The sequence below is a fragment of the Dasypus novemcinctus genome, chromosome 1 (assembly GCF_030445035.2).
Source record: "Dasypus novemcinctus isolate mDasNov1 chromosome 1, mDasNov1.1.hap2, whole genome shotgun sequence".
Lineage (NCBI taxonomy): Eukaryota > Metazoa > Chordata > Mammalia > Cingulata > Dasypodidae > Dasypus > Dasypus novemcinctus.
This window is the reverse complement of record NC_080673.1, coordinates 21,753,497-22,041,854: the sequence shown is the minus strand read 5'-3', so window position 1 is coordinate 22,041,854 and position 288,358 is coordinate 21,753,497. Positions and strand designations below refer to the sequence as shown.

General features: G+C 36.8%; 2 protein-coding genes and 1 pseudogene across 2 annotated transcripts; 2 read left to right on the top strand and 1 right to left on the bottom strand.

Moving 5' to 3' along the window:
- Positions 1-70,389: 70,389 nt before the first annotated feature.
- Positions 70,390-149,176, top strand: ANXA10 (annexin A10). The gene is made up of 12 exons (XM_058302378.1): positions 70,390-70,440; positions 79,177-79,324; positions 89,188-89,282; positions 124,239-124,352; positions 125,845-125,935; positions 126,912-126,991; positions 138,645-138,698; positions 138,793-138,886; positions 142,453-142,548; positions 144,453-144,511; positions 147,022-147,144; positions 149,108-149,176. Exons 1-12 carry the CDS (start codon positions 70,390-70,392, stop codon positions 149,174-149,176), a joined length of 1,074 nt encoding a protein of 357 aa, XP_058158361.1.
- Positions 149,177-150,246: 1,070 nt separating this feature from the next.
- Positions 150,247-245,001, bottom strand: LOC101426665 (probable ATP-dependent RNA helicase DDX60). The gene is made up of 32 exons (XM_071208622.1): positions 244,734-245,001; positions 230,301-230,370; positions 227,241-227,430; positions 226,553-226,894; positions 225,406-225,528; positions 220,404-220,453; positions 210,375-210,490; positions 207,865-208,031; positions 204,255-204,507; positions 202,723-202,886; positions 200,358-200,507; positions 199,339-199,488; positions 198,109-198,228; positions 197,491-197,586; positions 175,069-175,184; positions 174,327-174,466; positions 172,100-172,209; positions 171,896-172,000; positions 171,242-171,367; positions 170,597-170,724; positions 166,539-166,683; positions 164,639-164,791; positions 162,626-162,730; positions 161,528-161,728; positions 160,725-160,829; positions 160,433-160,577; positions 158,659-158,780; positions 156,153-156,300; positions 152,795-152,937; positions 151,510-151,661; positions 150,986-151,048; positions 150,247-150,888 (listed from the first exon to the last, which is right to left on the bottom strand). The coding sequence occupies exons 1-32, from the start codon at positions 244,999-245,001 to the stop codon at positions 150,780-150,782; spliced, it is 4,575 nt and encodes a 1,524-aa protein (XP_071064723.1). The 3' UTR covers positions 150,247-150,779.
- A 28,000-nt stretch (positions 245,002-273,001) lies between these two features.
- Positions 273,002-288,358, top strand: part of LOC101439265 (phosphatidate phosphatase LPIN2-like) — a 23,507-nt pseudogene continuing 8,150 nt past the window's right edge.

The window sequence follows — 288,358 nt, the reverse complement described above, 5'->3', positions numbered from 1 at the left end:
AAGCAGCAAATTATTTTCATGAGAAAAAGGACCATCATTGCTCATTTTATTTCTTCTCTCAAAGCAAACAATATTGAATTCAAATACATAAAAATGCATCTTTCATTTTCTTAGGAATGGTTATCATTTAATAATAATAATAAAATCTTTGGTTTTAGCTTCACAAAAACCACACAGAGCAAGAGAAGGCAGCTCCCAGCATTTGATTGGCCCCATCCTTTTGTGAGTGAAATTTTGATAATTATGCCTTTCAGTTTAACATAGAATTGCTATATGCACAAAATGAAGAAAGATGCATGAAAACACTTTGTAAATAATAATGAACTATTTAGATAGATGGACACAATCAATATTGTTATGATTATAAAAATATAATATAGGAGCTGATATTTTAAATAAGCTTTACAATGTGCAACAGATTATATAAATTAAGCTGTATGATATTTAAACCAGCCTAAAAGGTCTACAATAAATCAACTAGATAGGTGGGCAATTATACATCCATAAGGAATAAGATAATCAAATATAGATGTTAAGTTATTTAGACAAAAATATGCACCGGTAAGTGGCTACAGAAATGCACAGGACTCTGTGACAGGATTTTGATGAATAATAGCCTGTCATCCATCACACTGACACCCTAGATGGAATGGCTGAGATCCCTGGGTGAATGCGTCAACTTATACCTACTGTGCTCCATTTGTCTTGTTTTAGCAGATCTTGGCTTGTGAGTCAAAGCAATATGTGAAAGTGTGCCCAGTTCCAAGCCCTCACTCTGGTTTTATACTACTACATCCATGCCTCCTTACTGAGCACAGACAAAATTGTCCTTGGCCCAATCTCTAATTCTCAAAGTCAGAAAACAACTCTTTGCACCACCATATTATGACCTAGTTTAAGATACAGAAAAGAATATATGAGGAGAGTTATAACACTGGGAGAATAGTAGAACCTGGGAAAAAAAAGAACATTCTCTCAAATAACAAAAGACTATTTCTGGGCTATTATTTAGGGGAAGCACAATTATCCTTTCAAGCTGTGGTTCTCACACATAGTGGGCATCAGAATCACTTGGAGGGCTGATTTAAAAAGCATTTCTATCTTCTTCTGGAGAGTACCTGTTTCAGTAGATTTGGGGGACTAGAAAATTTATATTTCTTGCAATTTCCAAGGTGATGCTGATTCTTTTGGTCTAAATATCACTTTGGGGGAACCATTGCTTTAAGGTTATATCTGCCTGTTAGTAATTTATGGTTCTACAATGCTACGTCTTTTAACAGAATTTAAAAGTTCACTGGGCTAGAAATAAAAGTCTTATTATAACTTTTGCCTGGTTGTTATATATTTTCTATATTATCTAAGAAATTAACTTCCAGTAAGGCTGGAAATTATTGGGAAAAAAACTTGAATATACATTAAGATTTATAAAGCTATAACATTGGGCTTATTTACCCACTTTAAAATGGCTTAACCACTTGGCATCAAGGGCTTTGTTTAATAACACAAAAATATAGTACACTGCAATAATTTGCATTAAAATAGATATGGCCTCAAAAATTAATCAAATTATAGTGACTAATAGTGACTATGATAATTCCTTTATATCTAATCATACTAAAATAAATACATGAGATGAGAAAAATATTATATCATGTAATAAACGGCAAATGTACCAAATTTATTTTAACAAATTGTATAAATTTTGGGTCAGTTATAAGAAATGCCTTTATACAACTTGAAGCAGAAAATTAAGAAGTTAATAGGAAATCTTTAGTTAAATGTAATATGTGCCAGAAGTAGAAAGATAATTGAGGCATGGCTTGTTGCAAGAATTAAATTATCTAAGTAACTTTCCTTATGAATTCCAATGAAGCACAGGCAGACATTTTTTTCCTTATGATGTATTCTAACCTACAAGTGGCTGCAAGTGATGATTCTAAGTGACCTATTTGCAGTAGCAGGTAACTTCAGTATAGTATGTCTTGTACTATGATTCACCCATAAATCTAGTGCCAAGTTAAACAACAGTACCAATCAAATAAACCTTTGAAAGACCCCACACTTTTCTGACTCTTCTCTGCAGTAAATTCATTGAAAGTTGAAATGGCCATTCAGTGTTAGTCCAGAAGATATATTAAGCAGATGGGACAATTCAATATGTTATCAAAAGTAGTTTACAGCAACTCTGTTCTATACAGAATAATACATTAGAGAAGTATAGTGGTTAAAGGAAAAACATAAATAAAATGTTCAGATTTATATTCCAGTCCTACATTGATAATTTCCTTGACCTTGAACAATTTCTTGAAGCGTGGTTTCCCCCTGGAAGTTATAACAGCATCCCCCTCATTGGGTTTATAAGGATTAGCAGACAATATACATATAAAGCACTTAGAATAAAACTAGTGCATATCATATTAATAATTATGTCACATTTATAGATACTTATGTGATAGGTATCAAGAAGATGCCTTAAGGTGAATATAGGACTTGCCTCCCCCACCATATTCCAATTTGATCAGGTTAATTTGGTCTTTTATCTTCTCCAGTAGGCAGTATAATATTTTAATCATAGTGGTTTAGTTTTCCTGGCAGCTGAAGCAAATACCATGTAAGGAGTTGGCTTAAAAAATGGGAATTTATTGGCTCACAGTTTTGAAACTAGGAAAAGTAAAAAAATCAAGGTGTCATCAAGACCATGATTGCTCCCAGAAGATGATGACATTCTGGTACTGGATGCTGGTGATCTCTGGCCCTTGACTTTTCTGCAGCATGGCAATCCACATGGCCGCCTCTGGCTTCTCAGTTATATTAACAGCTCCTGACTGCTTCAGTAATTGGATTAATAGGCATCCCGTGTCAGTTAAGCCACACCTTTACCGAAGTAACCTCATCAAAGCTCCAATTTACAAGGGTCCCAACCCACAGGAATGGATTAAGTTTCAGAACATGTTTTTCTGGGCTATATCTCTCCAAGACCCCACTCATGGTAACTTATCTCTTTCATCATCTCAAGTCTAAGTGTGGACCGAAAGCAAATGACTCATACCAAAATCATGGATAAAAAGAAGATCCTTACCAACAAGATGCTGAATTCATTGTCATAATGGAAAACAGGGGCCTTCCATGCAATCACAATAAGGCAAGATGTAAGGATTATTCATGTTCCAAAATAGGAGTTCTAGCCTCACCCCAAATCCCCATTTCACCACCAAAGAATGGAAGGACAAGAATGTGTTCAGGTACATGGCCCATTTATTTACAAGTAACTCTCTTGTAATAGATCCATTCGGTGAGCTAGTATAACTTAATCTATTTGTGTATAGTATATAAAGAACTCCTTCAACTGATAAGAAATATGTTCATAAAAAAAGGAACTAAGGATAAAACTAAAAATTTATACAAGGAAGGATATTAATAAGAAAGTAGAATTTTTCCAAGCACAATATAATTTCAAAATGCAAATTAAAAGAATAATGAGATACAGTTTGACACTTACTTAATTAGGATAAAAACAAAAGAAAAACAAACAAGCAACCCATCCTAGCAAGTGCGTTTTGAGATAAGATGGATTCAGTTTATTAAATATAAATGTAAGATGGTAAAAAACACTTTTCAAAAAGAATACAATAATATTTTATTTTATACAAGCAAATGGAATGTGTTGCTTTTCAACCCAGGAATCCTACTTCTATGAGTTTAACCCTAATGAATAATTGCAAGGAAGGAAAATAAATATTTGTAAAAACAATATTTGTAATAGAAAAGCAACTGAGGGACAAGACAACAGTCTAGATATAAAGGAGTGACTATTTCTAGTGTATGTCTATTTGAGAGAATTTTTACACTCCCATTTAAATAATAATTATGAAGCTTATTTGGAGCAAATCCTCAAAATAAGCAAACTTTATTTGGTGAAAAGTGAATGAAATATGTTAAGTAAAAATATAAAATGTAAACTTTTCATTAGTTACCACTATACATGATAATATATATTTATGGACAAGGACAAAAACAAAACAAGATAAAACTAAAATATACTATAATTTGATGAAGTGAAATTGTGAAAGTAAACAAAATATTGTGTACAAATAATTACAATTTAATATTCCATTTTATTTAAGTTCTATATATACATATATATAAATATTACATGTTACATTGTAAATTCTCAGATGTATCATTCAAACATAAAGCATAGTAAAGATTCTAATACAATAAGACAACTAATAAATCGTTATAACTATGTGCACATTTATATGTATATCTTCATGTCTTTCAAAATTGATAGTTTATATTTGCATTATATTTATATATATGCTTAATCAATTTAAAATTACAAACAAAATGCAGATTTTTCCATTAATTTTTTTCTGTCTGCAAAACACTGAATAATGAATTCTACAACTCAAAATCAGAAATATATTAGGGTCACATAGACTGCCTAGTGGTGAATAGAGTCTCCAGGATTGTGCACTGACTAGCCTCACTTTCTCAAAAAACTAAAAATCAGCCAATTGAATATTTCATCACTTATGGGAATGTCAATATTAGTATGATCACAGCATCTAAATGATTTGTTTTCATGATTATTTTAAACCAGACTGGAGTTCTTTAGTTGGATGTACATACTCCATAAATAAAAGTAGGATTATAAAGTAAAGAATTCAATTTCCATTTCAATTAATTTTTTTTTAATTTTTTAATTTTTGTCTTTTTTGTAAAAGACACATAGATCACAAAAATTGTTACATTAAAAACTATAAGAGGTCCCCTTATACCCCATGCCACAACCTCTCCGACTACTCCCACACCAAAAACCTCTTTCATCATTATGGCACATTCATTGTATTTGGTGAATACATTTTGGAGCACTGCTACACCATATGGATTAGAGTTTACATTATAGTTTACACTCTCCCCCAGTCCATTCAGTGGGTTATAGAAGGATATATCATGTCCTGCATCTGTCCTTGCAATATCATTCAGGACAATTCCAAGTCCCGAAAATACCCCCACATCACACATCTTATTCCCTCTCCCTGTCCTCAGCAACTCCCATGGCCACTGTCTCCACATCAATGCTACAATTTGTTCCATTGCTAGAGTCACAATAGTTCTATAGTAGAATACCAGGAAATCTACTCAATACATATTTTATTCCTCCATCCTGTGGACCCTGGGATAATGGTGTCCACTCTACCTCTAAATCGAGAAGGGGCTTAGGTCCCACATGGCTGATGGATGAGATTCTCGTGCTTGCAGCTTTAAACCCTCTCAGTTCCCTGGTGTGGTGGTTGACCATCTTCGCCTCCCTGTTAGCTGATTGGGTACGTCCAATGAACTGGAGAGTAAGTGTTGCAACTCTGCTGAGGCTCAGGGTCCAGCTGGCACATGGACAGTCCAGAATCAAGTGTCCTGAGTATACACCAACCCCAGCACCATGCACAGATTCAGTAAAAGTGACAGAAGAGGCAGGTGTAGAAAGGCCACATCTGAGTCCAAATCCATCACACTCAGCAGCACAAATTCCAAAGTAGGGCCCACAGGCAAGGCACTGAATTCCAGAGCCACCTGCCATGGCCATAGAACCTGTGTGTTTCCATACCCCTCAGGAGCACCAGTACCTGGGGTTGTATCTACTTTGGCTGTCTCTGGGATCCTGCTGAGATGTGCAGAAGAATGACCCCTGTGATGACCTCCTGACTCATTTTGAAGTCTCTTAACCATATAAACTCATTTGTCTTTACCATTTCCCCCTTTTATTCAAGGTCTTTTTCTAGTTGCATCACCAGCTGGCGACTGGTAGTAATTCCTCAGTGCCAAGGAGGCTCATCCCCAGGAATCATGTCCTACACTAAGGGGAAGGTTATGCATTTACATGCTGAGTTTGGCTTAGAGAGTGGCCACATTTGAGATCTCAGAAGGTAACTTAGGCACCCTGCAGCTCTAGGCCTAGCTGGAATTTCAAATACACAGGCTCATAGCATAGTCATCAGTATCAAGTTCCCATCATTGGACCCATCCTTCTTCACTGGTCTTTGCCCTTGCACTTGGGGGATTGTTGCTGTTCCATTCAGGAATGTGACAGAGCTTCCCCTGTTAGGAACTCAGCACTCCCTCAGTTGTCATGTGTAACTCTACCTAGTATGGCAATACCCAACAAATATATGAACATTTTTATATATTCTATATACTTGCCCTGGAGAACTCCCTCCCAACCATGTGGTCCCCATCAGTAACACCCCATACCAATCCTCCTCCCCTGCCATAGTTGAACCTCTTTGTGATCCAAAACTTCTTTAAAAATGAAGCCTTATATATTGCCAAATTCAAATAATAGGAAGATGAAATAGTAATTATTGGTTTAAAGGTTAGAAATAGAATACATATTAATTTAGAAAAACTAAAATAAAGAATAAATATGTCAGACACTGTACTAGTGGTTCAACATATGAAGATGACCAAGAGATTCTTCTTATTCACAAATAGATCTCAGAAGGTATAACTTCAGTCTTGTGAGTCTAAATGATTGTAGAGGTGTGATGGCTAAGTTCATGTGTCAATTTGGTTAGGCTGTGGTGTCGTTGTTTAGTCAAGCAACTGGCCTTATTTTTACTCTAAGAATATTTGGTGGATTTAAATCATCAGTCAGGTGATTGAATATATAGCTGATTACATCTATAATCAGCAAAGGAGATTGCCTCTGGCAATGAGAGAAGTCTCATTCAATTACATGTAGATATGAAAGGAAGAACTGATGATTTCAGCAGTCAAAGAGAAGAATTTCTATCTCTAATTTATCCTGTTGGTTCTGTTTCCTTGGAGAATCCTGACTAATACAAGAAATAATTACAAAATTTTACAGAAATGCTTTCAAGGGCCTGGAATCTAGTGTATCCTCTCAGAGCTGGAATGCTTAGATTCAAATCCCCTCTCTACCACCTATTAACTGTGTAAACTTTGACCAGGTTCTATACACTAGTCTTGTGTAAGATACAGTTGTAGTTGTTTTTGTTTTGCTTTGTTTTGTTTTTTTACCCTAGACTGAGGCTTTTCTATATTTAATATGCAGGGTCACCTCTAAGTGTGGGACTAAATCTTGATCTAGATATGGACACAGCTGTATGACTAATGATTCTTAAGGCACTGTTCAGAATTCAACATGCTCCTTGTGGTACCAAGAACTGGTGAAATTATTGATGGCTTATACCTGGTATTACTGGTTCGACAGGCCTGATTGATTAAGTGACCAGGGGCATAAAGGACCTCAGTGGAAACGTAAGGATATCTCCCCAAACCAAGACTTATCACATGAATCTTGTTGGACTGGTCTAGAGATGAAGCTTGTCCTGTGTAAATGAGAAAGGTCTTGAGAAGCTATGCCTGAAAATCTCTCCTGGACCTTGGTGCTTTTCCACACTCTTTTTATGCTGCTGTTTCCCAGTCTATACTAGAATCTTTGTGTGTGTATGTTCTGTGGAATCTTTTGAGCCCATTCATTTACCCGACCTCTTGTCATCTGTACAATTGGCATGGCTGGCTGGATTTCTGGTATGACCACAGATTTAAAATTTTAAGTAATAGTGAAGGTTCTATTTGGGAGAATTAAATATGAGCAAGATTAGGAGCCTTTCTTACTAGGATAACTTCCTGTCCATCACTGGGGTAAGTTCACACAAATGATGCAGTCACTGTTGGAAGGGAATTCCTATCAATGGTGCTAGAGAGGTAGAGCCAGGACTGTAGAAGGAGAAGTCAGTCAAGAATATTGTGCTCTGGAATCTTTTGTCTATTCTAGTCCAAATGAAAGTAACAAAGAATCAGTTTGAGGCAGCAAGAGCTGCAGGGTTACAACATGCAGTTCAAACTGTAATGCCCAAGGGCAGCTGAAAAGATAATCTATTTTATGCAAATATGGCCCTGCAGAAACGAAAATCACTAAAATATTACACAGGTAACAGAGGGAAGAAATCAAGAGACTACTGACATCATGATATCCAGTTAAACACTTAAGTCACTGTATAGCTTATCATGAACTCACTTCTGAACTATTACCGACATGGATGTTGTGCATGGGAAATCAGAGAGTTATTTCCCTTGAATTAGATAATGTCAAATGGGCAAGCTTGTTCGTTCTTACTCAGCACTCTCTTTACCGCAGTTTCTGCAGAAATGTGAATAGAGGGGCAAATGCCCAATCCATTATCTGTATAAAGGCAAATGTATATGACAAAACTCTGACAAGAAGAATTGTCCAGCCTTAGATATTAAATGGAATACTTCTATTGAGGCTGCCAAAATGTTGATATTATAACTTTTGATTAGTTGTAATGATTCCAAAGTTTCTCCTAATTTTATACTTTTGGCTAAGTGATGATACTGCAATACAAGTGCTCTGCCTGTTTGAACTCTTCATATTACTTTGCTATTACAGGGAAAAAAAGAGGGGAGGGAAACTAAGGGGTAGTTCCTTGCCTAGTTACTACAAAGGGGGATTAATGATGGGAAATAATATGATTATTCAAAAAGAAGGATATAAGAAAAAAATGAGTAAAAAAACTTCAGAAAAATTAAAGTGAATGTAAATATCCACAATGTTGATTAAAAACAGAATGAAAAAAAAAAAAGAGGAGATGGAATAACTACTAAAATTTTAATCAATTACTATATAACGATTTGGTAGTCTGGCTGCCCTACTTATTCTTCAAACTGAAGGGACTGTGACAAATTTGCTCATTTTATCTTAGCTTTGACAAAATTTTAAAAATCTGATTAGTATACAAAGAGAAATTTATAATCCCCTCTGAACAAATCTATTATTGTAATGAACGTGATATTTAAATCGGTACTCTTTCCTAACTTAAACTGTTGGGAAAAAGATTGTCTTGTAAATCTATTTTTCATCCTCTTTTAATTAAGCATACTAGATGAAAACCTCTAAAATCACCTAAGTCCACTCAAGCAGTTAATTTAAAACAATTAGGCTAGACTATTTAGGATATCTAATGTGCATAAAGAAATTTTGGTTTTAATGAAAGATCTGTTACTTGCAGGTATATCAGTTTCACAATTTCTTGTTTAATAGTCCAGTGTTGTCTGTGAGAAAAGTTGATCAATCCTGGAGACTGAATGTAGATTTTAGAAGTCTCAATAAATAATACCCCTCCTCACATCAGTAGTACACAATTATGATATTAACTCTTCAAGCTGTGCAACAAACTAAGGAGATTTAAACTCTGTGATACTCAATTTGGTTAAAGCTTTCTTCAGAGAAATTCAAAGGCAATTTACTTTCATGTGGGATGGACTCCAAAAAACATTTACTATGCTCTCTCAAAGTTATTTAAATTCTGCTTTTTGTCACAACCTAATGAAAAGAGACTTAGATTTGATTCCATTGGAAAGTATTGTTATTCATTATATTAATGATATAATGTTGATATCTCAATCTTATCACTATTCTAAAACTGAATTACAAAAGCTTGTCAATCATCTGATACCCAAAGGATGGCTTATTAACCCAACTGTAGAAAGATTCGGCAAAGCATGGCAAAAACTCCTAAGCATCACTTGAACAAGGATGACTAGGGCATCCCTTAGACATCCAAAAGCAAGTCACTGTCTCTGACAACTCCAAAATCAAAGCAAGCCCCCCAAAGAGTGATCAGGTTTTTTGATATCTAGAAAAATCATATACAACAGCTGAGAATTTTATTAGCAACAATTCAAAAAATTACCTAGAAGAAAAACCTCTGAATTTGAGTGGGTCTCCAAGAAGAGACATTATTTTTTCCTTTCTTAGAGTTAGAAGAACCGTAAAACAATCAAGACCTTTCTGACTTACTACACCAATGCTCAGCTTTGACTCCCAAAGCCAAATAATTTTGGAAGTGTCCCCTAAAAGCAATCACATGGACTTGAGCCTCTGGCAAAAACCTGTCACAGCCACCCAGCAGTAACCGATACTACTTTGGACTAAAAAGTAACCTGATACAACTTCAAGGTACACACCATTTGAAGTCAATTCCTGTCATGTTATTGGAGCTTTAGCTGAAATTGCTTCTTTTACGGAAGGAAATAGATTTATTTGGAGATCTGTAATGTCCTTCACATCCTAGTTTTTGACAGACCAACATTCCAACATAGGGGGTTATGCAGAGGATAATTGCCTTATCAAATACGTGAAAATGGTATCTTCTAGAACATGAGACAGTGAGACCCAGAAGGATTTCATACAAACAGGAGGCTTCCATCATTTGGGGCCATATATTGGATCTCGCTGTAAAGTTTTCTAAGAACATACCTTAATGGTCCCCTCATTATGACAAGTTATCAGAGGATATCAAACAAGCAACAAGGTTTATAGATAGATGGTACTCAAGGGTGGAAGACCAAGCAGCACACAATCTAGAAAGAAGCTGAACTTTTTACATGTTAATTGTACCACTTTAACGAAGGATAAACAATAATTTTGCTCACCAGGCAGAATTAAGAGTGGTATTTGTCATGGCATCAGAGGAACTACATAATAGAAAGAGTAACTTTTGACAATTATTTGGTGGTAGCTAATGGAATGGCAATATGGTCCAGAAAATAGGTCTTAGATAACTAGATGATAAAGGAACTTCACTGTGCAGCACTATATTATAGAATTTTTTTTATGGAATTGGTGGGTGAAACCAAAAGGTAGACTGTTGAGGTCTATCACAATAATCCCTCCTCAATACAAAACAACAACAGCACCAGGTATTACAGGCTTGGCTACATAATGAGAGGGGCATGAAAGAATCTACAGGAAAATTTTAGAAAGTTTTCCCAAGACAAGATTCATTGCACACATGATGGTTCAGTCTGGAGATGTAACAAGTCCTATCCAAATGAGAAAGAGCTTGAGAAGCAGACCCCTGATATTTACCTGCACTCTCTCTTCTTCTGTGCAGTATCATTTAACTTTAATAAAAGCTTAATACACATATGCTGCATGAAGTCTTGTAAGTCCTTTCAATTATCTCTATGTAATTTTCAATCTGTGCAATACCTACCTGTATCATGGAGTAATAATAGTGCCTGTTTCAGGGAAAGCGGACTTGGCCCAGTGGTTAGGGCAACCATCTACCACATGAGAGGTCCGCAGTTCAAACCCTGGGCCTCCTTGACCTGTGTGGAGCTGGCCCATGCGCAGTGCTGATGCCGCAAGGAGTGCCCTGCCAAGCAGGGGTGTCCCCCACGCAGGGGAGCCCCACGCACAAGGAGTGCACCCCGTAAGGAGAGCCGCCCAGCGTGAAAGAAAGTGTAGTCTGCCCAGGAGTGGTGCCACGCACACGAAGAGGTGACACAGCAAGATGACACAGCAAAAAGAAACACAGGTCCCCATGCCACTGACAACAGAAGTGGAGAAAGAACACGTGGCGAATAGACACAGAGAACAGACAACTGGGGCGGGTGGGAAGGGGAGAGAAATAAATAAATAAATAAATCTTTAAAAAAAAATAGTGTCTATTTCATAGGGTTGTTCTGTAGAAAAATTAAATCATTTAAAGTGTTTAAAATACAGTGCTTAAAATATATCTTCTATCAGTGGAACAAAGGCATCATTATAGTAGCTTATTTGTAATCTCCCATGATGAAGGAAAATGCATACTTGGATATATAAATCCTAATGTGTTTATTTTTAAACTTACTTTATAATCACACAGCCGAAAGGGATCTCTTATTTTACTAAAACAAATTTCTTGTTTTGACACACTGGATTTATAGATGCATGTGTTGAAAACCTAATTTGATCAACTGTTATAAGGTTTATTTATTGATTTTAAAGGAAACTTAACAAGTAAGACTGTACTTCTGACTAGATTTGCTCTGGTCAGAACACATCTTCTTCCCTGTTATCTGGTTATTCATGCAAAAAGTGAGTAAGATGTTTAACATATAGTTTATTTGAAAACAAAAGAAAAATTATATGTAAACCAAAAAGTGAGGATAACCCAAAAATACTTGGTGCTGCATTTTTAAACAGATCACTTTTAATATTAATTTCATGACACAAATTTAGTGGCACAAATATTTCTTCTTTAACGTTAATGATTCTCTGACTTCATATGGCTGTAATACATGAAAATTATTATTTTAAGAAAGTGAATTTGTTTCTAATTAATATACATGAATAATATGCTAGTATTTAATTTTCACAGAGATGAAAATAATTTTATAGTACATTACTTTTTTCTTTCACTTTTAATTAAATTTCTTCTGCAAGGATTTGGAAATCTGATTTTAAAAAATAATTAAAAATGGGTTATTTTTATTCATGACTTCTATTGCTACAAAAATGGAAAAGGTCTGCAAATTTCCAATTATAGTAGACCTTAAATGGATTTTCAGAATTTCAGAATATGCTCAAAGTCTAGAAATAAATATCATTTTTCCAATCATATTTTGTTCATTTATCCAAAACGTGAATATCTATTTGATATTGTATGCATATAAACCTGACAAATCACTTTAAATTCCTATATTAATTCTTTTTGTCAATCTGTAACAAGTAACAGTAGCATTTTGAGTAGGACAAGTGTGATTTATGCAATAAAAATCTATTGCTATAAGTTTTAAGCAATATAAATCAGTACAGACAATTTTTGCTGCATTGCTTTGGACCAAATCTTGAAGTATACAAAATGTGAGATTTCAGAGTTTGCTAACTAGGATGACTGATAACATTTTTTGACGTTCTGGGAAAAGAAATTCAAATAGAAAGTGCATGGAGACTGATGAAAAATAACATTGGTACTTAAGCTAGCAGCTATCTATGTAAATTAAAGGTTGAAGGAATTGCCATACAAAATGGTTATCAGGGGAAACTTAATGGCCCCACCAACATTATCCTTAGCTCCAAATTCTTAGAAAAACAAGTTCATTCATTCAAAAAATATTTGTTTAATGTTTTTTTATATTTTATAGATTAGTTTATGTATTGTGAGTAGAGTCATGAGCAAAACCTAGAAATTCTCTATCCCCACAGGGCTTACATTCTAGAGTTAGAAAAGAGATAAAAATAAAATAAAACAATAAATGTATAAATAATGATGTAATTGGAAGGGACTGTTAAAAATTGATGTCATTTCTAAAGAAGTAATCTTTAAGCAGAGAGCTAAATGAAAAGAAAGAGCCACCCTTACCAAAACATAGGAGTTAGGGAGTTGTATTAGTTAATCAAAGGGGTGCTGATGCAAAATACCAAAAATCTGTTGGCTTTTATAAAGGTTATTTATTAGGGGTAAAAGCTTACAGTTACCAGGACATGAAACATATAGTTACTTCCCTCACCAAAGTCTGTTGCCCCGTGTTGGAGCAAGATGACTGCTGAGATCCGCAAGGATTCAGGCCTCCTCTTCCTCTTAAGGTTTCATGGTCCCAGCTTCTTCCCATATTGGCTGTAGGCTGGGATAAGTCTCGTCTCTCTGCCGGGGCTCAATTTTCTCTGGGCTCAGCTGCTCTCCTCTCTCCACAAGGCCAGCTGTAAACTATCAGGCTGTCTGTTCCTTGGGCCTCTGCCCTGTCTATGGAGCCGTCTCTATTCCTGTGTGTTCTCGACCTGTGTATTTCCTTGCACTCCAGCTCAAAACTCCAACCTCCTTCTCTGTGGTGCAGTTTCTCTGTGAGTCTCCACCCACCAATGGGGCGGGGACTCAACATTCTACCGACGTGCCCCAATCAAAGCCTCAATCATTATCCAATCGACTAAAAGTGAAAATGATCACATTCAGGAGACATTACGAATACAGAATCAGTAGAATTTGCTGATGATTCAGGACAGTCAGTGAGAGATGAACATAGTAAAGGATATGTCAGTGATGTGGAAGGAAAATCTATATTTTTATGAATGAAAGTATTTAATAAACATTTTGGAACTCAGAGAAAAGACATAAAATTGAAACATCAATGTATGGATTATTTAAAGAAAAAAAATTAAATTAGATAACAGGGTAGGTGTTGGCATAGAAATAGCAAATTACCAACTACTGATAACTGGAATATTTAAAAATCTGAAAGAGGGTAATAGGAGGAATTTACAACATAAGATACCGAGAAAGTGCAACCAATAAGGTTAGAGTACATCAAAGAAAAAGTAATGGTACAACATCCAAGTGTAGAAAGTATCTCAAGTAGACACTGAGGAAGAAATGAAAGAAATTGCCTTGCCACTGTACATTCAGGGCAACACCTGTAGCAGTGATGAAAGGCAAAATGTCAAAAACAAAGATTTTCATTTTTTCATTTCTTTGATACCCCAGTTTATTTTTCCTTTATTTAATTTTTCTAAATTTCTATAAATTCTATATTTAACTTTTAAACCCATCACTATATTCCATTTTTCTATTAATGGAACCTGGCAATATATTGGGCTTCCTTTTTGAAGAAGTTTAGAACTACAGAGAGGTTCAATGAAGGCAGGGGAGGACCATCTGTGTGGGGTGTCATTAGTGGGGGGCACATGGTTGGGAGGGAGTTCTCCAGGGCATGTATACAGGGTACATAGAAAAATTTGGATATTTTTATAGTGGTTTCAGTTGGAAATGACAGATGAGAGAGTGCTGAATTCCTGACCAGGGGAGCTCTATCACATTCCCCAATGCAACAACAACAATCCCCCAAGTGCAATGGTAAAGACCAATAAAGATGGATGGTCCAACGATGAGTCCTTGATACTGATAGCTCTGATTATGAGCCTGTGTGTCTGAAATATGAACTAAGCCTATAACTGTGGGGTGCCTAAGAGTTACCTCCTGAGAGTCTCCATGTTGCTCAAATGTAGCCACTCTCTAAGCCAAACTCAGGATATAGATGCATTGCCTCCCCTCCAGCATGGGACATGACTCCCAGGGATGAGCCTCCCTGGCACCAAGGGATTACTACCAAGCACCAGCTAATGATGTAACTACAAAAAGGCTATGAACAAAGAGGTCAACTCAGACTGGCAGAATATCTCAGCCTACATGTAAAATCAAGTGTTAAAAACTGCTTTTTGACTTTAGATAAAAAGGGGGAAATGGAAAGGACAAGTGAGTTTATATGGCTAAGAGTCTCAAAAAAAGAATCAGGAGGTCATCAGGGGGTGATGCTTATGCATGCCTCAGCAGGGTACCAGAGACAGCCAAGGTAGATGGAAACCCAGGTGCTAGTTCTCCTGAAGGCTGCAGCAACCCACAGGTTCTACGGTCAAGGTAGATGGCTCTGGAGTTCAGGGCCATGAAAGTTGGCCCTACTTTGGAGTTTGGATTCCTGAGTGTGATGGAGTTGGACTCAGATATAACCTTTCTACACATGCTTCTTCCGTTACTTTTACCAGACCTGTGGATGGCATTCGGGATGGTGTATACTCAGGAGACCTGAATCTCTGGACTGTCCATGTGATGGCCAGGCACTGGGCCTCAGCAGATTTGCAGCTCCTACCCTCTGGTTTCTTGGACTTACCCTGGCCAGCAGACAGGGAATTGAAGAGGGTCAACCACCACAACAGGGAGCCAAGAGTGCCTACAGCTGCCAGCAGGAGAATTGCATCCATCATCCATGTGGAATCTAAACCCCCTCTTGATGTAGAAGGGGACTGGACATAGCCATCCCAGATCCACAAGATGGAGGAATAGAGTATGGATTAGAGTGGACTTACTGGTGTTCTGCTGGGGAACTATTGTGATTAGTAAGGGAAGAAATTGTAGTAGTGATGTGGAGAGGGTGGTCATGGTGGCTGCTGATGGTTGGGAAAGGGAAGAAGAGATACGGTATGGGGACATTTTCAGGATTTGAAGTTGTCCTAGGTGGTGCTACAGGGATGGATGCTGAACGTTGTGTGTCCTGTCGTGGCCCACTGGGTGGACTAGAGGAGAGTGTGGACTACTATGTGGACCACTGTCCATGTGGTGCAGCAGTGCTCCAGAATGTATTCGCCAGGTGCAGTGGATGTGCTGCAATGATGGAAGAGGTTGTTAATGTGTGAGGGGTGGGGTGAGTGGGGTGGGGGGTATATGAGGACCTCATTTTTTTAATGTAACATTAAAAAGAAAATAAAGAAGAAAAAAAAGAACTACAGATGAAACAACTATGTCAAGTAAAATGAGAACATAGAATAAGCTACTGGATTTGGAAAGATGGCTATAAACATTCTAAGAGTGGTTTCAGTGTACTCTTGATATTTATGTCTTTCATAAGGGTTGGGAAGTTTTTGGTCATTATATCCAAAATGAAGTGAGATGAGGTAAGAATGGTTGAGAGAGAGGGTATAGGTAAGTGTTTAAAGAAGTTTTCTCTATAAAAAGGAAGGAAAACAATGGAGCTGCAGGTGGAGGAGAATGTGGAGCCAAGAATATTGTTTTCTGTATGGTTGGTTGGTTGTTTTTTTTTAGAGAAGTTGAGGTTTTGCAGTAAAATCATGCAAAAAATACAGGATTCCCATACAACACTCCATCACCAACATTATCTTCGCACTGTTGTGGAATATTTCTTATGATTGATGATAGCACATTTTTTTAATTGTACTATTAATTAAAGTCCATGGTTTAACTTAGGGTCCACTGTTGTGTAGTGTAGTTTTGTGTACTTTTACATTTTGTTTATTCTGTTACCATATTAAAAGCTAATCTTTGCTCTTTAATCACATTGAAATATATATTTCAGTGCTATAAATTACATTTACAAAGTGGTGCTATCACCATCATCCATTACCAAACTTATCTCTTCTTCCAAATAGGAAATCTGTGCATTTGAAGCCTTAACTTCCAATCCCTATCCCCACATCATCCTCTGTTAAACTATATTCAAGATTCTAATTAAATGAGCTTGCTTAGTCTAATTGTTTCAAATCAGTGAGATGCTACAATATTTGTCCTTTTGTGGCTGATGGATTTCACTCAACATGCAGTCTTCAAGGTCCATCCATATTGTCATATGTTTTAATGAGACAAAGGGTGCTGATGCAAAATATCAGAAATCTTTTGGCCTTTATTAAGGGTATTTATTTGGGGTAGAGGCTTGCAGTTACAAGACCAAAAAACATAAATTATTTCCCTCACCAAAATGTGTTGCCACATGTTGGGGCAAGATGGCTGTCAACATCTGCAAGGGTTCAGGTTTCCTTTTCCTCTTAAGACTCCATGGTCCCAACTTCTTCCAATATCAGCTGTAGACTAGGATAAGTCTCTCTTCTCTTTCCCAGGGCTCATTTCTCTCTGAGTTCAGCTGCTCTCCTCTCTCCACAAGGCCAGATATAAACTATCAGGTGAACGGTTCATCTGTCGTCCTGTAATCTCTGACATGTCTAATGGAGCCTTCTCTCTTCCCTCACATATCTGCTTCTCTGTATATTTACTTCCTCGGGCTCCAGCATTAATTACTAAACCCCAACAGTGGCTGGGAATGGCAACCATCTCCCACCCTCAAGGCACAGATCCAGAATAAAACCTGTGGCTCACTGCATCCGTATGTGAACAGATGTCATCCTCCTTTGGAATAGGGAAGATGAGGTGAGGGCATGGAGTGATTTCACTACAGTGAATTTTGTCAGCAAAGTCCATTTTGAATATAGTCTCTGGCCAGACCAGAATCACAGTTAAGTGAAGGTTTGAAGTCATCTCTGTAGAAAAAGTCACCAAAAAATGCCTTCTGCTGGCTGGCTTGGAAACAGCAAGGAGAAAAAATTCTTTTAGTTTTCTCTTCTCTTAACCCCTTAGAGAGGATCTGCTCCCCATTAGTGAGTCCCTGACCCAATTCTGATAAGATAAACTGGGCAATTTTAGGCTTAGAATAAGTTGAACCAAAAATCAAAGAAGGAAAGTGAAACAAAATCATGAGGCAAGAGAGAAATTGACCATCAGTAAATTAAACAACATATTCAGGTGCCTAGATATCAGCAAAAAATTACAAGCCATACTAAGAAACAGGAAGACATGACCCAGTCAAAGAACAAACCAAATATCCTTATGAAACACTGGATTTAAGACAACTAATCATTGATAATCACACAAATCTCCTACATCAATTCAAAAAGTTGAAGGAAAATATGACTAAAGAGATAAGAAAACTCTGGTTGAGCATAAGAACAATTTGAATGCTTCCAGAAAAAAGTAACAGACCATGGGAAAGAAGACACAATGGATGATTAAAGTACATTAGAGATATACAAAAATAGATTTGAATTGATGGAAGACAGAATAAGTCAAAACAAGGACAGAACATCTGAACTTGAAAAGACAGAATAGAAAGAGAAAAGAATGGGGGAAAAAATGAAACATGGTGTCAGGAATTGAATGACAACACAAAATGCACGAACATATATATTATTGGTGTCCCAGAAGGAGAAGAGAACAGAAAACTAGCACAAAGAATATTTGAGGAAATAATGACCAAAAACTTCTCAACCCCATGAAAGATATAAATATCAATAACCAAGAACAATGGACCACAAGTAGAATAAATATGAATAGACCTACTCCAAGACAGCTACTATTCAAAATGACAAATACCAGAGATAAAAATAGTATTCTAAAAGCTTCAATAGAAAAGCAATGCATCACACACAAGGTAACCTTGATAAGACAAAGTGCCAATCTCTCATCACATACCACAGAGGCAAGAAGAAAGAGGTATGATGTATTCAGTGTAATAAAAGAGAAAAATGGCAAGCCAAGAATTCATTACCCAGCAAAACAGTCCTTGAAAAAGGAGGATGAGTTTTAAATCTTCACTGACAATCAAAAACTTGGAGAGTATGTTACCAAAAGACCAGATTTGCAAGAGATATTGAAAGGAGTGCTGCCACCTAAAAGGAAAAAACAAGGGCAAGATACATGGAGAAGAGTGGAAAAATGAACATTATTTGTAAAAGTAAATTAAAGGGTGAAAGGACAGAAAATAGTAAGATATGATGAGAGAAAACCCAAGGATATAATGGAAAAAGTAAGTAATGCTTTTACAATAATAACATTGAATGTTAATGGATTGAATTCCCTGATCAAAAGACATAGACTTACAGAATGGATTAAAAAAAATATGCAATATCTATGAGCTGTCTACATAAGGTTCACCTCATGTAAGGACACAAGTAGGTTGAAAGTGAAGGTTGGAAAAGATATTACACAAATAATAAGCAAAAAGATTTGGAGTAAGTGATACTAATATCAAAAAAATAGATTTTAAGTGTAAAGCTGTTATAAGAGATGAAGAAAGCCTGCATAAATTTTAAAAAGGGGCAATTTATCAAGATGTAATAACTGTACTAAACATTTAAGTACCTAAACTGGGTACCCCAAGATACATGCAGCTCAAACTGGCAAAACTGAATGGACAAATACATATCTCTACAGTAATAGAGACTACAAAACACCATTCTCAGCATTGCATAAAAACAGCTGGATCAAGGATTTTTAGGAAGGAGAGAGCTTGAATTATATGATAAATGAACCAGACCTAATAGACATTTATACGGCATTATAATCCAAACAGCAGGACATACATTCTTTTAAAGTACTCATGGTTCCTTCTCCAGGATAGACCATATGTTGGATCACAAGTTAGGTCTCAATAAGTTTAAAAAGCTTGAAATTATACAAAACATTTTATCTGATCATAATGGACTGATCCTGGGAATCAAGAATGGACAGAAAAAGGGAAAATGCACAAATATAAGGAGATAAAACTAAGACTCAAATAATCAGTGAGTCAAAGAAGAAATAGCAGAGAAATCAGTAAATATCTAGAGACAATAAAAATTAGAATATAACATATCAAAACCTATGGGTTACAGCAAAAGTTGTGCTGAGAGGGTAATTTTTAGTCCTCAGGGGGAGGCAGGGCAAGATGGCATCTGAGTGAGTGTACCTCATAATCTCTCCTGCAAAGAAGTGGCTGAGTAGGGTCAGAGTTCTGCTGGACCAGGCTGTTTTGGGTGATTGCAGGCAGGAGGTGTCTGGACATCGATTTGGTGGGGCAGTGACAAAAGATTCTTGCAAGAGGTAGAATTTGGGGTCTCTTGCATGGAGGTCAGAGGTTGTGGGTGGGACACTTCCCTCTGGGGTGGGCAGCCCAGCTGCGGCAATTCCTGAAGGCTTTTTTGTGCTGGGGAGTTCCCAAGCCCTGAGCAGGCTGTTTTGGGGGCTTGCAGGGCAGGAGGTGTCTAGATGTTGATTTGGTGAGACAGGGACAGAGGAGATTCTTGTAAGAGGTGGAATTTTGGGTTTCTGACATGGAAGTCAGAAGTTGTGGGTGGGACCCCTCAACCCAGGGCTGGTGGCCCAGTTGCAGCGATCCCTGAAGGCTTTGCTGTGCTGCAATGTTCCCAGGCCCCATATTAACTGTATGCATGGTTCCCAGGTCTGTGTCCCCTAAACCCTGGTGGCCCACATTCCAGAGACTCACAAACCTTGAGTCTGCAATATTACGGACTTCCCATCCCCGAATCCACCACGCCATGAGGTTCATCTGAGGTTATTGATTACCCTAGCCCTCCACATTTTGTGGTGGTGGTTCCCCCCCCCCTCTCTCTCCTTAAGCTTGGAGGAGTGCACCAGCTGATTTGGGGAGAGTCTGGGAAGAAAGGAGAGGCAAACCTGCTGAGAAAGCCCAATTTACCTAAACGTCCTGGGATAGGAAACTTGATCTGGGAGAGGTGGAGCCAGAAAATCAATTAGACTTCCCCTAGCACACCTAAGGGGGAGGGACTGTAGGAGGTGCTATCCAAGCTTCCAATAGCATATTTGGGGTTTCTGGTGAGGTGTAGGTGCTCTCACACTGGAAATAAAGAGTCATAGTCTTCTGTGTTGAGTTGGTTCAACAAGGACCTACTTGAACTCCTACCAGACCACGCAGGCAGCTTTCCTACTGCCCTGGGAGAGAGAGAAGTGAGGAGGGGAGAAAGAGGGAAGGTAAAACCCCTAAGCACATTATTTAACTGCAAAGAGGATTCCTAGCTTGAAACGTTGGTTCCTTTGTTGTTGTTGTTGCTAATATTGCATTGTCTCCTGGTCTTTTTCCCATTTTATCCCTCCAAGGTCCTTTTCCATTTATTTACTTTTTTTCCTCTTTATCTTTTTCTTGCTTGTTTCCCCCACCTTCTCTTTGCCCCCCCTTTTTCTCTTCTCTTTTTTTTTCCTTTTCTCTCTTTTTCTTCTTTTTTTATTTTACTTTCTTTATATAAAAGGTGCTGCAGGGAGTGCTTCACATTTGCTGTGTTTCCTCATCCCCCATTTCCTCTTTTCTGTATTGATTTTGGCCTACACTATCCCCTTTCCCCTACATCTTTCTATCCTCCAACATCTACTGTTTCTCTTACATACCATCTACCTTTCTTTGGCCACCAAATTGTCTGATATTTTACTTCTACTACCTTTGTTCTCTTTTCTGTATTTTATCCACTTTCAATATTATTGTCTTTCTTTTCTCTTTACCTCTCTCATGAAAACACTGACCTTTTAATTCATACTATATTCCTCCCCATATTCAGTTGACTGTCTCATTATAGGTACTCTACTTACTGCTATAACTCTACACAACTTACGTGAGTCTAATATTCATTCTCCCAGATCTCACATTGTTGCTCTGTTAACATTTATTACCAATACTACTTTATACATTTTCTTTTCTTACTCATTTTGCTTTCTCTGGCCCTAATATTTTCCTTCAAAGTGAAGTTAGCCAGCAAAAAGAAAATAGAGTAAGAAGAACAAAGTGACAAAGAGAAGACATAACACTTACACATGAACAACAACTAATCAATCCCCAAGACTAGACAAAGGAGCTAAGGAACTGATTAAACCCCTCAAGATAAAATGATGACCAGAGAGCAACAAAATACTACAAACCAAACCAATAATCAGGAAAACATGGCCGAATCCAATGAAGAAACTAAAAACCAGGAAGGTGAGCAGAACATCAAACAAGTAATTAAAGCTCTCAAAACATATATTAGAGACCAACTTAATTAAGTAAAGTAAGAGATTAACAATATGAAGAAACACTTGGAGAGGAAATTGCAGACATATGCAAAAAGATAACAGATATGATGGTGATGAACACCACAGTTCAAGAAATCAAAAATGCACTCTCAACAAATAGCAGCAGATTAGAAGAGGCAGAGGAGAAAATTAGGGACATGGAAGACTGTACATCTGAAATCAAACAGATAGCAGAACTGATAGATAAAAAGATAGAAAAAAATCCGGCTGGGATGTAGGGACCTGAATGACAATGAAAATGCATAAACATACATATTATAGGCATCCCAGAAGAAGAAGAGAAGGGAAAGGGGACAGAATGGGTATTGGAGGAAATAATGGCTGAAAACTTCCCAAATCTACTGAGAGAGATGGATGTACATGTCAAGGAAGCACAATGCACCCCAAACACCATACATCCCAACAGGCCTACCCCAAGACATATACTTGTCAAATTATCCAATGGTTGAGACAAAGAGAAAATTCTAAAAGCAGCAAGAGAAAAGAGAACCATCACAAACAAGGGAGGCTCCATAAGATTAAATGCTGATTTCTCATCTGAAACCATGGAGGCAAGAAGGTAGTGGTATGATACAGTCAAGGGACTAAAAGAAAAAGATTTCCAACCAAGAATACTCTACCCAGCTAAGCTAGCATTCAAAAAAGGGAGAGTTCAAAACATTCACACATAAACAGACATTAAAAGAGTATGCCAACAAGAACCCTGCCCTTCAAGAAATACTAAAGGGAGTTCTGCAGGAAGAAAGAAAAAAAAAGGAGAGGCAGAGTTGGAGGAGAGTGTAAGAGCAACAAAAAAGACAAAAATAGAAGGGAAAACAAACAAACAAAATATGACAAACACAAGTCCAAACAAAATATGGCTAACATAAATAATTCCATGAAAGTAAAAACCCTGAATGTCAATGGATTAAACTCACCTGTCAAAAGATGCAGACTAGAAGATTGGATAAGGAAATATGACCCATCTGTATGCTGTCTACAAGAAACACATCTTAGACCCAGGGATTCAAGGAGGTTGAAAGTGATTGGCTGGAAAACAATCTTATAACCAAACAATAACCAAAAAAAGGCAGGAGTAGCTATATTAATATCAGACAAAATAGACTTTAAATGCAAAACAATTGTGAGAGACAAAGACGGATACCACATATTAGTGAAAGGGATAATCTTTCAAGAAGAAGGAACAATCATAAATATTTATGCTTCTAACAAGGGTGCCTCCAAATACATTAGGCAACCAATGGAAAAACTAAGTGAAAGAATAGATGCCTCTACAATTACAGTGGGAGACTTTAATACACCACTATCAACTTTGGACAAAACATCTCAAAGGAGATTCAAAAATGAAACAAACACTTTGACCAGTATATTAGAGGAGCTGGACCTAATAGACATATACAGATCACTACACCTGAATACAACAGGATATACATTTTTCTCAAGTGCACATGGATCATTCTCCAAGATAGACCATGTGCTAGGCCACAAAGAAAGGCTCAATGAATTTAGAAAGATCAAAATCATACAAAATAATATCTCTGACTACAGTGGAGTGAAGCTGGAAATCTGCAAGGGCCAGAGGACCAGATTTCATACCAAGATATGAAAATTAAACAGCACACTCTTAGAAAAACAATGAGTCAAAGAGGAAATCTCAAAAGAAATTTATAACTACCTAGAAACTAATGAAAATGATAACACAACATACCAAAACTTATGGGACACAGCAAAAGAAGACTGAGAGAGGAAATTTATAGCCATAAATTCATACATCAAAAAAAGAAGAAAGAGCAAAAATTGAAGAACAGCACATTTGGAGGAATTAGTAAAAAAAAAAAAAAAAACAAGGTAAACCCACAGGAAGAAAAAGAAAGAAATAACAAAGATAAGAGCAGAACTAAATGAAATAGAAAATAAGAAAGCACTTAAAAATATAAAAACAAAAACAAGAGCTGGTTCCTTGAGAAGATCAATAAAATTGACAAACCCTTAACTAGACTAACAAAGAAAAAAAGAGAGAAGATGCAAATACACAAAATAAGAAATGAGAAAGGAGATATCATCATGACCCCACAGAAATAATGACTCTCATAAGAGGATACTTATAAAACTATATTCCAACAAAAATGACAATTCAGAGGAAATGGACAAATTCCTAGAAAAACATAAGCAGTCTATACTGATGAAAGAAGAAATTGATGATCTCAACAAACCAAAGAAGAAATCGATGATCTCAACAAAACAATCATAAGTAAAGAGATAGAATTGGTCATTAAAAACCTCCCAACTGAGAAGAGCCCAGGGCCAGACAGCTTCACAGGTGAATTCTACAAAACATTCTGGAAAGAACTAATGCCAATCTTGCTGAAACTCTTCCAAAAAATTGAAACAGAAGGAACATTACCTAACTCATTCTATGATGCCAACATTACCCTAGTACCAAAGCCAAACAAAGACACCACAAGAAAGGAAATTACAGACCAATTTCTCTAATGAACCTAGACGCAATAATCAACAACAAAATACTTGCTGACTGTATTCAACAACACATTAAACGAATTATACACCATGACCATTCCGAGTATGCAAGGATGGTTCAACATAAGAAAATCAATCAATGTAATACACCATAAAAACAGATTGAAGTAAAAAAAAAAAATCACATGATTATATCTATAGATGCAGAAAAAGCATTTGACAAAATACAGCACCCTTTCTTGACAAAAACACTGCAAGAGATTGGAATATAAGGAAATTTTCTGAACATGATAAAGAGTATATATGAAAAACCCACAGCCAACATCGTTTACAATGGTGAAATCCTAAAATCTTTCCCTCTAAGATCAGGAACAAGACAAGGATGCCCACTATCACCTCTTTTATTTAAAATTGTCTTAGAAGTACTTGCTCAAGCACTGAGGCAAGAACCAGATATAAAAGGCATTCAAATTGGAAAGGAAGAAGTTAAAATATCATTATTTGCAGATGACATGATCGTATACATAGAAAACACTACAACAAAGCTTCTAGAACTCATAAATGAGTTTAGTAAAGTCACAGTTATAAGATCAATGTGCAAAAATCAGTAGCATTTCTGTACACCAATAATGAGCAAACTAAGGAGGAAATCAAGAAACAAATACCATTTACAATAATAAATTAAAAAATCAAATACCTAGGAATAAATTTAGCTAAAGATGTAAAAAACTTAACACACAGAGAAATACACAACATTGTTGAAGGAAATCAAAGAAGAACTAAATCAATGGAAAAATATTCCCTGTTCATGGATAAGAAGACTAAATATTATTAAGGTGTCTATCCTACCAAAACTAATCTACCCATTCAAAGCAATCCCAATAAAAATCAACACAGCATTATTTAATGAACTAGAAAAACTAGCTATGAAATTTACTTGGAAAGGAAAGAATAGCCAAAGACATATTGAAAAAGAAAAATGAAATTGGAAGAATTACACTACCTGACTTCAAAACGTAGTACAAAGCTACAGTAGGGAAAACAGCATGGTATTGGCACAAGGAGAGACACACAGACCAATGGAACCAAATTGAGAGTTCTGATATAGAGCCCCATATATATAGTCATATAATATTCAGTAAAGCCACCAAACTCTCTCAACTGGGAGAGAATAGCCTATTCAACAAATGGTGCCTGGAGAACTGGATATCCATATGTAAAAGAATGAAAGAGGATTATAAACTCACACCTTATACAAAAATCAACTCAAGATGGATCAAAGACCTAAATATAAGAGCCAAGATCATAAAGACTTTGGAAAGCAGTGTAGGGAAGCATCTACAGGACCTTGTAATAGGAAATGGCTTCATGAACTTCACACCAAAAGCATGAGCAGCAAAAGAACAAATAGATAAACCGAACTTCCTCAAAATTAAAGCCTTTTGCACCTCAAAGGAGTTTGTCAAGAAGGTGAAAAGAGAGCCTACACAATGGGAGAAAATACTTGGTAACCATATATCTGATAGGAGACTTATAACCTGCATATATAAAGAACTCCTATATCTCGAAAATAAAAAGACTAACAACCCGTTTTAAAAAATGGGAAAAAGATTTAAACAGACACTTCTCCAAAGAAGAAATACAAGTGACTAAAAAGCACATGAAAAAATGCTCCAAATCTCTAGCTATTAGGGAAATGCAAATCAACTCTACAATGAGATACCATCTTACGCCCATAAGATTGGCAGCTATGAAAAAACAGAAGACTACAAATGCTGGAGAGGATGTGGAGGAATGGGAATACTGATCCACTACTGGTGGGAATGCAGAAGGATCCAGCCATTCTGGAGGACAGTTTAGTGGTTTCTCAAAAAACTAGCTATAGATTTGCCATATGACCCAGCAATTCCACTGCTGGGTATATACCCAGTAGAACTGCAAACAAACTGATACATGCACACCAATGTTCATAGCAGCATTGTTCAGTATTGCCAAAAGTTGGAATCAACCCAAATGCCCATCAACATATGAATGGATAAATAAAATGTGGTATATACATACAATGGAATACTACTCAGCTATAAGAATGAATACAGTACATACACACGTGATAACATGGATGAGTCTTGAGAACCTTATGTTGAGTGAAGCAAGCCAGGCATTGAAGGACAAATACTACATGACCTCAATGATAAGAAATAAGTAAACCAAGCTGCCTCTGAGAGCTAGAGACTGGATGATAGGCTTAAAGGAAATGGGGGGGTAGAGGAAGGATGTAAGCTGACACCTACATCTATGACAATCTATAGAGAAATCTATGATAAGCTGGAGGTAAGTATTTGTACAAGGAAGGGATAAAATGTGGGCATAGGGTTACCTTTGGGTGGGGTTTTGCGGGCTTGAGGGGGGCTAGGGATGTGCAGATGGGTAATATTGCCCAAGAAATTGGGGGGAGAGTGGGGGAACACATCAACCTAGTAGATTGTCAGGTATTTGGTTGAGAGTATAATGCTGAGAAAACTTTTTCAAAAATATAATAAGGAAGGTTACCTGTTTAAGATGCTTAAAGACGATAATCTTATGCAGGACAGGCTCCTAGGGAGTGTGTGAGTGCTCATTTTGCCATAGTGGGTTATATCATTGGATAGAAACCCATATAATGAGAGTGAAGATATACCCACATCCTGGGGAGGACTGATGTTCTCAAATAGGGGGAATTTTATCTCTTGAGAGAAATGGTGGCTCCCAATGCATTAGGACAGTTGAGCATGTCAAGCCCTCAACGCTGTTGCAAGTATCTCTGAACATGGCCCTTTAAGCAACGAAGATTGACTGTCACTGTGGGCCCTAAGGGGAGGAGGAAAGAGGTATTGAATAGATGGAATCAATGTATCTGTGTGGGCAATAGAAGTGTTCCACAAGATTATGCAAGGATGGATATAAGACATGTTAAATTACACCAAAAATATATAGGGGCTGATAGGCTAAAATGTAAATCATAATGTAAAATGTATGATAACTAAAATTTAGATACTGTAAAATGTATAACTAAAAATTTAGAAAATTGTATAGTCTAAAATATAAACCACAATGTAAACCTAAATGTTACCTTGTTTGAAAGCTATTGTCTCAATATCTGTACATCGGTTTCAGTAAATATAGTATGAATATGTAAAAAGATTATTGCTGTGGAAGGGAAAAGGGTTTTATGTTGGATATGTGGGAGTACTCTATATTGTATATATGAATTACTGTGATCTAAAAATTTTCTGAAGATAAGCTTAATAATTAGGAAAAGAAAAAAGATAAAGAAAGGACGTAGACACTGAGGAGGACGAAAGAAGTTGCTTTGCCAATTTGCAAATAGGATATCACTTATTGCAATGATGAAAGGCAAAACATCAAAAACAAAGCTTTTGCATTTTTTAATTTTTGATACCCCAATTTATTTTTACCTTAATTTTTCTAAATTAATATGTATTCTATATCTAACCTTTAAACTCATCACTATATTCCATTTTACTATTAATGGAACCTGGCAATATACTGGGCTTCATTTTTCAAGAAGTTTTGGATCACAGAGAGGTTCAACAATGGCAGGGAAGGAATACTGGCGTGGGATGTTATTGACAGGGGACACATGGTTGGCAGGGAGTTCTCCAGGGCATATACCCAGAGTACATAAAAATGTTTGGATATTTTCATAGTGGTTACAATTAAAAACAACAACTGAGGGAGTGCTGAGTTCCCAGCTAGGGGAGTTCTATCACAGTCCCTAAAGGAACAGCAACAATCACCCAAGTGCAAAGGCAAAGACCAAAAAAGAAGGAAGGTCCAACAATGAGCCCTTGATACTAATGACTATGCTTGTAAGCCTGTGCACCTGAAATAAGAACATGGCCTAGAACTGCAGGGTGCCTAAGAGTTACCTCCTGAGAGCCACCATGTTGCTCAAATGTGGCCAGTCTCAAAGCCAAACTCAGCATGTAAATGTGTTGCCTTCCCCTCAACATGGGACATGACTCCTGGGGATGAGCCTCCCTGGTGCTGAGGGATTACTACCAAGTACCAGCTGGTGATGAAAATAGAAAATGACCATGAATAAAAGGGTCACCTCAGACCAGCAGAATATCTCAGTCTACATATAATACCAGGAGTTAAAAATGCTTTTTGACCTGAATAAAAGGGGGAAATGGAAAGGACAAATGAGTTTATATGGCTATGAGTCTCCAAAAAGAGCCAGGTGGTTATCAGAGGGGTTGTCCTTATGCACACCTGAGCAGAGTCCCAAAGACAAATAAAGTAGATACAAGCTCAGGTATTTGTTCTTCTGAGGGATACAGAGACCCACAGGTTCTATGGTCATGGCAGATGGAGTTCAGTGCCATGTCAGTTGGCCCCACTTTGGAGTCTGTGTTTCTGTGTGATGGAGCTAGACTCAGATGCGCTCTTTGCCCCCAAGCCTCTCCTGTTACTTTTATCGGAACTCTAGTTGGTGCTGAGGTTTAATGTATACCCAGGGGACCTGAATCTCTGGACTGTCCATGTGATAGCCAGGACCTGAGCCTCAACAGACTAGCAATTCCTACACTCTGGTTTATTGGACTTACCCACTCAGCTAACATGGAGGTGAAGAAGTCAACCACCACACCAGGGAGCCAAGAGTGCCTACAACTTAAAGCAGGAGAATTGCATCCAGCATCCATATGGAATCTAAGCCCCCTCTTGATATAGATGTGGAGTGGACACAACCATTCCAGGGTCCACAGGATGGAGGAATAGAGTATGGGTTAGAGTGGACTTACTGATATTCTATTCATGAACTATTGTGTTTAGTAATTGAAGAAAATGTGGCATTGGTGTGGAGAAAGTGGCCATGGTGGCTGCTGGGGGTAGGGAGTGGGAGGAAGAGATGTGATGTGGGGGCATTTGTGGGGGTTGGAGTTGTCCTGCAGGGACAGTTACTGGACATTATATGTCCTCCCATGGCCCACTGGGTGGACTGTGGGAGAGTGTGGGCTGTGGTGTTGACCACTGACCATGAGGTGCAGCGGTGCTCAGAGATGTTTCACCAAATGCAATGAATGTCTCATGTTGATGGAGGAGATTGCTGTTATGGGGGAAGGAATGGGGTGAGGGGTGTGGGGGGTATATGGGGACCTCATTTTTTTTAATGTAACATTAAAAAAAATAAAGGCAAAAAAATAAATAATAAATAAAAAATAAATAAAAAGCGATACTGGCCATTTAAATTTCACCAAAAATTTACACGTTTCTAGTCTAAAATGTAAACCATAATGTAACCAAAAATTTATAAAAGTGTTCAAGCTAAAATGTGAATCATAATGTTAATTATAATGGAACAATGGTTGGTAGCTATGTTTTAATATTGTACACCAGTTGCAGCAAATATAACATCCACATATAAAAAAATTTATAGTCCTCAATGTTTACATTAATAAAAAAGAAAGAGGTCAAAACGTTATCAACAGGGCAAGATGGCATCTGAGTGAGTGCTCCTTCATCATTTCTCCTGCAAAAAACCAGCTGAGAGGGGACAGCAACCTGCCTGAGTGGGCAGGAGGTTTCTGGACATCAATCTGGAGAGAGTGTGACAAAAGTAGTGCTTGCTCAAGGTAAAACTGAAGGTTTCTGTCGCTTGTGCCTGAAGCTGTGGGAAAGCTAAACTCTTCCCCTAAGGCTGATAGCTCTAGCATTCCCTGAAAATCACTGGTCACACAATGGCATTCCCAAGCCTCTTGTTCCCCGAACCCATGATCCCCAAACCCACATTCCTCAAACCCAGCATTCCCCAGACCCTGCATTCCCCAGACCCCACATTCCCCAAGCCCACATTCCCCAAGCCCATGGTCCCTGAGCCCCTATTCCCTGAACCCTGTGCTCCCCAAACCCTGGCATTTCCCTAGCCTGTCAGTCTTGGACAAAATCTGAGAGTGGGAGGGGTGAGGGGTGCAGAGGGGCCTGAGGAGGACAGGTTCAATTGTCTGCGCCCCCAACCCCCCACATTTTTTTGAGCTTGGAGGAGCATGCCAGCTGGCTTGGGAAGAGGCAAGGAAGAGAGGAAAGGTGAATCTGCTAAGGCTGCCTGATTTAACTAAATGCCCTGGGATGGGGAAAATTGGCTGGGGAGAGGGTGAAGTCAGGCAGTTAAGTAGTCTTGCACAACACACCTAAGGGAGGGAGACAGTAGCATGTGCTTGGTAGGCTTCCAATAGCATGTTTAGGGTTCCTGGCAAGGTGTGGGTGCTAGCTCTCAAAGAGACTAAGAGTCATTTTCTATGGTGAGTTGGATCACCAGGGTCCCATCGAATCTCAGAGGGGAGCTCTCTCACACAGGCTTCATGCTGCCCTGGGAGAAAGAGAAGTGAGGAAGAGAGAATTGGGAAGGACAGATTCCTAAGCAGTTTATTCAATTGCAAAGAGGACTCCTTCCTTGAGGGCTTGTCTGTCTGTCTGTTTGTTTTCTTGTCTTTCCTTCCTCTTTATCCCCCCACAGCCCTTCACACACACACACACACACACCCTTTTTTTTCCTTTTTTTCTTTTAGGTGTGTAGGCAGTGATTCTTGTTTTTTGTGCTTCCTCATCCTCGATTTCCTCTTTTCTGTGTGTACTGATTTTGGTTACCAATGCTATCCTCTTTCATTTACATCTTTTTATCTTCCATCTTGTGTTGTTGCTCTCACATTCCACCTCTCTTTGATTAGCCCCCGATTTTTCTGGCTTTTTATTTCTAACACCTCTATTGTTTTCTATCTTTTATTCACTCTTTAGGTTATTGTACTTTCTTTTTTATTTCCCTCTTTACTGATCACAGTGGACTTTTAATTCATATTATATTTTCTCCATATTCAGTTTCCCATTTCACTGTAGGTACTCCAAGACCTAGGAGTTATAACTCTACACAGCTTACATGAGTTTAATATTCATTCTCCTAGGTCTTACATGGTTCTTCTGCTGACATTTACTATCACTACCTCTATTATACTTTTTATTTTCTCACCTTTTTGCTTTCCCTGGCACTAATCTTTTTCCTTCATGTGAACTTAGACAACAACAAGAAAATAGAACAAGAAGAACAAAGTGTCAAAGAGAAGACTTAACACACACACAAAAAAGCACCTAAATAAACCAGAAGACTAGATAGAGACTCTAATCAACTGAACAAGTCCATCAAGATAAAATGATGACCAGACACCAAGAAAAATTACAAAGCATACCAATAATCAGGAAGACATGCCCCTATCCAATGAACAAACTAAAAATGATGGAGAGTTCAAAGTAGTCACAAATAAACACTAACCAAGAGAGTATGCCAACAAGAAACGTGCCCTTCAAGGAATTCTAAAGGTAGTTCTGAAGGAAGAAACAAAAAAACAGGAGAGACAGAGTTGGAGGAGAGTGTAAGAACAACTAAAACTACAAAACAAGAAATAAAAATAATATATGACATACACAAATCCAAAAATAAAAAGAATATATGGCTGAAGTAAGTAATTCCTTGAGAGTAATAGCACTGAATGTCAATGGATTAAACTCATCTGTCAAGAGACACGGATTGGCAGAATGGATAAGGAAATATGAGCCATCTACGTGCTGTCTACACGAAACCTATTTTAGACCCAGGGATTCAAGGAGTTTGAAAGTGAATGGCTGGAAAACAATCTTACAAGCAAACAATAACTAAAAAAGAGCAGGAGTAGCTATATTAATATCAGGCAAAATAGACTTTAAATGCAAAACTATTGTGAGAGACAAAGATGGACAGTACATATTAGAAAAAGGGGTAATCTTTCAAGAAGAAAGAAAAATGATAAACATTTATGCTCCTAATGAGGGAGCCCCCAAATACATAAGACAAACACTGAAAAAACTAAGTGAAGGAATAGATGCCTCTACAATTATATTGGGAGTCTTTAATACACCATTATCCCTACTGGACACAACATCTCAACAGAGAATCAATAAAGAAACAAAGACTTCAAAAAAATATAATAGAGGATCTGGACCTAATAGACATATTACACCCAAAAACAGTAGGATATACATTCTTCTCAAGCACACATGGATCATTCCCCAAGATAGACCACATGCTAGGCCACAGAGAAAGTTCTAATGAATTCAGAAAGATTTAAATCATATAAAATAATTTCTCTGACCACAGTGGAATGAAGCTAGAAATCTGCAAGGCCCAGATACCAGATTAGGCACAAAGATATTGACGTTAAGCAACACATCCTTAGAAAACAGTGGGTCTAGGAGGAAATCTCAAAAGAAATCAGTAACTACCTTGAAACCAATGAAAATGACAACACAACATATCAAAACTTATGGGATGCAGCAAAGCTGTACTGAAAGGGAAATTCATAACCATAAATTCATACATGAAAAAAGAAGAAAGAGCTAAAGTCGAAGACCTAACTACACACTTAGATGAATTAGTAAAAGAACAACAAACTAACTTGAAAGGAAGAAGAAAGAAAGAAAGAACAAAGATAAGAGCAGAACTAAATGAAATAGAAAATTAAAAAGCACTCAAAAAATAAACAAAACAAAGAGCTGGTTCTTTGAGATGACCAATGAAATTGACAAACCCTTAGCTAGACTAACAAAGAAAAAAGAGAGATGATGCAAATACACAAAATAAGAAATGAGAAAGAAGATATCAGCACTGACACCAGAGAAATAAAGACTACCATAAGATGATACTTTGAAAAACTATATGCCAACAAGAAGGACAATTTAGAGAAAATGGACAAATTCCTAGAAACACATACACAGCCTACATTGACAAAAGAAGAAACTGATGATCTCAACAAATCAATCACAGGTAAAGAGATAGAATCAGTCATTAAAAACCTCCTAACTAAGAAGAGCCGTGGGCCAAACAGCTTCACAAGTGAATTCTACCAAACATTCTGGAAAGAACACCAATTTTGCTAAAACTCTTCCAAAAAATCAAAGCAGAAGGACCATTGCCTAACTCATTCTATGATGCCAACATTACCCTAATACCAAAGCCAAATGAAGACACCACAAGAAAGGAAAATGACAGACCAATCTCTCTAATGAACCTAAATGTAAAAATCCTCAACAACATATTTGGTAATCATATTCAACAACACATTAAATGAATTATATGTTGGAAACTGAGGCACAGTGACCTCACAAGGAGAGGCATGCTGTCTCCATGCTATTGCTGTCTCCATGGCTACGCTTGCAACCTAAGGAATGTGGTAATTAAGAGTTCTGGGCAAATGGGATGAAGCTGTTAAAAGCTGAAAGAAAAGGTGAGCACATACCTTTTGTAGTGAATAGAACACTTAGACTGCGTACCTTGAGATAAGATTTTTTTAAATTTCTTAGACTATGGATAATGCTGCTTGATGTCATGTAGGCTACGTGTTCCTGCTTGTTGTCACATACACTGGGGTATATAGAGAGCCCTTTGTAAACAATAAAGTTGTCTGAGGAGTTATTACTCACAGACCCCTTGATCCCAGCTCTCTCGTTCATTCCTTCCCCCTTTTCTCTTTCTTTCATTCCCGATACCCTTCGGGTTCAAATCTCCAACAGTTATACACCATGACCAAGTGGGTTTCATTTCTGGTATGCAAGGATGGTTCAACATAAGAAAATCAATTAATGTAATACACTACATAAACAGGTCAAAGGAAAAAAATCACATGATCATATCTACAGATGCAGAAAAAGCATTTGAAAAAAATATAGCACTCTTTCCTGATGAAAACACTGCAAAAGATAGGAATAGAAGGAAACTTTCTGAACATGATAAAGGGTATATATGAAAAACCCACAGCTAACATCATTTACAATGGTGAAATCCTAAAATATTTCCCACTAAGATCAGGAACAAGACAAGGATGCCCACTATCATCCCTCCTATTAAACATTGTGTTAGAAGTACTTGCTCAAGCACTGAGGCAAGAACCAGATATAAAAGGAATCCAAAGGAAGAAGTCAAAATTTCACTATTTGCAGATGACATGATCTTATACACAGAAAACCCTGAGAAATCTACAACAAAGTTTCTAGAACTTTAAATGAGTTCCATAAAGTCTCAGGCTATAAGATAAATGCACAAAAATCAGTAGCATTTCTGTACACCAGTAATGAGCAATCTGAGGAGGAAATCAAGAAACAAATGCTACTTATAATAGTAAATTTAAAAATCAAATACCTAGGAATAAATTTAACTAAAGATGTAAAAGACTTATACACAGAAAACTACAAAACACTGTTCAAGGAAATCAAAGAAGGCCTAAATAAATGGAAGAATATCCCCTGTTCATGGATAGGAAGACTAAATATCATTAAGATGTCTATCCTACCAGGAGACCTGAATCTCTGGACTGTCCATGTGATAGCAAGGCCCTGAGCCTCAACAGACTAGCAATTCCTACACTCTGGTTTATTGGACTTACTCCACTCAGCTAACATGGAGGTGAAGAAAGTCAACCACCACACCAGGGAGCCAAGAGTGCCTACAACTGAAAGCAGGAGAATTGCATCCAGCATCCATGTGGAATCTAAGCCCCTTCTTGATATAGATGTGGAGTGGACACAACCATTCCAGAGTCCACAGGATGGAGGAATAGAGTATGGATTAGAGTGGACTTACTGATATTCTATTCATGAACTATTGTGATTAGTAATCGAAGAAAATGTGGCATTGGTGTGGAGAAAGTGGCCATGGTGGCTGCTGGGGGTAGGGAGTGGGAGGAAGAGATGTGATGCGGGGGTGTTTTCAGGACTTGGAGTTGTCCTGGGTGGTGCTGCAGGGACAGTTACCAGACATTGTATGTCCTCCCATGGCCCACTGGGTGGACTATGGGACAGTGTGGGCTATGGTATGGACCACTGACCATGAGGTGCAGCAGTGCTCAGAGATGTATTCACCAAATGCAATGAATGTCTCATGATGATGAAAGAGGTTGTTGTTATGAGAGGAGGAGTGGAGTGAGGGGGGTGGAGGGTATATGGAGACCTCATATTTTTTTAATGTAACATTAAAAAAAAAGAAAGAGAAGAAACCCTGAACTGATGGTTCCAAAACAGACCCTCACATCTATGGTCAAGTGATTTTTGACTAGCCTGTCCACCTTCTCAGCTTGGGCAGAACAGTCCATTCAACAAATAGTGCTGAGGGAACTGGATATCCAAAGCAAAAGAAAAGGGACCCCTCTCTCACACCTTATACAAAAATTAATTCAAAATGGATCAAAAAACTAAATATAAAAGCAAAAACTATAAAGCTTCTAGTAGAAAATGCAGGAAAATATCTTCAAGACCTGGTGGTAGGTGGTAGGTCCTTAAAGAAGATAAGAGGAGGACTGAGATGGAGTACTGATGTTTAATATATGTAGGTTTTAATTAACTTTACTGTAAAAGTGTGGAAATGTACAGAGTTGATGGTAACACATTATAGTTAGTAACAGCTGGTTTATAAATGGGGATGTGGCTGAAAATGATATTGTAGGGATGTAAATGCCAAATGACGGAAAGTTAGAGAATAATATAGGGACTGAATAGCATAGTAAACCCAGAGGTGGATGAAAATTGTAGTTGATGGTACAGATGCAAGAGTGTCCTTTGTGAGCTAGAGCAGATGTGCATCAGTATTGCAGGGCAGTAGGAATGTGGAGAAACATGGGAAAAATACTGGAGTGACAAATGGACTGTGGTTAACAGTAGTAATGTAATATTCATGCATCTATGCCAAAAATGTACTGTGTTGATAATGGGGGAGTATGAAGTACACAATGGACCTGGTATAATCTGATGAATTTATCTCATAATCTATAATAAATGTCCCACTATTGTGTGGTGTTTTGACAGAGGGGTGTTGTGTGGGAATTCTGCGCATATGAATGTTTTGAAGTTTAAAACTTCTGTCATAAAAATATATTTAAAAAATAGCAATTGGGTGGATTGGGGGGAAAATACACCAAACGTAAGATAAGGACTATAGTTAGTAGTAGAATTTTGACAATATTCTTTCATAATTTGTAATAAATGTCTCACAACAATGAAAAGTGTAGGTGGTGGGTTGATGTATGGGACCCCTGTATGATGTTATGCATGTTTGCTTTCTAAGTTCACAACTTTTACTATACACTTATTGTTCATGTATCTTTACATATGTGTGACATACTTGAATAAATTTTTAAAAAACTATTACTAAGCCAAACCAATCACAATAATGTGGTACTGACACAAGAAGAGACATATAGACCAACAGAATAGAATCAAGAGGTCAAAATCAACCCTCACATTTATGGCCAACTGAAATTTGACAAAGGTGCAAAGACCACTCAATTGGGAAAGAGTAGCCTCTTCAACAAACGGTGCTGGGAAAACTGGCTCTCCATGTTCAAACGAAAAGGAAGACACCTATCTCACACCATATACAAAAATAAACTCAGAATGTATAAAATAAATAAATATAAGAACCAGAATTTTCAAACTCTGGAAGAAAACATACGGAAGCATCGACGGGACCTTGTGTTAGACTATGGCTTCTTAATCATTACACCAAAAGCACAAGCAACAAAATGAAATAGATAAATAGGACCTCACCAAAATTAAAAACTTTTAAGTCTCAAAGGACTTTATCATGAAAGTTAAATGACAAACACACATTGGAAGACATATTTGGAAACCAAACATCTGATAAATGTTTAATATCCAGAATATATAAAGAAATCCTTCATCTTAACAATAAAAGGACAAAAAACCCAATTAAAAAATGGGCAAAAGACTTGAACAAACAGATCTCCAAAGAAGATATACACATGGCCAGAAGGCATATGAAAAGATCCTCGACAACATTAGCCATTAGGGAAATGCAAATCAAAACTAGAATTAGAAACAATTGTACACCCATTAAAATGACTGCTCTAAAAAAAAAAAATTGAAAATATAAAGTGTTGGAGAGGATGCTTATAAATAAGAACACTGGTTCATTGCTGGTGACAATATACTAGTGCAGCTGCTGTGCAAGACAGTTTGGCAGTTCCTCAGAAAACTAAGTATAGAGCTACCATATTACCCATCAATCCCAATATTATGTATATACACAAAAGAATTGAAAGCAGGGGCTCGAACAGATTTTTACACACCAATGTTCACAGCAGCATTACTTACTATTTTCAAAAGAGGGAAACCACCCAAGTGTCCATCAACCAATGAATCGATAAATAATATGTGCTATATACATACAATGGGATATTATTTAGCCATAAAAAGGAATGAAGACCTGATACATGTGACAACATGGATGGACCTTGAAGCCTCATGTTGAGTGACATAAGCCAGACACTGAAGTACTAATATGTGTGATCTCACTGATTTGAAACAATTAGAATAAGCAAACTCATTTAATCAGAATCCAAATTATGGATTACCAGGGGATGTGTTGGGGATAGGGAATGAGCAATTAAGGCTTAAACTGTACAAATTCCCTATTGAAAGGGATGGGAATGTTTTGGTAATGAATAGCACTACATTGTGAATGTAATTAACATCAATGAAATATATATCTTGAATGTAATTAAAGGAGAAAATATTAGATTGTATATATGTTAAGAGAATTAAAGTGGTAAGCAGTTTTTTTTAACTCCATGTCTCTATAGTACACAAACAGTAAACCCTAAATTGAACCATAGAGTTTAGTCAATAGTATAATTATAAAAATGTGTTATCAATTGTAAGAAATGTTCCACACCAATGCTTGCTGTTGGTGGTAGGGTATTGTATGGGTATCCTGTATTTCATGCATGATTGCTCTATAAACCCACATTTTCTCTAATAAAGAAAAAGATAATAAATACAAATAATGAAGCATAAAAATGGATTAATTATACTTTGTCAAACTGAAACAATTGAAAAACTTGTCCTATGCATAAAGTTTCAAAAATGAAAAAAACAAGGCATAGACTGAGAGCCAATATTTGCAAATCATCTAGCTGATCAAAGTTGCATAAATCTATAAAGAACTCTTAGAACTCAATAATAAAACAATCCACCCAGTTGAAAAGTACACAAAATATATGAATAATTTACATGAGAAATTATAATAATGGGCAGTTAACACAATTAAAGATACTCTGTGTTATTAGCCATAAGGAACTTGCAAATTAGAACCACATGTGAAACGGCAATTGGCTAAAATTTTAAAGGTTATTAATATTGAGTGTTTATAGACGTTTGGAACAACTCTAACTCTGATGCACAGGTAACAGAAATATGACATAGTACAACCACTTCGAAAACCTGTTTGGCAGTATCTTAAAGGTTAACAAAGCTCCTACCATATGCTCAGTAATTCCATTCCTAGATGAATGAAAGCATGTATTCATACAAAGGCCTATGCGCAAATGCTGAAAGTTTCTTTATTTATACAATAGAATATTACTCTGCAATAAATAGGAAGAAACTCTAGATACACAAAATAACATCAAAGAATCTCAAAAGTAGTTTGCTCAAAGAATCCAGACACAAAAGAGTACATATTGTATGATGCTGTTTATATGAAATTCTAGAAAATGCTAACTAGCCTATAGCTGCAGAAAAGAAATCAAGGGGCAGAGGGAGGAATAGACTACAAAGAGACAGGAGAAAACTTTTGTGGGTGAGGGAAATATTCTGATACTTGATTGTGGTGTTTTCACAGATGTAAATGCCTTCAAAATTTATGAGACAGTACACTGTAAATGCTAATTGTAAGTAATTTATACTTTACAATAAAGTATTTTCTGAAAGAAGTTTAGTAGAAAAGAGCTTGTGACTTTCAGTATTAAATGAAAATAGAAATATTTACAAGGTAAAAGAGAAAAAATAATTTCTTTTATAAATATATGGCAAAGTAGAAAAATATTCAAACATAAATTGCATCATGATAAACTTCTATAGGGGAAGTGGAATGGAAATGCAATTCAGAGAGAAAGGAGAATGATGCAAAATATTTAACTGTTAAATATGAGCTTATTGTATATTTTTAATAATATTCAATGATTGTAGACATCGAATTACTACAGTATCTGGAACCCATTGGAAACTTTTTTGAAGAATAACAAAATAGATTTCAATCAACTAAACTAGAGTGAAAAATATTTTATATAGAACCTTTAATAGGAGGAAAGAAGTACATAATTTTTTATAATTCTTTGGGAAATATTGGTACATAATTTGAAGACCATAGCCTAATTCTAAAGCAATTTATCAATATTTTATTTGTAGTCCCCTTCTTCAGACTGATGTTTTAGGCAATTTTCAATGCTCAGTGTTAATTATATATAAGCATATATAAACCTATATTAAATAACCACACTTTAGCTATACATTTTATATTATGTATCAAATTTAAAATTTTATTAATAAATCATTAATAAATGTAACACTGCCAAACAGAATTTTTGTTTTGTTTAATGATATATGCCAAGAACCTAGGACATTACCTAGTATTTATTATTTGCTTAATAAATATTTGTTAATAAATTGAATGAATGTTATTAAATATGACTTCAGGGGGGATTAAATGCTTGTTTAGTATCACATACTACAAAGTAATTCAAATTTTATCTACAAAATTTCCTGGTGAATAATTATTTTAAAAACCATAATGTTAACTTTGAATGCCTTCCAGTCAGAAGAGTATGATAAATATTGCCAAAATTTGGACTGCTGCAATAAAAACACCCAAATCTCAAAGGCTGTGGATTTCCCATGAGCCCGTTCCACTGGCTTCTCGTTTAAGCTTCCCCCAATCTGGGACATGCTATTTTTGTGTTAAAAGCAGAGGCAACAGAAAAAATAATGCAGTGGAAAACTGCAAGGCTCTTAGAATTTTGTGCTGAAACAGAGTGTACTATACCTGCTCATGGGCAATTGTTTGAAGCAAGTCACATGGCCAAACCCAAAATAAAAGATGCATGAAAGCATGCTCCATCTGACAGAAAAAATGAGAATGAATAACTGTGAACAATAATACAATCTACTTCAGGGATATACTTAATTGAAGACCCAACATACCTTAGGCCAGTGTACGTTCTTACCTATGCAATTGTTAGATGGGCACTGCATGCAAATACTTGCCTCACTTTTCTATGCTTTCCTAGATGATCCACTTGCCATCTGATTTATCTGCATTCTTTCTTTGAAATAAATTACTAACTTCAAAAAGTTATAATCATATTATCAGCCCAGGAGTTATTCTGTCTTTTCAGACTGACTTAGCATATCTCCTCTCTGATCCAGGATGTGCTGCTTTACCACAAGAGGACAATATTAATTCCAAGATACTGGATGTGGCTAATATTTCTCCTTTGCACCTATCAGGTTGAATTTTAACTCAAGTAAGTAAAGCAGAAAAACACCTTTTCTGAAAAACCATATATAACTAACTGCTCAAAGTCAGTTGTAAAACTAAGACAATCATGGTATACACCTGGTACTCTTCCCCACCAATCCCCGCTTATATCGGTTTCCCTTCCCGGAAGGCTCTTTCTTCAATTTCCAAGCCACATTTCAAACGTTAAGCTACACATGAAGTCATCTGATTTACTGGCACCCTAAAGTAACTTGTCTCTTATAGAATTATCTATGTTTTATGTACCTTGCTCATGGCACTTACCATTTCTCATCGTTTATTCCATTAATTCTTTCCACCTAATAGTAAATACCTTTGAATCAAGAAACATGCTCTTCTATTTTTCTCTTTAATCGTTGCCTTGCTTTAACCCTTAACAGAGTACCTGTATAGAATAGAGTTTAAGATTATAAATTCTGTCATTAACTGCCTCAGTTCAAATCTCCACTCTACCATTCTTTAGGTAACTTTTCTGATTGCCTAGTACCTGTTTCCTCCTTGCAAAAACATAAGTGATTATTGTATAACTAATCTTAACAATTGAATTCATTTATACAGGTAAAGTCAGTTGAAACAGTAACCAGTATGGGGTAAAAGCTCAATTTTTGTTAATATTTTTTAATAGCAGTTAGTGAATACTCAACAAAACTTAATTATGAACAAGTACACTAAATCTAAACCTGTAAGGTTTTTATAAGGAAAATTTCAGATACATACAAAAATAGAAGAGACTTATGAACTGTCCCATTTCACTAAAAATTTTCAAGATAGTGCCATATATGTTTCATACTCCACACTGTTTTCCCATGAAGTATTCTAAAGTAAATCTCAGATATTATGGTTTCAATTAGAGACACTTTTTAAAAGCTAAATCATAAAATGGACAAATTAAAATGTTCCCTAGGTAAAAAGTTCTGGGAAGAAATTTGACACTATTATCAAATGACTTTTCTCTCAATTATCTGATACTATTAGGGAAAAAATAGGTTTACCTCAGTTATTCTGACAATTTTCATTCCATGTTGACACATTTAGACTATAATTAATGTTATAAATCTCACCAATTTTGAATATCATGAAAAAGAAAATAACTGGTGGTATTAGTTGAAAATCTCATATTTAGTTTTTTCTAATTCTAAATTTAGTAATATATGATGTCTAAATACAAAGTGAGAAAATACAAGACAGATTCAGTGTCAGCCACATCCAAATACACACACACGTGCACAATGCATACATGCACAAACACACTATGCCTTGCCAGATCATAATGCCTTTTAAAGCAGATATCATGCTTCTTTACATCTTTCACAACACCTAGGATATTATTAAATTAATCATAATATATTAGGAGTTGACCATTGGAGAATTTAGATATTTTGCTGTTTGCTATATGTGATAATATTAAGACATCCTGCTTAATGATTTTTAGTGTAAGATCAGATTTGTTTTGTGTAAAGTACTTCTTAAGTAACGGATGTTGATCATTTGAGAGTTGTTCCTATAACATTAGTTGTTTTCTTTACCAATAATTATTTATCCGGAATTCTGCTTCAGAATCTTTTAAAAATTGAAGAACCTAAATGAATATTGTCTGTACCATTCACTAACTAGCAAGCAGCAGTAAAATCATACAATACTCGTTTATTTTGTGATTTTTAGAATGATTCATGGAACTTATGGGGAAAGACATCTCCTAACAATGCATCAGATTTGAGGGGTCTTTTTGTTTTGTTTTCTTAAAATGTAATTTAGTTAAAATAATAAAATAAACTATATATTTTAAACAGGAAAAAAATATATTTTTATGTTGTAAACAATGTATTTCAAATATATGTATATACGAATGTAAACGAATGTGTAATACTGCTGAGTAATCAACTCTGACCTAAATACTATGTTTTTTAAAATAAAACCAGATCTACAATAGTTGATATATTTTTTAAAAGGTGTAGATGCACATAGGACCAATTTGAAATATCAAACTCTTGGGCTGAGCAGCTGAAAGAAGCCTGGAAGTTGAAAATGACAAAGCGGAAAATAAATCATTAACTTTGTGATTAATCAACTTACCTTTCCATAAGTCATCAGCTTTTTCTAAAGATCGCACTTCTTTAATTGGTTGTTACAAGTTTTTTAAGTCAACACACAACAGGGGGTTAGGCTAATGGTTCTATTTATTTTGTACAATAATCTGCCTGCGCACATATGACTGACTGCTCAGTATAAATAGGGTATATCAGGTCACGCAATATCAGGAATCGCCCCTATTTTTCTTGCCTGGGAGACGTTTGGTGAATAGTAGACGTATTTACCTTTGACTGAACAGACGTCAATTCTCTCTGCCTTGGAACTGAAGAAAGTCCGCGCAATTGATCACTCACTGAAAAATCTTTTGGACTACTCTGAAGTTAACCACCATCATCAAAATGTTTTGTGGGGATTACGTAAGTATAATGGCTCTTTCTGTAAAACTTTCTAGTTTCGAGGTTTGATCCTTAATTATAAAATCTCATTGGTTTTGTTTGACGTTTCAACAGGAAATGTTCTGTGTTTTAGTTTTTTCCCTTAAGTTTTTAATTAGAGGGTGTTCAAATACAATTAAATTGAGTTAATTTTACACATTCTCAAATCCTTACTAATTTTTAAATAAGGTACTCTACCATAGAGGCAATTTAATTACCGCTACTTTCAAAAGTAAAGCAATAGAGTTATAATTGAGGAATTATGTAATTAGAAGGTTTGCTTGGTTTCCAAACTTATTTCTTACTGTAAGAAACTAAACATAAACTTAATTATTAATTTGTGTTTTAAAATCCAACCTCTCTTGAGAGAACACTTTATTTTTTAATAATTATCTGTTGAATTTAAGCCATGTATGTCATTTTAGTCATTCAATTTTTTTTCCTTGCCTGAATCATCTCAATCCATTGCTCTAATATGTCACTTAACTTTTAAAGGGCCAACATAGACATTGAGTTACCTAAATACCCATGCTTTAAAAATGCATCCATTCTCATGGTCTTGAAATTACATAGTAATGTGTATGTTGATAATTTTTTTTTAAATCTTCATCATGAAAAATGCTTTCTGGGAAGCTTTTTTGTAAAACACATAACATAATTATTTGGTTAAACTTTGACCTTAGAATTAATATAATTTACTCATGTACAATGCATTAATTTCTTTAAAAAATTACTTTGTATTTCCAGGTATATATTGAATGAGTGCCTAAAATGTGGCTCCTTTCCATCACTATTGGTTTTAGAACCTTAATTTTATCTTGGGACCTCAAGATCTTATTTTGTAATTGAAATTGCCATTGTTGTTTTATTATTTGGGAGGCAGTAACATTTCACTACAGAGAAATAAAAGGAATTGAGTACTTTGAGTACTTAGCAAGGTAAATGATTTAATTTGGTAATGGTTATTTTTCCCCTTTCTATTCATTCAAGCACCATCATATGGAAATAATTAGTATTGTATTCTATGCATTGTAAAGTCTTGTATTAATATTATTAGTATGAAAAATTATAACTAGAAACATTCAGTAAATATTTCTAAATATTTAGAAGTTATCTATAAATATTTAAATTATATTTTAGGGATTATTAAATGTTAACATAACAAGATTTTAATGAAATACAATGAGTATTCTGTTTCTGGAGCAGATGAAGAAAATTTAAGATTAAACAGTTGGATTTGAACATATTTGACTATTTTAAGTATTTTTGATCAACCATACCAAAGATAAAGTTTTGGTTTTATGTATTATCTCAGTGAGTTTTGATGCTAAAATGGTTTCGTCTAAACAAAATCACTATATTTTAAAGCAATCATTTATTGTCTTAAATTATGGCCCAAGTGGTTAGAATTAGGTGTTAATGAGAGTAATATGTTAGGCCAAGTTCATCTCTTTAATCTCCCTTTCGGATTTAGAGTCTTAAAGCAAAGATAAACTCTTCCATAGACAAGAGAGCAGAAGTTCTCATTCTATAGTGTGGATAATTATTGGTTAAGTTGCTTGTTAACAGTGGGTCCCTAGACTCTCTATTCAGTGGTTCTGATTCAATATCTATGACATCTGAACTTATGTACGCACTTGATTTATATGTGCTACCATTTCTGAGAGCCACTAAGATAACTCATTACTGTCAATTATAAAGAATTAAAAACTAAAATATAGGTCAAGAAAAAGACAAATATCATAGTATCTCTAATACTTTTAAATTACTTTATACACTTGTGAGGTCATATGGCTCCCAGTGATAAAGGTGGTTTTTGCAGACTAGTTAAATTATGAAAATAAATTTGCTCTTTGATGCAATAGGTGTATTTTACTCATGTGCTTGACTCTTAAGATCATCCACTGAAATCAAGATTTAATTACGTGGTTATGGCAGGCCTGGAATTGCTTTGATTTATTAATTAATCATATGAAAATCACCTTTCAGGCAATTATTATTATAAAACTTCTTTTACGATGGAGGAAATTGAGTTATAGAATGCTTAAATAATTTGCCTAACATTACACTGCTAGAGGCTCAGAAAAGTTAAGTACTTTCTCCAGGGGATGAGAAACCAGGAAGTTGTAGGATCCTGACTAACTCCAAAGCCTTCACTGTGCTCTTTCTACCACACACATACACACAGCACACACAGCGATATGAAATGCCTAAATAGGATTCTCCTACACAATTTCTGACTTCATATTATAAAACAAAAAGTGGGTCATCATGAACCCAATAAAGGGATATGAAGTTAGGAGAAGTTTCTTTCCAAGGATGTTGCTCATCAGTTTTCCCCCAGCATGGGTCAAAAAGAGCACCAAGGTTAGGCAACAGCAGGTAAGAGTGTTCTCTGTGACCCTCAAGATATCTACACCATCTTAGCCCAACTGGAATGCAAGGAATGCATTGTTTTTTTAGCAGTGAATTACGTGAGATGAAGGGAAAGCACGCAGTCACCCAGAATCAAATTCAAGACATACTATATCCAGGAGCAATTGCAGGCTGACAAGACCCACCATGGGATCAGAGGCTGATGATTAGGCAAGATTATTTTCAAAGCAGCCTTTCCCAATTGAAAACTATTCCTGGGAGATAAACTTCCATGCAAGAAATCTGACTTTGATTGTTTATCTGCAGTATGACTTGCTGGACAAATATTATTGAAAGGTTGTCCATACTTTAGATTGCGTCTTACTATCAAAAGACTGTGTTACCTGAACTTTACACACTTTGATTCAACAAAAGTTATGAATCATGTTAGTAATGGCTTCAACCTTTACTGGCACTTCTGTTGAAATGTTCTCATATTAGACGAAGGAATCAAATGCAAAACTTTTATTATTAAAGTGATGTATAAGCATGCTATTATTTTTTCTTTAAATCCCATTATAAGAACTTTAGATTATTTTTGATGTAGGGACTGAGTAAATGTGACTGCGAGGAGTGGTTGAATATTCAGCCAAGGTCAGCTTTACCCCGCACAATCCACAGAGGACCATTTACTTAATCTTTCTGCATCTCAATTTCCCAATCAATAAAATGGGTGTGATAATAGCATCCATGTTACAATTCTTTTGAGAATTAAGTGTCAGGTAGAGCACTAACATGACAGCATAGTTCATACCCAGGGAAGTTTAACTATTTTTAATTAAGTAGTAGTGTCAAAGCTTGACCCAACCCTGCCTGACTCAAAAGTCCTCACCTTCAACAAATCAAAGCACTGCCTCTAGAGAGAAGGTTAAGTTTGAATCTCTTACCAATGAGTAATATAATATGTATATGTGTGTGTATGTGTATGTGTATGTAACTGAAATTTTGTAAATAAATTTGAGCAACATCCAAAGAGTGGATATATAAATATATTCTCTCGAACTCAATATGATCTTTATTTGGCAATAGCATCTACTGTGTTAAAATATTTTATAATCTCACTTCCCTTACCAGTAACTGCCAACTTCTGTTCTTTCGTTTGTGACAAAACTCCTTAAAAGTGTATTGCACTCATTATATTCAATTCCTCTCCTCCCATTCTCTCTGAATCCATTCTAATCAGGTTTTCACCCCTAATCTAAACTATTCTTATGAAGGTTAGTAGTGACCTTCAGATGACTGAATCCCATGCTCAATTTTTGTACCTCAGCTTGCTAGATAAATGGATATTATTTGGGACATTATTTGACACAATCCCCTTTGCCAGGAGTGTTTCAATGCTAAGTTCTTGAAACTCTTCTTCCTATTTACACTCACTGCCTTGGTCATAGCATCCAATCCCAATGGCTTTAACTGCAATATATATGCAGAGTCTTTCTCAAATTACTGTCTCTGCCCAACATCTATGTTTGATCCCCAGATTTATATAACCAAATATCTGTTTGGTGAATGGAAACTCCATCTTCCCATTTACTCAGGGAAAAAAAAGAATCTTGGAGTTTGACTCCTCTCTTTCCCTCAGATCTTACAATCAATCCATTAGTAAATCCTTTTGGCTCTGTATGCACACCATATTCATAATCTGTCCACCTGTCACTACTTCCAGTAAAATTACCAACACTTGCCAACTTAATGCAATTGCCTCTTAATTGGTGTCCCTGCTTCCAGCCTTGCTGCTTACTTCTAGTTGCTGGTACTACAGCAGTGATATCATTGCCAAAACTCTGCCTTCTAGAAACATGCATTCCATTGATGTATAGGAGTCACCATTATCTAGAATTAAATGAACGCAGGGAGTAAGAGGGAAAATACATTAAAGAGGAGATTGCAAGAAAGTCTTTGGTGCAGGTTCTGAACGTTTTGGTCCAACTATCATAATAGCAAAAACTGTTGTAAGTTATAATAAGAATAGAAAGGCTTAAATTTATAGAGTCATTTGCATTTTCCAAAGTTCTTTCAGTATATAGACCGTGGGAGTTGTGGAAGATGATACCTCTCTAGACATATTTACTTCTTTGGAATGCTAAAATTTTCCAAATACAAAATTATCTGACAAATGACCATATACTGCTACCATTAACATCAAAACACTGTGTTCATTTAAATAAGCATTCATTAAACCCAGAAACCCCTTCAAATTCAAACAGCATTAGCAGTTACAAAACTCAAGGAGCTGAGAACATATGCTTAACTGAATTTTTAGTTTAGTTTTCCTATTTTATCAACTCATTTAACAAACAGGACAGGAAAATATCATCAGATTATTGCAGATTGCAAGCTTTATTAAGTCTTAATTAATTATGTTTGAGCCTCATGAATCATAGCTAATTTAATGAGTCATATTTCTGTAATTAGGCGGAGCAGAAAAAGCAGAAAGTCCCCATTTAATGGGTATTACTTCCTGATTTTCCATTTTGCAGTAGTGCCTCTCAGACCAGCACCCTACCCTCTATTTACCACGGCCTTCCTCTATCAGCAGAAATTCTTTGTAATTGGGAGTAATTGGGTTTGATTCACCACCAAGGTGGGGACTAAAGGAATTTTTTTTTAAAAGTGTTTCAGAGTCCATGAGGTCACTCTTCCTGCTTTGGGCTCTGCTAAATGGCATCCAAGAGTTTACAAAATTCACTCATAACTTGTGGACATGCATTTCCCAACATGGAGGAAAAAAGACTGCTTCTTGGACCCCATTTTCTTTGTCAACATTATATTGTATCCCAGGGCATAATTTTGAATATGCACTTTCTCAAATACACTTTTATTTATGTTCTTCAGGCATTATGGTAATTATTCCAAAAGGAACCACAAACAAAAAGAAAATTTTAACAGACCATGACCACTATCAAGTACAAAACATAAAAGTAATTATAGGCTATTTGTACAAAGCTTATGCATTTTATGTACTCTTATTATGGATAAAGTGGGAATCAACATCACTCAAAAGCTACTCTGGATTGGCCTTTCATCTTTATTTTGAGGCAATTTATAATAATGCAACTGGATATATTACTATATTTTATCATCTTATCTCTTAATTGCAACATTTGTGCTGTTTTATTTTTAAATAAGCAAGAATTGAAAACATTATAGTAATGTTTTTCAAATAATGAGAAAGAAAAGCACTTGAACTCAAGCAGCCACATTGTTCTAAGTATTTTGTATTAGCAATGGTTTAAAAATTGTATGAATCATATTGTATTTTATGACTGAATTGGTTTTTTTGTTGTTTCTATCACTATAATAGTAATTTTCTTGAATTATTGTTCAATTCCTTAGAGATATTGAATATATGTACACATTCTTCCAGGCATTCATTTAGCTGTCAGTCTCCAAATGTCATTGTTTTAAAAGGGAAGTAAGAAAACCAACAAAGGTGGTGAAAGATAGAAGGGGCATGTGTACCTGGGAGCACATGCACTTTCTGTGTACCTTTCATCACCTATTGTGCTAACTGCCGTGTGTTTAATCAAGCACGTAGCTCATATATTAAAAAAGTAAATATTCACAGAGAACACAACAGTTCCTTCTCGGCAAAAAGGATTAGCTTTGAGAACCTTCAGTGGTATGGGAATTAATGGTTTTGAAGTGGGAATTGTTTGTTTAACCAAGGTCACAACTTAAACTCTCACTGTGTCATGGTCACTAGAAACTCTTCATGATCTCCTCTATAGTTCTTATTTTGTTTCATTGCAGATAGGAATGCTAGGATACTTGTGTATGGATATGCCTGGTCTTCCTTCAAGCTATTCAAAGACTTCTAATTTCATGATATGGTAGACTTGTCCTTTATCTCAATTATGATACTCTCATAGGATAATTTGAATGCTTAAGACATGGAAATGGTTTTGGAAAATATCATTTTCATTATTAGCAGAAGGAAAGAAGTATTAAATAATACCCTTTATCAGACATACAGGCTTTCATATAATTTGACCTATAATAATAGAGAAACAAGTGGCTCAGCCCACTTCTCAAATGCTATGCTCCATTCTCAAAACTAAGAGAGAGAGCTGGAGGACAACTTAAAAATCTAGGCTTATTTCCTTTCATTTGCTTTCTTAATTCTCTTTTGTATATAGAGAATACATACAATGGAAAATTCATGTAATATAGAATATGATATAAGAGCTAATTTTTAGGAAATGTGTTTTTTATTCTGGAGTATGGTCAAATGCCACAGTATATTATAATTGTTTATACCCAGTTAACTTTTAACACATTTAGTCACAAATTTTACCTTGGTTCTTTTTCTCTGGTTTAGAATGAAATGTAGACAGATTTAATAATAAAAAAAATAAAAAATAAAAACAAGCAAAGCCTGCTTAACTTTATTGGATGTGGTTCATTCTTCACTCATCGTAAGAAAACTACCTATATTTGATCTACCAACACCTTCTTGCTTCAGAGTTGGGTATAATTATACCTCCAGGTAGAATTTGTGTACAAGCTCATTATCAATCAACTGTTTTAAACTAAATTTAAACAACACAGTGATTTCCAATTTGAAAATCTCCCAGGTTTTGGTTTTATAGGAGACTAGATTTTTTAAGTTAAATAAAAAACTACTTTTTCAACTTTTTATTTTGAGAACATTTTAGATTTTCAGAAGGGCAGTAAAAACAATTACCTTCTCAACATATGACACAAAGGGAACACAATGTCAACTTGTCATATTACTGGTAATGGCCAGTTAAGATGGTACCATCTTATGGATGATGTCATCCATATTTCTCCACTTAAAGTTACTATACCACTTTTTGAAATTAATACATATTTATTTGTGGGGACATACTTTGAGAGTATGCAATTATGCTTTTTCTCCATAATCTTTCTATTACTAATTTTAGCATCCATCAGGAGATCTTACCTAAAGCAATTATTATTGTGGTGATATCATGTGATTTTCTAACTCTCTTATCCTTTCTAGGCTTACTAACTGGAATTCTTCTATGAGAATAGATAATTCTTTAGATCCACTTATTTATTTACCTTTTTATTGATGCAATTAAGACTTGAAGACTATTTATTTTATTCTATGGATTATGATCCAACACAGTCATTATATTTTTTGTTGCACAAATTGTTCCAGCTTTGGCCATTGGGAACTCTTTGGACAGATTCTTATGTTCTTTTGACATGCCCTCATCTTTTTTTTTTCCCTATGATAGTTTCATCTTTTTTTTCCCTATGACAGTTTTTGTACTTTCTACTACTACAAAATGTGCTAAACTCATCCTGTATTCTCTTCCTCAGTCTTATCATCAAACCCTTCTCCAAGGATCCCTGATCCTTTCATTAAAGAATAGTGTTTAAAAACCAAGGTCCAGGGGCTACATGTGGACACTGCTACCAGAATGTCACTGCTTATATGCCTGTTCACAGGACAGAGCAAAGAAATACATGTATACTAACACACATATACACACACATCAGTATTTATATCTATAAATTTTCTATCATCAATCTATCATCTATCCATCTATCATTTGTCTATCAATTTATCTATCTTCAGACTGATGCCTCCAATCCAATCCAGTACCATAATTCTAGGCTTCCCTGTTCATTGTAACTTCATTCTCAGAGAATGAAAACATGGCTATCAATATTTACAATATATTTGCTAATTGTTCAACTCAGACACAAATATAGTTTCAAGCCATAGCCCTATAAGAAACAAAGTTTCCAACAAGAGTGCAGTATATGGATGCAGTTCTTTTCATCTTTAGCTTACAGTATCCAGTCAAAATGCTCTTTTCCAGAGTTACTAGGACAGGTCTCTTATCCCAACCACTTCAGTGTGATTATGTGATTCAACTGTAATACACATATAACCATTTGCCACAATCTGCTTTCCCTCTTGGGTTCCCCTAGATTCTGGTTGATTTGTTAACTTTACAAACAGTAAAATAAACTCTTTGTGTATATAGTTGTTTGAGTTTTGACAAATGCAGCCATGTATCCATTATTAAACTTCCTTATAGAACGCTTCTACCATCAACCCCTATAAAAATCTTGCATGCTGCCCCTTTGTAGTCACCCCTTCTTCCAAACCCTGAATGCTGGCAAAAATTTATCTGCCTGCCTTTAGTATAGTTCTGCCTTTTTCTAGACATCATATAAAAAAAAGGAAGGACTATAAATCCTTTTGGTATGGCTTCTTAACAAAATACATTTAACATTTATCCAAGTTGTTGCATAAATCCACAGTTCTGACTTTTTATTACTGGGTAGTCTTATGTTGAATGCGTGTACTACAATCTGTTTATTCATTCACAGTTTGAAGGACATCTGAATTGTTTCCAGGTTTTGGTGATTGTGAATAAAGCTTCTATAAGCATTTCAGGAAAAGGTTTCAAGGAAAGATAATGTTCCACTTCTTGGGGTAAATAACTAGCAGTGAGATTGCTACGTAATGTGATAATGGTAGGAGTAACTTTACAAAAATCTGCCAAATTGTTTTCCAAAGCAGCTAGACCATTTCGCATTCCCATTGTTATTTTACTTTGCTTTTTTCTGATTGATATAATATTAATGATCCTTTCATATGATTGTTTAACATGTCTTCATTGGCAATGTGTCTATTTACATGTTTGCCTGATTTTTAATTGCTTCTTTTATTTGATTTCTTATTGTCCTTTTGTATACTGGGTAGAAGTTCCTTATGAGTAAAGGTATAATGAAATTTAAATCCAGTGTCATTTTAAAACCAGGTACCCTTGAAGCAGTTTTAAAAACTTTTCAGTTATTAGTAAAGTTATCTCACATATCTCATACTTTGGTTTTCTTACTATAATTCCTTGAATGGGTTGCAGTTTAGAAATAGAAGCTTGGTAACCAGTAGATATAAAATCAATTAAAATAAAATGGCCTCCTTTTGTCTCCTTCATTCACAGGGTAAACTACTGTCTAATAAGAAAACTTCTAATAAATGAATATATTCCACACATATTAACAATCACAATTTTTCACTATAATTCACTGTTTTATATTTGTACACCTTCACATACTGAATAGAATTCTATGTGGACATTTATTTAAATCAGCTGAAGGAAATGATCACCCTAATCAAGTAGGCTGTTACTTTAACTCTGCCATATATCTTATGTTAATGATATCAAGATTGATTTCAGAATTCAAAAATGTTCACTTGGGTTAAATTTCCTTAATAGTGAAATCTAAATGTTCTTTATTATAAAATTAAATGATTTATTTGTGAATTACCCTGCCAACATTTTTTTGTGACAAACTGGCTGTACTTCAAACCCATACTCTCTGGAATCAGTTAATATGAGTTCAGAAAAAAGGAAAAGGTAACCATAAATCAGGTAGAAACAAGCATTGTTACAAATATAAAAATTGTTGGGAATATAATACCAGCAATATTTTCCATAGCAGCTAGTCAGTACCCAAAAAAGAAAAATGGGAGGCAAACGAGACCATTCTTTTCTCATTAGCTTCTTGAGAAAATACAGTTGATTAGATACCATTATCAGTGATCTCTGCCATTGAAATTAAATCATTTTTTTTAGCTATCAGGAGGTTGTTTCTATTTGTGAAGCAGATTACTGTGCTTTGAGGCTGCTGGTTGCTAGCCTTTCTAAAAATATCAAATTAGATGAAAGTTGAAGAACTTTTAGCACCGCCTCTCATTTATGGCTGCAGCATCATTTTATAGAAATTGTTCTAATAGATCCATGAAATGCAATTCTTCATACATTACATGTCAGCAGAATATCTATCTTAAGTATGAAATTCAGAACTGCATGTGCTCTTTGAGCATGAGCAATCACTTAGATGCTGTAATGTAGTGAATTTGTTTCCCACTTAAGCCCTTACATTTTTAAGTTGTTAAATGTTGTATCACCTCTAGATTAATTTATGTGCATTTGGAACTTTTTAATCATTTTTGTAAGAGACATAAACAAATATAAAGCAGTGTTAATATTTTGAAATTTGAGGGTAGTATTCAAAATAGTTAAAAAGGAAATAAAAGGAATTAAGTGTACCAGAAAATCACTGGATTAAATTTAGAAGACTATTTTTTTTAAGCTGCCGATTATTAAACCAGTGGCATGAATAAATACTGAATCATTATTTTTTCAAAGGTAATACAGAAATAGGTGTGCTTACCATGCTCGATAAAGGCTTGTTAATAATATCACATGAGATAACATAAAGGTGCTGTGCGTAAATTGCAAAGTAGCTATACAAATATTAAGAAGGCATAGTGCTCCCTTCACCTCTGTGGTAGCAGGTTTGCAAAGTTTTACACATAATTTTATGTGGGTTTTGAATATGTTCATTTGATTTAAGTGTTATTTTGCTTCTTTTAAAATATATTGCTGATGAAAATAAAAGGTTGTTAGGAGATCTTACTATTCATTAGACTATTCTTAAGGTTGGTTGAGTAGTAATTTTAGATCTGACCCATGATATTTACTTATCTTCAAAGATAAGAAAATAGCAGAATAGACTTTAAGAAATCTCCTATAGAGTGGTACAATATTAAGAGAAAAGGCAAATTACCAAATAAAACGTTCTGTGTGTGGAGCAGGTGTAGTTCAGTGGAAGAATGCCTGCCTCGCATGTAATAGGTCCCTGCTTCAATTCCTGGTACCTCCTAAGAAGAATACCTTTCTGAACTCAAGTGCCAATTAATCACTAAAATGAATGTTATTTTGATTTGTAGTGCTCAAAAAAATAAAGATTATAATATAGAAAATATAAAGATTAAATTTTTTAATTATAATAAATATATTACAGAAATATATATTAAAATATATATAATATAAAGAAAATATAAAGATTAAAATTTTTTAAATTAAATCATTATCATCTAACCATAGTAAAGTAATGCTGTTAACAAGCTCAGATTATTTGTGGCCAACACCTACTCTCCAGTTTATTGGACTCACTCAGGACAACTAATGAAATGATCCCTCCACCCAAAAAACAGAGACTGTATACAACTGCAAGCAAAACAGCTCCTTCCATCTACCCCATAAGATCGAAGCCCCCTCTCAATCTGAGGCAGAGTGGGTATCAACATCCCAAAATTCTCAAGGTTGGGGAATGAACAAACATAAGGGAGGAATGCAACTATGGGCAAAGTAAACTTATTAATATTGTAGTAATGGAAGAAGACATAATATTGATATAATGATAGTGGTTACCAGAGGTTCTGAAGGGGGGTGAGGGAATAATAGGTAGAACATAGGGCATTTTTAGGGCATTGGAATTAAGTGTAAACCATGATATATATATATACTATCGGCCTTGGTTTGTGGCAATGTTTCAGTATTTATTCATCAATTGTAACTAAGAACAACATTATGTAAGATGTTATTAATAGGAGAAGATGTGGGAGGAGGAGGGAAGGAAATGGGGCGAAAAGGAATCCCTTATGCTTTCATTGTAACTTTTCTGTAATCTAAAACTTCTTTTAAAATAAAGTTTATTATAAGAACTTTAAAGAAAAGTAACTTAGAGGAGCTCCAAGTGAGAAAAAATATATATTAGTTTGGATTGGTTACACAAGCGAGCAAAACAATCTACATGTATGGCAAATATTGATAAATAATTACTAAAATGATGGAAATGCAGGTGAGTGAGATAGAATGGAGGCATTTATGCTGCTTTGATTAAAAGAGATTTCCTGGCAAATAAATAAATGCCGCTTATACACACGTGTTTGCACAGCATTACATGTGTATGACACAGAATTACATACTTATGCAGAAATGCATTACATTTAATAATGAAATTGGTATCACTCTGTTTCTACACTACCATTCTTTGTTTTCTTTTAACATACCGCATGTGTAGAAGTGGAGCACGGTACATGGGAAGTTGGGAAGTTCATCAGCTGGAACAATCTACTTAGCAATCTCCGTGATAACATGGGCCTTGCTGAGCAGGTATCTGGGCGGAGCCATCGACTCCTACATTTGTTGTCTTGTGTCTCCAGGCCCTTGGAATGCTTTGGGGAATGAGAAAAAGAAGGCTCCCTGTTCCAGGTGAATCAAATGAGATAAGACTATGTGGACCCACTGAGTGCAGTCCTGTTGAGGACTGGCTGTTGGAGGGAGGAAAGTGACTCCAGCAGAAGCCTGATAGTACCACTATCTCAAAAAACCACATGTAAATTAGCAATACATTTCCTACACATCCTTGAATATTCTGTCCAACACTGGACGTTCATAGGGGGAAGAGATATATTTTCAGGAACAGGAAACTGAGACCCACTTATCCAGTACTTTTCTAGTAGTATTCACAACTTATCTAACATGTTTGTATTTTAAATAAGGACATGTATTTGTTTGATTGATTATTTTATCAGTTGCCTAATGTGAACTTCTTTCCTTACATTAGTATAGTTTAAGTATAACATAAGGCAGCAAAACAATCATAAGCATCTGAATATTTGATGAACCTGAACTTCTGATTGACCAATATAGCAATACTTCCTTAATTCAGTAAAATAATTCTGTTTACATGAAGCCAAAATCAAGATTGAGGTGAACAAAACTCCAAGAGTATCCAAGATATGCATCGAATTAAATGAAATAGAGTTCATTAATAGGCAAAAGCTTTGCTAAATTCTGATCCTTTGGTATAATTAACTGTGAGTTCTAATACTTGTTGGTAAACAGATGGATTATGTATGAGTTTTCCTATCATGGAATGCTCCCTTAGCATCAAATGACAATTTAGTCCATTTATAATTGGCATAATTTTAAAGATTTTCAACTATAAAATAGCTTCTACTAATAGCCTCCTATGTGCAAAATTCATTATCAGTCATAAAAATTCTTCATTGTTTCTGAGCACTCTAATCTACAAGTATTTAGTCTGTTCATTTAGAGGGCAACAATGTCAGATCTGAATTAAGAGATGATATTATTTACATGATACAGTTTGGGAGACCAATATGTTAGTTTAATTTTTTTCTTGCCATTAAACTTGCATTGAAGTATTCCAATAATAGATTTCATATTTTGGATTTTTCCTTGTGGTTATAAACTTTGGTGATTTCTTGTTCCAAAAATTGTTAAGGGATCTCTACTTCCTATTCCTTACATATCCAGAATACTTCTATGAAGATTTGCTCAACATGCTGGTAACTGGAATCTTGAGCTATAACTTAGAGATTATTATAATTGTCTGAAAAAGGATAAAACATATCATAAATTATTTTTCCATGCATTTAACTTAAATTTTTGTTCAGTCTATTCTCTTTTTCATGAAAACTGTTTTGCAAATGGTTCGTCTTGGCTAATAAGTATGTATGTGTTGCTCCTCAATTCCTTATAGATGGTGTGACTTTTAGTTGATCTGTGATGTGTGAAGCAAGTTATGTATTTTTTCTCTCTTTACTTGTATGTCATGAAATGAGAGAGAAAAAGAGACACAGAAAGAAACTCACTTGCTCTGGCCCCTGACATGGATTAAGCACCATTTTATCTTTTTTATTTTTTATTTTATCTTTTATAGGCAAACCTCACCATAAGCGATGAACCAAAAATAAGGTGTGAAACTAAAGACAAATCCCTTTACTTCAGTTTTGCCTCAACTAAGATGTAGTGCTGTTTTTTCCATTTCTTTCTTCCTCTACTGCCTTTATCTTTCTCTTTACCTCTCTTTCTCTTTTTGCTCACTTGCCTTTCTTTTTCTCTTCCTCTCTTACCCATCTCTCTTTCTACACTCCCCCAAGCTTTCTTCTTTGCTTTTAAACTAATTTAAGCTAATAAAAACTGAGGTTTTTAGAATTTTACTTTGACCTATAGGATCCAAATAATGGAGAGATATTTTTCTTGCAAAGATGTAAAAGGGGCCTCAATTGTTCATGATATTTTGTTATTTATATCAAATTACAGCTCTACTAGAAAGGGCATTAGACATAGACTTATAAGTTGTAGATTTGAGTGTTGCTTTCATGTCACACTAGCTGTATGAGTTTAACAACTTACTCATAGTCACCTCACCTGTGAAATGAGATTTTTAGTGTCAGTCTCACAAAACAAAGGAAAAGCAAATGAAAATGCCTAGCCCAGCCTCCCTACATGGATAATGAATTTTTAATGTTACTGCGGCACATCTATCTTTATAAATCATAAACACACAATGAGACTTCATTATATCCAAGGCACTTTCCTAATGCTTTGGAGAAAAAACAAGCAAACAAACAAAAAAATACTAGAAAAAGAAATGTACCTGCCCTCAAGAAGTTTAATATGTAGAGTTGAAGATGGATGTGAAAAAGCCAGTGGTATGCCACAGATCCTGTACTATGGTTCAAAGGGAAAGAAGAAAATAAGCAACAAATAATACCTGAGAGAATCTGGAAAGATGTCATGCAGGAGGTGAAGTTTGAGCTGGATCTGGAATTTGGGGTGGAAATTTAATTCTTGCCAATGGAAGAGGTGGAGAAAAAAGAATTTAGTTTCTCAGTCTACATTAAAGAAGCATGTGGACAATTAGGCACTCTATTGGCAAGCATGAATAAAACTCAGAGACTGACTGGAGGTGTGACTAAATTGGAGATTCTGGACATCACTGTATTCCAGTCATCTCGCTTTCCATCTTCCTTTTCTTGTGCAGATTATATTACACATGGCCAAAGGTCAAAGGCCATTTGCTTCAACAAAAATTGAAAGTGTAGTATTTACCACAGGCTATCCGCAGAATAATTTTTTAAAAATAGATTGAAAGGAATTTCAGGGTTTCCTTTTTAATTTGCCACTTCTTGTTTATTTTTTCCCTGAATATGGTGTCATTTCTTGCATGAAAAACAAACATTAATTTAAATTTTGAACTACTGTTTAAATTCCTATGTATACATTAAAATATACATTTTAAATTTTTAAAAAAAGAATAGAAAAATGAATATCTCCAGATGCCTCCCAAATAAAAGAAATAACTGGAAATCTCTGTGCTTAAGATATTCCATTTTTGAGTCATACACTTGTGAGCATTTATTAACTTGATTAACAAAGTCACTACTTTAAAATCTTGTATTCTATTTATTATTATAATAGAGTAATTCTGATTTTTTTGTACATAAAATTTACTAATAACTAAGCAAATTTAATGATAGAATGGTGATATTAGGAACTGATGTCCTTCTTCATATAGGATGACTACCAACAGGGGCTCAAGAAGGTAAATACTTTCCCAGAAGTACAAATAGATTAAAGCCCATTTTTCTAATATGCCCTTTGTGCCCTATCAGCTAAGCGAAGTTTGGTTTATTGCAGCCATAGGATGATGAAATACTACACAGTTTACTATTAAACTTTTATTTTTCAGTTTTATTTTATAAATTGCCTTCAGGATCACTAATATCATACTGTTTTTCACCAAAAAATGGATATTATCCAACTATATTACTCTTCACGGCATTAATCCTGGCTCTGGCTAGCTGTAATCCATCGTTAACTGATAAATATTTTTTTAAATGAAATTCAAAGAGCTCCGAAGGGAATTCTGTAATAGTTAACCCCAAATGATGAATAATTGGAATAACAAGGTGTCTCCAAAATAACTAATTTTAATAGTGCTCCAGATGACCTAATGCACAATTGTATGTTGTATTCTTCCCATTTTTAGCAGAAATAAATCATATCACTTCATTTCTTATCACATGCTTTTGCTTTCCAGCCACATATCAAGCTTCTTCTGAACAGGGCATGTATTCCTCATGTGTAGTTCTGCCACATATAAATTTTTGCAAAATTATAAAGAGAAGAAGGGAGAGAAAAGCACCCTTCGCTTTTTTAGCATGGGATACGAAACAACTGAGCTTTCAAAAAGTTTAAATAAAATTATAGGCATTTCCTCTCTCCCAGCTGAAATGATTACATAGAGTACCATCTGGGGCTCAGTCGCAGCAGTGATCCCCGGCACGTGTTTTCTGTTTTGAGGAGGAAGCTTTCTCACTCTGCAGGTCCTTATTCACTTTGATTAACGCTGTGCTCTCACTTCCTGAAAAATCCTTCCTACCACCAATCTGAGGGAGAACTGATTGTAACACGATTGCTTCTCAGAGCGGCAGGGATTCCACGACGGCGTTCGTGTTCTGTCTTTTCTAAAGTCATCCTAATAAATGAGGAGTTGTTGCCTAAATTATTCAGAACCTGGTTGGTGTTTCATTCACATGAGGACATTGAAAGCCCCACAGAATGTATTCTGTACATTAGAGGATTTCCCCCTCAGCACCATTTCACAGTCTGCAGGAAGGAAATTGTTAGAGATTTGTTTAGAAGAAAACATATGTGTGTGTATGTATCTTTTTGAGAAGGAAACAGTTGTGAAAATATGGTTGGAATGTGCAATGATACTTTTAGGTCATTTTCTATTCATTATTTGGAAAAAGAACTAACGTCAAGGAGTAAAAATTAATGTGTTCTGCATTTCTCTATATTTTATAGTATTCTAAATTATCTGGCTAGTTGAGAACAATAAGAAAAACAATGTAACTAGAAACTCTGCTAAGTTGGAAATATTTAATATCCATAATGTTTGGTTTTTGTTTTACTTATGAATAGCTTTATTTTAATCAGATATTTCCTCTGATGTATATGTTGCTGTTTTCCCATGCTGTAAAGCTCTATCTGAATAATATTTTGGTCTCTTAGTTCCAAGCAGCTAGTACTATCTGGATTTATGTACAGGTAACATGAAGCGATTATCATAGAATCATAATATTTCGGATTTTCAGGCGAGTTATAAGTTCATCAACAAAAGCCACCGTTCTGTGGAACCATGCTTATGTTTATGTGTGCAAACTACACCACACTCGGATTTAAAGGCTTAAGTGAGCTTTAAGCTCCACATGCCTATATCAGAGGATAAAGAAGGATTACTCCACCCCTCGGTTTAATAGATGGGCTTTTAAAAATATTTTTGTACAATTCAATCAATAAGTTATGAACTCAAGCAATGTGCTGGGCCTTGGGATTTTAGAAAGTACTGTATGAAGCATCTTTCCTAGTTCAACAGGACTTACAATTTCGTTATGGCCCCAAACAAACTATTTATGTGACAAAGTTTATACATACCAAATTGATAGTGTAGGTAATTAGGGGAAGCATTTGTTAAGTGTTTTAAACTTGGTCCCCAGATAAATTTGGATTCACATCCCTGCCTTGCCACTAAGTAGGTACGTAGCCACAGCAAGTTCATAACCTCCCCTGTGCCTCACTTTCTTCATCTACAAACCGGCGATAATTTTAGCTTTACTATCAAAGGAGGATTCTGAGGATGAAACGCAATCCTGCATAGTAGAGCGTCCTGAAATACCTGGTATAGTAATTCATGAAAGATCATTTTTAACTGTAGTGGCCAGAAAACACTTAATGAAGGTGAGATTGGAAAAATCTTGAAATGGACACATATATATATGTATATATGGAACCATCATAGATAAGACATTCCTAGAAGAGAAATTAGGACATAAAGCTTACATCCTAGAAATAGATATGATTTAATAAATCATTTTTATTTAAATCTGGTTTCCAAGAAATACTTTTCTACTTGTTGAAGTCTAATCAAACATGAGATTTTCACCTGAAATAAAAACAATTTAAGAAAACTTCTCTTGAACACTTTCCTATTTCTCACTTGAAGATTATCTCTTTCCTCCAAATTACCTGGCACTTTGTTAGATATTTACAATATAACCTGTCAACTTCCTTGAATCAGTTATATATCATCCATAGTAGTAATATATGAATCAGTATATATAGTCCGTAGTAGTAAAAATATTGACAGTATATACACAACATAATATGCACATTAGTTGTTTATTTAAACTTTCTTCAAAGAATAACTGAATAAATTGATAGGGGATATGTTAAGCTATTATATATAAACCTAAAATCAAGAAATAATTATTACACCTTAAATCATGTAAAAACATTTGCATAAAGTAAGAAATTATTTTACTGGAGAACTCCAAATGGCTTATTTAATTATTTAATATAAGACCTATAAATTAAGTTCTATAAAACTGCAATATGTTTGGACTACAATTTTATCAAAATAAATATGTTTTTGCAAGTTAATAGTCTCATTCTTTTTCAAAATATTAAATAGTATCAATGTCAATTTGAAACTTGATTAAAATACATTATTGATGTACTAAATGAAATTTAAAATTTGAGAAATTTGCTGTTACTCAACTAAATACCAAGTTTAAGTCTTTTAGGATATTCAAAGTCATATTCCCCTATTCTAGAGTGCATACTAATTTTTTCCTTTATTTCCTTTATAATCTCATTTTCCCCCAAAAAATTTTTTTTCACACAGATACCTTCTCTTTTCTGTTACTCATCTTCCTCATACTCTATTTTCATCTCCTTTTAATAATACCCAGGCTCCAAAATCCATGTCAATTTCAGTCTCTTTAAATCAATCATATTCTCCCATGGTCTCCAAACATCCTAATCTCATTAAAGACAAGAGTAATAAGAAGGAGAGGTATGTGCGTGATATCAGCTGATTAGGAAATGATTATGGGTTTTTTTGGCCTGTCTAGTAAGGAATTAACTGGAAATATATTTGCACATAAATGTTAAGCCCAATTGTTGTGGAATTTAAGAGAAGTTCAATTATTTGAGTATAGAGAGGCCAGGACTCAGGAATGATTTTGAGAAGGAAAAATGGTTTATTGACGGCCGGCCGGACTCGGGAGCTTTCTGTTTGAATCCCGAGCCCGGAACAAGATTTTCAAACGTCTTTTATACAGAGAGGAAAGGCCAAATGGTCCCTTTGTTTCAGTTCTCAATAGGCTTCAATTAGCATATATCTCTTCCACATCTTAGGTAAGCTTTTAGCAAGGACTCCAGACATTTTAGATAAGCCTTGGTTTTTGCATTTCCCCTAAATACTTAAAGTTTATAGCCCTTGCTTTGTTAAACATTTCCTGGGACTGGAGCCTGCTGGTCCCTAAGAGCAGGACTGCAGCCTCTTACCGTTTCACACCCACAAGTCAAACAGCTTAGTTATTTCTGAAGAGACAAAGAGCCTTCCACCCATAGCCCACATCATTCCCCCCCTTTGTCAAAGTTTACTTGCTAAGCTTTGGCATAATTATTGTTGTAGCTATGAGGTGGATGACTGTTTGTTGTCTTGACTGATTATTTATCAGTCTTTAGTACAGCATCAAGGACCGTTTTTAGAAGTTTAGAACTTTTCATTCTGGACAGCAGAATCTTGGGCAGGGGCCTCCCGCAGTTATTCTGCTGCCACTGGCACTCACGTGGATTTCCAGTCAGGTTCCAGATCCATCTATTACTTTTATTTTACTCTTAAAGAGTTTACACCTTTAATTTAAAAGGGGTGCTGAAGGGAGACGATCTCTTTTCTGTAACTGCTTCCTGCTGGCCATGGGCTGTAGTCATTGCCTAATAAGGTGTAAAACTCTTTAATTTATTCTAACTGGAGGAAGATGGATCTGGCATTCTGTACGAAGTTGGATGAAGTTTTCATATGGTTAATAAGATGTTCACTCTGAAAGAAACAAACTTAATTAAAATTTTGGAATACCTGTTTTTAAAAGAGGACACATTGGATTACAGAGGTAGACAAGGTTTGGTGCCTATAAAGATGGCATTCCTTAAAAGCTGGTGGGAACAGCATATATGTTCTTTTTTAAGTTATCCATCTTTAGAGAGAAATTGCAACAGACACTTAGCTTTGTCTGAAGACACATTCCAAGCTGTTCAATGATTGACACTCATTCGCTTTGTCAGATGCTCCTGGTGAACTGGCACTCCTTGGGCAACTGGCTTCACTCAGGATTAGAACACTAATTTGGAAATATTCTTAGTTTTCACCTGTGGGAGTGATCAGAACTACAGAATAAAGATTTTTACACCTTGGTTTTCATTGTACAATTTCTAGCAATTTTGACTTGTTCAATAGGTGACTCACCATCAGCAAGCAAGCCTCACTTTTGCTAACTGAGACTGGCTGAGACTGCCACCTTATTCTATAGACATGTTATTAACTGTTTAGAAAATGATTTTACCAGGAATTTAACATGTCTAATATACTTCTGCACTTGATCCAAAATAGAAAAGATAACATTACAATTATTAGGCATATGCTGTACAGGATAAAAGTACAGCACTTAATATTAACTAATGTATTACTTAATGCATAAGGATTCAGAGTTGCCATTATTAGTTTTGAGTTTCAGGTTTGTAATACTTTACATGTTATCTCTCCATGAGAGCAGGCCATAATGCCAATTGTGTTTAAGTTTTACTTACAGTCTCCTGGTATCATGGCTCCACTTAGCATGTTCTTCAATGCAGTGAGCAAGTTGCAGCATCCTTCATCTTAGAGAGATTTTCCAGTATTCTACTAGCCTGGTGCATAGCGCTCTCTGGCACCATGGAACAGTGCCAGTCTGGAAGCGATATCCATTGTACACTTGGCTGTACCGAGTCATTATTGGCTGCAGGAGCTTGAAACTGCAATATAGTTTCCATCAACTTCAGGAGCAGAACCAGAGACTGATATAGCACATATTTTTAATTGAGGGGTCAGTGACCAGCCTAGCCAATAACTCACATGGAGAGGCCACCTGTAATGTATACAAGGCCTGGTTCGAATGCACAAGAGTTTGACAATGTTAAAGTTTATTCCTTGTTTTATATATATTTTAAACAACTTAACGCAATACATATATCAAATGACTATTTACTTACACAATTTTACTATGAAGATAACAGTAGGTACTTTACTTTAGTAATAGAGGAAAAATATTATTTTTCATTGTTAGAATGAAAACAGAATATTTCCAATAGAATCAAGACAACTTTTTATTACCATTTACTTAAATGTGTATTTTGCAGTGGCCTTCAGACAGGTTTATTATCATGAAGTTATTTCTGCTACCAATACCAATCTAAGTTTCTTTAGTTAGCAATGACTTCTACAACTAGAACTATTTAAACATTTTCAGTTTGGAAGATGTTTTACAAACTCTTTATAATTGACTATAACCGCATTGACTAGACACCTCATGTTTAAATAAACTTACTAAATTACAATTACCAATGAAAGAAATTTACTCTTTATTTAAGAGAGCATATCTACAATCTTTTCCCTTTAGCCTAATTTCACCAATGTGAACTTACAATTTTCACTTACAATTTTCATTACTGTAAAGATTTTGTACATATGTTAATTTAGTTTATAAATTAACTATGGGAGATTACACTCAAGTTAAATAAAATTGAAACCATAATAGTTTATGCAAGGAATGTTCTCTTTTTCCCTTACAGGAAGCTAAAAACTTCTTTTCTTTAAGTTATGAAAATTATTAATTTAAAAGCATAACTGACTACCAGGTTTTAAAACACATGCATACTGACTTCCAGGTTTCAAAACACATTACACAATTACTTAATTTTTTTAAAATCATAACCCAGGAAAGATCTCTCCATAGTTTTTATGGACTTTCCTTTACTTACTGAAATTTGTTAATAGAGCCACTAATTACCTTATTTTGTTGGAAAGAAATCTTCTGGAAGAAAATAAGGCTCACCAGATTGTGGAGAAGAAAATACTTTATTCTCAATCTTGCAAGAAGGGGCGCAGAGCCAGATATGGCTGGTGCCCCGAACAAAGAAAAATGACACAATTTATACCCCTAAGCCTAGCATGCAAGCTCTTCCTGTTTTTCCATAGATTGGATACTTCAGAAGTTACAGCTTATCTGAGATTTAACTTTCCCACGCAAACGTTTGATTTAACTGCTTCTTCTATCACATTCCAACCATTTTAGTTTTTACCTGCTCCCCCCCTTTGTCAAATAAGGAATAGAATTTAGTGCTGAAATGGCACCGACTTAGTTAGCTCCTTCTTGGGCATCCTTCCACTGCCCATAGGACTGGCCTAAACTGGTCTCCTCCACTGCTGTCCAACCCGGGAGTGGGAGACTGAGGCAGCAGGCCGCCGGGTTACATCAACATTTTTCTTCTGTGAAAATTAACCTAATCTTTGTTTTGTTTTTTTTTTTCCAATTTATGGCTGACAAAGGTTTAAACTGGGAAATTACCAGGCAAACTGATTCTTAATTCCCTAGCCTAGTAGATAGGTTTAATCTGCCACACCTAGTCTTGCCTTAAAAGCTCTTGCAAAGAGGAGGCCCTTTCCCAATTGTTTCCATAATCAGATTTCTATGACTTTTTCATCCTGCTTAGTTCAATTTGGGCTTTAAGAATATTTATAAATATAACTGCATATTTTTTAACAATTTGAGCAAATAGGCAGACATGAATAGTTTGACACAACAACATGACTTTAGTTACTTTAAACTTTTCAAAGACTTTTGAAACTCTTCTTAATTTGCACTATGACCATGCAGTTTACCACAAGAATTTTCTTTCTTACTTAATGGATTGTAATAACCAAAATGTTCTCAATGCCTTAGCACCATTTTGTTTTAGAACTTTATATTTTACCTTGAAATTAGCAGAATTTTGGATAAGCAACAAGATTAGTTTTATATATATTTACTGAGGCTATTTGAAGCCTCAGGGAGACAGACTGCTTTCTCTCATGAATTGCCACTCTTAGGAACACTGACCGTCAAGGCAGGAGACTTCTCCCCCTCCACCCCCCTTTTGGTTTTGGAGATAATAAAACTCCAGTGGTCATTTAACCTTATTCTATCAGGCAGCAATTTATTTAGTTTACACTTGAATTCATGAGAGAAAGGGTTACTAATACCAGAAGAGGAGACAGTGATGTCCCAGCTCTTCTCAATTATGAAATAACCACAGGCAAAGGCAAAGGGCGAGGTTAGGCCTGAAGCAACCATAAACAAAGGAAAGGTTAGTGTAGAATTTACACTTAAATAATAGTTTCAGGCTAAATTCACCCAGCTATAATCTCAGTTATTGTCTTTCCACTGTTTTACAATATAAATGCATTTATAAATGCTTTTAACTCTTAGTTACAGTTTTTATTAATTTTTTAAAACTATTAATTTTATAACACCTTTAAATACCTTTCATTCAACTTATAACATATTAAATGAACTTAACCATTACTTTAATTTTTCCTTTAAAGTGAAAGAATAAATCTCTTGCAGTTAGTTTGAAATAAAAGGCTACTTTTCAGGATTTGATTTCTAGAACATAAAATGTTCTTTTAAAAGAACTCTTCTTCAAACATTGAGGATATGATGAGGTTAAAGCACAAGAAGCTATTGATAAAATATTTTCTTTGTATATTGATCTTACTCAATTTAATCATAAAAATTTCCCTTCCACAAACCTTCTACACTTTCAGTATTCATTCAGGTTCTGTCCCACACTCTACTCTTTCCAATAATCAATCATTTTATCTTAGGACAAAATCATCTTCTGTTGCCTTAACAATAAAAACACACTCCATATATCCCACATACTAAGTTACCAGGCAAACGTCTTGCAACATATAATTGCCATTAATACTAACCAAGTTTGTTAAAATAATGAACTTTTCTTCACTTTAAATACTTAGTAGCAGGTAATACCAGAAACAGTTTTTTTGGAAGCAAGTTGGCAGGGGAGATTGGCTGCCGTATAAGTTTGTTATAAAATTGCCTTTTATTATTATTATTATCAATTCAGTTTTGTTAAATAATGACTTTCTGCAATTAGCCACTTAAATACCTTAAACAATGCTTTGTAAAACTTTTATATTTATACCCTTAACACAAATTTTACCTTCACAGAGCATTCTCTTACTTAAGGTTACTACAATACCTTCTAAGAACCTGAGCAGAATGCAAACGTATTTTGGCTTTGACACCCTAAGGAGGGAACTTTACTGCATTTATTCTGATTCTGCTTTTCACCTCCTTCACTTCCCCCCCTTCCAGGCAGTCGGGTGCACAACAAACAGGAATGCGGCTTATGAATAGAAGGGTGGACTCACTGGAAAGGGGCAAGCCGCTCCCCCCTTTCCAGCTTTCAGCCAAAATGGGCAGACAGAACCTACTCAAATTTGGCAACTCTCCCAGGAACCCAGCCGCCCTGACTGGGACATTCCCAACAGACTTGGGTGCTTGGCGCGGACACAGATGGCCTCCAAGCCCCGGCAAAGGGCCAGACCAGAGACAAGACACCAGAACATGCACAAACATCTAGACTCCTCAGCTTTTGCCACAGAATCATTTCACCCCCTTGCCAATGGCAAGGGAGGGCTCCAGCTCAGCTGTAATTCTACTTCATGTAAGGACACAACTCCAACACTAACATTGAGCTGACACAGACAGAAGCACAAAGGTCACTAATCTGACTCACAAGTTTATATATTTGTTTTCACCACGGCTGCCCCCACAGCCATCACAAACTTCAGAACACTTAACATTTGGTATAAAGCAAATTCATTCACAAATTAGCACCATAACAAAAGATTTCAGCTAGACTTTTCTACTGTTTAAACTTTACACCCAGACCAAGCTCCACCAGAAAAGCCGATCCATTTTCCTGTAACCAAGTTTTGTTTTCCTTAATCTAGACCAATTTCCAGGATATTAGGACTCGAACCTATAAATACCCTTCCTAATAAAATCGAGACTCCACTCCTTTAGTGGATATAAGACCAGTACCAGATTCTAACATGCAGTTAGACAAACCCAAAACACCAGGGCTTTTCCCCGGTTTTCCTCCTTTTCCCAAGCCTAGAGAGAACGGCTTCCCCCCAGCCTTCTGGGGCTACTAGGGTTCTCTCGGGAGGTGATCAGCCTCCCCTTCCTAGCAATTAAAGCTAGGGCCTTCCAGACTCTGCTCACCCGGGGAGTCTTACCTTCTTCCCTGTTCGGAGCTCTTTTTCGTTCCCAGAATCTTTCTCTTCAGACCTTCCATTGCCCCTTGATTTTGTCGGGAAGATTCCGGTGGAGCCCACATCTTTTCTGGATTAAATTTAATCCAGGGGCGCCCAGATTTGGGGTTCACCCGAGTCCTCCCGGCTTCCTCAGGGATTTGGAAGGGGCAGCAAAATGCTACCGTCTCTGGCCTTCATTTATTGTCCCATCTGGGTCGCCATTAATGTTGTGGAATTTAAGAGAAGTTCAATTATTTGAGTATAGAGAGGCCAGGACTCAGGAATGATTTTGAGAAGGAAAAATGGTTTATTGACGGCCGGCCGGACTCGGGAGCTTTCTGTTTGAATCCCGAGCCCGGAACAAGATTTTCAAACGTCTTTTATACAGAGAGGAAAGGCCAAATGGTCCCTTTGTTTCAGTTCTCAATAGGCTTCAATTAGCATATATCTCTTCCACATCTTAGGTAAGCTTTTAGCAAGGACTCCAGGCATTTTAGATAAGCCTTGGTTTTTGCATTTCCCCTAAATACTTAAAGTTTATAGCCCTTGCTTTGTTAAACATTTCCTGGGACTGGAGCCTGCTGGTCCCTAAGAGCAGGACTGCAGCCTCTTACCGTTTCACACCCACAAGTCAAACAACTTAGTTATCTCTGAAGAGACAAAGAGCCTTCCACCCATAGCCCACATCACAATCATAGCATTATATACTTTAGAACTAAACTCCAGTTGTACAAAGTAGAAATTTTGAGAGGCAATGCCTAGAACCAGAGTCAATATACTATAATTAGCCAGATTTCAAGTCAATTTGGTGAAGAAATATGAGAAATCAAAATTCTGACAGTCTATTGAAAACTTTGTAAAAGTTCAAACAGCAATAATTTCAGATCAAAGACAGCACCATTACTACAAGGATGGATGATGCACAATTGATGACTTCAACGATTTACAGTCTAGAAGAAGCAGAAAGATATATGACCCATCATCTGTGAAGGGTGATCTCCATATATGCTTGCCTCAATGACTCTGATTATGTTGTGGGATTCCAAAGCTCTCCCCATGGCTAGACAACTTGCTAGCATTGCTCATGCTGTCGTGATCCTTCCCCTAGATGGGCACCTACAGCTAAGCATGTGTTGCTTTTTCACCCAGGCTCAACCCAATACAAACAGTTCATTATTCCCCAGTCTGAAAAAAAAAAATCCACTTCTGACACCTTTGAACAAATTTTAATGAAAAGCTGTGTCTAATAGTGAGACATCACAGAAGAGACGTCTGCCTCACTTTCCATTCTTGTTCTCTTTCCCACGACTTCCCAAACTGTTTCCCGGAGATCCAAATCTTTTTTCCATTGTTAGGAAGGTTCTCAATAAAGCAAAAGAAGCCCAGTTAATAGGACCCTTTATTTTATTTTATTTATTTTTCTACCTGATTGCATCATCTTTCTGGTGCGTCACTTCGCTGAGCAGGGGCCTGTGTCTCTATGCCTACCATGCAGGACGGGGATGCCTCTTTTCTTGTTTTTACCAGGAGGTCCCAGGGACCAAACCCGGGTCCTCTGTATGGTAAATGGGAGCTCAGTTGCTTAAACCACAGCCACCTCCCGGACGCTTTATTCTTAAAAAGTTGGTAGAATTAGAAGTAGAAATTTTCTGCTGAACTGCTGACTCTTGGAATTTCTGCCAAGTTGTTCTAGTAAGATGTACTACAGTTCTATGCCCAGGAAAAAATGGTCACAACAGGAAGAGGAGAGTATACCAGTAAGGGCTCTACAAAGAAGGTAAGACTGAAGCTACACGTTGAAAGCTTCACAAGGGGCAGTCAAGAGTTGGGAACTGGGGAGGGATAGTTCCAAGACAATGGAACAGAATGAATGATGACACAATCAGCGTGTCAAGGTATGGCAATAGAGCGGTTTGGGAGAAAGAAAATAAGATATGAAGTCACACAGGAAGTATCGAACCAGGTCATGAACAGCATTGTATGCTCTATGAAAATGTATGGACTTGAATAGCATGAGTCATTTGCTCTCAGTCACAGTAACGAGCTTCAGGAAGCATCAAGAGTATCTGCATTGGTACTAAAGAGCCAACATTTGCATGTCTTTTTCTATTCTATGTGATTATGTCTTATCTTTTAATGTGATTTGCCCTGAGACCAAATATACTTTTCCCTGAAACCAAAAATATATAACTCCCCCTCAGTCGTTTTACAATATACTCTGTTATACCCTCTTACGTAGGCAGAATGGATGGCATGAAAGCTAGGACAGGAGATATTCATAAGTCTAGGTATTCTCATGGGTGAGTCTTTCATGTGAAAATCGCCCATCCTGTGGGCCAGAATGAAAAATAAAAAAGATTGAGATTCATTGCTCTGGGCACTGAGTATTTTAGGCATGGAAAGACAAATGATGATTTTGATAATCTACAAGGATCGAAGACTGCAACAAACATAGATTGGATCTAGTTAGCAGCTTAATGGATGTAATCCAAGGAAAAAGTGACAAAGGCCTGTATAAAAATATTAGTAACAGGAACAAAAAGAAGACTCAAGGCCTCTGTAGAATTTCTTCTTAGGGCTTAACGTAATCCTAAATTAGCTAGATTATCTAATAACTTTCTTGGCACTAATGCTAAGGTACTCCCATGATTTTGAATTATCCATTGAAAGCTACACTCTAGCAGGTATCCCATCAGCCCATGTGGATAACATTTCCAAGTCCCAAGTCTCAGGTACTTGGATCATTAAGTTGTTTGTTTGTAACTCAAAAACCACATAGGAGATAGGATTAAAATGTGGATAGCCTGGGAATGTTGGGTTTGGAGGGATATGGCTCTTAGATTCTGACCCCTGGATAGGCTGTGAATAAATGAAATACAATACATTTTTTCATGTACCAAATAATGTGGTAGAATAACAATTTTATGAGCAAAATGTTTGTGGGTTTTTTTCAGTTTGTTCTTAGGTATTAAAAATTGTGCAACTTTTCAGTCTGTTAAGGAGATCTAATGATCATTTAATTTACCAGAAGGTAGTTTCTAGAACCAAATCTCAAACCTTTTAATACAAATCACTCATGCTCCTCTGCATAGTAAGTTTTTTTGGTAGTTTATTTTGTCTTCTAAAAAGGGAGAATTTGTTTATTCCTCTGTCAAAACCCAAATTAAAAAACCACTAGAAGCAAAGATATTTTGATTACTGTGGGGTAAGGATTCAAAGTAGAATGACAAGCATTAGAATTTATTTTGCCTTAGACAAATGAGACCCTTCCTAAACCTTTTAATTTTCAAAGCAAGAAAAATAAAATAATCTCACCAAATGCATATATACATGTTATTTTTCTCTGTTTTGGAAAATGTTCACTTTTACAAAATTTCCAATATAATCTGAGACCAAAAATGTTAGGAGCAAGTATGTAAAAAAAGATACTGCTTTAAAGATATGAATACTGAAAAATACCCTCCCCCCAATTTCTTATTTTTCAGAAGGCTAAACTACTGTTACTGAGTTAACTTACAAAATGTCTTTTTTTAAAATTATTATTTTTATTGTATAAGAGATACTTAGATTAACACAAATGTTACATAAAAATGTAGGGGATTTCCATATGCCCCACTCCCTACCCCTACCACACTTTCCCACATTAACAACATCCTTCTATTAAAATTGATGAACACATATTAAAGCATTGCCAATAAGTGTGGGTTATAGTTTACATTATAGTTTAAATTCTCTCCCACATATTTTGTAAGTTATGACAAGATATATAATGGCTTGTATCTGTCAAGGCAACATTATTCAGGACGATTCCAATGTCCCAAAATGCCACCATATTACACCTATTTTTTTTAAGATACTTAGGTTACTTAAATGTTACATAAAAAATATAGGGGATTCCCATATGCCCTGCTCCCCACACCTCCCCAACTTTCCCACAGTAACAACATCCTTCATTAGTGAGGTACATTCAGTGCAACTGATGAACACATTTTGGATCACTACCACTAAGCATGGATTAAAGTTTATGATGTAGTTTACACTCTCTCCCTCCCAATTCTGTAGGTTATGGCAAGATGTAATGACCTGTATATGTTGTTGCAATGTCATTTCGGGGCATGGGAATTGTACAATATGTCCTAATAATTAGTAGGTTGATTTACATTCAGTTAACCAAACAATTTCTATTTATTTTCAGTCTAGAAGAAGCAGAAAGATATATAACCCATTGTCTATGTGGGGTAGTCTCTGTACATGCTTGTCTCAGCGACTCTGAAAACAAGCTCTATGCCTCAATTCAGGTCTTCATTATTTCTCAGCTGATGTTCTAAATTAGCCACAGCTGCAATCCATATTGCTTCTTTATGTTTCATCATTTACATTGATATCAGGTTTACCAATGTAAATGATGAGCTCAATCAAAGCATGAATTCAAATCAGTCAAATTAGGAATCAGATCTGATTATATCACTGGCCTGTTTAAAATCTTTAGCTATCCCTTAGAAATCTTGCTTCTGCCACTACACAGCTCTACCTTTTGCTGCTCACATATGTTAGCTGTCAAGCCTTACTGTACTCCCAGTTCCCAGATCAATTACTTGTTCTCTGGTCACCGGAAAATGTTGCCATGTCAACTACAAACATCCTCCCTCTTCCCCTCTCTCTTTCACAGGCTAATTACTATTTGTCTGTTTGGTTTACACAAAATAATGAATATATACAGTAATTGTAATAACCCGATAAACTTATTAATGTTCTGAATTTGAAAAAAAAGAATCATAATAATTATATATAAAATAAGGTTATTCACAGTTTGGTGGTTCCTCGGGAAGTTAAATATAAAACTGCCACATGATCCAGCTAAACCTCTCTAGGATTATATCCAGAAGGACTGAAAACTGTGACGTAAACAGACATTTGCACACAAATGTTCATAGCTGCATTATTCACAATTGTCAAAGATAGAAGCAACCAAAGTGTCCATCAACTGATGAATGCATAAACAAAATGTGGTATATACATACAATGGAATACTATGCTGCTCTAAGGAGAAATGCAATTGGGACACATATGTTAACATGGATGAACCTTAAAGAAATTATGCTAAGTGAAACAAGCCAGACACAAAAGGACAAATATTGCATGGTCTCACTACAGAGAATAAATGCAACCTAGAGTTAAAACCTAGAGTACAGGTGATTAGGAGATAAAAGAAGGACTGAGAAGCAGTGCTGATGCTTGATATATGTAGAAGTGCTAATTAACTTGACTGTTCAAGTATGGAAATGGATAGAGTTGATGGTGACACATTATAGTGAGTAGAACTAACACAGCTGATTTATAAATGGGATTGTGGCTGAAAAGGGATCTAGGGATGTAAATGTCAACTGAAAGAAAGCTAGAGAATAATCTAACTGAAAAACATAGTGAAACCAGAGGTAGATGAGAATTGTGGTTAATAGTTCAAATACAAGAATGATCTTCTATGAACTAGACTAAAACAAATGTATATCACTATTGCAAGGTTGTAAGAATGTGGATAAGCATGGGGAAAATACAGTTATTGTAACCTATGGACTATAGTTAACACCAATATTGTAATATTCTTGCATCAATGCCAAAGATGTGCTGTGTTAATAAGAGGGAGTATGGAAAAAATATACCAAATGTATGCCTTGAAAATAGTTAGTGGTAATAGGCTGATGACATTATCTCATAAATGTAACAAATGTTCCACAACAATGTAGTGTGTTGGTGGAGGGGTGATGTATGGGAACTGCACACATGTGCATGATTGTTTTGTAAGTTCACAACTTCTCTAATAAAATATATTTTATAAAAACAAAAACAAAATAACAAAACAAACAAAAAATAAAGTCATTCATTCAAAAATTGCGTTAAAAGTTTTTTTTAGAAATCATTTAACCTGAGGGACATCACCAAGAATTGAGGAGTTTTGAAAAACCACATTACACACAAAATCATGGTGCATATTTGACATAATTTTTGCAGACAAGGGACATAAAATATAACTAGAAATGTGAGAAATAAATCTATAGACCAATTATTGGCACAGCAATGAAAAATGAAACAATATATATGGCATAATCCAGTTCTTAGTTTTAAGAACAGGTAGTAATTAGAAACATATAAATATAAATTAAAAATAAAATACAGTAAGTGCCTTAGATATAAGATTTGAAATCATGATGTACTACACAGCACAAAAGTTTTAAATTTTGATGAAGGGACTAGCATCAGAATATGAAAGAATTCTTACAACTCAACCAAAAAAAATACAAACAACCCAATTAAAAAGTGGACAAAGGACTTGTTTATATAGACATTTTTTCAAAAAAGACTACAAGTGGAAAATAAGCACATGAAAAGACAATCAACATCATTAGTCACTAGGGAAATGCAAATCAAAACCACAATGAAGTAACACTTCACCCCCACTAAGATGGCTATAATAAAAATATGGACAATAACAATCATCAGAGAGAATGTGGAGAAACTAGAACCCTCATACACTGCTGACGAAAATGTACAATAGTGCAGTGCTTTGGTAAAGAGTTTGGCAGTTCCTCAAAGATTAAATATAGAGTTATCAGATGACCCCAAAATTCCACTTCTAGTGAGATATCCAAGAAAATTGAGAACATATGTCCACACAAAAATTTGCACATGACTGTTCATAACAGCAGTATTCATAATAGCCAAATAGTAGAAACAACCCAAATGTCAATCAACTTATTAATTAATAAACAAAATGTGGTATTATCCCTATGACGAAATGTTACCCAGTCATAAAAAGGAATGAAGGTCTGATACCTGCTGCAACGTGGATGAACTTTGGAAACATTATGCAAGTGAAAGAAGACAGATACAAAAGGCCATTTGTATGATTTCATTTACATGAAATGTCCAAAATAGGAATATTTATAGAAACAGAAAATAGATAAATTCTGTCAGGGACTGGAGGAGGAGATAGTGGGGAATGAGTGCTAATGGGTACCGGGTTTCTTTATGGGATGATGAAAATATTCTGGAATTAGACAGTAATGATGATGGAACAAGTTTGTGAACATACGAAAAGCCACAAATTGTACCCTTTAAAAGGGTTAATTTTGGAGAGAGAATTATATCTCAATAAAAATAAAAAGGAAAAAAACATAGTGAGTGCCAGGAAAATTAGTGAAAGGGTTCAACATGGATTGACTTCCTCAAAGGGACTGGTGTTAGGTGTTAAGAAATGCATAGAATATAGTTTAGCCCTTTTCTATATTTTGGGAAAAGAAATTTCAAGGAATGGTCAATTACCTTAAAGTAGACGTTACCTCTAGCTATATAGCAATTACCTTTTTAAAAAAAGCTTTATGACCCACAGCAATTAATAACTCAATCAATTCTTCCAAATAATTGCTTAATTCCAGGGGATAAACAAAAGTTAAAACTGGTAATTACTGTTTTGATGGACTTGACTGGTTGTTCCAGTCACAACAATCATTAAAAGACAAAGTCACGATACTCCAATGACAAAGCAAGAAACAGGAACATTAAATATGCGCCTTCCATGTATTAGTGTGCCCAACTTGAAGTCATTTAAAGCATAAAAACTGGCATAGAAAATAAATGTAATGATTTAACATGCCTTATAATTCAGCATGAATGAGAAATGCTGCCAGAAAACTTGTGTTTTATGAATTACTGTGCTCAATATTTTTTATACTGTTACTGTTAAATGTACTTGCAAAGCATTTTTAGCATTGTAATTTAAGGCTGAATGGCAAAAAGCTCATTTGAAATGGCAAAGGAGGTTAGAAATGTAAAGAAAAAAGAAAAAAAACATTTTTACGTTATATTGTAAAAACACAGTATGCTAGAGATTTGTTCTAGGATTTTTTAAAAATCTTTTAAGGAAATATGTGGACTTTTCTAATCTTTTAAGAAAATATGTGGACTTTTTTCTTCTATGACTTTCAGAGGTTTTTTGTTTTGTTTTGTTTTGTTTGCCTAGAGGAACATTGTTTATTTTATAGTGCTTTCTCCATCAGAAATTGTGGGGATCCTAGTCTGACTAGTAATGAAATGTTGTTTTTGTTTGCATATTTTTTAAGATACTTAGATTACACAAACATCAACATTAAAAATGTAGGGGATTCCCAAAATGTCCTACTCCCCATAGCTCCCACATTTTACCATATTAACAACATCCTTCATTAGTGAGGTACATTCATTGCAATTGATTAACCCATTTTGGAACATTGCCACTAAGCATGGATTATAGTTTACAACGTAGTTCACACTCTCTCTCACCCAATTCTGTAGGTTATGGCAAGATATATAATGACCTGTATCTGTTGTTACAATGTCATTTAAGACAATTCCCAAGTCCCAAAAATGCCCCTTTATTACACCTGTTTTTCCCTCTCTCTGCCCTCAGAACATCTAGAGGCCATGCCCTCCCTATCAATGATATAATTTCTCCTATTGTAAGAATCACAATAAGTATATAATAGAATACCAATAAGTCTACTTTAGTCCATAGTTCATTGCCCAATCCTGAGGATTCCAGTTTGGTGATGTCCACTCTACCTCTGAGAGGGAGCTGTCATCCCATGGAGTCAATGAATGGGACTCTCTTGCTTGCAGTTGTAGACTATCTCAGTTCCTTGATATGAAATGTTCTATATTAGATATTTGCTCTCTACGTGCCTAAAACTGGCTAGATAACTTCCAAATTCTTAACAATATACCTTATTGTTTTCAAATACATTTCCCCCTTTTAAAAATCAAATCAGTCCTGTGATCTCTCTTATGCTGATAGCACTCAGAGAGGGTAAGGTCTCCAAGGTAGTAAACTGTACTGTCCAAACCAGATTTCAAATCTTTTAATACCTAAATAGGGAAAAGTTTCTCTTTCCCATGCTCCAACAAACCTTTAATTTTAGCAATTAAAAAAAAAAAACTAATAAAGAAACAAATAGACAAAAGGATTCAGTGAAAGTAACATATCAGAAAATAAGTTTTCACATTTAAAGGCAAGAGACTATTCTTTCAAATGCTTAAATCTTAAATTCCTTTAGAATTACAAGATTAAAAAAGAAAATTGAGATAAGGGGAACTCGATCTAGAAATGTACATTATAATCTGCTATATGTAATTAGTTTTATAATATGAAAGTCTGTTTTATTATTAGATTCACACTAGATCTGAAAGGTTAGTGAATAACAATCATAAAACTCACACTGTTTCCTAATAAATAGTTTTTATAATTGGGGCTGGGCTCAAGATCACTGTTTTTAGGTCATCTCCATTAAACTTGAGATCTCAGAAGCATATCAGAAATTGTAAAGGAATGCATTGTAGCTATGTCAGATGACGACCATGCTCTTATTTTAATCACACCTATCCGTCCAAGTTTGCATTTAAGAAGTTCCACCATCATAGTTATACTTCTAAGTATGAAAAAAAAAGACTGTATAATCATTATTTATGGATTTTCATCTACTTCAAATACAATCCAAACTGAGTTTAATTCCTAGTTTTAAATCAGGTGAACAGTTTCTCAATCCTTCATAAATCTCTTCACAAATAAACTGGTATTACTATATGTATTGATATTTACTTATCTAGGAATTATATAGAATCTTGTTTTCATTAATCAATTTTCATCTTTTAGACAATGGGCGCTAGAGAGCTTCATCTTCAGCTAGGATATCATGGCTGCAGAAGAGAAGAGTGTATCTCTGCCTCTTCCTGGGGACTGGCAGACACGTTTGCTCTGGGCATGCACTTATGGTCCAATGTTTCTGGGCACAGTGTCAACAAACAAGAGGAGGGTTCCCTTTCTTCTGAATGAATTTTGATTGACAATCCTCTTTGTGCTGAGTGTGACCATATGGTGCCTATTCCTGGCTGGCTCTGTCTGAAACAATGGACCATGGACATTCAAAACCTAACTTAAATGTTCTGCCATTTTATTATTGGCAAGAAAGAGCATTTAAATGGAACATCAGTCCATTTGAACATAAAATGTTTTTCTCGGCAGCTGTATGTTTCAGGCAAAAAAAAAGTTCTTTATCACCTAGATTTTATGAATCCCATAATCCAAATTCAAGTATTTCAATTTTCTCATGTATGATCTTAGGACCCCCTAAGTGCACAAAAGCTCAGCTGGCAATGTGAGTTTTAATTCCTGTGAATTACGTGAATCCCTCAATAGAGTACTCTTTTCAGTTTCTATAAATTGGGCTCCAAAATCTTAGGAAAATGCTTACTGTTTATTAAAAAGATATATATTTTTTATTTGACCCTTGCTCTTTTTTACTATTGGTTCGAGAATCTCAGTTTCCTAGGTAAATAATAGATGACAATATAGTAGGGGTCAGCAGATAAAATAAGTTCAAATTTGCTCTCTAAAATTAATATGATTATTACATTTGTTCAATAACTTGTGTGTGTTATGGTAATTTAAACATATAGACTATATTTTAGTTTTCATTTTTTCTAGGTGAAAAGTGCTGACATCTTTAATATGAATGACTGTAATCTCTTGCTCATTGCCTCTTACCTCCAGGTACAAGGAACCATCTTCCCAGCCCCCAATTTCAATCCCATTATGGATGCCCAAATGTTAGGCGGAGCTCTCCAAGGATTTGGTAAGCTTGATCATTTCTATCATTTTAGATTGTAATTTTTACCTTCTTTTATACTATAATATGGGTATAAGAAAGCTAATGTCCAATGAAAGTTAGACACATTTTTTTAAAAGCTGGGCAGAGGAGTAGGAAGAGAAGGAAAACAATACAAAAAGACAATTATGGGGAAAAGATTCGCTTTTCTCAATTGCAAATCTAATCTTGACACTTTTCCCTTAAACCCTTAAATGTCTCATCACTAAGCGCTATATAAAGTCTCAAAACCAAAATCCTTCGTCTAGGATAAAACATCCCTCTTGCCCTTGCCCGTTTTTGTTTTTCTCGCCCATTTCTCTTGCTCCTTCCACTTTCAGCCAAATCAAACGCACTATTCCCCCATCTGTCTCTGCTTCTTCACATCTCTGTAGATTGGCACAATAATCCCCTTGCCTGGAAGTCTGTTTTCTTCTTTCTCTACTTTTCATCCAGATTCTCTTCCTTCAAGATTCTGTTCAAAAGACCCTTCCTCTGTGAGTTCTTCTCTGAGGACTCCAAGCTCAAGCAGCTACGCCAACCCCCAAGTGGCCTGCTTCTGCTCTCTTATGTCATTAATCTCATTATCGCTGTGATCATACTTCTGTCTCACCTGCTGAGCTGTGCGCTCTGAGACCCTGGAGTCTGGCATACAGGGGCTTAATAAATGGATGTTAACGGAATGAAACCAGAGTTCAGAAAAGGAATAAAGAAAGGAGGAAAATTGTTGGGTACTTTAAAAAGTGTTTAATCTTTAAATAAGCTGTGATGCGATGTTGTTAAGCATCTATCTATTTTCCTTAAGTGACACCTGTTTTAAGAGGACTTCTGGTGAGCCCTAAGACAAACGTTGGCAACAGAAGAGAAAGGCTCACAAAAAATCATGCAGCCTTTCCTAAGAGAGCAAGCGCTTAGCTTTAAACACAAACTGCCATTATAAGAACGTCCCTGTGTGTGTGCGTGTGTGTGTATCTGAGTGTTTTATTCATTAGCAGCGCCCCACAGGAAAACAAAAGAGGGCTGTAAATATGCTCTCTAAAGTCTATTCTAGAAGTTTTCATGCTTTCATGCCTTTTAAAAATCTCAGTCATCCCTTGAAAAATGCAGAGATAAGGTAACAAAAAATTCTGGATTAATTTATTTCTTCAGCAGGACAATTTTGCTTTAAAACTACAGAGCAGAGCAATCTAGTCACTAATTTTTTTTTTTTTCTTTACTGCGGCTTCAATTTTCCTGTCATTGTCGTTTTGAGGTCGGAATATGGATTCATTTTGCCCACAATAATCTTTTGCTTGTAGCTGTTTTCGGCTGAAATATTTCAGGGAGTTTTAGTTTTGATTGCAGAGATTACCGGAGAAAGAACACAGCTCAAATGCTGATGAACCTGGCAAAAGTACAACTGAAAAAGACATTTATGTTTTCTTGGCTTCTATGTTTTAATTTAGAAAAATCAGAAAGCAAAAATATATTTCAAAGCAAATGAAAATGAGTAGTTTTAGCAAAACATTGTGTTAAGCTGCATAAAATGTAGCTAAGCAGACTGAAAAAGAACAGCCCTCAGGTAAGGTTCCCTAAATAGTGTCATCCACTTCCCAACTCCTCACCCATGTCCATGTGTTCTTAGAAAAACTGTATTTATCGTGTGCCTATTCACTTATATAAATTGGGAGACAAGCCCGTGAAATCATGGATAGCTGCAATTACTTCTAATCCATATACTGAAATTTTGACAAAGGATCAAAAACCAAAATTAATCTTTTTTGGGGTGGGGGAAACATCCAGTGCTATATTGTTGTGGAATTTAAGAGAAGTTCAATTATTTGAGAATAGAGAGGCCAGGACTCAGGAATGATTTTGAGAAGGAAAAATGGTTTATTGACGGCCGGCCGGACTCGGGAGCTTTCTGTTTGAATCCCGAGCCCCGAACAAGATTTTCAAACGTCTTTTATACAGAGAGGAAAGGCCAAATGGTCCCTTTGTTTCAGTTCTCAATAGGCTTCAATTAGCATATATCTCTTCCACATCTTAGGTAAGCTTTTAGCAAGGACTCCAGACATTTTAGATAAGCCTTGGTTTTTGCATTTCCCCTAAATACTTAAAGTTTATAGCCCTTGCTTTGTTAAACATTTCCTGGGACTGGAGCCTGCTGGTCCCTAAGAGCAGGACTGCAGCCTCTTACCGTTTCACACCCACAAGTCAAACAACTTAGTTATCTCTGAAGAGACAAAGAGCCTTCCACCCATAGCCCACATCATTCCCCCCCTTTGTCAAAGTTTACTTGCTAAGCTTTGGCATAATTATTGTTGTAGCTATGAGGTGGATGGCTGTTTGTTGTCTTGACTGATTATTTATCAGTCTTTAGTACAGCATCCAGGACCGTTTTTAGAAGTTTAGAACTTTTCATTCTGGACAGCAGAATCTTGGGCAGGGGCCTCCTGCAGTTATTCTGCTGCCACTGGCACTCACGTGGATTTCCAGTCAGGTTCCAGATCCATCTATTACTTTTCTTTTACTCTTAAAGAGTTTACACCTTTAATTTAAAAGGGGTGCTGAAGGGAGACGATCTCTTTTCTGTAACTGCTTCCTGCTGGCCATGGGCTGTAGTCATTGCCTAATAAGGTGTAAAAACTCTTTAATTTATTCTAACTGGAGGAAGATGGATCTGGCATTCTGTACGAAGTTGGATGAAGTTTTCATATGGTTAATAAGATGTTCACTCTGAAAGAAACAAACTTAATTAAAAATTTGGAATACCCGTTTTTAAAAGAGGACACATTGGATTACAGAGATAGACAAGATTAGATGCCTATAAAGATGGCATTCCTTAAAAGCTGGTGGGAACAGCATATATTCTTTTTTAAGTTATCCATCTTTAGAGAGAAATTGCAACAGACACTTAGCTTTGTCTGAAGACACATTCCAAGCTGTTCAATGATTGACACTCATTCGCTCTGTCAGATGCTCCTGGTGAACTGGCACTCCTTGGGCAACTGGCTTCACGCAGGATTAGAACACTAATTTGGAAATACTCTTAGTTTTCACCTGTGGGAGTGATCAGAACTACAGAATAAAGATTTTTACACCTTGGTTTTCATTGTACAATTTCCAGCAATTTTGACTTGTTCAATAGGTGACTCACCATCAGCAAGCAAGCCTCACTTTTGCTAACTTGAGACTGGCTGAGACTGCCACCTTATTCTATAGACATGTTATTAACTGTTTAGAAAATGATTTTACCAGGAATTTAACATGTCTAATATACTTCTGCACTTGATCCAAAATAGAAAAGATAACATTACAATTATTAGGCATATATTTAGTACAGGATAAAAGTACAGCACTTAATATTAACTAATGTATTACTTAATGCATAAGGATTCAGAGTTGCCATTATTAGTTTTGAGTTTCAGGTTTGTAATACTTTACATGTTATCTCTCCATGAAAGCAGGCCATAATGCCAATTGTGTTTAAGTTTTACTTACAGTCTCCTGGTATCATGGCTCCACTTAGCATGTTCTTCAACGCAGTGAGCAAGTTGCAGCATCCTTCCAGTATTCCAGAGATTTTCCAGTATTCTACTAGCCTGGTGCATAGTGCTCTCTGGCACCATGGAACAGTGCCAGTCTGGAGGCGATATCCATTGTACACTTGTACCGAGTCATTATTGGCTGCAGGAGCTTGAAACTGCAATATAGTTTCCATCGACTTCAGGAGCAGAACCAGAGACTGATATAGCACATATTTTTAATTGAGGGGTCAGTGACCAGCCTAGCCAATAACTCACATGGAGAGGCCACCTGTAATGTATACAAGGCCTGGTTCGAATGCACAAGAGTTTGACAATGTTAAAGTTTATTCCTTGTTTTATATATATTTTAAACAACTTAACGCAATACATATATCAAATGACTATTTACTTACACAATTTTACTATGAAGATAACAGTAGGTGCTTTACTTTAGTAATAGAGGAAAAATATTATTTTTCATTGTTAGAATGAAAACAATTTTTCCAATAGAATCAAGACAACTTTTTATTACCATTTACTTAAATGTGTATTTTGCAGTGGCCTTCAGACAGGTTTATTATCATGAAGTTATTTCTGCTACCAATACCAATCTAAGTTTCTTTAGTTAACAATAACTTCTACAACTAGAACTATTTAAACATTTTCAGTTTGGAAGATGTTTTACAAACTCTTTATAATTGACTATAACCACATTGACTAGCCACCTCATGTTTAAATAAACTTACTAAATTACAATTACCAATGAAAGAAATTTACTCTCTATTTAAGAGAGCATATCTACAATCTTTTCCCTTTAGCCTAATTTCACCAATGTGAACTTACAATTTTCACTTACAATTTTCATTACCGTAAAGATTTGTACATATGTTAATTTAGTTTATAAATTAACTATGGGAGATTACACTCAAGTTAAATAAAATTGAAACCATAATAGTTTATGCAAGGAATGTTCTCTTTTTCCCTTACAGGAAGCTAAAAACTTCTTTTCTTTAAGTTATGAAAATTATTAATTTAAAAGCATAACTGACTACCAGGTTTTAAAACACATGCATACTGACTTCCAGGTTTCAAAACACATTACACAATTACTTAATTTTTTAAAATCATAACCCAGGAAAGATCTCTCCATAGTTTTTATGGACTTTCCTTTTCTTACTGAAATTTGTTAATAGAGCCACTAATTACCTTATTTTGTTGGAAAGAAATCTTCTGGAAGAAAATAAGGCTCACCAGATTGTGGAGAAGAAAATACTTTATTCTCAATCTTGCAAGAAGGGGCGCAGAGCCAGATATGGCTGGTGCCCCGAACAAAGAAAAATGACACAATTTATACCCCTAAGCCTAGCATGCAAGCTCTTCCTGTTTTTCCATAGATTGGATACTTCAGAAGTTACAGCTTATCTGAGATTTAACTTTCCCACGCAAAAGTTTGATTTAACTGCTTCTTCTATCACATTCCAACCATTTTAGTTTTTACCTGCTCCCCCCCTTTGTCAAATAAGGAATAGAATTTAGTGCTGAAATGGCACCGACTTAGTTAGCTCCTTCTTGGGCATCCTTCCACTGCCCATAGGATTGGCCTAAACTGGTCTCCTCCACTGCTGTCCAACCCGGGAGTGGGAGACTGAGGCAGCAGGCCGCCGGGTTACATCAACATTTTTCTTCTGTGAAAATTAACCTAATCTTTGTTTTGTTTTTTTTTTTTTTTTTTCAATTTATGGCTGACAAAGGTTTAAACTGGGAAATTACCAGGCAAACTGATTCTTAATTCCCTAGCCTAGTGGATAGGTTTAATCTGCCACACCTAGTCTTGCCTTAAAAGCTCTTGCAAAGAGGAGGCCCTTTCCCAATTGTTTCCATAATCAGATTTCTATGACTTTTTCATCCTGCTTAGTTCAATTTGGGCTTTAAGAATATTTATAAATATAACTGCATATTTAATTTTTAACAATTTGAGCAAATAGGCAGACATGAATAGTTTGACACAACAACATGACTTTAGTTACTTTAAACTTTTCAAAGACTTTTGAAACTCTTCTTAATTTGCACTATGACCATGCAGTTTACCACAAGAATTTTCTTTCTTACTTAATGGATTGTAATAACCAAAATGTTCTCAATGCCTTAGCACCATTTTGTTTTAGAACTTTATATTTTACCTTGAAATTAGCAGAATTTTGGATAAGCAACAAGATTAGTTTTATATATATTTACTGAGGCTATTTGAAGCCTCAGGGAGACAGACTGCTTTCTCTCATGAATTGCCACTCTTAGGAACACTGACCGTCAAGGCAGGAGACTTCTCCCCCTCCACCCCCCTTTTTGGTTTTGGAGATAATAAAACTCCAGTGGTCATTTAACCTTATTCTATCAGGCAGCAATTTATTTAGTTTACACTTGAATTCATGAGAGAAAGGGTTACTAATACCAGAAGAGGAGACAGTGATGTCCCAGCTCTTCTCAATTATGAAATAACCACAGGCAAAGGCAAAGGGCGAGGTTAGGCCTGAAGCAACCATAAACAAAGGAAAGGTTAGTGTAGAATTTACACTTAAATAATAGTTTCAGGCTAAATTCACCCAGCTATAATCTCAGTTATTGTCTTTCCACTGTTTTACAATATAAATGCATTTATAAATGATTTTAACTCTTAGTTACAGTTTTTATTAATTTTTAAAAAAACTATTAATTTTATAACACCTTTAAATACCTTTCATTCAACTTATAACATATTAAATGAACTTAACCATTACTTTAATTTTTCCTTTAAAGTGAAAGAATAAATCTCTTGCAGTTAGTTTGAAATAAAAGGCTACTTTTCAGGATTTGATTTCTAGAACATAAAATGTTCTTTTAAAAGAACTCTTCTTCAAACATTGAGGATATGATGAGGTTAAAGCACAAGAAGCTATTGATAAAATATTTTCTTTGTATATTGATCTTACCCAATTTAATCATAAAAATTTCCCTTCCACAAACCTTCTACACTTTCAGTATTCATTCAGGTTCTGTCCCACACTCTACTCTTTCCAATAATCAATCATTTTATCTTAGGACAAAATCATCTTCTGTTTCCTTAACAATAAAAACACATTCCATATATCCCACATACTAAATGACCAGGCAAACTTCTTACAACATATAATTGCCATTAATACTAAACAAGTTTGTTAAAATAATGAATTTTTTTTTTTCACTTTAAATACTTAGTAGCATGCAATACTAGAAACAGTTTTTTTGGAAGCAAGTTGGCAGGGAGATTGGCTGCCGAAAAAGTTTGTTATAAAATTGCCTTTTATTATTATTATTATCAATTCAGTTTTGTTAAATAATGACTTTCTGCAATTAGCCACTTAAATACCTTAAACAATGCTTTGTAAAACTTTTATAATTATTTATACCCTTAAGACAAAAATTTTACCTTCACAGAACACATTCTCTTACTTAAGGTTACTACAATACCTTCTAAGAACCTGAGCAGAATGCAAACGTATTTTGGCTTTGACACCCTAAGGAGGGAACTTTACTGCATTTATTCTGATTCTGCTTTTCACCTCCTTCACTTCCCCCCCTTCCAGGCAGTCGGGTGCACAACAAATAGGAATGCGGCTTATGAATAGAAGGGTGGACTCACTGGAAAGGGGCAAGCCGCTCCCCCCTTTCCAGCTCTCAGCCAAAATGGGCAGACAGAACCTACTCAAATTTGGCAACTCTCCCAGGAACCCAGCCGCCCTGACTGGGACATTCCCAACAGACTTGGGTGCTTGGCGCGGACACAGATGGCCTCCAAGCCCCGGCAAAGGGCCAGACCAGAGACAAGACACCAGAACATGCACAAACATCTAGACTCCTCAGCTTTTGCCCCAGAATCATTTCACCCCCTTGCCAATGGCAAGGGAGGGCTCCAGCTCAGCTGTAATTCTACTTCATGTAAGGACACAACTCCAACACTAACATTGAGCTGACACAGACAGAAGCACAAAGGTCACTAATCTGACTCACAAGTTTATATATTTATTTTCACCACGGCTGCCCCCACAGCCATCACAAACCTCAGAACACTTAACATTTGGTATAAAGCAAATTCATTCACAAATTAGCACCATAACAAAAGATTTCAGCTAGACTTTTCCACTGTTTAAACTTTACACCCAGATCAAGCTCCACCAGAAAAGCCGATCCATTTTCCTGTAACCAAGTTTTGTTTTCCTTAATCTAGACCAATTTCCAGGATATTAGGACTCGAACCTATAAATACCCTTCCTATTAAAATCGAGACTCCACTCCTTTAGTGGATATAAGACCAGTACCAGATTCTAACATGCAGTTAGACAAACCCAAAACACCAGGGCTTTTCCCCGGTTTTCCTCCTTTTCCCAAGCCTAGAGAGAACGGCTTCCCCCCAGCCTTCTGGGGCTACTAGGGTTCTCTCGGGAGGTGATCAGCCTCCCCTTCCTAGCAATTAAAGCTAGGGCCTTCCAGACTCTGCTCACCCGGGGAGTCTTACCTTCTTCCCTGTTCGGAGCTCTTTTTCGTTCCCAGAATCCTTCTCTTCAGACCTTCCATTGCCCCTTGATTTTGTCGGGAAGATTCTGGTGGAGCCCACATCTTTTCTGGATTTAAATTTAATCCAGGGGCGCCCAGATTTGGGGTTCACCCGAGTCCTCCCGGCTTCCTCGGGGATTTGGAAGGGGCAGCAAAATGCTACCGTCTCTGGCCTTCATTTATTGTCCCTTCGTGGTCGCCATTAATGTTGTGGAATTTAAGAGAAGTTCAATTATTTGAGAATAGAGAGGCCAGGACTCAGGAATGATTTTGAGAAGGAAAAATGGTTTATTGACGGCCGGCCGGACTCGGGAGCTTTCTGTTTGAATCCCGAGCCCGGAACAAGATTTTCAAACGTCTTTTATACAGAGAGGAAAGGCCAAATGGTCCCTTTGTTTCAGTTCTCAATAGGCTTCAATTAGCATATATCTCTTTCACATCTTAGGTAAGCTTTTAGCAAGGACTCCAGACATTTTAGATAAGCCTTGGTTTTTGCATTTCCCCTAAATACTTAAAGTTTATAGCCCTTGCTTTGTTAAACATTTCCTGGGACTGGAGCCTGCTGTCACCGTCCCTAAGGGCAGGACTGCAGCCTCTTACCGTTCCACACCCACAAGTCAAACAACTTAGTTATTTCTGAAGAGACACAAGTCAAACAGCTTAGTTATTTCTGAAGAGACACAAGTCAAACAGCTTAGTTATTTCTGAAGAGACAAAGAGCCTTCCACCCATAGCCCACATCAATATAATAATGATTTTAAATTTTAGTAAAAGTTATTTTCTTGAGTACTAGGCCACTTTAATCTATGTGACCACCTACATGCATCATAAAAGCTTACAAAATTTCTAAGGCTTATTATGCCACTTTTGTTGTTGTTGCTGTTGTTACAACCAGAAAATAAATCTAGAAATTCCTGTCCCAATGCACTGTAAGACAGGAAAGAGGAAAACCTTATATGATTCTAAAAAAGAAATAAAAATCCTTACTATTTGCAAGGATAGTAGATATCTAGGAATCCAAAATAACCAACTGAAAAGTTAAGAATTATAAGAGAGTTCAGTAAGATTTTTGGACCCAAGGTAAATATACTATTCAATTTCATTTACTTAGCTAAGCAGTTACGTGCTAAGAAATGAAATGGAAATAATATAACCAATAGAAACACAAATATGAATAATGTTAACAAAACATGTTTTTTAAAAAACTCTACAAATGCAGAAAGTAAGGGCACAAAGTTGATTTTCCCTAACCTGCCTTCCAAAGTCCAAAATTTTACCACCATTTCCCTGGCCATTTAGATACCTTGTGCTCTTAGGATTTCCTTCCTCCTTCCCTCCTTCTCCGATAGGTTCTGGAGTACAGCACTCAATTTTTTCTTCATTCTGTTCATTGTAAGCCACATATCTCTAACTGTAAAATGAGAAAGATGCTGTACCCATTTAAATGCTGATCTACTTGAAGTTCAGGAAGTTTTTTGGTGAGATAGGAGAAGTGGTGGAATAAAGACCATCATTTCTTTGCTCTCCAGTATTTTTATTGGATCTTCTTTGAAATGAAGCAAAGGAATCTGTAATAATTTTACTAAAATGAGAGATAGGAAAACTCTAGGCTCCATCAAGGGTTGCTATGTGATTTCAAATTTTAGTTAAAATTGCTCTCTGCTTTAAAGTACCATCAGGGACCATAGTGGGCATTGGTTTTGATCCTTGGATAAGAGGTTGTTCCCAGTCACAAAATAGCAATGCTATTACCCTTCAAATATTACTCTTTTCCAGACTGTGACAAAGACATGCTGATAGACATCCTAACTCAGCGCTGTAATGCGCAAAGGCTGATGATAGCAGAGGCATACCAGAGCATGTACGGCCGGGTAAGGTCTCTTCATCTTGACCTATTTCTAGAGTCAAACTCCCAAGAAATAGCAATACTCTCACAAAACAGTTTCCATAATATGTCGAGCTTACAGATTTCAAAGATTTCAGGATGCATTATACGTCAGAAACAGTTAACATCCCTCTAATATATTTCAAGGAGTACAAGAAAGGGAAATCATCAAGTGTATGTATGCGTGAGATCTGCTCACAATCACAGTGGTGATTCCACCAGTTCTTTCCAAACAATCACTCAACTTTAAAAATGAAAAGTTTCGATAGCCTTAAACTGTGCCAGTTGGTCCAATTAAGCTAAAAGTGTTGCTCTAGAAATGCCCCTGTGTAGAGCTTTAGAGATGGCTTAGAAAGGACTAATGAGCACCAGGTCAGAAAAATAAGATCTTCTCCTGCAATTCTCTACAGATTCTGGCCTAACTCTCAACCAACATGAATTCTCTACTAGCTTTTCTTCTCACAACATGCAGTTACAAAAACCATTTTTAAAAGAAATGGCAGTTTAAATATAGTTCAAGGCAATAGCTACCCATAGTCTTCTAAAGTAATCACATTCTAATTTCAAAGCAGGTGTCATTAAAGTGTCTTTTCTTTTAAACACCAGATTCAGAACAAAATCTCTTCAAGCCAAAAGGTCCTGAAATAACAATTACTTTGTAAAGTGAACATTATTAATGGAACTCTCTCATAAAACTTTATTCAGAGTTGGTCTGTATAAATTAACTCCAACTCTGAACCTCCGTATCTGAACTATAACATATGAATTAAAGGATAGCCCTATGTTCTAGAAAAAAAATAATAATCCAAAAAGTCACTACTGCTTGTGAAGTTAGTTGAATGAAACCAAAGAAAGAGGTAAGTTATGCCTTTTTTCCCTACGTGAAACTGTCACCCTAGCTTACATCCCCATAACACCAGAGCTAGTTTTCTTTTGAAACTGAATGTAAATGATATAAAGGTCGTGTTATTGGTACGCCAATACTGTTTTAATATGCACAGTGCTATAAGGAAGGTCACTTTTCAGTAGCTTTTTTTAACTCAGAAGTTTACATACATCTTTGCTTTTTTATGCACCAGGTTGGTGTAGGCTTGTCAAAGAAAATTTGTACCGACAATGTGAAATAGGCACCTTCAACTTTATTCAAAGCTTTATGCTATGGAAAAGAAGAGACCAAAAGGCTATTGTGGTAGAAAGAGACCAGAAGACTCTCATAATAGGGGAGAGAGGGAGGGCTCAGCTCCGCTGAAGTAGAGGACAGGAGGGTTTTTAAGGACAGGAGTAAGCTGAGGGAAGAGAACTGGGGAGGGTGCTAAATAACAGGTATGTCCAGTCCATGATGTTATCTCCTGATTTTACTGTGGAAACCAGGTGGAACATGTTCAGTCTGCATTCTGTAAGGGCCAGGGTGAGGGAGGTCAGGGGCCTAAAAACAAGAAGAGTCCTGCCTTAGGGTTAGTCAAGCTAAGAAGAAGTTAAGGCATCTTGGTCAGTAATACAATGGGTGGGGGATTTCTTAACCTGTACTATTTCCCAGGAGCACAGGGTTCAGGTAAAATTCAGTATGGTCAGTCGACAGCATTACTTTATCAAACTCTACAAAATTGCACTAAATCAATTAAGAAATGAGTGAGGTGCACACTCTCAAGAAATTTTAAATCTACTTAAGTATTTATACTCCAGCAGAGGACTGTCAACTGTATATATATAAAACATCTCAAGTGTGTTAAATTGTCACTTCTTTTGCTGAATAAACCATACCTCTTGGAAAAGCAGGGCTCATAGAGGAAACTGTATAACCTGAAAAACAGGGAGTCATGCTGGCCCCTCCCCTCTAAATTCTTTCAACATGCAATCAAGTTAACAAGACCTGGAAATTCCCTCTCCTCTTATTCTTGCCTTTTTGGGGCCTCACTTGTACTGTCTACCCTCAAGCCTTCCTCATTCATGCGCAGCCTCTGCTGGGTCTCCTAGCGGGTCTCTCTTCAACTCCAAGTCCCTCTCCCTCCCCACCATCCTCCACACGCCTACCAGAATGAGGCTTAAAATCTAAATCTTCACACCTCACTCTCCCTCTTTAATCCTTCAATGTTTATCCCATCTCCCCTCAGTCTATGTAATCAATTCAAATGCTTTCACAGGGTATATAAAAACCTTGATTAGTTTGTTTCCGCTCTCCGTCTTAGTCCCTTTCCACCTTCCTCCCATACCTTCAACTGCAGCCAAACTGAACTCCTTATTATAGCTCTCAGAATTGACGCTGCCTGCTCTCGTCCACTGTCACGGTGTTCCATCACTCTTGGTCACCTGATTCTCAATTCACACGCCACACACCGACTCACCCCCCAGGCATTTGACACCCTTTCTCCCACAACTACTCCCCGAAGCAGGTGGAAATGACTTGTGCTGCTACTGCATCCTTCACCAACCTTCTTCACAATACCTAATGACATACTAGTGGACTTGTTCATATCCGTTTCCCTTTACCAGAGTGTAACCCTTGAAGGTCCGAGTGCATCTTGTTCATCCCTTGAGACTGGCACAAGAGTCTAACCTACCTAGATGGCTCAGTTAGTGCTTGTTGAATGACAATGTGAAGGCCTTGCTAACTGGGGACTCCTCCAGTAAGATGCAATCCGGTGTGGCCTTGCCTTGGGAAACTTCCCATCCTGCCCCCCTCCCCCACCTGGCGAGGGGCTTCCAGCTGGGCTCGCAGACTTGCCTGGGGCAAACATTACCACGCCACTTGCCATACTGGGTTGTGTTAGCTTGGTTCTAAATCTTGCCAACTAGATCTTCATCTTCTGAAAAAGGGAAGGATCGCTGCTCTTCCTCCAGAGCTGAGCCCAGGGCTGCCATGGAAGAAGCACTTGGTTTGTAAAATAAGTGAATCCAAGGAATCATATTCCTCCCAGTTACTATTTCCTTAAAAAAGAAAAAAGAAAAGCATCTCCTTATTATCCACGTATCCACTCTGCAGTTAAAATGGCTCATTCTAGATTGCCTGCACTTCTCTTTTCCCTCATTTCCTGCTCTAGCTGCTACCAGGTCGGTTTGCCTGACCTTCAGCTAGGTCTTCTGGACTCTTCCACCTCTCACTTTCGGAATGACTTCCTCCATTTGGCCAGACTGCATCTCCTGCTCATTTCTCCTTTCTGCCTTGAGAATTACAAATTATCCTCTATGCTAATCATTGATATTTTAATTTTTATTAACATGGATAATCAAGGGTTGGCAGAATTATTTTATTAGCTGCCAAGTACAGTACAATTCTAGGCATACTCCGTATATACTTATTACTTGATATTTTACATTAGTGATGAGCTGCCGAGTACCATCAACAGCTGCTTTACCTGTAGCAGAAACTAATCTCTAGACTCAAGTGAAAAGCCCTTTGGAATGCCTCTGATTACACTTGTGAATGTAATTAATGAAGTCACTCTTAATCTTCCACACCAAAGCAAGTGCTAGTCTATTGGCAGTGCAATTAAACCAATGGAACAATTAAATGCCTGGGGGTGAAGTGGGAGGGCAGGTAGCTTAGGGGTATATTCATACGTGATAAATTGGCAATTAGACAAAGGTTCCTGAAAGTGTTCAAATTCAGCATTGAAGCAGTTTATTTCCTAGCCTCTCATCTAAAACAGGAATTATCAGCTCTGAAATATACTGCTTTTGGGCATTCATTTAACCCATGGCACTGTCTATGCAATTTAGTACAGAGACTAACTTGCCCAAAGTCACCCAAAAGTAGAACTTCAACAAAGGTTATATGACTCCAAATCCTGCCTCTGATAGCTTCTCAATAATACCAGTTGTTCTAAAGTGAATAAACACTAGACTTAAGGCAGATTTCTATACTGATAATTCCCACGCTGCTTTCAAGACCCTTTGCTCAAATGTGAGTTACTCAAGAGGGCCTACTCAGACTGCCCTATTTCAAACTGGAGCCCCCTCCAACATTTATGCTAGCACTCCAAATCCTCCTTACCTGCTTTTTCTTTTAACCATACAAGTATTATCATTTAATATAGTCCATAAATTACTTACATGCTAAGATTATTGTTTATCACTTTTCATCTCCACCTAGAATGCAAGCCCTACATGGGAAGGTGTCTGTTTTGTTCTTTAACGTGTCCCCAGCACCTACAACAGTGGAGGAACACAGTAGGTGTGCAAGAAATTAATGTGAACACAGGAAAAGTTCACTCTTCAAACCCATCTTGTTTTATAAACACATTTTTTCTTGTTACCTCCCAACTTCAGAAGGTAAAAATGCATTTTGTTCAATTTGAAGCATGAAAATACCTAGGATGTAGCTATCCAGAAAATTACCTTAATACTTTAGATGTAGAATTTTCAAGGCACTACTATCAGGAATATGTATTATATCTACTCCTCTATGCCTCACTTCTAGAGGTCGGAAGTGAAGGAGGTAGATGTGATTTTAGCTCAAAAGCTGAATTTCAGTCTAGTGTACCACTAGATCAATTTCATACACATGAATTAGATATAACTTAAAATGGTATAATTACCTTATCATTCAAATACATAATGAGCAAATATACTCCAGTTGGTGAAACTGGGAACTTAACCACCAGGAAAAAATAATTTATAATTTCCAAAAGTTTTTCCATAGAATAAATCAAAGTATTAAAAGTTTAGAAAACAACCTGCCCGTAGGTTTGTATTAGTCTGCACAATAATTCCTCTCTGAGATAACATATGTAGTCTCTGACAGGGAAAGAGAGGAGGAGGGAGGGAAGGGAAAATTAAAGATATTGCTAAAGCCAGAACTCATTTAGGTCTCAAAATACTCTCTAAAGGCAGTGCTATAAATTTACATTTCCAGCAGCAATGTATACACTGGCTCCCATTTCCTCAAGCCTCACCAACACTGGTTTATAAAACTCATTAAGTTTTGGACAAGCTCATGGATGTAAAATGAAGTTCACTGTGACTGGTTCTAACTTGTGTTCTCCCCTGATGAAATGTAATATTGAGCATCTTCACATTTGTTTCTTTTACACACTGTTTTCTTCTTTTAAGGTAATTCTTTCTATCCTTTGTGTAGTTGTCTTTCAGTAGCTTTTCATTATTGGTTTGTAAATATTTATATAATTTGGGTACTAGTCATTTATTGAGTATGTAGACTGAAAATATCTTCTCCAAATACATGGGTTAGTTTTCACGATACGTTGTAGACTCTTAGAACTGGGTTGCCTGAGTCATTAACCTATTTATAAGATAGAAAATTAACCTGCCAAGATGACATAAGTGCTGTAATAAGAAATGAGTCTCCTGGGTCAGAGACAAGACAATTTACTACTCACAGTAACAGTCTTAGCCAGTGTATAAGCATTTTTGCATGGGGTCCTTGAGCCTCAGTTTCCACAGGCCAATGTGAGCATAGCCAGATGGCACCTGTACAGGCAATGGGTTGCATTACAGAAGACAACTCATGAGCTTATAAAGGGCAGAATGCATAGCTTCCATTTGCTTAGGAGGGAGACATTCTCCACCTTCCAAGGCTATTCACTGAACAAACACTCTTAGAAAGGTAGTCTGAAAAAAAGGCAGTCATTGGCTCACTGAATAACACACAGAAATATGAGACCCACGGAGAGTTATCTCCCAATAATATCTACCCCTCATGCTTTTACTACCTTGACTATTGGCAAATTTTCCTAGGAGCCCACCAATTCCTGGGCCTCTCCCACTATTCTGACCAATAAAGTGTAGGTCCAAATCTGTGAATGTCTCATAGCATTTAATGAAAGCTGCTCTAAACAGGACTCTAAGCAGGAGAGGAGGGCAATTAGCAGCATGGCCCTCAACCATGTGCCCCAGAATCTAAGACCAGCTGAACTGAACAAATCCCATAAACCATCAGGGCCTATCTTAGAGAGGCAGGTGGATTTTTCTTTAAGCTTTGATAATGAAATTTCCACTTAATTTGAAGCATTAATCTAGATACAGCAAAATTATATGTGATGGCATAGAATTCAGTTTGGCCCACAAGGAGGAAGTCCAGGGCAATTCTATCATCCATCTCAACCTTGACCAGTGAGTTAAGACTGTCCTAAATACCTTCTAGGCTAAAGTGGTATAATTGTTCGCATCAACATAATTCGGGAACAAATTCTTTATCACTTGTTCCAATCACATGAGCCTACATCATAAGATAGCATGCAAATAAAGATCCACTTATCCCTCTGGGAACCAAGCATAGCCTCATTTCTTCCATTTCAGAGAAACCTTATGGTCTTCTGAAGGCTACATGATCTGCTGGCAGAATTTCCTGAAACACTTGAAGGTCTTTTAGGACCTGAGATGCAGGTCACCTAGTTTTTAGGAGAGAAGCAAGTTGAACCTTGCTTTCTTGCAAGAAATACAACCCAGGTGTGTACCCGGTGTCCCTGCAAAGAAAGTGTTATGTACAGTTTTGGGTGTCCCCAAGTGGGACCTATGTTAGTCAGGAGCACAGATTTAAAGGACCTCCTAGGTAACCTCTGGGCCAGCAAGTAGGCTTCAGAGTTTCCAGAGTTGCAGTTCATTTTTGGTTGAACTGCAAAAGGGTGGTCAGTTCCACCCATTTTGTCCATTCATGCCACCAGCCAGGTGACACTTATCTACCCCAAAGAATAACTGAGTACTGACTATAGCAATGGGGATGGAAAGACATGTGGAGGTGTCTCGGGAAGTACAAGGGCCATTTCCTAATATTTCCAGTTAAGATTAGTGTTTGGAGGGGGAGAGTTTTAGCTTTAATCTACCATGTTCCTTCAGAAGACCAAGGTGTTATTATTATTACCAGAGAAAGATTAACAACTCATATGTCCACTGAAAATAGTATCATTAAATAAACTGTGAAAACATCATTGGAGGTTTAAACAGCAAGTATCATTTTTCTGATAATAGAAAAGGGCATATAAGGTAAAAACAAAACTTTTCCCTGGAGCATATTCAGACAAGTAAATGTTAGTAATATTTCTACTTCCTGCCACTGGTTATCCATAATTAGGTAAAGGTAATAGGGGCAAGGAAGAAGGAAGAAGAAACTGCTGTTTTACTTTTATTTTAAATGGAGTGGTCAGAATAGCTGCAGCATGGGTAATCAGCAGTTTCATCAACAATGTAGAACAGCTCAATTTGAAAAGCAAGTACTCATTAGCTTAATGTAAGGCCAAGCTGTGCTTCCTATAGAGTCTGCTTTAGGGCAAGTCTTTGGAAAACAAAAAAGCAAAGGCAGTCAGGCTGGAGAGAGTCACACTTCAAAGGTTGCCTCTGCAAAGTTATTTATGTAACTCCAAGTGAGAATTTAAGATTTTAATTAGAGAACGAATTTGAAGGGTCCTCCGTGAACTTTCAAAGTTTAGTTATTTAGACATATTATTCAATAGTTACATTTCCAACTAAAAGTAATATCCCCTTCCCCATGTCACACACCAGTGTCACTACTATCGAGTGTACCACCTTCTATCTGCCCCCTTCACTAAATGAAACTGCTTGAGGACAGGGTCCTTGCCTTGTTTATCTTTGAATTGCCCAGAATGACTCCAAACAAATCCTTGATGAATTGCCAGTAGTCTTCATTCATTCATTTTCCATGTATTTTTTTTTTTAATACCAATTTTTTAAGTGCTACTGTGCACCAGGCATGGTTCTCTGTGACGGTGAAGAGCCATGAATGAAACAGAATAAATGCCCTGCCATGATGAAACTTAATTCCACTGAGGTGGGACAGGTAATAAAAGAAATTGGTAAAATATGTCATATGTTAGAAAGCATTAAATGCTATGGAAAAAATAAACCAGGTAATGAATAAAGGGAGTAGTGGAGGTCAGGGGTAATTTTAGAGGGACCAGGGCAAGCTGTACTGAGAAGTTGACACCTGAGTAAAAGGCTGGAGGTGGGAAGAGTGAGCCATGTGGAAATCCAGAACAGTCGAGGCAGAACAAAGGCCAAACAGCTCTGTCTAAGGCTGGAGCAGGTCTGCGATTCCAGATTCAGTAAGAAGACCACTGCAGAATCATGAGCAGGGAGAAGAGTATCAGGAGACGAGGGTAGAGAAGTAGGACTTTGTCAACTGTTCTAAAGACTTTAGCATTTGCATGGAATGAAAGACGGGGGGTGTTCAATTTCTTCTGAGATCAACTACTCAAAAGAAAGTTATATTTTATCCTGGGGTTTGAATAGACAGAGAGCATTTTAAGCAGAGGAGTGACTACTCAGATTTGCATTTTTACAAGATCCTCAGCATCACATGTGCTGTGGGAAAACTAGGGTGGGAGAACAGAAGGGAAACTATTTGGAGGCTGTTACAATAACACAGAAGAGTGATAATGGTGGCCCGAGAAGGGTTACAGCAGGAGAAGAAGAAAGAAAGAAATGTTTCTGAGTGTATCAAAAGCTGCAAGAAATATAGTATAATAGATCTCTGAAGTGGAGAGAGAGAGGCAGTCTAGTACTGGTGTTGCTGATAATTAGCCATTTCTAATCTGAGGCAAATTATTTAATTTTTGTTACTCATTTCCTTCAATTAAAAATATAGTATGGGACCAACCAGCAAGATGGCAGGAGAGTAAAGAGCTCCTAGAATCAGGTCCTGCTACAGGGCAGTTAGTAAATACCCAGTGCTATCTGGAGCTAGCTGAAGCACCTGTTTGGGGGCTTCAAGAGGTCAGAAGAGCATCCTGCAACATCCTTGAAGGAATGAAAGGAGGAGACTGCCCATCTGCAGAGAAGACCCATAAGTAGAGTGCTCCATGCCCCAGAGGTCAGTGCCCGTTCTCCACTGGAGGCACAAGCCACCCCGGGAGCTGTTCTGCAGCTGGAATTGAAAGTTCCACTTCCCAAAAATGGGGGAGGAAGAGACTGCTGGGCACCAACTTCAGCTACTGATGAGTAAATTCAGAGGGCTAAAGTATAATCCTGAGAATGGCTAAAGTTTGAGACTATCCAATTCAGAAAGAGGCCAGGAGCTGCCATCTTAACTCTGTGCCTGGCACAGAGGGATGCAGGATGGATTGAACATCACAGTGCTGGTGGCTTCTTTCCATCCAGATCAGATTGCAGCTCTAGCCTAGGTCCCAGTGCCACCTCCAGCAGGGAGGAGGCTGCAGGGATCTGCACCAGCCTCTCCAAGAAATTACCAGCCAAGCCATGGAGGTCAGTGATTATCCTACTCTGATGGTGCAAGCTGCCCCAGGAGCTTTTCTGTGGCTGGAACTGGAAACTCCATTTCCCAAAAGGAACGGAGGAAGAGACAATTGGCTGCAATCTTTGGCTACTGATGACAGACTCGGCTGGCTAATGTATAACCCAGGAAACAGATGGTTGTGAACCTGCCCAAGTAGGAAAGAGGCTGGTGGCCAACATTTTGACTTCACCCCCAGCATGAGGAGAAGCCAGGCTGACTGAAAATCACAGTGATGGTAGGAACTGGAATCTTTCACCCAGATTGGCCTGCAGCCGTAGCCTAGGCTGCAGCCCCACCTCTGGGAAGGAAGAGGCTGGTGAGCCCTGCACCTCCTATCCAGGTAACTGCAGGTACATTTGGCTGGCACTGACTGAATAATCAGAAGTCTACCAGGGCAACTGCAGTCATCAGGACCCACACTGCATAGATTGCTGCCCATACCTGCAGTTCCATCCCTGCCCCAAGCAGGGAAGAAAGGGGCATGAAGCTTCATCAGTCTCTCTAGGCAACTACAGTCTAGGTCTGCATGACTTGGATTACTCCACACAGCTCTGATTCTGTCTCTACCCCTGCTAAAGGAGAAAGTTGGAAGAAGCTTCATCAGTCCCTGGAGCAATGAGGGCAGCTTGAGCCTCCACAGCTCATAGCACCAATTACATCCTTAGCTCCTACTGCACAACTGGCAAGGGAGAAAGGGAAGAGATAAACTGCACCCAGAATAAGTACTCTAGTAAGCCAGTTGCCAAGATACCAACAAAAAATTACAGTCCACGCCAAGAAACAGGAAGCTATGGCCTAGTTAAAGGATCAAGATAAGCCTCCAGATGACATAATGGAGTTGAGACAACTAATCATAGATGTTCAAACAAATCTCCTAATAAATACAATGAGATGGCTAAAGAGATTTAGGATATTAAGAAAATATTGGATGAGCACAAAAAAGAATTTGAAAGCATACATAGAAAAATAGCAGATCTTATGGTTATAAAAGGTACAATAAATGAAATTTAAAAAAACACTTGAATCATATAATAGCAGATTTGAGGAGGCAGAAGAAAGGATTGGTGAGCTTGAAGAAATGGCCTCTAAAAGTGAACATACCAAAGAACAGATGAAGAAAAGAATGGAAAAAATTGAACAAGGTCTAAATGACAGCAAAAGGCATGCAAACATATGTGTCATGGGTGTCCCAGGAGGAGAAGAGAAGGGGGAAAGGGGTAGAAGAAATATTTGAAGAAATAATGGTAGAAAATTTCCCAACCCTTTTGAAGGACATAGCTATATGTGTCCAAGAAGCACAACATACTACCATCCAAAAAACCCAAATAGATCAACTCCAAGACACATACTAATCAGAATGTCAAATGCCAAAGACAAAGAATTATGAGAACAGCAAGAGAAAAGCAATGCATAGCATATAGGGGATATGCAATATCCCTTGGGAAATGAAGATTATATCAATAAAAATAACTAAAAGTTTCAAAAGAGTGGTGAAAATAAAATATGGCAGATAAAACTCAAATAGTCAGGAATAAACTTAACCAACAATGTAAAGAACTTGTATTCAGACAACCACAATCCAGTGTTAAAAGAAATTTTAAAAGACCTAAATAACTGGAAGAACATTCCATGTTCATGGATTGGAAGACTAAATATCATTAAGTTGTCAATTCTACTGAAATTGATATATAGATTCAATGTAATTCTGATAAAAATTCCACCAGCATTAAAAAGAAAATTGAAAACACAATTATCAAGTTTATTTGGAAGGGTAAGGGATCCTGAATAGCCAGAAACATCATAAAAAGGAAAAGTGAACCCTCATCTCCAGACTTTAAATCACATTACCTAGCTATAATGATAAAAACAGCATGGTACTGGCAAAAGACAGACACATAGACCAATGGAACCAAATTGATGGTTCAGAAACAGACACTCACATGTATGGTCAACTGATTTTTTACTAGCCTGGCAAACCCACACAGCTCAGGCAGAACAGTCCATTCAACAAAATGGTGCTGAAAGAATAGGATATCCATAGCCAAAAGAATGAAAGAGGATTCCTATCTCAACACCTTATCAAAAAATTAACTAAAAATGGATTAAACACCTAAAAATAAAAGCAAGAACCATAAAACTTCTAGAAGAAATTGTACAAAAATATCTTCAAGACCCAGTGGTAGTTCGTGGATTCTTAAAGGAGATAAGAGGAGGACTGAGATGGATTAATGTATGTAGAATGTATGTAATGTATGTAGATTAATGTAGCTTTACTGTAAAAGTGTGGAAATGTATAGAGTGTACAGTAACAAATAGTAACAGCTAGTTTATAAAAGGGGATGTGGCTGAAAACGGTAGTCTAGGTATGTGAATGCCAATTGGCAGAATGCTAAATAATCTAGGAACTGAAAAGCACAGTAAACCAAGAGGTGGATGGGAATTGTGATTGATGGTACATATGCAAGAGTGCCTTTTGTGAACTAGAGCAAATGTACATCATTACTGCAGGATGTTGGGAATGCATGGGAAACATACAACTCTAGTGACCTATGGACTGTGGTTAGCAGTAATAATATAATATTCTTGCATCTATGCAAAAAATGTACTTTGTTGATAATGAGGCAGTATGGAAAATGTGAGCCAAATGTTCACTATGGACATGGTAACAATCAGATGATATTATCTTATCTGTAACAAATGTTCCACCACAGTGTGGTGCATTGAAAGAGGGGTGTTGTTTGGGAATTCTACACATGTGCATGATTGTTTTTTAAGTGTACATCTTCTGTCATAAAAAATATATTTTAAAAATAATAATAGGATGGGTTGGGGGAAAAACACACCAAATGTAAGATAAGGACTATTATTAATAGTAAGATTTTGACAATATTCTTTCATAATTTGTAAGAAACATCTCACAACAATGCAAGGTGTTGGTGGAGGATTGATGTATGGGACCCCTGTATGATGTTATGCATGTTTGCTTTGCAAGTTTACCAATTTTAGTATACACTTAATTGTTTATGTATGTTCATATACAAATGATATAAAGATAATAATAGGGAGGGTTGGGGGAAAATACTTTGGTTAGTAGTAATATTTTGACAATGTTCTTTAATCATTAGTTAAAAAGGTTAAACAACAATATAAGGTGTTGGTGGTAGGGTGAGTTATGAGAGTCCTGTATGATATTATTTATGTTTGTTTTGTAAGTTCCTAACTATTACTATACACTTATTGCTTATGTATGTTTGTGTGTGGGTGATGTATTTCAATAAATTAATTTAAAAATATACATCTAGTATGGATTTCACCAGTGACACCAACTGAGGCTAGAGATTTCAGTGTGTGAAACATTTTGCTAATAAATGCAATTTTTAAAATTTTCTTATTTTTATTTTTTATTGAAGTGTATCATTCATACATGAAAACACATAAACAATAAGTCTATAGTAAAGATTGCAAACTTACAAAATAAACATACATAACATCACACAGGGGTCTCATACATCACCCCTCCACCAACTCTTTGCATTGGTGTGAAACATTTGTTACAAACTATGCAAGAGCATAATATGACAAAATATGACTACCAACTATATTCCTTATCTTCCATTTGATGTATTTTTCCCCCAACCCATACTATTTTTTCAATATATTTTTGTTAAATGCAATTTCTTTTTAAAATACAGCTATTTGAATTTTCTGTTTCATTCTTTATCAGTGTTGGGAATTTTTATTTCTTATGAAATTATGTATTTTATCTGAATTGTCAAATTCATTGGCATGATGTAGTTTAAAATACTACCTTGTCATTTTCATGTCTGTAGGCTCCAAAATAAAAAAGATTCTTTCATTTATTGTTTCAAAGAACCACATATAGTTATCGATAATTTTCTGTTTTTGTCTCTTTTCTATTTCATTAGTTTCTGCTTTTATCTTTATTCTTTACTTCCACTTACACTGGGTTTTCTTTGTTCTTGTTTTTCTAGTATTATAAACCAGAACTGATTTAGCTGCCTCCCAGTATTTGCATATTTTGTATGTTAATTATCATTCAATTTGAATGTTTTCTAATTTCTCTTATGATATCATATTTGACTCATGTATTTTATAAATAGAAGTGTGTGGTTTAATTGCCAAACTTTGGAGGTTTCCTATGAATTTTAGAGCTATTTCATTCTAATTTATTTTTTAATCATTAGTGAATATATTTTATATTATATATTTCAGTCTCCTTAATCTTATGACACTTATATGCATAGTATGCTCTCTGTTTTAGTGGTTTTTGCCATACCCTCTAGAAAAGACTTTGTTTTTTTGTTTTGTTGGAAAGGGGAAATTTTGAAATATTAATTATATGACAGCAGTTGATAACTTTGTAAGATCAGGTATGCCTTTACTTGTGTCTAATTATTGTATTAATTGCTAACAGTGGAGATAAAAATCTTTAATCTTAGTATGAATTGGTCTATTTAATCCTTTAATTCTGATAGTGTGTTTCATGGAATTTGAAGGTTTAATATTTGTCTTATGTACATTTAAGAATTGTCTCTCTGATTATTTGACTCTTTTTTTTTATAATGAAATGTCCACATTTATCTGGAAAAAATCTTGGTTTTGAAAACTTTTTAAAAGTCTGACCTTAATATTTCACTCCAGCATCTTTTGTTGAATATGCACCATAAATATTTTTTTCAATCCATTGCTTTTCAACCTTTGAGTCTGTATAATTAAATTGTGTCCTTGCAGATAAAATACGGTTGTTTCAGTTACTTTTTTTAATGCTTCCTGACTTATTTTGGGTTATTTATATATTTTTAAACTTCCTTTTTAATTCATCTATTGGATTTTCATGTCTATTCTTTATTTAAAAATAGTCATTACTTTAGGAAGTTAAATATTTATTCTTAACCTTTCACAGTCTATAAGGATTAATACGGTACCATTTCAGTAAAACATAAAAACCTTGCAACCAAATAGGTCCATTACCCTCAGGCTTTGAGGTATTTATGTTTATTTCTTCTCTCTGTATTTAAATTTATGAGACATTATCATTTCTTCATTACACTATCTTATGTAATTTAAAGAATTATGTAAAAATAAATTTTCCTTATCCCTGAAAAAAAAAAATGGAGGAAAAAGGCATTTTTGAATGCTTATTGGGTATCATAAAATATTATAAGAATTTCACCTGAGATAAATCATTTAATATTTATAATAGCCCTATGAGGTAGCTTCTATTATTACTTTCATTTTACAGACAGAAAAGCAGACACACAGAGATTAACTACTCTGAGATCTCACAGATGGTGCTTTGTACAAGCAGGATTCAAACCTAAACACATTACCTCTAGAACCTATACACTGTACATGTTAGTGACATTAGTTGATATCTGATAGTCTTTCTTTCATTGAAATATTTTACTACATTGAAATCTTTCACACAACCAGTATACTATACAGCAAATTTATTGCCTAGTTATAGCTGTCACAAAACTAAGATAAAAGCGCCATCTAGCGGTACTACTAAGCTTAGTATACAATGAACTGTATTATATCATAGACATTCAAAATTAGTTAGTATACAAAGATATGAAAAGGAACTAATCTTGTTATAAATGTGTTGCGAGGGATAGGCATTAGTGATCAAAGAAATGTGGCTGAAAATTAATAAAAGACTTTTTCCATACCTGAATCATCTTCATCTTTAACATTACCTTTTCCTCTAATCACTAAGTTGTTTTTTTATTCTTTCTAAATTTATTGATTCACACATTCATTTATTCTTTCATTAATTCATACATTGATTTATATATTACACATACTATATAATAAGCACATTCTTTATACTCAATTCTGTGCTAGAGCTACATACTGAATTTAGGAAAATTTGTGAATATTACATGCCTCAGACTTTCAAGAGAAAGACATGCAAATAAAATATTTATAATGTACAATAGTCATTAAAATGTATTCTGATAAGTACAAAGATAGAGCAATGTCAGTTTAGAAGATAAATAATCAACTTCACTTAAGGTTAGAGGAAGACTCATGGAAGAGTTATTGCAATGAGTTGCTTCAGCTATTCTAACATTCAGAATACTGTCTAGCAAATAGCAAGCACTCAGTCTATATTGGTGTATTTGCAATCATCACAAACAAAATGGTTATACTGTAATTACATCTAGGGCCTTCTGCTCCTAAAAGGTGATAATTAAGGAAATAATTAACTTTTTCTTTGAACACGATTGTACTACTTATTTCTGGAAGTGCATATATCTTTACACCGAGTTCTCTCACACACGTAGTGGCCTCTAAACCCAATGACCAAGTTGAAATATTTTCCATTCTTACCTCTGAAATTTAGCCTGCTGGCAAAGAAAGGCACTCTGTGCAGGCCCTTCTGGCAACCTTCCCATCGGTCTCTGTTGGCAGAGTCTTCTACCTCAGCCAACGCCAAATACATTGTGATGAGGTCAAGTCAGTAGCTGAAGGATCCTGTGCTCTGTCCTGATGATTTCAAGGTCCTCAAAGTCCTGATAATATACTTCATCCTGAAAAGACCACATAGCCATGGAGAGATGTGTTAGCTTTTGTATAGGAAGCCAGTGGATGGAGGCATCATTAAATATGTCCAGGTACTGTGAAGTCTGGTGAAACTCAAGCTCCTCCAGTCCTTTTAAAGTCTTAGCAATGTAGGAATAATTTTTCTGCACAATCGTTGTCTTGTCAGGAACCTTTCCTCAAGTCCTCTGAAACTGTTCTAAGGATGATCATTTGGGAAAGGGCATCTACTGACCAGTTACTCTATAAAAGATTGTTGTACAAAGCTGTCCTACAATGAACCATGTAAAAGATGGTAGGCTTGCCACAAATCAGTATCTAGAGAGCAGCCATCACCTTCTTCTATATGTGTTCTCTTTCTTCAATGTTTTCTTAATTTTTCTTTAATTAACTCTGCTGTCATTGATGCTTCTTAGCAAAGATGGTTAAAAAAAAAAAAAGCTGTAACCAGTAAACATAACCCTCTATCAAGATGTTTAACATCTTCAGTCTTCTGGTGCACAGAAAGCACAGTGTAATATTTAAAACTGATTTCTGAACAGGGTGATGACAAAATTTTCTGCCTTTAAAACTTTCACAAATTTCCAAGCTTCCAAGCAAGACTTGGACTCAAGTCTGATTCAAAGATAACATTTTAAAAATCCTGACTTGGGATTTATTTAGTTTACTAAGTTCCATCTGATATTATTCCCTTCACTTAATGCCCTCAAGGATTGAACCATATGGGGTCAATGACAGAGCCTGGCATCAGGTCACAAATTCCACTCAAACAAATAATGTCCTTTACAGTAACACCATCTTTTGTGTAGAACTGGTCCATAACTTTTGAGTCAAGCTCTTTCATCAGCACTCAAGGGTTTTATCTGACAGAGCAATTAGCTGACTTTTTGGGAAATCCAGAGTGTACAAGTATAAACAATCAGAATTCATATGTCCTCTATGATATGCTACTGTATTTGGGGAAACTGCACTGAGGAATACTATTTCTTCCTGGAAGTTCCATTTTGGGTGTTCTTGGTGAGAAGCGTTAGATGTCAGAGTTCAATGATTGGGGCGCAGAGACCAGCTATTGCAGGCAAGGATTTATTGGGAAGCTCTCCCAATGGAGGTGGTCTGAAGAGAAACTTCAGCTCTCCTCTGGCAGAGACAGTCGTGAATTTATACAGTACATCTATAGGTGGGAACATGCTTAGTTAGTGGGAGTGGATTTTGGCTTGGGTGAGACCTGAGGGCCTATAGGGATAGCTAGGGGGTGGTGGGCTAGGGCAGTGAATTCTAGGGCTGCGGGAGGAGTTGGTGGGGTCATGTGGCTTCTTTGTCTATTCTTGTGAGGAAATGAACACGTAGGCTCTGGATGGGGGCTGTTGCTCTAGGTCATGGACGTGGCTCCTTCTGAGTAAAGGGCTGGTCGCCCTTCCACAATGGGGCAGGTTAATAATAAACTTGCAGCTTCTGCAAGTCATGGCTGTTATGGGAGCTAGGGAGGGGGCCTAGTCCTCCCAAGAAGCTCTCATGAAATTCTTACCCCAAAAAAAGAAAATTTGGACTCAGTCAAACCCACTGTATTTATTAGCACATTTCTGCATTAGAACCAGCACTTTCATCAAGAAGGTATCATGTATTTTCAAAATGAAATGTCCCTTGGAAACAAACATGCTACTCTCACTGAATATATATACTTCCTCTTTGTTCGTTTTTGCAAACTTATGATTGAATATTGCACATTTTTTGCAAGTTTTCTCACTTGGAACTTAAGGCTGGTGCAAATATCTACAGATCCTTGGTTCACATAAGTCTGCTCCCAGGAGACCCAAATCTCCAGCAGCTTTTTTGTCCCGTCAAGACTGTCAAGGTCATAAGAAGCAAGGAAAGACAGAGAAAGTGTCACAGAAAAGAAGAGGCTAAGCGAGACATGATGACTAAATATAGTGTGGGGTAACCTAGACTGAACCCTGGAAGAGAGAAAGGGTATTAGCAGAAAAACTGGTAAAAATCCAAATGAGGTCTGAAGTTCAGTCAAGTGTAATGTACCATTATTAGCTTCTAAGGTTTGGCAAATAAGCTATGGTAATATAGGGTATTAACTGTGGTGAGGGGGTATATGCATAGTCTCTATTATTTGTTCAACTTTTCTTTAAATCTGAAATTATTCCATAATGTGAAATTTATAAAAATATATAAAAACACTAGACCTAACATTTTCTTGCGTAGAATCTACCATTTAATCAAGAAAACAATTTTACCAAACTTTTTTCAAATAGAGGAAGAGAGAACATTACCCGGCTTGTTTTATGAGACTGACCAACCCTATCAGCAAAAGCAAAAATGATGCTATTTTTAAAATGCAGCCAAATATTTCTCATGAGCATGGATTTTAAAAATCATATCAAAACATTAGTAGGAAGCAGACTTGGCCCAGTGGTTAGGGTGTCCGTCTGCTACCTGGGAGGTCAGCGGTTCAAACCCCGGGCCTCCTTGACTCGTGTGGAGCTGGCCCATGTGCAGTGTTGATGCACGCAAGGAGTGCCCTGCCACGCAGGGGTGTCCCCCACGTAGGGGAGCCCCACGCGCAAGGAGTGCACCCCATAAGGAGAGCCACCCAGTGCAAAAGAAAGTGCAGCCTGCCCAGGAATGGCGTCGCACACATGGAGAGCTGACACAACAAGATGATGCAGCAAAAAGAAACACAAATTCCCGTGCCGCTGACAACAACAGAAGCAAACAAAGAAGATGATGCAGCAAATAGACACAGAGAACAGACAACTGGGGTGGGGGAAGGGGAGAGAAATAAATAAACAAATGTTGAAATAAAAAAACATTAGTAAATCAAGTCAAACAATATGCAAAAAGGATAATACATCATGTCCAAGTAGGAGTGTAAGACATTTGACAACCAATCAATGTAAATCACCATCTTAACATAATACAGGAGAAAAACACATGCTCATTTCAATAGATTCATAAAATCACTTGTAAAAATTAAGCACACTTTCATGATAAAAAGTCTCAAAAAATTAGTAATAGTAAGTTACTTCCTCAATCTGGTAAAGGGCATAAATGGGAAACTTACTGCTAGTGTTACACTTAATAATGAAAGACTAAATACTTTGTTCATTGGATCAAGAACAAGGTTGGTGTCTATTTTTTACTACTTCTAAAGGTCCTAGCTAGCAAAATAAGCCAAGGCAAAGAAATTGAAAATTCTGCAAATTAGGAAGAAAAGAGTAAAATTATCCCTATTTGGAAATGAGGTTTTCAAATACCAAATCACAAAGAATCTATACAACTACTACAAGAACTGTCAGTGAACTTAGCATTATAGCAGAATACAAGGTCAATGTAAAAATAATATTTCACATGCTGGCACTAAAAAAATAGGAAAGAAAAATTTTATAACAATTTCAGGAGTGGATATGGCTCAAGCAATTGAGCTTCCACCTTCCACAATGGGAGGTCCTGGGTTCAGTTCCTGGTGCCTCCTGAAAAAATAAAAATGAACAAGAAGCAAAAAGCAAAATAAACAGAAAAACCAACTCCGGGAAGCCAATGTGGCTCAGTGATTGAGGGTCAGCTTCCCATTTACGAGGTACCAGGTTCAATCCCCTGCCCCCAGGACCTCAAAAAATTTTTTTCTTCATTTAAAATAGCACCAAACAACAAAATATTTAGAAATAAATCTAAACTAATATGTCCAAGATTTCTTCACCAAAATTTACCAAACTTAACTGAAAGAAATTTAAAAAGACCTAAAAAAAAGATAGATACATGATGTTCAATTATTGGAATCCAAAAACATATTTAGGATGTGAGTTTTCACTGAATTGATCAATAGATTCAATATTTTCACAGTGAAAATTCCAGCAGCTTTTGATGCATATGTTGAGAAGAATATTCCAAAATTTATTTGTCAGTGGAAACACTGTATAACAGGTTTAAAAATCTGAAAAAAAGTACAAAGTTGTAGACTTACCAGAACTAACTGCATGACAATATAAACCTACAGTAATTAACATTTTATAATTGTGATAAGGTAAATATGTAATTAAATAAAAGAGAATAAAAGACTAGAAATAGATGCACAAATATAGGCAATTGAGTCTTAGTGAAATTGCCAGGCAATTAAATGAAGAAAGGAGAGTCTTTTCGACAAATGTGGCAATAAAATCTGGATATTTTTATAAAAATAAAAGAATACCAACTAAGTCAGCCTTTAGGTCGCAGGATGCAAAAAAAAATTGTAATTTAAAAAGCAACATAGATCTAAGTGTAAAATATGAAACTTTTTTTTCCCATGAAAACATCTGGAAGACAAGAGAAATTCCTCACAACCATGGAATAGGCAATTTTTTTCTAATATAAATCCCAAAGTATGAAACATAATAGATAACATTGATAACTTGTACATCATCAAAATTTAAATTTTTGCTTTTCCAAAGCCACCATTAAGAAAATGTAAAGGCAAACAACACCCTAGAAGAACATATTTGCACCCAAAATATAAAATGATCTCTTGGTAACCAATAATAAAAGGACAAACAACCCAATGAAAATAATGGGGGAAAATATATGAATAGATACGTTACCAAAGTTGATAAACAAATGACCAAAAGTGCATGAAAAGATGTTTCAACATTTAAAAATTATTAGGTAAATGAAATTAAAATGGTGATAATATACTGCTATGCAATAATATACTGCTAGACAACCACTAGAATTGTAAAAATTAAAACTATGTATCTTTTTTCCATACTGTTTGTGAGAAAGTATAGCACCTGGAACCCTACTACATTACTGGCAAGAAAATAAACTGGTACAACTTTTAAACTGTTTTCAGATTCTTAAAATGTTAAACATTCACCTGACATTTTACTCTCCATTCCAATTTTTAATGATTTACCAAAGAAGATTTAAAACATATTCCCTCACAACAATTTGCATGTGTATATTAATAACGGAAACTTTTTCTATGACAGCTAAAACCTTGAAAAAACCCAAATATCCATCAACAGACAAACTGATAATTAAAAAGTGGTGTAGCCATACAATAGAATACTACTAAACAATAAAAATTAATGGAATTCTGAGATATAAAATAACCTAACTGTGGATGTTTTATATCTAGGATGGAAGAAAATATAGTAGAAAATGCCTAAATATTGGAACCCATAGACAATGTTCAAAAATGACTACCTTTTGAATTAATTTCCCATTATCAGGGTTAAATGAAAATATTGGCTCTTCAGATCACTCAAACAAGGAGAATTGGATCAGATTACATTTTAGGAAAGGACATGAAAATAAATTTCCTAACATAATATATAGAAGCAGCAGGCAGCATTGAGCTCACTGAATTCAGTACCTTAGCTCTGTGAATTCCAGGTTGGAGGATGCCCTTTATTTTTAAATAAGCTTAACCTTATGAACAACTTTTAATAAAGTTTAAAATTTTGGGTAATTAATAGCTCCTGGGTATTCAGATACCTAATTCAATTTTTCTTCTTAGTTTTTAAAAAATAGTTGTTGTTACCCAGAAGACATGGTAATTTTTACCTGGGAAGTACTGGATGATTTTAAGGGAGCATTAGAGGAACTAACCACAAACAAACCATGCCATGCCAATATTCTGGTAGGTATGGAAAGCATTAGAGTTTTGTTTGGTTTTTTTTTTCTCTTCCCTTACCTCCCCCAGTGGTCTGCTCTCTATGTCTATTTGCTGCATCTTCTTCTGTGACCGCTTGTATTCTTGTCAGCAGCAGGGGAATCTGTGTTTCTTTTTGTTGCATTATCTTGCTGTGTGTCAGCTCTCCGTGTGTGTGGCGCCATTCCTGGACAGGCTGCACTTTCTTTCACGCTGGGAGGCTCTCCTTATGGGGTGCACTCCTTGCGCGTGGGGCTCCCCTATGCGGGGGACACCCCTGCGTGGCAGGGCACTCCTTCCGCGCATCACCACTGCGCATGGGCCAGCTCCACACGGGTCAAGGAGGCCCGGGGTTTGAACCGCGGACCTCCCTTGTGGTAGGCTGGCGCCCTATCCATTGCGCCAAGTCTGCTTCCCCCTCAGAGATTAAACCATGCTGACTTCATGGTAGAATAGATATATGAAATATAAACCGACTAAATCTTATAGTAAATTTAATTTTTTTTAAAAATGGAAGTAAAGATTCCTACAATCAGTAGAAATAATTAGTATAAATTAAAAGGCAAGAGAGGGAGATTTGCTTCTTATATTTCAAAAATATTTTCAGACATAAGATTAGGGGTATTTTGGCTTATTTGAAAAGCTTGGATAGCTACTTATGTCACATCAACGACACAGTCAGTCATACTGCTCCTAGGTATCAAAGAATCATAAATGTCAACAAGCCCTAACAATTATTTATTTAAATACGCTTCTATTCTGAGTTTCATTACAGGAACTGCGGCGGCTTGCTCGGTCGGTAGAGGTGGGGTCTGGCTGCGGACGAGGGGTCGGTCCAGCTCTGGACGAGGGGTCGGTCCCGCTTGGGACGAGGGGTCGGTCCCACTTGGGACGAGGGGTCAGTCCGGCAGCAGACGAGGGATCGGTCTCACAAGGGGTTGCGCGGTTCGGCTGACGGGGTCGCCCGGCGAAGCCGGCGACGAAGGGGTCGCCCGGAGAAGCAGGCGACGAACTGGGGACAAGGGAGGCCAGGCCCTTGTCGGGGGCTCCCAGGACTGGAGGGCGCACGGCAGAAGAACTACCGCGGAGACAAGGTAAACACGCAAGTCCACTTTACTGAGGGAGAGGCAACAGTTTTATAGGGGCTGGGGAAGGCTGATTGGTCGAAGCCACGCCCTGTTCTGATTGGTTGCCGGTGAAAGGTCAGTGGGCGGTACTGGACGGGGGAGGGGTGGTGGTTAGGGATTGGCTGTCGCTGTTGCTGGGGGAAGGGGCAGGGTTTAGGGATTGGTGGCTGCTGTTGCTGGGGTGGAGGGCAGGCTTGAGTTTCCCGCCCACACCTGACTGTTGCTGCTGTCGGGGGAGGGGAAAAGGGCGGGCTGGATTTTTCCGCCCACACCTGGCTGTTGCTGCTGTCGGGGGAGGGGAAAAGGGCAGACTGGAATTTTCCGCCCTGCGCCTGCGCAGGGAGAAAGAAGAAGAAGGGTGCCGCCCTACAGGCATCGCGTGGCGCCATCCGGGAGGAGGGGCGGCCATGGAAGCATGGCTGCCGAGAAGGGGAGACCCGAGGGCACTCTGCGCCCATGCCGAGCTCCCCTCAGGGGTGGCGGTGAGTCCGACCAGCCACCCTACCATGGGGGCAGCGGCCTGGCCTGCCGCGGCCGCTCCCCCGCCAGGCCAGCAAACCACACCTCAGCCCGAGGGGTGACCGCATTTCCCCCTTCTTTTCAAATAAGGACCAGGATGGCGGCAGCAACAAGTAGCTGAGGCCCAAGAGGCAGTAAGCAATGAGGGAAGCGGAGCTGAAGAGGGAGGTGAGTATGACGGGGATACAAATGTACAATTTGGGGGGCGGTATCTTGCCGTTGCAAGCAAGGGTGGCCAATGTCCAATTCTCGTTGATCTCGGTGGCTATAAGGTCTATCTGTTGTTAAAAGTCCCGAATGACAGCGCGTTACAGGTAGTTGATCTCTTCTTGGCGGCGAAGAGCGGTAGAGGCAGACTGTGTGATGGTCTGGAGGATCGCAGCTGTGAGGACAAGTCGCGTCAGGGCACCAGCGGTGGTGGTGGCGGCAGCGTCGGGAGTGGTGGAGACGTAGGCGAGGACAATAAGAAGGCCAAAGTCTTCACGGGTGCGAGAGAGGCCGATGTTAATGGGGCGGGCCGACATGGGGCGGCCCAATCTGCAACGCAGTAGGGGTTCAAGCGAAAAAAGGAGGGGGGCGGGGGACGAGAAAGGACGCTTTGGATGGCTGAGAAGAGGAGTGAGGTCGAGACAGGAGGAAGCTCCGCAGAAGTATGGGGAGCTGTTAAAAGCAGAAACGTTATTAGATGCTAGAAAGCAGGCCGCAGGCCGGGGAAAGCAGGTTGCGGGCCGTTTCGCGGGGCTGGAGCTGCTTGAGAGCGATGGCGGCATGGGGGGCCGTGGTTACAATCTTCTGGGGTGGTAGTGGCTAGACAGATGGCGGGAAATATTATCAAGAAAGCAAAGGTTATGAGGAAGAAATAGAGTATTAAAGGCTGTGGGGGAAGTGAGAAGATCATTTAGAGGATAGGGTTGAGAATGGTATGTTTAAGACAGAAGCTTTGTGGTTTGTAGGAGACTGCTTTATAAACGAAGGAGAATGAGGGCAGTAAATATAGTAACGATAGATAGGAAGATGACAGTGAGGAGGAGTCTTTGTTTAAGGTTCCAGTCGTCCGGCGCAACAGTGGCTAGGCCGATAGCGAGGGGTGTTGCTAAATAGACAATGGCTGCAAAGAAAAAATCATCTTCTGTTTCCTCAAAAATAACTTTTCTTTAAATACTTAGTAGCATGCAATACTAGAAACCGTTTCCCAAAAGCAAGTTGGCAGGGGAGCTTGGTTGCTGTTAATCTTTCCTGTTACAAAACTACCCCCTATTATTATTATCATCAATTCAGTTTTATATATATACATTTAAGAATGACCTTCTGGAATCAGCCATTTAATACCTTAACGTAAACTATTGAAGATAAATTTTATCTTTACAGAACACATTCCCTTACGTAAAGTTATCACAATACCTTTTACACTTGCCGCATGCAAATTAAATTTCAAGAGTTTATGAAAAATTAGCCATCTTACTTTAGGACAAAATACGTCTTTTTGCAAAACTTATTACATTTCCGTTAGCATTTTTACAAACTTTTAACCTTTTTAATATTCATATAAGTTTTACATTCTTTATATTATCCTGTGAAGAAAAATAAGTTATTCATTTTAATCTAGGCAAGAACAACCCTTTATGAAGACGTACAGTCAATTTTGTTAATTAAGACTTACAATTTTTTTAAATTGTAGATGTCTTATTAACATTTAAACTTATGTATTAATATAAGCGCTTATTTAATTTTTGGCCATTTGAATAGAGCTCTTTTAAAGATTTCTAGTAATTTATATTTACCATCCGGAGGTATCACAATATACGTTGACATTGAACGAACAGACAGACAAACACAGAACAATTACAACACATTAACAGAAATATATAATTTATTTACAGTTGACTCATAATTCTTACTTTCTTGGTATAGCTGCTTTTAAATCTTTTTTTATATAGCATATCATAGATTATACCCTTCAAGATTTTTTCTGGACTTTATGTTGCCTGTAATAAGCCAGGAGGGAATCTTTTACCTTCCTGCTCCACAGCAAAAGTGACCCTATCTATAAGGCGAGTATAGGTGTCCGGGTCCCAAAGCTGACACGTGGTAAGCCACGGATTAAAGGGGAGAAGAAGGTCCCAATATACTTGAAGCTGTTTGAAAGAGATCTTACACCGGTGAGTGTCTAGGAGACCGGCAAGGGCCCGAACTTGTGGGGCTTGCTTAGCAGATAGGATGTTACCCATTGCTAATGGCCTTTTGGAGCCGATAAGAAAAGGGGCCCTTACCTTGAGAGCGCGGCGATGGGAGCCGAGGTGCGCGGTGAGACGAGGGGTCGGAGCCGGTGGGGCTCCGACGGTGGTCGTGGGCCAAGAGAAGGCCCCGACGAGGGGAGGGCGGGACGACGAGCAGTGGAGCAAGGCAAAGGGGAGCAAGTGCAGAGGGGAGGAGGCAGAGGTGAAGGCAGGGGTGGAGGTGCTCAGGCACGCGCTCCTGAGAGTTTTATTGGTGCCTCTTAATCATAGCGGGTCGGTATAAGCCCCCGACATGGAAGGAGAAAGCCATCCAGCGATTCTCCCAGACCGCCGTGGATCATATGAGGTCACCAAGGTTCAGGAGCAGCAATGCAGAGCGAAAAGATAGGGGTGAGAAGAAAGGAGGGCGTAGGGCTGTGGTAGGGTTACTTCAGACGTGCAAGCGCACGCTCCCGAGAAATCCAAAGCTCCTCTTAATCATAGCGGGTCGGTATAAGCCCCCGACATGGAAGGAGAAAGCCATCCAGCGATTCTCCCAGACCGCCGTGGATCATATGAGGTAGCCAAGGCTCAGGTAGCAGCAATGTTGCACGAGAGAAGTCCCAAGGTGAGAAGAGAGGAGGGGGTAGGGCTGTGGTAGGATTACTTCAGACGTGCAAGCGCGCGCTCCCGAGAAATCCAAGGCTCCTCTTAATCATAGCGGGTCGGTATAAGCCCCCGACATGGAAGGAGAAAGCCATCCAGCGATTCTCCCAGACCGCCGTGGATCATATGAGGTAGCCAAGGCTCAGGTAGCAGCAATGTTGCACAAGAGAAGTCCCACGGTGAGAAGAGGGGGGGGGGGCGCCAGGTTATGGAGTGAGGCTGTGGTGGAGTTGCCTTGCCCCACGTTGTGCTGTGGTGGGGTTGCTTTGCCCCACGTTGTGCTGTGGTGGGGTTGCTTTGCCCCACGTTGGGCGCCAACTGCGGCGGCTTGCTCGGTCGGTAGAGGTGGGGTCTGGCTGCGGACGAGGGGTCGGTCCAGCTCTGGACGAGGGGTCGGTCCCGCTTGGGACGAGGGGTCGGTCCCACTTGGGACGAGGGGTCAGTCCGGCAGCAGACGAGGGATCGGTCTCACAAGGGGTTGCGCGGTTCGGCTGACGGGGTCGCCCGGCGAAGCCGGCGACGAAGGGGTCGCCCGGAGAAGCAGGCGACGAACTGGGGACAAGGGAGGCCAGGCCCTTGTCGGGGGCTCCCAGGACTGGAGGGCGCACGGCAGAAGAACTACCGCGGAGACAAGGTAAACACGCAAGTCCACTTTACTGAGGGAGAGGCAACAGTTTTATAGGGGCTGGGGAAGGCTGATTGGTCGAAGCCACGCCCTGTTCTGATTGGTTGCCGGTGAAAGGTCAGTGGGCGGTACTGGACGGGGGAGGGGTGGTGGTTAGGGATTGGCTGTCGCTGTTGCTGGGGGAAGGGGCAGGGTTTAGGGATTGGTGGCTGCTGTTGCTGGGGTGGAGGGCAGGCTTGAGTTTCCCGCCCACACCTGACTGTTGCTGCTGTCGGGGGAGGGGAAAAGGGCGGGCTGGATTTTTCCGCCCACACCTGGCTGTTGCTGCTGTCGGGGGAGGGGAAAAGGGCAGACTGGAATTTTCCGCCCTGCGCCTGCGCAGGGAGAAAGAAGAAGAAGGGTGCCGCCCTACAGGCATCGCGTGGCGCCATCCGGGAGGAGGGGCGGCCATGGAAGCATGGCTGCCGAGAAGGGGAGACCCGAGGGCACTCTGCGCCCATGCCGAGCTCCCCTCAGGGGTGGCGGTGAGTCCGACCAGCCACCCTACCATGGGGGCAGCGGCCTGGCCTGCCGCGGCTGCTCCCCCGCCAGGCCAGCAAACCACACCTCAGCCCGAGGGGTGACCGCAAGGAACCATTAACATTTAAAATTAATTAAAAAGGTTGCTAACGGGCTAAAAAGCAATTGCTTTTAAATTTTCCACTGCTTAATTTTATCCCAGTAGAAGCCTGAGAGCAGTCTAAGTCCCCCTACCCTGCTTTTGCTCCATATTTGGCAGTTTCCCAGATCTTGTTTTTCTCAAAACCCCAGCAAACCTCATTAGTATTTCTTTATTACTAAGCTGCATTTACATTTCCCCTATGACCAAATTCAAATTGCCATGTTCATTTTGGCTGTTTGTCTAATGCCACAGAAGTCCACACTTCTGACTCCTCCCTCTGGTGTGCACGTGGTAACCGCGAGAAGACGCACTGGGCAGCCTTCGCCAGCCTTGCTCGCCGCGCAGCTGCGCGCGCCCCGCTTGGCGCTGAACCCTGCCCTTGGCTGCAGGTCGTGGACGAGCCCCGCGCTTGTTCATTTCTTCTGAAGTTTCTGACACTCAGTGCTTTGTGGAAAAGAAACGGTATGAAACACTGACACTAGCGAGTCTATTTACTGATTTTTGTAGTTACGTTAAAAATCGGAGCTACGATACATTTTATGCAGTGCCAGGAGGAAAATTAGATTCCCCTTTGCCTTTTCACGTAGGTAGGCAATGTTCGGTAATAGTCTCAGCATTCTTGGAACCTTGAAGTGAAATAGCTGGGGAGTAAATCTTCCTGCTGCCTGCCTCAGATACTATTGCACCAAGCAGGTGCTGGGGGGTCTGCTTGGCAGGGCGCAGTGGAGGGAACTGCAGAGCGGTAAATAGTAAATAACTGAATTCTCCTGCGCTCTTTGTTTCCTTACCTGGAAAAAGGAGTTGGAATTTGATGATTATTAAAATCTTTTCCATTTTTTTAAATTCTCGGGGTTTTGTTGTTGTTTATAAAGAACTACATCTAATGTACATCTTTCCCCCACCCCCACCCCCAAATCCACTAGACTAATTCCTAGTACTTTTACAGAGGGAGGAAATGTAAATGTTACCTAAGAATGTTCTGCCACAGATATGAAAAATGTATTAGATGACTTTGCTAGAGAAACTATGTAATCGTTTTTGGATGATGAAAACTGTGTTGGTATCTGATATTTTTTAAAGCTTTAAACTTATCAAAGCTTTTTAAAATGTAATGATATTAAGGTAAAAATAAAAGTGAGCTCTGTGGGAAAAAAAAAATGAATGGATGTTAAAAATCATTACATTGAGTTGAACAAACAGAAAAACAAGTATACAAACTGTTTGATTCCAGTTATAAAAGTTTTAGAAAATGCAAACTAATTTATAGTGATAGTTGCCTGGGATCTGGGCTTAAGAGAGAAATACATTGCAAAGAACCACAAGGAAACTTTTGGATGTGGTTGAAATATTTAATATCTTAATTTTGGTGGTGGTACCATGAGTCTACAAATATGTTGAAATTAATCCAAGTATACCTTTTAAACGTATGTATGTATTTCATTGTACCTAAATTGTATCTCAATAAAAGAGGAATTTGTTTTAAAGCTTACATATGTATCATATATATCATATGTATATGACTAAGAAAACACAGAGACTCTCTTACAGATGAAAAATTATAACTTAAGCAAACATGCAACTTTTAAGCATCTTTCCAAAATATTGTGTTGCTTTATAATAAAAAATAAGCACATTTAAGTGAAGGTATAATTGGAGAAATCGTGGTACACTGGAAAGATGAAAGATCCCAGGCTTTGGATTCAGACAATCTCTGTTTTAACACCCAACACGGTTATTTAATATCAGTGTAATCTTTATTATTGTACTTCATTAGTCACTTATAAATTTGAGATCTTAAAATCTGTATGAAAAGTTTCTTATAATGCCTAAATGAATATTCATATTTAAGTATCTAGCAGAGTACATGACTCAAAAGAAATTCAATAATTATTAGTTCCCTTATCATTAAAATCACAATGGCATCTTTACAGTGGCTTTGCCAGAATTCCAATTTGGGAATGACAAAAATGAAAAAAAGAAATATTCAAAAAGAATTACTGTAGTAATTTCTTTTAAAGAAAGCTTTGCCATGATCTATAGCTAGCATTTCTTCTTGAAATTATGTCAGAAAAAGGTAATTTAGATCATTAATATTGAAAATCTAAAATTCTCAGCAATTTCTCCATTAATCCTGGAACTGATTGTATGGGTACTTTTTAGTAGGTCTTAATTCCCATTATTAATCCATTTCCTCAGGTATGTTGTCAGTACAAAAATGCATTAATGAATTAATTTATGTTCCTGGTGTGAGTTAGTAGTTGTCACAGGGATCTAAATAGAAATCAGTGACTATTATGGATGATTTCTTGAGTACAGTTTGTTATTGTTGTTTTTTAAAGTTAAGCAACTTCCTCAATGTTTTCCTACACACTTGCTTAATGAGTTTAAATACATTTCATGAATGGTTTATGTTTCACTTTTTTGAAAAACTGAAGCAGGGGATTTTATATCATAATTCTTATTACATTGTTTCAGCTCCACTTACTTTAACATATTTGGGTGTCTAATAATCTTTCTCAAGTTCAGAAAGAGGAATATTATAAGCCATGTTGAAGGAAGCATCTCAATCATGTCCACTCCAACTGTGCAACATCCTCACTATTGGGAAAAGCTGTAGGTGGCCATGGGAAAGAGTGAACCAGCAGGACTGAGAAACCAAAAAAAAAAAGACCATTAAGGACAGCCTGGTAGGACAACGTGCCTGCTACTGCTGGGTCTAGGGAGTTAGAGCATTATCCAAAGGGCAAAGTTGAAGTTTGAGTGCAAATTGTCAAGACACATGAGAAATCTATAAAATAGAACAAGTTCATCTTTTAGAGCTCAAGTTAGCCAAGGAGCAGCAGAGGCTTGACACAATCTACCAGCTAGAATTTGCTTCCACAGGCAATGGATATAATAGTTCATTGCAAGGACTTGGAGTCACACAGACCTGAATCTACATGTCCTCTCAGCAATCTATTCACAATATCAATTCAGGAGCTTCTTATTCACTCTTACTTATTCTTAACTTCCTCAGCTGTAAATAAAGCCCAACTTGCACAGTTTTAAGGATTAAGTCAAGTAAAGTATCATATTTATAGCATAGTCTGGAACATGGTAGTTGCCTAATAAAAAGTAGTCTATCACAGTAGAAACTGGGATCAATTCACTACATGTATATCTGTTTCCTGTAAAAAAAAACAGTTGTTTTTAATCTTATATAAGAGAGTCCATACCAAAAAAAAGTGTTGCATCTTTTTTTTCAAACATTTATTTTATTTATTTATCCCCCCCCCTTGCTGCTTGCTTGCCATCTGCTCTCTGTGTCCATTCAATTCATTCTGTGTCTGCTTGTCTCCCTTTGTTGCGTCATCTCGCTGCATCAGCTCTCCGTGGGTGTGGGTCATCAGCTGTCTGCGGGCGCAGGCCAACCTGACTTCACAAGGAGGCGCTGGGAAGCTAACCCAGGGCCTCCCATATGGTAGACGAGAGCCCAATCATTTGAGCCACATCTGCTTCCCAGTTTTGCATCTTTTTAATAAAACAACCAAACAACTGAAACAACAAAAAACTAGCTGGAATTTATTTAAGAAAATAAACTCTAAATACCTAAGGCTTTTCAAATAAGAGACATTATCACATTTTTAAAGTTATAAAGAGTAAGAGTTAAAGTTAAAATAGCTAGTATTAAATAAGATCCATATATCTTTATGATGCCTATTGACAAAACTGATTATTAAAAGAACTGTAAATAGTTGGCAAATTAATGGAACACAGGAAAACTACTTAAGGATTTAAAAATGGAAAAAAAATTTTTGCAGAAAGGTAAAATTAAAAGACACTGAGCTGAAGGACTATAGGGCCCACAGAAGATGGAAGGGATTGGGATTAAGGGATGGGTTTTAGAAAGAGATTGGAGAAGTTGCAACAAGTATTCCACAAGTTTCTAAAAGGATAAGAACTAGCCTCTGCATAATGAAACAGAATGGAGGAAACATGTATTTACGTGCCACCTCTGTGTGGTGTGCGTAGAGCAGGTCCATCTTACTACTCTTTGAAAAGGTTCACAGGCTCATGCCTGCAGTGTCATGTTCTTTATATTTGATACTAGTAAGTGGTCAGAATAGATAGAACATAAGCTGGAAAAATTGGATTCGAATCCTGGCTGGCCACTTAATAGCCATATGACCTTGGGCAAATTATTTATCTCCTCTGAGCCTCAATTTCCTCATTAGGAGAACGGGAATAATAATGCCAGTCTCAGGATTATTGAAGACTACAGATACCATAATACAGTATGTTAAAGCACTTAGCAGGTGTTGAGCCCACTGGCCCGGGAAAGCAGCTGGTATTTCCTGATATATATAATAAATGGCATCATCAGTATATCTATCTGTCTGTATAAATCTTTTAGTCTTGGTTTATTTAAATACTGGTTTATATACCTCTCTGGCATATAGGAGACATGACGCCTTTTATAGCAGAAATATAGTTTCTTAGCGTCTGTCATGCTGGCTCTCTCTCAGAAGTCACTAAACCTTATAAAGCTGTATAAAACTCTATTCTCTAAATCCCAAAATATTAATACCTTAAATCTGAAAATATAGATAAGACCAGGAAATATTTTATCAGAACAACATATTATTTCAGTAATATTTCCTTACCTCAGGCAGTCAATTGGAAATAAAACAGGTTGCAATGGTTTCTGGTTTAACATAACTATATGCAAGCATAGCAGCTGATTATAATTAACCTTTCATAGTTCTTTAGTCCTCAATGAATCTTAGTTCCCTCCACCATTAGTAAGTGGGCTTAAAAATAGCAGGACCACCTCTGCGCAGTTCTACACTGGATCCTTTGACTATCTTGGCACCTAAGGTATATGTTGAATGAATGAATGAAATAATGATTGCATTTTATAACATAAATTGTTACGTGTGATTTGCTAGGCTTTTCATATTAACTCACATATCAGGGATGGAGAGATGGGGACTTTTTGTCAGAACAGGTGTCCTACTTTTAAGTTGTAAAGTTTGGTCATTGTACCATTACTAGTCTTCTCTCAAAACGGCATTTTTCTCCAATCTTTTCTGCTACCTCTATTGCATTCTAGGCTCGTGGGACCTCAGAGAGCCACAGCTAACACCTCCCCCGTGGTGCCCCTGCCTTCCCCTGTCATAGTTTCTATCACCCCCAGAATAATTTACCATCAGCTCAGTTCTTTTAAGCCTAGATTTTGGCTTAGGTTTCCTTTTATCACCAAAAGCTACCCTAGTTTCTGAGTTTCTAGTTGAGCAAAGATCCTCAGTCATGCGATTTCTCACTTTATATCTAATTCTCTGCCCGTCTTTTCTCTACATGGATCCTTCAGTCTCCTCAGTTTGACCTGTTCACGCGCCCTGCACACGTCCAGTTTGACCTGTCCACGCTCCCTGCACACGCCCAGCCCAGTTTGACCCGTGCACTCTCCCTGCACACGCCCAGTTTGACTCATGCCCTCTCCCTGCACATGCCCAGTTTGACCTGTGCACTCTCCCTGCACATGCCCAGTTTGACCTGTTCACGCTCCCTGCACACGCCCAGTTTGACCCGTGCACTCTCCCTGCACACGCCCAGTTTGACCCGTGCACTCTCCCTGCACATGCCCAGTTTGACCCGTGCACTCTCCCTGCACATGCCCAGTTTGACCTGTGCACTCTCCCTGCACATGCCCAGTTTGACCTGTTCACGCTCCCTGCACACGCCCAGTTTGACCCGTGCACTCTCCCTGCACACGCCCAGTTTGACCCGTGCACTCTCCCTGCACATGCCCAGTTTGACCCGTGCACTCTCCCTGCACATGCCCAGTTTGACCCATGCACTCTCCCTGCACATGCCCAGTTTGACCCGTGCACTCTCCCTGCACACGCCCAGTTTGACTCATGCCCTCTCCCTGCACACGCCCAGTTTGACCTGTGCACGCTCCCTGCACATGCCCAGTTTGACCCATGCACACTCCCTGCACATGCCCACGTAAGGATTAGCCCTGACTCTGCCTTCTCTTTGGCAGACCGACCTACATCCTTCAATGCCTGCTTAGTCAGTACTATTTCTCCCTTGCCAAATGTGTCCCAGGTCCTTAAAGTCTTCCCTCATCCAATCAACCCATTCTGATCTCTTATCCGAATTCCTGTTAAGACTCTTGTACCACTGCGTTTTTAATATAAAATAATTATATGAGAGCCTTAGGAAACATATTAGCTACCATTTCTACTTACGTAATCCCTGGGTTTATGAAAGGTGAAGTCCCCTTGAAAACAGACTCTGCGTTACTTTACTCCAGTACCTAGCGCCATGTCCAGGAAACAGTCAGGATTCAATAATGAACTATTGAATAACAGCGATCTTCCATTCAAAAAACATTTATCGAGCTCCTTCTATGTGTGAGGATACAAGCTCCACAGGTTCATACATTGACTTGTTTTGTTCACTGCTGTAGCTCCAGCACCCCTAGTACCTGGTTCATAATAGCACCTTAACAACCATATGTTAAAGGAGTTAAAAGTGTACGATGGTGAATAATAAAGATTTAAATAGAACATAGACGCCATGAAAGGGAGAGAGCACATGCTTCTTATATATGCTCCAAGTACTGGCACAACTCTGGACATTTATTAATTTCTCTTTAAGTGAATTGCCTTGACACTAACAAAAATTCAATAGATTCTTTGTTTTATCAATTAGCACTTGGTGGATGGATGCTCTTATTTGCTAAAAAAAAGAAAATCCACCAAATAGACAAGGTATTGTAGGAAAAAAAAAGGGAAGAAAACTATGGCCCTTTTGTGTTCATTCAGATAAAATTTACTTTGCTTTCTTAGCATCTTTTACTTGAATTTTATCCTCAAACCTCCTTAGAACTAAAATGCTGCATATTTTTAAGTAAAACTGGATATGGCCTACACATTTTATCAAGAGACTGTAAATGTAAGGCATATCTTTCAGATATTTTTATAAGACCACAGAAAGTAAATTCAGCATATTTTTAAAACTCAACATTTGTAAAATAATTAAAAGTTAAGGTTATCCAACTCACTTTTTTTGTACCGGAATTGTAAAAAAGAAAATCCGCATGCTTGTTTTCCTCTTTATTGCTTAACTTTCAATATTTTAAATAAATGTATTAATTGGTCATTATTTGAAGAAAGTTCTAAGATTACTTACTTACTTAATCCATTTACAGAAGCTTTTTGACAATAGGGTAACCAAAGACTCCCTCATTAAAGAGAATGATAAAATATGCTACAATGCTACAATGATAAAATAAAATATTTTCTTTCAGGAATGATGCTCATTAATTCCACACAAGAAAACTAAGAACTTCCCATTGAAATGTTCTTGGCTTTCAACTTTATTTATTTTCATAATGCAATCAAAACATGTGGGGGGTTGAGGACTATGGAAACAGTATCTTATTTATATTTTACCAAAATATCCTATTCTCAGAAATCTTGCAGAGATATCATTGTCAACCTTTTCCAAACCATTAAATCCATAATCTGGTATAATTCAATTTTATATTTGTATAGGTATGTGTATGTATATTCACACACAGAGAAGTATATATAAATTAAAACCAGACTTTTATTTTGTGAAATAACCTGGAAACCAAAGTACTTCTAGAAGGCTTTCTGCAAATTATCCTATTTCTCTTGTAAATTTGATAACTTATATGATAAAATTAATTATGTTTCCCTCCATAGGATTTGATTGGTGAGCTGAAGGAGAAGCTTTCAGATCATTTCAAAGAAGTTATGGTTGGCCTCCTGTATGCACCGCCATCTTATGATGCTCATGAACTCTGGCATGCGATGAAGGTACTGGTCAGATCCACAAATTTACCTTTAACAGACTTTTCAGTAAAGCATGGGAACCCTCTGTGATGCTCTACGTGCTTATATGATGAAGGAGAGGACAAGGAACATCTAAGCAATGATATAACAATGGAAAAATCACAGGAAGGGGGGAGTCTCCTGAAACCAGTGGCTAGATTCAACTTGTTCTTTTGTTGTACAAACTCAGTTGTACTGAGCCTGCTCTTTGCTCAGCTGCCAAAAGTAAAGGAAATAAACTTCCAGGACTATTCAGATGGAAGTTTCCTCAATATTTATTCACACGTCAATGGAGAAAGGTTACATACGTGAATCTCCACAAATTATTTTCAAAAATTTGGCTCATTAAGTAAAAATAGAATACTGAATCAGAAACTAAAATATGGACTCCATTTTTTGGTTCTTTTTATGACCTTAAGTTAGTCCTTTACAAAAACTATTGGGCAAACAAATCAAAATTTTAGTTCTGAAGGATTAGAGTAATTCTTCCTTACAAGAAAGTAATACCCATGAAAGAAATTGACTACTGAGTTATTACAGATTTTGTTTGAGTGGGGGGGGGGCAGGAAAAGATGGAGGAGTGGGGAGAAGGACCTTTTACTTCTTTTCGAATGATAATATTATAACACTAGCAGAACCATTGAAATGATTCTAATACAAGACCTGCCAATGACCAGTTTACCACAGTCTGTGAACAATGTGTGGTAGGAAAGGGGCAAGAGAGAGAGAAAAAAATCGAAGGAACCTGGATTTGGGGTATGATATGTGCTGATCAGAGAAGGTATTTTATAAAGTTCATGTGAACTACAACTTACTTTTTTTAAAAAATGTGTCAATTCAATTCTTACCATTTGCAAAATTCTGTGACTAAATATTTCAAGAATGAAGCGACATGGTGCTATTTAAATGAAACTGATATGATTTATAGTATTTCATAGAATTGTAAGAATTTTTGATACTTCCCTGAATTGAAGTTTTGTCCTTGAAACCACTATCAGAGATTAGTATATGCCTATGGCCGTTAGAGACAATAGAAAATACCTGGCCCCAAAATTTAGGAAAATTGTACAAAATTCAACATCTAGGAAGAGGTAGGGAAAAATCCCTGAAATACCTGAGAAGACCCATGTTCTAATTCCAATTTGCTTAAGAACCGTTATTCCAACAACAAAATGAAACTGCTAAGTCATGAGCATTATTTAAACATGTCTTTTCCATATTGTTTAGAAATGACCTGATGGTTTTTAGATGAAGGAACAGAGTTTCAGATAATATTATCTGCTCCAGGTAAAATAGCTAGTAGATGGCAGAGCCAGAATTCGAATTAGGCCTATCTCAATCCCAAACATGCTTCCTTTCTCCCCTGCCACACAACCTCTTGGATACCAGGAATGCCGTATCTCTTCATTATACATCAAATGCACTATGATTCCCAATGAAAATACCTGTATATTTCTTCCTTTCTTTATCTTTCTAGGGAGTAGGCACTGAAGAGAATTGCCTCATTGACATATTAGCCTCAAGAACAAATGGAGAAATTTTCCAGATGAGAGAAGCCTATTATTTGCGTAAGGAAATAGACATATATGCATATAATTTACACTCATAAGTTTTATGTTTTTCCAAACACAATTTTAAGGGATTTTTCTGAGACACAAATCTGAAATATGACTCACTCAAGACCAATTAACCCATTAAGTAAAATTGATGATTAGGGTACTAAAAATGAAATGAACAAATTAAGCAAGTTTTCCAGGAAAGCATTACCAGTTAATATGAGAATAATACTTCCATTAGGAAAGGCAAGTGTCCTGTACCTTGGTTCAGAGAACATTTTATCTTTTACCCAGGAGATACTAGGTACATAGACAAAATAAATATAATAATTGTTCAGAGGATTCTATAAAGCGAGTATCTACTTCACCTTATATAAATTTCATAATCCTTGTAGCCTACTTCAAAATCACATTTTTACATATTTTCAAAGTAGAAAGGTTATCTATTTTCATTTTCAAAAAGGTTTAATGCATTTTTATTGCATCATGTATTATGTGAAATTGATTGTCAAAGAAAAATGTTCCAGATAGTCTGCTCGTCTGCATTTGAACAAAAACAAGACTTTCCCAGAGGGAATGAAGTAAGAAACTTCCCTTATAACATTAAAATGAGGCAAAGTGCTTGGGAAGAGCTCTGGGCTGGGCAGCAGTCTATTGAAAATGGAATTCATGATTCTGAATTTTAAGAATTAGAGAATATAAATGACTTTCAATATTGTTTTTTTTCAATTTTGTAATAAAGATAATAACTTTCTTAAGGGAAGAGACCTAAGCGTAGGTTACTGGTAGGTATCAGCTTTCTTTGGCCTGTTAATTGGTAGACCCTGAGTAGAAGGTAACAAATACAGAGAAATGTCAAAAGATTAACTTCATTTCCTGCACTCTCCAGTCACATCTTGGGAAATAACGTTAACTGATTCAAAGCATGTTAGTATATATGTGGTTCTATAATAAATTAAATCTTTAATATGGATATTTTCTTGCCCAGAATACAGCAGTAATCTTCAAGAGGACATTTATTCAGAGACCTCAGGACACTTCAGAGATACTCTCATGAACTTGGTCCAGGTATGGCATTCCAAAATTCAAGCTATTTTACACTATTAAAAAAATAGATATGTGTCATGTCAGTTTCAAGAATTGCATGGAAAACTCCAGTGGCAGTTTTACAGTGAATTCCATATAATATATACTGCCCACCAGCTAAATTCAAGGCTTTATTCTAGAAACCTGGGGTGGAGTCAGAAACAAACAAACATGAATAATGCACCAGATCTGTTCTAAAATATTTTTAAATGTGTCATAATTAAGATATTTATAAATATAGGTTAAGAAGCAGCAAGACAGCATCAGATTAAGTATGCACTCACCATCTTTCTCACAAAAAACAGCTGAGTGGGGGCAAGATCCTGCCTGAGTGAGCTGTTTTGGGAACCCACAGAGCAGGAGTCTTCAGGGTATCCATCTGGAAAAAACTGGACAAATAGTTAAATTTCTCAAGGGAACATAGAAAACAGCAAGGAAATAGAACAAGAAGAACAAAGTGTCAAAGAGAAAGCTTACCACACACTCAAAAACAGCAGCTAAATAAAACCCTCGAGAGAGAGAAGCTAATCAACTGTATAAACCCATCAAGATAAAAAGATGACCAGACAACAATAAAAAATTACAAATAATATCAAGAAACAGGAAGACATGACCCAGTCCAACGAACAAACTAAAAACCAGGAAGAGATGCAGAATATTGAACAACTAATCAAAGCTGTCCAGACAAACATCATGGGTCAACTCAATGAAGTGAAGGAAGAGATTAAGGATATTAAGAAGACACTAGGGGAACATATTGAAGAAATTGTAAGCATGCATAAAAGGATAACAGATATGATGGTGATGAATTAATTAAAAACACACTGGAAGCACATAACAGCAGATTTGAACAAGCAGAGGAAAGAATGCACGATGTGGAAGACAGTACATTTGAATTCAAACAGGTAGTAGAACAGATAGATAAAAAGATAGAAGAAAGATAGAAAATAAATATATACATACATGTAGATATATATATTCCAAGGGAATTCAAATATTGTTAGACTTTATGATACTAATTAGAAATTAGAATTGACTTCTAAGTCAATTTTTTAGCTCCTACTACATGTCCAGTAATGTGCAAGGAAGGAAGAAAACGTTCTCATTTAGTAACTATAAAAATGCCATAATATAAATGTTCATCCTTATGAGTACTTTAGAAATGAAGAAACAGAGATAGAAAACATGTCAGATTTTTGCTGTCACTGTACAGTGCTAGTGTGGATAAAGCCAGAATTTGAAGTCAATCCTCTAGACCCCTAATTGTCAGCATATGATCCTCAGTGCCACTTGTAAGAATTTTATGGTGCTATATAAATGGTGCTATATGTATATGTGTATATATATATGAAATACGGAACATTATTTCAAATTAAAATTACATTTTGCCACTCATTTTATTTTCCTGAACCGACTAAAAGTATGTAATTATTTCCATTCAATTAGTATTCCTTGAAAACACTTTACATATTAGCATTGTAATAAGAATAACATCTTTAAAGATAAAATTATCTTTTGTCTTTTGCATACTCTTGAATGTGCCTGTCATCCTATTCAGCAAATGCTGTTAGAAATGAAAAGAGAAAAAGAGGCCATGTTCAGCTGATAGCTGGTAATAGAGAATCCGGGAACTCATAAGTGAGGGAAAATACCTTAAAAGTCAGTTCTTTGGTTTGGCTGTATGCATGTGTAACAGAGAGGGATGCATGTGTAACCTTTCCTGTTTATGACAAGAATATAACATTGAGTAGCTATAAAAGAATTTCACTATATGTAGGTAGAATATGGGGATGTGGCATTTTTAAAAATGCAATGAAGGTACTACACTAATGAAAGTAGTTGTCAATGTGGGAGGAGTGGGGAGTGTGGGGAGTGGAGTATATGGGAACCTCTTATATTTTTTAATGTAACATTTTGTGTGATCTATGTATCTTTTAAAAAAAGACAATGAAAATATTTTTTTTAAAAAAAAAAAGATGCCACTGCCTTTTATGGGGATAAAGGTGAAGACTGATATTTAGGAGTAAGAAAGACGTGCAAGAGATGAGATTAGACTAGAATAAAAAGAGCCAGAGCCCCAGGTTTAGGTAAGGAGATAGAGTGAACAGGTAAAAATACAAAATAGTTCTACTGCCTAATCCTTTTCCTTTTCTCTGAATATACCAGTACCAGCTGCCTCCAAGAGCTCCTGGATTTTATGGATAGATAGATAGATAGATAGATAGATAGATAGATAGATAGATAGATAGATAGATAGATAGATAGATAGATAGATATAAAATTATATATATATTTCATGAGCTAGATCCATTTATATTGGTTTTTACTTATTAAGTTAATTTTATTTACAAACATTTCCTGTCCACAGAACATACACTCTCCCTTCTCCCTTTTCCCCATCTCTTGGTGAATTGTTTTGTCTTGATTTTTAAGCTGAACATTTCAGTGGCTCCTGGTAGAAAAGAGAGGTTTTTCTTGCTCTTTATCCTCCTTGGCTTTATATTAAATGGTGCTTTTGATTCAGTCCTCATTGTGGGCTGTACAGATTTTACATTTCAATTTTGGCAAATTTGGAGGCCTACGAGTTTGTTTATAGATTGAGGTGCACTTTTTTTAAAAATCCAGGTTTGCTATGTCTTTGAGAATACAAATCCCTAAAGAATTTTAATGATTATAATCTACTTGCTCCTAGTCAATTCCATGTATCACTTAGACATACCCAGAGTTCTTTTTTTTTTTTTTAGACACACTACTTAAATATAAGCTATTTCTTTACATACTTGCACATCCTTTGTCTTTCCTTTTTACAACCTAAAAATGAATTCTTGAAAGCCCTCCCAGTTAATAAATTAAGCTGGTTTCTGCCTGCAGGGCTGAGTCTTCAACTGTTTTCTGTTTCAAAGCCTCCTCAAGTCCCAGCAATCACTGCTTGGAGGATAAACCGTTTCTCATTTTAACTCTTCCGGACATCGAATTTCTGGATTTTCTCTCTATTCACTTTTATTTTTCTTGCAAATCAGCCATTGTGTACTGAGCTCATTTCTTTCTTGTAATTCATGGCTAAAAGGATAGAGTAAACACCATTTCTCAGCTTGCATAAAGACTGAAAGAAATGCTCCTGAAGAGCAAACAGCTCTCTTCCAGGTAGTAGTTCAGAGATTCAGGCTCCTTTCATCTAATGACTAATCCATCTTTACACCTGGCTTCTAATTTCATCATGCCTGCCCTTAATCTGCAGAAGTAGAAACGCAGTCAACTTTTATAGGCCCAGTAATGGTGATTGTCCCTTCTGGTCACATTCTTTGTGTAGAACTCAGTCAAGAAATAGCTATACCTAAAGTCAAGGGCAGCTGCAAACTACAGTCTATTTGCCTTCAAAGATGAAAGAAATCCTGATATCAGCTGTTAGTGTGCCTCAATGGTGACAAAGAGAATCGATAAAGATACAATCAACAAGCACAAATGGGAAATAGAAGATGGTAAGAATGAATACAAATATGTAGAACTGCAGATCTATGAATATCATTATTATAGGCATACAGAAAATTTCCAAAAGAGTAGCTACATATAAATTAACAAACAGATAAACTTTTTAAACTGCCCTGCTATCCATCTTAAAAGTGTTGTAGAATTTGAGAGAGGTTCAATTATTTGCATATAGAAAGGCCAGGACTCAGGAATGATTTTGAGAAGGAAAAATGGTTTATTGACAGCTGGCCAGACTGGGGAGCTTTCTGTTTCAAACCTGAGCCCTAAACAAGAATTTTGAGTTCCTTTTATACAGAGAGGAAAGGTCAAATGGTCCTTTTGTTTCCGTTTTCAATAGGCTTGAATTAGCATATATCTTCCACATCCTAGGTAAGCTTTTAGCATGGACTTCATACATTCTAGATAAGCTTTTAGCATATTTGGTTTGCATTTTTCCTGAATATTTAAAGTTCATAGAGTTTGCATTGCTAAATTGTTTCCTGGGACTGGAGTCGTTGCCATGGTCACCAAGGGCAGGACTGCAGCCTCTTACCGTCCCACACCCACAAGTCACAGACAGCTTAGGTTATCTTAAGAGACAAAGAGCCTCCCATCCATAGCCCACATCAAAATGCAAATATCTTTGCATTCCATGAATGCAAAATGCTTTTATTTTTAACATATCCTTATCATGTCACCATTTCAAATATTTTAAAAGCTCAATCTGTGAATATTTCTTATTCTTGTCTCTGCTCTTACCTGGAGAACTACAGAGTTCATTATACTATCAGAGGAGGGAATAAAATATTATCTACAGATTAAAAATATATATCATTGTAATCTAAATATATCAACAATGCTTTTAATTTCTATATAATTAATTTTATCATAATTAGTTTCCATGATGAATAAAAGGCCAAAGATGCAGCTATATTTTAATTCTTTATTCCTTCTGTTTTGTTTTGTGTATAAACTGTGTAAAAATTTTCAACATTCACTCATATTATTTTTTATTTTGCTGAATTGTCCCAACAAAGAACATACAAATAAGTTTGTATAACCACGTTATATTGAATTTTTTTGTATAGCCATCTTTTCCAGTAGACTGTCAGTTTTCCAAGCATGAAGACTATGCCTTATTCAACCTTGTAACTTTGAAACTAATCTCTGTTCATAACAAATGGTAAGCAATTCATACCTTTTGGAAATAAATGGTACAAATAAAAAATCCTGTAAAAATCTGAGTGAACAAAGTTCAATCCCAACTAAAGTAAAAGAAGAGGGCTTCTTGTACAGTGAGACTTGAATAAGATCCTGGAAAATCTCATTATTTGCATACTTAGTGTTGTGGAAGCAGAGAAATTAAATGATCGCATATGGAAGGCCATGACTCAGTAGTATTCTTGAGAAGGAAAATTTATTAACAACCAGCCAGTCTCAGGAACTCTTTTTCAAAAACCGGAGCCCTGAATAGGATTTTTGGGTTTCTTTTATACAGAGGATGTAGGAGTGGGGAGTCAAATGGTACTTATATGCAAAAGGATCTTTTTGTTAGTTTCTTAGAGTTTCAAGTGTTTTATCTGAGTATCAGATAAGTCTTGAATTAACACATACCCCCCACATTCCAGGTAAGCTTGAATAAACACATATTTTCCACATTCCAGGTAAACTTGAATTAACACATTTAGTTTACACACACACAGCCCAGGTTATTTATGAAGAAACACAGCTCCCCCACACAACGCATCTCAAAAGGAGATGAGGAAGGATGTCAAGGTGGGTGGAAAGATATTGCACACACATACCTCTGGCTCAGAGGACTCATGTTGAATATGGAAATTTTGTTTGATTGGAGAGCTGGCTGAGATGCTATTTGAAGAGGTTTGACTTGTTCCTGTAAGCAGTGGAGAGCCACTGGAAACATTTTAAGTGGGGTGTGAGACAATCAGGATGATTTTATCTATTCTTATCTCCAGGAAAAAGTGAAGTCACACAAATTTGTCACTGCAACAAATTGAAGGAAACAGTAAGAGCCTCACTTGTAAACTAAGAACTGATTTGCTCAAAATAAAAACTCATTTTCTCACTTATGATAAAGTAAAAGAATTTGATTTACTAAAAATAACAACTGATTTACTAAAAATAACAACAAAGTATCTCTTTGATTTCAGTAATTCCATTCTTTACTTTGAACTTGTACTGATCACATCAATGAAATATGCCCTGAGTATACACTAAAGTGATAGAAGAAAACTCAGCAGGTAGCAAGGGACATACATTTAGGCAGGAAAATGCTATTAAGAAGAAATCCTCTAGAATTCCCAGCACAGATTAGAGAATGAAAGGAAGCAAAGAATATTCAGAATGGGAAAAATGCAGAATTTTGCCAACCATTCAGGGAAACTGACCTACAGTCTCATGCTGATTTTCCCCCAAATTTCATGTATAATTTCTTTATAGAGATTTCTAATTTTTTGACATGACAAAGCTTTGTCTTAAAAAATGTGGACAACTTTATCTCTCTTTCTTTATTTTTTTATCCTGTTTCTTAAACCAATTGTAGACTTACCAAAAAATCATACAGAAAGTACAGAGTTCCCATATACTCCCCTGACACTCAGTTTTCCCTATTAGTAACAGTTTGCATGGTAACTTTGTTACAATTGATGAAGCAATATTATTATAATTGTACTATTAAGTATAGTCCATAGTAGGTTAGGGTTCACTCTTTGTGTTGTACAGTTCTTTATTTAAACATTTTTATTCTGGTAACGTATATACAAGTTAAAATTTAACATTTCATCAACTTTCATACATACAATTCAGGGTGTTGATTACATTCACAGTTTCATGCCACTGTTACCACCATCCATTTCCAAAATTTTCCATCACCCCAGACAGAAACTCTGGATTCATTGTGGTTTTGCCTACCTTGGCAGTTTGTGATATCTAGCCAAGACGTGCATAAGAGTAACTTCTAAAATGCCTCCCAACTCCATTTTACATCTCTTCACCACTCCTTTTAGTTTTATCTCTTTTCTCACATTGAAGAAAAATGTTGTCCTTTAGTAAAAAAAAATAATCCATTTCATTAGTGCTATATCACAATCCAGTTACTCCATCTGCCAAATCCTTCTTCTATTACTTCCTGGCAAGAGGTTTTGAAACAAAGGGCATTCCATCATGAATAGGCTGATGCTGATCTCCCTGTCAATCAGCTTCCCATCAAACCAAACAAGTGATGTCCCTCCTTGTTTACAAAAGGAAACTAAAGTTCAGGGAGGTTAAATGGCTTGTTCACATATACTTAAGGGGAAGGCTTGGATTTGCCATTTAACCTTTCTGAGATTCAGGTTTTTAATCTGTAAATTAGGGATGTGAACTCATTCTTCTTTAAATATCCTCCCATAACTAACATTCTATGATTCTCCAGTTGTTACAAGCATGTGCTCCACCTCTATACACATCATCAGTTTCAAAATCAAAGGTAAAACCTATGACTTTTGTCTTTTTATTATCATGAAAATTCAGACACACCTTTATTTTGAGATTTAATAGAGACTGGGGGAATAAGAGCATGAAAGTCTTAAGGTTTTCAGAAAATGAAAAATATTGAAAATCATTGTCATATTTTCCAGGAAATAACTTTTACTTTATGTAGTGTTTCCCAACAGTACTATTTCTAATAAGGAAACAACTCATTCAGAACATGCTTCTCTTGAAAACTAATGCCCATTATTCAACTGGCTCACAATACTTCCTGCATGCTTTTACTGAACTCAATTTATAGCAGATCTAATTGCCTGTCAAATAATGAAAAATTAGTCACTTAGAGATTAATTAATCAATATATGCTAATCACACTGGAGGCGATAAGTGAATTGAATGCTCACTCCTTACCTTTGTTTAAGGATTCTTCTCATAACAATTTCTCAAGCTCTAATGGAGGGAGGCCTCTGAGGATGTCTTGCTATCAGCTTTCCGTAGTCACTTGTTGGGGAATTTATCTGCTCCTCATATTTTCAGTCACATTTTAATTCCTTAATTTGATCCCTTTACTTTTTTCCTTCCTTCTAACCCAAATTTCCTAATCATTTATACCATTTCCCTGGCATTTACATCACTTAAACATACCATGCTGCTCCCTTAAGCTCTTCATATCTCTTTTTTATTCAAAAAACCAAATCACAGACTTACTTAGTCACATTTTTTTAACCCTCCAGTTTTCTTAAAATGTTCTTGACAATTAACTGTATAAGAAAAAAAAATAATGGGCACCATTTCAAAATAAATGTCCAAAAATATGTTCTTTCCAAAAATATATCATGAAGGGCTGCAAAAAACTATTAAATATCAGCCATTTTAAATATTTCTCACAAACTTTGCAGGAGTTAGTATTTACTTAGCTACATGATTTGATTGGGGGATTACTAAGAAAATCTTCAATGATCCAGAAAATTTCCACACATCTACTAACAGATCTTTGAATTCTGCTACATAAAATTTCTTTCTTTTGCTTTCTTTCATTCATTTATTGAGTGAATGAGCATTTTATTGAACGTCTGCAATGTGCCAGGCATGAGTCTAGACAATTGGGAATTTTTGGTGAACAAAAGAGACAAAGACCCCAGTCTTTTAAGAATCTTGCATCCTAGCAGGGATATATGGACAATTAAAGGTAAACCTACTAAACAGGTGCATTATATAAAATGTTAGAAGGTGGTGAGAGACATGGGAGAGCAGAGTAAGGGAGATAGGAATTGCTGGGCTGAGAGCAGTGGATAAGCTGCAGTCTTACCTAGGTTTTTCAGGGTAGGTCTCATTTGAAAAAAGGTGAGGTTTGCAGAAAAGAAAGCAAGTCAGCAAACAGGCAGCAGTGATATGGGTGTTCCAAACAAAGGGCATAGCTGGAGAAAAAGTGGAAGGCAAGAGAATGACGATGGATGTGAGAAATAGCAAGGAGACCTGTTGGTGCCATTTGAGCAAGCAAAGAAAATGGCCCATGGAAAGAGATGAGGTCAGAGAAGTAACAGATCATGTTGAATGCTGTAGCAGCTATAAGAACTTCGGGGTTTTTCTGAGTGAAATGGAAAGGAGGGGAACCATTTCTGTGCTTTTAGTGAAGGAACAACGTGATCTTAAAGTATTCACTTTAGATGCTGCATTAAGAAAAGACTGTATGGAAATGAGGGTAGAAACAGGGTTGCTGTACTGTCAATAAAGCCAATTTATAATGATGGCAAGGACCCATGTGAAAGTATCAGTAGTGGTACACTGTGCCCAGATGCTGGATGTTTTGAAGGTAATATCCACATTATATCCTTAGGAATTAGATGTGAGAAATGAAAGACAAAAGGGATCGAATTTGACTCTTAGTTTTTTAATCTGAGCAATAAACAGTAAGGACAGTTATCATAAACTGAGTGGAGGAAAGCTGTAGGTTTAAGAGGTCTGTGAGTTGGGGGAGATCAGGAGTTGGATTTTGGACACACTGAGTTTGAAATGTGTATTTAAAAAAAAGAAAACAATTAGAATATACACATCTGAAGGTCAGATGAGGGATCTGAGCTAGAAATATGCATTTGGCTATCATTGCAATATAGGTGGATATTAAAGTCATGTGTATGGATGAGATTACCAAGGGAAGAATTACAGATACAGACAAGAAAACAATGAAAAGCTGAGCGCTGGAACCTCCCAACATGAAGAGAATGAAAAGCAAAATGAGGACCAATTCACAAGACTGAGCAACAGTAAACAGTGAAGAAAGAAAAAAAAAAAAAAAAAGTGAATTTCCCAAGGTCATTCCACCAATTGTTGGGGAAGATGTTTATTAGATTACAATGTCATTTCTGGCCCTTGAGGTTTGTTTGCTGCAATCTTTCTTCTCTTAGCCTAAAGAACTCATTAATTTCTGACAATCTTCTCTAGTCACCTTTCTAATTCCTAAATTAAAACACCAGTTGAAAAAAATATTGAAAGCAGTGTATATGCTATCCCTTTCATAGATATGTGCCATTCATTTAATAACATAAACTTGCCAGATAATGCTTCCTCATCATCTTATTTGACCTATCAGTGAGAGGTGAGGAAATTGACCAATCACTCCTGCTTGTTATACATTTATCACTTGTTTTGCAGTATCCTGCACTCTCTTTTTCATTTTTAAGAATATTAAAAATTTCCTAGAGCTATATATTTACTCACAAGTAAAATTTAGCTTATTTATTTCTCTGTGAATAAATTGATCTTTCAGATAAGCATACAATACCAATAACATTAATAATAACAATAAATTTAATCCATTCAATACATTGATGTCAATATGAGTATATGTTCAATCTCTTTAGCTTAAATTCGTAACACTCAGATTGCTTGCCTCCTCCTCTCATCTTCAAGAGAGCACCTGGTGGAGAGTTGTGTGTGTTTTATTATATCTCTTGGCAGTGTCCTCACACCATCATGCTGGTCTCTGTTTATGGAGTGGAATTTCTGGGCAATTCCAGACATGTAACAAATGAGCCGTAGATGTGCAGGGTATAAGGCTTCTCAGTGGCAGCTGCCAAAACATGCAACTAGTTAATTTATGATCCTTCTCTGTGGCAGTTTAGTCAGAGCCAAGTAATCCTTCCTCATGGTTTAGCCTCATCTCTGCTCTTCTTTAAGGACTCCTCTAAGGTCTAGCTAAGTTCTAGCTAAGGTGGTCTATTCTATAGCCCTTGGCTACTGAAGCACCTGGTCCCTGCCATGATCATAAACAATCCCATCTGGCAAATGTCCCCACCAGGTTCGCAACTAGAGTCCATTCAAAACCAGTAAGACATTTGGGGTCATATTCATGCTACGTGGGGTTTGAGGTTAATTCAAAGACTAGTCCTCAGAAACTCCCTCTGTTTAATTTTTCTTTATCACTGAGTTCACCACAATATGGACATTTCCAGAGTCCTTCAAGATTTTAGAGGCAGAAGCCACCATACTCTCAGTGTCCTCTCAACATAGTTTGGGAAGCGGACTTGGCCCAGTGGTTAGGGCGTCCATCTACCACATGGGAGGTCCATGGTTCAAACCCCGGGCCTCCTCGACCCGTGTGGAGCTGGCGCATGTGCAGTGCTGATGCACACAAGGAATGCCGTGCCACACAGGGGTGTCCCCCGCGTAGGGGAGCCCCACGCGCAAGGAGTGCGCCCCGTAAGGAGAGCCACCTAGCATGAAAGGAAGTGCAGCCTGCCTAAGAATGGCGCTGCCCACACGGAGAGCTAACACAACAAGATGATGCAACATAAAGAAACACAGATTCCCATGCCGCTGACACAGCAGAAGCAGACAAAGAAGAAGACGCAGCAAATAGACACAGAGAACAGACAACCGGGGTGGGGGGGAAAGGGAGAGAAATAAATAAAATAAATCTTAAAAAAAAAAAAAAAAAGTTTAACAAAACAGACTCCTCTTGAGATCTTGGCCCAAAAGAGGAGGCTAAATAAACTATCTTACCACTGGTCTCCCCTACATTTTTCTCTCCTCTTGTCCTCATAATTCTCTGAGAACAGGGTACATCAACCAGCTTTCCCTTGACATCATTTAGGTAAAATTCTTTGGTCAATTCTGCCATGTATGCTCTTTATATGTTAAAGGGGCTGGGGTATACAAATAAACTGAGAACATTTTCATACTTCACAAAAATATAGATTTCATTATTATTTTATGGTTGCAAAAATTCCTCTTTTGCAAGTCTGTGACTATTAACTCATTCTTTCTCTCTTCATTTCCACTCAAAAACTATTAAATCCCATCCCTATCACTCGCTGCCAAGCCGTAGATGCATAAGGATAAATGTTAATTCAACCTGCCAGCCAGGTTGGTGGGAAGAAGATGCTGCACAGAGAATAGGAAAAGTGAAAAAAAAAAAAAAACACCTCAATATTTTTCAAAGATTGCAACTACCGGTGCGGCTGCAAAAAAAACACAAAGAATGAATACATTTTTGCTCACAAAAAATCTATGCAATATTTCATAAAGTATTCAACAAATAGAGACTACCTTACTAGATGCAATGATAGAACTGTCTTGGAATTACAAGTGTCTTGGTGATTAAAGGATTTTTGTGCCAATACTCCCATTATGGTAGTCAATTAACATTTACAAAGGTACGACTGTGCTTGTTTTACAGGGAACCAGAGAGGAAGGATATACAGACCCTGCTATGGCTGCTCAGGATGCAATGGTACTAAAACCAGCCCTCAAACTAACAAAAAGACCTCTAGTTAAACTCCTCTGGGGTGGTTCTGATTTGACTTACTGTCTATATGGTATTTCAGGTCCTGTGGGAAGCCTGTCAGCAGAAGACAGGGGAACATAAAACCATGCTGCAGATGATACTGTGCAACAAGAGTTACCAGCAGCTGTGGCTGGGTAATTATTAACCAGGTTTCCATCTACTCAATTAGAGTATATAATGAAAAGCAAGTAAAGTGAATTTTTAAAGAGGAAATATTCCCCAGAAATGGAGAAAAACCAATTCAAAGGTACTTATTTTGAATTAGGTTTATACAGAGATGCTACATTTACTGACATTATTAAAGAATAATTTTCCAGGTAATAGTATTTTTCTAATAACTGAATTATATAAATAGTGAACCACTTAAAAACCCTGATTCTGATGGAGAACTTACTTAAGTATGTTAGCTATTTCCTATGAGGTATATTGTACACTGTGTTGAAGGGAATACAATGGCTACAATTTAACTAGTTCAATATGAATCAAGGCTATTATTAACAATGCCATGATTTATGCAATGTGCTTTATTGGTCTTATATATTCATGCATATTAGTTTACACTTTATTTCATGTTATCCCAAATGTCTATACTTTTTCTTCATCTCTTATTTTGAAAACAAATCTGTCTTGAATATAAAATATCCCAATTGTCTACAGAAAATTGTTAAAAGTAGCCTATGCAAACCAACCCCTGGTCTATACCTTATGTGGTGATTGTAGTTCAAAAAGTCACCTACCTACTTCTCATTTTCTTTAAAAATAAATGAGAATTAAAAATTTCTTGTGGGAAAGCCAGATAAAGAACTCTTGAAATAAGGAAGCTTAATTGAGCACAATTCTCATTTAGTACACTCTCATTTATGTCCCAAAAAGTGATTTTTTGTAATTTTTTATTTTCAAAATATTTATTTATTTTTATTTTTAAAGAAGCTTTAGATTACATAAACGTTACGTTGAAAATATAGGGGATTCCAATATACCTCACCCCTCTCCCTCCTACACTTTCCCCCGTTGACAACATCATTCATTAGTGTGGTACACTTGTTACATTTGATGAACACATATTGAAACATTGCTACTAGTTTACATTATGGTTTGCACTTGCACTGTACAAGTTTATAGGTTTTGATAAAATGTATAATGGCTTGTATTCATCATTGCAATATCATGCAGAACAATTCCAAAGTTCCACACATGCCCCATGTTCAACCAATTTTTCAATCTCCCTACCCTCAAAATCTCCGGTGACCACTGTCTGTATCAATGTTACAAGTTCTTTCATTACTAGAATAATAAGACTAGTTTAGTCAATAGTTGCATTCCTCCCTTATGTTTGCTCATTCCTCAATTTTGAGGATTTTGGGATGGTGATGTCCACTTTATTCCCATTGAGAGGGAGCTAGAGTCCATGGGGCAGACAGATGGAACTGTGTTACTTGCAGTTGTAGATCTTCTCTGTTTTTTGGAAAGGGCATTGCCATCATCATTCTCTTGTTAGTTGTCCTAGGAAAGTCCAATGAACTGGAGAGTAGGTGTTCACTGCAACTCTGCTGAGATTCAGGACTCAACCATCATATAAACAGCTGGAAGATTTAAGACTCTGGGGCATACATTTAATGGGTATCATGTTAATTACAGGTTCAAATAAAAGGGGCAGAAGAACCATGTTTAGAAAAATTATAAATGAGTCTAACTCTGATACATTGGGGAAATAAGTTATCATATCATATATGACCTCCTAATTCACTTTGAAATCTCTTAGTCATAAAAACTTATTTGTATTTAGTATTTCCCCCTTTGGGCCTCAGTTTTTTCCAAATGCATTGCTACCTTGCACTTGGTAATAATCCCTCAGTGCCAGGGAGGATCATCCTCAGGAGTCATGTCCCATGCCAGGGGGATAGGTCGAGGGGTTAAGGTAGTAGATTTATATGCTGAGTTTGGCTTAGAAAGGCTACATTTACACAATGAGGAGGTTTTCAGGTGGTAACTTAGGAAATATATATTACTAGACTAAGTTTCAATTTCACAAAAACAAGGTTCATAAGTACAATCAATGTCAAAGACCTGGCATATTGATCCACCCTCCTTTGTAAGGCACTGCCATGTACTCTAGAGATTCTAGAGAGAATGTAGCACAACTCCCCAGATTGGAAATTAAATATTCCATTGGTTATTCTGTGTGTCTTCCCCACTGATAAAATACCACATATGAGCACATTCCCCTCACCACTGATACTCTGCACCAGTGATTCTCCCCTGCCATAGTTTCAACACTACTGCAATCCAAAACAAACCCCAAAACAAAGCCAAAATAAAATAAAATAATAAAAATAAATAAAAAAGAATTTTCATTTGCATTGTGCCTTTCATCACAGTAATACCTGTTATCTTTTCTGAATATTGACAGTTTCTTCCCCAAGTGTATTTTTTTTCATTTTATAGTCCAAGAAGCTTTAAGTTACAAGAAAAGTCACATAGAAAACATACAAGATTCCATATACCCCACTCTCTCCCTGCAACATCCTCCCCTACAATAATATCCTACATGAATATGGTACATTTGTTACAATTGATGAACCAATATTGAAATAGTGCTACTAACCATGGTCAATGGTTTACATTACAGTTTACATTTTGCACCACATATTTTTATAGGTTCTGACAAGATGTATAATGGCCGGTATCTGTTATTGCAAGACCATGCAGAACAATTCCAGTGCCCCAAAATACCCTGTGTCCTACCCATTCTTCCCTTTCCCTCCCCTGGGAACCTATGGCAACCACTAAGTTTTGATTTTTGAAGAATAAGGTTCATAGTTACATGCATTGATATTGAGAGCTTGACATACTAGTCTGTTTTCTTTTATTAGACATTGCTTATGTACTAAAGAGGTTCTCACCACTCTAAACTCCTCAGAATGGGAGTTTAATATTTTCTCGTTTATTGTGTGAGTATCCACTCACTGAGATAACACCCTATGACATGATGAACACTAGCATATTCCACAGAAGCATGTTCCAGGTGTGCCCTATCCTGCATATCTCCCCAACCCCGACTCCCTGCACCAGTAATCCTCCCCTGCCATATTTACCCAAAGAACATCTCCACAATTATATTTTGAATCGCAGACATCCATCTCCCCAAGGTTCACCTGTTGCTTCCTCCACCCCTCCCTTCAGTTCAGAAATTGATTTTATATTTCTCAAAAACACTGTTCATAAATTGTGACCAATATTTTAATCATCGCTCAGAGGACTTACACACTTACTTCTCTGATTTAAGCTCTAGTAGAAAGTTTGCTGTTGACATAAGTCTGACTGGTTACCACATATGTCTGAAGAAAGTATCCCATAAATAATGAAGGGTCATGTACTTCCCCTCAGTTTAAATCAGCAGTGGGTAAGCGTTGCCCATAAGTGTTGCCCACTAGATATGGCAATTGTTCCCCAGGAGATGAGAACAATAACAGGTCTTTAACATTCACACACATCAACAATGTATGCTGACTACACTAACTTTGGGTAATTGCATTTGTTTCAGAGAATACGTACATAAAACACAACTCATAGCAGTTGTGTTTTCAATTATTTTAGGGGAAATATTTATTACCACTATGTAGAGCAACCCAATCAATATGTGTATTTTTAATTCACGATGTGTACAAACTCTTATTTGACTTATGTCAATTTGTCAAAGTTTTCCAGGAATTTCAAAATATTTCTGGGCAAGACATGGTTGATGCCATTAACGAATGTTATGATGGATACTTTCAGGAACTGCTTGTTGCAATTGGTAAGTAATGAATTCTTTGGTGTAAAGCAGGTCTTTTATACCACAATAAATGCTGACTGGCTTCAATTGAATTAAAGGTATGTATGTAAGCTCTTGATCAATGCACTTTTCTTTAAGTTCAATTATTTAAAAGAGATGTTAACTCTGTAGAGGAATGTTATATCAGCTACTGATACAATGCACTAAGTTGGCAACCTGATAATTTTAATAAACTAATTCCCTTCCCTAATAGCTGGTTCAACTTTCATACTAGGAAACACTGAATTCTCAGATGCTTTCTCTCTCTCTCAGGTAATTGGGTTCTCATACCTCTAACATTCGTTTTTTATTCACTGGCTTCCATTCCCTCATTCAATACCGTTTAAATACTAGCCATGTGGCTTTCTTTACTCCCAGAGGAAAAGGTTTGCTTTCCATCCTTCTTTAATGAACTTGCCTGTAAGAATAAATCCTACCAGAAGAGAATTACTTAGTTGTTACTTAGCAGGGATTTCAGCAGGCAAACCTGAGAGCGGCATACCCATCTTCTGTAAATAAGAAAAGCTGTCCCTCAGTAGAGGGAGAAACAATGGTGACTATCCATGAAATCTACCATTGACTCACCGTGCTTTATCTGTGCTTTGCTGTCACTTGATAGCACATATTTCAGAGACTAGAAATGAGGGATCATTGTGAAATATCCCCACAGTAGGCATACATAGTGTAGCACTTAGATATTTGTGGAATGATTAAATACTGTAATTTTTCCATGCCGCAGATGGCTTGGACATCTATGAGCATGACAGCTGAGAGATAAGAGAAAATTTTGTAGTTCACATAGTACCAGGTTTTACTCTAGGCATTCCATGAAAATTCTTTGGAAGCTTTTGTGAAATCCCTAAAATTGTATACAATATATAAATATTTATGTTCGCATATATTTCTGAGAAATTGGTACATCTGTATTCCAGCGAATTCTCAACAAAAATTAAAAACCATGTATTACCCTCAACTCCCTTATTTTACAAACAAGGCCTAAGGAGGTTAAATGATTATTCTCAAGTCTATCCACTAATTAGCAACAAAGCTCTGACTAGAACCCATATCATCTGACTCTCAAAATACTTCTCTTTCCCTCTAAACAATTGCCACAAACAAAGCAGTGGACATGAGAGAGGAAACAGTGGGCATCAGAAGTACTACAAAACATTTTAGCTAACTGCTTCCTTCCTTCCTTCATTCAATAAACATTTATTGAGCGTGTACTGTTCCACTCACTGATTTAGGTCCAGTGAACGGGGTGGAACAGTGAAAGCACTGCCGGCACCACAACAGAGATGTCCCTGTCTTTAAGGAGCTTACATTGCAGTAGTGAACCAAGCATGATTATGATTAAACTATACTGTAAACAAAATAAAAGATGAGACACGGTCTCACAATATGAAATAATTACTTAGACCAAACATATTTTTGATGATTTTATTTTTATTTTCCCTAGAAAGTTATAACCTCACTTATTAATTAATTTCTGTATTCAAATAAATATTTATGTCTACAATCAGCAACTAACATTCATCAAGGGCAACTGTAGACAAGGTTCTAGGCTATTCTAATGCCATAGTGATTTTGTATTTTTTTTTATTTTGCTTTAATGACTTCTCAAACTAGTCTTTCTTAGGCTGTATGAAGAAACTAAGAGTGTTCCAGGAGATAGACCAAATGAAAATCTGAATCAATTTATACTTTTTGTACTGTTTTGAAATTATAATACCATGTACAATGATGGATCCACATCCTTAGAATCCTCAAAGTATCACTCTTACTGGATTGTAACAGAAAAAAAATTTCCCGTCATTTCTCAAATTCTGAAGAATATATGTATTGTCGCCTTTAAAGTTTGTTCTTTTCTCTTTGATTTCTCCTAGTTCTCTGTGTTCGAGACAAGCCAGCCTATTTTGCTTATAGGTTATATAGTGCAATCCATGTAAGTATCACCCAAACATTTTTAAAATTTCTTCGAGAATTGGGTCCACTTTTTCAAAGGAATAGTGTCATTTCCATTATTAAAACATCAATTGCCTTTTTGTTTGGTCTTGTACATAAATACTTACATTTCAAAGATAGTAATCCCAAGTGAAAAAAAAGTGTAATACTCCAAAAATGAGACCCATCTAATAATAATAATGTTCCCCTTTCTATATCAAATTTAAGTACCTAAGAAGTGTAATTTCTTGGGACCTATCTCCTCCATGTATGTAAGAGTCTATAAGTTTCTGCAGAAATTGATAAATCCAATTGCTTTTGTATATTGCCAGAGGCTTCCGCATCATCTTTATGCAAGTACAAAGCATATGGAATCAAGAAGAAAATGTCAAAACATTACAAGAAGTTGCTTTAAACTACAAAATAATTTCAGGGGTTATTTTTAAACAAAGTGTTATTTTTAAAATGCTTTAAAAGCTAGGTTGACAATAATTAAGTTCTAAAGCTAATTTTATAATTAAATGGGTAAGATTAATATATATTTACTCAATTACATATCTTTTGTTTTAGAAAAACAAATACCTACATGTATGAACACATTTGGATAAAGAAAACGTCTATTATACACATATTATAGCTTTGAAAACACAATGAAAATTATGAGAAACAATCTTTTAGATGATAATTTTAATAATCCAAATGTATTTTATCCTCAAGCAAATTTTTACGGGCCAAATATTTTAGTCAGTACACTATAAAATATGCTAATATTCAAGAATATTTTTTTATATATCCTTTTTAGAATGTTTTTAATGCATAAGAACCATTTAAACTTAGAGCACAAGAGAAATATCAACTCTCACAGTCTTTCTGCTTCTGCTTATTCTATTTCCAAGTAAGAAATGTTTATTTGATTCTAATTTTATTTAAAACAATGTATTGGGCAACTCTGTAGGATGATTTCAATACTTTTCTTTTTCAAAGAACCATCCACTTCAATAATAGAATAAATCTTCATTTATGAATGAATCACAATTACCTTGATTCCAACTATGCTTAAATTTAGAGCTACTTTCTCTAATAATAAATATAAATACATCCCTGCTATATGTGTGTTTCAGGGCAGAATGTAATGTATGTGCAGTCACACAAATGGTTAGAAAAGAAATAGGGGAGGGAAACGGACTTTGGCCCAGTGGTTAGGGCGTCCGTCTACCACATGGGAGGTCTGCAGTTCAAGCCCCGGGCCTCCTTGACCCGTGTGGAGCTGGCCATGCGCAGTGCTGATGCGCGCAACGAGTGCCCTGCCACGCAGGGGTGTCCCCCGCGTAGGGGAGCCCCACGCACAAGGAGTGCACCCATAAGGAGAGCCGCCCAGCGCGAAGGAGGGAGCAGCCTGCCGAGGAATGGCGCTGCCCACACTTCCCGTGCCGCTGACAACAGAAGCGGACAAAGAAACAAGACGCAGCCAAAGACACAGAAAAAAAAAAAAAAAAAAAAACAGACAAGCGGGGGAGGGGAGGGGAATTAAATAAATAAAAATAATTCTTTAAAAAAAAAAAAGAAAAGAAATAGGGGAATTGTATAACCAAGTAATCAATTTTTTTATATATAAGGACCTTTAATATAAAATTTTGGTAAACAACGAAAGAAGTTTTCACCAGCCTGAAAACAAAGCAAACCTCTGCTTTTTTTCTACAGTGCACTATAAACTAGGATATACAGTTTAAATATGGAAACTCAGTTATATCATTCACTTTTAACCACAAAATTTATGAAAAATTGGTTAGTAAGTCTACAGTCAAAACATTCAGACATCATAAATTAGTCTAACCATGCTGGCCACTGGATGTCACCATTACTCCATTTTAAAAGAATTTGAAACATTTGTTAAGTGATATTAAGAAACTTATTTTTTGTATATTTCAGATATTGGTGTTTAAATCAGCAAATATTTCCAAGTGCCTAAAATTTTTATTTTTACAAATTTTCAATGAAAAATTATAAAATGAGAAGCTAATTCATGTCTTACTCAGACGTACCAATATTCATCTAACACAAAGGTTAGAATTTTATTTTTCTTTTGAGGAAAAATTTTTTATCCAGAAGGATTACATGATCAAATTTCCATATTATATTAGAGACAAGCATAGAAAAAGGGAAACACTATTTCAGAATCTGAGAGTAAATTGGTTAGGATGAGTGTGGAGGCCGTCACAATATAAATAGAGATTACAGCTTATTTTAAGTAAAGGAGATAGAAGAGGACAATTGATTATATGCATAATGTCACAGAGGTGACTCTCAGAAATAGGACTTGAGTGGACAGCAATGTCAGTATTTGAGGAATAGGAGAAGAAAAGCAAATAGACAAGTCTATTTCATACATGAACATACATAAACAATAAATGCATAGCAAAAGTTGTGAACTTAAAAACAAACATGCAAAACATCATAGACTGATTTTAAGGAGTCTTTTTACTATTTTTTTCTCCTTTCTGTATCCTGTAGGACTTTGGTTTCCACAATAAAACTGTAATCAGGATTCTAATTGCCAGAAGCGAAATTGACCTGATGACCATACGGAAACGATACAAAGAGAGATATGGAAAATCCCTATTTCATGATATCAGAGTAAGTCCCCTACAGTGATTTATTTTGACCCAGATTACATCTGTTTTGAAACTGAGGCAAAGCTTTAGTTTAAATAACTTTATATCAGAATCTAAAAAGTTAAACAGCTGACAGGAATAATCTGCTTTAGTACTTCATATAGCCTTTACCACATCAACAGATACTAATCTTAGACAAATCCCTTCACCTCAGTGACTGAATGTTCACCTTGGATATGTCTTAAGTAAAAATTATTGATGTAGTCAAGAAAAATATTCTGCTCTTATAATTGTGCTTTACAGCCTCGATTCTGAAGCATGATCAGTATCAGTGGAGACACTCCTCAGAAAAAAAGTACATTTTGCATCAAGAAAAGGCTTACTAAGAAGAGGATCCTTAAGATGCCTCAGACCAGTTCAATTCTCTTATCACTACAGAAGGCAAGGCAACCAATCCAATAACCTGCTAATCTAGAAGAATTTAGCATTGCAAGTTATGAAAAATCCTCTCTTCAGCCCTGCAAGGGCAGAAAAGCAGTGATTCAGAAGTAAAAAGCCAATTTCTTCATTCTGATACTTCTAAGCCTTTGCCAGGTTTTGATGAAACATGGCAAAGTATTTTCAGAATATACAGAGCTAGTTGCATAATTTTGGGATCCCAGTATGAAATGAAAATGCTTGACATTTTATGAAAAATATTAAGAATTTCAAGATGCCGACAGCACACATTAAACCAAGCTCAAAGCCCTGAGGATTTAGCTTAATTCATATTTTACATATAGCTAAGTGCTGTTACCTTGTCCACCATGTTTTCAATTGAATATTAAATCACAAGAAATACTTGTTTACTTCATTGAAAGAGTGTCCAGAAGCAACTTGATAGCCCAAGGACCAAGAGAACACAAAAACTAGAAGACCTTGTACATCCTAGGGTGGGTAAGATCATTTCTAAAGCAAGAGTTGATGGAGCAGTTGAGAAAAATCTTACCCTTTTGTTTTTGATAAGACTTTCCTAACACCCCCCTTCAAATCCTTAATTTTTTTTATTGGTGGTAAACATATTCCATTGAGAAGAATATCATAACTTATTTTCTAGATGAATTAATTAGTTCTAATGTATTTATGGCAATTAATCATAGACCCACGTCAAAGTCTATTATTATTTACTAAGAATCAATGCTGTATGCATTTAAAGCAGTGAATATTATTACATGACCTTGTAGAAGAGAACATTACTATGATTGACTTTTAACAAAGATAAGTTTCATAATTGCATTTATTTATTATTTTTGACATTTTGGAAAATTAAACTAAAGAGGACCATAAAAAGAAAATTTAAATTACTTTAGTTCTCCACCATAGATAATCACTAATAAAATGTTGTTGTAAAGGTTTTCAATCTTTTATAAAATACAAAAAAATAACAGATTTTATGACTTAAAGAATATTTTAATTGAACCGTGGTATCTTGTTGAATGAACTGGAAAAAATATAAACTATATAACATCATGGTGTATATTTTTAGCATAAATCTGTGCTCACCAGTAGTTGATTATTATTTCTTTAGGGCGTACTTCTTAAAAAAGAAGTAGTGCATTAGTGAGCATATAGATTTTTCAGTCTTTTGAGGCATATTATCAATTTCCTCTCCTGAAGAAGGATGCTATTTACTGTATCAAGATATCTATTTCAAAGTTGAGGAGATTTAACTCTACTGCAAGCTATTCTTATAAAAACATGTTAGAATTCAATCAACTTTATATAAACCACATTATATTGACTACGACCATGACATTTTCAACACATTCCTCTAGAGTTGTTCTCAGGACACTTTAAATCTTCAGATGATAAAGTAAATACTTCCTGAAAAGTTTAATGGTCCATGGGCATTTCAAGCTGTAGTTCAGAGGAATTACGTTTTATTTTGAAAAATACTAAGACAACTTATTTCAAATATAATATATCATTTTTTTTTTTCTTTCCAGAACTTTGCTTCAGGGCATTATGAGAAAGCACTGCTGGCTATCTGCGCTGGTGATACTGAAGACTACTAAATTAAAGAGATGGATTTGGAGAACTATGCACTCCTCTTTATAAACACATTGAAAGGATAGATTTTGAGATAAATGTTCAGTGCTATTAACATAATAAAACCACAGATTAATATTTTTATCTTCTATTTTTAAAATTATTCCAAATCAAAGAAAAATCTATTGATGAAATTATATAATACTGGGTTTGCTCATATTGTCTAAGTCAGAAATTTATCAACTTGTGTATAATGGAGTTATTTTTTAAATTCTAATATTGAAATAGAGCTCATTTAAGTGTGATCCAGTGATACCCTGTGGCAAGAGAGTTCTGCTTAAGAGTCCTTTCAATGTTTTAGGAGGTCAAGGAAAATATAGTGTGTGGCCTTCCACCTTAGGGAAATTTTCAAGACTTTTGTTCAAATAAAATAAAGCTAAACTGAACACTTAAAGTAGCATAAAGAAAATAAAGATATAAAATAGAAAAATGCAGTCTGAGAAAAACTGGTAGGTTTATATGCAAGAGACTCAGCTGCAAAATGGGTGTGTGTTTTGTGTGTTGTGTGTGTATCTGTGTGTGTGTTTGACAACCATTTTGGTCAGGCAATTCATCTCTATCTAATTTCTCTTTTTAAAGTGCCTAACCAAGTACTTGCCCAAGCAATGCCAGAAAGTCACTGCTCACTATTAGTTCTTGTCTTCACGTCTTAATGTCAGCATCGAAGACTTTTGAAGTATTGCCATGGTATATGATGCTATATAATTTTAAATCAAGTTAGATTTCTAATCTAGACAATATGATTACTATCACAAACCAGAAGTAGGAATTACTTTTGCCAGCTAAATTTTTAAATAGAATGAAGATGTTTTTAAAATATCTGTTGAGAGTTTAGATATTAAAACAAAAATTTTCCTCCCAAGGAATTCTTAGATTTAGTTCATTAAATTATGAAGTTGAGACTTTGTCTAGATAGTGAGTTTTATTTCTTTGATATGCAAGATGTTTTAGCTTTTTTTTAAAGCAAATCTAGACTCAGGTAAGAAGAGATTTTATTCAAAAAGACTTTTCCTTTAGGGGAAGAGGGCTGTTTAAAATAGAGTGAACACTCTGACCATGGGATCTGCTAGAGTCTCAAACATCAACCAGCAGAAGAGTTTTCTCTTACACGCAGGAGTAAAGCAGACTAGAAAGGACCAGGTGTGGGCAATTGGGCGAGCAGGTGACATGATCAGGAGTTGAGCAGGAAGGTCTTTGTGGTCAAAGAGGAATTTGTTAAGCATTCCTATGCTGGCTCAATCTGAATGTGGGTGAAAATTAGGGGGCTTAGAGGAGAAGCCTGACTCAAGTGTGATCAAGTCAAGTTCATGGACATTTTGTCCAGATTGGTAGATGGGGACAAGGGATTCAGCTAATCATTTGTGAGAGAGAGAAAAAAAATTGGGAGAGTCCTATGTCTGACCTTGGCATAGGTTAGCAAGGATGTCATCTCACCTAGGGTCATGGGGAAGAGTGCTCCTTGCAGTAAGTCATTTGTTGAAACATAAAAGGATGGGGGCGGGGGGGTTGGGGGGAGTTCCTCATTCATCCCTATTTTCCAGAACAGGGCTCAGGGAATTTTCAACATGGTTACTGTCTTCCTTTTTTCTTAAGTTTTGCATTGAATGCGTCACTTAGTTGTTTAAATGCCAATACGACATTGTCATCTTTATCATCACATAGTTCACTCAGTGAAATCCTGTAAAAGATTAAATACTTAAATTATTATCATTGCAATTTGTGCTTTCTGATATTTAGCTGGTTTTATGACTTAATTGCAGAAATGTGCACCGTACCTGATGGATTGGATAGTAAGTACAAAGTCTCTGATTAAATTAAAAGCATCTCCCATATTCAACCTATAGGAAAAAAAGACAAAAGAATATTAACGTGAACGGAATTGTCTTGGGCATGCTCACAACCTAAAGTGGGAGCTGAATTGCTGGACTTTGGCCACATTGCCCTTGTTAAAATGTGCCTAGCTAGAGTAAGTGCAGACATGGTAAAAGCTAATGTGGAAATACTGCAGAATGGTGACGGGGTCCTTTGCACCTGGATTTTATTATTTATTCATTTACCCCTAAAATGAGTGGACTAGGGAACATGCTAACCATTTGGCTAAAAATAGAACTTTTAGCGCTCTTGTATATTGTTACTAAAGTTTAGATATTTCACATGCATTAAAAAAACTGCAAATAACTCCAGTATAATGCATCTACAATTATTCTTCATAAACCATAATGCCACAGCACAACCAACATTCATTACACATATGCACACATAGGAACGTGAAGAATGTTAAGAGAGAAGAGGCTCATACCGATTTTCGGAAGTCAGTTTTAACAGGGAGCCGTGTTTGTAAAAGTTTAACGCATAAGCATTCAGTGAGCACTTCTTTCCACGCATATCATATTTGTTCAACTTAAGGAAGGGAATATTTTCTCTGTACACATTAACTGTTCGTAACACAGCCTGAGGAAATGCAGAGATTTTAGATTATTAGCATTTGTTTAGATATGCCATAGTCTATTATAAACTTGATTATCTTCATTCATTACACCCAGCCAACTAAAACAATAAACGCAAACATTTTTAGCAAAGGAATACCAAACAATGTATTAAATCTCTCCAAACTTTAATATAAATGATCCAATAAAATCAGTAAAAAACAATATTTAATATAACTACTTTTTATAGGGAAACTATGCTTCAAATTTATTGGCAATTTGAAATTTTTAACAACCTCAGAAATACATTACACATTTTTTTTTCCTTAAAAAATATTCTTGAGCTTATAAAAATTATATTGGCTTTGGTCACACATAATAGTACCTCTGCTTCCCTTTTCCATACACATCTGTTTTGTGTTTTTTTTCCATAGGACCTTTCAGGATATAAGTATCTGATTTGGGAAGATGATGGAATCACAGTCATGAGAGTCAGAACTTAGTTCCCACCAATATTCTTTAAATAAGTTGTTGAGGACCCAGCCTGAGCTGGAGGTCTTATTACTCAGATGCCTGCCAACTGTTTCATGAGAGGCAGTGGTGGATGTGGCTCACGTCTTAATTTTAAAAATGGAAATGCCTCGTACATATTTATTGAGTTTCTACTCTGTGCCACACACCAATTTAGGCACAGGGAACGCAAAAACGATGAAAAACAACATAAAGTGCCCTCATGTGGTATACAGCAAGGCTGCCTGGCTTCTAAGGTGCATTCTGAACGGGACAGGGCTGCGATGTGGCCCAAGATTCTGCATTTCTAACAGGTAATACCAATGCTACAGGTCGGTGGACCAAGTTTTGAAAAATGAAGTCTTTAATATGATTCACATATTAAGACACCATTCATACAAGGTGATTAATTGAGAAAGTAACAGTCATCTTTTTTGTCTGATTAGTTTTTTTTCCCACTTCTTAATTACTCATATATATATAAAAAAAGAATTTTTTCCCACTTAAGTGAAAAGTATTGCTATTCTGGGGCAAGAGTGAGATAGCTTTGCTTTACTGAACATGTAGCTAGTATTATTATCATATAAAAATAATTTATTTTACATGAATAAACAGGATAAAAGAACAATCCACACCAAAATTACGTACGTCATTTAGCACATCAGTATCAAATAAATCTTGATCGGTGATATTGGACAGGCAAGCAAACGGGGAGATAGCAGTTCTGCTTTCAACTCCAGGCATCAAATGAGAAACCAGTTCAGAGTCTTCACATTTTTCAACTGAAAAGTCTAATAAGGAAAGAGTTTGGGAATTATACTCCTGGGTCATCGCTGGTGAGGCTTCCTTCCTGAACTAAACTCACTGCCGCTTCTGTTCTGTTTCTTGTAGCCATCACTTGGTCCGCTTAGGTAACCCTATGAGTCTATGTACTCAGAAGTCCGGTAAACACACTTCACTCAACAGAAAATGTGTGCTTCACGGGATACTGAAAGAGCTTTGAATCCCAGGCCAAACGTCCACCCTATCTTCCTATCCTTTAAAAAAGAGTTTCATAATCAATTCTTGCTTCTCAAGATGTTATGGGGAGAGCTGCTGTAGCTCAAACAGTTGAGCACCTGCTTCCCATATGGGAGATCCCAGGTTCAGTTCCCGATGCATCTTAGAAAAAACAAAAACAAACAACAAGCAACACAAATTTAAAAAACCACTTAGGGGAGCCGATGTGGCTCAGTGGTTAAGAGTCAGCTTCCCATATGAGGTCCCAGGTTCAATCCCCAGCCCCTGGTACCTCAAAAACAAAACAAAACAAAAAGATGCTATCTAACTACCAAAACTGCAAAATGACTCATAATAGATTTTAAATCGGCATCACGGCCCACTTTCTTGTGTTAATAACTCTACTGTTCAGATTTCCATGGAAGGGAGGAAAGTCCTCCTTTACTGTCTAGTAGGAAAAGTAATAGAGGCTTGAGTGATAAGTTTGGGAGAAAGAGCTCTTGTTCTGGCCCACTTCACTTGTGCTTCCCCTCTGTCTCTGACATGGGGCCTCGGGGCTCTGTGTCTCTGAATGGCTCACGGTCCGCCCTCTGCTGCTCTCTCTTCCTCTGCCTCCTCGTGCCCACCTTGTTTGCTCCTCATCACCCCCGTGTTACTCTGCATGGCTCTCCCTCTTGTGCAATCTCGCTCTCTCAGTATCTGCCCGTCTCTATCTTTCTGTACATCTGTCTGCTTCTGTCTTTCTGGCCCTGTGTTTCTAATTTTCAGTTTCTATCTCTATTTCTGTCTTCCTCTCTCTTTGCCTTTTCGCATGGGTCTCCATTCTCTGTTTCTGCCTCTCTTGTTCCTCCCTCCTTGATGGTCTCTCTGTTTTCCTTGTCCTGTTTGTTTCCCTATCTCTTCCTCTCTCTTTGCCTTTTTACATACAGCTTTCTGTCTTTCTGCCTCTGTCAATCTTTCTGTCTCTTTCTTTCTTTTCCTTTTCTTTCTCTGTTTCAGATCCACCTGCTTACCCAGAACATCCATTCTGGTCCTTTCCCCAGTGTGTGCTTAGAGGGAAAGGACAGGCAAGGAATGGATCATTGCTGTGTCATTTGGAAAAAGGCTGTTTCATTCAGGGTTCTGTCCATGAAGTTCTTTTAGCTGAAAATTAAGACCATGTTTTCTATTTCAGCTTCATCCATTTAACGTCCACATTAATTGACCAATTGACTCCAAATCTGGGAGGGAAATAAACATCTGACCCTTAAGCCCATAAGTTAAATGCATGACTTGGATTTATTTTCCCTCAAATAAATTAGCCTGCACTTTTAACAGGTATGAAAATCTGACACTTTTTTTTTTATTCTTAATTACATGTGATCATCCTACAAGTAATGTTCACTGCTTCTGTATTTATTTAAATAAAAAAGAGTTCAGTAGCATTTCAGACTTGGAGAAATCATTCTGCACATCCAACTGATAATTAGAAATGTTAAATATCATTAAGTAATCCTAGGAAATTCTGGTAATAATACCCTCCTCTATAGTTATGAAACTAGATACTTATTTAGGAGTAGAAGGGTTGTTGTTGGTTTTTTTTTGGTTGGTTTGTTTGTTTTGATTTTTGTTTTTGCAGTTTACAAGTTTATTTCTGAGTTGTAAAGATTATTTTCCCACCCCCCAGTTTATAGAATTTCCTGTATTCTTGCATTCAATCTTAGATGCCACAACCAGACAGAAAGCACGAGAACCTTCTTTTTCTTGCATCTGTGGTGGAAACTTTAGCAGCAGACGTTAACTGCCCCAGTCTGTCAGAGACGCATTATATGGGTTTTTAAAAGATTCTTTATTTCTTCCTTTCTTTTCTTCCCTTTCTTGTGTCTTTTTGTGCATAATTTGCAAAACCCTTCATGTACAATATATTTATTCATTTATTTAACGAACATCGATTACATGCCTACATGTGCCTGCAATATTGTAGATACTTGAATAAATTCATGATCAAAAGGGAGAGAGATTTCATTTGCATCCCACAACAACCAAAAAAGCAAAAGGAACAGCTTTGGTGATCTCTATTGCTAGATGAAGAACCTAAAACTCTAAGAGATTGTTTTGGTCCAGCTGATTCGGCAGGTAAGTGATGGAACAAGGATGTAACTCGCGTTACTCATGGCTTTTGACTTATCATGATGTGCATTGCAGCGCACCACGTGTTCCGGCAGTATCTGTTTATGCCAAATCCAAAGTCAATTCATAGTTCAGTGCAAAACATTTCACTCTTGTCCCCTATCAGGATAACTCTGTGACTTTTAATGAGCACATTCATGTCTTTATAAGAGAATATAGAGTGTTTTGGGGGAAAAAATAATTTCCTTTTATCTACATGCTTTACAAAAACTCCAGTCACCTAGCGAACACACTCCATTTCTCCCTGTTTGTCTGTCTCTTTATCTTTTCATCTGGGGCATTGAGTGTATTCTCTACTTTCAGTGTTTTACTTTACTTAAAGCAATTTACTGAATTTCCCTTTTTATTTTTATTTTCTTTGTCTACTCCCTAAAGATGTAGACAAAACCTTAACTTCTTTGCCATCTCCCATTGTACTCAAGGAAATATAAGACTCTGGTGGCCCCTAATAAATAATCTAATATTCCTTTTTCTATATTTTCAAAATGACCAGATCTGAAAGTTTAACTTGCTACAGTGTCATATACTAAAAGACAAATAGCATCAATAGGAAAAGAACAATTCTAGGATACTTTTAAACCATGTAATGCTCTGTTAGCTTACAATGACACTGGAAAATATAGAAATAATTTAGGCATTTAGTGTCAGCTATTTCCAAATAATATAAAAATTATTGCAATTATAAAATTTCCATAGTTTGAAGGATTATTTTAATTTCAAATATACTGCTCTGCAATGGCTTTGCCCTTATTTTCTGAAATTTAGCTTTAATTCAGATGTTTACATTAATTTTCTTTTATTGACTTTCTATTTTATTCATGTATCTTCATAATCTTACCAATTTCTGACAGAGGCAATTGGTATTCTTTTCTCATGTCAGCCAATTTAGAAATTGTTAGGAGGAAGGAACCAAAATTGTTCTGAATTCTGTCATTGTATTCCTTTACCACTATAGCAAAGTCCTTGGGAAGATTATCTAGAATTGCCTAGAAACAATGAAATGGATGAATGTAACTATTCAAAACAGGAGCACAGGATTACCAACATCTGAGACATAAGGATCAAAATATTTTCAAATGTCTATTGGGAAGAGATTTCTAAGTGTAAATTCTATTATTTATAGCAAAGTATATAAATAAAAACTAAAACCACTTAAAATCCTACCACCCAGTGATATATATTATAAAGATTTTGGTATATACCCTTTCCTTCCAGGCTTTAGAAACAAATTTAGCAGAGTATTCAGTTTTATAGTCTAATGTTTATATTCAATATTACATCAGAGCATTTTCCCATAACATTCTTTGAAAAGAATATTTTTTGAAAAGGCAAATTTTAGTGGCTGTGTAATATTGCTACACACAGATATGCTAAAATTTATCTAAACTATTCTCTTATTATATATATATGTGGCCTCTAATTTCACTTAAAAGGCGGCGGACTTGGCCCAGTGGTTAAGACATCCGCCTACCACATGGGAGGTCCACGGTTCAAACCCCGGGCCTCCTTGACCCGTGTGGAGCTGGCCTATGCTCAGTGCTGATGCGCTCAAGGAGTGCCCTGCCACACAGGGGTGTCCCCTGTGTAGGGGAGCCCCACGCGCAAGCCCCGTAAAGAGAGACGCCCAGCGCAAAAGAAAGTGCAGCCTGCCTAGGAATGGTGCCGCACACACGGAGAGCTGACACAGCAAGATGACGCAACATAAAGAAACACAGATTCCCGTGCAGCTGACAACAACAAAGGCCGACAAAGACGACGCAGCAAATAGACACAGAGAATAGACACAGAGAATAGGGGGGAGGGGAGAGAAATAAATAAATAAATAAATCTTTAAAAAATAATAATAATTTCACTTAAAATATTTATGATATTATATCTCTACATTTTTATTTGTATCTATGATTATATTCTTAGTATAAATGCCTAGAAGTAGAAATACTGCATTAAAGAACATTTTTAAAGTATCTATTTAAAGTCCTATCATTGTAACTGTTCATTGTGATCTTTGCCAATTTAACAGATGAAATATTCTCTTTTTAATTTCCATTTTGTAGTATTTGTGAGTTCATTTTACATTTTATTTTCTTTGTTATTTTAGTGTCTGGGAAGCTATACATTATATTAGATAATTTTTGCAATTGGAAAATTAAGTAAATTGCCATTAACTTTAGTCTCTTGTCTGATGATTTTTGGCTTTTCCAGTAACCAATCATTTTAAGTAAATAGCAATAAGATCCAAAATAAGTTCCAAAATAAGAGTTAAGTACGTCTTATGTGCCAGACACTTTTCTAATCAATTTGCATATATCATTTCATTTAATCCTCACAGCAGTCCTTTGAAGTAGGTACTATTTAAATTCCCAAGTTGAAGAAGAGAATTAGGCCTGGGTAAAGAAATTTGCCTACTGTTACCTATCTGCTAAGTGGTAGAGCTGGTTGGACTCCAGGAATCTAGCTTTAAACTATAGAAATACCTCAAATCAGTATGCTTATTTTTCTAAAAGCTATATCATATTTTCATTTCTTGCCATTTGGCAGAGACTAGAATGTCAGAAAAATATTTTTCAAGTTTCTCCTTGTTACTAATATAATCGTTTCTGGAGGTATTATTTCACTATTGAATGCAGTGTGATTTGCGACTATCTTCTATATAATAAAAAAATCCTTCTGTCACTAGTTTACTAAGAATCTTTATCCAGAATAATATTTTCCATTTTTAAAGGAAGACCTCAGTGTTTTCCTCAACTTTGAAATCATTTGTTGGGGTTGTCAAGTCAGGCCAGCGCCATCTCCCAACCCTTGCCTGCTTCCTGCCCTGCCTTTTCAATTGTGTTCAGATATTTCAGTGTTTTCATTCCACAGCCTGGAGAATTGGTCTAAAGAAACGGCCTGCCTAAACCTTGAACCCCAAACTGGGAACAAGCAATCCCAGGTGATAATCAGGGTGGGAATTTTGCATAAAGGTTGATTATACTTGCTTTTTTGCTCAACGGTACCCTACCTCTACCCTCAACTCTCAGGCAGTACAGAGTCTCTCATATTCGAAGTAAATGAGGGGAAAGGGGTGTGCCAACCCTGAGTGGAGCATTTGCCTCCCTGGGGAACTGTCCACAAGAGGATCCCTTTCCCCTGCTCTTGGGACCTTTGTGGTTGTAAAGTGGTCATTTGTTCCCAGAACACACTGTGTGGCGACTTGCTCCGCATCATTGTATATACCACGAATTGACTGAGGCATAAAGAAGAAGCAGCTCTAATGAAGCACAACAAAACGTATGCCATAGACAAAATACTGTATTGCATTGCACATTGTCATGGAAAGATTTTGCAAAGAATTAGTTATTTACCACTGATTGAGGATTTTTCTTCTTAAGCTTTTTTACACACGGAGGAAAATAACGTCTTCCAAAAAGATTTGCTAACACCACCACTAAGGTTTCCATTGTATCTTCAGAAAATCTCTTTTGACCTGTTTAAAATAAAGAATCTAATTTTTCACAACTTTAGAACATAAAATTCATCGTTTCAGTAATATGTCAAAGCAGTTAACAACTAAACTGAAAAGTTCAAGGTAAACCACTTTTGAAAAAACCAATTTCTAGATAATTGGTGAATTTTCAATAAATTTAAATATTAATTCATGATAACACAGATTAAACAGCCCCTACTTACACAGAATGGTTTATATCCTTGTATCCCCTAGTAGAGATAGGAATCAGGAAAAACATAAAATAAAAGGTATTTGCCCTTTGGTTCTGTAATTGCCCTTTGTCCAGTCATTGACTTCAAATCCTCCCTTTGCTCCTCAGTTCCATTCAGTTCCACTCAGTTTTTCCAAATCCCACCTCTGCTCAAAACCTGCCAGAGTGAAGGCCCTATGCTGCCACCCAAGCTCCGTACCCACCACTCTAAGCTGGGAGTGAAGTGACACCCACTCTGTATCTCTTCAGCCACATGACAATCCAGAAGGAACTCACTCCTTCAGCTCCCATCATCATGTCTTTGCTCCTCCTATTTTCTCTCCCTGGGATATTTTCATGTGCTCAGATCCTTGCAAGGTTTTGGGACCTAAATCTCCATGAAAGAAACCCCATGTCTTATTTCCAATCTTAGAGCTGCAACAGTAAGTAGTAGAGTGCCAGGTCCATACTAAAAGCCACCGAATCACTAGGTGATGAGTGAATGAGTAAAAGACACATGCATCAGTGAGAGAACTTGGAAACAGGTTACAACTGCCTCACACTTTTGATCTGTTAGTAGTTCTAAGGTATATTATATAATATAATTTAAATTACTTGTTTTATACTTTTTTTTTTTTTAGGAGATACATGAGATAGACTTCATATACATGTAGCAGGAGCACAACCACTGAGCTAACCTGCTCCACCTGTTTTATACTATTTTAACAAAAATTTTAATTTTCCAAAAATAAAATATGACAGTGGAATATTAATTAAATATTTAAGTTCCCAGCTATCTGCATTAGAATTTGGACCACAGCACATTATTTCATTCTTTAGCCAATGCATTCTATTACTGAAATGGGAAAAAATATATAATAAAAATATCATTAAATATGACATTTGATGCTGATATATCCTTACAATTCATACTTCTCTTTGAACAGTTATCATATTTCACTATTGTATAATTAGTTATTATGACCTATTAGAATACCACAAAGAAGCATATTTTAATATCAATGATATGATACACAACAGACAAAATTAGTGATTTTACATATATAATTGCAATTTATTTCAGTTGTCATATATTAACAATTCCTTGCAAGTCAGTAATTACAAATTACTTGTAAGTTGTAATGTATTATCAACAATTCTAAGGGTTCTAATTTTTAAACCTGGACATCACAAATAATATTTACATTATTCTCTACACATATACCACACATATATTAACAATGGTTATAACAATATTTGATAATATAAAAATAAAAAAAAATATTCAAGACACACTTAAAAGAAAAACCAATTAGAAAACAGCATATCCAGAATGAGTTGTGGGGAATGAGTAGGTTTATATAAATATATGTATGTGCTGGGAGTTGTGTGTATATGTACAATTTAATAAGTAGAAGGTTGGGACAAGATATTTGCTTACCATCTATGATGACTGGAGTACACAACTTGTGAAATAAACCCTTTTCCAGAAATCTTACTAAAACAAAATTCGCAGGTTCATGGTAGTGCAAATGGGACACAAGTCCAGAATATCCCATGGGAACACATTCTTGATCCAGGTAACCCTAGAAATCAATTTTAACATGCTCACTTCAGTCACTCAATCTCACATAAGTCAAACAAGTCAGTCACCAATGGAGGAGATCTCAGTACAAGAGAGCTAAATAAATGTACTAAAACCTTCACTTGGTGAAAATAAGCTTCAATCTTACCTCTGTGACCAAGAATTGCAAGGAATATATAAAATAAAATTTTAACATGCACTTGATTTTCGGTTGCTTGAAGGACATCAATGAATATTGGAGCAATGATAATACCTATATAAACATATATCAAAGAATCAAGTTAGGTAATGAATAAGTTTTATATTGTGCCTTACAGCAATAATATTCTAAAGGACAATTCTGATTTCTATTCTAGAACATGTTAATATGTTTTTATAAATTATATACTGTATATAATATTTTTATATTTTAAATTAAACATTCAAATTCTTATTATATTTTTATTATAATTAAGGAGTACATAATACATTTTATGTTACACATGTGTTTATGTAAGTGTGAAATAGAAAATGGAAAGGCAAATTTAGGGAGGAAGATGAAAAATTACAACTTTATATATGACAAGTGAGAAATGAAAATAAAATATATAAATGTAAAAGCAAAAATTACAAGCATTTCAATTTCCAGTACATTTCTAAGCCATTTTTAACTACCTCTTTGAAATCTGATTTTTAAGGTCCTTTAGGACAGATCTGTTTACAGAAAAGTGCTTTTTTTACAATACATGTAGATCCCTGGAGTAATTATAACAGGTAAAGCATGAGTTTAATTTCCTGTATGTTTGAAAACATGAAAGTTAAAAACATAGTCCATGAAATAGAATCAAATGTTGCCATCAATTCATTTACACCAGCTTTCTTTTTTATTCCTTTCAGTTTACATAACATTATAAAGCTGAGCTGGAATGATTGCATTGATTTAAATAGCTTAAATACTACAAAACAGTGTACCTTTGCTTTGGCATCTTCTTTGTCATCTGCTTTGGCAGCTAAAAGCATAAGTCTCAAAACCAAGGTTAGGCTTATTGGAAACTGACCCTTCAGTTTAGGCACATTAGACCGTAAGAGCCTTTCTATTTTGGGTAATGGAACATCATAGAAGAACACATTTCCTATGAGATCTTCTCCATGTCTTCCTGCACGACCAGACATCTAAAAGGGATAGTCACGTAATTTACAAATAATTTCAAAATTTAGAACTGTAAATGGGTAATTTCTAATTTACCTATACAAACTGGAACATTCAATTTTAACTAATTTGGTATTGAAAGAGTTGTTTCTTGGTATACTCATTTTATATTAATGGAATATTGATTTTAGCAAAATTTAAAATTTTATTTTATTTTACAAATAGATTTTTAAATGTTCGCTTTTTTAATAAGAGATGTCTCAACTCCTATGACCATGTCCTTGATAGCATAGACAATATCTGTCTCATCTACCAATTTATTTCCAGAAACTATGCTGAATTCAGAACACAGTAAACAATTTATAATCATTGAATGAATGAATGAATGAATAGAACAGTGCTTGGCACAAATTGAATACTCAAAAGATGTGGTTACCTACTCAATATTATTTTGGTTCAAGTTCAATAATATTTATCACGTGAGAGAGTCTGGGCTATGATGTGGACCATTGACTATGGGGTGCAGTGATGCTCAGAGATGAACTTACCAGGTGCAATGGATGTGTCATGATGATGGGAGAGAGTGTTGCTGTGGGGGGAGTGGGGGGCGGGGGCGGTGGGGTTGAATGGGACCTCATATTTTTCATAATGTAATTAAAAATAATAATAATAAATAATTTAAAAAAATATTTATCAAATACATGTCATTCTTAAGACAACTAGTCTATTTAGCAAGTCAATGATTGCCTAAAAAGCCTCTAAATTTAGCCATATCCATAAGCTGTCATATTTAGAACACATTTTCAAACATTCTAGAGTCACCAATTGTTTCAGAATAAGTATGGTTTAACTTGAAATACTGATGGATGTTCCAGATGACTATATATTAAAATGTAATAAACAGAATATCATATAAATACCTGTCGAAAGTGCAAGGCATCCAAATAAACAGAATCTTCCATAAAAACAACAGATTTACATGGCATATTAATCCCTAAAGCAAGGGATGAAGTAGCTGTTACCACCTGTGGGCAGAGGGTTAAAATATATCTATGATATATGTATACAACAAAGAAGGCATTGATGTAAACATAAGCTATAAATATTGTCTAGACTAGACTCTCTTAAATAATTTTTCTTAAGTAAAAGTCCACAATTAATATATTCCAATGGCAAGATAACGTCACAAAAAATACAAACTTTACACTTCCTTTTGGAATAAATAAGTTATTTTTGAAAGTGAGACTCAGAGAGATTTCCATTCAATTCGAAGTTTCTTTCCCCTTAATATTGCAATTATCTAGCATTTTCTGGTTGTACAATTATTGTGGAAACAAAGCCACTCAGTAACCATTCAATATTTTTGCATGAATAACAGCAATAGATTATAATAGGACTATGAATTTCCACTGAAAGGATTTCTAAAGACAGGCAATAGTAGGGAATAAAATCAGAGGTAAAACATGAGCCAGGTCACATTCTGCATTTTAAAAACCACTCTGAAGAGTTTAGATTTTAAGAGACAAGCAAGTGACATAATTATTCTTTTAAGATTTTTTTGGCTACTTTGTAAAAATGAATTTTAGGTGATGTGTGCAAGCTGAATGATCTGATAGGAGGCTTTTAGATTATTTTAGGTGAGACAAGATGGTGTGATAGAGTAGGAAATAGTATACTTCCAAATATATTGGTGTATGAGTTGATAACACTTGCTAAATTCTTACTTTTTAGATATAGAGGATAAAGGAAATAGAAGATTAAATATTTCCTAGCAGTTCTGTTTTTTACCATCTCGATTTTAAAATATTACTCTCACTCACATTTCCTGGGAAAACTGACACCATCATGTGGAAACTGCTTGTCTCTGCCTTATCAAATTTACCTGAAGTTGCCAATACCCTTTCCTTCTTCTCTTCCAGCATTTCTTCTCTTCAAAATAGACACATTTATCTCTATACATTTTTCTTTTTTACTAGTTTACCTGCATCCCATAAGTTTAAGTAGGTAGTATTTTATGTGTCAACAAATGTTCTTATGTCCACAATGATTTCTTTGTTAACTCATTATTCTTAATCTCCAATCTATATTTATCTTGTCAGATTCTAATTTATGTGCATGTTGTGATGATTTCAGGTTTTAGTCCTTTGAAATAAGGTAGTGTGTTGCTCTCAGGCACAATGTAATGTCATTTTAAGAATGTTCCAAACATGACTTAAAATATGGGTCCTACAGATACTGGTTCTAGTGTGTTCTATCCAGCCTCCTAAGAGTTTTGTTCATATCTACATTATATAAGATTCTTTTTCTTTTATCAGTTACTGAGAATAGAATTAAATGAAAGTAGAAAGTGTGTTAAAATCTTCCACTTTTAATATATATTTGTTTCTCTTTGTAGTTCTATCATTTTTGTTTTGCATATTTGTTATATAAAAATTGGAAATTAGCGTATCTTTCTAATTGTGTGACCCTCTGTATCTTTGGTATTGTTTTTATCTTAAAATATATTTTTGTTTAATATAAACATAGCTACACAAGCTATGAGTTAATTTACAGCATATTGCTTTTTATTCCCTTCAGAAATGCTAATATATGTTTATCAAAACTTGTCAACGTTATTGAAACATTTAAGCAAATTATATGACTATATGATGATGTAGTATGCATGCATAAGATGTTTATTAGTAATTACATAATAGTAAGCCAGGTAATTATTTAACATTGTATAAGCATTATAACATTAACTACGTAAAAACGTATTAAAAGGAATGGAATAAAATATGTTTACATGTTTGCAGAATGTCTCTCTAAGAGAGTTTAACAGCATGGTAGAAGTCTTTCTTTAAGCTGTCAGAATACACTGTTGCCCTTTACTCATTCCAAAGGAAGAAATGAAGGCAGTGACTTTAGGAAAGTTAGCCTCAAAGTTCACCAACCTTAACATGCCCCAGTCTGAAAAGCATCTCCACAACTTGTCTTTGTTTATATTCCATTGAAGCATGATGATATCCGATGCCCCGCTGTAACGGTGCATACAGTTTGTAACATTGTCTTGTTCCTTTAAGTCTGTGTAAGATCTTCTTTAAAGTCTGAAATATCCAGAGTTTTCCATGTCAAATTAAAGCATTTACCCTTCAACTTAACAGTGACGTTACATGTTAAAACGTTGCTCAGAAATCAGTATAGTTAGGTACACTTTTAAAAAGTGTAGTTGTTGTGTGGGTCAGCACCTGAAGCCTATTTGACCAATAATATGCCTGATATGTGGTATTTATTTTATTTTTTATTTTTTTGGTGAAAAATATTTGTTATATTTTTTTTAAATCCATTTCATTTATGCACTATGCAATCCATCTAAAATGTACAAACAATGGCTCAGAGTATAAACACAGAGCAGTGCTTTCATCACCACAATCAATTTTAGAACATTTTCATTTCTTCAAAAAGAAGAGTCCCTTACCCCTTATACCCCCCATTACTGACACTTAGCATCACTGTGGTACCTTTATTACAAGATATGTGGTATTCAAATATGACAATATCAAGGTCCCTGATATCCACGCTTGATTCCTAATACAGGAAAATGCATTTTAACCTTAAATGTGTTTATCTTTTCTTCATTCATTTTCCCCAGGGTACATGCTCCCGGCTTATTCTCCCCCATACCCGCTAGAAGCTTGGACTCCTTCTTACAACTTTAATCAATGGGGATGGCTCTAATTAACAGAACTAAGGGCCGCAGCTCAGCCTGGGGCAATGCGGAGATATTGAAGGGAAAGAATAAGGATTCTAAGAGGTGGGAAACTGGGTAAGGGACCAAAACCAATCCCTGCCCTTGACACAGTTCTCAGGTTAGTCTGATTCACTTCCATCCCCATTTGTTCTATTTTTGCTGTTGATTTGGAACTAACCTAGTAGATTTTTCCATTATTACCTCCAATGTGCCTGACCCAGTATTATTCTCTCTCTTTCTCTGTCTTTGCCCGCCTGTCCTTCTTTCTGAGTCTGTATCATTGTTATTGTCTGTCATTCCCATTCCCCTCTGTCCACGCCCCAGTCTCTGAATCTGTCGCTATACAATTCTTTGTTTCTCTGTTACTATTATTGTCTCTCCTTCTCTTCTTCCTTTGTCTCTCTTCTCTTTTCCTCCTTCTTTCCTTCTTTTTTTTTTTTTTCTCTTTCTGCCTGCCTTCTCCCCCACAACTTAAGGAGAGAGAAAAGCACATATAAGTAATAGCCATGGGTCCCTGACTACACAAATGATTAGGTCAGGCAACAAATTTTTACGTGCACCCATTGTTTAGGGTGTCCATCAATTGGGTAAACTAATTATGTGAGTGAGATGTAGGGTAAGGGAGAAGTGTAAGACAAGAATGACTGGTTTCTAGGTACATAATGGTGGAGGTTCTGTTCCAAAAGACACAGAACTGAGGAGGAAGAGGTTTTAGAATAAGGGCAATAGCTAATTTCAAGGTTCCTACAAGAATTTGTCTTTAAGACCTATAGCTCATAAAAGAGATTTGACATTTGATTTTTACATCTCTTCTAAGTAAAGGAATAAGTTATAATTAATTCAACAAATAAAGGCAATTTCAAATGGTAAAAAGATTATAGACATTGGAGTTGTACTTGACATGAATATCTAATTTGTTTTTAATAGCCATATAAATGTGCACAAATTACCTTATTTTCTCCAGCTTCCAATTTGGTCTTCCATCTCTTGTTTCAAGATTAATTTAGATTAAATATGTTGTGGTACAAATTGTATAACCTGGTATAGACACACATACACATGCACACACGTCCTCACAAATATCTCCTTTTCTTTCCTCTTACCTGATTATCCACAACTGTATGATCAATGTAAGTACAATCTGGAGAAACTTCATTATACTTTTTAAGATTTTCCTTTATCTCCTTTATTTCAGACTCCCATAAAATCAGTCTTTGAATTCTAGCACCTGAATCTGAATTTATAAAACTGAATAAAAAATATCATGAGGAAAATCACCACATCTCTTTATTTCAGCATGCTCCTTTATTTTTTTAAGTTTGAGGTTATTTCTATAAATGCCAGGTGAAAAGAACGCCAGGTAATTCAAGCCCAAAACACAATTTCCACTACAAAAGGATATTCTCAGGCCGTGACCTCAATTCTCCAATTATCCACTGGCCATTTATATATATTTTAAATTTAAATTTATGTATTAGTGAGTAGAAAATTCAAAGGAAATTCCTCTGTAGTCCTCTCATTTCTCATGCCAGTCAAATTTTTATTTATTCCCAATATTCCCTGGAATTACAATTGTTACATTAAATTTGGTAAGAAAACCAATTTTTTAAATAATTGCATATAAATTAAAATGCTTTATAGTTGGAGAACTATAGAAAAATGTTATCTGTTAGACTCTCCCAAAAACATGCTACAATTCATTTCTCTAAGTGTCACAATTAGTCTGGGAAATGTTGGGGCATTTCTCAATCAGTCAGTCATTGCATGGCAGAATTAGAGGAAGGATATCCAGGCCTGCTGAAGCTTGGGCAGTGCAGATGTGTGGTTTCCCTCCTTTAGGACCCACATCTAGCCTACTGACAAACTCATCTCAGAATATACCTGGAACAATCAGAAAAGAATAATTCATTGCATTATGGTTATAATTTCTCCCAAGAGTTAGTAATGACAAATTGCAGTGAAGAGTCCTGTGTTGAGGTGGGAATTTTCCAACTATTATATAATAAGTTTAATTCCAGGTTAAGTTATACATTAGAATAAAACAAAGACAAGAAAGGTATTTCTTTATCTAAAGAAAGCATTTTACATCAAGACAATAAAGACATTTAAAAAATAGCAAAATCACGCTTCTTGAGTTTTATGTGTAATAACTTGCTGTAAAACTAATTTGGAATTTGATCTTTGTAACAAATATACTTTTCTAAATGGTTATAAACATGCAAGCACTCTATTTTCCACAAATTTGTAAACATCTAATTTCTATAAAGCAAATTTATTACTTATGCCTCTAAGAAAAAGGAAGGAAATAAGTTAATAAAATGAAGAGATTATTGTAAAAAATTGCAAAATTAAAGGTGTTCATGGTGGGGTATTGTATACAATTCCTGTATTTTATGCATGATTACTCTATAAACCTACAACTTCTCTAATAAAGGAAAAATGCATAATTATTAAAATAATAATCTTCCCTTCCATGTGCCCCCCAAAGTGGAGGGTAATTAAATTAACTTTTTACATCATAAAAAATAAGATCACCACCTTATCAAAAATAGTTAAATTATAAAAACACCTGAACATTCATAGATTTCATTAGCATTTAATTCCATGACTCAAGTAGAAATCTTACTCACACAGCCATGTTTCTTCTTTGAGATTTTCTTGCTTTCTGTAGCTTCTTGTATAGATTTTTCCTTTTTTTTTCAGAATTTGGGTTATTGTGAGTATTTTGCTTACATCTCAAATTAGCAAAAACTCTTGATGCTGACGATTCCACTGAGTGAATGTTGAATCTAAGGAAAAATCGGTGAGAATATTTGATAATTGCATATCCATATCTCTCTTGCCTTTCTGATTATTAAAGAGAACCAGTCAGAATATTTGTTCACGATATAATTCTAATCATATTGGCTCTTTAGCTCCTGAAATAAAGTCTGTGTGAGTGGAAGAAAGGATCAGAGTTTGCTAGTCAGGTTAATTTTTAAATACCTGTGATAAAGAAAATGGTTAGTTCATGTATGTTTATGGAATTAAAACAGCTCCTTTCTCCATTAAAAACGAAAGTCCCTACATAAAGATCCCTGAATATTTTTGAAGAACAGACCAGGACTACTTTTGTGGTTAGTTTTAATTCATTTTCGCCTATAAAATATAATTTGGCTTGGGAATTTTATTGTGTGGATTTCTATGAATATTTTTTTATTTAATCATATTTGACTTAACTTTATCTCTGCTTTGCACAAAAACTTTCTCATTTTTTACAAGTTAAAATGCGTATTCCTATTATAGGCAGTTGAAGGAGTTCACCATTTGACTTCAAATTAATCTTCTAACATTGAAGTATACATATAAGGGTTATGTGTATGGGTAGATGTATATATACACTGATAAAAATATGCAAGTTAAACTAACCTCCAGCCATAGCTTCTCTCTCTTTTCACCAACACATGTGGGCACGCACACACACACACATATGCATACACATTCTCTGTACGTTTTGTGCATAATTTCTATGTTCTGACAACAAGGATTTTGTTTTTTATTATCGTTGGTTTTCTGTGGGAAGATCTTGCTTTGTTTCAAATGGGTGAAATCGATTAGATATAGGCTCCATGTCCTTGCTAAACTTTGAGACACAGCTCCCTTGTGAAAACTTCTCTGATCACCCCAGCACATTGTGTTATCTCTGTAAAACTCTGTAGACCCAGTAAAACTCGGGGTAAAACTCTGTAAAACTCTGAAGACCCAGTGTCTCTTTATGCACTTATTTAAAATGTTCACTATGTTAAGTACCCTTGTGCTTCAGAGACAAACTGCTTTACAGTTAGTAATTTGCTATGTTGGGAAGCGGCCTTGGCCCAGTGGTTAGGGCGTCTGTCTACCACATGGGAGGTACAAGGTTCAAACCCCGGGCCTCCTTGACCCGTGTGGAGCTGACCCACGCGCAGTGCTGATGAGCCCAAGGAGTGTCCTGCCATGCAGGGGTGTCCCCCGTGTAGGGGAGCCCCAAGCGCAAGGAGTGCACCCCATAAGGAGAGCCACCCAGTGCGGAAGAAAGTGCAGCCTGCCTAGGAATGGCGCCACCCATACAGAGAGCTGACACAAGATGACGCAACAAAAAGAAACACAGATTCCCATGCTGCTGACAACAACAGAAGCAGACAAAGAAGAAGATGCATCAAATAGACACAGAGAACAGACAACCAGGGCAGGCGGGAAGCGTAGAGAAATAAATAAATAAATAAATCTTTTTTTTTTTTAATTTGCTATGTTTATCCTGCTGTGTTCCCAGAGGTGATATATACTCTTTTTATTCCCGCACAGGGGGACGCATTCTGTACCTAAATGTTTAGTAAATTATTAGGTACTGACTGGCCATACATGCTATTGCGTCTAATCATTTCAGGGCCATACGTATTATCTCCCCCTAAGATTATTCATTCTTTAAGGGCAGACTTATATTTTTCTGTATCCCCCTGTGTTGGCAAGACACAAAGGAACAAAGTGATATGACTGATGTGAACATACTCCATCAGAAACAGATCAACTAAATATTTTGTAAAAGAAAATCATTATTTTTATATGATGAAAATATGATTGCTAATATATATTTAGTGATATTCCCAAGTTCCATCTAGCTTTTCTTTTAATGATCTAAAGTGACAAACAGAAAGAGGAAACTTGGGCTTACCTAATGTTTGTCTAAGATCTTTTCTTTTACTAAAGGGTTTAGATAAAATAAATACTGCAGATAATGCACAGAACAAATACTCATTCTGTGGGCATGTGTACATATGTGTTTATATGAGTGCATTAGAGCACACATTCTTTATTGGTAAGCACACTGTGTAGTTTATCATTCCCTCCTTATCTAACCTAGATCATAGACAAACCTTTTCTAATAACTTCTGAGCCAAGAAATTCCACTGTACCAAACTACACAATTAATTTTTTGATATATAGCTTTTAAGTAAATGTGTTCCTTCCTATCACACTATATCCAACTTGGTACAGTAAAGCATGTCTTCAACATAGAGTTAAATTTCCTCAAACTTTTACAAATACAAATCAGAGATTATATCACCCTCCTTAATTATATTGTTTCAAAAGTCTTCAAGTTCATACAAATTCAAGCATAACATTATCTACAGAAAGCAGTACTTACGAAAAAAATATTGCAGGCAGCCTCTCCATTCCTTTAAGCTTTTCCACAAAATAGGGAAACATTATTCGTTTTTCACTTTCTGCACTGTCAAAAGTTTGAGGCTTAAGGTATTTCAGTAACTCATTCACCTAGATGAAATTATTATAAATAAAATGTGGGTCATAAAATATTTGTGACTGTGAAAGACAGGTAATAAAGTCAGCAGGTAGTTAAGACTGAAAATCAAATTGACATGGCTTAGTGTATTTATAATATATGGATATATAATATATAATTCATGACAAAGTTGAGAATTAAACCTAAATCTTGCACTAAATATTTTAAAATAAGAGTAGAATCTCAGAGAACTTGAATGATATATTTCAACAATATCGTAATCAATTCAAAGCTGTATCATGGTATTGTGTTTATTGAAAGGAATAGAAATTGTCACAAATTAGTGTTGGTGAATATTTAAATACCATACAAACAATATTATTTGAGAGTGAAGGTTTGGATATGCAATTAATAATTAAGCTAATAAACAAAACAAACAAACAAACAAAAAATAAGTAGGTGAATGAGTTACTGAAATACCTTAATGAAGAAAACATTTCTTGTTACATTAATCTTCTATTTACATAAATCCTAAATGGTTTTAACTACCTTGTCTGGGTCTAGTTGAATCCAACAAATCATTTCCCTTTTCAGTTCCTCTTCATATTTCTTTGCATCTGTCCTCCTGATGACTACTTTATTCTTGAAGCAATTGAATTCTTCAGGATCTAACTCCTAGAAAAAGGAAAATCACAAATGCCAAGGAAATTAGAGTCCTCTTACTTCCCAAAGTTTTCCACAAACACCACCGTGGGGCAGCCCTATCAATCTGTGACTGTCTAGACTCCTGGGACCCCATCCCCATTCACACTTACGGAGTCAACTGCACAGAGGATGACAATTCTATTCTCTAGGTAACTGCTGCATAATTATTTTTTCTCTTTAATAACTATCAAAACATGTAAGTCTTTTCAAAAACACTGCAGTTAACTTTAGAAGTAGAAAAAAGAAAATTGTAAAGAGTTTATTTCAAAAATACATATTGTAGGTATTATTCTCTCTTTCTGGCAGGGAAAAAAGTGCTATATAGAGAACTTAACTAATTCCCAATTCTGAAGCACAGTGGTCCCAGAGTCTATGCTCTTAGCAACAAGCTATGCTGTCTTTACATATACCAGAATATATTTTATAAGACAATTTGCTTATTATTGATGTAGCCAAAGGACCATAGAAATGAGCCATATCATATTTATATATACACACCTGCCTTCTTGACCATTCTGGCCAAATATGAACCATAGCATCATAAAGTAGTATGCTTTCCCGAGGAGAAAATCCAAGGTCCACAGGGAATCCATATTTCTGTATCTAAAAACCATAAAATGCAAAAATATTAATTTCATATCCCTTATACAGATGTATAGCAATCCAGATGGTTGCTCAGTTTCCAAAGGAGTTTGTACTTACATGATTGACTGTAAGTGCTGCACATGGGTGATAGTGTTCAATAACAAAGTTCTTATCCTTCAAGGAGCACACATACTTTTCTAGATCATTGTACCGCTCTTTGTACCATACTGTAAAAACAGGATTGAAATGATGACTTAGGTCTGTTTGTGTTTTCAAAACAATCATGTAATTTTGACTTTGTAAGTACGATCAAGTCTAGGGAGAGCCATGCATGAGCTTATTCTCCCTAGAGTCCTACTAAGAGTGCTGAGTAGTGAGAAGAACATTGAAAGAATAATCAGTTTACCTATAAAACATATATCTCTGCTTTACTTTTCCTCCTGGCTTTTATCTTCTATTGTAATATGTAACCCTTTTCATGTGTTGGTTTTTAATGATGATTTTTCTACTTTATTTTTGTATATATTCTTATAAAGCACGCCTATTGTGTAAAGGAGCAAGGATGAATAAATGATTATACAGTTATATAATTATTTAATTAGGAACATAATTTATTATTATTTGTAATTGTTATTACTATTATATTATGTCTCTGTCTTTGAGAATAACATTGCAAGTCACAGGAAGATACGATCTTTTGTTCATGGTCCAGTTTTTTAAAATCTAAGAATCTAATATTCCATGTCTCTATTAATGTTGTACTTGTTTTTATTTTTTCATAGCAGTTATCATTATCTAGCATGCTATTAATTTTACTTTATGTACCTTGTTTATTTCCTATATCTACATTACAATTTAATGTAAGCTCTCTGAAAGCAAAGAGTTTTATTTTCTGTTGGACCTCTAGGAACTAGACTGGGACAAAGCAAAAACAAGGCCCATTAGTATTTGTTGAATGAAAATATGAGTGTCACATATGGGGACCTGCATGTTTTGAATGAAGGTAACCAGAAAAATATAGTTTTATACTACCTCAGAAAATTATTATGAAAATAGTCATAAATATATAAACTATAGCAATTCATTAATTCAATAATAAAATATTTAGAGAATATATAAAATATAAGCCATCATGATAAAGATAAAAATTTTAAAAGAAATGGTCTTAGTAACTGTCTAGAGTTTTTAAAGGATGTCAAAGCATACACAAAAAATAATTTAAGTAGATTTTTTAAAAATCTTATAATGTAGGAAATACTATAGGACTTGAAGTGGAGGAATCAAGAGAGTATTTGAGCAATGTCTCAAAACAGTTTATTTTAGACAATGAATGGGGTAGGTTTTGGTCATGAGTAGAGTTAAGGTAAAAATGAAATGTAAGCTATTTCACAAAAGGAATGGAAGCAAAGACAAGTTTTAAGTAACAATGAATAATCCAAATATCAAGAAAATTCATGAAAGGAGAGACTCCTGGGTATGAAATAAGAATGAAAACATGGAACTAGACCATGTATATACAAGAAATTTTGAGGCAATTATTTTACAGTAAACCAAAAATAACTGTAGATATGTTTTTACTTTTTTCTTATAAAATATGGAGTAAAAGAGTTATTATTACTATAATTTCTTCCTTAATCACACTGAAATTATGTAGGGAATTTATATTATACTGAAATAAATACAGAAAGAGCTTGATCTTTGAGTTTTATAGATCCACCACTACTTAGTTATGTGGACATGAGTGGGCACTTAACTTCCTGAGCCTAGTTTTCCACTCTGTAAATAAAAATAAAATCAACTACCTTTCAAGGTAGTATTAAGGACTAAGTTCTTTTGCACACATAAGATGCTAAAATATAATGTAAGCACATAGAGTATGATCAATAATTCTGAGTTCCTGTTTTCCTATATTAATTTTTTAAAAAGATTTTATTTTTTATTTATTTCTCTTCCCTTCCCCTCCCCCCCCAATTGTCTGCTCTCTGTGTCCATTCGCTGTGTGCTCTTTTGTGACCACTTCTATCCTTATCAGCAGCACCAGGAATCTATGTTTCTTTTTGTTGTGTCATCTTGCTGTGTCAGCTTTCCGTGTGTGCGGCACCATTCTTGGGCAGGCTGCACTTTCTCTCGCCCTGGGCAGCTCTCCTTACAGGTCGTACTTCTTGTGCATGGGGCTTCCCTACCCGGGGACACTCCTGTGTGGCACGTCATTCCTTGCGCGCATCAGCGCTGCTTGTGGCCCAGGTCCCGGGGTTTGTAACACGGACCTCCCATGTGGTAGTAGAACGCCCTATCCATTGGGCTAAGTCTGCTTCCCTGCTTTCGTATATTAAGATATCCATACCCAATCTAACTCTGTATGATGGGTTTTCTGTCCTTTTGCATTGTTGTTTTTTTGAACATTCCACAGCATTTTGTGATGCACCAGAATTTTCCATTTTGCTCTCAACCTGTTGCCAATATTTTTTCACAAGCACCAACCATCTAGAAAGAAATAAAATTACCATCACAACAGAAAACAAATCTATATCATTTGGCTTTAAAGGAATAAAAAACTAAAAGTCATTTTAAGAGAATAAAACTGTTCTCTAAATTTTTACTAAATTAAAACCATATATATATTAACATAATCTTTGGTTACTTTTAAACAATTGCCAAAGACTGATGTTTCAAATTTCACTGGCCAAATATATTAGCCCCATTTTCATTATAAAATGTGAACCCATTTTGAAACGTTTTAAAGGTGTTTTTGGATGGGGAAGTTAGCAATGTACATAGTATATCTGATTGATAGTTCTAAACTGTCAAACACTTCTTTCTGTGAATCTAAATATCAAACAATAAAAAGAAAAATTTAATCACTCTAACACAAACTTCACGAGATATCTAGTAAGGATGTATAATTACATCAGGTCATATGATGACAGGAGAAGCTTTCTAGGTAATATAAACAAATTCAAATAGAATGTGTCTTGCTTGAAAAGGTTTTGTTTCAGAGATTATCCAAATTAATTAATTAATACAAGACTAGATAAAATTACCTAGCCATTCATAGCAACAATAATCAATGCAAGATTCATACTTACTCAGTGAGATGTTTAGGATTACTGATAGTAGCAGATAATGCCAAAAAGGGGCATCGAATCATAACAAGAAGGTGTTCCCAAACTTCTGCTCCAATTTCTCCCCCAAGACAGTGCACCTGTCAATATAGAAGTGTCTCAATGTAAAATCGTTAAATTTTTTCAAAATTTTAATTTATTATGCCACCAGACTCTATTATTGCCTTCTCCCACATTCAGTATTATTCATTCTGCCCCTGATCAAGTTGGTCAACAGTTCTGACATTTGAGCTGGAAATTGTGTAGAGCAAATTTCCATAGTAATTATTAAAATGGTATGAGCTATCATCATTCTATATAAAGCAAAATGTAATATAATTATTTATATCTAAATCAATCTTTGCATTCTTTTTCTACATTTATGTTACTGTGAAATATGAGTCAACATATTACATGAAACATGCATTTTCAGATTAATGAAGTATTATAAAGCAAATTTCTGTGTAACTACCCCCATACATTAAGATAATGTTTGTAGCACTTCAGAAACCCAGGTAACAGTACAGATTACATAATAACAACCCCTTTCTCTGCAAGTTACTATGTTGCTCTTAAGATTATGACTTGTTCTATATGTTTTCCAGTATATATTTAAGTATGTATGTTAATGTATCTACTTTTAAACAATATAAATTGGTTTTGCCGGTCTTTGAAGGTTTTATAAATGGAAAAACATGTATTTTTACGTGCCTCGCTAATTCTGCTCAATATTATAATTTTAAGGTTAATCTGTACTGCCTTCATTTCTATTGCTCTATGTATTGTATTGTGTGACTATACCACATTTTATTTTTTTATTTTATTTTTTTTTTAAGATTTAAAAAAAATTTCTCTCTCTCCTCTTCCCGCTGTTGTCTGCTCTCTGAGTCCATTTGCTGTGTGATTTTCTGCATCTGCTTGCATTATCTGGCAGCACTGGAAAACTGCATCTCTTTTTTGTTGCATCATCTTGCTGGGTCAGTTCTTGTGTGTGGTGTCACTCTTGGGAGGGCTGCACTTTTTTCATGAGGGTGTCTCTCCTTGCAGGGCACGCTCCTTACGCGTGGGGCACCCCTACGCGGGGGGCACCCCTATGCGGGGGTCAGCCTGCATGACACGGCACTCCTTGTGTGTGGCAGCACTGCGCATGGGCCAGCTTACCACACAGGTCAGGAGGCAATGGGGGACGAGCCCTGGTCCCTCCATACGATAGACAGACACTCTATCAGTTGAGCCACGTCCGCTTCCCACATTTTGTTTATTATTTCTACAGCCATGAATATTTGAGTTGTTTCTAATTTGCTGCTACCACTGATAATGCTGCTATGAATATTTTCTAGATGTCTTGAGGTCCATACAGGCAAGAGTTCTTTTTTTAAATTCAGTCTTATATTGTTTGCCTAGTCCTGGGGTACACCACCAGGAGTGGAATTACTTGTTCATGAAATAGTGTCATCTTCCTTATATTTTTCCCCAACTATTTCCAAAGTGGAACCCACAAGCAATGTTTGAGCCTACTCATTGCTCCATAACATCCATTAACACGCAATATTCTCAAATTCTAATGTTTACTGATTTAGTGGGTGTGTCTCATTACAATTTTAGTCTGTAATTTTCACAAGTGTTTTGGACATTTGGATATCCACTTTGTGAGTAGCTTTTTTCTTACCCATTTATAGGAAATCCTTACATATTCTGTATGAGAATTCCTTGTCAGTTATAAGTTGCAAATACTTCCTGCTCAGTGGCTTGTCTTTCTCTTCTCTTAATCTTTTTTTTAGGAGCTACTGGGGATCGAACCCAAGACCATGTACATGGGAAGCAGGCACTCAACCACAAAGCGATATCCACTCCCTTCATAATAACTTTTGATGACTGAAAATTCTTAATTTTAAAATAGTTGAATTTGTTAATCTATTCCTTCCAGGTTGTACTTGTATGCCTTACATAAGTAATGAAGATATTCTCTTCAGATATGTATTAGTCAGCCAAAGGGGTGCTGATGCAAAATAGCAGAAATTGGTTGGTTTTTATAAAGTGTATTTATTTGGGGTAGGAGCGTACAGATACCAGGGTATAAAGCATAATTTACTTCCCTTACCAAAGTCTATTTTCATGTGTTGGAGCAACATGGCTATCAATGTCTGTGAGCGTTCAGGCTTCTTGGGTTCCTCCCTTCCAGGGTCTTGCTTTTCTCAGGGTTCAGCGTTCCTCTTTCCCCAGGGCTTGTTTCTGTTTCCTCTGTGAGCTTACTTCCTGGGGCCCCAGCTTGAGTCTTCAGCATCAAACTCCAACATTTAAACTCCAACGTCAAAACCCCTCAACTCTGTCCTTTGCCATGTCTTTTATCCATGAGTCCCCACCCACCAAGAGGTGGTGACTCAATGTCCTAATGACGTGGCCCAGTCAAAGCCCTAATCATAACTTAACTTATGTTTGTACTCTAGTCTGTACCTGGTACCTGCCCAGGTACAGACCAGAGTACTAACATAATCCATTATCTATTTTTAAAATTCATAACCATATCAAACTGCAACGAGATATTATCTTCCAAAAGTTTCATTGGATTGCCTTTCACATGTATGTTTTTAATCCATCTGGAATTGATTTTTGTGTATGATTTGAGAATGTGATCTAGTTATTTTTTTCATATGGGTTATCAATTTTCTCAGTAATGTTGGTGGCGGACTTGGCCCAGTGGTTAGAGAATCCGTCTCCCACTGGCCCATGCGCAGTGCTGATGCGCGCAAGGAATGCCATGCCACGCAGGGGTGTCCCCGCATAGGGGAGCCCCACACGCAAGGAGTGCGCCCCATAAGGAGAGCCACCCAGAGCAAAAGGAAGTGCAGCCTGCCCAAGAATGGTGCCGCCCACATGGAGAGCTGATGCAGCACGATGATGCAACCAAAAGAAACACAGATTCTCATGCCGCTGACAACAACAGAAGCAGACAAAGAAAGAAGATGCAGCAAATAGACACAGAGAACAGACAACTGGGGTAGAGGGGGAGGGGAGAGAACTAAAAATAAATAAATAAATCTTTTTAAAAAAAATTTTTTTCTCAGTAATGTTAGCAATGCCACCTTTTGTTGAATAAATTATCTTTATATATGTGTTTCTATTTCCAGACTCTTGGATCCATTGGTTTCAGTACATATTGTCTTGATTCTATAAGGACTAATCTTGATATCTGATGGAGCAAGTTCACCCACCTTGATCTTCTTTTTCAAGTGTATCTTGACTACTTTCATAGAATCAGATTGGAATTTAATCTCAAACTTAGAAAATTAACCCCCTCTACTCTCAAGCACACACACAGATACACAAACACAAACAAATACTATAGGAGGAGAGAAAAGACCAAATCTGTGATAAATCTATAGAACAATTCCAGGACCTAATAATATGTGTCCAAACTGAAGTACATGTTTAAAAGATCATAATTATAATGTTGAGTTTTTCAATCCAAGAACCTATAATATTAATGTATCTCTCTCTTTATTTTATTAAAATGTCACTCAGGATTGTGGGAAGATGGCATAGGATTAGGTAGACAAGGTTCAGTTCTCACAAAACAACAGAGAAAGATCCAAAAGCTGCCCAAGGGACCTGCTTTCAGGGTCAGCAGACTAGGACAGTGTTCACAACTAAGAAGAGGGTGAAGAACAGAGAGTTGAAGAACCTGAAATAACAAACTGAGTTACTAAACTGCCCAGTTGTTGGGAAGGGGTCCCCTCACCCACCCCCAATATTAAGCGGAGGTAAAATCCCTGGTTCACTGCAATTGACTGAGAGGGAAGCAGATGTCTTCCTCCCTGTCAGCTGTTACAAGGGAAAAGGGAGGGGGAATGTGGAGGCTTTTCTTCAGTGAATTTGTCCAGCAGAGTCTGCTTTGAATCTTGGCTCCAATCAAACCAAAACAAAGAAAAACCAAGAATCACCTCCATGGAAAAGTACACCAATGAATGCCATTAGCTGGTAGGTCTAGAAATTGCATGGACAAAAACTGCAGTTGGGTTTCTCTGTTTCTAAGCTTCTGGGAGAAAATCTGTGTACCATTAGTGAGTCCCTGGCATAATCTGATAACTTTAGCTGGACAATTTTAAAGACTTAGGGTATGTTGAAGCAAATATCAAAGGAGAGCTGTGAAAAAATAACAACAATAGGCAAGAGAGAGATATTGGCAATCAGGGTAAATTCATCAACATATTCAAATGCCTAGACATCAGCAAAAAATGTCAGCCATACAAAGAAACAGGAAGAGAAGACCCAGTCAAAGGAACAAAACAAATACCCTGAAGACATACATGATTTAAGAAAATTCATCAATGATAATCACACAACTTTCTGAAATAAATTTAAAGAATTGAAAGAAAATAGGACTAAAAAGATAAAGGATATTAAAAAGACATTGGGTGAACACAAAGAACAATTAGAAAGTCTACAAAGAAAAGTAACAGACCTTATAGGAATGAAAGTCACAATGAATGAGGTTAAAAATGCATTAGAGGCACATAAGAGCAGATTTTAATTGCTCAAAGAAAGAATTAGTGATTTCAAAGACAGAATATCTGAACTGGAAAAGGAAAACAAAAGAGAAGAGAATGGGGAAAAAATGGAACAGGGTCTCAGGGAAATGAATGACGATGTGACACACAAACATACACATTATCAGTGTCCCAGAAGGAAAAGAAAATGGAAATAGGGCAGAAAGAATATTTGTGGAAATAACAAATGAAAACTTCCTTACCCTTATGAAAGACATAAATATCTATATCATAGAAGGACAATGCACCTCAAACAGAATAAATGGAAACAGGCTTACACCAATACATCTACTATTCAGAATGACAAATATCAGAGATAAAGAGAAGAGTCTGAAAGTAGCAAGAGATACAAGGGAAACTAAATAAGAGTAAGTGCTGACATCTCGTCACAAACCATGCACAAGAGAAGAAAGTGCTATGATGTATTAAAGGAACTGAAAAAGAAAAACTGCTAGTCAAGAATTTTGTATCCAGCAAAGCTGTATTTCAAAAATGAAGGGGAGTTCAAAATCTTCACAGACAAACAAAAACTGATAGAATATGTTATCAAAAGACCAGAATTAAAAGAGATATTAAAGGGAGTGCTGCATCCTGACAGCAAAAAAAAAAAAAAAAAGACTTGAAATGAAGATCATGAGAGAGGGTAAATTAAAGGGTAAAAAGACAAGCAATAGTAGCATAGGACAACAGAAAGCTAAAGACAAAATGGATGAAGTAAGTAATTCCTTTAAAGTAATAACATTGATTGTTAATGGCTTGAACTCCCCAATGAAAGACATAGACTGATTGAATGGATGAAAAATACAAACCATCTAGATGCTTTATACAAGAGACTTACCTTAGACATAAGGACATTACCTGGTTAAAGCCAAAATGTTGGAAAAAGATATACCATGCAAATAGTAACCAAAAAAGAGTTGTAGTAACAGCACTAATATCAGACAAAATAGATTTTGAATGCAAAACTGATACAAGAGATGAAAAGCGTCATTATATATTAATAAAAGGGGTGATTCACCAAGAAGAAATAACTATATTCACTTTTTTTTAAAGATTTATTTATTTTTATTTATTTCTCTCCCTTCCTCACTCCCCCCCCCCCCCCCCGGTTGTCAGTTCTCTGTGTCCATTTGCTGTGTGTTTTTCTTTGTCCACTTCTGTTGTCAGCGGCATGGGAATCTGTGTTTCTTTTTGTTGCGTCATCTTGTTGTATCAGCTCTCTGTGTGTGTGGCACCATTCCTGGGCAGGCTGCACTTTCTTTTGTGCTGGGCGGCTCTCCTTACGGGGCACATTCCTTGCGCATGGGGCTTCCCTATGCAGGGACACCCCTGCGTGGCACAGCACTCCTTGCGCACATCAGCACTGCACATGGGCCAGCTCCACACGGGTCAAGGAGGCCCAGGGTTTGAACCGCGGACCTGCCATGTCCAATATAGACCATATGTTGTATCACAAGTAAAGTCTCAATAAATTTAAAAAGATTGAAATTATACAGAACACTTTCTCTGATCATAACAGAATGAAGGTGGATATCAATAATGGACAGAAAAATGGAAAATTCATAAATATAGGAGATTAAAAAACACATTCTCAAATAATCAGTAGGTCAAAGAATGAAATTGCAAGATAAATCAGAAAATATTTTGAGACGAATGAAAATAAGAACATAACATATCAAAACATATGGGGACACTGTAAAGAGAGTGCTTAGAGGGAAATTTACACCTCTCAGTGCCTACATTAAAAAAGAAGTACTTTCTTTTGCTGCTCCTGCATTAATGCAACTTTAGATCAATAAAATTAGTCTGCATCCCCCCTCCCCAAATAAGAAAGACCTAAAATTGAAGACATGACTCCACATCTGGAGGAAATAGAAGAACAGCAGCAAATTGATCCCAAACCAAGCCAAAGGAAAGAAAAACTAAAGATTAGAGGAAAAATAAATGAAATTGATGGGGAAAAAAAAAACAGAAATTCAACAAAACCAAAAGTTGGTTCTTTGAGATCAACAAAATCAACAAAACCTTAGAGAGACTGACAAAGAGAAAAAGAGAGAAGACACAAATAAATAAAATCAGAAACATTACCACTGACCCTGCAAAAATAAGACAGACCATAAGAGAATACTATGAACAACTGTATGCCAAAAAACAAGAAAATATAGACGAGATGGACAAATTCCTAGAATCCACAAACCAACTATAGTGACCCTAGAAGAAATAGAACTCAACAAACCAATCACAAGTGAAGAGATTGAAACAGTCATCAAAAACCTCCCAAATATGAAAAGCCTGGGACCAGATGGCTTCACAGGTGAGTTTTACCAATCATTTAAAGACTATCTAATACCAATCTTGCTTAAGCACTTCCAAAAAAATTGAAAAAGAACTACCAAATTCATTCTAAGAAACCAACATCGCCCTAATACCAAAATCAGATAAAGATACAATGAAAAAAGAAAATTATAGAACAATATCTCTAATGAATAGAGATGCAAATATCCTCAACAAAATATTTGCAAACTGAATCCAAACACCAAAAGAATTATACACTATGATCAAGTAGGTTTTATCCCAGGTATGTAAGGGTGGCTCAAAACAAGAAAATAAATTAGTGTAATAAACCACATTGGTAAATTGAAGAAGAAAAATCATATGATCCCCTTGATTGTTGCAGAAAAGTTTTTTGACAAAATAGAGCAACCTTTCTTAATAAAAAATACTCCAAAAGATAGGAATAGAAGGAAGCTTTCTCAATATAGTAAAGTGCATCATGAAAAACATACAGCTAACTTTGTACTCAACAGTGAAAGACTGAAAGCTTTCCAGCTGATATCAAGAACAAGACAAGGATGCTCACTGTCACCATTATTACTCAATATTGTGTTAGAAGTTCTAGCTACAGCAATTAGGCTAGATAAAGAAATAAAAGGCACCCAAATAGTAAAAGAAGTAAAACTTTCACTATTAGCTGAAGATATGTGCCCATATTTAGAAAATCCTGGAAAACCCACAACAAGCTACTAGAACTAATAGAATTCAGCACAGTGGTGGGATACTAGATTAATATATAAAAATCAATAGCATTTCTATACACTACTGATGTGAAATCTGAGAGGAAATCAGAAAAAAAAAATCCATTTATACTAACAATTACTACAATCAAATAATTTGGAATGAACTCAACCAAGGACCTAAAGGGCCATTATTCAGAAAATTACAAAATATTACTAAATGGAACCAAAGGAGACTTAAATAAATGGAATAATAAAATTCTGTGTTCATTGATTGAAAGACTAAATATCATTAAGATATTTATTTTACCTAAACTGATATACAGATTCAATGCAATCCCAATATAATCCTAATAGCTTTTTCTGCAGAAATGGAAAAAACAATGATCAAATTTATTTGGAAGGATAAAGGGCCCCAAATAGCCAAAAATGTCTTTAAAAAAGAAGTGGACTTGGCCCAATGGATAGGGCGTCCGCCTACCACATGGGAGGTCCGCGGTTCAAACCCCAGGCCTCCTTGACCCGTGTGCAGCTGGCCCATGTGCAGTGCCAATGCATGCAAGGAGTGTCCTGCCATGCAGGGGTGACCCCACATAGGGGAGCCCCACGCACAAGGAGTGTGCCCTGTAAGGAGAGCTGCCCAGCGCGAAAGAAAGTGCAGCCTGCCCAAGAATGGCACTGCACAAACCAACAGCTGACATAACAAGATGATGTAACAAAAAGAAACACAGATTTCTGGTGCCGCTGATAAGGATAGAAGTGGTCCCAGAAGAACACACAGCAAATGGACACAGAGAGCAGACAACTGGGGACGGGGAGGAGAGAAATAAATAAATCTTTAAAAAAAAAAAAAAAGAACATAGTTGGACATCTCTCACTTCCTGACTTTAAAGCATATTACTTAGCTACAGTGGTAAAAGCAACATGGTTCTGGCACAAAGACAGACACAATGACCAATGGAACCAAGCCAAGAACTCAGAGATAGACCTTCATATCTAGAGTCAAGTGATTTTTTACAAGGCTGTAAAGCTTTCCCAACTGGGCCAAAAGAATCTATTCAACAAATGGTGCTGGGAGAACTGAATAGCCATATCCAAAAGAAAGAAAGAAGATCCCTACCTCACACCTTATACAAAGATTAACTCAAAATGGATGAAGGACCTAAATACAAAAGCAATAACAATAAAACCCTGAGAAGTAAATGTAGGAAAACATCTTCAAGATCTTGTGGTAGGCAATAATTTCTTAAACCTTATACCCAAAGCACAAACAACAAAAGAGAACATAGATTAATGGGACCTGCTCAAAATTAAATATTTTTGCTCCTCAGAGGAATTTGTCTAAAGGGTGAAAAGGGGGAAACGGACTTGGCCCAGTGGTTAGGGCGTCCGTCTACCACATGGGAGGTCCATGGTTCAAACCCTGGGCCTCCTTGACCCGTGTGGAGCTGGCCCATTCGCAGTGCTGATCCACACAAGGAGTGCTGTGCCACGCAGGGGTGTGCCCGGCATAGGGGAGCCCCTCGCGCAAGGAGTGCGCCCCATAAAGAGAGCCGCCCAGTGTGAAAGAAAGGCAGCCTGCCCGGGAATGGCGCCACCCACAAGGAGACCTGACACAACAAGATGACGCAACAAAAAGAAACACATTCCTGTGCCACTGACAGCAACAGAAGCAGAAAAGAAGAAGACGCAGCAAATAGACACAGAGACCAGACAACCGGGGCGGGGAGGAAGGGGAGAGAAATAAATAAAATAAATAAATCTTTAAAAAAAAAAAAAAAAAAGGGTGAAAAGGCAGCTGACTCAATGCTCTCATTTGGAAATCACATATCCAAAAACATTTTAATATCCTTGATGTATAAAAAGACAAGCTACCCCATTTAAAAATGAGCAAAAGACAATTGGCCAAAGAATAACTACAAATGGAAAGAAAAAATGTTCAAAATCACTTGCAATTAGGGAAATGCAAATCAAAGTACAGTGAGATCTCATTTCACAACTATTAGATGGACCACTATTAGAAAGTCAGAAAACTGTAAATGTTGGAGAAACTGTGGAAAGATAGGAACATTTATTCACTGTTAGTGGGAATGTAGAATATTGCAGCCACTCTAGACAACTGCTTGACAGCTCTTAATGAAGTTGAATATAAACTTGCTATGTGATCCAGCAATACCATTGCTATGTATATCCCCAGAAGAACTCAGAGCAGTGACATTAATAGACATCTTCACACTGATATTCACAGTGGCATTACTCATGATAGCCAAAATTTGGAAATAACCCACTTGTCCATCCACTGATGAAGGGATAAATATATTGTGGTGTATACACATGATGGAATATTATGCAGTGGCAAAAAGAAATGAAGTCATGAAGTATATAACTACATGGTTGAAACTGGAGGACATTATGTTGAGTGAAGCAAGCCAGACACAAAGCAACAGATACTCTTTGATTGAGCTACTATGAACTTAATATATTATGTAAACTCTTGGAATTAATAATAGAATATAGGTCACAAGAAAATAAAATGAAGGTCAAGAATGGAAAACTGATTGTTATTTTTGCAGAATTGGTTAAAAGATTGTTTGTAAATCTTTGGAAATAAATGGAAATGGTGAGAACACATCATGGTGTTTGTGAGTAGCAGAGCTATTATATGGGTATGACAATGGTTGAAAAGGTAAACCTAAGGACATTTATATTACTGGAAATAAAGCTAAAAAATGTAACAAGGGATTGTATAACAGTGAAACCTCATGTAAGTACAGATATGGGTGATGTTGCATATATAAGACTGTTTTACAAAATATAAGTACAAATATACTACAGAGAAGAAAACAGAAGAACAGCTATGTATAGTAGGGGAACCGGAGAGTTTGATAGGTGATGAGTTTTGTTTGTTCGGTTAGTTGTTTTTTAGTATTAATATTATTATTACTGGAATAATAAAAATGCTCTAGAAATGATTGATCAATGTAAAACTGTAATTATACCAAACACCATTGATTATATGCTTTGTATGGATTTAGGCTTTATTAATATGTATCAATAAAATTGACTTGTTAAAAAAAGATTGAAGTACTGATACATGTAACAACATAGATGATCCTTGAAGATCTCATGTTGGTGAAATAAACCAGACACAAAAGGACAAATATTGTATGAGCTCACTGATATGAAATAATAAGCAAACTCACAGAGTCAGAATATAGAATATAGGTTACCCTAGAAGGGGTGGGGCTAGAGAATGGGAAGTTAAGGCTTAAAATGTAAGCGATTCCTGCTTCTTGGGATCAAGATGGTCGCTGAGTAAACTTGCCTTTGTGGTCTGTCCCGGGAAGAGACGGCTGGGCGCGGCGGCAGGTTCTCCAAGGCGAGGCTTTTTCGGGATTTTTGCAGGGCAGAAGTGTCGGGACATCGATTGGGTGGAAAGGTAATGGAGAGGATTGGTCTAGTAGATATAATTTGGGTTCTATTGCCCACAGGTGAGACCCGCGCACGGGCTCCTCCCTGTTGGGGGTGGGGGGAACCGCGGTCCAGCCCCGCGGCACCGCTTTTAGATGACTCTGAAGGGCTAAGGAGTTCGGGAGCTCTGGGTGAGCTGTTGACAGGTTGATTTGACAGATCGCCTTTGTGGATCGATTTCGGAAGATAGACGGTGTTTTGTTGTGAAGCGGGAGAAACTTTTGAGTGCGAATATAAACAATAGCGCTTCCGCCTGAAGCCCCGCCCCCAAAAGCCCGGCAACCGTTCTCCAACCCAAATAGGCTGTAGGCAATAAAGAGAAGTAATTGGAAAATTGATCTAGGCTGCGGCAAGGGGCGGGGACACGTCTGGAAGCAGATTAAGGAATATTCTGTGAAGCTTGAGAATTCTGGTATTGGAATCCGTTTTCCGCGTCACTGGCCGGGCTTCGGATCTGTACTAGTAAAGTGGCTGCGGTGTAGAGGCGCCCTCTAGTGGCAGTGGTTTGGAATCACAGGACGGGAGCTGTCCAAAAGCTCAAATGAAAGATAACGTACTTATGATCCCAGCAAAGTGAATTGCAGGGTTCAGTCACAATATAGAGTTTGCGGATCTGACTTCCCCCATAGGGTTGGCACCCAGCTGTGGGGATCCTGGAGGGCTGTGTTACACTGCGGGGCTCCCAGGCTTCCTGTTGATGAGATTGGAGGCTGCCAGGTCTGAATTCCCTAAATTCTGGTGGCCCACACTACAGAGACTCACACCTCTTGAGTCCTCAATATCTCAGACTTTCCATCCCTGAATCCATCACGCACTGAGGTCCATCTGAGGTCCTTAAATGCCCTAGCCTTCAACGTTGGCGTTTTTTCTTTATCGTTTCATTTTGTTTTGTTTTTATTTTCATTTTGACTTATTCTTTACTTTTTTCAATTTCCTGATTGCTAACACCGCATTATCCCCTAGTCTCCTCTCACAGCGTATCCCCCAAAGTCTTTTTTTACTCAGTTATTTAAGGGTTTTTTTGTGTGTGTGTGTGGTAGGTACTGTGTAGTGGGTGTTTTAATTCTGGTTTGTGTATATCTGTTTTTTTTTATTTTTTATTTCTTCTTTCCCCTACCTGATCCCCACCTCTGGCCACACTCTTTTCCTTTCTTCCTCTCGTCCCTTCCTCCCCTCCCCCTTTTTTTTTTTTCTTTCTTTTTTTTTTCTCTTTTTTCCCCTTTTTATTCTGTTGTCTCTCTCCCTCTTGTCCCTCATATTCTACTTAGTTTATTTTAACTCAATTATACAATAGGTGCGGCAGGAAACACCTCACATTTGCTGGGTTTTCTCATCCTTCACTGCCTCATTTCTGTGTGAACTGATTTAGGCTACCTACACTATCCTCTTTCCCCTACATCTTGATATCCGCCACCATCTACTGGCTCTCCTATATTCCACCTCCCACCTCCTTTTCTTCGATCCACAAAGGGTCTAAGTCTTAATTACTAATACCTATGTTTTGTTTTCTGTCTGTCATCCACTCTTGAAACTATTACCTTTCTTTTCTCTTTCCCTCTCTCACAAAATCAATAGCTTTTTAGCTCATACCATATTCCTACCATATTCAATCATCTACCTTATAATAAGTACTCTACCTAATGCTATAACTCTACACAATTTACATGAATCTAACCTCCATCCTCCCAGATCTCATATTCTTGCTTTGTTAACATATATCACCAATATTACTTTACACTTTTCTCTTGCTTACACAATTGCCTTCCCCCAACACTAATACTTTCCTTTAAAGTGAACTTAACGAACAAAAAGTAACTAGAATAAGAAGAAAAAAGTAACAAAGAGAAGATATAACACCTATGCAAAAATAACAGCTAATTAACCTCCAAGAGCAGACAAAGAAGCTAAGGAACTGATTAAATCCGTCAAAATAAAGAGATGACCAGAAAGCAACAAAAATCTACAAACCAAACCAGTAATCAGGAAAACATGGCTGAATCCAATCAACAAACCAATAATCACGAAGGGGAGCAAAACTTGGCACAAGCAATGAAAGATCTCAGAACATTTATCACCGACAAATTTGACGAAGTAATGAAAGAGGTTAACAACATGAAGACATCACTTGGAGGGGAAATTGCAGACATACGCAAAAACATAACAGATATGATGGGAATGAACACCACAGTTCAAGAAATCAAAAATACACTTGCAGCAAATATCAGCAGACTAGAAGAGACAGAGCAGAGAATTAGTGATGTGGAAGACAGTACATCAGAAATCAAACAGATAGTAGAAGGGGTCAATAAGAAGATAGAAAAAATCCAGTTAGGATTTAGGGACCTGAATGACAATGCAAAACGCTCAAACATACGTATTATAGGCATTCCAGAAGGTGAAGAGAAGGGAAAGGGGTCAGAAGGAGTGTTGCAGGAAATAATGGCTGAAAACTTCCCAAATCTACTGAAAGAGTCAGATGTGCATATCCAAGAAGCACAGCGCACTCCACAAGTCATAAACCCCAACAGGCCCACCCCAAGACATATACTTGTCAAATTATCCAATGCTCAAGACAAAGAGAAAATCCTAAAAGCAGCAAGAGAAAAGAAAACCATCACATACAAGGGAAGCTCAATTAGATTAAGTGCTGATTTCTCTTCTGAAACCATGGAGGCAAGAAGGCAGTGGTATGATATAGTCAAGGTACTAAAGGAAAAGAATTTCCAACCAAGAATACTCTATCCAGCTAAACTAGCATTCAAACATGATGGAGAGTTCAAAATATTCGCAGACAAACAGAAACTGAAAGAGTATACCAACAAGAAACCTCCCCTTCAAGAAATTCTAAAGGGAGTTCTGCAGGAAGAAAGGAAAAAACAGGAAAGGCAGAGTTGGAGGAGAGTATAAGACCAACAACAACAACAAAAAAGACAAAACAAAATATACAAACAAAATATGACAAACACAAATCCAATCAAAATATGGCTAACACAAATAATTCTTTGATAGTAATAACACTGAATGTCAACGGATTAAACTCACCTATCAAAAGATTCAGACTGGGACAATGGATAAGGAAATATGACCCATCCATATGCTGTCTACAAGAGACACATCTTAGACCCAGAGACGCATGGAGATTGAAAGTGAATGGCTGGAAAACAATCATACAAGCTAACAATAACCAAAAAAAGGCAGGAGTAGCTATATTAATATCAGACAAAATAGACTTTAAATGTGAAACAATTGTGAGAGACAAAGAAGGATACTACATTTTAGTGAAAGGGAAAATCTGTCAAGAAGATCGAACAATCATAAATATCTATGCCCCTAACAAGGGTGCCTCTAAATACGTCAGGCAAACGCTGGAAAAACTAAGTGAAAGAATAGATTCATCTACAATTATAGTGGGGGATTTTAATACACCACTATCAACTCTGGACAGAACATCTCAAAAGAGAATCACCAAAGAAACAAAACATCTGAATAGTATATTAGAGGAGCTTGATCTAATAGACATATATAGATCGCTACACCCAAACACAGCAGGATATACATTTTTCTCAAGCGCACATGGATCATTCTCCAAGATAAATCATATGCTAGGCCACAAAGAAAGGCTGAACGAATTCAGAAAGATTGAAATCATACAAAACATTATCTCTGACCACAGTGGAGTCAAGCTGGAGATTTGCAAGGGACAGAAGCCCAGATTTCACACCACGATTTGGAAATTAAACAGCACACTCTTAGAAAAACAGTGGGTCAAAGAGGAAATCTCAAAAGAAATCAATGACTACCTTGAAACAAATGATAATGATAACACAACATACCAAAATTTATGGGATGCAGCAAAAGCAGTACTGAGAGGGAAGTTTATAGCCATAAATTCATATATCAAAAAAGAAGAAAGAGCAAAAATTGAAGAACTAACTGCACATTTGAAGGAATTAGAAAAACAACAACAAAGTAACCCAACAGGAAGAAGAAGGAAGGAAATAACAAAGATAAGAGCAGAACTAAATGAAATAGAAAATAAGAAAGCACTTGAACAGATAAACAAGACCAAGAGCTGGTTTTTTGAGAAGATTAACAAAATTGACAAACCTTTAGCAACACTAACAAAGAAAAAAAGAGAGAAGATGCAAATACACAAAATAAGAAATGAGAAAGGCGATATCACCACTGACCCCACAGAAATAAAGACTATCATAAGAGGATATTTTGAAAAACTATATTCCAACAAAAATGACAATCTAGAGGAAATGGACAAATTCCTAGAAACACATAAGCAGCCCATATTGACAAAAGAAGAAATTGATGATCTTAACAAACCAATCACAAGCAGAGAGATAGAATCAGTTATTAAAAATCTCCCAACTAAGAAGAGCCCAGGGCCAGATGGCTTCACAGGTGAATTCTACAAAACATTCCGGAAAGAACTGACACCAATCCTGCTGAAACTATTCCAAAAAATCGAAACAGAAAGAACATTGCCCAACTCCTTCTATGATGCCAACATTACCCTAGTACCAAAGCCAAACAAAGACATCACAAGAAAGGAAAATTACAGACCAATTTCTCTAATGAACCTAGACGCAAAAATACTTAACAAAATACTTGCTAATCGTATTCAACGACACATTAAACGTATTATACACCACGACCAAGTGGGATTCATCCCAGGTATGCAAGGATGGTTCAACATAAGAAAATCAATCAACGTAATACACCATATAAACAGATTGAAGGAAAAAAATCACATGATTATATCTATTGATGCAGAAAAAGCATTTGACAAAATACAGCACCCTTTCTTGATAAAAACACTCCAAAAGATTGGAATACAAGGAAATTTTCTGAACATGATAAAGAGTATATATGAAAAACCTAAAGCCAATATTGTTTACAATGGAGAAATCCTAGACTCCTTCCCTCTAAACTCAGGAACAAGACAAGGATGCCCACTGTCTCCGCTCCTATTTAACATTGTCTTAGAAGTACTTGCTCGAGCACTGAGGCAAGAACCAGAAATAAAAGGCATTCAAATTGGAAAGGAAGAAGTCAAAATTTCATTATTTGCAGATGACATGATCCTATACATAGAAAACCCTGAGAGATCTACAACAAAGATTCTAGAACTCATAAATGAGTTTAGTAAAGTCGCAGGTTATAAGATCAATGCGCAAAAATCAGTAGCATTTCTGTACACCAATAATGAGCAAGATCAGGAGGAAATCAAGAAACAAATACCATTCACAATAGTAAATAAAAAAATCAAATACTTAGGAATAAATTTAACTAAAGAGGTAAAGAACTTATACACCAAGAACTATACAAGATTGTTCAAGGAAATCAAAGAAGACCTAAATAAATGGAAGACTATTCCTTGTTCATGGATAGGAAGACTGAACATTATTAAAATGTCTATCCTACCAAAACTGATCTACACATTCAATGCAATCCCAATAAAAATCAACGCAGCCTTCTTTAAGGAACTAGAAAAACTAACTATGAAATTTATTTGGAAAGGAAAGAGACCCCGAATAGCCAAAGACATACTGAAAAAGAAAAACGAAATTGGAGGAATCACACTACCTGACTTCAAAGCATACTACAAAGCTACGGTGGTGAAAACAGCATGGTATTGGCATAAGGAGAGACACACAGACCAATGGAATCGAATTGAAAGCTCCGATATAGAACCTCACATATACAGCCACATAATATTCGATAAAGCCACCAAACCCTCTCAACTGGGAGAGAGTGGCCTATTCAACAAATGGTGTCTGGAGAACTGGATAGCCATATGTAGAAGAATGAAAGAGGATTACCATCTCACACCATATACAAAGATCAACTCAAGATGGATCAAAGACCTATATATAAGAGCCAAGACCATAAAAACCTTAGAAAGCAATGTAGGGAAACATCTACAGGACCTTGTAATAGGAAATGGATTTATGAATATCTCACCAAAAGCACGAGCAGCAAAAGAACTAATAGATAAATGGGACTTCCTCAAAATTAAAGCCTTCTGCACCTCAAAGGAGTTTGTCAAGAAAGTAAAAAGGGAGCCCACACAGTGGGAGAAAATATTTGGCAATCATATATCTGATAAGAAACTTATAACTTGCATATATAAAGAACTCCTATATCTTGAAAATAAAAAGATAAACAACCCATTTAAAAAATGGGAAAAAGACTTAAACAGACACTTCTCCGAAGAAGAAATACAAATGGCAAGAAAGCACATGAAAAAATGTTCCAAATCTCTAGCTATCAGGGAAATGCAAATCAAAACTACAATGAGATACCATCTTACACCCATAAGATTGGCAGCTATGAAAAAAACAGAAGAATACAAGTGCTGGAGAGGATGTGAAGGAAGGGGAACACTCATCCACTGCTGGTGGGAATGCAGAAGGATCCAACCATTCTGGAGGACAGTATGGCGGTTTCTCAAAAAACTAGCCATAGATTTGCCATATGACCCAGCAATACCACTGCTGGGTATATACCCAGCAGAACTGAAAACAAGGACACAAACCGATATATGTACACCAATGTTCATAGCAGCATTGTTCACTATTGCCAAAAGTTGGAATCAACCCAAATGTCCATCAACAGATGAGTGAATCAATAAAATGTGGTATATACACACAATGGAATACTACTCGGCTGTAAGAACAAACACACTACAAACACATGTGATAACATGGATGAATCTTGAGAACCTTATGTTGAGTGAAGCAACCCAGACATTGAAGGACAAATACTACATGACCTCAATGATATGAAATAAACAAGCTGCCCTAGATAGCAAGAGACTGAACGATAGGCTTACAGGAAATCGGAGGGTGGAGGAAGGATATGAGCCGATGTCTCCAGGGGTGGAATTTAAGACGAGATGGTGGTAAGTATGAACACAAAGAAGAGATAAAAGGGGGGCAAGGGGTTGCCTTTGGTTGGGGCTTTGCGGGTTTGAGGGTGGCTGGGGAGGGACGGATGGGTAACATTGCCCAAAAGTGGGGGGAGGGAGGGGTAGCATACGAACACAGGAGAGGGTCAGGTGTTGGTGGAGAGTAAAATGCCGAGAAAATCATATCAAAATATAATAAAGAGGGTTACCTGCTTGGAATGCTCGGAGGGGAGGGTCTGATGCAGGACGGGCTCCTGGGGAATGTCTAAATGCTCATTCTGCCAGAGTGGGTGTCAACATGGGGTAGAAACCCAAGTAGTGAGAGTGGGGGTAGACCCACATCCTGGGGAGGATTAATGCTACCAAATAGAGGGAACTGTATCCCTCGAGAGAAAGGGTGGCTCCCAGGGCATTGGGGCAGTTGAGCAAGTTAGGCCCTGAACACTATTCCATCTATCTCTGGAAGTGGCTCCTCAGGAAACAGAGGTTGGCTGTCACTGTGGGCACCAAGGTGGAAGGGAAAATGAACGTTAAATATGTGGAACCAAGGTAAATGGGGGGTAAGAGAGGAGTTTCTTGAGAGTACACAAGGATGGATATAAAACATGTAATATTACACCATAACATATAGGAGATGACAGACTGATAATGTAAACCATAACGTAAAACATAGGATAACTAAGAATGTAAAGAACTGTGTATCCTAAAGTATGCACCATAATGTAAGCACAGATATCACCTTGTTAGAAAGCTAATGTCTCAGACTCTGTACAACACGTTAAGTAAATATGATGTGAATAGGGTGTAAGAGTATCGCTGTGGAAGGAAAAAGGTTTTGTGGTGGATGTATGGGAGTGCTGTATATTATATATATGCATTGCTGTGGTCTAGGACTCCTGTGAAGAGAAGCTGAATAATTAGGGGGAAAAAAAAAAAAAAAGAAAAAGATAGGATGTAGAATTTTTTCAAGTCAACATTCTTTATCTAAGTTCTTTATCTAACTTTATCCAAGTTCTTTATCTAAACTTTAAACCCATCGCTATAAGCCATTCCCTAGTAAGGGACCATGACATCATATTGGGCTTCAAATTTCGGGGAGTTCTGGATCACAGAGTGTTTCAACAATGGCAATGGAGGGATACTGGTATGGGATACCAATGACAGGTGATATATGGCTGACAGGGAGCTATACAGAACATATGTCCAGGGTGCATGGTAATGTTTGGATATACTCATAGTGGCAACAATTAAAAACCACAGCAGGGGGGGTACTGGGTTCCTGGCCAGTGGTGCTCTGTCGTGGTCCCTAGGGGAGCAGCGACAGTCTCCCAGGTACAGCGGCGGGGACCGGGAGGGAGTGAGGGTTCAACAGTGAGCCCCTGATGCTAATGACTATGCTTGTGAGCTGATAAGCCTAAAATAAGAACAAGGCCTAGAGCAACATTGTGCCTGGGAATTTCCTCCTGTCAGCCTTCATGTTACTCAAATGTGGCCAGTCTCGAAGCCAAACTCAGCATGTAAATGCAATGCCTTCCCCCCAGCGTGGGACATGACACCCGGGGATGAGCCTCCCTGGCACCGAGGGACCACTATCAACTACCAACTGATGATGCAACTGGAAAATGACCTTAAATGGAAGGTTCAATGCGGATCAGGAGAATATCCCTGTCTACATAAAATAACATGACTTTAAAATGCTGTTTGACCTAAAGTAAGGGGGAAATGGAAAGGAGAAATGAGTTTATATGGCTACGAGTTTCTAAAAAAGAGTCTGGAGGCTGGCAGAAGGATTGCCCTCATGCACAACTGAGCAGTCAGAGAGACAGATAAAGCAGATGCAATCCCCAGATATTGGTTCCTTTGAGGGCTAAAGAGACCCATGGGAGTTATGGTCATGGCCGATGGGGTTAACTACCAGGTCAGCTGGCCCCTCTTTGGAAATGGTGTTTATGTGTGATGAATCTGGACTCAGATGGGATCTTCCTTCATAAGACTTTCATGCTAATGTGCTGGAGGTGCAGTTAATGTTGGGGTTTAAGATATACTTAGGGGATTTGAATCTCTGGACTGACAATGTGATAGCCAGGTCCTGAGCCTCAACAGACTCCAGCACCTACAACCTGATTTATTGGACTTACCACACTCAGCTAAGATGGAGTTGAAGAAGGACAACCACCACACCATGGAGCCTAGAGTGATTACAACTGAAAGTGGGAGGATTGCATCCAGCATCCATGTGGAATCTGAGCCTCCTCGTGACATAGAGATGCAATGGACACAACCAATCCAATGTCCACATAGAAGAGGTGGCATTCGATTGGGAAAAGTGGACATGGTGGCTGATGGGTATGGGGAAAGGCAGGAAGAGATGAGAGGTGGAGGCGTCTTTGGGACATGGAGATGCCCTGGATGGCGCTTCAGAGGCAATCACTGGACATTGTAAATCCTCACAGGGCCCACTGGATGGAATGGAGGAGAGTATGGGCCATGATGGGGACCATTGACTATGAGGTGCAGAGGTGCCCAAAGATGTACTTACCAAATCCAATGGATGTGTCATGATGATGGGAATGAGTGTTGCTGGGGGGGGGGAGAGGTGGGGTGGGGGGGTGGGGTTGAATGGGACCTCACATATATATTTTTAATGTAATATTATTACAAAGTCAATAAAAATAAAAAATAAAAATAAAAAAATAAAATAAAATGTAAGCGATTCCTATTTGGAATGATGGAAATATTTTGCTAATGTATGGTAGTGATGGTAGCATAACACTTGAATATTTAATTTACATTACTGAAATATATTAATATATATGAATGTGATTAAAAAGGGAAATGTTAGCCTGTATACATGGCAAAAGAATAAAATGTTTTTAAAGATCCATGGAACTATGTTACACAGTAAGGTCTAAGTTAGATCATGGACAAAAATTAATAGTACAATTATAAAAATGTGCTATTGTCAGTCATAACAAATGCTCCACCCCAATGCAAGTGGTTAATAGTAGGATAGTGTGGCAGTTTGAGATTATTTTATGAATCCCCAAAAGAGAACAATTATGTTTTTGTTTTTCTTTAGGAAGTACCAGGGATTGAACCCAGGACTTCATACATGGGAACCAGGCACTCAACCACTGAGCTACATTTGCTCTGCAATGAGAGTTGGTCTTTTTTTGTTTGGTTGGTTTTTGTTTTATTTTTAGAAGGTACCGGGGATTGAAACCAGCACTTTGTACACAGGAAGCAGGCGCTCAACCACTTCAGCTACATCCACTCCGCCAATTTGCATGTGGGTGTAATATGGTTCGATTGCATTCCATTCCATTACGGTTTCTTTGATGAGATTACTTGATAAGATCACTTTAGGCTTTGGATTGGACTACATCAGTGAGGTGTGACTCATCCCCCTCCAAGTGTCTTATATAAACCCAAGAGGCACAGGAAGAGACAGACGCAGGAGAAGGAAGCTGCCATGTAGGAGAGAGGTTTCATCCACAGCTGAGCTGCAAAGCTCCCACAATGCTCAGAGGGCGGAGGCCCAGAGAGAGAGGAGGCCCCTTAAGAGGCCAGCTCTATGTCAGGTTTGCCTACAGCTGCATAAGGCAGAGACCTTGGCAAGGACCAGTAGCCATCTTGCTTTGCCATGAGGTAGCTGACATTGATGACAAAGAACCTCTTATGGTGGCCTGATTTGGACTTCTCACAGCCTTGGAACTGTTAGCTATTCCCCAAATAAATCCCTTTAAAAAAGCCAACCCATTTCTGGTACTTTGCATGAGCAGTCCTTTGGCAAACTGAAGTAGCGGTATAGAGGAATCTTGTATTACACGCATGATTTTTCGATAAACCCACAATATCTCTAATAAAGAATAAAAGATAAAAAACAGAACTGAATATAAATGTTGAAATGCTATGTCATTTTCCTAATTTGCAGTCTATTTAATTGATTGTTTTCATTCTATTTGCTTGTTTTGTTAGCTGTTTGTATTTGCCTCTTGTTTCTTTCATGATACTGTTCATCAAACTAAAATAGCTAGATGTAAAGGCTATTTTATGCAGCCACTGAGCAAATATGATCTGCTTTAGCCATCAGTGTACCTGATGGTAGATAAATAAGAAATTACCTCTTAAAAGGTAGTTCATTGAAGGGCATGCAAGGTATTTGGCTATGAGGAAAAAAAAAAAGGGCCTATTTCTCATTAGTCCCCTGTGTAGCCAGTGATTTCTGAAAAGCTTTTTCTCTGCCACTATCACACCCTTTATTTTGGAACTTATGCCCTTTGTTCCCATTCCCAATTTCTTCCAGATCTATCTTTTACCATTAGTACATAGAGTTTACCTCAATTATAATCTGAACATTTATTTTAATAATTATCCATATGACTGCCATCTTTATGAGAACATAATAAATATCTACTTGGGATCATGGAAATGTTAATAAAAGGTGGCATACCTCATCAAATATGACATATCTAATCCTTTTCACCCACTTTTGGTAATGCGGTGATAGCAAGAGTATTTCCAAACACTGAGGCACTGTGACCAGTATCTGTAAAAAAAAATATAGGAACCCATTGACTTGACATTTTTAATGAAATTTAGCTTTGATTTTTAAACTTTAATTTAAAAATTTAGTTGGCACAGTATGTTATTATAGCAGTTCTATTTTCAAAGAACAATTTCATTTATGTAAAAGTGAAATGAATTTGTGTAGCAGATCTCTGTGTGTGTTACAATTGTTAAATTCAAAAGGAACTAAACCTATTCTACTTAAAATATTCTGCCACACGGTAAATAGAGAACATCAAATCATCACAATACAAAACGGTCACTGTCATAGGAAGCTGCTTCTTCATGTTGAAATGTCAGAAAATCATCTACTTTGTACAGTAAATATAACTTTTTGAAATTTAATCAAATTATTAAATAAAAATACATAAATAATTTTTCAAATATAAATATATATTTATCATGGTAGTTTGAATTTATCATCACATTATAACCTTGAAGTACTAAACCGAGTACCAGAGAATGTATTATTATTCATTACATGTGTATGTGTGTGACATACCTGACAATTCATGGTGTCATGACGGTAATCTCTTGTAAAAACTCCACACACCACTAATCCTTTCGGCAGTGTTTTCGTAAATAAATTGTGGACAGTTCCCACCACTTGATTAACAAGAGCCTTAAGTCATAAAACAAAGAATAATCATTGACAGCACTGCCAAAATTGTCTAAAATAGACAAGTGTTTGAAACAATTTACATGCAAAAAATATGCACTAATTTGATATAACTTTCTTAATAAAAGAAATATTTGTACTAAATGTTTCCAACTAGTTCCATTTGAAGATTTTTCTTAATGTATATAAATTGCACAGAGCTGACTGACTTGACAGCTAGAAGAAAATACAAACAAACTTGCTATGCTGTATCAATGTAGGTTAAAATTAGATGGTGTTTTGATTACCATAAAATAATCTTTACTTTTAAAAAATCGAATTGACTAAGCAACGTGCATGCCATTTAACTTCCCTGAGCCCCAAGCTCCTCATCTGTTAACTGAAAGGATTGGACCATAAGGCAGAGATGGTCCCTCCCAACACCAGTCTTCTGAACCTCTTCTCTTCTCAGTGCATCTTGAAGACCAGTCATTGACTATTCTCCTAAGAAAAATACGTGGCAGGAATACCTTGAATTCTTTCCTAGATGAAGAGAGACATTTTGATTTAGCCCTAATCCACTGGACTTCATTTTACACAGGTTTCCGTAAAGGAAGAAACCTATTGCCAGAGTTATTTCACAGAGTATTTATCCATCAACAGAGCTGGCAAAACTGAGACCTACTTCTTCCCCTCTCTGCCTCTCATGAACTCGTGCATACACTTAAGCCATGTAACCCCGGGCACAGATTTCAGATGCTTTCTTTCAGCAAGATTCTCAAAAGCATTAAGTCCTGTCTTTTAATAAGTTTGGTACCTAAATTTCTAAAGAGATTTAAACAATAGAATAAATAATTTTGAATGGTACCACTTATTGATCATTGTATACATTTCTAAAGAGATTTAAACAATAGAATAAATAATTTTGAATGGTACCACTTATTGATCATTGTATACAGCCAAATAATATAGTAGAAGCTTTACTTACATCATTTCATGTAGGACTAGGATAATAGCATGAAGTAAGCACTATTACCTTCTTAGTGCAACTGGAACCTGTACACTTTGTTGCCTCCTGTGATTAAGAGCACAGGATCACAGCTGAGAAAAAGTACTATAAGAAACATAGTGTACCTTTGTTGGAGAAACATATACAACTACTCCTTCATTGCTCTCTCTCAGGATTTTCTCCATGCAGTAGTAAGAAGCGTGTGTTTTTCCTGATGAAGTTGGAGCAACAATCACAGCAGACTCATTATTGTCTACAACATCAAGAAGTTCCCTCTAAACAAGAAAAACACACACATACACACACTTCATCTTTACAAAACTACTTACCAAATTTTAATTTAACTTCAACTAAAGCGAAGGCTAATTAGTATTCTCAGTTCCTTCTGAGAAGTACTAGTGTTCAAAATGCTACTAACTTATTGGAATCCCCAAGTTCTGTCATTTGCATTTAACTCAATTCACATCCCAAATTCTCTTACAAAATTGCTCACTTAAACCTGCTTAAAAATACTCTAGTAAAATAGACATCCTAAAATGCCCTGTGGTCTACTTTCTGAATTGGGGAACCTCAGGCTGAATTCAGAGAATCTGCTATTCTTTGTCTTTCCTTTTTTCTGTTCCTATATTAAGGGTCAGTGAATGATTAAGGGGTAGAAAGCACAGTTTAAAATACATATACATATATATAATAGGCCCTATATTTATAACGTATTATGGTATACTAGAATGACTCAGTTATTTAACATTTGTATAAATATTAAAGCACCACTACTTAAAAAAAAAACAGTAAATGTTTGCCCAATATATATATATGGTGCTATATTTTAGATGTGAACTTACTTGGATATATATGACAATTTAATAGTGTAATATTTAAGAGCAGTCTCTAACTGGAGTTAGAGTGCCTAGTTTTGCATCTAGGCTCCACCATTCACCACGACTACTGTTTTTTTTCCTTTCAACTGACTCCTTGCTGTGTTCCTTTATCTGTTAGTTCAAGGCACAGTTTACTTTCATTGACATGACATTGCATTCTATAATGATTTAAATAGTCAAAATTGGTTTCACACAATAAGGTCCCAGCCAACTGCTTCCATCGAGTTTCTTGGCTTTTCCAGGCCACAGATCTTTAAGAGAAATACCTGCCATGTGTCTGGTATAAAATGAAGCACCCTGGGATCTGGATCACTTCTTTCTTCTCGAAATAAGTAAGGCCCCATGTGTGTTAATTGAAACCGAGCTGCTCCCATGTGAACTGAATATTCAGAAATATCCTTCTCAGTACCTGATTCCTTCACCTAAAAAAAAGTATTATATATATTAGATTATCAGGCTATTTTATAATATTTAGTGTGTTCATGGAAAATTTACTATCAATCATATTGTTGCTTACTTTGTTTCATCAGGATCATTATTTTCGTGCTTCTTTCAATATCTTACAAGTCTTAAAACTGTATAACTCCATTTCAGAGTAAACAAAGAAAGGGTGATATTTTTATTCCAGTAAACGTATTAACTACTCTGATACAGTTGTATCATCACTATAATATTAACATAAAATGCTGTTTTACATGGCAGTACCGTTTTCCATAAGAATACATTTAAAATACAATATTAAATTAGGTTTCTAACTGAAAATTGGTGTAATTTTTGATAATGGTTAACTATGAGCAACCCCCTGAATAAAAAATTGTGTATCAATTAAGGAACTCATATTCATCTTAAAAGGGTGTCTTTGGTAAAGGAAATATTCTTATATGGATCTAAATAATTAATGTGTATTATTTTACAAATAAAATTATTTAAATTAAATAATTCTACCCAATGGGTAAACTCTTACCACTTAGAAACCCACCATCACAAGAAAATCACTTATTTGTCAGAACTTCCATTCTTGATTATGATAATCTTAAAAACACTGGGAAATGTAAATATGTATAATTTGAATTTTTGATAATCAAATGGAAAACATGTTTTGAAACATTGTGGCTTAAAGCAGGAAAAACTTCCATTTTAAAACTGCCAAAATATATATATTTTTAACTACCAGTTTTTTTCTACTTACTTTCTTGTTTAAGGAGAAAGATAAAAAGCTGTAACAGAAATGTTGGTCATGCAATGATAAAGCAAATATCCTATTTCAGATGTGGAGCATTTGGAAACAGTTGGAAACTAGATTTCTGTCCATTATCATCATTATCATCAATAAGTTTTGGATTTTGTTTCGTTCTGCTCTGTTTTTTCATAGTTGTCTCCCAGTTTTTGGGGTCCCTCAAATGAGTGTGGATTCATAATTCTGTCTGTGAGAAGTAAGCTATAAAGCCTTACAATATGAGATAGAGAGAGATTGGCCAAAGAAAGAGGTGTCTAGTACACACAACGGTTGTGTTGAGACTATGAGTTCATCTCACACAGTGTGTCAAAATATTTTTTGTATTGTAATTAGTTTCTGTATCCTCAAGGATTCAAGAGACTTGTTAAACACGGCCATCAAATTTTAGTTACAACCCTCGGAGAATCAAGATACAGGGCTATTTCCATGCTTGATGCGAAATATTATAAAGGAGAGCTAAAGCCACCTGGGAAATCTAGTATCAAGCTCTCCAGAGGGAAATAAAGAATTGCCGAAGAGTGGCTCAGAATCATCCGGAGGCCACGAGAGGAAGACACAGCTAGGGAGAAATTGCTGACCATGTTAGCTTTCGTCAGGAATGGGCAGCCTAGCAAAAGACTGGATCTCCATGGTAAGTCAATGTGGAGATTCAGGAAAGTTACAAAGAAGGACTAGTTCAAGGAGGAAGTGGAAGGCTTCTTAAGCTTCCCGCCTCTAGTCAGTCATCTTGAGTTGGTGCCCCCTTCTTAGCCCTTCTGTGCGTTTATAACAAAAATCATCCCCACCTGTCTAAGACCAAGCATTAGCACCAGTGCAGCTATCCTGTTTCTAAATGTACTATCTTTATGGCTTTCGATTTATTACTTGGTAAGATATATTTTGACCAAAAAAAAATGTTTTCAATCAGATGTGAGATTTTCCTAGACAAAAACTAAGTGAAGTTGATTCCATCTCTTTGAGGATTAATTCTTTCCAGAAGTCTTCAGAAATAGGCAATATATAAAAATTACATTTACAGCAATGCTAAGCCATGCTAAGATCTGAGAGAATAAATGTCAAACAGAAGACACTTTGGTGCAAAACCCTGAGGTAAAAAGAAGTTGCGTTCACACATCAGAGTGCTTAGAAATGGGAATGCAAAAGGAACCCAGATACATAGAGCCTTCTGGTCTTAATAGAGCATTTATCCTGAGCGAGATGAGAAGCTCCTGATATGAGTAAAACATTTATTCTAGACACATACACATCCATAAATAATATTATATTTGTACTTATACAAGATAATAAATGGTCAACCATATGCTAACTTAAACTAATTTGTATATTTAATCTAAATACATTCCATAAAATATTTCACACACACCGATGAATGTCATAATTTTTATAGCATTTACCTGAGGACATAATGAGTCTGCCAAATTGTTAAATCCAATATATTTTAGATATTTGGCTATTTTTTGTCGATGCACATTTTGTAAGAGTTCTGAATATTTTTCATGAATTATGTGAATCCTTTTCATCATCTGGATTACAATGCTTATATCTTTGGACTCTGCGTCTGTTGAAGTAAAACAATTGCGTGCATAACTGAAGTAAAGCAAGATATTTACAACAAAATCCCCAAAACTGATTTAATTTTATCACAGGAAAAAAAAAGTTTGTTTATGTGAACCACTCACAATAATGAAAGAATTCATAACCACCAATATTTCATAACAGCTCAGAGTGTGGGCACTTGAGTTAGAGTAGGGCAGCCAGATTTAGCAAATAAAAGTGCAGGATGATGCAGAGTGGGTATAGCTCAGGGGTTGAGTGCCTGCTTTGCATGTATGAGGTTCTGGGTTCAATCTCTGATACCTCCTAAAAAAAATGCAGGTTGACTGATTTGGGACAAATATTAAATGTAACATACTTAGATTTTAAAAGTCTTCCATTGTTTATCTAAAATTTAAATTTAATTTGCTTCTGCCGTATTTAGAAATATGGAAAGTTATCTGTCCAAGTCTCTTTTTAAATTCGTATAACAGGGCAACAATTGGTCTCACCTCATATGGTTATTATAAGGATTAAACAAAATGGTACACATAAAATGGTACAATAACGATAATAGTTATTATTAATCATAAGAATTAATGTGAAGTCTGGAATGAATTGAGATTCTTTAAAAAGATGGCCATTCCTTATTTATTCACTTAATATGGATGTTCCTCTGACTCCAATTAAAGGATGAATATCTTTCCATCTTCCTTCCAATCAAAAATGTTCATTCTCTGGCTCTTAACCATAACACTGAGCTTCTTTCCAAAATTACCAATTATTTAATTTGTGCATATACTGTGAATTAGAGTGGGATATTAAAATACTGCTTTCTCACTGATATTTGGGCACATAATTTATTCTCCTGGAACCTCTATGTTTTTATGTATAAAGGAAATAGAAGCACCTCAAAGGACTGAGATAATTGAATGAGGCTACAAGTATATATCTACAATATACATATAAATAAATTAGAATGTAGCAATTGGTCATTAATTGTTCATTGCTATTGTGCTTAGTTGTGGGTATTTTATTACTTTTACAGTTACTTGACCATGTGCTTAAGTCCCTTGAGAGACACTTAGGAGCAAGATTCAGGCTTTTCTGTTCAGAATTCTCACTGGCACTTAACATAGACCTTAGCTCACAGCTGGATCTGAAGAACTGTTTGCTGAATTGAATTTTGAATGGAATCTATCCACCACCTAACACACACAACTTTAACGTTATTACTGGATCAAACAAAAGGAAATCATCTTAGGAATCAGAAAGAGTTCCTGAAGTCAGGTCATAACAAAAGAACCAAAATATGTGGCCAATCACAATTCTTTTGCTCTATCCTTACCAGTCTTTATTTCAACAAATTTCAAAAATTAATCTATTTATATACCTGGTTTTTTACAGTGTTCCATCCATAGTTTAAAAATGGCACCCAATCCTGCCATTTCTGCAGTAAATTTTACAGATTTGACAGGGCATATTTGAAGAAAATCTTCTAGTCGTTTTATCCCAAAATTAGGATTTTCTTTAATTCCCCTCTCAATTGCTAGGGACAAGTTTTTCCATCTTTCTTCCTCCTTTTTTTCTAATTTAGCTAGTTGTCTTTTCTGATTTTCTTCAATAAATTTCTCTGCCTTCTTCTTCTAAAAATAAAGTAGAGAAAATTATAAAAGTAAATGTTTCTGAGATAGTACATTTGATATTACATTAGTTTAGCGTCTGAGGTAATGAAATAGCACATCAAATAAGACCTAAGGGATTGCAAATAATTAAATGTAAGCATCCACTCTTTATACAAGCACAATAATTTGTCATTGCCTTTCTCTGGCTCCTCACTTATTATTTCCTCTCATCCTTTACTGCAGAAGCCAGTGTCCTGGCCGTCCAAGTCTGAGGATTAAGCCAAAGTCATTTCAAATTAATGCCCAATTTATATAAATATATTTTTAAAGATCATAGTAACAGTAGTGTAATCACAAAAGCTGCCCTGGAGTGTTGTCCACTGCCTAGAATAACAAATACCACTTTTGCCCAGTGAGTTCCAGAAGAATTCTATTAAGACTGGGTGGACTACAGTGTATGGAATTATAAATACTGGCAAAATCAGATCTAATATTGTAAGATCTTTATTATTCCATAAAATAGTGAATGTTGCCATATTCAGTTGTTGTTGTTTTCTTTTTTTCACTTTATTTTCTAAACCACACTTTAGGTTACAGAAAAGTCACATAGAAAATATTAGGAAATCTTATACACCGCACTCCCCCGCCACACACACACATCCTCCCCTACAATGATATCCTAAATGAGTATGGTACATTTGTAATAATAAATGAACAGATATCGAAACATGGTCAGTGGTTTATATCATGGTTTACCTTTTGCACTGTATACTTTTTTCCACACTAATCCATATTTTATTCCTCCATCCTGAGGACCCTGGGATGGCAATGTCCACTCCATCTCTAAATAGAGAGGGGGGCTTAGATCCCACATGGCTGATGGATGGAATTTTCCTACTTGCAGTTGCAGACTCTCTCGGTTCCCTGGTGTGGTGGTTGACCATCCTGACCTCTCTGTTAGCTGACCTGGGTTAAGTCCAAGGAACCAGAGAGTAGGTGTTGCCACTCTGCTGAGGCTCGGGGCCCAGCTGACAGTCCAGAGATTCAAGTCTCCTGAGCATACACCAACCCCAGTGCCACCCACAGGTTCAGTAAAAGTGACAAAAGAAGCCAGCTTAGAGAGGTCACATCTGTGTCCAACTCCATCACACTCAGGAGCACAATTCCAAAGTAGGGCCCACGGGCAAGGCACTGAACTCTGGAGTCACCTGTCATGACCATAAGACCTGGGTGTCTCCATAGCCCTCAGGAGCACCACTACCTGGGGTTGTATCTACTTTGACTGTCTCTGAGATCCTGCTGAGACGTGCGTAAGTGCAACCCCTCTGATGACCTCCCGACTCATTTTTAAGTCTCTTAGCTATATAAGCTCATTTGTCTTTACCACTTCCCCCTTTTATTCAAGGTCTCTTTCTAGTTTCAGGGTGAAGGAAAGTTGAAAAAAAAAAGAATGTTCGAAGCCTGGACAAGAAGTTTTTGACAGAGATTGACTATACCAAATATGGCTTGGTAGTTAACCCTTGCCATGCCGTATTTGGTTTAGCCAATCTCTGTCAAAAAATTCTTGTCCAAATTTAGAGTACGTCTTTTTTTTTTTTTTAGCTTTCATTCACCCTCCACCATCTCAGTATGGAAAAATTGGGCTATCTCAAGAATTCCTGAGCACCAATTAAATGGCATTAGAACCTCATGGAAGTAGTAACAGCTCAGCCATACCATCTGTAGAAAGTATCTCCAAAGATGTGACTTTTAGGGATAACATCCAAAAATATAAACTTCCTTAAGCACAAATATGGAGAACAAAGACTACACAAATATTTTTCAATGTATGTGGCAAAAAAAAAATTATGCTTTTAATGTCAAATGCTATTAACAATCAATAAGCAAGAGGAAAATGTCACAGCAAATAATAGATAAAAGATATGAAAGAGAAATTCAGAGGACAAGAACACAAATGGACTCTAAATGTTGAAAAGATTCTCATATTACTGGTGATCAAAGAAATTGAGATTAAAACCTGTTGTTGGTAAGAATGCAAAAAACAAAACAAAACAAGACACTGGTGAGACCAGTCATTATAACTAAGCGATGAAAGTCAGATTCCAGAGTAAATCCTTACTTTGTCACTCAGTGACTATGCCTCTTAAGCATGCTGTTTTACACTTAAGCTCAATTAATAACATAGATTATCATTGGTATTAATACAATACAAATTGTATTACAAAGTCTTAAATGAGACTATATCAATAGATGTATATACATAAACCCTAAAACCTTTTATACTTTTAAATCCAGCAATCACTTTTCTAAGTATAAAAGACAGTGGAAAGATTTTGACAAAATGATGTTTATTGCAGCACAATTATTATACTGAAATAATGGCAACAAAGTAAATATTCAACAATAAAGGGGAAAATTATAGAATATTATGAAATTAAAGGGAAAATATATAACTAATTCATTTAAAAGAAAGGGTCTCCAAAATAGATTGTTTAGAGAGAAAAAAAGGTAATAAAACTGTATCTATGTTTGGTTTGTGTGCATGTGCGTCTATTTAAATATTTGGAAAGTTATTCACCAAAAAGTTAATAGAGGCAACTTGGGAGGGATTTGAAACTTTAATGATTTTTCACTTTTTAAAATACTTTTTTAGATAACCTTAAGTTTTTTCATGTTTGACCTTTATAACCTTTTTCAAATGTTTTTTAAAATTTGGGAAACAATGTGCTATTATGGAAGTATATTTAATGACCCAAAAAGAAATCTATTATATATTAGTAGGTGGGGAAAATAGCTTAAAATATAGTCATTTAAAAAACTATATGAATAAAAGTGACTGAAAGGATGTACACCAAAATATTAATAGTGGTTACCTGCAAGGTGTGAGATCATGGATTTTATTCTTTTCTTTTCTCCTTCTCCCTTTTATTTTCTTGCCTATTTTTCTATATTCCAACAAGGAAATATTAAACAAATAATACCATGGCCATCTTACGGAAGATTATACTTTCAGAAATTGGGTTTCAAAGGTTTTTAACATTATAAAAGAAAACGGCACTAAAAGGAATGCACCAATACACCAATGGTGCTTAACTTTATGCAAAGGTCCTATTAGGATTTTTTTCCTTCATTATACTTTTCTTCATTGTACAAGTATTCTAAAAGGAGAATGAATTGTTTTATCACTTGAAATTCATCACTAGAGTTTAGAATATACTTGATCTCCTATTCATTATTTTTTAAAAGGATTTTTTTTCTTCTCTAATAAGAAATGAGAATGCCAGTGTTTGCAGTCTTGTATATTGTGAAAGGTCTCACATGGAAAGAGTAGAACCTCAGGCACACATATCTTTGAGCCCTTCTAGATCAGGAATATACCTGGAATTTGCTTTTCTTCGACACAGAAGAATTTGCTGGAGGTGGCAGAGCTCTGTCTCTTACAATGCTTACTGATCTCTTACTTCCTATCATAGATTTTCCAATGACATGATAAAAGTGATGTAATTTCTGTATATTCCTTCTTTCTTTGGCATCTTTACACTTAGCTGTAGAAAATAAATTAGTAATTAAATTAGTAAAATATGCCAACATTATTACTTATAAATAAGAATTCCATTCTTAGAACATTCATGATAAAGGCCTTGACGATCTTAAAAACTCACATTAATCTAATTACAGAAATGTCGGAGATTGAGATATAGAAATACAAAGTAAACATATTTGAGCCATATTTAAATATCATAGGAGGACTTAAATCAATGTCTGTATTTGCATGTTCACTTTTATTATACGCATACTAACCATATGGGTACAACCCATAGAATAAGCCAGTGATGAGCTATGCCCTGCTTTCCTTTCACTGCATCAGAACCACAAAAGGAAACACCACTGCTTTGGCATTGTCGATGGCAGCAGGCATGGGGTCAAGAACAAAGCACACGAGAACTCTGCACCAGAATCCAGCCTGGGAGCAGAGTCTCCCAGAACCCTCCCAAAATTAGGTCAGAAGCACTTGACGATGGCAACTTGGTCAAATTCCTAGTCATGTCATGAAACGGACTCTGGAAACAAGTTATTACCAATCTGCAGACTATTCCTAGTCGGAAGCAGTACTGGACACAACTCAGAGGAAGGTATCACTGCTAAGACAAAGGGTTCAACTTGAGCTTCTGCAATTTATCTATTGACCCAACAGTTTCATGCCTATACCGTGTCCTTAAAAATGAAACCAAAGTCTGACTAGGTCCTGTTCACTCTTTCTGATAGTAATTTCCCTAACTACTTTTTGGACCATTCCTGGGAAGGGTTTGAATGTTTCCCAATTCAGCAATAGGAAAGAAAATGCCTGAAGCTGGAAATACAATTCAGGGTGCCCAAAGCACCAAATGACCAGTCCAGCACTGAATGTACTGAAATAGCTACAGCTAGATCCTTCACTGTGCCACAGGCTCACCCACCAGGACCTCGTCTCTCCAACCAGCACAAATCTCTGGAGCCAAAGTACAGCTAAGTGCAAACTTCCTGTAAAGTAAGGATTGACCACACAAGTAGGGCCAGCCACCACAACTTGCTCTGAAGCTAGTGGGTCCCAACTCTGATAATGATTGGAAGCAAAGCTTCTGCTCCCTGCCACTGTGCCCCCAAAGACCAAACTTCATTAGCCTGGTTTCCTTGTATCTTAACTGAGCCCTTCCCATACTTTCCTTTCTTTGTGCTATTGCCAAATGATGGTTCTAAAATGTAAACCTTGGCCACGTGCTTTAAACATTTCAGTATCTTCCCATTGATTTATTATTCAAAATCCTCACTGAGGCCTCAGAAGCTTGCATACCCACACTCATCTCACATCCCTCTCTGTACTCCAGGCTCTCTTGCCTCTTCCCGTCACAGTCCTCATTTCAGGCTAGATGTCCCCCTACTGGTCGCTACAATTACCACACCACATCACCTTCACTCACCTAACTCTCCTTATGCTTCAAGTTTGGGCTTAAAATTCCTTAACCCCTCCAGGAGACTCTCTTCACAGATTTTGCTCCTGGTTGCAGGCAGCACTCATCATGAGTTTAAATAAGTAGCTCTGTAAAGTTTTAACAGCTGCTTTCTCTGCTCTATGAGCAGTAAGGGAAAGGGAATATGTGCTTCATGTTGCTTGCTGTTTTCCCAGAGCTCTGCACACTGCTGGGTACATAGAAGGTCTCAATTAATAGGATGATGCAGAATAAGGCATCAAATACCTGCAACATCAACCTGGCTACCACTTCCATGCCATAATGAATCCTAACGGTGTGTAACGGTTTTCAGTATTTCCTATACCAATTTTCCTGTACCAGTTTGAAATCCAAGAAGGTGATGAAATTAAAAGATATATTAGACCATAATCTCTCACTACCAAAATAACAATTTGATTATTTAAGTATGTGAGATTTATTTTGCTTGATAAGTATAATCATTAAGCATTATTTTATAGAAAGTCAATATAGATAATAAGTTGAACAATAACAACAAATGATTATCAGAAGCATTGGGCCCTATAAGATTATAAAATAGGAATTTTTAATCAAGAAAAGAGCATAAAGCTAAAGGAACTTTAATGATAACATGTAATTTGTTGTAGCAATCTAGGCAAAATAAAGACTAAAGATCCTGTCTGGACAAAATGGGTACTTCCCCCCACCAGATTAATTGGAATCCCATTTTTCATACTATAGAAACTAACTTTTCCCCATCCTCTTCTGAAAGGAGTTAGAAATTTGCAAGTTGGCAGAAAGGGGAGATTCTAAATTAGACTTCATTGAAACTTTCTCAGTTAAGTCATTTATTTTCTTATATATATATAATTATTTAATAAATGATGTTGAAAATATTTACTAAATATAAGTTACATTTACCATCACTGTTACACTTAGTTCGTTCAAAATCATCACTGAGAGGTCTAGAAGAATGCCAGTGTGTGAGTTCATCAAATTCTCTCTTCTTAGAAAAAAATGCAACATCAGGGTCATCACTGGGAACAAAAAAAAAGAATACATCATGCAATATATGTGATTCTTTTTAGTTTCTACTCTAAACCATGAAATTATTTAAAGGACCTCTGCCCTTCATGTTTATAACTATAAATGCACAAAACTTGGTTTTTATAACAATGCATCTCATGAAGAAATGGTCAAAATAGGCAAGAATATCTGCAGCACTGTCATCTCTTTCAAGATAAAAGTTCACATTAAGAATTTATTTGTATGTGGTATTGAATTAAGTACCAAGTAACAACTGAGTGCACATGACCTCAACTATGTAGGATGAGATTTCTGAGACTGAGAAACCCTTCTGAATAGCTTGTTTGCTTGTGTGTGTGTGAAATACTTCAAGTTTATAAAAAAATACTAGAGAATAATGTGACACCCATGAAACCACTAGTTATTGGTTACAGAAATATTCATTGGGTACCTGCCGTATGCTACATACTCTTCTAGATGCTGAGGATACATAAATGAACAAAACAGACAAAAAGAACTGTCTTTGTGGATTTCACATATTTACAGAGGATTACAGATAACATACAGAGGTAAAGATAAGATACACAGTATGTCAGATGGTGAAAAGCATGATGAAGAAAAACAAAGCAGAGAAACAGGCTAGAGAGTGCTGGGAGGAAGAGGGGGTGCAGTTTTAAATGGGATAGTCATGGAAGGCCGTGCTGAGAAAATAGTCACACGATGGGTTAAAGGATATCTGAGTAAGAACATTGTGAGCAAATAAAAGAGCAAGTGGTAGGAAAGCGACTAGTGTGTTCAATAACTGGCAAGGATGCCTGCATGGGTTAGAACAAACAAATGGGGTGGAAAGTAGGAAATGAAGCCAAAGAGGAAATTAGAATGGGTAGGAGGGCAGAAAGCATGCAGAGGGCAAGGTCACACTGTAGACGAATTTTCAAAGACAAACAAGTTTGCCTGACAGACTGGATGTGGTATGAGGGATAAAAGGAGAAAAAAGGATGATTCCACAAATTATGGTCTGAGAAACTAGAAGAAAAAAAGAGGATATAGGTAAGGGACACTGGGAGAAGATCAGGAGTTTGGCATGGAATCTGAGATGCCCTTAAGACTCTCTTTCTTTTTTTATTTTTTTTTTCTCTGCCCCTCCATCTCCTTCCCCCCTCACCCTTCTGTTTTGCTGTCTGTGACCATTCGCTGTGTGATCTTCTCTATCTATTTCTCTTTTTTGTCTTCTCATTTTTCTCCTCTAAGATTCACTGGGATTTGATCCTGGGGACCTCTGATGTGGAGAGAGGTTCCCTGTCACTTGCACCACCTCAGTTCCTAGTTTCTGTTGTACCTCGCCTTGACTCTCCCCTTCATCTCTCTTTTGTTCCATCATCATCTTGCTGCATAACTCACTTGCACGGGCACTGGCTCATCGTGCGGGCACTTGAGCAGACACTTGGCTCATTGCATGGGCACTGGCTTGCCATACAGGCACAGTTTTCTTTTTTACCAGGAGGCCCCAGGGATTGAACCTGGGTCCTCCCATATGGTAGGCAGAAGCCCAATCACTTGAGCCACATCCACTTCCCTATAAGACTTTCAATTAGAGTTAGGAGCACAGAGGAGTGGTTCTAGATACAATTTTTGGAATTTAAAGCAAAAAAATATATATATATTTATATAGCCAGAGATATAAACATGAGATCTGTTAACAAAAGGTTGATATTTAAAGTCATCAATTGGTTGATGAAGGGAATAACCAGGCACATTATAAAATGTTAATGATTTCCCAGACTTGCTTCAGATCTTACTTATTTTAAAGAAATAAAGCATTGCAGACACATTTGAAGTCTCTTGGATATCTGTTACTGCAAAAACATAAATGACATCATGACAAATATATCATTCCCCCAATGTGTTTTGTTGCATTAACAATTTGTTTTTGAGATTCATACATGTCAATAAAACTATATTTATATATAAATATATACACTGCTCATTTTTTTATTGTTGTAGAACATTGCACTGTACAAATCTCCCACAACTTCTCTCCAGTTGAATTGCAGGTGGTAGGGACATCTTGACCTTCACCAGGGTTTACCAACTTACAGGCGCACCAGCACTGTATGAGCGTTTCCATTGCCTCACATCTTTGGCATTTCCTTGGCATCACATATTCCTTTAAATCTTACCAAAATGAAGAGTGTCGAATAATGTCTAATTGTGGTTTTAATTTTCATGTCTTTGATTAAGAGTGAAGTTAAACATCTTTTCACAATGTCTTTTGATAAATCCCACATCTTATTTTCTCTTAATTAACTGCTTCTATTCTTTACCTCTTTTTCAACTGTTTCTTTCATCTTGTTCTTATGATTTGTAGGAATTCTTCATACTGAATTCTTTATACTAATCCTTTGTTAGCTTTATGCATGTTAAATATCTTCTAATCCTTTTGGTGCTTTCTTTTTTAATTTTAATGTCAAATGGATAAATTTTTCTTATTGGCTTAAGGGTTTGTGTTACTTAAGTGCTCATTCTCTTCTTTGGAATCATAAATACATTTTCTTTTATTTTCTTTTACAAGTATGCCACATGTTTTTAACATTTGGATTTTTATCCACTTAGAATTTATTTTGTTCTATGGTGTAATGTAGAGATAAACATTCCTTTTTTTAAAATATGGATATTTTAAAAGTAAATACCATTGCAAAATGATTTGTTACTTTCGCAGTGATTTGTTTTGTCATCTCCACCATATGTGCCATTAATAGGATAACCTTTGCTGCCCTCCTACTGCCTTAAGCACGAGTGAAGGTGGGGCCCACAGAGTATCTTGCTCCTGGTAAGTGTGCCCCAGTTGCCGACATTGCCTTAGGAAGATAGATTAGAGGCATTAGAGTTCTCCTTGTGATACCACCAGTGCCCATGCCTTCCCTACAGTACATTCCAGAACTCTTTTCTCATTACCATTAACTGCCTAAAAGAGTAATCCCAAGAATGAAGGATAATATTTGGACTACCAAAATAGCCCTAAGAACGAGTTCCATCAGGCCAAAAATTCTTGTTTATCTCTTCAGACTTTAGAGTTCTAAAGTCTCCATATGAGTCAACTTCTAAGACCCCATTACACCCTTTCACTATGTCTTCTGAAACTCACGGACCCTCATCAGCAATTCCCTTATAGCCCAAATTCCCCTTTAAGTATTCCCTTCATCAACTTTCTGTATCACCAGACTCTCCCTTGAGGACCTTGTCTTCTTCTTTTGCTTCCTCCTCAGTTGATGACTAATTTTTCCTTTAAGTACTCCCATACTATTGGACCTGGAGGCAATTTGTACCCTCCTTGCTCCTCCTTACAGCTTCGTGCTTCTACTCCACTGAAGCATGTCTCCAGGATAAGACTGTTAGGTTTAACAAACAAAATTATAGGAGGCCCAGGTAAATTTGAATTTTAGATAAAGAATGGATACGTTTTAGTTTAAGAAGCCTCCTGCAGCCTTACTTCACTGTCAATTGCAACAACTCTTCCTTGTTGTAGTCATCCTCCTTGTCACTATCTTTCTTTCACTGAGATCATGAACAGAGCTTACTGTCTTTCCCCTTACTACTCCTTTTCACATCATTCTTAAGGATTTCACAATGCACAGAGATAATTCATCTCACACCTGCCCTTTAATTTTCTGTACTTTGGCTACCATCATACTTCAGCCATCCACTCTCTTAATTATACTGTAAATTGTGTCACACCAATTAGAGAGGAAAAGATAAAGGAGACACATAAACATGTGAGGAGTGTAGTAAAGGGGTTTAAAGAGGATATGTAAATATTTTAAAAATTAATCAAATAGGAATAAATTAAAATTCACTAAAATCCTCATGAAAATAGATCTTCCACCTAGAACTTTAGTTATTGTACTTTAAAATATGCAACAATAAATCCAGTCCACTAAACTCAGTTATATATAGATATAAATATATAAATACCACAAACAGGCAAAGTTTTTCTATAAATACCTGCTTACAAAAGGTAGTTCTTCCAAAATATCTCCAGCAAAATCTTCTATAATCTCAGATTTCAGAGGAATGAGCCCTACTTTGTGAATTTCTTGATTTGATCCTTGGTAGAATTCAGAAATATAATTAATATTTAAACACCAAATCTAATCATAGCTTACCATCATGATACAAGTGTTTCCGAAACAAATTAAACATTTTAATTATGTATTACAAAATAAATATCAATAGAATTGTTGCAAATCAGGATGTTTAAATCAAATTTATATTCCATACATTGTCACAAATGTAAAATCTGTATTTGAGAAAACTGAAGTCGAATTTCATTTCAATTTATGTTAAAGGCTTTTGAGAAATAGAGTCAAGAAGTCCCTATGTAATCAGAAAAAGACAAGTGTTTATTTTGATCCACAGAGAGAAATAGGCCAATTTTTCTATAGACCAAAGCAAAGGAAATAAATTATAACATTAACAAAATTTTTCCAAATTTAAACTTAATCATCAGTATTAATAAAATACATTCATACATTTCCACATGATTCAATGGTTGAGACTCAAAAGGATCTTTATATATTTTATCTAAGACAAATGCTAATTTTCCACAAATAACCAGACCTAATGTTAATCACAACACACAGAGATCTACCTAAATTCAAGCTGGTCTCTTCATATGAGCTTTAGCAGATGGAGTAAAGATGTTACAAGATGTCACACATTCTGACTATGGAAGCAGACAGATTTGGGTTCAAATCCCTTCTGTACCACAAACTATGTGATTTCAGAAGAGATTGATAATACAATGAATAGGGCTGTTTTGAAAATCAAATAGGAAAATCCATGTGATGGGCAAAGCACAACACCTGTCAGAACAGGTGTTCAATCAATGTCAGCTCCCTTTCTCATGTGCTCACTTAAAATGAAACAAACATCAATAATAAAACAGTAAGAAAACAAAAGGGGCCATGTGGATGTGGGCACATTATCCTAATGAGCAGGACTAACCCCTCAAAAGGCAAAATTTAGAAAGACCAGATTTGTTTTCTAAACCGATTGTTTTGCCAATCTATTTTGGTCCTGACTGACATCAACTCTTAAAAAAATTATCAGCACCTCTAGGTGATGTTTTGTTTGGTGTAAGAAATAGTCTAGAAGTTCTCCGCACAGGCATGTGTCCTCCAAAATCACAACCCTCTGATAATGACAAGACTGTATTCCACAACTTCTGATATCCCGTCATCAAAGTGTTGCCCAATTCCAAGTTTAGCCCTTTGAAAGAGAAAAATATATTCAAATTAATCATTGACATCTGAGTGATAGCCATCATTTTTCATGTCTTAAGTGTTATTTCTCAAGTTTATGTCTGAAAGTTTCTCATCACGGATGCTTAAAACAAGACCAATGAAGTTCTGGCACATCTTCATATTGTAAACAATATTATGATAAAGTAAAAGTATCTTTGAACTTAGTTATCGGTGTTGCTACATTTTTCTATCATTAAGAAAACAAAAACAGATGGGCCAATACTAGGTCAGCCTTTGGTTCAAATATGGTAGACTGAAGGAGTCAGAGGATCAAAAGCTAGGGGTTCTGGAAGTTATGCTGGGGGAAGTGCAGCAGTGAAAAGCATTGCTGGGCATGGCTCCAGCACTGTGCATCTTCTTTCTTCAGGCAATACTCCACCCTGACACTCCTTTTCAGTTTCCATAGGAACAACATCTTGTCCAAAAAGACAGCAGCAAAGCTATATTGCCTTCATATCTGATATATGATAAAAGCAATACATGGTAATTCTTAGCATATTGTTCACGGGTGTATCTTCTATAGTTTCCTTCCACTTTCCTCCTCCTCGCTTCACTAAAGAGCTGATAAATTGCCACATAGTCTTGGGGGAAAAAAAATAAGTCTTACAAAGTCCCCCAGTAGAACTTCACGCATCTTGAGAAAACGCAGAATTTCCATAGAAAACATAAGCAAAGAAAGTTTCCTATACAATTGTAATTAATTGATTAATGGCTGTTTCCATTTGCTAAAAGCTGCAGAGAGCAATATACCAGAAATAGGTTGGCTTATATAATGGGAAATTATTAGGTTAAAAGCTTACAGTTCTGAGGCCCTGAAAGTCTCCAAATCAAGGCATCAGCAAGAGATGCTGTTTCACCAAGTTGCAGCTGTGGGAGATGAAGCACATGGTGGCAGCATCTAAGATGCTTTCTCGCCAAGCTCAGCCATGGGTGATCAGGCACATGGCAGGGCATAATGGCAGCTCTGGTAGTCTCTGCCTTCTTTTGAAGGCTTACTTTCTCTCCAAGCTCAGCTATGAGCCATCAGGCATACGGCTTATCTCTTCCTTCTCTTCCAGATATAGTCTCTTTCAGCCTATCTTGGCCGCATCTTTCCGTGTCACTGTGTTCCACTGATTCCAGTCTCTGGCCTTGAGGATCTCTCTCTCACCTCACAGGGTTTCTCTGTCTCTGCTGCTCTTTTCCTCTCTGTGGCTTTTTAGTCCTGTTTATAAAGATCTCTGGTAACAGGATTAAAACCCATCCTGGGTCCTGCAATCTAACCAAAGGCCCTTAACTGCAGGGATCCAATTAAAAGTTTCCATCTACAATGGGTTTACAGGCACAGGAATAGGTTCCCATTAAGAACAGGATTTTCTGGGGTCCACAAAAGACTCAAACCAGCACATGGGCCATTGCTTTTATTTAACAAATATACTTCCCCCACATGCACCAAAAAGTGAATTAAGTATTTTACTGTATAAATACTTAAAATATACCTTTACAGTATTCAATTTCATAATAATAAGCAATATTTTTCCACAAAATATTATCAGTTAAGTCAGGCAGGCTGCTGAAATTCACATTCCAATTATTATTAGCGTTGAATTGTTTTAGGATAAAAAAGTCACAGTTCTTCATCTGGATGAAAATAATAGAAAAGGAGATTTAGGGATACATTCTAAAGATATAAAATCTTCCCAAAATATTAATGATTTATTTGAGTTTTCCTCAACAGACTGTATGCCTTATATTAAGGAATAAACAACTACTATAAATGTCAAGTACATAATATTACTGTTCCTGCCATTAACAAAATATATGAACAAATGCCCCTGATTTACCTTCTCTGTGTTTCAGTTCCTTCAACTGTAAAATGATATGCTTACTCTATGGCCTCTAAGTAACCTTCATCTCTAAAATGAAATGATTCTTTGAACTCATTGTGATCATGAGCTCAATAAATATTCCTTCACCAATTCAAAACATTAAATGAATACCTAATAGTGAGTATTTAGCTGCAATTGCTACAGAGTTTCAATTAAAGTTACTTATGGCAATATTGCATAAATTAGCACCTAAATAAAACAAGGTCACATAGCAGAAGGGATTTCTTACATATACAATGGAAATGTCATGTTCATGCATAATGTCATGGTGCAGACAGTGCCTCAGTAATGAAATCAGCAGTGCAGTTTCACAGCCACGTAAGTACCCTTTAATTTGTGTATTATATGGATTTTTCAATACTTTATAATGACATTGCTTTATTTTTATGTAATTTACTATACACTTACTCCATATTCTTCTAAGGCAAAAGTTAATAATTCTACTCTGAGCAGGCTTAAATTTCATAAAAGTTATTCTATAATATTCTCTTTAATTAAAGGTTGGTCCAGAATCCAGTTGTTTGTTTTTGTTGTTGTTGTTGATTTTGAGCTATAGTGTTGAATCTAAATTTTAGATTGCAATGGTCTATACATAAATATCAAACTAGAAGTACTGTGCAAAGTATGGAAACTAAGATTTTTTAAAATTGCACAGTAGTTGACAAGTGATATTTGCATTCCTTTATTCTCTGTTTCAATTAACAATAATGTGTAAACATGTAACTGATGTAATTAATTTATTGATTACTTTCATATGTATATACCCATAGCAGAGATTGTTGTTTTATCAAAGAAATTGCAAGATTGTTTGGAATGCTTCAGCATATGTATCATTTATTGTGTAGTTGAAGTACTTTTTAGTGTTGAGTTCTTTTATATTTAACCTGACAATTTTTCCTAGAAACATATATTGTTCGCTTGTAGTCATTTTTAAGATCAATACATTTAAATGCAAGACTGGTAAAAGCAAATATTATGTCTTCTATCTTTTACCTTTTAAAATGATCATGAATTTCTATCCAGTTCACCTACCATTCTTATAAACGGTGAAACTGTTCTGTCCCATATGTAAGAAATGATTCTACTCTTAGTTCTCTGAAAGAGGGGTAAATATTCAAGGAAAATCACACTAAGGCAGTACATTCTGCAGAGGTCTACTGCTTCATTCAGTGTTGGTGCTTCCTTTAAGTTCTGGAAAAACATAAATTCAAAAAGTACCGATCTGCACATTGGCAACATAAAAACCCAGATATATAGTAACAATATCTTAAAATACCCTACCCATAATTTTTCCATGATAGATTAATTTCCTTTTAAAATGATTTTATTTTTAAGAAAAAAATTAATAAGCATGTTACTTATCTTTCTAAACAGTACAACTAGTTATTTTCCTAGGCATGAAAACTTTTCATAATAGAATCCCAGCTTTTACTGTACCTAAAGCACTCATTATGTAAAATGGTGGGAGACGGGCACCTGTCTGGAGGTATACCCAGCATCCATTTATTTACAGTATCAAGAGCAGCAATGCAAGGAGGGTGGTAAAGCTTCTTATTGCCATGCGTGTTTCTATGTGGGAAACCAGGGCTGATCAGTGCATATGATAGTTCCACCAAGGCAGTGTGGCCTAGCAGGAAAAGAAAGACTTGGGTTTGCATCTTAGCACTGCCACCAATTAGTTGTTTGACTCCTATTAATCTACAAAGTAGAATGCAAGAATACATAATCAGCAGAGTTACTATAAAGATGAATGATGTGTATAACATACCCAGCACTGGCACATAAGAAAGGATCAATGAAAATCAGATGCTATAATTAATAGTAACACCACTGTCAGTATTGGTATGATTAACAGAATACATAGGTTCCAAGCAAGAGATTAGATGGCTATTTTTCCAGTTTCATTCTGACCACAGCCTCAATCATGGACATCACTCCCTATCAGTGTTTATGAAGGTTAAATCTTCTCTGGGATGTTACAACCTATGCCTTGCCCACAAAAGTCTCAGCAGCAGTGATGATCAGCCAAGAACAAGAATGAAATAACAATTATTTGTCCTATGGTAGAAGAAGAAAGAGAATACATAGGGAAAGATACGACCATAAGAAAGAGAAAATCAAACTGGGAAGATATATAGAAACTTGAACACCATTGACCAACTTGGTCAAATTAATATTTGTAGAACAATGTCCTAGCCAATAGCAGAATAAATATTCTTTTCAAGTGTATGTACCAAGATTTAGCATGTCCTGGGCCATAAAACTAGTCTCAATAAGTTTCAAAGGATTCAGTTGATTCAAAATGTGCTGTCTGTCCATAATGAAGTTAAATTAGAAATCCACAACAAAGATCTCTGGAAAAACCCTAAATATTTGAAATTAATTAACATATTTCTAGGTAACTAATGGGTTAAAGGAAAGAAAATTCCAAATCACTATTTCAAATGCCATTCATATCTCCAGATCTGTCCTTGTTGCTCACCTTCAGTTCCACACACACAACTACCTTCACAAGACACCCTTGGACATCTCACAGAAGATCTAGAACTTAATCATCTTTGCAGTAACCTAGACACCCCAAACCACCCTTCTTCCCATATCCCAATGTCAGTGAATGACACTGCCACTCACTGAGCTGTCCCAACTTAAAACCTAAAATCTAGGTACCATAATTGTGAGACTGGTGAAGCTTATTTGAAAAGCATATGTCATAGAGTCAAAATGCTTCCATTTGATTCAAAACTGCCACTTACAAGACTTGTAACATGTACAGTTCACTCAACTTTTTATAGCGGTATTTCCTCTGTAAAATGGGGATATTAATAATGTCAAACTGATTAAATTGTTGTGAGGATTAAATCAGTTAACACATGTAAATTGCAAAGAACGGTGTCTAGCATGTCACACTAAATAAATATTATCTAGCACAGTTAGGTCAAGTTCCTTTTGCTCATAATTCTGCATCCAATCAATCAACAACCCCTGCACATTTGACCTCTATAATATCTGTTAATCCATCTTTTCCTCCCTGTTACAACAGTGGCAGATCAAGTTTCATCTCAGGATCTTCTCTTGTCCCAGTGATCTAGCCTACATAAAAACCTCTCCGTATTTCTTCAAAATATTTTAGGATTAATGTCATAGCTCTTAATTAACTCACAAAGCAGTTTAGTCCACAAAACCCCCCAGAATCTCCTTTGCTACCTCTCCAGCCTTATCTTTCATCATTCTCAACCAATAGCACAGAACTTTGTTTGTCCTGAAATATTTGCAGATCTGCAAATTACACCAAAAGTCTCTCTCTTCCCATAAGTCTTCCCCAATCACCTTTCTTACTCATAAGTCCTCTCTTTGTACTAATATAGTTAACTCTATTACAACCTTTATCTCAACATTAATATTGATGTTGTTGTCTTTCCCGCTAAGCAAAAATTCCTGAAGAGCAAGTGGTGTATCTAATTCAATGTGCGTACCTAATGCATAGTATTGGGGCTGTTTTACCTCAATCACTAAAAAGCTGTTTGTCAAAGAAAAGAAATAAACTATCAGCTTCTAAGAAAATGGCATTCCTAAAGCCCCTTCTTTAAAACTCATGTAATTCTGATAGGAAATGTCTGTTTCTGGGACTCTTTGTTTGGTGCCGCTGTTTTCTAATATAAATTCCTCTGGGGAAAATATTTATTCTCTACTCTTCCAGTTTCCTGAAAAAAGAAATTAATTTCCAATTCACTCACTAAGAGGGAGAAATGCTGGAGCAACAAACAGTTCAAGATTCTCTCACAGGCCACGACCTTTCCCATCACTCACTTCTTTCGGGTGAGGGGGAGTGACTTAGGATTGGTGCGTTGGGCTGGATGAGACATTCATAAAATTGATGAGTCTGGGAGAAAGAACTGTCTCTGTTAGTTCCTTCAGGGCTGTCTCCCTTTCAGCCCAAGCCTTTCCTCAGGATGTGTGTATCCTCAACAGCAGGAAAGAGGAAGCTTGCAGTTGGTCAGAGTTGTCTATGATGGGCCTAGTGATTATCTGCCACAGAGGTGAAGAGCAAACAAGACATTTTGGCTATAGATCAAACTGCATGGCCTCCTTTCAGCTTCATAAATGATATTTTTAATTCCATCTGTCTGACCCCTAAATCTTATTTTTCATTTGATTCCAAATTTGGCTAGCAAGATGGGAATTATTCATTGGAACTGACAAACCTCAATGATTACCAATTTTCACAATGCAAATGCATACAGCTGATACCCTTATGATATATATGACCTAGAAGTGAAAATGGTAATCATAATTTTTAGTTAAATCTATATAATCAAAAACTTATATATAAAAAAAGCAGTTTCTTGCTATTCAAAATCTATTGGATTGACTCTTGAGTATGAAGTGTCCAGAACTATTTGTGAAAGTTGCCTTGAAATTTTTTTCAGAATTTCTTGTGGATTTTCAAAGAAGAATAAATAATATTCACCTTATTATCAACTATCTAGTTCCAAAATTTTTAAGAGATTTATGTGATGTCTCAAGCATACAATACTGTATAGAGATACTATAATTAATCCTTATACACTTACTGCCATTTTTATCAAATCTTAACGTTTTCCATACTTACATCATATCCTTTTTACAGGAAGTAAAAATTAGGCAAACCTTGCCTATAGTGCTAGTCCCAAATATAACCTAAAATTTGTAATATCTAACTAAAAAAAAAAAGTAGACATTGAGTTATTTACATCATTCTTAGAGTTAAAACTATTTTATAATCAAAGTATAAATATACACCACTGAGAAAATAATTGAGAAATAAAATTAGAAACAGTTATTCATAGCTAGCCAACAGGGTAATAAAACTAATGCATGAATTATAAGTAAATAAGAACTAGAAAGGACAAAAGTTTCTCAACTCATAAAAGAGAAAAAATTTCATCATTCCTTGTTTTGTAAAGTGTCATATGAGTTATCACAAAAACATGGTCAATATATTTATTTCAAAGTGTATTCAATAAATACATGGCAAGCACATCATTTTGTTTGATGATGACATTACACTTATAGCTACTACTCATAAGCAGTACCACATCTTTAAAAATGGCATGAAATAACTCAATTAGTTTTTGAAAACTCCTACCTGTGTGTTATTGTCAGTGCATGTGTTTAGGTTTTCACAGACTTGTGCATCATGTAACAATTTTTTATAGAGTTTTAGTGTCACTGAACATGTAACTGAGCAGACCACACTTCTGATATTAGCTCCTTCTGGCCACAAATTTTGAAGCAATGACAAAGTTCTTTGTACCTGAAATAAAATATTTTTTAAGAGAACCAACTATTACAAGAAACAAGATTCAAAGCTTACTTGATATTTAAGCCCTGAAAAAAATTGCATTTTCCCTTTAGTACTATTACTCCTGGAACTTAATTTTTCAAAATATTAAAAATAATGAAAAATAAACAAGCAATTAGAAAATGTTTAATGGAAAGTGAAAACTAGGCTGTATCTAACTAAGCTCTGAATCCTATTTTAATGTTTACTTCTTCTACTGACTTGTACTTTCTAAAAAATCTGGAAAACTACAACTGAGTTTGCATGTTGTTGAATAATTAACTTACAAACTCTTCAGTGTTGTCACTTAGGATATTTTTCAGTGACCATTAATGCAACTGAGGCAAATATGATGTATTTTCCTAATGGAAAGGACAGTTAGCTTCCTTTAATTTGATATTTATGAACTGCTGCCAAAGGCGCTATCACTAATGACTTACACACTTTGGGGAAAGTTAGAAAAGGAGTAAGAAGTTGAGAAGTTCAGCAAGAGAATTAGATAAAGGCAGAAGTAGCTCTTCAGACTGATACTTCTCTCTATCTGTAGCAGGGTATTAAAATCTTGTCTTCTCCTAAAAACCTGTCATAACTGGACAAATCACTTAACCTCACTCACTCATTTAAAATGTTTGTTTAGTGTCTATATACTATGTAGCCTCTTCTGGAATTTTATTTCAGATTTGATGAAACACTTATCTAGAGCTTATAGCAAAGTAGTATAATGAACAGATATGTTTTTAAAAGATCACCTCATAGAAAGTAAATCATGGAAGACCAAGAGCAGAAGCAGACTGAAAAGTAGGTTAACGCATTAGACCATTCTGCTGCATTTATCCAGGCAAGATTTGAGAGAGCCTCAGAGTAATGCCATAGTCATGGGAGATGGTGAGAAGTGGGCAGATTTGGGATAAACAGTGACAATATTTAATGTGGAAGGGTTGTGGGGTGTGAGAGAAAGTAAGGTAAGGATGCTGCCAAGGTCTTTGTCTTGAACTAGAGCGATAGAGACACCATTAACTGAGATGAGGAAGGCAGAAATGGAAACAGTTTGGGGTAAAAGTCTGTCTAGTCATGTCAAGTTTGTGATGCCTATTACAAACCTAAGTATCAGAGGCAGCTGGACATATGACTGGAATAAGAGAGATGAGGGCTGAAGAATCAATCTGGTGTCTGATATCAGCACATGCAGTCTTTCATTTGAAATCAAACAATGTTAGAGTGGGATAGACTGCATAGTCCTTTTTATACACTGCTCCAGGAAATCCAAGGACCTTCCCACAGGGTCTACAAATTTGGGAGGGAGGACAGTTTTGTATAAATATTTGCACAAAGATTCTAAGCATAAGTGATAGCTGAAAACCCACTGGTTTAAAATAAGAACGAATGTAAGAATAAAATAATATGAAAATGAAAATAAGAATGGCTAACATTTCATGAAAGTTTGCTATGCACTTTGTGGTTCATGATTCTTATCTCCCTGAATTACATAGCTAAGTCATCTTCCTCTACTACTGGTTCTCATGGAACCTGTACTTTCATATTTATAATACGTGCTTCATTTGCAACTTTACAGTTGGTTATTTAATTATTATCATTTATTATTACTTTTGGCTAATATCTGCCTGTCCATCTAGATTACAGTGGGACACTTTTTTGTTTTTGTTTTCCATTATAATCCCAGCATAATATAATTTATATAATCTATATAATCATTATAATCTAGCATAATATATGGAACATAGTAGTCATTCCACAAATATTCTAATATGAATAAATGAAGGAAGAATGGTCAGAATAACCCAAGTAGGTGAGTAATTTTCATTTGCTAATGAGAGACCTGAGATTAAGAGAGGCTGAGTAACTCTGTAGTTAGCATGTTGACTTCAGAGACATGGGACCCTGATCACACTGTATCCGGTCTTCTAAAAGGGAGGCTTCATCAATGGCGAAACAATGCCAGATGTCAAGTTTGGAAAAATCAGACAGGTGAAATAACATTGACTTTGACCACCTCTCTCATGAGATATTACCAAAGGATCCTCTGTTCAACTGTCATTTGCTAACATAGATAACTTTCTTCTCCAAAGGGCTGAAAACATTCCTACCCTCTAAGTATAGGATTCTGCAGTGGTCAGTTCATACATTTCAAGAATAAAATTTTGATATTTCAAAATTATCATAGTGGCTGTCTTCCCTTGATACAATTTTATCTTTTATACTGTTTGGTAGAAAGTGATTAGGGATTTTTAGTCAATAAATTTAGCAAAGCTCCTTCTGCTACAGTACTATTCAAATCCTGAAGATGTTAGCCTATCTAATCAATAAGGACACGGATGCTGAGAAAGGAAATGTCTGTTTTCTAGAGCAAAAAAGGCATTGAAAGTATTTCCTTGATGCTGAACTTTATTTGAGTTTCCAGATAAATGTCTTGTTACCTCTTTCTGCATGTCTTCCAAGCTTAGTTTCAAATGACTGTACAGAACTACTCCTGTTTCCTGTGACTTTTGAAAATAGTCTATTATGTAGGCATGTAAGGCATGTTGCAGTTGTTTCTCATGCTAAGGAAGAAGACACACAAGTAAATTTTCAGTTTCAAATAAAAATACACATTGAAAAATCTCTACTTAATCATATTCATTGATTACATTAGAACACACAAACAAAATTATTGGCTAATTCAAGTAAAACTATACTTATTCTTTTGATCTGAACCCCCCATTGCTGACTGAGATTATAGGAGGAAAAATTTTAATGTTTTAAATTCCAATAAAACAAACCACTAAAAAAAGTACTGGTCTCAGTAGTATTATAATTGTTTCACACAGTCTTGTCTCTTCTGATTAGTTATTTCATCTATCTTAATTTTAAAGTTGTGAATCCAGAAAAAACAATTCCAGATTACAAGCACATACATACATATGCTTGTTACATATAAACATATATAAAAATATAGAGAGACACTATACGAGTATACAAATGAGTATGTGTGTTCACATCCATGTGATTTTTCTGGGAGACATGGACTGCCATTTCCCACTATAGTCTTTGCATGTCCTTGGCCTCTCTGAACTCTTCTTCCCCATTGCCCTTTTTTTTAAATATACTTTTTTTAAAAAGATACTTAGATTACCTAAATGTTACATCAAAAATATAGGGGATTCCCATATACCTCAACCCCAACACATATACTTTTCACCATTAACAACATTTTTCATTAGTATGGTATATTTGTTATAATTGGTGAACATATATTGAAGCATTGCTGCTACAACCTATAAAATTGGCAAAGTATAACCCCACTGTCTTTCATACAAGAACGAGTCTCAAATTGTTACCACCTCTCAAACTTGCCCAAGAACAATTCCTCCCTCTTCTAAACCCATCTTTACCAACTATTCTCAAACTAGCTAACTTCCACTGACTTCTATAGCTAAAGGCAAAATATGCTGTGATCTACAATGTCCCTTCAGAGCCTTCTCGTGCCCAGATTATTTGAATAAAGGTTTATGCTGCTGGTGATCTGGTTAAATTTCTTCCATATTTGTATTGTTTATTTCTTCTTAACCATTTAATCTAACTTACCATTTTAAAAAATTTTATATGTGAATAGCAACTTGAGGCATGATATCCATATGTTCTCAGGGTATCAGTCTCTAGTCTTGAAGATAGCACAATATTGATTTTCTTCTGAAGAGCATGAATGATAAAAATGTTTAAAAAATGTGTCTGACGAGCTGTTAGTCCTGTTTCTGAGACAATTAGGAAATAGGGAGAACACTCTTTAAGAAATAGCTCCCATTCTGAAGACAGACAATTGGAAAATTCTGTATGAATAGTAACATCAGTATTGTATTCTAAATGCTGAATCAATGCGCTACGAAGGGCAAGAAGTTCAGGAAAATTAAAATACAAATTTTCTGCATCCTGTAGAGAAAAGGAAACCAATGTTAATATTAGAAAAAAATTAGTCATTAGCTACTTTTCTAAAGATTAGTATGTGTCCAAGTTGTAATGACATAATACAGAATAAGAATTTTTAGGTGATTAAAATACATTTTCCTGCATCCTGAAGAATGGTCAACTAAATATAGACTTACTAACTATTTTTCTACAGATATCACTTGATATTTTTCCTATTCATTTTGACTCTACTATAGGAAGAAGCAAAATATCTAAAAGGTTAGGTAATAATTGATCAAATTCAACAACCGTTGAATATTTTTTCTTAGGCTTTATAAAATGAAATTGATGAATTAGATCTTTTTGTTACCTTAAAAAAGACAATTAAAAACTTGGCTTCCTTTTGAATAAAATCATGCAGAAATTGTTCCACAATATAGAAGAAATGCAGGGTTTGTCCTTTCTTTAGGTTCACATTTAAAGCACAAGTGATTAATAATGAATCTCCATCAATCAAAAAAAATTCAGACTCAACGAAGTCTTTAAGTAAGCTTATGAACCTGAATAAAAATAATGAACATATAATGCAAAGATTATAAACATAATGACAGCCAAAGGGAAAATTCTATATTTTAATTAGTCACTCAAATTTTCTTCTAATTCAAGAATGGAATATAAAGGAAGGCAAATGACAAATTTTTGTTTTATTTAAAAATTTTCCAGCTTTCTCCATTATTCTGATAATAGAATAAGTCAGCTGAAGATCTGACTGATTATACTGATCATACGATGAAAATGAAATGTATCAACCTAAGTATAATTATATACAAAAGGTAAGTCTCTATATTTTAAATTACTTCAAAGCATTGCTTTTGTACTCAGTTGTGGAAATGAAATCAATCACTATTCTTGGTCAATATCATACTTGCAATTATCTTAATTTACCTTTTTTATTAGAGATGTTGTAGGTTACAGAAAAATCATCTATGAAATATAGAGTTCCACATACTGCACCCCACCCCCAGTTTTCCCTATAATTAACACTGCATTAGTGTAGTATCTATGTAAAAATTGATAAAAACAATATTATTATAATTATACTATTAACTAGTCCATAGTTTACATTGGGATTCACTGTTTATGTTATAGAGTGTTATGTTGTTGTTGTTTTTAATTTTTTATTCTAGTAATATACATAGAACCTAAAATTTCCCCCTTTAAGCACATTTTACTTTTTAACCTATTATGTAAGGAAATTTTAGTGAACCCATTACCCAATGCAAGAAATAAAAGATTTTCTAGAACTTTTATCTACCCTATAAGTCATTTCCACTAACTTATCTCCCTGTTTCTTCCCTCAGAAGCAACCACTGCTATGAATTTAAAATTGTTTCATTGTTCTCTTCTTTATTTTTTTAAAGTTTGTATGACATGCACTTGTGCCTCATTTCTAATCTTTACTAAAAGGATATCATAATATATGTGTTCTATGGGATTTACTTTTTTAAGAATTACTAATTATTGCTAAAATTTCCTGTGTGTGACTGTACGAAGCTATACTTCAATAACTTAACTACTGTACAATATTCAATTAATGACTATATCACAATTTATCTTCATCCCTTTCCTGTCCACAGACATTTGAATTCTCTTTTTTCTTACTTTTTTTTTGGTATTATAAACTATGTGACAATAACCATTCTTGTGGATATTTTCTAAAGCACATGTGAAACTTGAGAGTATTCATACAAGTGGAATTACTGGTTTGTAGAGTTGGAAGTAATATCAAGTTGTTTTTCAAAGTTATTGTATCAATTTTTTCTTGAACAAGAAGGTTTCACAAATTTAGTTCATCACATAATTTTCAACACTTGTCTAAATATGAACTATATACTTTTTCTAATTTAATTTTTTTTTTCTATTTTGGTTGGATGTGGGAAAATAATACATGCTACATTTTTAAAAATTAAAACACCACAGTAATGTTCACTAAATCTGCTATGTATTCTTTTGGACTCTACCTTTTTTCTTTATTCGTTTGGTCTAACAAACAACGTAGTAGATGAGAACACATTCTCCAGAGCCAGACAGCCGGGGTTAGAACCTGGATTTAGCACCTCCAAGTTCAGTAACTTTTAGGTAAGTTGCTCGTCTACCCTGAGCTCCAGTTTCTTGGCCTATAAAATGGAGTTAAAAACAGTTCTTGGGAAGCGGACTTAGCCCAGTGGTTAGGGTGTCCGCCTACCACATGGGAGGTCCAGGTTCAAACCCGGGCCTCCTTGACCCGTGTGCAGCTGGCCCATGCGCAGTGCTGATGCGTGCAAGGAGTGCTATGCCATGCAGGTGTGTCCCCCTCGTAGGGGAGCCCCACGAGCAAGGAGTGCACCCCGTAAGGAGAGTTGCCCTGCATGAAAGAAAGTGCAGCCTGCCCAGGAATGGCACCACACACACGGAGAGCTGACACAACAAGATGACGCAACAAAAAGAAACAGATTTCCGTGCCGCTGACAACAACAAAAGCGGACAAAGACAATGCATCAAATAGACACAGAGAACAGACAACCGGGGTGGGGGGAAGGGGAGAGAAATAACTAAATAAATAAATCTTAAAAAAAAAAAAAAACAGTTCTTCATTTGTATAGTTATGGGGAGGATTAATGAGATAAATATCTATAAACTTATTAGAACTGAATTATACCTCCATCCTACTATGTACTTTAAAACTGCTATACTATTTGTAAACGATGTTTTGGTTGTTTTGTTTTGTAATTATATAAAATTGTTGCTAGAGTACATGTATTCTAAACTAATTTAGAAAACTGGAATATGTATAAAATGCCATGAGATCAGATTCAATGACCCATCAATGGCAGAAACATTGTTTACTTTCTTTATTATTGTATCTCCAGTGCCTAGTATGTTAACAGGTACACAAAAAATAAGTACAGAGGGAATTAACTAGTACACGGGTTCAGTGTATTCTTTCTTGCTAAAATTACATAATTTTAGACATTAGCCAAAATATACCAAAGACAATTTCATGAAATTTGCATAATATTTTGAAATTCTTTATACTTTTATTAGTAAAGACAGAACTTAGTAAAAATAGAACTATGATTGGGTTTACCGCAATACAATGCCAATTAAATTGTTAATTTTGTCTTGCATGACATTAAAAGAAAGTTGACTTTTTCCTCCATCTTTACCTCTCTTGAAATTCTTTGGTATGTCTACGGTTTGCTACCGAATGAAAGCCATATACCATTAACATTTCCCAAGGAAAGAAAAGATTAACCAATTTTCAAAAAATATGAAACCCTTATCCCTCAGCAGTTTCTACAAAATACTTCTTGGTTAAAAGATTATGCCACAGAGATGAAATGAAGTTTTTCTAGTGACACACAACTTTGAGTAATTTGGCAGTACTTACACAGAGTTTGACGTAGTATCCCAAATCAACAATGAGAGCTCCTTCAGAACATTCTCACATTCAGTTAATCCTTTAAAAATAAGTAAGAGGTTGCTTCATACACAACTTTAAGTTAATTATAGGATAACAAATGATTTCCATTGCTAACTTTGAGTATATTTGTACTTTACCCAAGACTGCATATACATTGCTGAAAGTCAATATGCATATAACAAAAATATAGAGATTATGTTCAAAAAGAGAAAATGTATACATATGTACTCTAAAAAAATTATAATCAAAGTAAGCATTGGGATTATCTTAAGTTCTAAAATTAGTAATTTCTCAGGGCAAGTGAATCTTAATGATATGTATAAATTATTACAAATATGCAAAGACAAAAATATACAGAGAACTGAAAATTTTCCATTTCTAGTATTTATCTATATGTTAATTACAAATATATTATATATACAGGGTTTATCTTCAAAAGTTATCCTCCTAATGAGAAGAGAAACCATGAATTGATATATTCTGAAAATTTTCCAGTTTCCCTATATATGAAAAAATAGGAAAAAAAGGTTTTGAAAAGAAAAAGGTCATTCATTCAGTACGAGAAGTCTCAGGACAACATTCTTCTATAAGAACCTAAAGCAGGAAGCAGGTATATTAAAACTAATCAGAGATCTGGAAGAATTTGAGTTGTGTCATAAGTAGTCTCATACTGTGCCTTTTATTAATTGAATCCTCCAATAATTGCTCTTTCTTTAAAGTTTATGCATAATTGAGAGATGTTGTGGGCTAGTAAAAAAATATTTAAGTATCATGGAGTCGCTATGCAGGACCATATAAAGGGGCAGATTTATAAAGAATATATGGTTTCTCATTCTAAAAGCTATTTTATAATTATTTCCCAAATGATACTTCTAAATATGGCTGTTGTGGCAGTTTAAAACTACTTATGAATTCCAAAAAGAGGTATTGATTAGGTCTGTAAACTGGTCTGTTCCTCTGGGCATGATACCATTTTGATTGTATTAAATTCACAGGTTCACTTTTACTTTATTAACCTAAGATTAGGGCTTTGATTCAACCATGGCATTAGGGCAACTCAGAACTGAGTCCCTGCCCCCCTGGTGGGCTATATAAATGGATGCTCAGTCCAGGACAGGGAGTGGATGCAGAGAAGAATACAGAAGAAGAAGGAAGAGAGACAGCTCCAAAGATGCAGCAGAGAGCTTTGATCCTAGAGCCCCAGAGAGAGATGAGCCTGATAGTTTGCAGCTGAAGAGAACAGAGCAGCTGAGAAGCCCTGAGAGATGAGCCTTATGCCAGCCTATAGCTGAGATCTGAGGAACCTGGGAGCACAGAACCTTTAGAGGAAGAAGGAAGGTGAACCCTTGCAGACATCACCCACCATCTTGCTTCAACACGTTGCAAATGACCTTGGGTGAGAAAGTATCTCTTATGGTACCTTGAATTGGACTCCTTAGGGCCTTGTAACTGTAAGCTTCTACCCCAAATAAATACACGTCATAAAAGCCAAAAGATTTCTGATACTTTGCATCAGCATTCCTTTTGGTTGACTAATATAGGTGTATATATTCATTTTCATTTAAAAAATTTTATTTAGCATTTCCTGCAATTAAAACAGAAGTCTTCAAATGACTGTTTTTGTTTGTTTAAGAAATCTAGCTCTACTCCAAGAGCCTTAAGATATTCTATTGTTTTCTTTTTTTTGGTAGACACATGATAAAAGTGTAGATTCAGATTGAATGCATGTTGAAAGCAAAGAGTAATTCAGGGAGAGATGATATTTTTATGACACAGAGCAATCACAGGCTTTAACCTGCATATCTCTACCTTTGTTCAGTACATTTGAGTTTTTCTATAATGCTTCAAAATTATTTTTTCTTTAACATATTTTTAAAATTTATTCCTGAGTACGTTTTAGGTAGTGTTGCTGTTTTAATGGTTTCCTTTATTTTACTAACTTTTCTAACTATTCGTTGCTGGTGCTTAGAATAAGCTTTGATTTTTTAAATGTTTTGATTTTATGTTCAGAATATTTCTCTAATTTCTTCTTTGTGTGTATGTTCTCTTGGTTTTTCTGTGTAGACTATTATAACAATTATTTTGTCTTTCTTCCTTTGCTATCTTCACACCTTTTATTTAGTTTTCATGTCTTGTTGAGCTTATGGAACTTCCAATATAATATCAAATAATAGTGGTAATAGTATCCTTTCTGGTTCCTCACATTAATTGGAACACATAAAATTTTTGCTCTTATTTTGATGTTTGTATAGACTTTAAACAGGATCCTTTTATTAAGTTTCAGACATTTCTTTCTTTTCCTAGTTTGTGAAATATTTTTATCATAAATGAGTGTTTAATTTATTAAGTATTTTTCTGCATTTATTGAGGGGATAATATTTTCCTTTAATCTGTTAATATACAGAATTTTATTAATATAATTATAAATATTGAGATATATGTTGGAAACTCAGCATGGTATTGCTTTTCTTTTACCTTAGTATAACTAGATTTATATATTGATATTTAATTTAGGAAGTTCTTGCTTAAGACTTTTAAGTCAAGCAGAGCCATTTGGACCCACTTTTAAATTATAACTCTATTATCAGAATCATGAGGGAACCTTATTAAGAATGTTGATTCCCAGTCTTTTCCCCTGCAATTTACTGATTCAATAGGTGAGATGCAAAATCCAGGAACTTATTTTAGTGAAGCGTAATATAACCATATTCAACTTAAGTAAATTCATCTAGAAACACTAATAACAAAAAAAAGCTGAATCTACTTTTTTTTTTTAACAATACAGTTTCCAAGAAACTGTCTTCCAACTACTCAATTGGGTGTTCAAACAAAGGACAAGAAAAAATATTTTCTAATGCTGGAGTCAAAAGACAGCTGAAGGGATCTGTGGAGGATTGAAGTTCTATGTACCTCAGAAAAAAAGGTCTTAAATTTAATCCATTCTTGTGGGTGTAAACCCATTGTAAATTGGACCTTCAGTTAAGATGTGGCCCATCTTAGTCAGGATGGGTTTTAAATCCTATTACTGGGGTCCTTTATAAATGGAATGAAATTCACACAGAGCGCGAGAACTACAGAAGCAAGGAGATCAAATCAGCCAAACCCTGAGGAGAAAAGAGAGACCATCTGACATTGCCTGTGCCTTGCCAAGTGACAGAGCAGTCAAGGATTGCTGGCAGCTGGTCTTCGGGAAGAAAGCATTGCCTTGGTGAGGCCTTGATTTGGACATTTTCCTGGCCTCGAAACTGTAAGCAAATAAATTTCCATTGTTTAACTCAACCCATTGCATGATATTTGCTTTGAGGAGCCTAGGACATTAATTCAGCATCAATAACATTCAGAAAGGGGCAGGAGGAAGAAAGAGGAAGATGGAAAAAAGAGGAAGAAAGAAGGTTGTTTTTACTAGTGATATAGGAAATATTGAAGGATAATTTTTACCTTACGAATTGTTTGCCTGGTGCCATCATTGAGATCTAATCAAGCGGGTTGGAAGTTTACGCTATTAACAAATCTCTAAGGTGATCCTGATACCACTCATCCACTGACCAACACTCAGAACGACCATGTGGAGCACTGATCATCCCATGTTCAGTATGCAAGAAGGTTCTCTCCCATCATATTCTGTATTTTTAAATTAAATGCTGCGGGCCAGTTGATGCCTCTATAAACCTAAGATAATATCTCTGTATATACAATGTACATCCAATAATTTAGGTACAAGTTCTCAATAATGACATGTATTCACCACTGGAGCTACATAAGACAATCCATCAATGTCCTGGGCAGGGGAAAAGGCTAGAATCCAGAATATTCTGGAATATCTATTTACTTTCATTGTTCTTGGCTCTTTAAAATATCTATTTTTGAGTATGCTACATATGAACACACACTTACATATGCTTTCATATTATTTTACTGACTGGTGCATAATAAAGTTTAGAGATCAAGAATCTAAAAATCTGAAATAGCATAAACTAAAAACAATTTCCAGATGATAAATTATTTTTCAATTCTAAGGCAAATTATTGTGTGTCCAACAGACACAGCTTAGTACGATATTTGACATTATTTCTTACTTAATATAGGGACCAAAAACTGGCTACAGAAAACATTTGTGGCCTGTTACAGTTTGACCAATTAAGTCCAATTAATGTTATAGAAAAAGTAAATTGGGAAGAGGTTGTTCTCCACGTTTAGTTGAACGCATAATTTAAGTAACTGTCTTAGAAGAGAAAACTAGTAATCTAGTTGAAAAAAAAAGTTAAAATATTAAAATTCTTGCAAATTTTAACATACCTATTTGGCAAAGGTCCCATCATGAAGCAAACTATAGCAAACGCGAGAATCAAGAGGTCTTTCTTTTGTTCCATGACTAGATTTACCTCAGGATTCTAACAGTTTCTCTATTTCTCAGTTTATGTCTCTTAAGTGGAAGACTTATGTTTGATATCTAAAGTACTTTCTTACCACAAACATTGTGAGAAGGTGTTGCCCTTAAAAAGTACAAAATTATACATATTACATGACTTTCTTCATTCAGAACAAAATGACCAAGAACTATTGCATTCCAACCCATTGCATCGGTGTCCCCCAGCCCAGATTTTGTGATACTCTAAGATTTTTTTCAATTACCTTAAGAAGAGTGGTGTAATTTTAGTTCAATTTACTTATAAAATTAAAATTTGTAAAAAAAAAATTTATACATTAAAAATATATGATTATGTTAGAAAACAACTGTTGGAAACAAAGTTGCAATAAAATCCAATAGGCTGGAGAGGGGGCAAGATGGCGGCTGAGTGAACATCCCGGTTAGGGTCTTCTGCAGGGAATCGGCTGGGCGGTGTTGGAGACTCTTTGGGACCGGATTGTTTCAGGATTTTTGCTGGTCCGGAGGTGTCTGGACATCGATTTGGAGGGAAGGTAACAGAGAGGATTCGTCTGTGAAATACACACGGAGATCCCAGCTACCTGTAGAGGATTCCCTCCTTGGGTAGGCGGAGACGAGGCATCTAGCCCCGCTCGGTGGGGCTGAGCCAGGCCGGGCCGCAGCGGCGGACGCCGGAGCCGGGCCGGGCTGCGCCGGCGGCGAGCGGGGCCGGGCGGGGCCGAGCCAGGCCGAGCCGGGCTGCGGTAGCGTCTGGAGCCGGGCGGGGCCGGTTCAGGCCCCGGCTGCGGGCCGCGGTAGCGTCTGGAGCCGGGCGGGGCCAGTTCAGGCCCCGGCTGCGGGCCGCGGTAGCGTCTGGAGCCGGGCGGGGCCGGTTCAGGCCCCGGCTGCGGGCCGCGGTAGCGTTTGGAGCCGGGCGGGGCCGGTTGAGGCCCCGCTGCGGGCCGCGGTAGCGTTTGGAGCCGGGCGGGGCCGGGTCAGGCCGCGGCGGGTACGGAGCCGGGCAGGGCCGGTCCAGGCCGCAGTGGCGGGAGGTGGACGCCGGAGCCGGCTGGGCCACTGTAGCGAGCGGAGCTGGGCGGAGCCAGGCCAGGCCAAGGCGGCGTGAGGAGCCGGGCAGAGCCGGTCCAAGCCTCCACGGCGGGCGGAGCTGGGCCTGCGGAGGGGTTTCTGTTTTGTTTTGTTTTTTTTGTTTTTTTTTTGTTTTTTTTTTTTTTTGAGCATCTGCAGTACTGGGGAGTTCGTGGGCCCTGGGCGGCCTATTGGGGGTTTGTGGGAAGGGAGGTGCTTGCAGACCCATTTGGGCAGACAGACGGGGTTTTTAGGGCAAAGCGGGGGGAAGTTGTTGTTTTAGATAGTGTTGCAATTGTGACACGTGTGTACCTGTATCTCTCTTCTCCCTATCCGTTCCCCACCGTTTGCCCATCCTCTTTTTCTTTCTTCCTTTCTTCTTGCCTTTCTTTTTTCTTTATTATAATTAGGTTTTTTGTTTTGTTTTGTTTTGTTTTTCGGTTTTCTCTTTCCCTCTTGTCCCTCATCTTCCACTTATTTTTACTTTAATTCAAGTATACAATAGGTGCTACAGGGAACACCTCACATTTGCTGGGTTTTCCCATCCTCCACTGCCTCATTTCTGTGTGAACTGATTTAGGCTACCTACACTATCCCCCTTCCCCTGCATCTTGATATACACTATCATCTACTGTCTCTCCTATATTCCACCCCCCACCTTCCGTTCTTTGATCCACAAAGTGTCTAACTCTTAATTTCTAATACCTTTGTTCTGTTTTCTGTCTATTATCCACTCTTGAAACTATTACCTTTCTTTTCTTTTTCCCTCTCTCATGAAAACAATAGCTGTGTAGTTCATACCATATTCCTCCCAAATTCAGTCATCTACTTCATAAAAGGTACTCTACCTACAGCTATAACTCTATACAATCTACATGAATCTAACCTCCATCCTTCCAGATCTCATATTCTTGCTTTATTAACATACATCACCAAAACAACTTTACACTTTTCCCTTGCTTACACAATTGCCTTTCCCCAACACTAATACTTTCCTCTAAAGTGAACTCAACCAACAACAAGTAACTAGAATAAGAAGAAAAAAGTGACAAAGAGAAGATATAACACCTGTGCAAAAATAACAACTAATTAACCTCCAAGAGCAGACAAAGAAGCTAAGGAACTGATTAAATTCATCAAAATAAAGAGATGACCAGAAAGCAACAAAAATCTACAAACCAAACCAATAATCAGGAAAACATGGCTGAATCCAATCAACAAACCAATAATCACAAAGGGGAGCAAAACTTGGCACAAGCAATGAAAGATCTCAGAACATTTATCACCGACAAATTTGATGCAGTAATGAAAGAGGTTAACAACATGAAGACATCACTTGGAGGGGAAATTGCAGACATACGCAAAAACATAACAGATATGATGGGAATGAACACCACAGTTCAAGAAATCAAAAATACGCTTGCAGCAAATATCAGCAGACTAGAAGAGACAGAGCAGAGAATTAGTGATGTGGAAGACAGTACATCAGAAATCAATCAGATAGTAGAAGGGATCAATAAGAAGATAGAAAAAATCCAATTAGGATTTAGGGACCTGAATGACAATGCAAAACGCTCAAACATACGTATTATAGGCATTCCAGAAGGTGAAGAGAAGGGAAAGGGGTCAGAAAGAGTGTTGCAGGAAATAATGGCTGAAAACTTCCCAAATCTACTGAAAGAGACAGATGTACATATCCAAGAAGCACAGCGCACTCCACAAGTCATAAACCCCAACAGGCCCACCCCAAGACATATACTTGTCAAATTATCCAAGGCTCAAGACAAAGAGAAAATCCTAAAAGCAGCAAGAGAAAAGAAAACCATCACATACAAGGGAAGCTCAATTAGATTAAGTGCTGATTTCTCTTCTGAAACCATGGAGGCAAGAAAACAGTGGTATGATATAGTCAAGGTACTAAGGGAAAGAAATTTCCAACCAAAAATACTTTATCCAGCTAAACTAGCATTCAAATATGATGGAGAGTTCAAAATATTTGCAGACAAACAGAAACTGAAAGAGTATACCAACAAGAAACCTCCCCTTCAAGAATTTCTAAAGGGAGTGCTGCAGGAAGAAAGGAAAAAACAGGAAAGGCAAAGTTGGAGGAGAGTATAAGACCAACAACAACAACAAAAAAGACAAAAAAAATATACAAACAAAATATGACAAACACAAATCCAATCAAAGTATGGCTAACACAAATAATTCCTTGATAGTAATAACACTGAATGTCAATGGATTAAACTCACCTATCAAAAGATTCAGACTGGGACAATGGATAAGGAAATATGACCCATCCATATGCTGTCTACAAGAGACACATCTTAGACCCAGAGACGCATGGAGATTGAAAGTGAAAGGCTGGAAAACAATCATACAAGCTAACAATAACCAAAAAAAGGCAGGAGTAGCTATATTAATATCAGACAAAATAGACTTTAAATGTGAAACAATTGTGAGAGACAAAGAAGGATACTACATTTTAGTCCAAGGGAAAATCTGTCAAGAAGATCGAACAATCATAAATATCTATGCCCCTAACAAGGGTGCCTCTAAATACGTCAGGCAAACGCTGGAAAAACTAAGTGAAAGAATAGATACATCTACAATTATAGTGGGGGATTTTAATACACCACTATCAACTCTGGACAGAACATCTCAAAAGAGAATCACCAAAGAAACAAAACATTTGAATAGTATATTAGAGGAGCTCGATCTAATAGACATATATAGATCGCTACACCCAAACACAGCAGGATATACATTTTTCTCAAGCGCACATGGATCATTCTCCAAGATAGATCATATGCTAGGCCACAAAGAAAGGCTGAACGAATTCAGAAAGATTGAAATCATACAAAACATTATCTCTGACCACAGTGGAGTCAAGCTGGAGATTTGCAAGGGAAAGAAGCCCAGATTTCACACCACGATTTGGAAATTAAACAACACACTCTTAGAAAAACAGTGGGTCAAAGAGGAAATCTCAAAAGAAATCAATGACTACCTTGAAACAAATGATAATGATAACACAACATACCAAAATTTATGGGATGCAGCAAAAGCAGTACTGAGAGGGAAGTTTATAGCCATAAATTCATATATCAAAAAAGAAGAAAGAGCAAAAATTGAAGAACTAACTGCACATTTGAAGGAATTAGAAAAACAACAACAAAGTAACCCAACAGGAAGAAGAAGGAAGGAAATAACAAAGATAAGAGCAGAACTAAATGAAATAGAAAATAAGAAAGCACTTGAACAGATAAACAAGACCAAGAGCTGGTTTTTTGAGAAGATTAACAAAATTGACAAACCTTTAGCAACACTAACAAAGAAAAAAAGAGAGAAGATGCAAATACAAAAATAAGAAATGAGAAAGGCGATATCACCACTGACCCCACAGAAATAAAGACTATCATAAGAGGATATTTTGAAAAACTATATTCCAACAAAAATGACAATCTAGAGGAAATGGACAAATTCCTAGAAACACATAAACAGCCCATATTGACAAAAGAAGAAATTGATGATCTTAACAAACCAATCACAAGCAGTGAGATAGAATCAGTTATTAAAAATCTCCCAACTAAGAAGAGCCCAGGGCCAGATGGCTTCACAGGTGAATTCTACAAAACATTCCGGAAAGAACTGACACCAATCCTGCTGAAACTATTCCAAACCATCGAAACAGAAAGAACATTACCCAACTCCTTCTATGATGCCAACATTACCCTAGTACCAAAGCCAAACAAAGACATCACAAGAAAGGAAAATTACAGACCAATTTCTCTAATGAACCTAGACGCAAAAATACTTAACAAAATACTTGCTAATCGCATTCAACAACACATTAAACGAATTATACACCACGACCAAGTGGGATTCATCCCAGGTATGCAAGGATGGTTCAACATAAGAAAATCAATCAACGTAATACACCATATAAACAGATTGAAGGAAAAAAATCACATGATTATATCTATTGATGCAGAAAAAGCATTTGACAAAATACAGCACCCTTTCTTGATAAAAACACTCCAAATGATTGGAATACAAGGAAATTTTTTGAACATGATAAAGAGTATATATGAAAAACCTAAAGCCAATATTGTTTACAATGGAGAAATCCTAGACTCCTTCCCTCTAAACTCAGGAACAAGACAAGGATGCCCACTGTCGCCGCTCCTATTTAACATTGTCTTAGAAGTACTTGCTCGAGCACTGAGCCAAGAACCAGAAATAAAAGGCATTCAAATTGGAAAGGAAGAAGTCAAAATTTCATTATTTGCAGATGACATGATCCTATACATAGAAAACCCTGAGAGATCTACAACGAAGATTCTAGAACTCATAAATGAGTTTAGTAAAGTCGCAGGTTATAAGATCAATGCGCAAAAATCAGTAGCATTTCTGTACACCAATAATGAGCAAGATCAGGAGGAAATCAAGAAACAAATACCATTCACAATAGTAAATAAAAAAATCAAATACTTAGGAATAAATTTAAAGAGGTAAAGAACTTATACACCGAGAACTATACAAGATTGTTCAAGGAAATCAAAGAAGACCTAAATAAATGGAAGACTATTCCTTGTTCATGGATAGGAAGACTGAACATTATTAAGATGTCTATCCTACCAAAATTGATCTACACATTCAATGCAATCCCAATAAAAATCAATGCAGCCTTCTTTAAGGAACTAGAAAAACTAACTATGAAATTTATTTGGAAAGGAAAGAGACCCCGAATAGCCAAAGACATACTGAAAAAGAAAAACGAAATTGGAGGAATCACACTACCTGACTTCAAAGCATACTATAAAGCTACGGTGGTGAAAACAGCATGGTATTGGCATAAGGAGAGACATATAGACCAATGGAATCGAATTGAAAGCTCTGATATAGAACCTCACATATACAACCACATAATATTCGATAAAGCCACCAAACCCTCTCAGCTGGGAGAGAGTGGCCTATTCAACAAATGGTGTCTGGAGAACTGGATAGCCATATGTAGAAGAATGAAAGAGGATTACCATCTCACACCTTATACAAAGATCAACTCAAGATGGATCAAAGACCTAAATATAAGAGCCAAGACCATAAAAACCTTAGAAAGCAGTGTAGGGAAACATCTACAGGACCTTGTAATAGGTAATGGATTTATGAATATCTCACCAAAAGCACGAGCAGCAAAAGAACTAATAGATAAATGGGACTTCCTCAAAATTAAAGCCTTCTGCACCTCAAAGGAGTTTGTCAAGAAAGTAAAAAGGGAGCCCACACAGTGGGAGAAAATATTTGGCAATCATATATCTGATAAGAAACTTATAACTTGCATATATAAAGAACTCCTATATCTTGAAAATAAAAAGATAAACAACCCATTTAAAAAATGGGAAAAAGACTTAAACAGACACTTCTCCGAAGAAGAAATACAAATGGCAAGAAAGCACATGAAAAAATGTTCCAAATCTCTAGCTATCAGGGAAATGCAAATCAAAACCACAATGAAATACCATCTTACACCCATAAGATTGGCAGCTATGAAAAAAACAGAAGAATACAAGTGCTGGAGAGGATGTGAAGGAAGGGGAACACTCATCCACTGCTGGTGGGAATGCAGAAGGATCCAACCATTCTGGAGAACAGTATGGCGGTTTCTCAAAAAACTAGCCATAGATTTGCCATATGACCCAGCAATTCCACTGCTGGGAATATACCCAGCAGAACTGAAAACAAGAACACAAACCAATATATGTACACCAATGTTCATAGCAGCATTGTTCACTATTGCCAAAAGTTGGAATCAACCCAAATGCCCATCAACAGACGAGTGGATCAATAAAATGTGGTATATACACACAATGGAATACTACTCGGCTGTAAGAACAAACACACTACAAACACATGTGATAACATGGATGAATCTTGAGAACCTTATGTTGAGTGAAGCAACCCAGACATTGAAGGACAAATACTACAGGACCTCAATGATATGAAATAAACAAGCTGCCCTAGATAGCAAGAGACTGAACGATAGGCTTGCAGGAAATCGGAGGGTGGAGGAAGGATATGAGCCGATGTCTGCAGGGGCGGAATTTAAGACGAGATGGTGGTAAGTATGAACACAAAGAAGAGATAAAAGGGGGGCAAGGGGTTGCCTTTGGTTGGGGCTTTGCGGGTTTGAGGGTGGCTGGGGAGGGACGGATGGGTAACGTTGCCCAAAAGTGGGGGGAGGGAGGGGTAGCATACGAACCAGGAGAGGGTCAGGTGTTGGTGGAGAGTAAAATGCCGAGAAAATCATATCAAAATATAATAAAGAGGGTTACCTGTTTAGAATGCTCGGAGGGGAGGGTCTGATGCAGGACGGGCTCCTGGGGAATGTCTAAATGCTCATTCTGCCAGAGTGGGTGACACCATGGGGTAGAAACCCAAGTAGTGAGAGTGGGGGTGGACCCACATCCTGGGGAGGACTAATGCCATCCAATAGAGGGAACTGTATCCCTCGAGAGAAAGGGTGGCTCCCAGGGCATTGGGGCAGTTGAGCAAGTTAGGCCCTGAACACTATTCCATCTATCTCTGGAAGTGGCTCCTCAGGAAACGGAGGTTGGCTATCACTGAGGGCACCAAGGTGGAAGGGAAAATGGACGTTAAATATGTGGAACCAAAGTAAATGGGGGGTAAGAGAGGAGTTTCTTGAGAGTACACAAAGATGGATATAAAACATTTAATATTACACCATAACATATAGGAGATGACAGACTGATAATGTAAACCATAATGTAAAACATAGGATAACTAAAAATGTAAAGAACTGTGTATCCTAAAGTATGCACCATAATGTAAGCACAGATGTCACCTTGTTAGAAAGCGAATGTCTCAGACTCTGTACATCACTTTAAGTAAATATGATATGAATAGGGCGTAAGAGTATCACTGTGGAAGGGAAAAGGTTTTCTGGTGGATGTGTGGGAGTGCTGTATATTATATATATACATTGCTGTGGTCTAGGACTCCTGTGAAGAAAAGCTGAATAATTAGGGGGGGGAAAAAAAAAAAAAAAAGAAAAAAATAGGATGTGGAATTTTTTCAAGTCAACATTCTTTATCTAAGTTCTTTATCTAACTTTATCCAAGTTCTTTATCTATCCTTTAAACTCATCGCTATATGCCATTCCCTAGTAAGGGACCATGACATTATATTGGGCTTCAAATTTCGGGGAGTTCTGGACCACAGAGTGTTTCAACAATGGCAATGGAGGGATACTGGTATGGGATACCAATGACAGGTGATATATGACTGACAGGGAGCTGTACAGAACATATGTCCAGGGTGCATGGTAATGTTTGGATATACTCATAGTGGCAACAATTAAAAACCACAGTAGGGGGGGTACTGGGTTCCTGGCCAGTGGTGCTCTGTCGTGGTCCCTAGGGGAGCAGCGACAGTCTCCCAGGTACAGTGGTGGGGACCAGGAGGGAGTGAGGGTTCAACAGTGAGCCCCAGATGCTAATGACTATGCTTGTGAGCTGATAAACCCAAAATAAGAACAAGGCCTAGAGCAACTTTGTGCCTGGGAATGTCCTTCTGTCAGCCTTCATGTTACTCAAATGTGGCCAGTCTCGAAGCCAAACTCAGCATGTAAATGCAATGCCTTCCCCCCAGCGCGGGACATGACACCCGGGGATGAGCCTCCCTGGCAACGAGGGACCACTATCAACTACCAACTGATGATGCAACTGGAAAATGACCTTATACGGAAGGTTCAATGCGGATCAGCAGAATATCCATGTCTACATAAAATACCATGACTTTAAAATGCTGTTTGACCTAAAGTAAGGGGGAAATGGAAAGGAGAAATGAGTTTATATGGCTACGAGTTTCTAAAAAAGAGTCTGGAGGCTGGCAGAAGGTTTGCCCTCATGCACAACTGAGCAGAGTCAGAGAGACAGATAAAGTAGATACAACCCCCAGATATTGGTTCCTTTGAGGGCTAAAGAGACCCATGGGAGTTATGGTCATGGCCGATGGGGTTAACTACCAGGGCAGATGGCCCCTCTTTGGAAATGGTGTTTATGTGTGATGAATCTGGACTCAGATGGGATCTCCCTTCATAAGACTTTCATGCTAATGTGCTGGAGGTGCAGTTAATGTTGGGGTTTAAGATATATTTAGGGGATTTGAATCTCTGGACTGACAATGTGATAGCCAGATCCTAAGCCTCAACAGACTCCAGCACCTACAATCTGATTTATTGGACTTAACACACTCAGCTAAGATGGAGTTGAAGAAGGACAACCACCACACCATGGAGCCTAGAGTGATTACAACTGAAAATGGGAGGATTGCATCCAGCATCCAGGTGGAATCTGAGCTTCCTCTTGACATAGAGGTGCAATGGACACAACCAATCCAATGTCCACATAGAAGAGGTGGCATTGGATTGGGAAAAGTGGACATAATGGACAAAGGGTATGGGGAAAGGCAGGAAGAGATGAGAGGTGGAGGCGTCTTCGGGACATGGAGCTGCCCTGGATGGTGCTTCAGAGGTAATCACCGGACATTGTAAATCCTCACAGGGCCCACTTGATGGAATAGAGGAGAGTATGGGCCATGAGGTGAACCAATGTATATGAGGTGCAGAGGTGCCCAAAGATGTACTTACCAAATCCAATGGATGTGTCATGATGATGGGAACGAGTGTTGTTGGGGGGGGGGAGAGGGGGGGTGGGGGGGTGGGGTTGAATGGGACCTCACATATATATATATTTTTAATGTAATATTATTACAAAGTCAATAAAAAATTAAAAAATTAAAAAAAAAAAATCCAATAGGCCATTTAAACTCCAAAAAATTAAAGACATCCTTTACTGTTAAGTGGTCCTACTTTTACTATTGAACCAATTTATAGTAAAATACGTGCATGGATAATGCCTCACCTGATCTTTGTAAATCGCAACTGCTAATATCTGTAGTTTCGATTTCGAGAACTTTCTCGTCATTGATTTCAAACTCATGCTGTAATTGTTCAGGAGCTGGATCTTCTATTCTGCTTTCAGAGCTCAGACAATCTTCTTCAGATTGGTCAAATGAAGACAAGCTTTTCGTGGACTCACTGTCTTCAGAGCTATCACTTTCAATCTCACTCTCACTTTCACTGTCACTAGAGCTTGATTTTTGATACTGCGAAGTAGGTGCAGAAGCCATGATCTGCAAAAGCAAAGCTGTTTATTATCACTTGTTTATTTAAAATTATATATCTCAATGTAGTTTGCTTCTGACTGATACTTTCTCTCTGTCTAAATCTCCTCAATCCCTGTTTCCTCAGTGAGGATAATTTTCACAATCCTTTCCCAGCATGTTTGCAATGATGTCTCTCAAAAGGGTAAGCAGACTTGCACAGGAGGATGCAACATATTCCTGAAAATATATATGAAAGTTGCTTTACAAAAGAAAATAATAGCTTACACATCTTATGGATGATCTAATCAAAGAAAAGTAGAAAAAAATATTAAAATTTCTATGTTCACCTCACCTTTGGAAAATGTTCAAAGACACATTTCAAACATTCCAAATATTATTTAGATTGTATTCATTTCTTTCACAGTTGAGCTCATAGTAAACTAGCTTACACTGAATCAACATCCAATTAAAGCTAAATATTTGCTGGTTTCTGTGTGCCCAATTATGTTCATCATTGCCTCAAGTGAGATTGTGAAATATGCATTCTCTCAGTTGTAGCAATATATGCACTATCAGAATAGCTACTTGTTCCTCTTTTTTAAATAGTAAAGTTTGTAATAGTGGCAGTAACAAGGATGACAACTGTGATGTCAGTGTACTGTTAGCTAAGAAGGAGCAGAACTTCTTACAACATCAAAATGTTCATTCTTCAACTTATGCAAGAAAGTATGAATGTGTGATTGCTCTGAGGGAAGGAGACTTGGCCCAATGGATAGGGCGTCTGCCTACCACATGGGAGGTCCACAGTTCAAACCCCGGGCCTCCTTGACCCGTGTGGAGCTGGCCCATGCGCAGTGCTGATGCGCACAAGGAGTGCCCTGCCACGCAGGGGTGTCCCCCGCGTAGGGGAGCCCCACGCGCAAGGAGTGCACCCCGTAAGGAGAGCTGCCCAGCGTGAAAGAAAGTGCAGCCTGCCCAGGAATGGCACCGCACACACAGAGAGCTGGCGCAGCAAGATGACGCAACGAAAAGAGACACAGATTCCCGTGCCGCTGACAACAACAGAAGCGGACAAAGAAGAACACACAGCAAATGGACACAGAGAACAGACAACTGGGGGGTGGGGGGTGGGGAAGGGGAGAGAAACAAATAAAATAAATCTTTAAAAAAAAAAGTGTGATTGCTCTGAAATTGAACTTACAAATACAGAAAGCCACTGTATATGCAAAGTAAATTGATAAAACTTTTAGTATAGGTACTTAGTTGCTGTAAGTACTTAGACTGACACCAGAGTCACATGTAAATAGAAAATTTTCTGATAAATGAAACCCAATCAATAGTAGCATTAGTAGTACCACCAAAATATTTTAATATCTTGGCCTATGAATAAGAAATCTCATGAATAATCCTCAAATTATTTGAAAAGAAAAACATAAGACAAAATTAAATTTTTATGTTCCTAAAAAGAGGATCTGAGAGTGATTTGTCTTTAATAGCTTGTCACCCAACTGAGTGCCTAGAATACTAAAAAGGCTAAAAATTTAAATATTTGTACTTTTAATGTTTAACTGTTTTATACTGATTTGTGAATTGCTTCCTCTAATTGTATCAGGAAACTCACATACGTCCCTTCAGATCTTTTCCACCTTACATTGTCTTCAGGGTCCTTGACCCTTTGTTTTCTCCCCCCCAGCACTGTGGCAAGCACCTCTGCACAGGCATCTTTCGGCCTCGGGAGGGCAAAATCCCATAGCACTTTGCCTCATAGCCTTTTGCTCATATTTATATCGTGTGCCTCTTGCTCCCTGTTCCAAGATTTCCCTGCCGCCATTGCGACCTAAACCACTTCAGGACCCACTGCATATCCACACATGTGAAACACAAAAGTGTGTAGGAGTGAATGCCTTATGTGGCAAATGTGTGACCAACGGGATTAACAAGCAGAGCATAAATCTTTCTCCCACCCTCCCCTGAAGGGATTGCCCTGAGATACGCTACTCTAAACGGCCTCTTGGAAGATGGTCCCCAGGCACTGAGTTATTGTCGGTGCTTGATGCTATGCAGTGGCCACTGCAGCAAAACACTCTTGGACTGGCCTCTGCCTCTGCCTTTTTCCCCTGTCCCCTCACCCTTGATTCACTGGGATTGCACTCCTGAATGTCTTAGGAACTCATAAAGTTTTGCCTCATGCTTTGCTGTCTTGGGAACCCAGGCTAAGAGAGTTGATACCAGGAGTGGACCCTGAAAGGGATAAGATTTTGGAATTGATTCCTTCCCAAGTCTGATGTCAACAGCAATCCTGGAGCTGGTGCTAAGAGAGGTGCTAAGTACCCTGGCATACAGGATCACAATTACTAAGGCTTTTCTAGGTGTTTAATTGTAATGAAGTACAGGTGGAAGGCAAGGCATTGTTGAGAAATTCGTTTTAGCTGTGGCACGGGTAAATATAGGAACAATGGTCATTTTAAGCATGAAATTGAGTATCTTCTATAATAACATTGGAAAACTTTCATAGAAAATGATAGATGGTGAGAGGTCTTAACTGAATGCTATAGAATTCAGAATGCCTCCATGGCAGCTCTTAAAGAGGTGATCTCTACTGCCTAAGCTGAAAATCATGCTTAGAATCCCATTCTAAGAATGGCAGCACTGGAAAAAGACTGCACAACTTTGACAGATCTCTGTGTTAAATATTTTCATAGGAAAAGACCCTGGGGTGGTGATATTTAGGTAAACAAGCTTAAGAAACTTGAACCCCAAATTCTCTTAAGCCCTCCTGGCTGGTAAAGCATCTCCCTCCCCAGCTAGAGGAGAATAGCCCCTGCTGCCGGGAGGACCTCACCTGAAGTAGGTGCCACAGTCTGAAGTTTAGGTTCCTCTAAATCAGTCCCTACTCCCTCATTGCTCATTGACTCCAGGCAGTTAATCACAGTCCATCTAGAGAAGTCTAGTCCCTCCTCTGGGAAAAAATAGCTTATATGCCAAAGGAAATGGAGGACCTGAATAATATGGACCTTCAGGAACCTTAGGAAACCGGGGGAATATGTATGTGAATTTTGACAATGTTAATCGAGGATGTTGGTGTGTGAGAGATGGGGATCAGTTTAGTTTTCATATAAAGATAATATAAAGCAGGGAGGAAGAAAATATTAATTAATGTAACCTGGCAGCCTACTGCCTCAGTCTCCCACTTCGGGTTAAGCAGAAACAAAGGAAACCAGCTTAAGCCAGTCCTATAGCCAGTAAAAAGGATGCACAAGAAAGACCTAACTCAATACCAATTCAGCACAAAATTCATTCCTCATTTGGCAAAAGGAGCAGGTAAAAGCCAAAACGGTTGGAATGTGATGGGGGGGACTGTTAATCTTAAACTGGGGGACTTGAGCGGGAAAGTTAGACCTCTCGGGTAGGGAGTAACCTCTGACGTATCCAATCTATGGAGAAACCGAGGAAGGGCTTGCGTGCTAGGCGTAGGGATATAAATTGTGTCATTTTCCTTTGTTCAGGGTGCCGGCCACATGTTCTGGTTGTGCACCCCTTTTTGCAAGATTGAAAATAAACTCTTTACTTCTCCAAAATAGGGTGAACCTTATTTTCTTCCAGAAGAAGATTTCTTTCTTAGAGTTGGGAAACCAAATATCAGGCTGAGAATATGTTAACATTAATATGGGAACAGATAATGATGTCCTACCAAAAAAAAAACCAAAAAAACAAAAAACGGCTAATTGGATGTCCATTTCATTGCACCTACTTTGCTAAATGTATTTCCTGAAACAGGTCAATATAACCTCTGACATTTGGTGGGGCTCTTGAACTAGAAAATGCACTTATTTTCAACCCCTACCAAAAAGGAAGGTCAGAATCAGTTTACATTTTTCTCGCAGGGCTCTACTAAATGTCCTTTATTCTTCATAACATAGTCTGCACTCTGACCTACTTGACATTCCAGAGACCATCACACTAGACTTCTGTATTGATGATACTATACTTACTAGAAATTTATGGATCCCAGATGGATGATTAAGCCACATGTGCACAAAAAAGACTCAATTTCCTGCTACCACCCTCCTATGTAAGTACATATGCCCCAACCTAATATCCAAAGTTCAACTCAAATTATAGCACCACCTCTTTTGTATAAACTATTAATCTATATTCCTTACTTCATCCACTCATACCCTCTCAGAAGAACCTTTCTCTAAAGGTTATCTCTCCTTATTCTATTTCTCCTTCTCCCATCTCTCTCATGGCTTCTTCCCCTTAGAGTATAAACATAATCAAGTCTTTTCCATCCTAACATAATCTTACTGCTCTCTCTATTTTTGTCTTTATTCAATATCAGCTGTCTTTTCACTCTCCCTAATTATTGAAATCCATTCTCACACTCCTCCAAACATCTAACCAAGAACTCTTCACCTCTCTGCAGATAATTGTCCATTACCAACTTCCAAGAATATCTGAATATCTGAAATTTCTTAGGATTCACAACCCAAAATTGCTATCATTAGGAAAATGCAATAACTGTATAATGTGAGTGATCATTTGACCTCTCTGTATCTCGGTTCCCTTATCTTTGAAACTTTCCTCAAAAAGCAAAAATTTGTAGGAAGCGAACTTGGCCCAATGGATAGGGCATCTGCCTACCACATGGGAGGTCTGCAGTTGAAACCCTGGGCCTCCTTGACCCGTGTGGAGCTGGCCCATGCACAGTGCAGATGCGTGCAAAGAGTGCCCTGCCACACAGGGGTGTCCCCCATGTAGGGAAGCCCCATGCGCAAGGAGTGCACCCCGTAAAGAGGGCCACCCAGTGCAAAAGAAAGTGCAGCCTGCCCAGGAATGGTGCCACACACACAGAGAGCCAACACAACAAGATGACACAACAAAAAGAAACACAGATTCCTGGTGCCGCTGATAAGGATAGAAGCGGTCACAGAAGAACACACAGTGAATGGACACAGAGAGCAGACAATGGGGGGGGGGAGGGGAGAAAAATAAATAAAAAACAAATCTTTAAAAAAAAGCAAAAATTTGTAAAGATCCAATGAGAAAATGTAAGTGAAAGGGCTCACTATTTTGCCAAAAATCCTTAAATTTTCAATGCTTTCTGGTTCTGGCTTTTGTCAGCACATAAAACTTCCCACGAATATAGTTTCAATTTTATGGATGTTTAATTAATTTAGTAATACACTCAACAGTCTTTCATTGAGCATTTTCTATATTCCAAAACTATTCTAAGCAAAATCCTCAAGGCCACTAACTTTAAGGAGCTCAGTGTACAGGAGAAAGACAAGGTAGCAGACTAATCACAAGGCAATCTGGCAAGGCCTGAATCATAGCTGGTGGATGAACTAGGTGCAAAGCAAGCACAGAGTGGGGATTGCCTGAGAGAACTAAAAAAAGATTCCTTAAGGGAGAACGTAGCAGTTTGGTATTATTTATGAATTCCAAAAATAGATATTGGATTATGTTTGTAAACTCGTCCATTCCTCTGGGCATACTGGATTGTATTGGACTCAGAGGTTTCACTTTAACTTCATTAAATTATGAGTAGGGCTTTGATTGGGCCACATCAGTAGGACATCAAGTTCCCATCCCCTTGGTGGGACTCACAGAGAAAAGACATGGCAAGGACAGAGTTGGAAGTTTGATCCTGAAGCCTGAGAAGTAAGCACACACAGAAGTAAAGACATGAGGAAGGAGAGAAGGCTCCATTAGACATGGCAGAGGCCCCAGGAAGAGAGACAAGCCATTTGCCTGGCAGTTTACAGCTGGCCATGTGGAAAGAGCAGAGCAGCTGAGCCCAGAGAGAAACAAGTTGCAGGAGAGAGAGAAGACTTGTTTCAGCCTGCACTGAGATTGGAAGAAGTTGGGACCCTGGAGCCTTGGGAGGAGGAGGAAGACTGAACCCTCACAGATGTCGCCTGCCATCTTGCTCCAACACATGGCAACAGACTTTGGTGAGGGAAGTAACTCAAGCTTTATGGCCTGGTAAATGTAAACCTCTACCCCAAATAAATGCCCTTTATAAAACCCAACAGGTTCCTGGTACCACATCAGCATCTTTTTTGGCTGACTCATACAGAGATGATAATGAGTTTGATCTTGAAGGATGATCAGGAGTTTTTCAGATGAAAACAAGGTTAGATTAGCATTCCAGTCAGCTAGAAAAACATGCTCAAAAGTCAACAACACATCAGAGAAGGCTGAGTTCAGATAGAGCACCTCACTAAATTTGCTCAGTGTAAAGAGAAACAAAATCTCCCCTATCTTCTCTAAATTGCCTATAAAAAAGCATTACTTATTGAGCCCATTGTTCAATTTTATCAAGAAAAATTTGGAAGCATATTCAGACAGGGATACTTGTCTAACTGATTAGCACAAACACCAGTTTCCCACAAATGTTTTTCCTGAAGTATCCCAACCACAGAGGCACTTGGGAAAGACCTAATATCAGCCCTGGCAAACAAAAAACCTTTTTGGTATCTCATTATAAAGAATAAAGGTTTTTAATGAAAACATATAAATTTTACATCTACCACATTATAATGTGGTATATTTGTATTTGTTTGTGGTATATCAGTGTTTGTATGTGGTTGTTTCAAAAATCTATTCTACGCATTTTCATATAACCGCCCAAATAATTCCAAATCATTGTAATTATTAATCCTAATTTTAGAGATGAGTAATCAGGGGATCAGAGAGGTATTGTAGCTTGCCCAAGATCATGCAGATAGAAACAGAAGAGCTGAGTGTGATCCAAAGCCACTGTCCTTCACAGTAGACCTAGAGCTATTCCATGGTTGTTAAGGGGTAAGTGAACACTCCATTGAGTTTCACAGTTATATTTAGGTAGGTACAGAGACAGCAAATTATTTAAGCTTTGATATCTGATTTTAGTGAAATATTGCAGAAACTCAGCATTAATTGTTCAGAGAACCCCAAATTAGTTGAGTCATATATCAGTGTGTATCAAATGAAATGCAATTCTGAACTAATAAACTTGGAAATATACTTAAGATAATTGTACTAAAAGTATTTTCACATCCAAGTTTATGACCCAGCGGTTAAAATAGATTTCCCCTTATCAACACCATTGTTTCTCTATATTCCTGTCAAGATCGTCATTGTCAAACTCCCACATTCTGGTATTTCCTTCGTATGTTTGTCTTGTCTATTACATTAAACCATAAGCTCCCAGAAATGCAAACCGTATACAGTAGATCACATTTTTTATAGTTAGGCTGGCACCAGGAAGTCTTAGTATGTTTAAAATTGTCTGTTCAATCTAAAAGGGACATTTGAACATCAGTCTCAAATAAATCTTGGAATTAGTTTATTTGCAAATAAATGATTTCATCGTGGGCCAGAAACTACCTCCACCATCCCGCCCTAAGTCTAACCTTAAAGTTTAACTTCACTCTTAGTAATTACTTCTTCCTTCTCAAATGGTCCCTAAACATATGCTCTTGTTTTTCTTACCACTTCATCTACACTCATGGCACAGAATCCCCTCTACCTGTGGCTTGTAGTTTCCCTCTCACCGTCCAATAGCCAGCAGCAGTCACAGGACAGGTTGAGAGAGACTGCAGAGATGTTCTGAGAAGATCTGGAAAGGCAGATAGAACTGCACTGCACCTCTCAGTGAATGACTGGCAGCACACTTCCTGTACCAGTTAGTTAACAGCCTTAGGTTTCGTTTCTCAGAGAAGCTAACAGAAGGAGAAATATAAACAAATTATAACTGAGTCTCAGCTGTATCCCATATCTGTGACATTGAAGGCAAAGGTCAAAAGTTAAAATACATACACATGCACACTATGATTTGGCTACATGTCCTGGTCACCAACTGCTCCTATGACTTAACTCACACAACTTGGGCTAATTTTAATTCTCCTTCTCCTCTTCTTCCTCCTCATCCTCACTTCCTCCTCCTTCTTCTCCTTCTCCCCTTCCTTTATCTTTCCTTTTTTAAATTAATTCTGAAAAGACCCTCGCAAGGATAAAGGAAATCTTGGGATAGTTCATTGTTCCTGAGATTTACTAAAAATTATTCACCATCGATACAAAACTTTTCTCCTTTGGATACACGCTTGAGTGCAAGAGCTCTATCATATCCATCTTTGATTAGTATACCTTAGAAACTAATGCTTTGTAAGTTCTCAAAAATTATCTCCTAAATGTCATTTAATATTAACAGAAGATAAAAATACACAGTGGAATACTTCTGTTCAGCAATGGTGCTATGTAGATAACTAACTAGCTCAATGAGCCTTCTCAAACTTTTCAAGGGACAGTGGATATAGTACTCCACCTTCTCATGTTGCAGGTAACCAAAAATTAAGACTGGAGAAGATGTGAACTACACTATTAGGAAGATTTCTCCAAGTGATATTGCTTCCAATAATTAGCAAATACATAGTAATTTTAAACACATCAGTAATATTTATAAAAACTGACCATATGTTCAGCCACAACACAAGTCTATAAAATTCAAAGAATTAGAACTTAGAAACCATGTTCTCTGGACATAAAATCAATAATGGAAAGGTAAAGAAAAAGAAAAAGAAAATTTCACACACCTGGAAGTTAAAAAGAGCACTGCTAAATAATTCGAGTCAAAAAATTAAGAAATACCTAAAAATACTTAAAATTAAATAATGCTAAAATTGTCATATGCATGTATGGTATGCACCTAAAATGATAGAGGAAAAAATCATATACTTAAATGCTTATCTTAAAAAGAAGTTAAAATGAAAATTAGTGAGCTGAGCATCCAACTAAGCTGACAAAGTTAAAAGAATTGAAAATCGTAAAGAAAGTGAAAGAAAGATATAAGCAAAGTGAAGCATTTATCTACACAGAATAAAAGTAGAGAGGATGAATAAAGACAAAACTAATTATTTGAATAAAACAAAACACACAGGCTGTGCCTAGCAAAGGAGGAGAGATCAATATGCCAGGTCCTTGATATTGATGCTTGGACTTATGAACCGTGTTCTTGAGAAATTGAAACTCAACCTGGTAATATATATTGCCTAAGAGTTACTTCCTGAAAGCCTCCTTATTGCTCAAATGTGGCCTCTCTCTAAGCCAAAGTCCGCAAAAAACTCACTAACTTCCCCTCTGCATGGAATGTGACTCCCATGGGTGAGATTCCCTAACACCAAAGGATTATTACTAAGCCTCAGCTAGCAATGCATTTGGAAAAAGACCTAGCCCAAAAGGCAAAATATTAAATACAAATGAGTTTTTTATGGCTAAGAGATTTCAAAATGAGTCAGGGGCTCATTTTAGAGATTATGCTTATACAAGTCTCAGGAATATCTCCTTGACTGCCACAGTAAACAGTGCCTCAAGCAGGGGTGCTCATGAAGGCTCTAGAGACATCTAGACACTATAGGCAGGGCATGCAATCTCAGAAAATTGGCAACCCATCAGTGGGTCTTCCCTTGGAATGTATGATAACCTATCTCCATAATGTATCACAGTCAGACTCACTTGTAATGTGCCTATACATGGTTCTTCTGCCCCTTTAATTTGAACCTATAATTAGCACTATATCCATTAGAAATATGCCCCGAATAGTTCAATCTGGCTGCTCATATGCTGGTTGAGCATTTCAGCAGAGTTGCAGTCAACACATATTCTCCAGTGCAGTGGTCTTGCTGAAAACAACTAAAAAAAAAGATGGTGATGATGATGGACAATGCCCATCCCAAAAAACAGAGTATGTACAACTGTAAGTAAGACAGTTCCATCCATCTGTCCCATGGGCTCTAAGCCCCCTCTCAATCATAAGTAGAGTGGGCATCAGCATCCCCAAATCCTCAAGATTGAAGAATGAACAAACATAAGGGGGAAATGCAATTATGGACTAAAGTAAAATTATTATTATTCTAGTAATGAAAGAACTGGAACAATGGTATAAAGACAGAGGTCACCACAGGTTTTGAAGGAGGGAAAGGGAGGAATAAGGGTAACATGGGGCATTTCGGGGACATTGCTCTGCATGATACTGCAATGACAGATACAAGCCATTATATGTTTTGTTGAAACCTATAAAATTGTGCGGTGAAAAGTATAAACCATAATGTAAACTATAGACCATGGTTAGTAGCAAGGCTTCAATATGTTTTATCAATTGTAACAAATGTAGCATACTAATGAAAGTTGTTAGTAGGGGAACGTGTGAGAGGGAGAGAGTGGGGTATATGGAAATCCCTTATATTTTCGATCTAACAATTATGTGATCTAAAGCTTCTTTAAAAATAAAGAAAAAAGAAAAAGAAAGAAAAAAGACGTAAAAAGAGAAAAACAAAAACAGAAAAAATTTGTCATCATTTCTCCAGAAAAAAAGGTCAAGAATAAACATTTGGGAAGCAGACTTGGCCCAGTGGTTAGGGCATCCGTTCACATGGGCGGTCCGCGGTTCAAACCCCGGGCCTCCTTGACCCGTGTGGAGCTGGCCCATGTGCAGTGCTGATGTGCGCAAGGAGTGCCCTGCCACACAGGGGTATCCCGTCATAGGGGAGCCCCACGCTCCAGGAGTGCACCCCGTAAGGAGAGCCGCCCAGCAGGAAAGAAAGTTCAGCTGGCCCAGGAATGGCGCCGCACACATGGAGAGCTGACACAACAAAATGACGCAACAAAAAAAAAACACAGATTCCCGTGCCGTTGACAACAGAAGCAAACAAAGAAGAACACACAGCAAATAGACACAGAGAGCAGACAACTGGGGTGGGGGGGGGGTTGGGGAAGGGGATAGAAATAAATAAATCTTTAAAATAAATAAATATTTTTAGGAATTAAAAAAAGTTTTCATTATACTAAATATTGTTGAACCTATTTAGTGCCTGAATATACATGAGGCACACACTGGCAAAAATTTAGAGAGAAATAGATGTCTCCACAATAATAGTTGAATACTTCAATACACCACTCTCAGTATTGCATAGAACATCTGGATAAATAAAGAAACAGAGAGCTTGAATAATATGGTAAATTAAGTAGAACTAACAGACATCTATAGAGCATTGCACCACAAAACTGCAGGATATACATTCTTTTCAAGTGCTCATGGATCCTTCTCCAAGATAGGCCATATGTTGGGTCACAAGACAAGTTTCAGTAAATTTAAAAAGATTGAAATTATACAAAACACTTTCTCTGATCATAACAGATTGAAGCTGGAAATCCATAATGAATAGAAAAGGGGAAGTTTCATAAATATATGGATATTTAACAACACATTCAAATAATCAGTGGGTCAAAGAGAATTCAGCAAATATCTTGATATGAGTGAAAATAAGACCACAACATATCAAAACCTATGGGACACCACAAAGGCAGTGCTGAGAAGGAAATTGATAGACCTCACTGTTTACATTAAAAAAGAAAGAGCTAAAATTGAAGATCTAACTGCACACCTGGAAGAACTAGGAAAGAACAGCAAACTAATCCCAAACCAAGCTGAAGAAAGAAACAGTAAAGATCAGAGCAGAAATAAATGAAATGGAGGAGGAAATAAACCAATAGAATCAACAAAGCCAAAAGTTGGTTCTCTGAGATGATCAACAAAATTGACAAACACTTAGCTAAACTGACAAAGAAAAAGAGAGAGAAGATACTGTTGTAGAAGCTGAGAGAAGTTCAATTATTTGCGTATAGAAAGGCCAGGACTCAGGAATGATTTTGAGAAGGAAAAATGATTTATTGGCGGCCAGCCGGACTTGGGAGCTTTCTGTTTCAATCCCAAGCCTCGAACAAGATTTTCAAGTTCCTTTTATACAGGGTGGGGAGTCAAATGGTGCTTTTATCAAAGAAAACTACTTTCTTCGTTAGTTAAGTCTTTGCCTGAGTACCAGGTAGGTTTTGAATTAACGTATCGCCCACACCTCAAGTGAGCTTGAATTAGCATCTTGCCCACATTCCGTCTGGATGCAACCTTGAATACACATTCAGTCTTACATCCTTTCTGAACATTCAAAGCCCATATCACTTAACTGGATTTCTAGAGACTAGGCACACTTGGATACAGAAGTAGATGATTTTGAATTTATGCACAGGCTGTATTATATTCTCATTCAAGGCCAATTCCAAGTTCCCTTAAGTTTCGGCATCACCACCATCAGAGTCTCCCTGGACTGACTGGTCTGTATGTAGAGTTTGCATTGCTAAATTGCCTCCCAGGACTGGAGTCGTTGCCATGGTTACCATGGGCAGGACTGCAGCCTCTGACCATCCCATACCCACAAGTCAGGACAGACAGCTTAGGTTATCTCCGAAGAGACAAAGAGCCTCCCACCCATAGCCCACATCAATACAAATCAACAAAATCAGAAATGAGAGGGGGGACACTGACCCTGCAGAAATAAAGAAGATCTAAGAGGATACTATGAACAACTGTATACCAAAAAGTAGAAAAGATGGAAAAATTCCTAGAAACACATGGACAATCTAAACTGACCCTAGAAGAACTAGAAAAACTCAACAAACCAATCACAAGGGAAGAGATTGAAGGTCATCAAAAACCTCTCAAAGATGAAAAGCCTGGGACCAGATGACTTCACAGGTAAATTCTACTAAATATTCAAAAGACAATCTAATACCAGTCTTGCTCAAGACTGAAAATTGAATATGAAAAAACACTACCATACTCATCCTATGAAGCCAACATCACCCTAATACTAAAACCAGATAAAGATACTACAAAAAAAGAAAATTACAGACCAATATATCTAATAAATATAGATGTAAAAATCCTCAACAAAATATTTGCAAACCAAATCCAAAAGCACATTAAAAGAAATATATACCACAATCAAGTGGGTTTTATCCCAGGTATGCAAGGGTGGTTAAACACAAGAAAATCAATTAGTGTAAGAAACCACCTTGATAAACTGAAGAAGAAAAGCCACATGATCCTCTCAATTATTACAGAAAAGTCTTTTGACAAAATAGAGCAAACTCTTGATGAGAACACTCCCAGCTCACACCCCACTCTCTTGCCTCTGGACCCGTTCCTACCATCTGTGCACTGCTCTCACCATTTTTCTTCTGCCATGTAGCCACACACATAAAACCTGGGCATTTATAACCCACAGTGGGGAATTATAGTCTGTAAATAAGACCTCTTTATCCCTTTTCATCCCCTTCCTCTCTACCTGGTACCTCTGATCTGTTGTTTTCTCACATTTCTCTTCCCTCCCTACCCGAATAAATTACTGACCTAACTCAAAAAAAAAAAAACTCTCAAAAGATAGGAATAGAAGGAAGTTATCTCAATATAGTAAAGTTCATAAATGAAAAACACACAGCTAACTTCATACTCTGTTGGAGATTTGGGCCCAAAGGGTATCGGGAATGAAACAGAGAGAAGGGAGAATGAAACAAAGAGAGAAGAGAGAATGAAACAAAGAGAAAGAGAGAGAGAGAGCTGGGATCAGGGGGTCTGTGAGCAAAGACTCATCAGACAAATTTATGGCTTCAGAGGGGCTTCTATATATACCCCAGCATACGTGCCAACAAGCAGATACATATATTAACTATAACCTAAGGAATTTAATCAACTGTTGTCTAAAGTTACCCATCCGGAGAGAAATAAATAAAAAAAATAAATCTTAAAAAAAAAATAAAGTTACCCATCCATCCTAAGGAACTAACAAGTCTCAGACTACAAAGTCTAGATATTCTTTATGACTACCAAGTAAATATGTTCATAATTCTTGTAACCCATGACAGCTTTGTCCCACTTGAGTGTTCTTACCCAACACTCCCAATTGCCAAACTTCTTACATTGCAAGCATTACCAGGGAAACAGTATGTCTTTCCATATGAGAGCATTATGTCTTTGCTTCCAACAGTACTCAGCAGTGAAAGACTGAAAGCTTTCCAGATGAGATCAGGAACAATAAGTAGATGCCTATTGTCACTATTAATATTAATATTGTGCTAGAGGTTCTAGCAGGAGCAATTAGGCTACACAAAGATATAAAAATCATCCAAATAGAAAGGGAAGAAGTAAAACTTTCGCTATTCACTGATGATAAGATCCTATATATAGAATCATCTAAAAAATCAACAAGCTCCTAAACTTAATAAAAGAATTCAGCAAAGTGGCAGGATACAAGATTAATATACAAAACCAATAGCATTTCTATACACTACTGATGTGCAATCTGAGGAGGAAATCAGGAAAAAATTCCATTTATAATAGTGACTAAAAGTATCAGATATTTAGGAATAAACTTAGTCAAGGACATAAAGGACCTGTATTCAGAAATCTACAAAGCATTACTGAAAGAAACTGAAGATGACTTAAATAAATAGAAGGACATTCCTTGTTCATGGATTGGAAGACTAAATGTCAGTAAGATGTCAATTCTACCCAAAATGATTTGGCAAATCAATGTAACTCAAAAAAAATTACCAATGGTCATTTTTGCAGAAATGGAGAAACCAATAATCAAATTCATTTGGAATGATAAGGGGCTTCAAATAGCCAAAAATGTCTTTAAAAAGAAGAACAAGGCATATTACTTAGCTACAGTGGTTTTTAAAAAAAACCAGCATGGTACTAGCATAAAGAAAGACACATTGACCAATGAAACCAAATCAAGAACATTGAAATAGACCCTTACTCTACAGTTAAGGGATTTTTGACAAGGCTGTCAAACCCTCCCACTTGGACCAGAACATCCTATTCAACATATTGTGCTGGAAGAACTGGATAGTCGTATCAAAAGGAAAGAAAGAGGACCCCTTCTCACCTTATACAAAAAGTAATTCCAAATGGGTCAAGGACCTAAATATAAAAGCAACAACAACAAAACTCCTAGAAGAAAATGTAGAAAAATATCTTCCAGATCTTGTGGTAGGCAGTATTTCTTAAAACTTGCACCCAAAGCACAAGTAACAAAAGAAAAAATAGATAAATGGAACCTCCTTAAAATTAAATACTTTTGCAACTCCAAGGACTTTGAAAAAAGGGTGAGAAGGCTACTCACTCAATTGGAAAAATATTTGGCAAATCACATATCCAATAAGGGTTTACTATCCATGATATACAAAGAAATCATACAACTCAACAATAAAAAGACAAACTATCCAACTAAAAAATGGGCAAAAAGATCTGAAAAGACAATTGTCCAAGGGAGCAGATGTGGCTCAAATGGTTGAGCACTTCCTTCCACATGGGAGGTCCCAGGTTCAGTTCCTGGTGCCTCCTAATAAAAATAAAAACAAAAAATCAAAAAACATGCAAAACTAATGAAAAAAAAATAACTCATGGGAGCTGATGTGGCTTAGTGGTTAAGTGCTGGCTTCCCATGTAAAAGGTCCCAGTTTCAGTTCCTGGGCCCTGGTACCTCAAAAAAAAAAAAAAGTCCAGTTGTCCAAAGAAGACATACAAATGGCGAAGAAACACGTTTAAAAATTTTTTGACATCACTAGTGATTAGGGGACTGCAAATCAAAACTTCAATTATTACATGTTGTTGGAGATTTGTACCCGAAGGGTTTCAAGAATAAAAGAAAGAGAAAAGGGAGAGTGAAAGAAAGAGAAAGAAAGAAGGAAAAAGAAAGAACTAGAGAGCTGGAATCAAGGGGTCTGTGAGTAGAGACTCATCAGACAACTTTATTGTTTACAAGGGGCTTTCTATATACCCCAGTCTGTGACAACAAGCAGCAACATGCAGTCTATGTGACAACAAACAGCAACACGCAGTTAAGTAGTAGCATTACAAAGGAACTCAAAAAAATCTTTTTTTTTTAAGATTTATTTATTTATTTATTTCTCTCCCCTCCCTGCCCCATCCGGTTGTCTGTTCTCTGTGTCTATTTGCTGCATCTTGTTTCTTTGTCTGCTTATATTGTTGTCAGCGGCATGGGAATATGTGTCTTTTTTATTGCGTCATCTTGTGTCAGCTCTCCGTGTGTGTGCGGCGCCATTCTTAGGCAGGCTGGACTTTCTTTCATGCTGGGCAGCTCTCCTTAGGGGTGCACTTCTTGTGTGTGGGGCTCCCCTACGCAGGGGCCACCCCTGGGTGGCAGGGCACTCCTTGCGTGCATCAGCACTGCACATGGGCCAGCTCCACAAGGGTCAAGGAGGCCCAGAGTTTGAACCCCGGACCTCCCATGTGGTAGACAGATGCCCTAACCACTGGGCCAAGTCCGTTTTCCCAAAAAAAAATCTTATCTCAAGGAACAAAGTCTAAGGTTCTATTTACTACAAAAGGTGCTCATCTTTTCTTTCAGCCTTTAACAGCATCATCCTGTTTGCCAGGAACTCTTATGGCATTCCTTAGGGTGCAAGCATAGCCATGGAAACAGCATGTCTCTCCTTGTGAGACCACTGTGCGTGCCTCAGTTTCCAACAACATATAATTTCAGACCTCTTTGACTGACCATTATTACAGAGTGGGAAAACTATAAATGTTGGAGAGGATGTGGAGAGATAGGAATGCTATTCACTGTTGTTGGGAATGTAGAATGGTATAGCCACTGTGGAGGACTGTTTGGCAGTTCCTAATGAAGCTGAATATAGACTTCCGTGGCATCCAACAATACCATTGCTAGGTATATCCCCAGAAGAACTCAGAGCAGTGACATTAATAGACATCTATACATAGATGCTTATAGCGGCATTATTCATGATAGCCAAACTTGGAAACATCCCTGGTGTCTGTCAGCTGATGAATGGATAAACATGTTGTGGTGTATATAAATGATGGAATATTATGCAGTGGTAAGAAGAAATGAAATTATGAAGCATATATGTGAAAACCATAGTTGAACCTGGAGGACAATATGTTGAGTGAAGCAAGCCAGACACAAAAGGACAAATACTGTATAATTGCACAATTATTAACTAGATACATTATGTAAACTTACAGAATTAATAATTAGGATATATGTCACAGAAAATAGAATGAGGTTAAAGAATGGAAAACTGATCATTAGTCTGTGCAGAATTGGTTAAAAGGTTGTTTGTAAATCGTTGGAAATGTATGGAAATGTTGAGAACGCATTATAGTGTTTGTGACTAGCAGAGCTATTATATTGGTATGCCAGTGGTAGAAAGTGAAAGCCTAAGGACATTTATAGTACTACAAGGAAAGCTAAAATATATAACTAGGGACTGTATAACATAGTGAAACCTCAAGTAAAATACGAATATGAGTTATATTGCACATATATGACTGTTTTTATAAAATAAAAATACAAATAAACTAGAGAGAAGGAAACAGTATAGCAGCTATGAACGGTAGGAGAAGCTTAGAGAGATTGAGAGGTGATGAGTTTTGTTTGGTTTGTTTTGGTTTTTTTAGTATATTCCTGGAATAATGAAAATACTCTAAAAATGAAATGATGAATGCGCAACTATGTGATTATACTGAATACCATTATTGTACACTCTTGATGGATTTATGCCTTACTAACATGTATAAATAAAATTGATTTGTTAAAAATAAAAATAAAAGAGTTCATAACTACAAAATGGCAACAATATTTAAAAATTACAAAGAGAGGGTTGTGGGAAGATGGCAGAGTACGAAGCCCCAGGAAACTGTCCCTCTGACAGAACAACTATTAAAGTGGCAGGAACTGACTGAATCAACTATTTTGAAACTCTGAAGTCTAGCAGAACACTGAACAGTATCAGGGAAGAACTGGAGGAAGATGCTGGTAAATTACTTTAAATACCAGTAAACTGCTCTCTCCTTATAGTGATTACTGTCACCATCCCCCATTCTTACAGCAGGCAGGACTTGTGTGCAGCCCCTGGCATAGCTGACTGGTGCCAGAGAGGCACATAAAAGCCCCCAAGAACAATGGTGGGGTGTGCGGTAGAGTACAAAGGCTGGTAACTGATCACTGAATTTGATTAACTACTTCAAATCGCTGGGGGCCTAGCTCTAAGGGGCCATTGCTCCAACTCAGCCTACCCTGTACGAAGGCAGTGGAGGAGATTTAAATACAGTACACTTTCTAGAGATGTGGAGGACATCATTGAAGATGCACAGCATTGGAGAACTGTAGAAGAATTTCCTGGTGCTCTTCCGGTCCCCTCCCTCATCTCTTCCCCGGGGCAGTTCGGATCCAGCAGGCACTCCTTTTCAGGATCCCTAGTCTTGTTTCAAGATGGGAAAGAGGGACTTGGGAAACTTCTCTTTGGCATGACTTGCCTCTCAGAAGTTGTCCTTTAGGTGAAAACAGCTTGAGGTAAGGAAAGCTGTGTAAGAAACAATTAAGTAGCCTGGGGCTAAGGCTTACTTAAGTCCACTAGGAGAGGGAGAAGGTTTATTTCCAGTGAAGTAGAGGGACATTCAAAGTCCTTTAAAACTCCCACAGGCACTTGCAAGCATAAGCCCAGTAGAAAACTCAGGCCCAGAAAAGACATAGAGGACCCTGAACTTAGCATTTGCACTCGCTTGCCCATTCTAATAAGGAGGCTGAACTTGGATGGAGAGCATCAATTAAAGCAAAGTCAATTTGCAAAGGTGATGAAAGATGTAACTCCTTTAGGTTTGTTTGGTTTTGTTAAGCTCCTGACATGCAAGAAAATTTCTCACTAGTTGGATACAAATTCAAGAAACAGACATTTCACGGAATAAATCCAGGAGTTAACATTTTAAAATATCAAAGCGTTCCGCATGCAATAAAAGATTACAAGACAAACAAAGAACGTAGAAATGATGGTCCATCCAAAGAAAGAGGATAAAAATCTAGAAAACATTAATGAAGAAGACTTGAGACATATTGAACAAAGACTTTTTAAAAATGATCTTCAATATGCTCAAAGCGATGAAGTAAAGCACAGAGTAAGAACTAAAGAATATTAGGTAAACAGTCAATATGCTCAAGGAGAGAAAGGAAAATACAGAAAAGAACTAAAGGGTATCAGAAAACAATGAATGAACAATACAAGAATTTTTATGAGAGACAGAAATTTTAAAAATAAACCAAACAGAACTACTAGAGTTGAAGACCACAATAACTGAAGTTGTTGTAAAATTTGAGAGAGGTTCAATTATTTGCATATAGAGAGGCCAGGACTCAGGAATGATTTTGAGAAGGAAAAATGTTTTATTGATGGCTGGCTGGACTCGGGAGCTTTCTGTTTCAATCCCGAGCCTGGAACAAGACTTTCGAGTTGCTTTTATACGGAGAGGAAAGGTTAAATAGTCCCTTTGTTTCAGTTCTCAATAGGCTTGAATTAGCATATATATCTTCCACATCTTAGGTAAGCTTTAGCATGAACTTCATACATTCTAGATAAGCTTTTAGCATATTTTGTTTGCATTTCCCCTGAATACTTAAAGTTTATAGGGCTTACATTGTTAAAACTGTTTCCTGGGACTGGAGTCGTTGCCATGGTCACCAAGGGCAGGACTGCAGCCTCTTACCGTCTCACACCCACAAGTCAGACAGCTTAGGTTATCTCTGAAGAGACAAAGAACCTCCCACCCATAGCCCACATCAAAGTGAAATATTCCAATGAGGGTTTCAACAGCAGATTGGAGATAGCAAAGGAAAGTATCAGCAAACTCAAAGAAAAGACATTGAAATGATTTAGGCTGAGGAGCAGAAAGATAATAGAATGATTAAAAAAATAACCTAAGCTACTTCTGGTTATATCATCAAGCAAACCAATATATATTTTATGGCAATCCCAGAATGAAATGAGAGTAAAGGCCAGAAGGAATACTCAAATAATTAATGACTGATAATACCTAAATGTGGCAAAAGATATGAATATACATATCCAAGTCCAGAAACACCAAACAGGATAAACTTGAAGAAAAATATGTCCCTTCATACATTGGTCAAACTATAGAATGCAAAAGACAAAGAGAGTTCTGACAGCTGCAAGAGAAAAGCAACATGTTATGTAAAACAAATCCCAGTTAGATTAAATGCCGATCATGGAGGCAAGAAGGCAGTGGATGAAATACTAAAAGTACTGAAAGGAAACAATTTGGAACCAAGAATTTTTTATCTGGCATAACTTCTAACAAAAAAAATAGAAAGACACTGTCTCATAGCAGTGTCCCTTACCCAAATAAGCTTATCCACCATCTGTTACTTTGATTGAGCTAGGTGTTGCTTTAAATCTGGGGAGAATTGGTCCCAAGGCAAAGTGTGAGCTAGAGCACTGGAGAATAAGTCACCAGCTCCTATAATTGTGGGTTAAAGAATCTAAGAGAGCTCCTGGGAAACTCTCTACGTAAAAGAGCAACACTTAGGCTACTCTTTACTTAGAGTAAAAGTTATGGATCATGAACATCTTCTTTTAAAGATACTTAGATTACACAAAAGTCACATAAAAAATTTAGGGGATTCCCATGTGCCCCACTCCCCACACCTCCCACATTTTCCCACATTAACAACATCCTACATTAGTGAGGTACATTCATTGCAATTGATGAACATATTTTGAATCATAAACTTTTAATCCCAGGAGGAACTGCCCCTAAAAATACAATAGGTGTGTGACAGAGTAGAAGAGTTACCTGAAAGTGAGTTTGGGACCAGGTCTTCTGGTGACCAAACCATTCCAAACATTGAAAGTGTCTGTTCATGAAGGTAAGATTAGTGCCATGGCTGAATGAAATGCAATATTTTGAGGCAGGTGTTTTAATTTTTCTGGAGCTCAGTTTCTTTCTCAAATTGTTATAGACCAGCGATATCGACCAGACTCAGACTTTGAATAGAGTTCCAGTTGAGAGCTTTATTAGCCACGCAGCAACTGCCTCATCCTACGCAGAGGAGAGAACAGCCCCAAGTCTCAGGGAAGAGGTGTTTTTGTAGTCCTTTAGGAAGGGGGGGCATTAACAAGCAAGCAGGCACAGAAGCAGAACACTGCTGTTAGCTGAAGATAGCGTATCTATTTTTTTCTTTTTGAAAAGCCTCTTCTTGTGAGCAGTCCCATGTTATTTTATTGGCACTTTTCTTGTGGGCAGCCCTAAGTTAATTATTGGCACCTCCTTGGAGGCTGCCCTAAGGTATTTATTTATCTGAAGGCACTTGCAATTCCTATTTCCTAATGCAGTTCTATTCCTATTTTCCTAATGTGGCCTTACCCTTACATTTCTCCCTTTCTTTTATGGTAACTCAAATCTTTGAATTTCTTTGTAGGTAGGCACTAACTGGTAGGGGGCATTTAAAATCATAAGTTTAACAGTTTGGAATTTTTTATTACTATTTATTTAAATATGCACCTTGCGGTGGCTTTCAGACAGGTTTTATTATCATGAAGTTATTCTTTGCAACTAATATCAATCCAAGTTTTTAGTTAACAATGACTTTTAGAACTATAATTATTTAAACATTTTCAGCTTGGAAGATGCTCTACAAACTTTTTATAATTGACCATAACCACAATGACTAGTTACCTTATATTTCAATAAACGTATTAAATTACAGTTACTAACCAAAGAAAATTATCTTATGTATTTAAGAGAGCACATCTACAATTTTTCTTCTTTAGCTTAATTTTATTAATGTAAACTTATAATTTTTATTGCTCAAAAGATCCTGTACATACAATGCTAATTTATTTAATGGGCACTTCATAAACCGAGGGAGATTACACCCAAGCTAAACAGAACTGAAACCACTATTAGCAAGGAATGTTCTTTTTTCTTTACAGGAAGCTAAAACTTCTTTTTTGTTTAAGTTATGAAAATGAATAATTTTCAAAAGCACACAGACTACCAGGTTTTAAAACACATTATATAATTACTCAATTTGTTTAATTATAATCCCAGAAAGATTTTTCCATAGTTTTTATGGACTTTTTTACTTGTTGGAAACTGAGGCATGGTGGTCTCACAAAGGGAGACATGCTATTTTCATGGCTATGCTTTTAACATAGGAATGCAGCAATTAAGCTTTTCAAATGAACAGGATAGAGCTGCCCAGGGCAGGGAGAAATACGAGTAAACACACTTTGTAGTTTGAAAGGAATACTGAATCTTTGTACTTTGAGATAAGTTCTTTAATTTACGAGTCTTGTTAATGTGTAGTTACACTGCTTGTTATCTTTATAGTTTGAGAATATATAATGCCACATGTAGAAAACAAAGTTGTTTGAAGAGTCATTACTCGCAGACCCCCTGATCCCAGCTCATTAGTTTTTTTGTTTGTTTGTTTCCTCCCCCTTTTTCTCTTTTTTTCATTCCTGATACCCTTCGGGTCCAAATCTCCAACATTTACTTACTGAAATTTGTTAACAGAACTATTAATTACTTTTATTTTATGGCTGTCAAAAGGTTCAAACTGGGAAATTACAGGGCAAACTGATTTCTAATTCTTCAGCTTAGTAGATAGATTCAATATGCCACACTTAGTCCTGCCCTTAAAACTTTTGCAGAGAGGAGGCTCTTTTTTAATAGTTCTTATAATTAGACTTTTATAAGACTCTTTTCATCTTGCTCAGTTTAATTTGGGCTCCAAGAATATTTATTCACATATATAACTGCATATGTAATTTTTAAACCTGTTAATTTTATAACACTTTTGAACACCTTTCATTCGACTTATAACATATTAAATGAACTTAACTATTACTTTAACTTTTCCTTTAAGGTAAAGGAACAAATTTCTTGCAGTTAGTTTGAAACAAAAAGCTACTTTTCAGGATTTGATTTTTAGAACATTATGTTCTCTTAAAAGAGATAAGACCCTTTCTTCTTCAAACACTGAGGAAATGATGAAGTTAAAGCACAAGAAGCTATTTTGATAAAGCAGACTTTCTTTATATATTGATTATTCAGGAAATTTTTACTAAAAGAGACTAATGACTTGAGAGACTTTGAGAAAGAACAACAGTTTTAACTCTGCATCAGTACACTATTTGATACTAAACCTTTTAAAACTTTATAGACAGACCCATCAAATCTTACTCAATTTTAATCATAAGATTTCTTTCCACAAACCTTCTACACTTTCAGTATTCATTCAGGTTTTGTCCCACACTCTACTCTTTCCAATAATCAATCATTTGGTCTTAGGACAAAATCATCTCCTGTTTCCTTAACAATAAAAACATATTCCATATATCCCACATACTAACTTACCAGGCAAACTTTCTATAACATATAATTGCCATTTACACTAAACAAGCTTGTTAAAATAGTAAACTTTTCTTCACTTAAAATATTTAGCAGCATGTGATACCAGAAACAGTCTTCTAGAAGCAAGTTGGCAGGGGAGGCTGGATACCAACAAGTTTTCCTGTTATAAAATTACCTTTTATTAGTTGTATTATTAATTCAGGTTTTGTTTAATAAAGACTTTTTGGAATTAGCCATTTAAATACCTTAATTTAACAATGCTTCATTAGATTTTTTATAATTATTTATAATTTTAAGACAAATTTTACCTTCACAGAACACATTCCCTTACTTAAAGTTGCCGCAATACCTTCCACAATTTGCCATATGCATCTCAGTTCCAAGAGTTGATGAAAATCAGCCATCCTATTTTAGGACAAAACACATCCTTCCAGAAAAAACTCATTAAATTTCAGTCAACATTCCCACAAACTTTAATATTCATTTAAGTTTTACATTCTTCATTTTATCCTGTGAAGAAAAACATTCATTTCAATTTAGACAAGAACCAATTTTTAATGAGAAGACAGTAATTTTGTTAAGACTTATAATTTTTTGTTATTTTAGAAATCCCATTAACATTCAAACTTATGTATTAATATAAGCACTTATTTTACATTTGGCCATTTGAATAGAGCTCTTTTTTAAAAAATTTTTATTTATTAATTTATATTACCATCCAGAGGTATCAAAATATACAGACATTGAACAAACAGACAAACACAAAACAATTACAACACATTAGCAGAAACATACAGTTTACAATGGACTCATAATTTTTCACAAATTACACAGAACAGAAATACAAAAAGACAAACAATTAAGACAGATGAAAAGACAAACCAGACAACCTGAACCGAAGTCAAGAGCGACGTCTTGTTCTGACCGGTGGGTGGGATCTATTTGCTACATCCAGCAGATCCATTTCCCCACATTCCACAGACTCTGCAGAGGTTTTCCAGAAAACAGATTCACCTAGGGACGTCCCATTTGCTGATCCTGGCAACTCTCCAGATAGAACTCCTGACACTCTCCAGATAGAATTTAGGTGGAGACAAGTTCCAGGGCCCGGCAGTGTCCAGGGCAGAGGAGCGTCTCTTTAAGGCCTTCTCCTAGACCACTGGTCCATCCCCAGAACATACCCATCTCCCTGAGTCTGAGGAGATCAACCCCACTGGAGTGGGGGATCTCATCGATCAATCTCGCTGGGGCCTCCAAATGTTATAGACCAGCAATATCGACCAGACTCAGACTTTGAATAGAGTTCCAATTGAGAGCCTTATTAGCTGTGCAGCGACTGCCTCATCCTATGCAGAGGAGAGAACAACCCCAAGTCTCAGGGAAGGGGTGTTTTTATAGTCCTTTAGGAAGGGGGCGTTTAGCAAGCAAGCAGGCACAGAAGCAGAACACTGTGGTTAGCTGAAGATAGCATATCTATTTTTTTCTTTTTGAAAGCCTCTTCTTGTGAGCAGTCCCATGTTATTTTATTGGAACTTTTCTTGCAGGCAGCCCTAAGTTAATTACTGGCACTCTCCTTGGAGGCTGCTCTGAGTTATTTATTTATCTGAAGGCACTTGCAATTCCTATTTCCTAATGCAGTTCTATTCCTATTTTCCTAATGTGGCCTTCCCTTACAAAAGTAGGTACTGTAAAAATCAAACAAAAAGTAGCTTCCATTTTGTCACAGGATTGTTTTAAGATCAAACAAAATACAGAAAGTTACTAGTAAATTTCTAAGTATTTTAAAATAAATTCTAGGGAAACGGACTTAGCCCAGTGGTTGGGGCATCCATCTACCACATGGGAGGTCTGCGGTTCAAACCCTGGGCCTCCTTGACCCATGTGGAGCTGGCGCACGCGCAGTGCTGATGCGCGCAAGGAGTGCCGCGCCACGCAGGGGTGTCCCCAGTGTAGGGGAGCCCCATGCACAAGAAGTGCACCCGTAAGGAGAGCCACCCAGCAGGAAAGAAAGTGCAGCCTGCCCAGGAATGGCACCGCCTACACTTCCCATGCCACTGACGACAACAGAAGCAGACAAAGAAACAAGACGCAGCAAATGGACACGGAGAACAGACAACCGGGGGAGGGGGGGAATTAAATAAATAAATCTTTAAAAAATAAAATAATAAAATAAAATAAATTCTAGCAATCAAAAAAAAAAATAGTAGGAAGAGATTAAGACATTCCCTGATGTAAAAAAAGCTGAGGGAGTTCATAACTGCAAGATATTCCCTGGAAGCAATGCTAAAGGGAGTTATTTAGAATATAAAAAAAAAAAGGACACTAGAATGATTCAAAGCAGCATAAACAAATATCTCAGGTTAAGGTAACCATTTGAGTAATTATAAATGTCAGTACCAAGTTTTGGTATAAAACTCTATATCTTACTTCCTGTAGGTGCTGAAATACAAATGGATAAAAAGTAATGGGAAATCTATGGTTTTGGACATATGAGGTACAAAGATATAATTTGTAACTAGTACAAAGAAAGGTGGGTGTAGAGAGATTCAGGAACAGTGTATGTGTATACTACTAAGGTCAAGTTGGTATCAAATCATATATGGTTGTTACACATTTGGAATGTTAAAACTTTAACTTCATGGTAACCATGAGGAAAACATATGAAAAATATATCTAGATAGAAAAAAGAGAACACTCAAAATGGTACAATACAAAAAATCTTAAAGCAAGTATTAACAGAATAATTGAAGAACAAAACGGTGTAAGACTTAAAATGACCAAATAGCAAAATAACTGAAGAAATTTTTGCATTACAGTAGTGTCTTTAACTGTAAATGGATTTAACTTCCCAATCAAAAGTAGAGATTTGGCAGAATGGATAAAAAAAAAAAAAAATGACCCTGCTCTGTGCAGTTTACAAGAGACTAACCTTTAAATCCAAAGAAATAAATAGGTTTTTATGTGTTTTTTTTAAAAAGGTGTTTGACAAAATCCAGAATGACTTATTTATAAAAACTCTTTAGAAACCTAGGAATGGAAGGAAACTTTCTCAAAATGGTAAAAGGTATATACAAAAAACTCACAACTAACATCCTACTTAATGGTAAAAGATTAAAATCTTTTCCTCTAAAGGAGGATAAAGATAAGGATGTCCATTGTCACCACTGTTATTCAACATTGTACTGGGAGTTTTAGCAAGAGCAATTATGCAAGAAAAATAAGTATATCATCCAAATTAGAGAGGAAGAGGTAAAATTTCCCTATGTGCAGATGACAGATCCTATATACAAAAAAAAAAAAAAAAAAAAAACTTTAAAGTCCATAAAAATAACTTCTAGAGCAAATAAATAAAGGAAAGTGGCAGGATACAAGATCAACACCACAAATTCCATAGTATTTCTATACACTAGGAGTGAACAATCTAAAGAAGAAATAAGGAAAAAAATTCCATTTCCAATAACAAATAAAAACTGAAATATCTGTGAATAAATCTAACCAAGAATATGAAGGACTTGTATGCAGAAAACTACAAAACATTGTTAAAAGAAATCAAAGACCTAAATAAATGGAAAGTCTTTCCATATTCATGGATTGGAAGACTAAATATTGTTATGATGTGAATCCTAGGAAAAATGATTTATAGATTCAATAGGACCCCAATCAAAATTCTAACTATCTTCATTGCAGAAATGGAAAAGCCAATCTTAAAAATTTTTTTCCTTTTTAAAAATTTGTTTTTAATTGTCTTTTTTTAAAGATACATGTATCACAAAAAAAATGTTACATTAAAAAATATAAGCAGTTCCCTTATAATCCTCCCCCACCACAACCCCACTCCTCCCACATCAACAACTTCTTTCATCATTGTGGCACATTCATTGCATTTGGTGAATACATTTTGGAGCACTGCTACACCATATGGATTATAGTTTACATTGTAGTTTACACTCTTCCCCAGTCCATTCAGTGGGTTATGGCAGGATATATAATGTCCTATATCTGTCCCTGCAGTATCATTCAGGATAACCCCAAGTCCCAAAAATGATCTTAAAACTTATTGCAAAGCCACAGTAATCATAAGAGCATTGCCCAAGGACAGATACATAGATCGATGGACTCAAACTGAGAATTCAAAAATCAACTTTCACAGTTATGTCTATCTGTTTTTTGACAAGGTGGAAAAGACCACTCAATTGGGAAAGAATAATCTCTCCAACAAATGTTGCTAGGAAAAGGATCTCAATTTGCAGTAGAATGAAGGTTGACCCTTACCTCACAGCTTATTTTAAAAATCAACTCAAAATAGACAAAAGATATAAATTTGAGAGACAGAACTGTTGCATTGGTTTGAGCCTTTTGTGGACACCAGAAAATTATCTTCTTAAATTGGACTATTGTGAAACTTGATTAAATTGCTTCAGTAGAGCTTGACCCAGGGTAGGTCTTAATCCCCTTACTGGAATCCTTTATAAATAGAGAAACAGAAAGCCTCAGATGCAGGAAAAAATCCTCAGAGACAGAGAGAAACCTCCAGAAGTTGAAATCAATGAACCCAGGAGAGAGAAAAGCTACAGACAGAGGAAGCCAGAAGCTGAAGCAGAAGGAGAGAAGCCAGGAGAAGAGAGATCATGTGCTTGATCACCCAAAGCTGTGCTTGAGTAGAAAGTGAACATGGAGGAGAAGGAAGAGACTGGCAGAGCCACTATTGTGCCTCACCATGTGGCAGAAGTCCATGATTGCTGCAGCTAACCTTCAGGGAGAGCACTTCATCTGATGTCTTGATTTGAACATTTTTCCAAGCTTCAGAATTGTAAACTTTTAACCTAATAATTTTCCATTATAAAAGTCAATCCAGGTCACGAGGTTGCCAACCTGCAGCCACTACCACCTCCCTTCAACTGCCTGTGGGCACAGGCATGGGGGGTTATGCTAGCACAGTCTTAATCCATGAATTATTTGGGCCAGCTGGCTGGGCAGGTGATAATCACTGTGAAGAAACTCTACAAGGGCAACAACTAAACCATTTTATCAGGGTGAATTGATGTCATTGTGGTCCAGCAGCAGGATGGCACCTATCAGTGTTTGCCTTTTCACATTTAGTTTGGGAAGCCGGGGGTCCTGAGATCTAAGGAGAAAGTGATCAATATAGAAACAAATGATGATGTTATGCATCTTCACATGTAATTGGGTGACAATGGAGAAGTTTCTTTGTGGAAGAGACGGAAGAGAAATATGAAAAGCTTCCCACTGACCTTTCCACCTCACCAATTCCCACTGAAGATCAGTTCTTTATGAAAATTGATAACTCTTTGATGAAATAAGGTGGAAATCAAAGACCATCTCAGAGTTCAGACATCTTATACATCTTAGAAATGGAGATAGTTTTCAGTTCAGATTCTGTGAAAAAGAAAAAAAAAGGAGACAGAAATGCAAGTAAGACTGTAAGAAGGAAGATCAAGCTAATTCTCCTACTGCAGCAGAGGCATTTGATGAGAATTTAAGCTCTGATGATGAAAAGGTAGACCTATCAGTAAGAGGATTTTAAAATACTTCCTTAAAGGAAGTAAGACTACAAGAAAACCTTGAGCTTCCATTCTGCTGGTGATCACTATTCTGTATATGATGGAGATTGATCTCCTTTGGACAATGCCCATTTCCAGGAAGTGTATTCTTATAGTGATTCAAAGCTGGAGGTGAAACCTGCTGACAATCCGCTCAGATCTGAGTCTCACATAGAGTGGACCTGGGACAGCTTCCTAAAGTCCAACAAGGTCATCGAGAGAGGGATCTCACCCTCATCCTAGGAGAGCTATGATTCCTCCATCAGAAAATATGCATTTTCAGGTAATTCCCAGCTAGGACAACCTTGTAATTGAATTGGAGAGGATGTATTCATCAAAAACACAGCCTGTGCCATTGTTAAGTCAAAACCCAGAGCTCCGTGTAAGCCAATGAGTGATGCAACTTGCACTGCAGAACTTCTTGAACTTCTTCTTAGGACTCTGCAGATTTCATATCTGTTAGATGCAGATCACCTTCCAATCCCATCATTACTAGAGAATCAAAACCAGCAGCTAAAGTAGACTCACTATCAAAGAAAAATGTGTCCACAAGTGAAGCCATCATCAGGAACCCGATGATATTACCTAAATGGCCTAAAGGCTTTAGATCCTGAAGTTGTAGCTCTCTATTTCTCTAAAAGTGAATATGAGCCCAGCTCCAGGCAGAGACCCGAGTAGCACATGCTCTTTGGTTCCCAGTCCCCACAGTCTGTGGGAAGTGTAACTGTGGACCCTATCAGAGTGCTTCTAGGATTCTGCCATGTACTCAACTGATGTCACACTCTCACTCTGTGGGCACCTCAGTGAAAATGGAGAAATTTCTAAGGAAAAAAATTATGGAGCATATCATTATTTATCATGAATTTACAGAAAACTCTAGACTTCTAGACAATCCTAATGTTGTAATATGAATATAGAACCATTACTATAATTAGGATTTGGCTGCTTCCATGATCCTTAGCTTGCAAGTTGTGGCAGTTTGATATTATATATGAACTCCAAAAAGGTATTGATTATGTTTGTAAACTGGTCTTTTCCTCTGGGCATGTACCCCTTTGATTGTATTAAATTCAGAGGTTTCACTTTTACTTTATTAAATCAATATTAGGGCTTTGATTCAACCATGTCATTAGGGTAACTCAGAGTTGAGTCTCTGCCCCCTTGTTGTGCTATATAGGTGGATGTTCACTGAAAGAGATGGACAGAAGTAGATAAACAGAGAATAAGAACACAGAGGAAGAGAGACAGCTCCAAACACATGGCAGAGGCCCCAGGAAGAGAGATGAAACTGATAGCTTGCAGCTGAAGAGGACAGAATTGCTAAGAAGACCTGAGAGATAAGCCTTATGCCAGCCTACAGCTGAGATCAAAAAAAGCTGGGTCCATAGTGCCTTGAGAGGAAAGAGGAAGGCTGAACCCTTGCAGATATCACCCACCATCCTTTTTTGTTAATACTTTTTAAAAAATACTTTAGATTACATAAATGTGACATAAAAAATATAGGGGATTCCCATATGCCCCAATCCTTACCCCTCCCACACTTTCCCACATTAACAACATCCTTCAATAGTGTGGGACATTTGTTATAATTGATGAACACATATTGGAGCATTACCACCAACTGTGGGTTATAGTTTACATTCTGACCTGCACAATTTTGTAAGTTATGACAAAATATATAGTGACCTGTATCTATCATTGCAATATCATTCAGGACAAATCCAATGTCCAAAAAAGTCTCCATATCACACCTGTTTTACCCTCTCCCCTCAGATCCTCCAGTGGCCACTGCCTCCACATCAATGATAAAATTGCTTCCATTGCTAGAATCACAATAAGTCTATAGTAGAATAATAGTAAATTTATCTAGTCCATTGTTCATTACCCAATCCTGAAGATTCTGGGGTGGCGATGCCCATTCCACCTCTAATTGTTTAGATCCCATGAGGCATATGGATGGGACTATCTTCCTTGTCATTGTAGACTCTCTCTGTTCCTTGGGATGGTCATTTGTGGGCAAGCCACCGACGCCTTGTTAGATGTAGGAAAACCTCTCTAACTATAAGGCCTTTGGCATTCCACCCAAAAGATGGCACCAAGGCATGTCCCTTGAAAATCTGCTTTCCCCCCAGCAACTAGAGCGCATGAACCAATCAGCCTCACTAAATTAGCATAGCCAGTAAGCTGCTTGCACGTTGCCTCATGGTCTATAAAAGCTACTACACTTCCTCAATAAATCAGACCTGCACCACCAGCCTGCGTCTCGAGAGCGGTTACTGTGTGTTGTCTTGCTCTGTTCATCCTTACCTCTTCGGGAGCGAGCCGCTGGACGGCACTGCAACAGTCATTGTCCCTCATCATCTCCTTGTTAGTTTTCCTGGGTGTGTCTAATGAACTGGACAGTAGGTCTGCAATTCTGCAACTCTGTAGAGATTCAGGGCCCAACTGGCACATGGGCAGCCCAAAGATTTAAGTCTCTTGGACATACACCTATCAAGTCTAGTACTAACCATAGGTTCAAATAGATAGGGCAGAAGAGCCTTGTGTAGAGAAACCACAATTGAGTCCAATTCTGTCAAACTGGGGAGCATAAATTCCCAAGTAGTGCCCACTGGCAGGGTGCCAAACTTCTGAGCTGTCTGCCCTGTCTATAATGTCTGGATGTCTCTAGAGCCCTCAGAAGCTCCACTATTTGAGGCAATATTTACTGTGGCAGTCAATGAGATCTTGCTGAGATGTTTATAAACATACCCTCTGGAATGACCTCTGGACTCACTTTGAAATCTCTTAGCCATAAAACTCATTCAAATTACTGTTAGGTCTAGGTCTTTTTCAAGTTGCATTGCTACTTGGCACTTGGTAATAATCCCATGGCACCAGGGAGGCTCATCCCTGGGAGCCATGTCCCACTCCAGGTGGAAGGTAATGCATTTTTATACTGTGTTTGGCTTCCTGGGAACCATGTCCCACTCCAGGTGGAAGGTAATGCATTTATATGCTGTCTTTGGCTTAGAGAAAGGCCACATTTGAGCAACAAAGAGGCTTTCAGAAGGTAACTCTTAGGAAACATATAATACTAGACTAAGTTTCTCTTCCAAGACTAAAGGTTCATAAGTATAGTCATCAATATCAAGGGCCCGTTGCAACATTCTATCCTCCTTCACTATGCACTGTCCTTATACTTGGGAGATTCTTGCTGTCCCATTAGAGAGTGTGGCAGAGTTCCCCAGGATGGGAATTCAATATTCTTTCAATTATTCTTTGGATCTCCACCCACCATGATAATGCCCATGAACACTTGAACACATTCATATGTCTTATAGGTATGCCCTAGATGAATTCATCCCATGCATCCCCATCACTGACACGGACAAAAATGATCATCTTTTCCATAGCTGTTACACTTCTGTGATCCAAAACTTCTTCAAAAATGAAACCAACAAAATAACCAAATAAAATTATAAGAAAATGAAATAATGAGTTTTTAAAATAACAAATAAAATATAAAAATTTGAAATAAAAGATATTTTTGACATCATGTCTTTCATCACTGTAAGATCTGTTGTCTTGTATGCACAGTGACATTTTCTTCCATATATGCCCCACTGTCCTATTTTTTTTTTTTCATTTTATCTTCAAAAAAGCTTTTGGTTATAGCAAAGTCACAGAATAAAGGTGTTTCCCATATACCCAACATCCTCCCCTCCTTTTCCCTTCTCCCCTATTAATAACATTTTACATGTGGATGGTACATTTTTTGCAAATGATGTACAAATATTGAAGCATTGCTACTAATCATGGTCAATGATTTACATTATGGTTTACATTTTGGACTGAACACTTTTATAAATTTTGACAAAATTTAAAATGGCATGAATCCATTATTGCAAGATCATGCAGAACTATTCTAGTGCCCTAAATATGCCCTATATTCCATCTATTCTTTTCTTCCCTCTCTTTCCCCTTGGGACATATGGTAACCACTAAGTTTCACTTTTTGAAGAATAAGATTAATAGTTACTTGCAATAATATTCAAGGCTTTACATATTGGTTTGTTTTCTCTTATTAGGCACTGCCTATGTTCTCGAGAGACACTTGTCCCTCTATATGAGAACATGGCAGTATTCCCTAGGATGGGAGTTTAAGTTTTTTGCTTATGTGTGGGCCTCCACTTACTGATATAGCACACTATGACAAGATGAACTCTTATATATTCCATAGAAGCCTGCCCCAGGTGTGTCCTGTCCTGTATGACCCCCCACATCCAACACCCTATACCAGTAATCCTCCCCTGTTGTATTTGCCAAAAGAACATTCCCAACATTGTAGTTTTAACCACAGACCTGCAAATCCCCAGAGTTCACCTGTTCCTTCCCCAACCCAACCCTCTGTTCCATGGATAGTCCAACCCAACCCCCCCACCCTAACCCCTTAATAGATCAGCACTACCAAACCCAGTAGCATCACTGCACCACTGTTATGCCCATCCACTGCATGACTACACCCTTCCACCTCGTCACAGATTTTGCCCATATGAGAAATGGCTAACAATGCTCTACTCCCATGCTGTCTCCTGCACACCTATCTTCCAGATTCTATCCCCCTGTGAGTCTGCTTAATTTGCTTAATTGCTTAATGCATATCAGTGAGGTCATGAACTGTTTGTCCTTCAGTGCCTGGCTCGCTTTACTCAACATAAGGTCTTCAAAGTTCATCCATGTTATCCCATGTGTTAATACTGCATTTTTCTTTACAGCTGAGTAATATCCCATTGTATGTATATATCACAGTTTGCTTATCCATTCATACGTTGATGGATATTTGAGTTGTTTCCAACTTTGGGCAATAGTGAATAATGCTGCTATGTACATTTGTGTGCAGTATCTTTTCATGCCCCTGTTTTCAATTCTTCTGGGTATATAACCAGCAGTGGGATTGTTGGATCATATGGCACTTCTATACTTAGCTTCCTGAGGAACTTCCAATCTCTCTTCCACAATGGCTGCACAATCCTGCATTACCACCAGCAGTGGATAATGATTCCCTTTCCTCCACATCCTCTCTAATACTTGTAGTCCTCTGTTTTTTTATATAGCCACCAGTCTAATGGGTGTATGATGATCTAATTGTAGTTTTGATTTGCATTTCCCTGATAGCTAATGATGCTGAGCATCTTTTCATATGGAATTTAGCCATTTGTATTTTTTCTTTGGAGATCTGTCTATTCAAATCACCTGTCCATTTTTTGAATGGATTGTTTGTCTTTTTATTTTTGAGATGTTAGATTTCTTTATATATGCTGGATATTAGGCCCCTATTGGATAGATGGTTACCTAATATTTTCTCCCATTGAGTCACCTGCTTTTTCACTTTCTTAACAAACTCTTTTGAGGTGCAAAAGTTTTTAATTTTGGGAGTTCCCACTTATCTTTTTTTTTTCATTGTTCATGCTTTGGGTGTAAAATTCATGAAACCATTGCCTAATACAAGATCTTGTAGATGTTTCCCTACATTATCTTCCATGATCTTTATAGTCTTGGCTCTTATATTTAGATCTTTGATTCACCTTGATTTAATTTTTGTATCAGGTGTGAGATGGTGTTCCTCTCTCATTCTTTTAATATGGATTTCCTGTTCTCCAAACACCATTTTTGGAAGAGACCATTCTCTCCCAGTTGAGTGGACGTGGTTGCTTTGTCAAATATCAGTTGACCATCTAGGCAAGGATCTATATGAGAACTCTCTCTTCTGTTCCATTTGTCAATGTATCTATCCTTGTGCCATTACCATGTAGTTTGATCACTGTAGCTTTGAAGTAAGTTTTAAAGTCAGGTAGTGTGATTCCTCTGATTTCATTTTTCTTTTTCAATGTGTCTTTGGCTATTTGGAGTCCCACACCCTTCCAAATAAATTTAAGTTAGCATTTCCAATTCAGTAAAAAATGCTTTGGTAATTTTGGGAGGATTGTGCTAAATCTGTAAATCAGTTTGGATGTGATAGATATCTTAATGATGTTTAGTCTTCCTATCCATAAACAGGGAATATTCATACATTTATTTAGGCCTTCTTTGATTTTCTTTAATAGCATTGTATAGTTTTCTGCATACAAATCATTTACATCTTTAGTTAAATTTAGTTAAATTTATTCTTAGGTATTTGATGCTTTTGTAAATGGAATTTTTTTTCTGATTTCTTCCTCAGATTGCTCATTTTTGGTGTACAAAAATGTTACTGACTTTTGCACATTAATCCTATAACCTGTCACTTTACTGAGCTCATTTACAAGCTCCAGAGGCTTTGTCATAGATTTCTCTGGGCTTCCGAAGTATAGGATCATGTCATCTGCAAATAGTGAAATTTTTACTTCTTCTTTTCTAATTTGGATGCCTTTTGCATCTTTTTCTTGTCTAAGTGCTTGAACATGTATTTCTAACACAACGTTAAATAAGAGCAGTAACAGTGGACATCCTTGCTTTGTTGCAGATATTAGAGGGAAAACTTTTAGGATTTCACTATTGAATATGATGTTAGCTGTGGGTTTTTCATATATATCCTTTATCATGTTGAGGAAGTTTCCTTCTATTCCTATCTTTTGAAGTGTTTCTATCAGGAACAGGTGCTGGATTTTGTTGAGTGCTTTTTCTGCTTCTATAGAGATAATCACGTGATTTTTTTCTTTCAATATGTTAATTACATTGACTGATTTTCTAATGTTGAAATGTCCTTGCATACGAGGGATGAAACCCACTTGGTCATGGTGTATAATTCACTTGATGTGTTGTTGAACATGATTAGCAAGTATTCTGTTGAGGATTTTAGCATTTAGGTTCATTAGAGAGATTGGTCTAAAGTTTTCCTTTCTCATGGTGTCCTTGTGTAGCTTTGGTATTAGAGTGATGTCAGAATCATAAAATCACTTAGGCAATGTCCCCTTCCCTTCTAATTTTTGTAAGAGTTTAAACAGGATTGGTGTTAGTTCTTTCTGGAAAGTTTGGTAGAATTCACCTGTGAAGCCATCTTGTCCTGTGCTCTTCTTAGTTGGGACTTTTTTTTATTACAAATTTATTACTTGTGATTAGTTTGTTGAGTTCATCAATTTCTTCTTTCATCAATGTAGGATGCTTGTATGTTTTTAAGAATTTGTCCTTTTCCTCTAAGTTATCCATCTGTATTAGTCAGAGTTATCTAGGGAAACAGAATCGACAAGGGATATATGTCCACAATAAGAGATTTATCAGAGTCTCCACACAGCCATGGGGATGCACAAGTCCAGGTTCTGCAGACAGGCTGCAACCAGGAGCTCTGATGAAAGTCCAGTGAAGATTCTTGATGAGTTCTGGGAGATGCTGGCTGTCCAAAGATGAGCTGGGAAATTCTCTCAATGCTGAAATCACTTACCCTTTTAAGGGATTCAACTGATTGGGTTAAGCGTCATTGCTGATGGCAATCTCCCTGATTAATGTAATTATAACCAGCTATCTATGATTTACCACTTCAGTAAAGTCAATGGTGACTGAAGTCCATAAATGCCCTTGTATTACAGTTAGCCCAGTGCTTGCTTGACCAATAAATTGGGCACAATTACCTGGCTGAGTTGACACAATAGCCTAATCATCACACCATCTTCTTCGCATACAAATTTTTCAAAGTATCCTCTTATAATATTATTATTCCTGTGGGGTCAGTGATGATGTCCCCTCTTTCATTTCCTTTCTTGTTTCTTATTTTATGTATTTGCATCTTTCTTTCTTTTTTTTTTTTTTTTGTTAGTCTAGCTAAGAGTTTGTCAATTTTAATAATCTTCCCAACAAAGATGATTTTCCTTTTGTTAATTTTTTCTATTGCTTTCTTATTTTCATTTTAATTTAGTTATGCTCTAATCTTTGTTATTTCCTTCTTTCTACTTGCTTTGAGATTAGTTTTTTTAAAGATTTATTTTACTTCTTTCCCCTTCCCCCCGTTGTCTGCTCTCTGTGTCCATTTGCTGTGTGTTGTTCTTCTGTGTCCACTTGCATTCTTGTCATGTGGCACCAGAAAACTGTGTTGCTTTCTTTATTGCATCATCTTGCTGTGTCAGCTCTCCATGTGTGTGGCGCCACTCCTGGGTGGGCTGCACTTTTTTCAACATGAGGCAGCTCTCCTTGCAGGGCACACTCCTTGTGTTTGGGGCATCCCTATGCAGGGGACACTACTGCATGGCACGGCACCCCTTGAGTGCAGCAGCACTGTGCATGGACCAGCTCACCACATGGGTGAGGAGGGCCTGGGGATCAAACCCTGCACCCTCTATATGGTAGGCAGATGCTCTATCAGTTGAGCCACAACTGCTTCCCTGTGATTAGTTTGTTGATCTTTTTCTAATTCTTCCAGGTGTGCAGTTAGGTCTTTGATTTTAGCACTTTCTTCTTTTTTAATGTAGCCATTTATGGCTATGAATTTCCCTCTCAGCAGCACTGCTTTAACTGCATCCCATAGGCTTTGATATGTTGTCATTTTCATTTGTTTCAAGGTAGTTCCTAATTTCTTTTTCAATTTCTTCCTTGAACAAGTGATTGTCTGAGTGCATTGTTTAACTCCCGTATCTTTTTGCCTAATCTGTTTCTTTGTCCCTTACTGATTTTCAGCTTCATTCCACTGTAGTCAGAGAAATTACTTTGTATAATTTCTGTCTTTCTGAGTTTGTTGAGAGTTATTCTATGGCCTAGGATATGGTCTATCCTGGAGAATGATCCATGTGTGCTTGAGAATGTATACCCTGCTGTAGTTGAGTGTAATGTTCTGTATATGTCCATTAGGTCCAGACCCTCTAATGTATTATTCAAGGTCTCTGTTTCTTTATTGATCCTCTATTGCAATGTTCTGTCTAATGGTGATAATGGTGTATTAAAGTGTATTAAAGCCCTACACTATAATTGTAGAGGCATCTATTTCTCCACTTAGTTTTTCCAGTGTTTGCCTGATGTACTTCAAGGTGCCCTGGGTAGGTGTATAAAGTTTATGATATTCTTTCTTCTTGAGAGATTGCCCTTTTTATTAATATATAGTTTCCTTTTTTGTCTCTTAAAATAGTTTTGCATTTAAGGCCTATTTTGTCCAATATTATTATAGCTACTCTTGCCCTTTCTAGTTATTGTTTGCATGTAAAATTGTTTTCCAACAATTCACTTTTAGCCTTCTTGCTTCCTTGGGTCTAAAGTGAGTTTCTTGTAGGCAGCATATAGATGGGTTATATTTCCTTACCCATTCTGCCAATGTGTCTCTTGAATAAAGAGTTTAATCCAGTAACAATCATTGTTATTACTGTCAAGGAATTACATACATTAGCCATATTTTCTTTAGATTTATGTTGCCATATGTTCTTTTTTTTTTTATTGACTTTGTAATAATATTACATTAAAAATATATATGTGAGGTCCCATTCAACCCCACCCCCCTGCCCCCCCTCTCCCCCCCCCCCAACAACACTCGTTCCCATCATCATGACACATCCATTGGATTTGGTAAGTACATCTTTGGGCACCTCTGAACCTCATAGACAATGGTTCACATCATGGCCCATACTCTCCTCCATTCCATCCAGTGGGCCCTGTGAGGATTTACAATGTCCGGTGATTACCTCTGAAGCACCATCCAGGGCAGCTCCATGTCCCAAAGACACCTCCACCTCTCATCTCTTCCTGCCTTTCCCCATACCCATCGTCCACCATGTCCACTTTTCCCAATCCAATGCCACCTCTTCTATGTGGACATTGGATTGGTTGTGTCCATTGCACCTCTATGTCAAGAGGAGGCTCAGATTCCACATGGATGCTGGATGCAATCCTCCCATTTTCAGTTGTAATCACTCTAGGCTCCATGGTGTGGTGGTTGTCCTTCTTCAACTCCATCTTAGCTGAGTGTGGTAAGTCCAATAGATCAGATTGTAGGTGCTGGAGTCTGTTGAGGCTCAGGACCTGGCTATCACATTGTCAGTCCAGAGATTCAAATCCCCTAAATATATCTTAAACCCCAACATTAACTGCACCTCCAGCACATTAGCATGAAAGTCTTATGAAGGGAGATCCCATCTGAGTCCAGATTCATCACACATAAACACCATTTCCAACAAGGGGCCATCTGACCTGGTAGTTAACCCCATCGGCCATGACCATAACTCCCATGGGTCTCTTTAGCCCTCAAAGGAACCAATATCTGGGGGTTGTATCTGCTTTATCTGTCTCTCTGACTCTGCTCAGTTGTGCATGAGGGCAATCCTTCTGCCAGCCTCCAGACTCTTTTTTAGAAACTCGTAGCCATATAAACTCATTTCTCCTTTCCATTTCCCCCTTACTTTAGGTCAAACAGCATTTTAAAGTCATGGTATTTTATGTAGACATGGATATTCTGCTGATCCGCATTGAACCTTCCGTATAAGGTCATTTTCCAGTTGCATCATCAGTTGGTAGTTGATAGTGGTCCCTCGGTGCCAGGGAGGCTCATCCCCGGGTGTCATGTCCCACGCTGGGGGGAAGGCATTGCATTTACATGCTGAGTTTGGCTTCAAGACTGGCCACATTTGAGTAACATGAAGGCTGACAGGAGGAAATTCCCAGGCACAATGTTGCTCTAGGCCTTGTTCTTATTTTAGGTTTGTCAGCTCAGAAGCATAGTCATTAGCATCAGGGGCTCACTGTTGAACCCTCACTCCCTCCCGTTCCCCGCCACTGTACCTGGGAGACTGTCGCTGCTCCCCTAGGGACCACAACAGAGCACCACTGGCCAGGAACCCAGTACCCCCCCTACTGTGGTTTTTAATTGTTGCCACTATGAGTATATCCAAACATTACCATGCACCCTGGACATATGTTCTGTACAGCTCCCTGTCAGCCATATATCACCTGTCATTGGTATCCCATACCAGTATCCCTCCATTGCCATTGTTGAAACACTCTGTGATCCAGAACTCCCCGAAATTTGAAGCCCAATATAATGTCATGGTCCCTTACTAGGGAATGGCATATAACGATGGGTTTAAAGGATAGATAAAGAACTTGGATAAAGTTAGATAAAGAACTTAGATAAAGAATGTTGACTTGAAAAAATTCCACATCCTATCTTTTTCTTTTTTTTTTTTTTTTTTTTCCCCCCCTAATTATTCAGCTTTTCTTCACAGGAGTCCTAGACCACAGCAATGTATATATATAATATACAGCACTCCCACACATCCACCAGAAAACCTTTTCCCTTCCACAGTGATACTCTTACGCCCTATTCATATCATATTTACTTAAAGTGATGTACAGAGTCTGAGACTTTAGCTTTCTAACAAGGTGACATCTGTGCTTACATTATGGTGCATACTTTAGGATACACAGTTCTTTACATTTTTAGTTATCCTATGTTTTACATTATGGTTTACATTATCAGTCTGTCATCTCCTATATGTTATGGTGTAATATTACATGTTTTATATCCATCCTTGTGTACTCTCAATAAACTCCTCTCTTACCCCCCATTTACTTTGGTTCCACACATTTAACGTCCATTTTCCCTTCCACCTTGGTGCTCACAGTGACAGCCAACCTCCGTTTCCTGAGGAGCCACTTACAGAGATAGATGGAATAGTGTTCAGGGCCTAACTTGCTCAACAGCCCCAATGCCCTGGGAGCCACCCTTTCTCTCGAGGGATACAGTTCCCTCTATTTGATGGCATTAGTCCTCCCCAGGATGTGGGTCCACCCCCACTCTCACTACTTGGGTTTCTACCCCATGGTGTCACCCACTCTGGCAGAATGAGCATTTAGACATTCCCCAGGAGCCCGTCCTGCATCAGACCCTCCCCTCTGAGCATTCTAAACCGGTAACCCTCTTTATTATATTTTGATATGATTTTCTCGGCATTTTACTCTCCACCAACACCTGACCCTCTCCTGTGTTCGTATGCTACCCCTCCCTCCCCCCACTTTTGGGCAACGTTACCCATCCGTCCCTCCCCAGCCACCCTCAAACCCGCAAAGCCCCAACCAAAGGCAACCCCTTGCCCCCCTTTTATCTCTTCTTTGTGTTCATACTTACCACCATCTCGTCTTAAATTCCACCCCTGCAGACATCGGCTCATATCCTTCCTCCACCCTCCGATTTCCTGTAAGCTTATCGTTCAGTCTCTTGCTATCTAGGGCAGCTTGTTTATTTCATATCATTGAGGTCATGTAGTATTTGTCCTTCAATGTCTGGGTTGCTTCACTCAACATAAGGTTCTCAAGATTCATCCATGTTATCACATGTGTTTGTAGTGTGTTTGTTCTTACAGCCGAGTAGTATTCCATTGTGTGTATATACCACATTTTATTGATCCACTCATCTGTTGATGGGCATTTGGGTTGATTCCAACTTTTGGCAATAGTGAACAATGCTGCTATGAACATTGGTGTACATATATCGGTTTGTGTCCTTGTTTTCAGTTCTGCTGGGTATATACCCAGCAGTGGTATTGCTGGGTCATATGGCAAATCTATGGCTAGTTTTTTGAGAAACCGCCATACTGTCCTCCAGAATGGTTGGATCCTTCTGCATTCCCACCAGCAGTGGATGAGTGTTCCCCTTCCTTCACATCCTCTACAGCACTTGTATTCTTGTGTTTTTTTCATAGCTGCCAATCTTATGGGTGTAAGATGGTATCTCATTGTAGTTTTGATTTGCATTTCCCTGATAGCTAGAGATTTGGAACATTTTTTCATGTGCTTTCTTGCCATTTGTATTTCTTCTTCAGAGAAGTGTCTGTTTAAGTCTTTTTCCCATTTTTTAAATGGGTTGTTTATCTTTTTATTTTCAAGATATAGGAGTTCTTTATATATGCAAGTTATAAGTTTCTTATCAGATATATGATTGCCAAATATTTTCTCCCACTGTGTGGGCTCCCTTTTTACTTTCTTGACAAACTCCTTTGAGGTGCAGAAGGCTTTAATTTTGAGGAAGTCCCATTTATCTATTAGTTCTTTTGCTGCTCGTGCTTTTGGTGAGATATTCATAAATCCATTTCCTATTACAAGGTCCTGTAGATGTTTCCCTACACTGCTTTCTAAGGTTTTAATGGTCTTGGCTCTTATATTTAGGTCTTTGATCCATCTTGAGTTGATCTTTGTATAAGGTGTGAGATGGTAATCTTCTTTCATTCTTCTACATATGGCTATCCAGTTCTCCAGACACCATTTGTTGAATAGGCCACTCTCTCCCAGTTGAGAGGGTTTGGTGGCTTTATCGAATATTATGTGGTTGTATATGTGAGGTTCTATATCAGAGCTTTCAATTCGATTCCATTGGTCTATGTGTCTCTCCTTATGCCAATACCATGCTGTTTTCACCACCGTAGCTTTATAGTATGTTTTGAAGTCAGGTAGTGTGATTCCTCCAATTTCGTTTTTCTTTTTCAGTATGTCTTTGGCTATTCGGGGTCTCTTTCCTTTCCAAATAAATTTCATAGTTAGTTTTTCTAGTTCCTTAAAGAAGGCTGCGTTGATTTTTATTGGGATTGCATTGAATGTGTAGATCAGTTTTGGTAGGATAGACATTTTAATAATGTTCAGTCTTCCTATCCATGAACAAGGAATAGTCTTCCATTTATTCAGGTCTTCTTTGATTTCCTTGAACAATCTTGTATAGTTCTCGGTGTATAAGTTCTTTACCTCTTTAGTTAAATTTATTCCTAAGTATTTGATTTTTTTATTTACTATTGTGAATGGTATTTGTTTCTTGATTTCCTCCTGATCTTGCTCATTATTGGTGTACAGAAATGCTACTGATTTTTGCGCATTGATCTTATAACCTGCGACTTTACTAAACTCATTTATGAGTTCTAGAATCTTCGTTGTAGATCTCTCAGGGTTTTCTATGTATAGGATCATGTCATCTGCAAATAATGAAATTTTGACTTCTTCCTTTCCAATTTGAATGCCTTTTATTTCTGGTTCTTGCCTCAGTGCTCGAGCAAGTACTTCTAAGACAATGTTAAATAGGAGCGGAGATAGTGGGCATCCTTGTCTTGTTCCTGAGTTTAGAGGGAAGGAGTCTAGGATTTCTCCATTGTAAACAATATTGGCTTTAGGTTTTTCATATATACTCTTTATCATGTTCAAAAAATTCTCTTGTATTCCAATCTTTTGGAGTGTTTTTATCAAGAAAGGGTGCTGTATTTTGTCAAATGCTTTTTCTGCATCAATAGATATAATCATGTGATTTTTTTCCTTCAATCTGTTTATATGGTGTATTACGTTGATTGATTTTCTTATGTTGAACCATCCTTGCATACCTGGGATGAATCCCACTTGGTCGTGGTGTATAATATGTTTAATGTGTTGTTGAATACAATTAGCAAGTATTTTCTTAAGTATTTTTGCGTCTAGGTTCATTAGAGAAATTGGTCTGTAATTTTCCTTTCTTGTGATGTCTTTGTTTGGCTTTGGTACTAGGGTAATGTTGGCATCATAGAAGGAGTTGGGTAATGTTCTTTCTGTTTCGATGTTTTGGAATAGTTTCAGTAGGATTGGTGTCAGTTCTTTCCGGAATGTTTTGTAGAATTCACCTGTGAAGCCATATGGCCCTGGGCTCTTCTTAGTTGGGAGATTTTTAATAACTGATTCTATCTCTCTGCTTGTGATTGGTTTGTTAAGATCATCAATTTCTTCTTTTGTCAATATGGGCTGCTTATGTGTTTCTAGGAATTTGTCCATTTCCTCTAGATTGTCATTTTTGTTGGAATATAGTTTT

What these genes read in the sequence shown, in the direction of transcription:
- ANXA10 (XM_058302378.1), top strand. Translation starts at nt 70,390, where the DNA reads ATGGTCACAACAGGAAGAGGAGAGTATACCAGTAAGGGCTCTACAAAG. An exon ending in TTACCAGCAGCTGTGGCTGG is followed by an intron (nt 138,887 to 142,452) that starts GTAATTATTAAC and finishes AATTTGTCAAAG; the next exon opens with TTTTCCAGGAATTTCAAAAT. An exon ending in CCCTATTTCATGATATCAGA is followed by an intron (nt 147,145 to 149,107) that starts GTAAGTCCCCTA and finishes TTTTCTTTCCAG; the next exon opens with AACTTTGCTTCAGGGCATTA.
- LOC101426665 (XM_071208622.1), bottom strand. Translation starts at nt 245,001, where the DNA reads ATGGCTTCTGCACCTACTTCGCAGTATCAAAAATCAAGCTCTAGTGAC. An exon ending in CAGCACTTACAGTCAATCAT is followed by an intron (nt 172,001 to 172,099) that starts GTAAGTACAAAC and finishes TATGGTTTTTAG; the next exon opens with ATACAGAAATATGGATTCCC. An exon ending in TCAGACTGGGGCATGTTAAG is followed by an intron (nt 162,731 to 164,638) that starts GTTGGTGAACTT and finishes CTCTGCCCACAG; the next exon opens with GTGGTAACAGCTACTTCATC.